General features: G+C 55.6%; 10 protein-coding genes and 2 long non-coding RNA genes across 51 annotated transcripts in view; 6 read left to right on the top strand and 6 right to left on the bottom strand.

Annotated features, from left to right (window-relative positions):
• The first annotated feature begins 17,989 nt into the window (after positions 1-17,989).
• Positions 17,990-21,145, top strand: PIM3 (Pim-3 proto-oncogene, serine/threonine kinase). Of its 2 annotated transcripts, none has more exons than XM_078076772.1 (6): positions 17,990-18,368; positions 18,480-18,589; positions 18,686-18,736; positions 18,819-19,188; positions 19,791-19,888; positions 20,048-21,145. In XM_078076772.1, exons 1-6 carry the CDS (start codon positions 18,284-18,286, stop codon positions 20,318-20,320), a joined length of 987 nt encoding a protein of 328 aa, XP_077932898.1. In that variant the 5' UTR covers positions 17,990-18,283; the 3' UTR covers positions 20,321-21,145. The 2 variants fall into 2 exon arrangements, with proteins under 2 accessions (XP_077932898.1, XP_035925189.1); XM_036069296.2 differs by having other exon boundaries at positions 18,011-18,368; positions 19,791-19,967.
• A 16,104-nt stretch (positions 21,146-37,249) lies between these two features.
• Positions 37,250-42,647, bottom strand: LOC144382430 (uncharacterized). The gene is made up of 2 exons (XR_013449407.1): positions 41,459-42,647; positions 37,250-39,456 (listed from the first exon to the last, which is right to left on the bottom strand). It is a non-coding gene; the product is annotated as an uncharacterized LOC144382430 (long non-coding RNA).
• A 305-nt stretch (positions 42,648-42,952) lies between these two features.
• IL17REL (interleukin 17 receptor E like) lies at positions 42,953-67,063 on the bottom strand. Of its 21 annotated transcripts, none has more exons than XM_078076785.1 (16): positions 66,897-67,063; positions 62,595-62,622; positions 48,945-49,094; positions 48,613-48,722; positions 48,236-48,350; positions 47,949-47,993; positions 47,568-47,707; positions 47,312-47,383; positions 47,177-47,231; positions 46,583-46,746; positions 46,472-46,516; positions 46,132-46,189; positions 45,852-45,934; positions 45,558-45,638; positions 45,308-45,365; positions 43,901-44,078 (listed from the first exon to the last, which is right to left on the bottom strand). In XM_078076785.1, exons 1-16 carry the CDS (start codon positions 67,011-67,013, stop codon positions 44,053-44,055), a joined length of 1,347 nt encoding a protein of 448 aa, XP_077932911.1. In that variant the 5' UTR covers positions 67,014-67,063; the 3' UTR covers positions 43,901-44,052. The 21 variants fall into 21 exon arrangements, 18 of the variants coding, with proteins under 18 accessions (XP_077932900.1, XP_077932902.1, XP_077932899.1 ...); XM_078076782.1 differs by having other exon boundaries at positions 45,771-45,934; XM_078076781.1 differs by having other exon boundaries at positions 45,558-45,591; positions 45,694-45,934.
• A 17,103-nt stretch (positions 67,064-84,166) lies between these two features.
• TTLL8 (tubulin tyrosine ligase like 8) lies at positions 84,167-123,341 on the bottom strand. Its single transcript, XM_078074133.1, has 12 exons — positions 123,235-123,341; positions 117,399-117,490; positions 113,476-113,614; positions 112,652-112,725; positions 110,352-110,480; positions 109,133-109,247; positions 106,968-107,090; positions 99,737-99,923; positions 91,401-91,549; positions 88,866-89,109; positions 85,905-86,340; positions 84,167-85,322 (listed from the first exon to the last, which is right to left on the bottom strand). The coding sequence occupies exons 1-12, from the start codon at positions 123,299-123,301 to the stop codon at positions 84,486-84,488; spliced, it is 2,592 nt and encodes an 863-aa protein (XP_077930259.1). The 5' UTR covers positions 123,302-123,341; the 3' UTR covers positions 84,167-84,485.
• A 1,683-nt stretch (positions 123,342-125,024) lies between these two features.
• Positions 125,025-146,317, bottom strand: MLC1 (modulator of VRAC current 1). 3 transcript variants are annotated; one of them, XM_036113763.2, is made up of 11 exons: positions 145,899-146,316; positions 144,494-144,583; positions 143,410-143,463; positions 142,015-142,116; positions 135,794-135,892; positions 135,330-135,401; positions 134,403-134,519; positions 132,198-132,254; positions 131,525-131,647; positions 128,015-128,164; positions 125,025-126,874 (listed from the first exon to the last, which is right to left on the bottom strand). In XM_036113763.2, the coding sequence occupies exons 1-11, from the start codon at positions 146,076-146,078 to the stop codon at positions 126,800-126,802; spliced, it is 1,119 nt and encodes a 372-aa protein (XP_035969656.1). In that variant the 5' UTR covers positions 146,079-146,316; the 3' UTR covers positions 125,025-126,799. The 3 variants fall into 3 exon arrangements, with proteins under 3 accessions (XP_035969656.1, XP_035969655.1, XP_035969658.1); XM_036113762.2 differs by having other exon boundaries at positions 128,015-128,167; XM_036113765.2 differs by lacking the exons at positions 125,025-126,874; positions 128,015-128,164 and adding an exon at positions 128,306-130,414 and having other exon boundaries at positions 145,899-146,317.
• Positions 146,318-151,120: 4,803 nt separating this feature from the next.
• MOV10L1 (Mov10 like RNA helicase 1) lies at positions 151,121-215,735 on the top strand. Of its 2 annotated transcripts, XM_036113733.2 has the most exons (26): positions 151,121-151,469; positions 151,849-152,033; positions 160,473-160,635; positions 167,539-167,651; positions 168,216-168,403; positions 171,671-171,814; positions 172,103-172,347; positions 172,752-172,884; positions 174,127-174,321; positions 176,948-177,062; positions 179,595-179,772; positions 180,087-180,157; positions 182,489-182,580; positions 190,406-190,464; positions 190,899-190,996; positions 199,860-199,968; positions 200,458-200,636; positions 201,827-201,973; positions 202,655-202,776; positions 203,888-203,987; positions 204,923-205,087; positions 209,279-209,452; positions 213,355-213,504; positions 214,194-214,301; positions 214,903-215,040; positions 215,130-215,735. In XM_036113733.2, exons 2-26 carry the CDS (start codon positions 151,908-151,910, stop codon positions 215,223-215,225), a joined length of 3,408 nt encoding a protein of 1,135 aa, XP_035969626.1. In that variant the 5' UTR covers positions 151,121-151,469; positions 151,849-151,907; the 3' UTR covers positions 215,226-215,735. The 2 variants fall into 2 exon arrangements, with proteins under 2 accessions (XP_035969626.1, XP_077932919.1); XM_078076793.1 differs by having other exon boundaries at positions 151,121-152,033.
• A 2,720-nt stretch (positions 215,736-218,455) lies between these two features.
• On the bottom strand, positions 218,456-224,037 carry LOC118549409 (uncharacterized). Its single transcript, XR_004924078.2, has 4 exons — positions 223,908-224,037; positions 222,616-222,703; positions 221,782-221,839; positions 218,456-221,144 (listed from the first exon to the last, which is right to left on the bottom strand). It is a non-coding gene; the product is annotated as an uncharacterized LOC118549409 (long non-coding RNA).
• Positions 223,875-232,222, top strand: PANX2 (pannexin 2). Of its 5 annotated transcripts, XM_078076795.1 has the most exons (5): positions 223,875-224,127; positions 225,847-225,942; positions 228,336-228,482; positions 229,011-230,456; positions 230,956-232,222. In XM_078076795.1, the coding sequence occupies exons 1-5, from the start codon at positions 223,902-223,904 to the stop codon at positions 231,297-231,299; spliced, it is 2,259 nt and encodes a 752-aa protein (XP_077932921.1). In that variant the 5' UTR covers positions 223,875-223,901; the 3' UTR covers positions 231,300-232,222. The 5 variants fall into 5 exon arrangements, with proteins under 5 accessions (XP_077932921.1, XP_077932922.1, XP_035969646.2 ...); XM_078076796.1 differs by lacking the exon at positions 225,847-225,942 and having other exon boundaries at positions 223,876-224,127; positions 228,333-228,482; XM_036113753.2 differs by lacking the exon at positions 225,847-225,942 and having other exon boundaries at positions 223,876-224,127.
• Positions 232,223-236,320: 4,098 nt separating this feature from the next.
• Positions 236,321-245,683, top strand: TRABD (TraB domain containing). Of its 5 annotated transcripts, none has more exons than XM_036113760.2 (11): positions 236,365-236,424; positions 240,970-241,130; positions 241,251-241,325; positions 241,696-241,774; positions 242,269-242,435; positions 242,647-242,787; positions 243,241-243,351; positions 243,444-243,583; positions 243,823-243,995; positions 244,079-244,190; positions 244,333-245,683. In XM_036113760.2, the coding sequence occupies exons 3-11, from the start codon at positions 241,287-241,289 to the stop codon at positions 244,508-244,510; spliced, it is 1,140 nt and encodes a 379-aa protein (XP_035969653.1). In that variant the 5' UTR covers positions 236,365-236,424; positions 240,970-241,130; positions 241,251-241,286; the 3' UTR covers positions 244,511-245,683. The 5 variants fall into 5 exon arrangements, with proteins under 5 accessions (XP_077932926.1, XP_035969653.1, XP_077932927.1 ...); XM_036113761.2 differs by lacking the exon at positions 236,365-236,424 and adding an exon at positions 240,162-240,845 and having other exon boundaries at positions 244,360-245,683; XM_078076799.1 differs by lacking the exon at positions 236,365-236,424 and adding an exon at positions 240,165-240,845.
• Positions 245,516-248,483, top strand: LOC118549407 (angiopoietin-related protein 5-like). 4 transcript variants are annotated; one of them, XM_078076806.1, is made up of 6 exons: positions 245,516-245,641; positions 246,007-246,098; positions 246,200-246,227; positions 246,794-246,885; positions 247,387-247,513; positions 247,661-248,264. In XM_078076806.1, exons 2-6 carry the CDS (start codon positions 246,012-246,014, stop codon positions 248,206-248,208), a joined length of 882 nt encoding a protein of 293 aa, XP_077932932.1. In that variant the 5' UTR covers positions 245,516-245,641; positions 246,007-246,011; the 3' UTR covers positions 248,209-248,264. The 4 variants fall into 4 exon arrangements, with proteins under 4 accessions (XP_077932932.1, XP_077932930.1, XP_077932931.1 ...); XM_078076804.1 differs by lacking the exon at positions 245,516-245,641 and having other exon boundaries at positions 245,826-246,098; positions 247,661-247,846; positions 248,133-248,483; XM_078076805.1 differs by lacking the exon at positions 245,516-245,641 and adding an exon at positions 245,826-245,926.
• Positions 248,484-250,340: 1,857 nt separating this feature from the next.
• SELENOO (selenoprotein O) lies at positions 250,341-263,726 on the top strand. The gene is made up of 9 exons (XM_036113757.2): positions 250,341-250,961; positions 255,784-255,987; positions 257,233-257,413; positions 258,040-258,170; positions 258,608-258,888; positions 261,800-261,950; positions 262,746-262,931; positions 263,080-263,236; positions 263,340-263,726. The coding sequence occupies exons 1-9, from the start codon at positions 250,381-250,383 to the stop codon at positions 263,511-263,513; spliced, it is 2,046 nt and encodes a 681-aa protein (XP_035969650.2). The 5' UTR covers positions 250,341-250,380; the 3' UTR covers positions 263,514-263,726.
• TUBGCP6 (tubulin gamma complex component 6) overlaps positions 262,296-276,699 on the bottom strand; it is a 24,593-nt gene continuing 10,189 nt past the window's right edge. Inside the window, exons 4-26 of one of the 5 annotated variants that reach the window (XM_036113731.2) lie at positions 274,316-274,489; positions 273,086-273,207; positions 272,230-272,308; positions 272,017-272,126; positions 271,384-271,475; positions 271,147-271,286; positions 270,165-270,314; positions 269,468-269,549; positions 269,292-269,380; positions 269,088-269,203; positions 267,825-267,963; positions 267,432-267,503; positions 266,009-267,278; positions 265,780-265,838; positions 265,530-265,671; positions 265,270-265,438; positions 265,040-265,181; positions 264,758-264,952; positions 264,553-264,607; positions 264,271-264,484; positions 263,988-264,187; positions 263,791-263,897; positions 262,296-263,086 (exon numbers count right to left, since the gene is read on the bottom strand). In XM_036113731.2, the coding sequence (XP_035969624.2) occupies positions 263,806-263,897; positions 263,988-264,187; positions 264,271-264,484; positions 264,553-264,607; positions 264,758-264,952; positions 265,040-265,181; positions 265,270-265,438; positions 265,530-265,671; positions 265,780-265,838; positions 266,009-267,278; positions 267,432-267,503; positions 267,825-267,963; positions 269,088-269,203; positions 269,292-269,380; positions 269,468-269,549; positions 270,165-270,314; positions 271,147-271,286; positions 271,384-271,475; positions 272,017-272,126; positions 272,230-272,308; positions 273,086-273,207; positions 274,316-274,489 (3,903 nt within the window). In that variant the 3' untranslated portion in view covers positions 262,296-263,086; positions 263,791-263,805. Of the gene's footprint in view, positions 263,087-263,790; positions 263,898-263,987; positions 264,188-264,270; positions 264,485-264,552; positions 264,686-264,757; positions 264,953-265,039; positions 265,182-265,269; positions 265,439-265,529; positions 265,672-265,779; positions 265,839-266,008; positions 267,279-267,431; positions 267,504-267,824; positions 267,964-269,087; positions 269,204-269,291; positions 269,381-269,467; positions 269,550-270,164; positions 270,315-271,146; positions 271,287-271,383; positions 271,476-272,016; positions 272,127-272,229; positions 272,309-273,085; positions 273,208-274,315; positions 274,490-276,699 lie in introns of those variants that run through there. The other 4 variants (XM_078076797.1, XM_036113729.2, XM_036113728.2 and 1 more) reach the window with 4 other exon arrangements.

A 276,699-nucleotide genomic window follows, 5' to 3' on the forward strand; every position in this document is an offset into this window, starting at 1 on the left:
GGGCAGCGGGCGGGGGGCGGCCTCGCTTCAGGTGACGATGGCAGGGATGCTTCCCCAGAACGCACAGCCGGGGACTCTGTGTGTCTGTTGTCCATCCGTCCATCTGTCCAGCCATCCGCAGTGCTGCAGACCCATAGCCTCTCCAGAAAGTTTTGTTTAATGGCGAATAAATGAATAAACCCACCTCTCTTTCCAACCACTGCCCGCCCTCCCTGAAACCTGATGTGGGCCTGGCTCAGAGTTGGCTCTCAGGAAAAAACTACTTATTGAATGAATGAATGAGTTAGTGAGTGAATGAATGAGTGAGTGAACCAGTGAGTGAATGAACGAGTGCCTGAACCAGGGGGTGAGTGCTGAGCGAGTGAGGGCCGGAGCGCACACGTGACGAGTCCGCGGTGGCGGAGCGGAGTGCTGGATGGCCGTCGGGCTGCCCAGCCCCCGCTTCTGCTCACTGCTGACCCCGTGCATTCCGAGCCCGTCTGGCGCTCCGGAGCAAACAGGAGAAATGGCCCAAAACGCTGTGCGTGGAGCTTCTTGAAGCCGCAGGCAGCGCTGAGGCGTCTGGGTGGCTGAGGCCGCCTCCTGCCCGCGGGGGACACAAAGCCACAGCTGTCCCCCTCCCCCGGGGCCAGCCCCATGCCCGGTGGCCGGATGGCCGCGCTGCTCAGGCCGGGCCCAGGCTGGGCTCTGAGGTGTGCGGGGTGGCCCCCGAGGCTCCCCAGCCCTGGCCCGCGGGGTGAGCCCCATCATCGCCAGCGAGGGCCCCCAGACGGGAGCTGGCTGTCACAGCAAGGGGTGAGGTGGGGAGGGGGCGCCCCTTCATGGGGGCTGCAGAAGCGGTGGCCCCGGGGGGCGAGGAGGTCGCTGCCTCTCGCCTGGAGCAACCGCGGGAGTTTTGGACATGTTGCTTGAAAATCACTTACCCCAAAAATCAGCCTCAGGTATTTGTGCCCAGATCAGAACCCACGGGGGCTGGTGAGGGGGTGGGGGCCGTGTGGCTGGAGGGGTGCATGGCCCACAGCCCCCGGGCTCTCAGGCCCCCAGTGCCCCAGGGTTTTCTCCACGCATGAGGGTCCCTGCCGCTGGGGTATCCCGCTGGCGACTCCTCCCTGAGACAAGCCTTCATCCCCGAGGGGTCTGGCCTTGGCGATCTGTCCATCGGGGCCATGCTGGGGCACGGCTGAGAGCAGCCTAGCTCCCACCGCAGGGCCAGCCGCCCCAGCGAGATGGCTACTGCACTCCCCTGCAGCTTGGGGCCGCCCAGCTCGGGCTCCTTGTGTTCCCTGGAGAGACTGGGGCTCGTGGGGCAGCAGGACCTCTGGCCGGTAGAGCCCAGAGCGCTGGGGACAGGAGCACAGAGTCCCCACGCAGTCATGGGAGTGACCACCCCAGCACCACACCACCCAGGTCCCTCTGCGGCTGGCTTGACCTTCCCACCGTAAGGACAGCACCACTGAGGGTTCTGGACCCCAGACCTTGTCGTATGAATGCAGGAGACCTCACACCCGTGGCTCCGTGGCCAAACTGGAAAGCCCATGTGGTCTGTTCGGTGGGGGTGCCGTTTCTGGTCCTCTTGGCTGGGGTAGGGAAGCGTGCGTTCACCAAATCCATGGTGGCGCCCTCGGCAGAGCTGCTCCCGCCACGCCACCACTCTTCTCGGGCAGCTGTGCGGTGGGCCTGTGGCTGCCAGGCTGTGGGGCCGGCCGGCGAGTTAACGGGGGCGGCTCGCTTGGGGCAGTGGGGGTGGGGTCGCTGTGCCACACCTGCCCCCCGGGAGGGGTGCTCTGCTGGTCTGAGATCTTGGCTGGGTGGGGGGGTTCCCGAAGCTTCCCTGCGACCGCAGTACAGCCCCGGTGTGTAGGCTGAGTTCTCAACCCCAGCTGCTCACCTGGGGACTGTGGTGTGTGGACTTAGGACGCGGCCCCACGTGCTCCGGCGCTTCTGGGGCCGCAGTGCTGCTCAGGGGCTGCAGATACCCAGGCGGACACAGGCCGCGCCCCTCTCCCCAGAGCGCCGCTGCGGGCCCCACGGGGAGAGCCAGCGAGTCCCCACGTGCGCGAGGGCGTCTCTTCAGTGGGCGGGCCAGGCTGTCCACCTCCGTCTTGCTCAGTTGCCGCCACAGAGCTGCCAGGGGCCTCAGCCGGAGGGAGGGCCAAGGACAGAGCGGTGGAGGGACAGGACTTAGGTGATCCCAGGCCCTCCCGGGGGAGAAGGGAGGTCAGTGAGGAGGGGCCCTGGGGTCATCCAGGTCAGAGACAAGGACCAGGGCGGGTGGTGAGCACCGGGAAGATTCTGGATCCCGCCTCCTGGTTTCACGTTTTGTGCCACGCCCTCCTGTCCCGTGTGGGCCCGGTGGGAGGCTGACCTGTAAGACTCCGCAGGTAGATGCCCCACGGAGGTGCACCCCATGTGGTGCAGAGCTGCGGGAAGCCCCGTCAGGGAGGCCAGAATCCGCCACCCACGGGGGAAGCAGCCTCACTGCACCTGGACTCCGGACCCACGGAGACCGTGAGGTCACAAACCGGTGCCGGCAAAGCTCGGGATGGTTTGCTGCGTGGCCAAAGCTCACGCACACAACGTTGAGGGTGGAGCCCAGGGTGCTCAGGAGGGCAGCAGGCGGCAACCGGGGCCACCGCTCCAGGAGCTGGCCGGTAAAGTCTCACGGCTGGGGGGGGGGGGGCGCCGAGAGGCTTGTAAGGATGAGAAATGATGCCCCAGATGTGACTGTTGGACATGGTGGTGGGGAAACTGATATTGGGGACGGGGAGGCTTGGAGGGGCTCCCTGAGCAGGTGCGGGCCAGGAGGAGAGGATGGAGCAGAAGGAGCGGGCAAGCAGCTGCCCGGGTCAGGAGGGAGTGGCCACAGGGGGCGCTGAGGGGGGAAGGGGGCCCATGGTGGCTGGGGATCTTAGCTGGGTGCAGGGGACCCTGAGGACAGGGAGAAGGTGTCGGGCAGGAAAACCCAGGGACACTGCAAATCAAAACCACCTGAGATCCCCCTCCCCGCACCAGGACAGCTACAACCCCAACACCGGAGAGCACCACGTGCTGGCCTAGACTGTGCACGGCTGCTGGGGATGGAGAAGGGTGCCGTCGCCGTGGACGACAGCGGGGGCGTCACCATGGGACATGGGGTTCCACTCGTGGGCATATGGCTCTGAGAACCAAGAGCAGGGACTCAGACATGTTCCTGGCAGCGTTATTCCAGTGGACCAAGTGTGGAAGCAACCCCAGTGTCCCCCGCCGGACGAAGGGACAGACAAAATGTGGCCATCGGCATCGTGGAGTAGTACTCAGCCTGCTGACACCTGCCACGACCCGGGGGAGCCCTGAGGACACTGTGCTGAGTGAAATAAGCCAGACCCAGAAGGACAAATCCTGTCTGGTTCCACTTCCAGGAGGCACCTGCAGTGGTCAGACCCAGGGGGACAGAGAGCAGATGACGGGGCCGGGGAGGGGGATGTGGGGAGAGTGGGTGATGGGGACAGAGTCTGGGGAGACAAAAGTTCGGTGACGGGTGCAGAGGGGCGAATGTGCTTAGCGCCCCCGAACTGCACGCCTTGTGGTTAGAGGGTGGATTTCGAGTCATGGATGTTTTACCCCTTTATGGGTTAGGGTGCTGTCTTGTTCCCTGCTCTGTTCCGAAAACAGTACACACACCTGTCAGGAGCCACGGAACAAAACCACGGGATTTCCATGTCTGTAGTGAGTTCTGTGCTGATATTTGCATTTAAAACTCGGGCCACACAAAGTAAAAATGGGAACATCGACGATAACGACTTCACAATTTAATGTTTTACTCAGAACAACATTAAATGACAAAAACCACCATGACTAGTTGAGAAAAAGACCATGGAAAAAAGGAAAAAGTTCTTATTTCAGTTCCTTCAGTGTCACTTCTTCCTGCTTTCTGAGCAGGGGTCCCTGGGCCAGTGCTGGCAGGGGGGTTGGGGGGGAGAGTATGGGGGGTGCTGGTGGGGAGAGCAGGGGGCCAGCAGGGAGGGCAGGGGGCCCACGGGGAGGGCAGGGGGCCAGTGGGGAGGGCAGGGGCCGTCTGGGAGGGCAGGGGGCCCACGGGGAGGGCAGGGGCCAGTGGGGAGGACAGGGGGCGGCAGGGAGGGCAGGGGTTCGCAAGGAGAACAGGGGGCCGGTGGGGAGGGCAGGGGTTGGTGGGGAGGGCAGGGGGCCTGCGGGGAAGGCAGGGGGCCCACGGGGAGGGCAGGGGGCCCACGGGGAAGGCAGGGGGCCGGTGGGGAGGGCAGGGGGCCGGCGGGGAGGGCAGGGGCCGGCGGGGAGGGCAGGGGTTCACAGGGAGAGCAGGGGGCCGGCAGGGAGGGCAGGGGGCTGGCCTCAGGCTCAGGTGGGGAGCTGCAGGGGAGGCTGTTCTGAGAAGGCATCCTGCAGGACCGTGTTGACACGGAGTGCCACGTAAGCACAGGTGGTAAGTATAAGGACAGCCAGGGGACGACGAACGTGGTCTTCTGCAGGAGGGGGCGCGAGGGCAGGCTGAGGTCCTGCAAGCCCCGCTGGGTGACCGGGGGTCACATACACTGTTTGCGTTGTTACTATTGTTCAAACTGCACAGAATTTGGTGCCCTTTTCTGCATGCATGTTGCATTTAGTAATTTGGATATTAAAATGTGCGTAGTTTTTAAAAAGACGTTCTGTGGGCACATCTCCCCACCTCCTCCCAAGGCCCCCCGCCCCGGGCTGGGGAGCTCGGAGGTGCCCTGGCATCTCCAGGGAGCGACCAGTCCGTCCTTGGTGGGCGATCTGTTGTCACGGGCTCCGGGCCCCCAGCCGGGGTCCAGAGCCGCACCACGGGAAAGGCGCCCCGTCGGGCCGCGGCCTGCACTGCCCAGGATGTGGGACGTGCAGGAGGTGAGGGCCTTCGTAGGGGGAGAGACGTGCACGGTGTCACTGACGCTGGTTTATGCGGACCGCGTGTTGAAGGGCTTCGGACAGCAGGTCTGGGATCAGTTGTTAATCTCACCTGTTTCAGGCTACGTTCAATGACCCACGTGGCCCACATTCACTTTTCACCTGGTGGCACTGGTCTGGGCGCCCCTCCACCACCAGTGAATCACGGTCAGACGCCTTTTTTCTTTGATGTCTCCAAGGGGGCCAAGGGGGAGAGCAGGTGGCCCCCTCAGGCCCCCAGCCCCATCTGACAGCACCCTGACACCGGCTCCCCCAGCCAGACAGGCGTCCTCCCTCCCTTCCCACCTCCCCTTACCTGAGCTGGCCAGGTCTCCCCTTCTTCCCTGACGCTGGGGACCAGGAATCTGGGAGGGAGCCCCGGCACCTACAGAGCTGTGGAGTGGGGTAGCGACCTTGGGAGGCCAGGGGAGGCAGAGGAGGCCTGGCTCAGATGGCAGACAGTTCTGTCCCCACTGGCCTAGAACCACCAGCAGGGCGTAGGGACCCCAGGGGCACCGAGCGGCTCTGGGCCTGGATGAGGTCTTCCTAACAGGTGAGGAAAAGTTCTGAGGCCGGCTGGGGCTAGGACCTGGCTGTGTGGCCCGGAGCCGGGCTTTCCCTGGGAGTAGCAGCCTACCACCAGCTGGGGACACAGGCCTGCCTAGGCCTGGGGGACAAAGGAGTGGGAGGGGCTGGCCTGTGAGGGTGGCCAGGCTCAGGTGGCTGGGGGCTCAGGATTGGGGCGCGGTGCCCAAGGGCACGACCGCATCAGGGTCTCCTGGGCGCAGCAGCTTTCCAGGGAACTCATCTGTCATGCAAATGCCCCCTCCTGGGGCCCTGCCAACCTCCCCGGCGGGCTGGAGAGCTGTCACCCTCCTGGGCTTAAGACAGGTCCCCCGCTGGGCCTGTCGGGTCCTGCGCCCCTTCCCCTGCAGCGGGTGGCAGCCGAGAGACGGCCCTCAGCGAGGGGCCTCAGCTGCAGACCCAGGCTGGCCTGCGACGGGACCCCGAGGCCTCAGTGCCCATGCCGGCCCTGTGCAGGCCCACCCTCAGGAGCCCCAGCACAGCCGCGGTCCCCCATGCATTCCTGGATGGCCAGGACTCTCTCCTTGGCTGCCTGCAGACTATGAGGGAAGAGGGAGGGGAGCTTCACCCTGTGCCCACCCCACCGCACAGAGCCAGGCCTCAGCCCTGCCCAGGGCCCCCTGCAGCCCCACCCCCCACAGGGCTGAGCCTGCCCCTGCGTCCAGGGCACAGACCAGGCGTCCAGGTGTGCCCGGGCTGGCGTCGGCCAGCCCCTGGGTCCTGCCGCCATGTGGGGTCAGGGTGGCAGGCCCTGGGAGACGGGCTGAGTGATGAGCCCACCGCCATCGGCCGAGAGAGGCTCCTGCCGGGGCCCGTGGGGCCTCGGGAACACCTGCGCCTGGCCGAGCGGCTGAGGCCGAGCCTCAGGGAGCCCCGGGGGCCCTGGCGGTCGACTCAGGACCCCGGGCAGGGGCGGCTCTGGCTGGCGGTGTGTGCCTGGGCCTGCTGCCGCCCTCTCTGCTGGCCCAGCGCCACGGCCGCCCGTCCCAGGACAGTGTGCAGCCGGAACAGGGCGTGTGTTTGCTCAAGGCGCCCCACGGGTCCCGGCACGGCACCCAGGAGCCTCAGCAGGCCAGACAAGGGCCCATTGTGTCCCCAGGCGCCCCTGCCCCGAGGCCATGGGCCACAAGGCTCCCGCCGGGTCCCCCACTCCCCACTGCTCTGCCCCCACCTCCAGACCCGCGCCCTGCCTCTTGTCTGCTGTCCCTGCCCTCCCCTCCTTCCACCTGCGCCCCCCCCACTGCCTCTGTACTGCTCTCCCTGGCCTGCGCCCCCTTGCCTGCCCCCCCTCATTCCCGCGGTGCCCACGACCCTGACAACACACACCCTGGCCGCCCGCCGGGCCCAGGCTTCCTGGATCCAGATCTCTGGTGTGGCTCCCAGCCTAGACACCGCCCTGGTGTGTGCGTGCTCACGCTGAATGGGCCAACCTGCTTCTCCTCCTCTCTGCCCCACCCAGACTGGTGTCCCCAGGGCAGGAGACCCTCCCAACCAACTGCCTCAGGCTGGGCCAGAGCCTGGGGAAAGCACAGCCCCCAGGCTGCAGGGACTTCCCATTGGAGGGGGCCTGAGAGGTGGCAATCGCTGGGGTGGGGCCAAAGGTCCTGGGGTGTGTGCTGGGGGGGCAGGGGCAGGCCCTGGTGCCCTCTGTCAGGCTCAGGGCTGGGCCTCCGGATCGGTGAGCCGCTCTGCTGCCCAGTGGCGGTGGCCCAGCTGCCCTGGCCCAGAGACGAAGCCTGTGGGTGAGGCCTGGTCACAGGCCGTGAAAGCTGCAGCCGCCCAGGCATCGGGGGGTCTGGACTTCTCAGGGGACATTCGGGCAACAGGGAGGGCCACCTGCACCCTCCTTGGGAGGCCGGCTCCCAGGCCTGCCGGTCAGGGTCCACACAGGCCCGGGCCGTGACCCAGCACCCGGGCAAGCCCACCCAGGTCCTGGCACATGGGTGTGCGCTCACTGCCCCTGCCCATGCAGATGCCCCCTCCCGCCAGTCCCAGCGGGCTCCGCAGCTTGCACAGAGCTTCCCCAGATGCCCCTCGGACACCCCCACACCTTGGGGCAGGGGCCAGAAGAGGGTGAGGGGGGCACCCACAAGCCAGGATGGCCCAAATGGTTGCGGTGACAGTAGGGTGTCACCGTGAGCCCAGGGGAGCGTGGGGGCCAGGGTGAGAGGTGGGGCTGGTGTGTCCTTGATGCGCCAGGCATCCGACCAGCTGCCTGAGTAACAGGAGCTGCTGGGACCTGAGGGTCTGCCCCACCAGGCCTGCCCTAAGGGGCTCTCGGGGCCCATCAGCAGTCCCTTCCAGGCCCCGAGGGCCAAGTGACAGGGACGAGCATGGATGACGTGGAGCTCGAGGGCGCTGCTGGTGAACCCACCCACCCAGCTGGAGGCGCCCGTGTGGGGGAGGGCTGGGTGCTCCATGACCTCACCCAGCCACTCAGCCGCACAGGAGTCTCCAGGGTCCCCACAACCAGGGTCTGTCCTCTCCCTGCTCCCCACCCCCTGCAGCCATGTGCCCCCTCCATGTGCCCAGCCTAGTGAAGCCTCGGCTGGGCAGTCCTGCCCACCTGGCAGGTGGGAGGCCAAGGCTAGAGGCAGGGAAGGGAGAGGACAGCCGCCGGCCAGGCTTGTCCTCCACAGGCCAAGAGCCGGCCGCCTAGAACCAGTCTGCCCGTGAGCGTGCGTGCGCGTGCGTGTGTGCACGCGTGACCGTGCTCGCGTGTGCGCGCGGGCTGGGATCTGGCCAGGAGGCAGGCGGACCAGAGGCCACAGCCTGCGTCACGGGCAGCACCCTGGGGCGCCCGGCCGGCGGCAGATGGCAGAGCCGGGACCGGCGGCGGAGCCTGGAAGGCTGGGCCCCGGGGCTTGGGGGACGGATGGGCCAAGAGGCATCAGCTTTGCTCCTCTTCCTAGGACTGGGGCGCAGAGATGGGTGCACGGACGCTAGACTTGGCCTGGGACCTGGCCACTGGGGGGTGCCCAGACCTGCTCTGTGGCCCTGCCCTAGCTCTGCCCACCCCACCTCAGCCCAAAGTCAGCCTGGCCAGCCCCTGAGCTCGCCGAGAGAAGACCAGTCCCAGCATGCTGGTCGGATGGGCCGCCCTGCTCCAGCAAGCCTGGGGCCCACAGTGGCTAGGCTGTCCGGACGCTGGCCCCCACCCCGCCTCACGGAGAGGCTTCACACCCAGGCGTGCAGTTGAGTCAGTTCTGCTGGGATTCCTGGGGTCCTGGCAGGTGAGACGTCAGGAGGGCAGACCCTCCACGGAGGCCCCCTTGTCCGGGCTCAGCCCAGCCCACTCCTCCTGCCCCCGCCTGGGCTCCTTTCCCCCACCACCCTGTCCCAGCAGCGATCACCTCCTCCAAAACAGCTCCTCTTGGCCTGGCTGGAGTCCCTCTGACCCAAGCTCCTCTCCCCTCCTCCTTGACCCTAGATCCTCTGGTGGGAGACACCCCCAACCTCCATCCTGATGGTGCCTGACACAGGGAGCTTCAGGGACACCCAGCCCCTCCTGCCCAGCCTCCAGGCCAGGCCTTGGGCTCTGGGCCGCCCACCCCTCCCCAACCTTCCCTCCCCTCCTCCTGCCCCGCCCCCACCGGCCCAGTGACCCCCAGCCTCGGCTGGCTGTCTAGCCTGTGAGCTGGGTAGCCCTGCCTGACCTGAGCTGGCAACCGGGGCCTGGCTGGCCATTTGCATTCCCAAGCCTGTTTCTCAATAGGCAAATGAGGACCAAGAGGAGGACCGCGTGCGTCACCTCTGCCCTGAGCCCCATGAGAAGAGAGGGGTGGTGGGCAGGTCCTGAGCCGAGATGGGGTGTGGTTATCCGCCTCCCCTCCCTGTCCTAGCCCTGCTCACCAACAGACAAGAGTGGGCATTGGGAGGGATGCCAGGAACTGGGATCCAGGACCAGGAAGGACGCCCCCCCGGCCTGAGCTCGTTCCTGAGGCCACCTCCAAGCCCACTTCTGTCTGGCACACACCCATCGCTTGCCCAGCCAGCCCTGACCCGGTCCACTCGGGGCCTTTGGAAGAGGCAAAGCCCAGGTGAAGCCTGGGAGGTGGCATGGGAATATGGTGTGTTTCTAGCGCCCCGAGGTCAGGAGTGGCTGGCACAGGGGTTGGGGTGCTAGGAAGGGGTGGGAGAGACAAGCAGGTCCCACTGGCTTCCGGGTGCTGCTGGGTGCCCCCACCTGCCCAGCACAGCAGGCCCTCCCCACTCACACCTTCCCCTGGCAGCCCTATGGGGGCAGGCGGTCCTCCCTGCAGACCCATTTTGCAGCTCGGAGAACTGAGGCCCAGTGACTCTGCCTTTCCTCCTCAGGCAAGAGGGATCCACTAAAGGGTTTTGAGCAAGAGAATGGTGTGTTTAGAAGCAGCCTCCAAAGGCTTCATCGGAAGGAGGGTGCAGAGGGCCCCTGAGGGCAGCGAGAAGTGGCAGAGCCCGGGGGCTGGAGCTGGGGGCGGTCCGGGTGGGGGCAGGATGGATACCAGGATTGTTGTAGCAGGTGGGTGGCCCAGTAAGCTTGGTTCTCCTGCTGCCCATGGGGCGGCCTCAGCCCCGGGTCCCAGAGCAGCTGACTCGCCTGCCTGGGAGGGGACTCCAGGGCTGGGTCGAAACCCCACACTGGCGCGTCCCAGAAACCACAAGTCAGCGGCCCCCCTCCCCCTGAAGCTGCCAGGGAAGCCACTCTGGGAACGCCCAGACAGGGCGTGGCAGAGAGAGATGGAGGCCGGGGGGCAGGGGGCGGTGTGGGGGTGTGGCCAGGCGGGCACAGGTGGAGGAGCTCGCCGGCTACGAGTCGTGGGCACCCGCAGCTCCCCACCATCGGGCCCCCACCAGCAGCGCTGGGGAGTCACTGAAGGACCCATTTCACAGATAGGAAGACAGGTTCAGCGTGGAGCCCCTGGGGGCCCAGACCCCAAAGGGGCTGGGGTTGCTGAGCTGTTGATCACAGAGAGGCAAGGCCCCTGTCCTGAGCCCAGCCAGGCCCTGGGAGGCTCCCAAAAGGAGGCAGAGGGGGCTGGCCCGCGTCCACTCTGGGCCAGGTTGGCTCTTGGGCCGCTGTCTGGGCAACTGTGCCCCCCAACCCAGGCCAGTGGGGGCCTCTCTGGGCCCGGAAGAAGCTGCCCACACACCCCCGCCCAGGAACCAGGGCTGAGCTGACACAGGGTGACCTGTGGGCTGGGTCCTCCAATGCCCAGGGCCAACACTCCTCCCAGGTCAGTGGGGGTTAGCTAGGCCCACAGGAAGCAGGAAGGGGGTCGGGCAGGGAGGTGCGGGAGGCTTGGGATGGGGAATTTCTTGGGCGTGGGGGAGCTTACCAGAGAGTAAAAACACAGAGGTCTTTCCATTTCTCTGTGGTGACTCAGTGGCTCCGCCTCCCCTCCCCCCCCCCCCAGGGCCTGCGTCAGCCCAGGAATGTGCCTGACCTGGAGGGTGGGGGTAGCAACCCCCCCCCCCCCCCCCCCCGCGCCCGCCGCCGTGTGCCCCAGCCCCACTTCTCTTCCCTGTCAGGTGTGGTCCTGCCCAGCTCAGCCCACACCTCCCCCGTCTCCCCTGTCCCGGCAGCGCCCCCTGAGGACCCGGCCATGCCCATCTCTACACCCGCCCGGCCTCCTGCCTCCAGGTCTTCACAGGGGGCTTGGCCCCTGCTGCCCTCAGAGGACCTGGCTCTGGATCCCGGCAGAGGGTCCACACAAGGGTCTGTGAGGCTCTGCCCCCAACCCCACGGTGACTCAGTTGCCCTGCCGTGGGGTATGGGTGGGGATGGCCTCTCCTGGGCCTCAGGCTCCGCATCTGGATGGTGGACATTTGGCCAGACCCCAATTCTCGAGCCCTTGGCCATAGCCAGGTACAGACCAGACCAGGGAGGAAGGCTTCACCCCTGCCTCTGGGGGAGGACAGGGCCAGGGTTGCAAGCCACAGTGCCTGACCAGCTGGGCCGGGGCCTGGGAGGAGGGGGAGGGAGGTGCAAGTGGTGGCCGGAGCCTGCCTGCCAGAGTGCCCACCATGCCCGTCCGGACATGGCCTGCCTCGTCCACACGGACCAGCGGGCTGCAAGCACGCACACCTGAGTGCTCGCCTGTCCACAGTGCTCACCCCTGCTGTCTGAGCCCGGATGCGGGCTGACCAGCCACCAGGGAGCTCTGGGATAGCCTCCCAGCCAGCTCGGGCCCCTCTAGGCTCCTGGGCCCTGGGGAATCCATGGCGCTGCCCCCAGCCCCAGGAAGCCCCTCAGTGGCACACGACCCCACCTGGGGGGTAGCTGGAGTGAGCAGGGGGATGTGGGGACAACTCCTGGCCAGGGCCCTCCCTTCCACGGTCACTTTCTGGGAACAGGGAAGCGGCCCTGAGGTGGAAGCTAGCCAGCCACTTCTTTCGAACCGGATGCTCCGTCCAGGCCACCTCTCGCCTGGGGCAGGGACGGGGACAGGGCAGGGCCGCTCCTGCGGTGGGCCCTCTGACCTTCCCCAGTCTGTGCTGGAGCCTAGACTCAGTCAGGGGGCGGGCAGCCCAGAGCTACAGCAGCCCCAAACCCTTCTTCCTTTAGCTGTTCTCAATTCCCCCAGCCCCCAGAACAACATGAGAAGGCAGGAAAGTCTTCGAGTCCAGGGACTGTCCCCCTCCTCCCTCACAGGCTTGGCCAGCAGCCCCTGAATACTGACATTCCCCAGTGGGCACCACTTCCTGAGCCTGGGTCCCTGGAGCCTCCACCCTCTGACCCTGCCACGTCTTGTGATCTCTCAGCGGCCACCCTCGTCTGGCGCTGGAGACACTTCGGGAGCCAGACCAGGGTCCTTCTGGCAAAAGCCACAGTGTGGGGAGTCTGGGAGGCAGCACAGAGGCCAGAGGGGTCTCCTGGGGCCCCCAGCAGACTTGCCTGCCCTGCCCGGCCCCCCTGCCAGCCCGTGGCCGCCATGCTCGGCCCCTCCCCACAGGCCCGGGGCCACCCCCAGCAGCATGGAAAGGAGCAGGCCGGCTGAAGCATGGGTCCAGGGAGCCTTGGGCGCCAACTTGTGTCCCTGGGGTGCTGAGGACCACACAGGCCTCGGCCAGCGCAAATCTCATCCTTCATGCTTGAGCAGAACTTTGGGCCACGCCAGGCTGTCCTTGGAACCACTGGCACTACCCCCAGGGCCCGGCATGGGGGACTCTCTCCAAGGGTCTTTTTCTGGTCCATTAAAGGGAGGACCCCCAGGCTTGGGGCACCCAGGCTTATCAGCTCTGCGCTGTGCGGGTGCCAGGCGCTGGCAGGGAGCGGCCGGATCGAGCATGACCTGAAGTCCTCACCGGTGCTGCCTGCGTCTCTCCCAGCCTGACCTGTTCTTGGGTAGAGTTCACGTCCGGGCAGTAGCTCTTGTGTCTGTTTGGCTGAGCCGGTTGCCACCACCCCTGGGCTTGCCCTGCCCCGTGGGCCGCCGCCGTCTCTGGGATGCAGTGTGAAAGCACCAGGGGCTGAAGTGGGGTGCGTGAGCGCGCTGAGCACAGGCAGGTATGCCCCAGGTACTCACTAAACGTGCATCTCCAAGGCCATACTGTGTCCTGAGCTCCCGTTTGCTGGGACCGGGCCCTCGGGGGTCTGTGCTCTGGAGACCCTGGGGATCCATCTGCAGGGGGCCGTTCCTCCATAGCCTGAGTGTGGTCTGAGTGGCCCGGGCCACAGCCCACGGACTGTCCCAAGACAATGTCATCACTGCTGTAGGCCCTGGGCCCCAGCAGGCAGTGGTGGCCTCCCTCCAGGACTCAAGACACCAGCCCCTTCCCCTCTAGAGAGACCTCCCGACCGGCTCCAAACAGCACAACTCTGGTCCAACCCTTGGCCCTGCTGTTGCCCCAGCCTGCACCCCGTTAGTCACAGGTGCTGAGAGCCCCCCTCACCCTCCCTCTGTTCTCAGTCAGCCTTGGAGACTCAGCTGAGCTGGGCCTCCTCCTCCAGGAGGCCCCCACGTGAGACCCGCTGCCTGCACACCTCCTGGACTGGGGCCAGTGAGAGCTGCATGCAAATCAGAGGCAAACACAGGTGCAGCCAGCTTCCGGCTCCTCGGGGATCCCCCTCGTGGGCCCTTCTGCATCTGCTCCTCACCTGCATGTTGGAGGTTGGAGCAGAGCGGGAGCGAGGAGCCTGGCCAGCCTGGCCACCATCCACAGAGGCTGTTGGACTCTCCGTGGCTAGATTCTGAGAGGCTGCAGGCAGGGTGTGGAGTCCCCGTAGAGGGCCGCACTACCACCCTGGCCCCTGTGGACGGGCCTCCAGGGCACGCAGGAGGGGCGTCGGGGGGCTGCCCTCCCCAGTCCCATCCACCTGGGCTCCTTGGCCTTGAGGGTCTCAGCTTGGTGGGGTGGAGCTGCCAGGGTGTGCCGGGCCTCCCCGTCCCAGGAAAATCCTGGACCCTCTTGATGGCACGCAGGTGTGAGAGGCCTACTGTGGGCCATGGAAAACCCCTCCCACACGTCTCACTGGACACTCCTCTCAGGCCCACGCAAGGGTGGTCAGAGTCCCCAGAGACGGGGAGACCCAGGCTAGGAGAGGTTGGGGATGTGCCCATGGTTCTGGCGTGAGTTAGTGGCAGAGTGGGGACGTGGCCTGACTGGTGGGGGGGGGCTGGGCTGAGGCTACTCGGCTTGGGTCAGAGGAGAAGGCCCTGCGGGGGAACGAATTGGGGCGGGGGGCAGGAAGGGAAGGCCAAGAGGTGTGAAGCCCCAGCTAAGTGTCCGGGGAGCTGGGACGGCGCACACTGCGCAGCCCGGGAGCAGCCCGACCCCGATCCCAGGCCAGAGGGGCTGTGTGAGGAGAGGACTCCTGCCGTGGAGGCTCACCGTGCCCATGGCCACCACCGCCAAGCCAGTCCGCCTGCACTTGGGTCAGCCCTCCGGGGGACCTGGTGTCTCTCCAGGTTAGGCCTGGACACTCCCTGGGCTTCTTTGGTTTTTCAGGATCTCCTTGGCCAAGAACGCAGTGAGCCGTCGCCAGGCCTCAGTGGCTTGGGGGATAAACACTCTTCAGTAGGTGGGGTGTCAAGCTCTCGAAGGCAGGCTGGCCTTGGCTGAGGGTCAGGCCAGGCTGGGGTCTCCTGGGCAGGGAGGCCAGAGTTCACGCAGGCCACCACTGCCCGCTGGCTCCCACTGGTTTTCACCCCAGCCCAGCCCAGGCCCTACCCTGGGCTGACTTTGGGAAATGTTGCAAAACCCTGGCCCGGTTCTGCTGGCTCCCCTCCCCAGTGGGGGAGAGGCCGCACGGAGGTGAGGCGAGTGGAGGCCAGAGGGGAGGCCCTCCCCGCCTCACCAGCCTGCAGCTGTGTGCGGGCGCTGGAGGAGGGGCAGCCTTGCCGTGCTGCTCGCAGGCTGGGCCAGTCTCGGAGCTCTCAGGGCCCAGCTGGGGGCCGGGGCGCGAGTGGGTGTCTGGGAGACAGCAAGCCAGGTGCACGGGCTGGGGACGGGACAGCCCCGGGAAGGCCAAGGGTTCCTGCAGTGGGCGTGGGGGCCGGAGGGACTGAGGGTGAGGGCTGTGACCGTGGCCAGGTCACTGGGCCTCACCTGACAGCCAGCTCTGTGGGCAGGGGCGGCAGCACAGTAATGACGGCTGGGAGCCGGGAAGACTGGCCTGGCTGAGGCTGGGAGCGGGGCGGGGGGGGGGGGCGCCAAGAGGAGCACAGGTGGGGGGGCGCGGGGGGACGGCACAGAACCACGGGCCTGGGCGATGGATGGGGGGAGATGAGGGATCCTGCAGGCTTGCCCTAGGTTCAGGGGGTATGAAGAGGCCGGGGCAGGACTGAGCCCCAGGAAGCCGGGAGGCCTGGGGGTCCGGGCGAGCATGGGGGAGCGCTCCCCCAGTATGTGCCCTCCCTCATTCCCCAGCTGTGATGATGCCCAGCTCCGTGGGTGTGCTCATATGCGTGTGAGAGTGTGTGTGTGTGCGCGTGTGTGAGACACAGACTGTGGGTGATCCAGGCCATCTTCTGTCTACCCCCCCTCCTCCTTCGTTGTCCCGGAGACCAGCCTGGCTCCAATCACCATGGCAACACTGCAGCCCCTCCCACCAGCAGGACAGGGTGACCTATGGGGCCAGTGGTTTCCAGGGCCAGGGGCCGGCAGGGATCCTCCGGTAGAATCTGCCCTGCCCTCCACCTCAGGAAACAGCTGCGTGGGGAGGAAGGGACTTGAAGAGGCACCTGGCTCTGGTGCAAGGCTGCCCCTCTTAGCAGGACGGCCCAACACATGGAGATGTCCACAGCAGAGTGGCCTGAGCCCCAGACACCTTGAAGGGTGACGGGAGGCCAAGGGACACGACCTGACTCTCTGTGGTCAGTGGGGCAACAGGATAAGAACCCAGCACCTCCACCCCAGTTGAGCCCACTGCTGCCGGCCTCTCCCTGCCATGTGTAGGGGTGTCCTCAGCCCTGCTGCTCATGGACTTGCTGGCCTGGGCCACACCTGCCTGTGGGCCCCAGAGCCCACCATCAGAGCTTGAGGGGCTGTTGACAGGACACACGCACCGCCTCTTTCTGAAGAAGTGTGAGTGCATGCTGCTCTGAGTTTGGGGAGACTCAAGGTCTTTAGATCAAGACTCTGGAGCTGGGGGGGCCCCTCCCCAAGGCTGACTCCCCAGGCCAGGGACCCACTGGGCACACAGACCAGAATGTATGAGGAGGACTGGCCTGGAGGCTCGCATGAGGGGCTGGGGGCCCACTAGGGAGACCACCAGAGACCTCAGTCTCTGTCCATGGAGTCAGGCCTGCCTCAGAACCACATCTTGCCTTGGTCATCACCTAGACCCAAAAGACCCTCCATCAGTCCACCCCTCCCCCCCCAGACCCAGCACAGGCCATAGGTCTGGAAACCCACTACAGCCTGACCTGAGGGCACTCGGTCTCTGGGGGGCAAGCTCTGGGACCCTCTGCTGGTCCTTGGAAGGACGCACAAGTGGACAATAGCCCCTCCTCCCTTGCAGGTGCTGTGTGGATTCAGCCAAAGGGGTGGGCTCCTGCCTCCTACCTTGGATCTGACCCTATGGGGGATCCTGCCCTCACAGGCCCATGCCGCAGGATGGGGATAGAGCTCCTGTAAGGCAAGAACCTAAGAGCCGGACCAGTGGAGGGTCCACTTTCTGATCTGAGTGGCGGTGAATGGCAGTGAAGGGGGGAGCTTGGGGGAGGCCGCGTGTGCAGAGGGAGCCAGCAGCCCAGCCCAGGCCCCTGAGGCAGGTGAGTGTGCATGCTTGGGGGGCACACCTGAAGGCTGTGGCTGCCAGGTTAGACGCCAGCCTGGCCCACAGGTGCCACGAAGGCCACACACAGCCCCTGCAGTGCCAGCACCGTGGCCTCCAGGCTACCCCAACCCTCACCCCTCTCTGAGATGCGGAAGGAGCCCGGGTGGCGGGCGGGGAAGGCTCTTCTACAGCCCCTGTGGCTGGCAGACAGCTGCTCACACCGAGTCCTGAGCAGCTCAGGCTGGTGACCTTGGGCCGAGGTCAGCAACCTCTAAGGGGTGACCACATCACACAGGTGATTCTGTGTAGTACTGGAGGTCCAAGTGGACCTGGGCCGTCTCTGGCCCTGACTGCGGTGGTCAAGGTGGAGCCCCTAGTAAAGGCGGTCAGCCGCTGGGCCTGGAGAACAGCCAGGTGGGTGGAGAACAGGAACGGGTGCTCCAGGTAATGGGGACAGCAGGGCAAAGGTTCCAAGGAGGGGAGGCGTGGCCAGGCAGGGACCTCGGGCTGCGGGCTTGAGGTCGAGCCCCGGTCAGAACGGCGGCCCCGGGGTGAGCAGGGGGCGCCCGGGGCTGGGTCAGCACTTAGCCCACACCAGGGGCTGCGAGTTCCCGAGCGCGGACGCTGAGCGGGGTCCCCGCGGGGGCGGCACCGCCTCCCCGCGCTGGGCCAGCTGCGCGCGAGGGTGAACGGACGGCTGGAGACCCACTCGCACGGCCCGAGGCACAAGGGGGTCGTCTCCAGGACTCCCGTCCCTATTCGGGACCCCGCACTCGCGACAGCCCTCGCGGTCTAGCCGCCCGCTCCGGGCACGGAGGAGGTGGGCGCGCGTTCCGCCGGTGACCTTCCCCGGCACAACCTGGGGCGGGACCTGCGAGTCCCCGCCCCGCCCACGCGCCGCCATTGGCTGGGGCTTCGGGGCCCTTTGGAAACCCCGGCTACCATTGGCTCCCACGGCCCCGCCCCACACGCCTCGGCCACCGCCCGCGCAGGAGCTGCGCGTGCGCGGTGTGTGTGTGTGCGCGCGCGGGGGAGGGCTGACGTGTACCGCCGCGCCACGCTGTGCGCCTCCGCGGCTCTACTACAGCGAGCTAGTTCCGGGCGGCTCGCCACGCACCCCGGGCCCACCGGCCCTCGTCGACCCGGGGTGACGGCGCCCGGCCCCGCCAGACCGTTGCCCCGGCCGCCCGCGCGCGTTCCCGGGGGCGACTCCGCTGCGTGGACCGCGGCGGAAGGGGGCGGGATTCCGTTCGCCCCGCCCCCGCGGAGGGATACGGACGCCGTGGCCCAAAAGCCCGGGGCGAGGCGGCTGGGGCGTGTGAGCGGCTCTGTGCTGCGCGTGCACGCGGTCCACGCGCGGCTCGGCCCGGGGCCACTGCGCCGCGCGGACTGCCTCGCCCGAGCGGGTCTCGGCGCTCCCGCCTCGCCGCCGCGGCCGCCTCCGTCCGACGCTCGGAGCCCCGCGCGGCACGGGGAGACCGCCCTCTCGCGTCTGCGGCCGCGCGGGGAGCCGGGCCAGGTGAGAGGCGGCGGAGAGCCCGGGGGCCGCGGGCCCGCGCCCCGCTGCCGCCCGCGATGCTGCTCTCCAAGTTCGGGTCCCTGGCGCACCTCTGCGGGCCGGGCGGCGTGGACCACCTCCCGGTGAAGATCCTGCAGCCAGGTACGCGCGGGGCCGGGGGGCAGGGGCCGGGGGGCCGCGGTCGGGGGCACCCGGGCCGGGGGCTGGGGCGCGCCGGGCCGCACCAACCCCTCCCGTGCGCGATCCCCACAGTCAAGGCGGACAAGGAGAGCTTCGAGAAGGTGTACCAGGTGGGCGCCGTGCTGGGCAGCGGCGGCTTCGGCACCGTCTACGCGGGCAGTCGCATCGCCGACGGGCTCCCGGTGAGTCGGGCCACCGGGCGGGCCCGGGTTTCTCGCCCACCGCGCGCGTCGTCGCTTCTCCGCCGGGCCTGACCATCCGTGTCCCCCCTTCCCCAGGTGGCCGTGAAGCACGTGGTGAAGGAGCGGGTGACCGAGTGGGGCAGCATCGTAAGTGCGGGCGCCGGGGGCGGGCGCCGGGGGCTGGCCGCCGCGGCTGGGGGCACGCTGACCGATCGCCGTGTCCCCCCAGGGCGGCGCGGCCGTGCCCCTCGAGGTGGTGCTGCTGCGCAAGGTGGGCGCGGCGGGCGGCGCGCGCGGCGTCATCCGCCTGCTGGACTGGTTCGAGCGGCCCGACGGCTTCCTGCTGGTGCTCGAGCGGCCCGAGCCGGCCCAGGACCTCTTCGACTTCATCACGGAGCGCGGCGCCCTGGACGAGCCGCTGGCGCGCCGCTTCTTCGCTCAGGTGCTGGCCGCCGTGCGCCACTGCCACAGCTGCGGGGTCGTGCACCGCGACATCAAGGACGAGAACCTGCTGGTGGACCTGCGCTCGGGCGAGCTGAAACTCATCGACTTCGGCTCGGGCGCGCTGCTCAAGGACACGGTGTACACCGACTTCGACGGTGAGCACGCCGCTGGCCGGCGGGGACGCCCGCGGGGAGGCCCGGAGGGGCTGCTGACTGTTGGAGGCCGCGCGCGAGGGGAGCGGGTTCGCGGTGGGTGGGGGCGCGGGGCCGGCTCGAGACTGCCCCCGCCGGCGGTGCTGGGGCGCGACCGCGGGCGGGGGCGGGGCGCTGGGGACGGCGGCGCGGGGGTGCGCCGGGAGTGCCCGGGCCTCCCCCTGCGTGGGGCGGACGCTGCGTGCGTGCCGAGCGGGGGCGGCGCCGCAGAAATCCCCGCATTGCGGAGCGCGGGGAAGCCGGGGCTGCCCGCCCCTGCGGCGTCTCCCCCCCCCCCCCCCCCCCCCCCCGCTCTATCCTCAGCTCACATCTGTTTGTTGTGAAACCCGAGCCCTCGCTCATGTGACCCGCCCCTCCCCCGGCCGGGCGGGCCAGCTGGGGAGGCCGCGCCCGCCGGGTTTTTCCAGGGTGATGACGAGCAGGTTGCTCGAGGCCCGGAGACCGGCTGCCGCCCCTGGCCCGGGCCTCCCAGGGGCCTAGTGAGAGCGCGGGGGCTCGGCGCTGGTCCCTAGGGCGGACGCCCTGACGCCCGCGTGTCCCCGCAGGCACCCGGGTGTACAGCCCCCCCGAGTGGATCCGTTACCACCGCTACCACGGGCGCTCGGCCACGGTGTGGTCTCTGGGCGTGCTGCTCTACGACATGGTGTGTGGGGACATCCCCTTCGAGCACGACGAGGAGATCCTCCGAGGCCGCCTTTTTTTCCGGAGGAGGGTCTCCCCAGGTGCGTGGTGGGTGCGGGGGCTGGAGCTGGGAGCCGAGGGGCCTGGGAGCCTAGCTGAGCCCGTCCCCTCCTCTCCGCAGAGTGTCAGCAGCTCATTCAGTGGTGTCTGTCCCTGCGGCCCTCGGAGCGGCCCTCGCTGGACCAGATCGCTGCGCACCCCTGGATGCTCGGGGCCGAGGGGGGCCCTGCGGAGAGCTGTGACCTGCGGCTCTGCGCTCTGGATGTGGACGACGGGGCCAGCACCACGTCCAGCAGTGAGAGCTTGTGAGGCGGAGCCCGGGCCTGGCTTGTGGGAGCCGGAGGGAGCGACCCGCCTGGGCTGTCTTGTTTCTTGCAAAAGCAGTGACCTCTGACTCCCGGTGACCTTTGCCTTTGGCGCCGGGCTGTTTTCTTTGCTTTGAGTGCCTTTTCGAACGCTGCTCTCACGGGACTTGGTCTTCTCAAGCTCTGTCTGTCCAAAGACGCTCCGGTCGACGTGAGGTCCGGCCTGGGCCGGGCAGGGGCGCGACCCTGAGACTGTCCCTGTCCTGCGCTGCTCTGGGTGGCAGCCGTCCCGGCCCTCCGCGCCTCCCCGGTCTGACCGTGTTGGACCAGGAGCACGTCCTGTGGCCTCATGTCACCGGGGGCTCGGGCTCCCGCCCGCCCCCGGTGTTCGTCCGGGCAGGTCTGTGCACAAGCAATGCAACGTCGGGGCTCGCTGCCTGCGCGTGCGCACGTCTATTTATGGTCTGACCCTGAGGAGGGCTATTTATTGTTTAATTTATTTGTGGCGGTTCCCTCCTGCCTGCGCCCCCGCCTTCTTCAGGCCCCGGAGTGGGGGGCGTGGCTGTGTGCGCGGACCCCAGGTCCTGATCCTACCTGCGTCTGTCGGAAGATGGACTTGTACAGTGGCTAATTTAAGGGGCGAGGGAGGCTCCGTGCCCTGTGGCTCTCTGCCTCTGGGGGAGCGGGGTGGGGGTGGGTTTAAATTATTGACCTTGTACAGTCTGCTTGTTGGCTCTGGAGGCCGGGGGGTGGGGGGACAGAGTCTCAAGCCTTTAATTTATGGTAGCAGCTGTGTTTCTGTGATCCCGGTGTGCGTAGGCATCGAGGATGGGGGTTTCTTTCAGTTCAAAAGTGAGATGTCTGGAGATCATATTTTTTATACAGGTATTTCAATTAAATTGTTTTGTATATAAGAGTTCCTCTGTGTTTATTGGATAGGGTGGTCTGGTGAAAGGAGATTTGGGGAAGGGGTCCCTGGGCAGCCCCCTCCCTGCCTCCTGTGGGCAAGCAGCAGCATGACCAGGACCCAGGCTCTTCCCTCCCAGCCAGAGGGCCTGGCCTGTGGTGCTTGGCCTCCTTGCGGCCCTGTTGTCTACTCCTACGGCCCCAAGGACATTGCCACCCCTAGTCTGGAGGCTGTGTCTGGTGGTGGCCCCAAGGGGACCTCCTTGGCTTCTGTTCCCAGAGATGCCCAGCCAGAGGTGGGAAGAGGAGGTGGCCTTCGCTCAGGCCCCTCAGGCAGAAGTGTACGGGGCGAGGGGTCCGCACTGTTCCGCAGATGGCTGGAAAGGGTTCTGAAGGACGAGTAGAAGTTTGCCGGGTGGAGGGGGCGTAAGGCATTCCTTGCACAGAGAACGGGTGGGTGGAGCCAGGTGGGGGGGCAAGTGCTGGGGGGTCAGGCCTTGGCCTGATAGTTGAAGGGCAAGGTTGTGGGCGGAAGCCACGGCCAGGTCCAGGTGTGGAAACGTGGCCCAACCACAGCATGAAGGGCAGGCTGAGTGGATGGCCTGGTGACATCCAGCCCTTCCATGGGGCCCTCAGCTTGGCAGCTCCTGGTGCTGGAGCGGGTGAGGCAGCCGCCGGGCCTGCAGAGTGGCCATCTTGGTGCAGCAGGGCCCGGGCCACACAGCCCAGAGCCCCCAGGGGCCTGTCACTGGTCCCACAGCCCGGGTGCCAGCTACGGGTCCCGTCCACGGAGCATGCACACCCTCGCCTGCCCCAGTGCCTGCTCGTGGGCCCCCGGGAACGAGAGCGGGTCGAAGGAACATCCCAAGACCGCAGACAAGAGCAGTCCGGAGGAAATGAGACCAGCCTTTCCGGGCGGGGTGGGGGCGGGGGGCTCCTGGCTTGGTCTTGGCCCTGCAGGGAGTCAGTGGATGTTTGTGGCCTGCCTGGGGCCTGGGGAGCCTTTCCCAAGGGATCCCCAGGGGCGGCCCCCCAGCACGGGCAGATGCATGAAGCAGGGGGTGTTTGGGGAGACAGCCCACCTGTTCCCGCCGCCCTGACCGGTCCAGCCTGCTCCGGCTCCTCCCACACCCCCGTCCTAGGACAGGGAGCCGGGGCAGCAGCCTTGGGCCACGTGGGCTGGAGTCCGGGGGGGCGGGGGGACACGCAGGGAGAGCTGAGGATAGTGCCTGCAGCATCTGGGCCTCCGTACCCTCCTGTGGTGAGTGACTCACACGGCACTGTGATTCCCGGCTCCCCCACTTGCCAGCTGAGGGTGCCAGGCTGGTCTTATCACCGCCCCCTCCCCCTGCATTCACCCATCCTCATCTGTGCATCCATCCAGCCGTCACTCATGGAGCTCATGTTTGGGGGGGGCCCCGAGTCAAGCCCCCGGCAGTGCCAGGACACCTCATCCTCAGGCGCCCAGTGCTTGCGGCTTGGGGACGAGGCACAGTCTCTTGGACGTCCTGAGGAGGGCCAGTCCCTGGCACAGATGCAGCGACGATGCTCGGGAGGGCGCAGGGTCATCGGGAGGGCGCAGGGTCGGAGGCCCGTGCGTGTGCAAAGTCGGGAGGTGAGTGGGAGAGGCTTGCCCCGCACGGGGAGTGCTGGAGCCCCTGGGGCGCCCACACCAGGGGACGCTCCGTCCTCCACCACATGGGCAGAGCCCCAGGTCCGAGACACAGACAGAGCCCAGGGACACGTGCAGAGGCTACCACCCACCCAAGCATGAGGCCTGAGTGTCCCTGAGCTCGCTCCTGGGATGGAGGGCACAGCACCGTGCTGAGCGTGGGAGATGCTGGCCTCCTCGGAGGCTCCTCAGCCCTGGGATCCCTGTCTGTCCGGTGACGCCGTGAAGGTGGGGCGGGCTCAGGCTGGCCGTGGGCGGGCAGCCCTGGGTGGTGGCCACCGATGGGTTCGCGGGATGCGGATGCTGTGGCCGCGGGCTTCTCCTGCCCCAGATCTGGCGGATGCTGCTGAAGGGAAGCCCAGGCCTGGGTGTGTCAGGGCAGTTGGGCAGGTGGGCATGGGCGGGGCCCAGGGGGTGGGCCCCACGTCAGGCAGGAGGTGGGGGGCCGGTACCTATGAGCCCAGGTGGAGGGCCCGCCCCACGGAGCCTGCCCCCCCAGGGCAAGAGGGAGAAGACGGGGGATGGCAGAGAGGGTGACAGCTTGGCCACCCCCCACTCCCTCGGCCTAGCCCTGCGCCCCTCTGTCTCCATGCTGACTGCACCAGCCTGGGTGCCCCCGAGCACCCAGGGCCATGGGACACTGCGGCCTGCCCAGTCCTGGGGCATCCCAAGCAAGGGCTCTCAGCCAGGTCGTGCTTGGGGAGACTGAGGCCTGAGTGTCCGGGACCTCGTGTAGGTGCTGGAGTATGACCTGGCCCCCACTGTGGTACCCTCACATGTCAGCAAGTGGCTGAGAGCCAGGCTGGAGACTCCCGTTGGCGTGGGGGCCTGCACCGGGGGCTGCATCCGGGACCCCAGCGGTGGGTGCGGGGCGCAGGCCACAGAAGAGGCAGAGGATGCAGCACCTGTGGGGGAGCTTTCCGGGCTGCAGGGGTACCCCTAGAGTAGATTCAGAGAATCCACCATGGGCAGAGCCCCAGGTCCGAGACACAGACAGAGCCCAGAGCTGCAGCTGGGAGGCCCCGCCCTGCCCCACCCCTGCCACCTGACCCCCAGGCTGTCCACTCTGCGTCTGGGCGCTCCCACCCCCGGCTCCGAGACACAAAGCTGGAGCCCGGTCAGGATCCGAGGGGCCGACCTGCACCCTGGGGCCTGCCCTCGCCCCAGCCCCCGCAGTCCACACAGGGCCTTCTCCTGGCTCCTGGTGGGATTTGGTTGGGGGCGCTCAAGCCTCCCCTAATCCTGAGCCCCTCCCACCCTGGAGGGCAGCCTCCAGGGCTAAGCACCCCCATCAGGGGCCGGGGCCAGTGAGCCCATGCAACCCCCGGGCAGGGTGCTCACTTGGGCCTGGGACTCGTGGAGCCCGGGGGGGGCCGGTCTCAGACTCCCCACCCCCCATCTGCCACAGTCCCACTCCTGGGTGCTGGGGGTCTACAGAGGGTGAGGGGCTAGGGAGCTGCCATGGGCCCCTCACCCCTGAGTGGACAGTACTTTGCAGTCCCTGGTATCCGCCGGACCCCCTCTGCTGGGGAAGGGTCTCATCCGCTCATCAGACCAGCGCTACGAGGAGCCTGGGGTTGGGGGGCCAGGAGAAGGGTGTCCTCTGACCCGGGGCCTCTTGGGGGTCTGTTGCCATGGGCAGGGCTCCACCCCCCTGAGGCTGGGATGGTGGCCGTGTGGACGGCTTGGGGCTGGAGCAGAGGGGACAGTGGCCCCTGAAATGCTGGCCTGTCCACTCAGACTGGGCTGCCAGTTCTGCCCGGCCCCGTGGCTCCCATTCTCCTTTGCTGGCCGGTGCCCAACCCACTCATCTTTCAATATCTTGGGTCCATTAACTATCAAGGCTCCTTTAGAGCCACTTGGTCGAGCTCTGCACAGCGTCCATCCTTCAGGGATGCCCCTTGGGGTTGCATGGAATCCAGAAATCATCGTGGAAAGAACCAAAGTCCTGAACCGAATCCAGGTCCTGTCTTGGCCCCTCTGGCTCCTTCCCTCCTGGAGGACTACGCTGCGCCCCGTCTGCAGTCCGAGCTTCGATTGGTTTGCTCCTGGCCAGGCCCTCGGGGCGCGGGCGGGTGCTGGCTGTGCCCACGAGGTGGGGGTGCGGCGTCCAGGCCCCTCGCCCACTGGCCTGAGACCCCTGGCTTCTGGGAAGAGCGAGGCCGGACTCAGATCCAGAACAACTCTGTGGCTGTTGGAGTCTCAAGTTTCTTTTCTCCAGTGCAGTCCCCTGAAACGAAAGCTTGGCATGGCTTCAGTGCCAAAGCTTCACGGAAAAGGGAAGTGGTCCCTGGCAGGACCCCAGGAGCCCCACCTGCCCCTCCCGGGCATGCAGAACCCAGCTGGCCAGGGAGCCCCCGTGCTCGTGAAGTCTGTGCAAGAAGGAAGTGTGATGCGGGCCATGGAGGCAGCTCCCGAGGCGGGCAGTGGAGGCCTGGATGAGGGGCTTGGGGACCTCCACACCGCACGGGGCCCCAAGAGGAGCAAGACAGGGCTGCACCCCCCCCCACTGGAGGCACCGTGGGGTCCTCTGGAGAAGGCCTCTGGAGGGGCACTGTATGGGTAGTGATGGGCACGGCCGGGCCGGAAGTTGCGAGCAAGTTGTAAGGAGGGTGTGAGCCAGGCCTGGCACTTGTCCATGGAGCTGAGGGATGGCCAGGAGCTCGCTGGGCCCCCAATCATCTGCCCCCTGGCTGTGGCCGAGGGGTGCGGGACCCAAGTGGAATTGCTAGCCCTGGGGTTTCCCAGTGGGCCCTTGCCCTCTCCAGAGGCCTCCGATTAGGGGGCGGGGGGTGCCTGAGCCTCCAGCACATGACTTCCAGGCCAGCGGCTGTCCAGGCAGGCTTGGCAAAACCCCGAGCTTTGATTACACAACTGACCCCCGGAGTTCCTGGCAGTCAGGCCGGCCGAGCAGGGTGGGGGCAGGGCCTGCCCCTCCAGCACCAGTCACCGCTCTCCTCTGGGCCTTGTCCCGGCAGGAAAACTCTTCCCTGGAGGCCGGGCCCCACATATTGGCCAGGTAGCGGGGTGGGATGGGAGGTCCACTCCTGGATCAATGAATAGGGGCCTCCTTAGGGGGTGGGTCTCCCGTACCCAACATTGAATGAGCCAGGCGGAGGAAGCTGGGGCAGGTGCCCACCAAAGGTCAGAGCCTCCAAGTGGGCCCACCTCACCCCGGGAGGAGGAGGAGGGTGACCTGGGGCGGGACAGCAAGGGGAGCTCCCTCTGATCTGGCCCCTGGCCCCTCGCACCTGTCCTTCCAGGAGGCTGCCTGTCCTGATCTGAGGCTCAGGCCCCAGGACAGGCAGGGAGCCCCCCCCCCGATTCTATGTCATTGGTACTGCCCACCTGCCGGGGAGGCCCCTCAGGCTGCCCTGTCCCGCCCCACCTGTGCTGCCCCTGAGCTGTGCTCCTTGGGCTCCTCACCCAAAAGCATTGTGCTCGGTGACCCCCACCCCACTGGCCACCTCGGCAGCAGGCAGGAGGGTGGGAGAGGAGAGGTGCTGGCGCCCAAGGCCGGGCCCAGCCCAGCGGCTATCTCCCCTCTCCCTTGTGGCCCGTGAGGCCTCCGCCAGGGCTGGCCCCTGAGGGTAAGAAGGTGCTGCCCCGGCAGGCGGTGGGACCTCCCCGTATTGCAGATGCCCTTGGTCCTGGGACCCAGAGACCAGCAAGGGCTGGGAGACTCCACCTACTGGGCCAGGCCAGGCAGGAGATGCTGAACACTGGGTGCTGCCCCAGGTGGTGTGGTCCTGGACGCATGAGGATGCTTTGGGACCGTCCACTTCACCATCTGGGGGCGCTGGGGGTGAGGCGCATGCAGGGGGCCAGGAGCCCGGCGATTCAGGCCATGGCGCGGCCTGCCCTGCAGCTCCCACATGCTAGGGAGCACACGTGGAGGGGGTCCACACCCTCACTCCATGGAACACTCCAGAGGCGACCCAACCTGGGACTCCTGCGCCTCCCCATCATCTGGTTTCTGCTCACCAAGTCTCTCCCGTGTGAGCTCAAAGGGCCCTTTTCACTCCAGAGAGAACCAGACCTTCCAGATTCTTGGGGGCTCACCCCTGCCAAAGGGACAGTGACCCAGACAAACTGGCATGATAGTTTTAGGGTGTGACCAGGACACAGGGCAGTGAGGTTTTGAGGGCTCACCGTCAGCTTTTCTGCAGAAGTCAGGGAGAGGGGGCTCGGCAGAGGGGACAGCAGGTGCAAAGGCCCCGAGGCAGAGAGAGTAGCCCAGGCCCATCTTACTCAACAGAGGAACAAGAGGGCAGGCGTGGGAGGGGCTGCAGGGTCTCCGGGGCTCTTCCCCAGGTTTGCTCCGTGGCCTGAATTCCCCGCCAACAGCCTGCTACACGCAGGGTAAGCTGAGGCCCTGACCAGAGCCCGGGCAGCCCCGGCCTCCCTCCTCCCACGAAGAGGCAGGGGTTGGGACAGAGGACGGGCGCCCATTGCTCCGGGTGCCACAGCCCACCGCACCCTCCTCAACAAGCCAGAACGGTGGACAGCCGGGGACCAGGCGAGGCCCCTCAGCTGGCCCAGGGCCTGGGCTCACTCTGGAGCAGGGCAGCGGTGCTGTGGGGTCCCGGGGTCCAGAAAGGGCCGGGAGGACCCATCGGGCCGCAGAAATGGTCTGTGTATGCCCATGAGTGTGCATCACGCCTACTTGTGTGTGCGGTGAGTGTGCTTGCCGGCATGGGTGGTGTGTGCGGGTGGGCGGAGGGGGTCTAGGTGTCCGTGCAAGCAGATCCACGCACATGTACATGTGTGTGCGTGCTTCTGTGCGGGACCTGGTCTGGGCAGAGCCCGGCCCACCTGCTCCCCGAGGCGCCCTCCCCGCTATGGCTCCCTGTGGCTCAGGGCCTGTGGGGGTGGGCAGCAGACAGAGGAGTGTTTGTACCGGGCTGCAGAGCAAGGTTCTGCCCACCAGGCCCTGCTGCCCGGGGCCGCTCAGCATGTGGTGGCCGTCACCTATGAACCAGGGCTCGGGCGCACAGGCTTGTCAGCCTGTGTGTAGGGACCGCCTGAAGCCCCAGAGGGTGTTCAAGAATGTCCTTGGGCCACTGGTACAACTGGGCCTAACGGAGCCCACAGTCAGGGAGCCACCGAGGGCATCTGGGTCATAGGAAGTGGGGGTTCCCAGAGGGCTAAGATCTGAGGCAGGAGGAGGTGGGGTCCAGGGGCCAAGGGGACCTGCGGAATGAGGAGGTGAGGATGGGGGCTCTGGGGGTGGGGCATACAGGCCACCAGACCAGATCTCAGGGGAGAGAGGGTGGACGCAGATAAGAGAGTGACATGGAGGGTCCAGACGCAGGCAACCTGCGGCCAGAGTCGGCCTGCAGGTCTTCAGCATTCAGGCAAGGAGGAGTCCTCCAAGTCCAAGGCGGGCTGGGTTCCAGGTGCTTTGGGAGGTAGAAGGTCAGTCGGACCCAAAGCCGCGAGGACCCCACCCACACACCCAGGAAGCCCCAGGGCAAGTACAATGACAATCCCCCCTCCACCCCACAAAAGCCTGCTCTGGCTCAGATTAGTGCACGAGAGCAGGCCTGGCCCGTGCTGACCTTCCCTGGCCCGACGGGGCCTCTTGCCCTGTGCTGAGTGGGGTGCTGGAGGCCTGGGGGCAACTGAGGACTCAGAGCTATGGTCCACTGACCTCCCCACCCCCATACCCTGGCCCCGTCTCTGGGACATTCTGTCCCTGTTCTCACCTCACGTGGTCACCAGGGCCTGGCCACTCTGTCTGCCCCGCTCCTGACCCCCATGCCTGGCGGCTGCCCGCGCTATCAAAAGCTGATGGGTGGATTAGCTGTGGGCACCCTGAGCTGGCCGGCTGGGGCTCTGGCACCAGCAGCTGGGGGACGAGGGACACCGGGGTCCAGCCACCGCCCTGGTGCCGGGCTGGGGTGGGGGAGCAGGCTAGGCCGCAAGGAAGGACCAGCTGGGGCCCCGTCTCCAGGACCACGGGCCCAGCTCCCGTGAGGGCCTCCCTGGCCGGGCGACCCACAGAAAGCCTGGTTCTGGGTGGGGGGGCTTCCCTCGCCTGACTCCCTCCTGGGCAGAGCGGAGCTGAAGATGGGTGATCCCCAGGGCCAGTGGGGTCCGCTGGGCTTCGGGGAGGTAGGGGCTGAGCCGGGGCTGACACACAGTAGGGGCACATTACCACGTGGGCCATGGTGGCTGTCACCTTTCTCCCCGGCCTGCCTCAGTGGCCTCATCTCTGGAGACCGTGGGGCAGGAGGAGCCCCGGCCTGGAGGCCGGCAGATCCCAGGACACATTGGGGGCACTGCAGCCCAGTGCTCGGGGCCAAGTCCACCTCCACCCGTGGTGCCCCCTGGCCTCCCGTCGTGGATGCTGTGCCTGGATGCCTGCCGGGGGTCACAGGTCCTGCTCCCCACTCTCCTCGGGCCCCCTGTTTCTGCTCCCCTCACGCCCGCCATCCAGGTGTGCAGCTGCGGCAGGACCCGGTCAGCCACCCCAGGCTCCTCTCCCACCTGAGCCCAAGTGACAACACACAGGCCCTGCCCACTGGCCACCACACGGGGGACCTGGCCCCCCGATCTCCTCAGACCACCCCAGCCCCCTCTGGTCCCACACGGGGGAAGCCGGCAGGGAGCAACTCTCCGGGTCTCCGTGCATCTGAGGAACAGCACCTCCTGGGCCTGGGGTCTCCTCCTGCTCGCTACCAAGAGGTCAAGCCCCTAACCCCATCCCCCACCCCTTCCCCCTGTGGCCCTCCCCAGCTGGCCAAGGTCTGCGAGGTCCCCACACATGGAGTCCCCCTCACAAGGGCCTCTCTCCAGTGCACAAGAAGGTAGACACACGGTGCGGTGTGCATGTGTGTGTGTGTGTGGTGTGTGGGTTTTGTGTGGTGTGTGGTGTGTGTGTGTGTGTGTGTGTGGTGTGTGTGTGTGTGTGTATCTGTGTGGTGTGTGTATGTGTGTGTGTGTGGTGTGGGGTGTGTGCGGGGTGTGCGGGGTGTGGTGGCTCCAGGAAGTGGGAAGGATGGTGGGGGGCACACCCCCAGCAGGGGACCCTGGGATTGGGTCCAGGTAGCCTCCTGCTGTCAGCTGACTATATTTTTAATGAGAAACAAAATTCTTATACAAATGCTCTGAGCCACTTTAAACATTTCTCAGAGAATTAAATGGAAATCTAAAAAAAAACCCCGAGAAGTATTTTTAAAACAGCTTTATGGAGGTGTAATTTACATGCCATAAAACCCACCCGCCTCTGACAATTTCAGGGATCCGCCCACCATTCAATGATTTCAGTCGACTCAGCCAGGTGTGCAGCCGCACAGCGCAGGTGGAGAGCCTGGCGGTCCCGGCGGCCCCACCCCCCCTCCCGCCCGGCACCTGCGCTCCCGCGCCGTCCAGCTGCGTGCGCGGGCCTCCCAGGTGCGTGCAATCCCGCAAGCGCAGTCCGCGGGCGGGCTGCTCTCGCTGAGCTCACGCATTTTGAAGTTCACGCATGTTGGTTCCCGCATAATACTCGCTGTATGGATGCACCGCATTTTGTTCATCTGTTCACCAGTTGATGGGGATTTGGGTTGTCACATTTTGACTGTTACAAATAAAGCCGCTAGGAACCTTTCATGTACAAGTTGTGTGTGCACATATGTTGTCATTTTTCGTGGGTAAATACCTATGAGTGGAATTCCTGGGCGTATGGCAAATGTATGTGTGACTTTTGAAGAAACTGGCTCTCCGTTTTACTTTCCCACCAGCACTGTGTGAGGGTTGCAGTGTTTCCACACCCTTGTCAACACTTGTTATAGTCTTTCCTTTTGATTAAAGCCAGGGTGTGAGGTGCTGTTGGATTTACTTTCAATTTGGATTTTCCTAATAACTAATGATGCTGTGCATCTTTCCAAATTGGATTAGACATTTTACCAAAGAAGATACCCAACTTGCCCCCTCCTTCCTTGGTTAAATGTCTAATAACTTTTTTTGACTATTTTTTACTTGGTTGTTTGTCTTACTATTGCTATTTTTAAATTTATGTTTGTTTTTAATTGTGGTAAAATACACATAACAATTTTAAGTCTATGTCTTTTTTTAAAAGATTTTATGTATCTATTTATTTTAGAGAGCACTCGCAAGTGGGGGCGGGGGCGCAGAGGGAAAGGCAGAGAATCCCAAGAAGACTCCTCACTGAGCAGGGAGCCCGACGTGGAACTCGATCCCAGGACCCTGAGATCATGACCTGAGCCGAAGGCAGACGCTTAACGACTGAGCCACCCAGGCGCCCCTATTTCCAAACTTTCAATTCTGTTCCATTGATCTATATGTCAGTCCTTATGCCAAAACACACCATCTTTATTGCTGTAGCTCTATGGTAAGTTTTCAAATTGGCAACTGTAAATTCTCCAAATTTGTTCCTTTTCAAAATTGTTTGGCTATCCTCTGTCCTCTGTATGTCCATACAAATTTTATGATCAGATTGCTAATTTCTGCCAAAAGAACCCCAAACACTCTCACTTTGATAGGGATTGCATTCAAACAAGTTTTGGGAGTATTGCCATATTAACAATATTGAGTTTTCCAGTCCATAAACATTAGATGTCTCTCCATTTATTAAGACATGCTGTGTAGTTTTAAGTGTAGGAGTCTTACATTCCTTTTGTTAAACTTACTCCGAGGTATTTCACTCTTTTCAATGCTGTTGTGAATGGAATTGTTTTCTCAGTTTTATTGTTGGATTGCTCATTGTTAACACAAAGAAATGCAGTGGATTTTTGTATATTGATCTTGGATCCTGGAACCTTGGTGAACTCGCTCATTAGCAGCCTTTTTTCCTGTATGTCCGCTTGCCATTTGGCCCCAAATGTGTCACAAATACAGAAGTGGACAGTTTCTGGTTGGAGGAAAAGGGAACCTTAGGTAACTGGAAAGTACCAGGAAAATAATGGAGATAAAGAAACTTAGGGAAATGAGCCCAGGAGATTAAGTTTCGGACTCCTGGGCTCACCTCTAATCCACATGTGCGTGGATGTCATCCTAACTGGCATATCAAATAGTTGGAGAATTGATCTAATAGGTAGACCACCACTCAAGTCTCAGAGTGGCCACTAAGTGGTGCACATGCAGGATGATCCTGATTAAAACCGCAAAGACTTTGAGTATTGAACTGACATTGGAACCACAGCCCGCAGGAGACTAGAGCGAGACTGTCAACATTCTCCACAGGGCAGGGGGAAGACCCAGAGTCTCATGACACAACACTCAAAATGTCCAGGATAGAAACTAAAATCACCAGGCAAATGAAAACCACGAAAATCTCAGCTCACACGGGAAATGCGAATAGATACCAACGATGTGATAACCCCAATGTTTGAATTACCTGACAGGGACTTTGAAGCAGCTATTATACAAATGCTTTAACCAGAAACTGCAAACAGTCTTGACACAAATATTAAAATAGAATGACTCAGCAAAGAGAAAGACATAAAGAAAAAGCAAATGGAAATTTTGGAATTCAAAAATAGAATAAGAGAGGGAAAAAACCTTCACTCACAGGATGGATTCAATACCAGAATGGAGATGACAGGAGAAAGTCAGTGAACTTGAAGACATAGCAACAGAAATTCATCTGAGCGACAGAGAGAAAAAAGATGTAAAAAAAAAATGAACAGAGTCTCAGGGACCCACAGGACAACAAGAACAGGGCTATGTTTGTGTCATTGGAGTCCCAGAAAGAGGAGAAAGACTATGGAGCTTAAAAATATTTAAAGACATTATGTCTGAAAACTTCACAAGTTTGGTGAAAGACATAATCTTACAATTCAAAAAGCATAGCAAATCCCATCCTGGAAAAACTGAAAGAAATCCACACTAAGACACTTCATAATCAAATTGCTGAAAACTAAAAACAAGGGAAAAGGCTTAAAGCAGCCAGGAAAAATTATGAGTTACCTACAGAACAATGATTTGAATGACTGGCCTTCTCATTAGTAATACATCTTTTCAATGCTGAAAGAAAAGAACCATCAGTTCAGATGTCTATATCCAGCAAACTTCCTTAACCCGATAAAGGGCATTGACAAAAATCCTACAGCTCACATCACACTTCATGTGACAGACTGAATGCTTCCCCCTGGGATTGGGATCAAGGCAAGAGTCGTCCTCTCTCACCACTCTTACTCAACACGGTGCTAGAATTCCATCCAGTGCAATAGGGCAAGAAAAGGAAATAAAAGGCATATTGATTGGAAAGGAAGAATTAAACTGTCCTTATTTGCAGACAAATGGGTACCTATGTAGAAAATTCCAGGGAATCTATTAAAAAAAAAAAAAAGGAACCAAACTCTTAGAACCAATAAGTGAATTTAGCAAGGTTGCAGGATACGAGCTCAACACATAAAAACCAATTGTATTCCCATATACAAGCAATGAATAATTGGAGGCCAAAATTTTAAGAATGTTACTATTTATAATAACTCCCTAAAATGTCTAGGTGTAAATCTAGCAAAATTTGTAAAGGTTCTCAGTGCTAAAAACTACAAAATGCTGTTGAAAGAAACCAGATAAGATCTAAATAAATAGAAAGACTTACCATGTTCATGAATTTGAAGGCTCAGCCTAATAAAGATGTCCATTCTCCCCAAAGTGATCTATAGATTTAACACATCACCAGGCAAAGTTCCAGCAAGATTTTTGTTTTATAGACATAGACAAGCAAATTCTAAAATTTATATGTAAGGGCACTGGAACCAGAATAACTAAAAGAATTTGACAGAGAAGAACCAAATTGCTGGAAACGACTTGATTTTAACACAGCTACAGTAATCAGGACTGTGGTATTGGTGGTAGCTGCATCCAGATGGATAGTCCAGGACAGACCCACAGAAATCTCTGGCGTCTGTGTCAACACAGTTCAGTGGAGAACAAATCGTCATTTCAGCAAATGGATCTGAACTAGTGGCCACCCACATGCAAAGAGGTGAACCTTTACATTTCACACCTTACACAAAGGTAAACTCAGTGAATCCTGGGTCTAAATGCCAAACATAGACTAAACAACTTATAAAGGAACAAATAGGAGGAAATCTTCATGACCTGGGCTTAGAGTTTGTAGAAATGGCATCACGATCCATAAAAGGAAAAAATAAATAAATTAGGCATCATCAAAATTAAAAACTTTTGTTTCCCCAAAGATACTGTCAAGAGAAAGACAAGAAACCAGGTACTGTGGACTCACATATCTGAAGGGGACTTGGATGCAGAGTATGAGTTCTCAAAACTCAACACGAAGAGAACACAATTTACAGACAGGAAAAGCTCCTGAACCAAAGAAGGTGTGGGGACGGCAAATAAGCCCAGGAAAAGACGCTCAGCATCATCAGACTCCAGGGAAATGCAAACTAGAGCCGGGATCCAGCCGGGCGCCCCCACAGCTCATCCGAAAGCCTGAGAGGAGAAGCCGGAGGGTCGCGGGTGCGAATCCTGGAGGGTCGCGGGTGCGAATCCCAGGGGTCGCCGATGAGAATCCCGGAGGGTCGCGGGTGCGAATCCCGGGGAGTCGCGGGTGAGAATCCGGGGGGTCGCGGGTGAGAACCCCGGGGGGTCGCGGGTGCGAATCCCGAGAGCGGCTGGACTGAACGAGCGGATGCTGGGAAAGCCCAGAGCCGGACAGCCGCCCTGGAAAGTGGTCTCTGTACACTTAGCAAGAATGCAGCAATCCCAGAGAAATGAAGATGCACGTTCACACAAAAACGTGCGCGTGGATGTGGTGGAGGCTTTATCCGTAACAGGTGGGAACAGCCCAAATGCTTTTCCGAGGGCGAGCGGAGAAGCAGACCGCGGCCCTCCGTCTACACCGCGGGACACCGCTCAGGCGGGCTCTGGATCCGCGCACCCACCCGATGAGTCCCCGAGGCGAGACGCTGCGAGGGAGGGGCCAGGGTCCCGCATGGCGTGGGTGCGGCATCCCCAAAGACGAACGGACCAGCATGGAGATCGGAGCTGCGCTGCCAGGCGCGATGCTGGGGCGCAGTGTGCCCAGAAAGCCAGAGCAGGAGGGAGTTTGGGGGGTGACGGAACTGCTCTGTATCTTGTCGAGGGATGACTCTCCGAATGTGTTAAAATTCATAACACTGCACACGAAAATTAAAAAGGCAATTTTACTACATGATAAATAAAAATTAGATGAACAAAAGATGTTTAAAAGATACGTTTCGGGCAGTTTTGCGTGCGCCGGGCTTTCTCTTCGGAGCGAGTTCTCCCACAGCGGGTGACGGGGCTCACCTCTCTCGGGGACCCCGCAGTGGGTCCGGGTGGGCGCGCCCACCCGGGAGTCCCTCCTGGGTGAAGGCGGGTCTGGGACGGGTCAGCAGAGAGCAAGCCATTTGCAAGGGAATCTGGGGGCCCGAGAAAAGCGAGGTGTCCTGAAAGTCATTTCCCCCAATAAAGGCCAAAGAGCAGAGGTCGGGGGTGAGGGAGAGACCTGGAGCGCCCTCCCTGGTCCCCTAAGTCCGCCCAGCAGGACTCGGGAGGTCTCACAGGGCAGCCCCCTCCTCACGACAGATGCGACCCCTTACTCTCGCCCTCCAGGGCTGTAAGCCGAGCCCCATCCTGCTCCCCCGGGACAGTTCCCCCTCCTAGCCGCGGGGGCGCTGCAGAGGTCACCGGCCCGCCCCCGCAGCTGCTCCCTCTCCCCACCCCGCCCGCGCCCGCTGCCTCTCCCGGGGACACTGCGCCCTCCCAGCCTGCCCGCGAGACCGGGCTGGAACCAGACCTCGAAATCACGTGGAGGGATAGGGGAGTCAGGGGAATGACCACGAGGTCACCTGGCTCTGCCCCGCCTCCGGGCTCCAAACAAGGCCCCGCCCCCGCCCTGCTCCAGGCTCCGGCCACGCCCCGCCCTTGCCCCGCCCCCAGGCTTCGAGCACACGCCCCGCCCCTTCCCTCGCCCCAGGCTCCGAGCACACGCTTCACTCCGCCCCCGCCCCACCCCTTCCCCACCCCCAGGTTCCGAGCAACGCCCCGCCCTTTCCCCGCCCCCAGCTCCGGACACACGCCCTGCCCCCCCGTCCCCCCGGCTCCAAAAAGGCCCCGCCCCTGCCCCGCCCCCAGGCTCCGCACACACGCCCCGCCTCCTGCCCCCGCCCTTTCCCCGCCCCCAGGCTCCGAGCGCACGCCCTGCCCCCTGCCCCCTCCGGGCTCCACGCAAAGCCCCGCCCCTGCCCCGCCCCAGGCTCCGAGCACACGCCCCACCCCCTTCCCGCCCCGGGCTCCGAGCACACGCCCCACCCCCTTCCCGCCCCCAGGCTCTGAGCACACGCCCCGCCCCCTGCCCCGCCCCGGGCTCTGAGCAAGGCCCACAGCTCCGGATACAGGCCCCGCCCCCCCGCGCAAAGTCCCTCCTCGAAACTGCTGGCACCTCCCCACCTCCATGGCGACCACCTGGCCTCTCGCTGGGGCTATTGCAGAGGCTCAGATCTGCTCATCTTTCCCTGCTTGTACGTCCACCGCACCCCTGCTCAATACTCAGCGCAGCACGGGTTCCTAGACCCCCCACTCCCTTCACTGGGGATGAAAGCCCACTCCTTCCCAATGGGAGGGCTGCTTTGCCCCACCCACCACCCCGTCCCTGCGCCCTCCACCTCCGTTCATGGGACGCCTTCCGTGCCCACCCCGGGGCCTTTGCATGGACTCTTCCCTCTCCCCTAACGCTCTTCCCCCACGCGTTGTAAGCATAAATACAAATCTAAGCTTGACTTTTCCTTGGTGTCAAAATGGAAAAAGACTCCCCACTCTCCCTTCTCTTAGGGCATTTCCTTTAGGAAACCAGTAAATTCTTTCTGTTCCTTTTGAGATGGATGCAAACTTTTTGAAAAGCTAAACAAGCCTCTGGCCAGTTTTACAATCCCACAGTGTTTTTCTTAATAGTCTCAGAGCTATCTCTGAAATGTACACAACAGGGAAGATAGACCCTCTTCCCTGTCTTGGGATTTTAACTTAACGCCTGGCTCCAAGTTATAACTAGCTGTTGCCGAAATATAATTTTTAGATTTTCCTTCGAATGAGAGGAAGTAATCACCACAATGACCACCCATCACCAGGTAAATGCACAATAAACTGAATCACACAGGCGCTGTCGAGTCCTTTTATTTTTCTTTACTGATTTTTAAAAGATTTTACTTATTTATTTGACAGGGGAGGAGAGATTGCACACACACAAGCAGGGGAAGAGGCAGGCGGAGGGAGAAGCAGACTCCCACTGAGCAGGGAGCCCAGTGCCGGACTGGATCCCAGGACCCTGGGATCATGACCTGAGCCGAAGGCAGACGCTTAACTGACTGAGCCACCCAGGCGCCCTGTCAAGTCCTTTTTAAAAATGTTTTATTGCTGGCTCAGTTGGTAGAGTGCACGACTGGATCTCCGGGTTGTAAGTTGGAGGCCCACATTGGGTGTAGAGATTACTTAAAAAAATAAAGTCTTCGAAGAAAAAATTTTATTGTGGTAAAATATATACATAAGAAAATGTCCCACTTTAACCCTCCTACACTGTTGGTGGGAATGCAAGCTGTGCAGCCACTCTGGAAAACAGTATGGAGGTTCCTCAAAAAGTTGAAAATAGAGCTACCATATGATCCAGCAATTGCACTCCTGGGTATTTACCCCAAAGATACAAAAGTAGGGACCCGAAAGGGTACGTGCACCCCGATGTTTATAGCAGCAATGTCCACAATAGCCAAACTGTGGAAAGAGCCAAGATGTCCATCGACAGATGAATGGATAAAGAAGAGGTGGTATATATATACAATGGAATATTATGCAGCCATCAAAAGGAATGAGATCTTGCCATTTGCAATGACGTGGATGGAACTGGAGGGTATTATGCTGAGCGAAATAAGTCAAACAGAGAAAGACATGTATCATATGACCTCACTGATATGAGGAATTCTTAATCTCAGGAAACAAACTGAGGGTTGCTGGAGTGGGGGGTGGGGTGGGAGGGATGGGGTGACTGGGTGATGGACACTGGGGAGGGTATGTGTTCTGGTAAGTGCTGTGAATTGTGCAAGACTGTTGAATCTCAGATCTGTACCTCTGAAACAAATAATGCAATATATGTTAAGAAAGAAAAAAAGAAGAAGAAGAATGTAGCAGGAGGGGAAGAATGAAGGGGGGGAAATCGGAGGGGGAGAAGAACCATGAGAGACGATGGACTCTGAGAAACAAACTGAGGGTTCTAGAGGGGAGGGGGGTGGGAGGATGGGTTAGCCTGGTGATGGGTATTGAGGAGGGCACGTTCTGCATGGAGCACTGGGTGTTATGCACAAACAATGAATCATGGAACACTATATCTAAAACTAATGATGTAATGTATGGGGATTAACATAACAATAAAAAAATTTAAAAAAGAAAATGTCCCACTTTAACAGTTTTTAAGTGTACAATTCAGTGGCATCAAGTACATCCACAGTGTTGTGCACCATTACCACTGCCCATTTCCAGAACTTTTTAATGATTCCAAACAAAAACTCTGTACCCATGAAACGATGACTCCCCCCTCCCCCCTCGGGCCATATGCGGTCCGGTCTGCTCCCGGTGCTATCAGCTTGCCCTTCCAAACAGCTCATACAGGTGGAATCATGCGGTCTGGCCTTTTGTGTCTGGCTTCACTGAGCATTGTATTTGCAAGGTTCATCCAGGTTGTAGTGGGTGTCAGGACTTCATTCCTTTTAATGCTGCACAATATCCCATTGTGTAGATATACAACATTTTGTTTATCCGCGCATCTGTGGACGGACGCGCACGTAGGGGCAAAACTTCATTCTTCTGTGTGTGGACGTCCAGTTTCCCCAGCACTGTTTGTTGAAAAGACTGTTCTTTCCACTGAAATGGTCTTTTCACCTTGTTGAAAATCAATTGACCGTATATACCGGAGTTTATTTCTGGACCCTCCGTTCTATCCCGTTGGTCAATGTGTCTGTTTCTCTTGCCAGGATCACACTCTCGATTACTGTAGCTTTGTAGTAAGTTTTGAAATCAGGAAGTGTGAGTCCTCTTTGTTCTTTTTCAGGATGATTTGTCTATTCAGGTCCCTTGTAATTCCATATGAATTTATTATTATTATTATTATTATTATTATTATTATTATTATTATTTTGAAGATTTATTTAAGTAATCTCTACACCCAGTGTGGGGCTTGAACTCACGACCCTGAGATCAAGAATTGCACGCTCTACTGACTGAGCCAGTTGGGCGCCCCTCCATGTGAATTTTAAAATAGGTTTTTCTATTTCTTCAAAAACATCATTGAAGAGATTGCTTCGAATCTATAGATCACTGTAGCTAGTACCGACATCTTATAAGCCTTCCAGTCCATGAACACAGATGCCACTTACTTATGTCTTCTTTAATTTCTCCCAGCAGTGTTTGCAGTTTTCAGCGTACAAGTCTTCTACCTCCTTGGCTGACGTTATTTCTAAGTATTCTTAGAATACTGATGCTGATGCTATTGTAAATGGAATTGCTGACTTCATTTCCCTTTTCGATTGTTCATTGCTAGTGCATACAGGTACAACTGACTTCTGTGTGTTGGTTTCGTGTCCTGCAACTTTGGCTGAATTCATCTGTTAGCTCTCTAAGTGTTTTCATGGGATTCGTTAGGGTTTTCTACATTGAAGATCATGTCATCTGCAAATAGAGGTAATTTAATTCTTCTCCAATTTCAATGGCTTTTATATTTATTTCCTGTTTAATTGCTCTGGCTAGTGCTTTCAGTACAATGGTGAATGCTGAAAGCGGGCATCATTGTCTTGCTCCTGAGCCTGGGGTAAAGTTTTCAATCCTTTACCGATGAGTGTGATGTTAGCTGTGAGCTTGTCATATATGACCTTTATCATGTCAAGGAAGTACCTGTCTATTCCCAGTTTATGGAGTGTTTTTATCATGAAAAGAGGGTTGGATTTTCGGGCGCCTGGGTGGCTCAGTTGGTTAAGCGACTGCCTTCGGCTCAGGTCATGCATGATCCTGGAGTCCCTGGATCGAGTCCCGCATCAGGCTCCCTGCTCGGCAGGGAGTCTGCTTTGCCCTCTGGCCTTATCCCCTCTCATGTGTTCTCTCTCATTCTCTCTCTCTCAAATAAATAAATAAAATCTTTAAAATAAAATAAAATAAAATAAAATAAAAAGAGGGTTGGATTTTGTCAAATGCTTTTTCTGCATCAATTGAGATGGTCATGTGTTTCTTTTTTCTTCATCCTATAAATGTGGTGTATTAACATTGATTTCTGCGTGTTGAATCACACTTGCATTCCCACTTGGTGGTGGTGTGTGATCCTTTCAATATGCTTCTCAATTCAGTTTGCTAGTATTTTGTTGAGGATTTCGGCATCTAGACTCATAATAAGGGTATTGAACTGTGGTTTTCTTATAGTGTCTTTCTGGCTTTAGAATCAGTAATGAATTAGGAGTGTTTCCCCTTCTATTTTTTGAAAAAGTTTGGGAAGTTAATTCTTCTTAAAATGTTTGATTGAATTCACCAACGAAGCCCTCTAATCCTGGGCTTTTCTTTGTTGTGAGGTTTTCAATTACTGATTCAATCTCTTTTGTCTATTCAGATTTCCTATTTCTTCTTGACTCAGTTTTGGTAGTTTGTGTGTTTCTGAGAATTTGTCCATTGAATTGAGGTTTTCCTATTTGTTGCTGTACAATTGCTTATAGTATGCTCTTATAATCCTTTTTATTTCTTTTTAATCCTTTTTATTTCTGTAAAATTAATAGTAATATCCTCACTTCATTTGTGATTCTATTAATTTGAGTCTACTCTCTTTTTTTAGTCAATCTAGCTACAGTGTATCAATTTTGTTGATTTTTTTTTTAAGATTTTATTTATTTGACAGAGAAAGATACAGAGAGAGAGAGGGAACAGAATCAGAGGGAGTGGGAAAGGGAGAAGCAGGCTTCCCGCCGAGCAGGAAGCCCGATGTGGGACTCGATCCCAGGACCCTGGGATCATGACCTGAGCCAAAGGCAAACACTTAATGACTGAGCCACCCAGGCGTCCCTGGAGACTGTTTTTAATTGTTGGCCCCAGGGGTGTCCACTAACCCCCTCATCTCCTTCTTGTCCTTGCATGAGACCCAGGACCAGCTCCTTTCCTTATCCTGCTCTGCCTTTTCTTCCTGAGTGCCCTTTTCACATCCTAGATAATCTACTCCTTGTTTTACATTTACGTGCTGATCCTCTGCTTCAGGCAGGGGTCGGTGTCTGTGTGCGCCCCTGAGGGGGTGGGCACACAGCAGCACTGCATAAGCTCTGGTGAATGAATCAATGCCCAATAGGCAGCTCACACTTACATGTCCAAACACCAACCCCAGCTGCCGTGTCCCCTCTTCAGCCCATGGAACTCTGCCCTCCAGTCACTGAGGCCAAAATATTGGTCTGTTTCCCTTGTACCCATGGAACCCACGTCAGGACATCCCATGGCCCCACCTGCCTGCCACACCACACCTCCCACCGGTCAGATCCTGCTAGAACCCGGCAGCTCATGACCCTTCACCTCTGCAGGCTCGGCTCACATGCCACCAGGACCATCCTAGTCCGCCTGGCACCCCTCTCATACTTTGTTTGCTTTCCCAGCCTTCTCCCCAGCCTCACACTGACACTGGGCACCCCATATAATTTATGTCGTTAACCTGTTTGTGGTCTGTCTCCCCCACGCAAACATCACTCCAGGTAGGGTGACCAACGGTCCCCATTTGCCAGGCTGTAGGGCTGAGAATCCTGACCCAATCAGCCCCTCAGTCCAGGGCAGACTGCTTGGTCCCCAGCTGCAAGGGCGATGATCTTAGTTCCTGGTGCTGGGACAGTGGGGCACCCAGTGGGTACTCAGCACCTGCTTGAGAATGGGTGAATGAATGAATGGGGCACACAGATGTCCCAAAGGCTCCCTGCAGTTCAACTGTGAGCCCTGGCATGGGTGACCTAGCCACCTACCTTTGGTCCTCCCCATCCTGGGGCCTGAGTTCATCAGCATTTTACTCCTGGGCAGGAGTGGCCTGAGGTGGGGATGGGATTTCTGGCTAGGGTAGGGGTCGGTGTTACTGGCCAAGGCAGGCCTGCTGGGCCACGGGCCGCTGGGTGTGGTCTAAGGTCTTGGTGTGGAGGGTGGATCACTGAGCACCACTGCCACTTGGTGGCAGCACACACGTGGACAGCTGGGAAGCTGGGACCCAAGCATGCCCCGCCTCACCCCATTCCCTGTAGCCCTGAACCTCTTTGAGAGGAACAGTCATGGCCTCTGTTTGGGCCTCAGTTTCCCCCATCTGTGGAAGGCCGGGACAGGAGCAAGTCTTGAGGGAGCCTACACCCGCTCAGCTCCTGCAGCCCCTCCCTGCGCCACCTCCAGGCAGGCCAGCGTTCCCCGGGGTAGCCCTGGGTCAGAGCCAGGGTTTCCCTGCCTGGCCACAGCGCTCCTGGATGGTCCAGGTGAGGGGGGCAGGAACTCCGGGCAGGGGCAGCCCGCCATAGCCGGACTCTGGTCCCTCACCCCGCCTGGGCCTTGATGGGGAGGGAGCACCACGGGTAGACAAGGGCCTCCAGAGGACCCCATGCCCCCAAATCCCGGGCAAGGAGGAAACGTGGTGAGCGCAGAGCCACAGGCTGCCAGCCCCTAAACCCTGACCCAGGGTAGGAGTGGGGGGCCTGGGACTCAAGGGTGAGGCCTCCCTGACCCCCACTCCCCCAGCATCCCATCCCTCTGTCAGTTCCTGGCTTGACCCGGCCACTTTATGGGGACACTAGAGGGGGCCTTCAGGAAAGGGCGCTCCCTGCTCCGCCCCCCTCCTTCGTGGGGCTGAGCACCAGCAGGGGTGGACAGGTTGAACACCCCTCTTCCTCCCACCCTCCCTCCCACACATGGCCTGGGGGCAGGCCATCGGGGTATTGGCATCTCCACCCTATGGGGTGCCCTCGGGGACAGCCTGGGGGCTTGCACGTGGTGGGGGGTGAGCAGCTTCCATCTGCAGTCTGGATCCACCCTCGCCTCTGGAGGCAATCCCACCTCCCACCTGGAGGCCCCATACGAACAGGTACACCTGGGCCCTGTAATCTTCCCCGCCAGCCCACTTGCGCCAAGGGGCTACCTTGCCCCTCAGACCCCATCTGTGTCCTCAAGGGAAGAGGTGAGCTAGGTGGACAAGTGTTTACTGAGTGTGGGGTGCACTGGCTTGCCCCCCCCCCCCCCCCGCTTGCCGGGGACAGCAGCTGCCATAAAGGGAAGGAGAAGGAGGGAGAGCGGAGCCAGGCCCTGGGGGTAGGAGGGCGTTTGCAGATGGCAGCACAGCGACCGTCTGGGGCCAGGCCTGGGGCGCCCTCCCTGGGCGCACGGTGGTCAGGCAGAGGATGTCCAGCCTCCGATGATGGCAGCTCAGGAGAGGCGGCCTGGTGGTCCTTGGGAGCCAGCATGACAGTCTGTGGGGCACATCTGACAGCCCAACTTCCGGGTGGCCCCCGACCTGGGGTGTGGAAATCCCACTGCAGGGCCAAGGGTCCCTCTGGGGTGGCCCTCGGAGAGTGTGATACTTGGGAGAATGGCACATCCCGGCAGGGGCGCCTGAGGCCCCAGGAAGTGGCCAGCCTTCCCTGGACGGGCCGGGCTGGGGGGCCAGAGAGTGGGTGACCTGAGCTCTGGAAAGGCTGGTGCAGGGGGTCAGGTGGATGCCCAGCCTGGGCAGTAGGGGCCACCCAGCATGGGGACCGCGGTCAGTATGGGAGTGCTCTGGGCGGGAGCTGGAGGTGGTCCTGAGCCAGCTGAGCTGCAGACCGTGTGGGGTCCCACTCTGCTCTCCAGAGCCCTGGGAAAGCTCTGGCAGCCATCAGGCAGCGGCCAGGCCCTTGTCCTCGGGCCAGGGATGGTGGCCACAACCACAGGCGGTCCAGAGGGAGGCCGCACCAAGCTGAGACAGGGCAGGTCAGAGGCCAGGCCATCTGGGAGAGAGGGCAGCCCAGCCAGCCATTCTGTAGGCCTTCACCAAAGGGGTTCAGGAAGGGGCTGAAAGTCCTTCATCTGACCCAAAGCCCCGGGCCCAGCCTGAGGGCCCCCAGGGAGCTGCGCCTCTGGGGAGCCGGAAGGAGGCTGGCCCCACAGCCTGGGTTCAGGTGAGCCACCTCCAAATTCGGAGGCCTGGCTTTTGCTGCCAGAGGCCTGGGGGCCCAGAAGTGAGCTGGTCTCCGCCGCACCCCAGCATTCAGCCAGGGCACTCGCTCGTCCTTGATGGGGCTCCTGGCCTCAGTCTGCTGTCCCCTGGGTGGCAGCTGGAAAGAGAGGAATGGGGGCGCTGGTTCAGCCTACCCAATGCCAACCTTGTCTGGGGGCTCACCCTCCTCCAGTCACCCCCCGACGGCAGCAGGAGGAAGGAGAGGGAGCTGCAGACCCCAATGCTCAGGGCTCACTGGGCAGGGCTGCCCAGCCCTGGAGAGCCAGTGCATGGCAGCAGGCCAATGTCCCGCCTTCAGGGGCAGTCCACCTGGACCCCAAAAGCAGGATGCACTCCCACTTGAGCCGGGCCCAGCGCCTCTGCTCTCCGGCCTGTCCCTGGGGTGCTGGGACCCACCCAGCGCGGCACTGGAGGCTCCGGCAGTGGCTGAAACCTGCTCCCAGGTCACCGGGCTGGTAGTGGGTGGAGCCCCAGTCCAGACACGGGCCCCCAGGGCGACGTCACCCTTTGGGCTGTGATCTGCTAGAGGGGACCTTTGCTGGGGAAGGGGACCCAGACTTGGCTGAAAAGCTCCTCTGGGGTTGGAGGAGGTAGAGGACACAGGTCTAAGAGACGCTCCCCAGGCTCTAGGGCGTTTCCAGTGGGGCAGGGGGCAGGACTGGGGCTGCCCTGGAGCCTGGAGACCTGGGCCCGCCGCTGGCCCCGCCCCCGCCCATCCCCCTGCGGGCCCCACGGCTCCTGCAGTCTACTCTCCGCTCAGCAGCCAGAGGGCTCGTGCCCACGCAGGTGCCGATCGATGCCTGCTCCCCACTTACATCCCGTCGCCCCTCTCAGGACCCCCAGGCAGAGGCCACCCTCCTGGGCCACACACGGAACCCCCATGCTTAGCTTTGTCTCCTGCTAAGCCCGAGGTCCCAGGAGTCTGGGCCTAAGTGACTTGGCTGGGTGAAGGGGGGCTGAGGGACATCCCGAGCTCCTGGACAGTTGGAACCAGAGCCCTGGTCAGGCGTGGTGGACGCTCAGGAAGTTCCTCCCCCACCAGTGGTGCAGTGACACGGGGGATGGGCGCTTGCAGTGGACCTCCAGGGCCCTTGACCTCCCAAGTCAGGGGTGGGGCCAGGCCGATCTGCCTTCGCCTTGGCTCAGAGCCTGGCCAGACTTCCAGGCAGGTGGCCCCTCTGTCCCCCACCAATGCCCAGTCTCCTGTGCAGGGCTCACACCCCCACCCTAAGCGTGGGAGACAGGGATCAGGCTCGGAGCTGAGGTTGGAGTCCAGCCCTCGGCCTCCCGCAGCCCTGGGGCCCGAGACCCAGCGGGGGCACTCACTGCACTGAAGGTCACAGAGCTGCTGGGGGGCGGAGAAGAGCACATCGGTCCTCCAGCCCTGTGGGCGCGGGGCAGCTCGGTCAGCCCAGCCTGCGGCCTCCCCCGCACCCTGACTGCATCCCCCAGAGCGACGGCCTGGGGAGGCTGCTGGGCTGACAGGCCCCCCGAGGAGCTTTGTTGGTTGATGACAGGGAAGCAGGTCTGGGACTGGAGTAGGGGGGTGGGGGCTGGGTGGGGCAGCACCACCCACCTGGATGCAGGTGCCGGGCACACATGCCTCGTCCCTGGGAATGTTCACAAAGGCGACCACAGGGTCAGCCGTGAGGTCCCCCTGGGTGGGAGAGGGGTCGGTCATAGGCAGCGGGGTGGGGGGGGGACTGGCTCACACAGCGGAGTGGCCTCCAGGGGCTGACTCAGGGCCTTGTGGACAGGAAAGGGGGCAGCCCCCTCCCACCGGGCTCACTGAGGCCAAGGGGCGGGCCGTGGCCAGGAGAGCCGGGCGGCAGGCGGGGGGCCGTGACTTCCTCTGGCGACACAGGTGCACCTGGAAATGGGCAGCGCTGGGCGAGAAGAAGGTGACCCGGAGGTGGCCCTGAGAAGCTGCTGGCTGGACGGTCATCTTCCAGGCTGTGGGGTAGAGGGCTGAGGCCCAGCACCGCCCCCCCCCCACTTGCCCTCCTCCCTGCCACTGACCCAGCACCCTGTCATCCCAGCTGCCTGACCCAGACGCATCCCGGGAGCAAAGCAAAGGGCGGTATTTCCTGCATCCGCAGGGCAAAGGCCCCAGGCCCGCCTCCCGCCCTGCCGCCCTGTGGACAGCTCACCTTGGAAGCCTCGCTGGTGGAAAGGGCACCTCACCCAGAAGCCCCGGCTGGTGGAGAACTGCAGAGAAGTCTTGAGGCCTAAGGCCGTGGCAGTGTGCGGGGCTGGCTGGGGGCTGGGACAGGCTGGCCTCCTTCCCCCGGGTTCCCTTAGCTCCACCCTCAGACCAGGATGGGGGTCGGAGGGGTTCCTGGGAGGCGGCACCCCAGGGCTGGGCAGGGTCTGGGAGTGTGTGTGGCTGCATGCCCCTGCCCCCGAGCCCCGGACCCCTCCACCTCCTCCTCGCCACCGCGCATTACGTGCTGGTCGCGCACAGGGCAGGCTGCGGCCTGGCCCACTCACCTTCAGGCAGAGCTGGGGCTGTGTGTCCACCAGCGGGTACTGCACCTGCGGGGGCTCAAGTCAGGCCCCCGCCATCCACGCCCGCCCCCGACCCCGCCTGGGGGTACTCACCCTGCCGTGTGCCGGCCGGCCGGAGCGCTCCAGGCTGCGGCAGAGGGCCCCTGGCCCCGGGCGCCAGCACAGGCTCACGTGACCACTCACGGGACAGGCAGGCTCCCAGCTCAGGGCCTGGTCCCCCGGGTGGTAGCGGATGGCGTCCCACAGGGCCTCTGTCTCTGCAGGGACCCTCGCCCAGGGGCTCAAGTCAGCGGAGCCCCCGCCCACGCGTGTGTGCGTCCCGGAGCAGAGCCGAGAGCGGGCAACCCTCCTCCGCCCCTCGGACAGCCGCTCTCCGAACACTTGCTTCTTGCACGCGAGCCAGGCCAGCGCGCGTGCATCCGCGTGCACCGGGCGCGTGCATCCGCCCCGGGCGCACACGCGCTTGCGCACCCACGTGTCTACGCACAGACTGCCACACGAAGGGGCTTGCCTGGGACTCACCTTTGGCTACATGCCGTCCACGGCAGGCTCACGGGGGCACGGGGCCTGTCCGCACGCTTCCTCCCCACTGCGTCCCCCTCCGGCTGAAGCCGGCCGGCCCCCACCCTGCCGGGCACGGCTGACCTCCTCTCCCCCCACCCCTACTCCACACCATAGGGCACTTGCCATCTTCGAAGGGACAGGCCTGCATCCGCACGGCGTCAGGGGTCGCAGACCAGCCCTGCGGGAGGGGCTGGGGTCAGCGCAGACCCTGCCCCCCCTCTGTCCCCTCCCGGCGGTGAAGGCCACACTCTCACTGACCTCAAGGCACAGGCAGGGCAGCTCTTGACTGTAGGGCAGAGACACGGTGCGGGACATCCTGTTCACTGTCACCTGCGTGGAGTTGAGGGCTTAGGGGCTGGGGGCCCAGTGGGTGGGACTGGGCCAGGCTGGGAAGGCCTGAGGTGGGGGGAGGGGGAGGAGCGTGGTCTGGGGGGCTGGGCCGTTGGGCGGGACGTGGGCAGGGGGGTGTGGTCTGGGCCAGGGGGCGGTGTCCAGGGCTTGGGCCTGGGCTCACCCGCACCGGGGCACCCACATCCTCGCAGGTGAACCACTTGAGGCAGAGCCGGACGTAGTAGTCGGGGGCCCCGGGGGCCTCGGGCACCTGGACCAGAATGACCTTGCGGCTGCGGTCCACCCAGTAGGAGAACTTCTCCGCTATAAAAGGGCGGCAATCCGGGGCCACGCTGGGACTAGTGGTCATCAGACAAAGGTCTCCACCCGTCCTGAGAGCCTCCAAATGGTGACCCCTTGCTAGACCCAGGCATTTGGGAGTTGCCCACCTGAGGACCCATCATGACTTCCCAAGTGGGGCGGGAAGAAGACCCCCATGGGAGGGTGTGTGGGGGTCTCCCCAGGGGCTGTGGGGCTGCAGTCCCACCTGAGGACGGGGCCTCACCAAAGCAAACAGGCACGTTCCTCCCCACGTCCTCGTCTCTGCAGTCTGCAAATGGCACAGCAATGGGGGACCCAGCCACTCTGTCCTCAGCAGCTGTACCCTAGTCAAGCCTCTGCCCTTGTGCTTTACAGAAGTCTCTCCTCTCCCAGGGAGGCTGTGCCCCCAAGTGAAGCGAAAGGCGCTTGCTGCGAGCTGCCCAGCATGGGGCTCTGCCTCCTACCTCAGGGGTCCCACCCCAAGTTGTCCCTAGTGGCAGCTGTACCCGGGCCCGGCCCATGAGCTCCCACCTTTCACATGGTACTGCTTGTCCAGCTGGACCCCACAGAAGTGGGGGACGGTCTTCAGGGTGACGTAGAGGCTCTGAGCCACACTCACTTCGAAGCAATCAAAATGCACCTGGAGCTGGGCATGCACAGGTGTGAGCCAGGTGGGCATGCACAGGTGTGAGCCACGTGGACCTGGGGTCTCTAGCTACCCATCCCTGGCCAGGCCAGCTGCACCTCGCATAGCTGGAACCCAGGAGAAGGGTCCCCTGTCCTCAGGCCTTGGGTGGATCGGGTGGATCCAGGAAGGGAGGGCAGCCAGGAGCAGCCAGGAGACAGCTGCTCCTGCCTGGCAAAGGCTTGGGGCAGGACCAGCAGGTCTGGGTCAGGCCTGGCCTCACCTGCCGCCCCACCTGCCGTCGACGGGAGGCCCTGGAGACCCTCACACTCTGACACTGAGTCTCCTGGGTGTCGAGATTCATGGAGCAGGCCTCCAAGCCCCGCAGGCTCTCTGGGTGAAGGGAGGGGCCAGACAGAGCTGGTCAGACCAGGGCAATGAGTCCTCTTTCTTCCCCTCCTCTCTGGGAAGTGCACTTAGCAGGGTCCCCCAGCCCCACCCTGCCCCTCCAAGTGTTGTGGGGTTAAAGGAGCCGGGAGCCCGCCACCCCGCTTCCTGGGTGTTCCCACCACCACAAGCAGCATGGCCCCCCCCCCCCCCAAGGCTGCCTCTCACTATGCAGTGTGAGGGAAGCCTGCACAAGCAGGAGCAGGGAGCAGCCCTCGTGGGGGGCACACTTCATGGCAGTGGAGAGTGTCAGGGCCTTCAGGACCGACGGGGACATGGACGTGGGGGGTTGCCGGCAGAAGCTGTTAAAAATGTTCCCTGGGGAGGAGAGAAGGAGGGTGAGTGCCACAGGGCTCCCCAGTGCCTGGGTAAGGCTTTGTGGGTGGCCCGGCCAGGGGAGGGAGCTCTGGTAGGGCATGTCTGGGGAGGGGTCCTAACTATCTTGCCGCAGTGCAATCAGCGAACAGTGGACCCACCCTGGAGCCCGCTGTCTTCGGGCGTCAGGAGCGGGGCCGGGCTGGGGAGCAGACCTGAGCGTTGGGGGCAGCCGGCATGGGCTCAGGGGGCCGGCCTCCTGACAAGCTGGCAAGCCCATTGTCACCCTTCAAAGGCCTGCGGGGGCACCTGGGTCATGACCCCCAGGTCATCGGAGCCCAGGGCTCTGTTCACAGGCCAGCAGCTGGACTGGCGCAGCTGAGACTGGCCCCGGGCCTCGGTGGAGCTGGGGTCTCACTTCCAGGCACGGGGCTGAGCGCGGGTGTGGCCTTCGCTTGGCCAGGCTTGCAGCTGAGGACTTGGAGGACAGCGGGGTTAGCTCCGTGAGCCGTGGAGCCCTGGGGAGGCCTGTGCCCCACAGCGTCAGCAGCCCAGGGGCCCCCCCGCACCCAAGGCTGTGGCCCATCTGCAGGCACGAGAGATGGCGTCCAGGCCTGGTGCTATGGGCGGTGGAGGACGTAACCCCGAGGTGGGACCGCGTGTCCAGGAAGGGGAAGGGGTGTGTGCTCAGTGGGTGCTTCGGGGGCCCAGAACTCCCAGGGGCCCCCAAGGCAGACCCTAGGGGATCTGTCAGGAAGATCTCGCTGGGGCCAGAACTCCAGGGGAAGTGCCGGCACTACGGAGGAGAGGGAGCCCCCTTCAGACCAGGCCAAACTGCTAACTCGCAAGTGAAGGGGGAACAGAGCAAGATGGCGCATCCAAGACGCCTCCGCGGAGAGACTGAGGCCGAAGTGGACGCTCCTCAGAGGCCCCAGCCCTGAACTGAGGCAGGACTTGAAGGTGCAGAGCAGCTGCCCCTCCTGGGGCCGGGGCCACAGGCTGTTTCTGCTCCAGGACCTTCTCCAGCGACATGCAAGCAGGTGGGCTACGGAGAAGGCAGGTTGCCCCAAAGCCAGGTCTTTGCAGGAGGCAGTGGGGCTGGACGAACATGCTGTTAGTACTCGCCGTGGAGCCTGTCACCCGACAGAGCTCACACGACTGGCTTCAGAAAGAGACTCAAAGGGACAGCAGGAATTACAAGACCCGAATATGTTCATGGGAAAGAAATCCAGTTCTGTGGATCCCACTGTGGCCTAGATGGAGTCACGGAGATCAGCTTTACCCTCCTGCCTGACACAGCCTGGAAAACCAGGTAGAATACGTGCAGAATGGTTTCAGGACACAACTTGATGAAAACTAAACTCACAGATCCAAGTTGGTGAGCGCTAAGTATAAGAAAGATGGAAAAAATTACGGGGCACACCATGATCAATTCGCTGGAAGCCAGGGGCAAAGAGAAAATTGTAGAAGCCACCAGAGGAAAAAGACATGTTATGTAGAAGGAACGAAGGACACGAGAACAGCAAGTTTCTTGTGGGAGAAGGCGGAAGAGCCCCCAAAGTGCTGAAGACAAGCCTGCCAACCGGGAGCTCTACCACAGGGAGATGTCTTAAAATAAAGGGTAAATAAAGACTTCTTTAGCATACAAAAGCTGATGGAATTCCTCATCAGAAGATCCACACTACCAAAAAAAAAAAAGTCGTGGGATGGACCCCCGAGTGTCAGACTCTGCACTCAGCACGGAGTCGGCTTGAGATCCTCTTTCCCTCTCCCTCTATCCCTCCCACTCGTTCTCTCTCTCTCTTTCTCTGAAATAAATAAATCTTTAAAAAATAAAATAAAATATGTCTGGAGAGCCTCCCAGTATTTGGAAACTAAACAATACACTTCTAAATAGCCTTTGGGCCAAAGAAGATATGAAAAGGGAAAAGAGAAATTACTTTGAACTGAATGAAAATGAAAAGACAACATATAAAAACATTTGGATGAAGCCAAAGCACTATTTTTAGGGGGTGATTTATAGCACTAAACTCCTATATTAGAAAAAAAAATCTCAGGGGTACCTGGGTGGCTCAGTCGGTTAAGCGTCTGTCTTCGGCTCAGGTCATGATCCCGGGGTCCTGGGATCGAGTCCCACATCGGGCTCCTTTCTCAGCGAGGAGCCTGCTTCTCCCTCTGCCCCTCCCCCCTGCTTGTGCTCTCTCTTTCTCACTCTCTCTCCCAAACAATTAAACAAATAACCTTTAAAAGAAAAAAATATCTCAAATTAGTGACCTCAGCTTCCACCTTAAGGAACTAGAGAAAGAAGAGTAAATGCACCTCCTTAAACTAATGCTAAATTACATGTCAATTATATTTCAAACTGGAGAAGAAAGAGTAACAAAACCCAAAGTAATCAGAAGAAAAAAAATAAAGATCAGAGTGGAAACCAATGAAATAGGAAACAGAAAAGCAACAGAGAAAAGTCAACGAAAGCATATGTTTAAGAAAAAAATACTACCAGTTCTACATGGATTTTTCCAGAAAACCAATGAAGAAGGAATAGTTTGGAACTCATTCGCTGATAACAAAACCTGGCAAAAACATTACAAAAAGAGAAAACTACAGATACCTCATGGCCATAGAGTAGAAACTCTAAACAAAATTTTAGTAAATGGAATCCAACAACATATAAAAGGATAACACATAATTACCAAGTGTGGTTTGTCCTAGAAATACAAGATTGGTTCAATGTTAGAAAATCAATCACTATAGGGCAATCCTCTCGGGTCCCCTCCCTCTTTGGGAGCTTTGTACTCTCACTCAATAAACCTTGCTTTGCTGCCTACCAAAAAAAAAAAAAAAAAAAAAAGAGAGAAGAAGAAGAAGAAAGAAAAAAGAAAATCAATCACTATAACTATGTTAACAAATTTTGAAAAACACATATGATCATCTCAATAGTCATAGCAAAATTATTTTACAAAATTCAATATCTATTCTTAAAAAAACTCTCAGCAAACAAGGAATGTAAGGAAATGTTCTCAATCTAATAAAGGTCTTCTATGGGAAACCTATAGTTAATATCATGTTTGCCAGTGAAAGAAAGATTGTTTTCCCCTAAGATCAGGAACAAGATCAGGATCACTGCCCTGATCACTTCTACTCAACATTGTATTAGAGATCTTAGTCAGTGCAATAAGGCTAGAAAACAAACTTCCTTTTCAGTTTGGAAAGAAGTAAAGCTGTCTTCATTCACAGATGACATAGTTGTCTCTGTAAAAATATAATGGAATCTACAGAATGAGTTTAGCAAATGCAAGAATCAAGATCAATATACAAAAATACGCTATATTTTTGTATACTAGTAAAGAACAATTGCAAATTGAAATTTAAAAAATACCATTTACAAGAACATAAAAATATGAAATACTTGGGAACAAATTTGACAAAAGAGGTATAAAATCTATGCCCTGAAAACTACAACATATTGCTGAGGGAAATTAGAGAAAACCTAAATAAATGGAGAGGTACACTGGACTCATGGGGCAGAAAATCAAAATTGCTAAGATGTCAATTCTCCCCAAATTGATCCATAGATTCAATGAAATTGTGATCAAAATCCTCTTTGTAGAAGGCCTTTCCCCCCCCATAAACTGACAAGCTGATTCTAGAATTCACTTGGAAATGCAAAGGATCTAGAATAGTCAAATCGTCTATGATAAAGAAGAACAAATGTGAAGGCAAACACTGCCTAATTTTAGGACTTACTATAAAGTAATCAAGTGCAGGGATGAGGACAGTGTGGTATTAGCAACAAGATAAACAAATGGATGGAACAGAATAGAGTCCCCGAAAAGACCCACCCATGTATGGATGGTTGACTTTCCACAAGCATGCTAGGCTGCCCACTGGGAAAGGGACAGTCTTTTCAAAGGATAGTGCTGGGTCAACTGGATGTCCATATGCAAACAAACAAAAAAGAACTTTAATCCATACCTTGCACTACATGCAAAGGTCACTCAAGATGCACTGCCGATTTAAATGTAAAATTTAAAACTATAACACTTTAAAAAACTGGTAAAAAAAAAATCTTTGTGACGTTGAGTTAGGCAAAGATTTCTTAGCTACAACACTGAATCATGACTGTCAAAGAAAAAATTGATAAATTGGACTTCATCAAAATTTATCTTTGAAAGAGAACGAAAAGACAAGTCACAGGCTGAGGGAAAATACTTGCAGATCGTCTATCTGGTAAGGAACTTGCATTCAGAATCTGTAAAGACTTCTCCAAATTTAATAATAAGGAAACCAACAACCCAGTAAAGAATAAGATCTGAACAGATTCTTCATATAGAAGATAAAAGTGGCCAGTGAGCACATGAAGAAATGCTCAACATCAGTTAACATTAAGGAAATGCACATTTAAACCACAATGAGTCAGTATTAAGTATTAGAATGGCAAAAATGGACAGGACTGACCATACCTAGTGCAGATAAGGATGTTGAGGAATGAGAATCCTTGCACACTGCTGGTGGGAGCATAGAATGTCACAAACACTTCTTTAGAAGTTAGATATGCACCTACTGTATGCTACAGCCATTCCGTGCCTTGATATTCACCCAAAATTAACAAGAAAGGCTTGTCTACGAATGTTGATAGTGGTTTAATTTTTAGCAGCCCAAAACCCAAGTGTCCATCAACAGGTGAGTGGGCAAACAGACGGTGGTATAGCCATGCAAAGGAACGGGGTTTTGACACGACACACGGAAGAATTGAAATACCATGATGCTGAGTGAAAGAAACCAGACACAAGAGTACCCCTGCCTGATTCCATGCATATAAAATTTTAGAAAATGTGAGCTAATCTCTATGGAAAGATACGTGGTCGTCCATTATCCTGACTGTGGTAACAGTTTCGCAGGTGTACACGTATGTAAAACCTTAGCACATCGAATACTTGGAATATATACAGTTTGCTTTCTGTCAATTTATGTCAATAATGCTACAGGGGCACCTGGTGGCTCAGTCAGTCAAGCGTCTGACTCTTGGCTTCGGCTCAGCTCATGACCTCAGGGTCATGAGATCGAGCCCCACATTGGGCTCCGTGTGGAGTCTGCTTGAAACTCTCCCTCTCCCTCTGCCCCTCCGCCTCCTTGGGCATGTGCTCTCTCTCTCAAATAGATAAAATAAATCTTTATTTATTTATTTGAGAGAGAAGGAGACTGAGAGAGCATGAGCAGGGGGAAGGGCAGAGGGAGAAGCAGGCTTCCCGCGGAGCAGGGAGCCCGATGCGGGGCTCGATCCCAGGACCCCAGGATCATGACCTGAGCCGAAGGCAGATGCTTAACTGACTGAGCCACCCAGGAGCCCCAATAAAATAAATCTTTAAAAAAATAATGCTATAATGTAATTTCCTTCTTCCTGCCCATCTACAACGTGTGTAAGAAGGCGGAGAGTTTCCAAACTCCTCCCCAGGATCGGTGAGATGTCATACTGAGCTTGGCCTCATAAGAGGGGGTTTCTCCCAACTCAGTTTAAGTTTATAGACGATCAAAAGTGGGAAAAATAAAACAATAAAACAATAATTTTTTTTTAAAAGCTTTAAGCACACAGAGCACAACTGTCTTCACCCCCCATGAGCTTCTCTTCACCATGTCCTCAATAGCCAGGGTGGCAGACCAGGGATGGGCGAGGGGGTTGCAGGCTCCTGACACCTTCTCCTCCCAAACTGATGGATATTAAACAAAAAATGAATAGCTGAGCTGCCTTTCATGATCACCATGTGCGGGCAGTTATAAACAGAGTCAGTGATCAAATCCTCGCCTACTGGTCCAAGTTCTACACAATTGCCCGCATCCGGCATGGCCCCTGCCCTGTGTCCTTGGCCCCCTGATGTCTTGGAGCCGACGCGAGTACTGTGGGATCTGATGGACTCTGAGCCTTCGGGAGGGAGCCTGCCCAAGGGTAGTGCTGGAGGCAGAGGAGGGGCCACCGAAGGAGGCGGCCAAACCTCCTGCTGTCCGCAGACTTCATGGTGAAGCCGAGTGCTCAGCCGGTACTGTGGGGCCTGGTGCGGGGAGTTCTGTCCCAGGCCTGATGTTCCCTCGCCACAGGGGCCACCGTGGAGCTTCGCGCTGCATCCCTAAGGGAAGCCACCTGCTTCAGAGTCCTCTTCCCACCCACAGGCACCTCATGTGTGTGAAAATGTCTTATTCTCTGCAAAGAATGAGAAATCCACATCTCTTGACCTTTTCTGGGAGAAAAAAGAGCAGATCTACTCCAGCCAACCAAGAAAAGGACTAGAACCAGAATCTAAAAAAAAAAGAAAAAAGGTAGAGCCGTAGCAGAGAAAGGCTGGTGGGGAACCTGGAGTATAGCGAGCTATAGAGAGGGACAGGTGCCTATTGCAGACTAAAATGTGTCAGAACAGGCTCTTGTCCCAAACTAGCTGACAGACTGGGGAGGATACAGAGTGAAGGAGAAGAGGTACGAGCATATGCTATGTCATCCGTGGTGCAAAACAGGGAAAACAACTGATGTCACTCCGTGGAAATCATCGTGAACCCAAAATTTATCATGAAGACTCGTGGGAATCTCCCCGTGGGAGAAGTAAATATATTCGGTCTTTTCAAAGATTTAAAAAACTGTCGCAGAGTCTTACTATAGGAAGGCTTAACAGATGTATTTTAAAAAGGAGAAATGGGAACTCAGAAGGAAGAAGTGGGTTACAAAAGGGAACAGTGAACCCAGGGATTGGTAAAACTTGGTGGTGAATTTAAATTCCTATCGACAAAGGAAGAGGAGGAGAAAGAAAGACTTTCGTGTGTTTAAAAACAAGTTGGGAGTTTCGTTTCCCATAATACGCTAGACCAGGCTATTTGGACCAACTCTACTGCTGAAAACAACCAACACTGGAGAAGAGACTAGGCTTATAAAAAGCTTCACGAAAACTTGTGAAAGCTGATGAAAGAATCAGGATCATCAGGCCAAAGCCTGAGAAACGGCAGAGGGATGCACAGGAAACCACCCCTGCCGAGGGCATCACGGAGCTCCCCCACTATCACCCTGGGTCAGGGGCAATTGGGAGGAACCCCCCAACCCCGGGCCCCGTGGGGTGGCTACTCTGAGCACGCAGGGAGGAACGGAGAGCTTCCCACAACCTCTGGTGGGCCTGGGTGCGGGTTCCCAGCCCTGGTTTGCATCTCTAGGAAGGTCCAAGAGACCTCAGTCTGTTTTTTAATGAGAAATGGTCCTGACAGTCACACATGACCTCTGAGTACCACTCAGAAACAAAGGGGAATCTGGTCCGAGGGGAACCTCCTTCGTCCTAGGCCCTGGGGACACCACGAGTCATTTCTGGAGGGCACTGAGCGGGCATATTGCAAGATACACTAATATGGCAGAAAGCAAAGCACGAGAGCAGAAATGACAGGCCACAGAAAGCCCCACAGAGCCTTCCAGTGACACACGAATCAGATGTGCACTGCAGACCAGCCACCCTAAGACAAGCTTGAAAGTATGCGCGGTGGGAAACAAAAACTACGAAGAGAGACCAAGCATGTTCACAATAAACAGAGTTTCTAGAAACGAAACCCACAGAAATAGAAATTAAAAATGCAACAAATGACTTCAAGAGTAGACTGGACCTCACCAAAGAGAGAATTAGTGAAGTGAAAGATCCCAATGAATGATCCAGAAGGCCGCAGAGAGACAAAAAGACGGAAAATATAGCAGAGACATTAAGAAATGAGGAGAAAGAAGTAAAATGGCCAAGATGTCCCCAAGGAAGGGAAAGAGGACAGACAGGGCTGATGGCTAGCTTTTCAAAGGCTCACAGAAAAAAGTAGAAGTATAGGACAGTCTCCTGTTGAATATTGCAAAATCCTACATAAAACTTTAGCAATTTGATTTAATAATATATTAAACATGACTGGATAGGATTTGTTTCAGGACTCCACGTGCAGTCAACATTAGAAAATCTATTAGTACATTTCACCTCATTGAAAGATTAAAGGAGGAAAACTGTATGATTATTTTCACAGATGCACAAAGTTTTCATAAAGTTCACTTCCTATTCATGATAAAGAATGTTTAAAAAACACTGGGTGTTATACACAAACAACGAATCATGGAACACTACATCAAAAACTAATGATGTAATGTATGGTGACTAACATAACATTAAAAAAAAAAAGAATGTTTAAAAAACTAGGAAAAGAAAGGCACTTCTTTGTCTAGATGGAAGCCATCTATTTCAAAGGCCCCATAAGCCTGGTAATGACTGGTAAGCCTTGGGAGTCAATCCCATAAATATCAGGACTAAGATGAGGGCTCCCTATTCAACACTGTCCTGGTGATTGGAGCCAGGTCCATAAGACCAGAAACAAACATGGGTTTATAAACTGTTAGTCATCATTTACAGAATACGTGATTATCTATATACAAAATCTTAAGAGACTCAATGGGAAATCTATTAGAAATAACAAAGAGTTTTTAACAAATGTGTTGGATACAAGATCAATATACCAAAATAGCATTGCTTTACACCAGCAAAACCAACCAGAAAATATGATAAAATAAAGAAACCATTCACAGTATCCTTCAACCTCTGAAGAACATAAATAAAAGCTTTGAGGAAGACCTAAACAGTTGGAAAGGCGTACGATCCGTGTTCATGGTTGGAAGACTCAACTCTGATGAGATGTCATTTCTGTCTCAAATTAATCAATGTATTCAATGCAAGTCTGATAAAAATGTGTGATATTGTGACTTATAATAAGAAATACGTATTGGTCTGTGCCCATTATCTGGTACAGGGATCCTAAAACCCTTGGAATTTCCCAAGACCTAAGAGCCAGCAGGGTGTCTTTTGTTGTTCATAACAAACCACTTTCAACCACACCTGAGTTTATGAGGTAAGTTTTGGAAAGCCCCTAAGGATGGGGACTGGTTGCCAGGGAAACCAACCACATGATGACCTCTGTGGAGGAGAGAGGAGCTGGAAGTCCAGTCAATCACCAATGGCCAATGCATTTATCGATCGTGCCTCTGTAAAACCCTCCATAAAAACTCTGAAGGACAAGGTTTGGAGCGCTTTTGGGTTGGTAAGCACGTGGAGATGGGAGAGTGGCAGCCCCAGGAGGCATGGGGGTCTCCGTGCCCTACCGCATCCCCTCTACCTGGTTTTTCTCAAATTACATCTTTTTATAATAAACTGGTTACCTAGCAAGTAAAATGATGCTCTGAGTTCTGTGAGCCAATCCAGTAAAGTAACTGAACCGAAGGAGGGGTCGTGGGAGCCTCTGATCCGTAGCCAGTTGGTTACTTGCTGCTGGTGTTTGAAGTTGGGGGGCAGTCTTGTGGGATGAAGCCCCTAACCTGTGGGCTCTGAGGCTAAACCGATGGTCTATGTAACTTGGAACTGAGTTAATTGCTTGGTGATATTAAAAAATACACACATTGGCTCTCTCCAAAATAAATAAATAAATCCTTTTCTAAAAAAATGAGGGGGCACCTGGGTGGCTCAGTCCGTTGAGCATCTGACTCTCAATTTTGGCTCAGGTCATGATCTCAGGGTCCTGGGATCGAGCCCCGCCATGGGCTCTGCACTCAGCTGGGAGTCTGCTTGGGATTCTCCCTCTCCCTCTGCCTGCTCCCCCTTGCTCACACACTCTCTCTCTCCAAAATAAATAAATACATCTTAAAACAAGACACACATTGGAAAATACGTCCCGAAACTCTCAGTAAACTTGACAATCAAAAATTCATATTGAAGAAGTGAAGGCGTACAAAATGCTAAGACCCTTTTAAAAAGCTTTTTATTGTAAAAATGAAATTTAGATACTGAAAAGCTCACCAAAAAATCATAGCTTTGTGAATTATTACAGAGCAGATGGGCCAGACAGCCGGTCCCCAGCTAGTCCAAAAGCCCCTTCGCTCACCCCAGAACCAGCATGCTGACTTCTACAGTAAAGACTTCTTTGCATTTCTTTATGGTTTCATCACCCAGATGTGCCTCTTCACACACTAGAGTTGAGGCTGTGCCTATTTTCCAAACTTGGCCTATCTGGTCTGCCGCTTTGCCTCCATGTCTCCTCCTCCTCGCAGAATCAGGCTCTGTGAACTGCCAGGCGTCTCGGGGTGCAGCTCAGCACCCATCCTCAGACCCCTGTATTTCTGGCCAACCGGGCAGCAGGACCCAGAGGCCTGGCTGAGCTCAGGGTCCAGTCCTTTGGCAGGACTAGCGCTGGTGTCAAATGCCTGCAGGAGGGCGGCATCCTATGTCTGGACCTGCGCCATGTGTGATGCTAGCTGTCACCAGCACTCGGAGACGCAAAACAGTGATATCATTTTACCGTTTTGTTTCCACTCATCAGCTGGAATACTTACTCCAAGCTGGCATTCCCAGAAGAAAGACAGGATCAAGGCTTCATTCCCAGTTTTCAAGGTGATGAGTTGGTTCCCTGTCATCCACAGAAGGTGAAGAGTTCTCTTTATTTTTAAAAAACAAGATCATCATGAATACCTGGGTTTACCCATGGGTTGCAATTTATTGCAATTCTTATTTTTTTTTTTTAAATCTCATATGATATCCTCTTGGCTAACGGGAGCTTCTTTAGGTTGTCTCCAAGTACTTTTTTATTTTTTAAGATTTTATTTTTAAGTGTTCTCTACACCCAGGGTGGGGCTAGAACCCACAACCCCGAGATCAAGAGTCACTTGCTCCTCTGAGCCAGCCGGGCCCCCCGAGGACTGCTGACACGTATCATTGACTTTGAGAGCTTCTGTGCTCTCTGGCACGACAGATGTCCCGGGTTCTTCTTGTACATTCTCTGCCCCAGGCTGGGAGTCAGCCACTTCTCTTGGAAGCCCTGCCTGGTTTCTTTTGCTGGGAAATGGTATTTGATGACCACAAACTGGACAGTAGGGAGGTTCCTAGCATTGTAAGTTGTCTGCTCTTTTTGCTACATGCCCAAAAAGATTTTTCGCTTTCTCTTTAAGATCCGGTCATTTTACTAGAATATGTTTTGGTGTTTCATATTCAAGATCCATATTCTTGGGTCCATGGTTTACCCTTATAATACCCAGTTTCAAGAAAAAATTTTAATCTCCTGAGAACTGTAGTTCTTAGTATTTTTTCTGTCGCCTTAGGTTTTTGTTTTTTTTTTTTTTTTTAAGATACTATTTATTTATCTGACAGAGAGAGAGACACAGCTAGAGAGGGAACACAAGCAGGGGGAGTGGGAGAGGGAGAAGCAGGCTTCCCGCGGAGCAGGGAGCCCGACGTGGGACTCGATCCCAGGACCCTGAGATCATGACCTGAGCCAAAGGCAGACGCTTAACGACTGAGCCACCCAGGCGCCCCTGTTGCCTTAGTTTTCTTCAGCATCTGTATTTTGGACATTCTTGGCCTATCTGCAACACTTACCATTTATTCAAACATCATTTTAATCTTTTTTTTTCATTTCTTTTTATTTTTAAAAATGTCCTCATTTTCTTCTTGTATTTCTGTTGGATGTTTAATATTTGGTCCATTCACTCTTGGGTTCTTCTAATGTAGTCTTCATCTCTGAAGTTATTTTTCCTTTATTTCTAATTCTGTGTGTTGTCACCTCACTTCCGAGAATTTCTAATTTTTCTCATATGCATCATTTTCGTGAGTATTGAAAATTATTTTGAAATGAAATGTTACAGTTTGGGGATTTTTTAGCATGTCTTTCTGGTGCACTTCCATTGTCTTTGGCATGTTATTTCTATTTTTCATTATCATGAACTGTCTGGAATTTGTCCTTGATACCATTCCGCTGATTCTGTCCCTTCGGAATTCAAAAGCGGGAGGCTCGGTTCCGGCCGCCTTTCCAGCCGCACAGCGCCCTCTCCCGTCGTGTCCGCGCAGCGTTTAGAAGCGGGCTGGACGGCTTCGCCGGTTTCTTAGCTCGTCCCCCACCCGTCCACCTCTCCGTCCACGTCCGTCTGTACCTCGTCTCTCGCCTCTGCTGTCCTCGCTGTGCTCAGTCTTGGTGGCACCCCCATCTCCCCCGTGTGGGGCCGTCTCACCAGGGGTCCCGGAGCTGAGGGGGCGCCGACTCCCCGCTCCCGCCGCGGGTCTGGGGGGGGGGGTCAGGTGCGCTCTCCCGCTCCCGCCGCGGGTCTGGGGTGGGGGGTCAGGTGCGCTCTCCCGCTCCCGCCGCGGGTGTGGGGTGGGGGGTCAGGTGCGCTCTCCCGCTCCCGCCGCGGGTGTGGGGTGGGGGGTCAGGTGCGCTCTCCCGCTCCCGCCGCGGGTGTGGGGTGGGGGGGTCAGGTGCGCTCTCCCGCTCCCGCCGCGGGTGTGGGGTGGGGGGTCAGGTGCGCTCTCCCGCTCCCGCCGCGGGTGTGGGGTGGGGGGGTCAGGTGCGCTCTCCCGCTCCCGCCGCGGGTGTGGGGTGGGGGGGTCAGGTGCGCTCTCCCGCTCCCGCCGCGGGTCGGGGGTGGGTGTCAGGTGCGCTCTCCCGCGGGCGCTCCCCGACGGCTGGGGCCCCCGCCGTCCCCCGGGCGCAGCCGCAGGTAAGGCCCTTCCCCTGGGGGCGCGGGAGCGAGCCGCACCTCAGTGCCACCCTCTCACCACTCAGTCTGCACCTGCGGGTTCAGGGACGCAGGCACACACGGTCGCCGCGCTCGCCGCACAGTTTAGGAAAAGAAGGAGCAAGGAGAGGTCGGAAAGGAGCTGAGATCAGAGGCGTCAGGGAGGCGCCGCGCGGCTGGAAAGTCAGACCCAGGCTGAGCAGTTCGCGGTGCGGCCGCAGATGGGTCTCCAGGCAGCAAAACATTACAGTTGCGTCCCTACCTCACACCACAAGTGGAAATAAACCCTATGAATTAAAGAGCTAAATGAAAACAAAATGTTAAAACCTTTAGAAGTACAGCGACGCTGGAAACATACCTACCACCTCAGGGCAGGGAAGAATTTCTTAAAAGATCCCCCCAAATCCATAAAGCCCCTTAAAGAGGAGACTGGTAAATATGATCACATCAAAGTGGAAAAGTTCTGAATGGCCTCAGGAGGCCAAAGGGAAAAAGAGGGAGGAGCTCTGTGAGGCCAGGAGCACTCCGGAGGGACATTCGCAGCAGAAGCCCCCAGCCCCAGCCCCACCCCGGGGTCACCCGGGTGCAGCAGCAGCCACGAAAGAAAGACAACAAAGCTATGGTTAAATGGGTGTCATTTTGCATTGGACAAAAATGCAGAAGTTGATAAGGGGAAACGGGGGTTTCCATATATTGCTGGTGTGTCCACTTTGGAAAAAAAGGTGGCGTCCTCCAATTAAATAGGAATGGGACTTCTATCCGGCAGGTGCACAGCTGGGCGTGAAGTGGGGGCCTTGCCCATGTGCACCAGGTGCTGGACAGGGACACTGGGGGACACTCTGTCCTGTGAGGCGGGCAGGGGGAGGCCAGTGGAGTGGCAAGGAGGACAGGGTGACCCTGCTGACCAGGGTGTAGGAGGGCAGGAAAGGCAGCTTGTTCCCATCTGCCCGAGATGTACTCACGGCTCGCTCGGCTCTTGCAGGTGAAGCCCTGGGGACAGAACAAAGAGAGGGTGAGAGGTCAGCCTGGCCACTTTCTGTCCTACCCCTGAATCCAGCCCCAGCGGCCAGGAGAGTCACATGGCCCTTCACTCTCTGCAAGGGCCTGGGGACGGGGGTGCCACGGTCCAGCCCAAGGCCCTGCAGATGGTGGTCATTCAGTAAATGGGTGACCTGGACCCCATGGACTGGGGAGCCCCATGTCCCCAACTACATTCCCAACTTCTGCTGCTGGCATGGGCCCACCCATCCATTCTTTAGGGGAACACTGGTTGAGTACCTCCTAGACACTGATTAGGTGCTGGGGTTCTGGAATAAAAGAAAGTGGGGAAAGAGCCTGCCTTTGAGGAGCCCACATTCTGAGATGCGGACACATTCCAGAACGTAAGCAACTTACACTTTATGTTAGATGTTGAGAAGGGGCGAGGGGGAGGGGTATCAGAGGAGCCGGGTGGGGGGCTTGGGGGGCCGGCAAATCTGCAGGCTTGCTCAGGGGAGACTTTGTTGAGGAGGTGACGTCACGCGAGCTGCCCGGGGCAAGGGCAGCGACCGCATGTGAAAAATCCCTGTCCAGGCTGTGTCCACCCCCGCCCCCCCACCTGATGGAGGGGGCCCGCGGGAGAGGGGCCTGGACTGGGGACCAGGTTCAGTTGGGGCTCATGGGTGGCTGGACGGCCAGCCTGCGGGCCTCACTTTGGTGGGTGGGCGGTGCTGCTCCACAGCTGAATCTGGGAGACTGAGGTCAGGGCGGCTGCCCTGGGGGCCCACAGGGGCAGGGTGGCCGGGGCCCTGGGGCGCCAGACTGCTCTGGGCCCGCGCTCCCCAGCGACACCACAGGGCAACAAGGAGCAACAGTGATGTTGACCCTCTGCTCCCTTCCCGGAGGAGAACTGACCCTTCCAGGACCCAGGAAGCAGCCACAGCTTTGGGGGGGGGCGTCTGGGCAGAGGGCCTGCACTTCGGGTAGCACCCAGGTGGGAAAAGTGGGACTCCAAGCCTGTCTGCTCCTGCCCTTGGATCTGTGGACATGCCGCGACAGGTGGTTCCATCCCTTTCTAAATACTTTTATTTCGGAATAGTGCTAGATTTACAGAAGAGGCATGAAGATAGTCCTGAGAGTTTGCCCGAAGCATCGGCATCTTACAGACTGATGGTGCGTCTGTGAAAACTAGGGAACCGGGGCCCGTGGGGGACGGCTAAACCCCCGCACCGTTTGGACTTCTCCCAGTTTTGCATGTTTTCTGTTTCTGTTCTCAAGGTCTGTTTTCCCTTTCACACCGCTTAGATGGAAGGGCTGAGCCCACCTGGACACCCTCTCCTCAATGCGACTGGGCAGTCCCGGGGAGCACAGCGGCCCAGGGGTGGGAGGGCAGGAGGGGGCAGCCCAGTCCCGCGAGCCCTAGAGACGCGACCGGCAGAGCAGGACAGGGCCCCATGTGCAGCCCTGAGCGCGTGCGGGAGGGGCAGTGCTGGGGTCCTCGGCCCCCTCACTGCCTCCCTCAGCCTTGGCATCCACTATCCTACCTGCGACCTGAACCTACTCCCCCCAGTCCCAGAGCTCAAAGACAGAGAGGCCCTGCTGGTTGCCCCAAGGTTGAGGGCATGCGTGTGCCCTGGACAGTGGGCACCGCCTGCCTGCCGGGGCCTGCCCTGTGCCCGTGCCCAGAGCCCCCATAGCCCTGGAGATGCGGCAGCGTGGTGTCTAGTGGAGGGCTGGTGGCTGTGGTCTGGCGGTTGGCCCTTCAGTGCCCAGACCTTCTCCTCTCAGGGACACAGGAAGAGTGACCAGCAGGGACAAAGATCAGGCCAAAAAGCACCTGTGGGTGGCCCAGGGTCCCGGTGTACCAGGAGCTCGAAGGGAGCCGGGAGTGGCCGGGGGGCGCAGGGGAGAGGGCTGGCTGCGTGCCCAGGGGCCCGGAGGGGGGTCCGGTCGGAGAAGTGGCCGCACCCCCAGCTCCCTGGGGCTTTCCGCTGGGCTTCTCGGGGCTTCCCGTGCCAGGCGTGGAGGCTGTCTGTGGGGAGGGACACCCCCACCCCCACCCCAGGCACACGTCTTGGGGCGGGACCTGAGTTCCCTCCCCCACCAGCACCCGAGCTGCCCCCGGGCCTCAGCTCCAGCTAGAGGAAAGGACCTGCCTGGGTTCCTGCTCCATGTGGCTCCCCGCCTGCCTGGGCCGGTCCCCTCCGCACAGCCCAGGATGCTGGGACCCCCCAAGCCGCCAGGCAGGGCCCCCTGATGTCCCCATTCAGCACCCAGGGCCCCTGCCCCTGACATAAGCATCGCCGGTGCTGTGATCTTCTGCCCCTGCCCCCCCAGCTCTCCCAGTCAGTTCAGCGAGAACGACTTTTCACCGAACACTTGCCAAGGCCCGGAACAGTCCTCCTGTGGGCGCCTGTGGGCTGGAGGGGTCTCTGTGCAGGCGTGGGGGAGGCCAGAGGCTGCCTGTCCCCTGGCTTCTCCAGCTCGAGTTGGATCCCTCAGCGGCAGCCCCCATCAGCTCCCTGCCTGCCTCCTCCCCACCCCCAAACCCCTCCGGGCAACGCCTCCAGCACCCCTCCCCCACCCCCTCGGGCCCGGCTCCCTCCCCCCCTCCCCCAGCCCCACCCGCAGCAGGGCCCCCAGGGCTGCAGCTCCCAGGCTCCGTCCAAAGTGGTGCCCAAGCCTGGCCCTAACTGTGGGGTCAGCAGCAGCAGGGCAGAGAGTCCCTTTCCCTCTGTGGCTTGCCCTGTCCCCCCTCCAGCCCTCCTCTCCCCTTACCTCTCCTTGCTTTCCCTTGAGGATTCTTTCTCCTCCTCACTGCCTCTGGGTCTGGGGGCTCAGTCCTCTCCCAGCCTGTCCCAACATGGGACCTCGCTGGTGCCTCTTCCCAGCCCCGCTCGCACCACCCAGCTGCCCCTTACCATCAGCTCTCATGTCTGACGGGCTTCTCAAACCCCACATTTCAAAACCAAGTTGCCTTCCCCAAAACCTGCCCCCCCAGGCCTCCCACCTCACGAAACATCTCCAGCAGCCCAGACCTAAAGTCATGTTCTAGAGTCCACTTTGATTTCTCCTTGTCCACCAGGATCCCCAGGGGATCCAACTCCACCCGCAAAGTGCACTCAAAGCAGCTCCCTCCCATTCTCCACCTTCACTGTGGGACCCAGGTCACCCCCCAGCCTGGACCCAGCTGTTTCCTCTGCACCCACGGTTCCCACCAGCAGCCAGAGGGAGCCTCTCCCGGCCCCCCACAGGTCCCTGCACCTCTGATCTGAGCCGGTCCCCCAACCTCTGAGGCCCTGCCTGACCCCCCAGCCACCCCAAGCCTGCTCTGTCCCTTGCTGAGCTCCCTGGACCCTCTGCTGAACACACTCCCAGGGTCTGTGGAGCTGCTGTTCCTCCCTGAGGAGGATCGGGTGTCCCCAAGTGTCCCCCAGGGTGGCCTGGGCACCGCCCCCGAAGGCACACATGAGACCTCACCCCAGGCCACCCCTGGTTTTCTCAACAGTCATCACCACCTACATTTTGTTTTGTTGTGCACTGTACCAGTTAGAACACTGGTTCCCGAAGTCACGGGGCACAGAGCAGGCGCCCCAGGTTTCCTCCAGCCCATGCTCTTCAGGTTCTTTCTGTGCCCCTGTCCCTGCTGTGTCTCCCAGTGACCCCGGGACACCTTCTGGGCTGTGTCCCCACTGTGCCGTGACCAGTCTTCTGGGACCCAGGAGCCCTTTTTATGGCAGGTGCTGCCGGAACGCCTCCCTCAGGCAAGGTTGAGTCAGCCTGCCCTGCAGTGAAAAGTCCAGGGAGGCCGCCGTTTCCAAGCTGTGCTCACCCTGCGGCTCCCTCCTGTCCCGGAGGAGCACATTCCTGCAGCCTTTCCTTAGCAGGGTGTCCACACAAGCCCCGACACCGTCCCACGCCCAGCACCTTGGATGATGAAACAGGGCTCGCTGAAGCCTTGAGGGGCTCTGGGGGGAGGACCGGTTGCGGGCACATCGGCTGGCCCTTCCCACTGCGGCGCTGGGCAAACAGGCCCTGGACCAGAGCTGCAGGGTCAGCCCCACACCTCCCAGGGGTCCCCAGGCCCCTGTGTCACCCACTGCCCCAGGGCCTCCTGCCCCCTTGCCTGTCACTGTCACTCATGTGCTGAGGAACCAGGCCAGTGCCCACCTGTGGAAGAACCAGGGCCCCTCAAGATGAGAGCCTAGGAGGTTCAGGCGCTCACGTGAGAGCAGGAAAGGCCGCCTAACCACAGGACGGGGGTCGCGGAGGGGGCAGGAGCTCACCTGAGAACAGGAGAGGCCACATTCTGCAGTCTGGGGGACAGCCAGGCTGTGGTAAGTGCTCCAGGTCAGGGAAAGGAACACCGCGGCCGGCCCAGCTAGCATCTGGCTGGCGTGCATGGGGGTGAGACTGCAGGATGCCCTGGGGAAGCTGCTCCTTGCCTTCCCAGCCCCAAAGACAAATGGGAGGGTCTTGAGTGAGTTTGCTCCCTGAGGCAGACACTCCCCATCCTGATGGAACAAAGCCCAAGTGGGCTGGCCATAACCACAACCCCATAACTTCCTGCCAGGTCCTGGCTTGTGCAATGGGGCCTCCAGACTCTGGCCAGATGCCCACGCAGTTTCTAGGATGCCAAAGGAAGCATCTGGAACCTTGAGTCTCTGGGGTTCCAGGTACCCAGGTTCCCCATGGGGCTAGCCGCTGGAGCAGGGCGCTGTCCCACATACCCCACGGCTCCTGGGTGTACCCCTATGTCTCAGGCACTCATCTTGATGGTGGGGGACAGAGGGTGGCCAGTAGCCCTGGTTGTTCAGTCCAGGTGGGCTGGCGAAGAGCGGGAGTCCTCCCAGGGGACCGCACCCTGCAAGTGCTGGCTCTAGCCCCAGCCCCCGCAGGGGAACCCTCTCCCGGAGCAGGACCTGGGGCTCCGCACCACTTCCTGAGGGTGTGCATCACCCTTCTGGACTCGAGATGCTCAGCCCTCACCCCAGAGGGCGCCACCCTGAGGCCCGACTTCCGCTGAGGAATCACTCTGCGCTTTTTTTGCATTTGATTCTTTCTACACGTGAACGTTTGCAGGCAGAAGCTCATGGTGCCTCATCTGCTCCAGCCTCAGCCTGCATGTGGGGCAGCAGAAAGGTAAGATGGAGCTCAGGCGCTCCTTTATCTCCTCCCTCCCAGGGCAGGCCCGAGTCCCTGCGTCCGGCCTTCTTCCTGCATCTGCTGGGCAGGTGTGAGCACCTCTGGCCCTGGGAGGGCACCATCCCATGAGTGGGGGACACATAAAGTGATACAGGGCTGAGGATCTGCCTGGAACCCCAACAGGGCACCTCAAGTTTGGAGGGGAGCTGACCCTGAGGGGCATCATCCCCAGCCTGGGCACCACAACACGTAGGCGGGTCCCGGGGGCAGCTCTCAGTGCAGGCACGGCCACTCGGGCCAGAGTGCTCCTTGAAGTGGACTCAAGCCCGAGACAGGAGCGAACTCAGGAAGCACCATGAAGGAGCCTCTGGCCCACGGGATAGGGCTTGCCAACAAACGTCACCCCAGACCATGGTTCCCACCCCCCTGCCACTGTGGCCCGGGCACCAGAGCCCATACCCCAGCCTCCCTCCATCCTGGGCCAGTGCCTCAACCCTGCACCCACTTGGGATACGGCATGTGTGGGTTGGGACTTCTGGGGTCACTGCTAGGCTCTGGGCACCCCATCCCACTGGTGAGGTGGAGCCAGTGGGGAGGGAGTTCTTGCCCCTGCCGCCCAGTGCTCACGAGGCCACGATGCCCAGGAGCGAGCGCGCCTGAAGCCTGCCCGATGTGCTGAGGACAGGCTTGCAGGTCCAGGCTCATCCAGGAAAGCCAGGGTTGATCTTCCCGCTGTCCCTGGTCTAGCCAGCACCCCTGGCCCCTGGGTCAGCCAGATGGGGTGAGTCAGAAGAACCCGTCCTGCCCCAAGGGGCTCCCACTGCACGGGCCCAGACCAGGCAGGGAGGATGCAGGCCTGCTCCGTCGGCTCTGAGGCCCAGGACGGGTGCTACAGCAGCTGCTTGCAGCTGCGAGACACGTGGGAACCGCTGTGCCACGTGACCTCACGGGCAGGGGCTCTCCCGGGAGCAAGGAGGCCATGTGGCCACCCAGGCCCTGAGGACCCCCTCCGTGGCCGCCCCGGGACGGGCCCACCTGCTGCGTGAGACCCTGCCACTGTGAAGGTGCTGTCCGTTCGGGCTGCAGGTGACCAGGAGTGGCCATGTCCAACCGCATGCCATCGTGGTGGAGAAAGGCCCACAGTGGGGGTGGGGATAGGTCCCTCCCACCTCCGGGGCCCCGACTTGTCCAGGAGGTGAGGGCTAGGGACCCCCCCTCCCAATGTCCACGAAGAACTGGCTGCAGCAACCCCTCACAAGCCTCTCTGTTCCGTGTAGGCTTGGGGGGCTGGGACACCCCAGCCTGAGCCCAAAGAGGCTGCAGAGGCTCACCCTCCCTGGGTCTCTGCAGCCCGAGTGGCCCACTGGTGGCCAGAGGGCCCAGAAGTCCAACTGTGGTTGAATCTGAGGGGTCTGACCCAGGGTGGGCACCCCCTCCGCACCCTTCACTCAGCACCAGGTTGGAAGGAGACACTTGGGTGCAGACAACCCGGACCGGCACAACGAGACTTTTGTTGAAGGAATGAGTGAATAAGTGAGTGCCCTGCCGAGACCTCTGGCTGGGAGACTGGGAGGGGCGCCTGCCAGCAAGGCGGGGCTCCAGAGGAGGTGGCCCCTAGGAGCCCAGGGTGCCGGGAGGCTTCTCATGCTCATCTGCCCACGAGGGGCATCCTCCTCTGGTGGGGGAGGGGCACGGGGTGTGAGTTTTGGGGTACATGGATATATGGATGTGGGGCGCGGGCACCGGGATGGGGCGGGGGCTCCATAAGAAATACCATGCTGTGGTTGCACGATTTCGCTAAAATAGCTCTGTATACAAGGTCTCTCATCTGTCTGAAGGTTTCCAAAGAAACTAGCCACGTTCTAGGGGCCGCGGGGCCTGGGCACGTCTGTCCCGTCCTGGTCCTCGGCATCCCGGTCCTCGGCATCACGGGGTCCACGCCCCGCCGCCCCGCCCGCCGCCCCGGGGCACGAAGGAGGCGCCCTGCAGGACCGCGGCGGGCGACAGAGAGCCGCACACTAGGCAGGGCGCTGGGAAGTCCCTGCGCAGCCCTTGGGGAGAGAGGGGGGGGGGCCCTGAGACCGTGTCCTCCTGCCCGGCCACGCCCACCTGCCCGACCACGCCCTCCCGCCGCAGGCCACGCCCTCCACCCCGGAGCAGGCCCACGGGCCCCAGAGACCTGTTGCCCCGAGACCACGCCCTGTCCACACTCACAAGTTCCTGACGCTGCTCCCTAGGGCACGCCTACCTCACGGCCACCCCGGGCAAGGCCAGCGTCCAGCTGGAAGCCCAGTCCCAGCTGGCTCGCAAGCCCACCCGCTCCCACACCGACCCCACTCTTCTCCCCCCAGCTCTCAGAAAAGCCCAGACCCACACTCAAGGCCAAGGGGTGGTGTCCAGGGACATCATGTCTCTGGGCAAGGGGGGGGAGGCTGGGGGGATGGGGGAGGTCACCTTTGTCCTGCTCATTTGCTCTCACAACCCTCTCCCTCCCTGAGGGCGTGGGTGGTCCTAGCCAGGGGGAATAGGTGAGCCCTCCACCCCTAGGAAGGAAGCAGAGGGCTTGCTATAGGAAATTATGAGCACCAATCCCCTTGGAGCCGGTCGCCCCATTACCCACCCACGAGCCTCCTCCCATAGCCAGTCTGGGTGTCCACCTGCAGGAGCAGGGCCCAACAGCACAAGCCCAGCACCCCCAGACTGCCCCTCAGAGCAGAGCCACGGAGGGAGGTGGCTCCAGAGCCACAAGGCCATGGAGGCCCCCCCCCATCCTGCCTCTTCCCCAGGGCCCTCCCACTGGCACCCGAATAGGGGCCCCTTCCTCCAGCTCTTCTTAATCCACCCGCCCTCCTCACCACAGGCTGTGCCCAGAAGGACCTAGCTCCTCCTGTCCTGGTATGCCTGAGCTCAGACCCCTGGAGCTGAGGCCCTGTCCCCTCCCGGCCTGGACCAAGACGGACTGTGGGCACAGAGCTGGATGTCAAGAGGGCCGGGTGGCAGCCAGGCATGGGCTGGATCAGGACCCCGAGCCCCAGGCAGGCCAGTGGCTGGAGGGGCTCCGTGCGACGGGAGATTGGACTGTCAGGGCTAGGGGTTTGCCAAGGGCTGATGGATGAGCCTTGGCCTCAGTGCAAGGCTGCTCTGCACACCGGCGGCCTGTGGTGAGGAGCCGTCCACCTCACAGGCAGGCTGGTCTCTGCGCTGGCCCCCCAGGACACCGGCCTGCTGGCCCAGGAGGTGGTGACATTGTTGGGTGAAGGTGCTGTGGCCAGCAGGGCTGCGGATGGGCGGCCCAGCCACGGCTGTGACAGGTGAGGGTGGGCAGGCCGGCCACCCGGAGAGGCCATCCCCCTCTGCTAAAGCTGCTGCTTTGGGAGGATGTGCACACAGTTCCTCTGACACCCCAGGATGAGGGAGGCCAGCAGGCGGGTGAGACTGTGCCCCTTTCATGGGGGGCGGGGGGAGGGGGAGTCAGGGTCTCCAAAAATCTGAAACCTTGGCCAGGCTCCCTCTGTCCTTGTCCTCCAGGCTTCTAGCCTTTGCTCTCACTCCAAGGTTCCACCCCCGCACCCCAGGAGTGGCAGGGGCCGTGCCAGGCTCCCTCCCCTCCCTGCTGTGCTGGGCCTGTGAGTCAGCCCTGAGGCTGCCCATGGCCCAGAAGCCCAGCTGGCATGCCTGTTACAGCCTGTACCAGGCAGGGGGGAGGAGGGCTCTCCAGGCTTTCCCGGCCTCCGGGCCAGGGCCCTCCCCAGCCAGCAAGCGCCCAGCCCAACAGCACCACCGCCTGGGACACCATGCCTATCAGAGCCACTCAGTGCCAACGGCCTGGGCTGAGTCACTCCTCAGGAGCTGGGTGGGGTGGATGGGAGCAGGGACACCCAGCACCTATGCAAAGCAGCCCACAGCTTCCTGGAGCCTGAAGCAGATACTGAACCAGAGCCCAGGAACAAGGCCTCCCTGAGGGCGCTGGGACAAGCCTGCCCACGGGACATGCCAGGGCCTGTATGGTACAAGCAGGCTCGCACTGGGCACGAGCTGGGGACAGGCAGCGGGAGGGAGGGAGGAGGAGGGAGGAGGGAGGGACGAGGGAAGGAGGAAGGAGAGAGGGAGGAAGGAGGAGGGGAGGAGGGACGAGGGAAGGAGGAAGGAGAGAGGGAGGAAGGAGGGAGGAAGGAAGAGGGAAGGAGGGAGGAGGGAAGGAGGAAGGAGGGAGGGAAGGAGGGACGGAGGAAGGAGGGAAGGAAGGAAAGAAAACCACTCTCAGCAAACAAGGGAGAGAGGGAACTGCCCCTAAGTGACAAGTGCACTTGTGGAAAATCTCCAGCTAATACTGCTGATGGATGCCTGCCCGCTCTCTCTCCTGGAGGTTCCAGCCAGTGCAATCAGGCAAGAATGAGAAACAAAGGCATAGAGATCAGAAAGGGGTGGTGTGATTATGTAGAAAATCCAAAGGCATCCCAGACTACTAGAACCAAGAAGTCAATTTACCAGCACTTTGGGCTAGAGGGTCAATGGAATATTCTATACATTAGCACAAATAATTGGAAAATAAAATTTAAAACACCACTTATAACACTTATAAGTGGAATCTGAAAAGAAAAAAAGTAAAACTCATAGAAACAGGTAGAAAGTGGCTGCCAGGGGCCGGGTGCAGGGGAGACAGGGGGAGGCTGGGCAAGGGTCCACACGCTGAGCTTGAAGACGAGTAAGGTCTGAGGATGTGATATAAAACACGGTGACTACAGCTGCTGACGCTGTATGGAATAGCTGAGATCTGCTGAGAGAGTAGATTTTATACGTTCTTACCGAAAAAAAGGATAAAAAAGCACCATTTATAAAAGTATCAAAATTTATTTAGAAAAATACATTTATAAACATATCAAAAATACATCACATACGTATGAATAAGTTTGATTTAAACAGTCCATGCTAAAATATTGCAGAGGAAAACTAAAGAACACCCAAAGGAATGTGGAGTACGTCACACCCGTATCCCAGGATGTCATTTCGCCCTAAAATGATCTGTAGATGTGATGCAGGCCCGGTCAGAATCCCACCAGGTCTTTCTTGTAGAAATGTACAGGCTGATGGCAAAATTTACATGAAGATTCAAAAGAGAATAGCCAAGGCAATGCTGAGCAGGAGACCGCTGGAGAACATACGCTATCGCATTCCCCAACTTTTTTCCAAACTGCAACCCCTAAGGCCCTGCATAAATGTGATATTGGAATAGGGACAGGTAAACAGAAAACTGGTTCAGAGTAGGGAATCCAGAGTTCATTCCAGAGAGTCTGTTTCTGATGAGGGCGCCAAAGCAATGCAATGGGGGTAAGCAAGCCTTCCCGTGATGGCGCTGGGTCCGCTGGCCATCACCGTGAAAACCACAGTCCTTGGCCCCTTCACAGCACACGCAAAAATGAATTCAGGATGGATCACAGACCAAAATGTGAAGATCAAAACCATAGAGCTTCTAGAAGGAGCCACTTGGAGAACATCTCTATGACTTAGGTGTAGACCCAGCTATTTCAGACAAAATGCCAAAAGCACTAGCCACAAAAGGGAAACCTGATCAATTAGGCTTCGTGAAATATTTCTACTTCTCAAAAGGCGTCACTAAGAAAGTGAAAAGGCAAGCCACTGACTAGGAGAAAATATTCCCAGTACACGTACCTGACCAATAAAAACACAGCATATATAAAAACCAAAACAAATAAATAACAAAAACATAAATGACCTAATTTAAAAATGGGCAAAGGACAGAAACAGGCACTTCATTAAGATATAACCAAGAAACACAAGGCAAAGTGCTCAGTGTGATTTGTCATCAGGGAAATACAAATTAAAGCCACATGAGATACCCCTCACCTACCAGAATGGCTAAAAAAAGAGTCTTACAAGACTGTGGGGTGAGGATGTGGGGCAACCGGAGCGTAAACCACCACACCTACTGTGGAGAATGCCAGTTTCTTCCAAAGCAGAACAGAAGCATCCGCAGTGACCTACGATGCCGTCTGGGTCCACGTCCACGTCTGGGTCCACGGCCACTCCGGAGAAATGAAGGCACACATCCACACATCACAGCAACTTTGTAGCCACTCCGAACGGGAAGCAGCCCAACCCCCGGTCACCCCGGTGCACTCGCTCGGCGACCTCCGTGCGGAAGATGAACGCACCACCTGCGCTCTGTACGGAAGAGCACAGACGTGGAGCGTGGAAACACACAGTCAAAGCCAATGTGTGGCGACTTAAGGGGGACAGTGCTTGTCTCCGAGGCCGAGCACAGAGAGGACCTCTGCCGTGAGCAAGGTCAGCTGTGTTGATCTGGGAGGTGGTTGGGCAGGCCTAACACGTCGAGCTGTGTGTACTCAAGATCTGTCCTTACTGTGCGTAAGTTGTGCCATAAGAATATAGTGTAAGAAGAGATACTCTCGGGGTGCCCGGGGGGTTCCGTCGGTTGAGCCTCTGCCTTTGGCTCTGGTCATGATCGGCAGGCTCCCTGCTCAGGGGGGAGTCTGCTTGTCCCTCCCCCTCTGCTCCTCCCCCTGCTCATGCTCGCTAAAACAGAGAGAGAGAGGTTATTTACCATGGCATTAAAAGCCACCAAGTGCCTAAAGGGAAGAAATCTAATGAAAGATGTGCCAGACCCTGACTCTGAAAAACCACAAAACACAGCAAAGAGGAGCCTTAATTAGATCATGATCATGGTTTGAAAGACACAATATAAAAAAGGTGTCAATTCTCCCCAAAGTGATCTGCCCGTTCAAGGTGATCCCCGTCAAAATCCCAGCCGGTTTTCCCTCCTTCCTTCCTCTCTGTGAAGTCGACAGGAGGATCCCGAAATGTGTGTGCAAGTGCAGGGGCCAAGAACAGCCTGCTGGTGACCTGTTGGCTCCAGGCGCGCGGGCAGGGTTGGCCGGCTGTCTTGGACAAACGCATGCTGGGCAGCCACTGGCCCAAGGATGAGGGTCATGTGGAGCTGGCCCAGACCCAACGGGCAGCCTGGAAGCAAGTACAGCTCATCTCTGCTGAACCTGCACGGCCACAGCGGACCCGCAGCCTCGTGACCGGGAAGTGTTTGGAGGCACCGAGGGTTGGAGTCCTTTGCCATGTGCGATGATCGCACGGAGTGTGGGCTCTGCACACAGAGCGGTACCGAAAACGGCAGGAAACCCCAAGCAGGTGGCGTGGGCCGGGCAACAGCCCACGGGTGGTGAGGAACTGGCGCGCGCTGGCCTGGAGACCCGTGTGAGGGAGTGACGGAGCCCGAGGCTGAGCTGTGCTGACTCAGGAGGCAGGAAGTGCACCTCATCGACTCGGGGGGCCGGCAGGGAGGCTATGGGACAGAATGCTGGCTTTCAGTGACCATCTGTGTAGGGACAGGGACAGAGGGAAGCCTGTCACGTATTCTCTGCTGGGTTTTTTTATAACCCTTTAAAAAAGTAAGGGCCGTTCTCAGCTCTCAGGCCACAGAGACGCAGGCTCAGGCTGTGGTTTGCCGACCCCTGGTCCAGTCTGCAGTGGCGTGCCTTTTGTCACCTTGGCAACCGGCAATGGGCCGATGGTTCGGGTGTTCGGTGGCATCCCGGGCTTCCTGCCATCCATGTGGCACTATCCAGTGCTGGGACCGCATTCTGCTCCCCTCAACTCCTTCGGGGGAATGTGGCCATCTCCTCTTGGCCGAGCACGGGACTTTTTTCCCCAGGCAGCCCCCGGCCGTGCACCCTTCTGCTGGCAGCTGGGCCTAATGGGCCCACGGGGTTCAAACTTCACTCCAGCTCTGCCACCTGGATTTTCCTGTGGGGATGGCATGGTCCTTGAGCACCAAAACAGGGCTACTGTCCATCTCCGGTGGCCGTGGCCCTTCAGATGAATGTTCCAGATGGGAGTAAGGGATGGTGGAAGAAAAGAACCAATTTTGTGGCTATGGATGGAGGACAAGAGCGTGCCCCTGGGGGGAGCTCTTAGAGCCTGGAGGTGCGGGACAGGGGCTGTTTGGTGGCCTCTGTCCTGCAGACTGGCATGCAGCCCAGAGGCATGATCAAGCAGCAGCTGTGACTGGGGCTGACCGCCCCTGGGTCTCCCACCTCCATCCATGGGCTGCAGACCCAGCACGACCACCAGGGTGCAGATCTCAGCCGTACTGTTCATGTGGCCCAACCAAAGCAAGTTTGTAGGGGAGGGGTAGGGGTTGAGTGGACACAGAAACTTCTCCAGCGGGGGGTGGGGGTGGGGGTTGCTTTTTGGCCCAACTATTATGCCCTATATTGGCAAAGACATCAAAGATCAGAGGTCAATCCAAACTCAGGTGTGTGGGTCTTCGTGAGATTCGCCGTGGACTGTATCCTGGCTGTCTGAAATCGGAGCTGTTGGTGCACTCTGGGACTTGCAGCACGCCAGGTCCTATGCACGGAGGATATGGCTGAGATCGGTGCTGCAGGCTGGCCTCTTCCTGCTGCTTGGAGCCTGAGGAAGGTAGCCTTAAACAAACATGTCTCAGACAAATTGAATGGATCTGGTGTCAACCTCTGCTGGTCAGATTAATCAGAATGGCCAGTAGAGCGGATACTCATGTCAAAACTCACCAGAGGCTGAGCAGGACTGACAGGTGGACTATTGGGAGAGACTGTCCTCCATGGGTCTTTTGAGCACCCTACACATTTTGTTGGGTGTGCCAAGAATAAAAGGCCCTGACTACCCTTTACCTGGCCCATTTCTCAGGGTCATGTATGCAGTGAGCAGTCCTGAGGGATGAGATAGTTTCTCCCTTCAGGCCAAGAGCAGGGTTGCTTACTGCTTGCTATTAGAGTGGCAGATTCCCCAAATCAGTGTTCCTCAGCTGTGACAAAAACTCACTGTGCGTAGCATACACCTGGGCCCTATCACATACTCTTCTTGGGACTATCACAGATATGCTGATGCTCATGCTGTGCCACGAGTAGGAACATCCTTTGTCTCTGATCTAGGAGTCTCATGTCTTCTCCCAGCATCCATGAACCGGCCACAGGCCAAGTTAATCCCAGACTGGACTTGTCTTTTTGACTCATGGTTATCCAGATGAAGAGGAGTGATGTAGAATCCAGAGCTGATGTAGAGTCATGAGATCTGGGACTTGAAGCCTGATGCCATAACTGGGAGACTTTTGGAGTAGGGGGCAGTGAGTATATTTTTATGATAGAAGGTAAGTGAATATTGGTGACCGAGAGATTGGACTGTTGTATATATGGTTATTGTTCAGGACATATTCACTCCTCTCCTCCTCCTCCTTGTTGCAAAGTATCCTTCCTCGCCCACTGACTTGAGTTTGGCCAGTGCAATGTGTGCAGATGTGATAGGAGTAGAAGCTTCCATATGCTTGCATGGTTTGGCTTGCTCTCTCATGTTTATACCATCTGCCATGTGAAGAAGACACCCTGGGAAGCCATGGGTCCCAGAAGGAGGAGACACATGGAGCAGATCTGAACCCAACCTGCAGCCTGGAGCCCAGTTACATTGCTGCAGCTGATCTGAAGATATGTGAAAAATAAATGCTTGCTGAATAAATACCACTGGGGTAGGGGAGAAAGGTGCCTTTGTTATGTAGCTTTATTCCTGCAGAAACCTGGCTAAAAAAGATAGGCAGATAGACAATTGGAACAGAGTAGAGTCCAAAACACAGAACAACATACACACAGTCACCTGTTTTATGAGGAAGGTGCAATACAGTGAGGAATAGTGTCTTTAATTTTCCATACTGCATTGGTTGAATATCCATACTGAAAAAATAAGGATTATTGACCCCTACACATCACAGCACACACTAAAACAATTCCAGATGGAATACAGATCTAAATGTGAAACGTGTAACAATACAATTTCCAGAAGAAAACAGAAGTGACTATTTTTTTTTAAGATTTTATTTATTTATTTGAGAGAGAGAGAGCACACACGAGTGGGGGGGGGTGGGGGGGGAATGGCAGAGGGAGAGGGAGAAGCAGGTTCCCCACTGAGCAGGGAGCCTGATGCAGGGCTCGATCCCAGGACCCTGGGATCATGACCTGAGCCGAAGGCAGACGCTTAACCATCTGAGCCACCCAGGCGCCCCCAGAAGTGACTATTTTTATGACTTTGGGGTAGGCAAGGATTTCTCAAACAGAAAACAAAAGGTGCTAATCATAAAGGAAAAATTAATACTGGAATATACTGAAATTAATAATTTATATACATCAAAAATGTTATGAAGAGAATGAAAAGCAAATCATAGAATGAGATAAGATATATTATATTGTGTATATATATTTAAGATTTTATTTTCTTTAAGTAATCTCTATCCCCCAACATGAGGCTTGAACTTCAACCCTGAGATCAAGAGTCACATGCTTCACAGCCTGAGCCAGCCAGGTGCCCCAAGAGAAGATATTTTTAATAGATGTACTCGCTAAGGGACTTGAATCCAGAATATCTAGAGAACCCCTATAAGCCAATAGGAATAGGCCAACAAAAAAATTTATCCAAATGCAAAAATTGGAACTGTATAAGGGTATGTTCAAATGGAATATAAATAAAGGAGCTGAACTTCATTAGTCATCAGGGAACTGTAAATTGAAGCTATAATGTGAGGCCACTCCTCATCTACCAGAATGGCCAAAATAAGAACAAAGGGGATAGCTAGTGTTGGCAAGAGTATGGAGCAATTGGAACACACTCACATCGTGGTGGGATGTAACCTGGCACATTCACTTGGGGAAATTCCTTAGGAGGGCCTGCCAAAGCTGAGTGCATGACTCAGCACAGAACAGTGTACGTAGGGTTCTGTTTTCTTTTTTGAAGACTTATTTTAGAGAGAGAGAGAGCAAAAGCGGGGGGTGGGGAGGAGTACAGGGAGAGGGAGACAAGCAGACTCCCCGCTGAGCGGGGAGCCCAATGCGGGGCTTGATCCCACAACCCCGAGATCATAACCTGAGCCGAAATCAAGAGCCAGACGCTCAACCAACTGAGCCACTCAGGCGCCCCCAGTCTATGTATTTCACCAAATTCAAGAGCATTCATAGCAGCACTATTTGTAATAATCCGACCTAGAAACAATGTAAATGTCTATAAATAGTAGTATGAATAAATTATGGTTGAGAATGAATTTCAACCACATGTAAGAAACAAAATCTAGCCATACGTCAAACCTAACATCAAACCAACTTAAAAAATCAATTGATATTATTCATCACTTTAATAGTACAAAGGAGAAAAAGCTTATGATAACCTCTAGATGCAAAAAAAAAAGTTTTTTGAGAAAATTCACTACATACAATACAAATTCTTGGTAATAATTAGAAAGAAACTTCTTTAACATGCTAGAGTGTCTATACATTTATATGTATATTTTTATCATATCTATAATGTTATAAAGACCTAGAAAAAATGTCATTATAAATGAGGAAATGTTAAAAACATTCCCTTTAAAATCAGGAACTCAACAATAATACCCAACACTTTGTAGGAGGTTCTAGCCAGTACAATATGACAAGACAAAGAAATTACAGACAACGAGATTGTAACGGAAGACATAAAGCTATTTGCACACGATATGGAATTACTCACATAGAAAATTCAGAAGAATATACATACAAATCTTTAGAAATAATGAGTTTAGAAGTGTGGCAGTATAGAATATTTAAACATAAACGTGAGCTGCATTCTGTGTACCCGCAGCAGCAATGATACGGAGAGATGACACCATGTACGCCACGATCAGGATATCAAGGAACGAAGAATAAGTCTAATAAAAGATGTATATAACCTCTATTGGGAAAGTATAAAATTTAAAGAAGACATAAGGTAAATGGAGAAGTATATCATGTTCATGGGTAGGAAGATATTATTATTTCATTAATTTGTCAATTTCCCCCAAATTGATCTAGGGATTCAATGCAAATCCAACCAAAATCTCAATAGGATTAGCTGTGGAACTTGATGAAAGCAATTACGACATCTACATAGAAGGGAATGAGTCCAAGAAGGACCAGAACCCTTATCTAGAGAGAGGCAACTTGCCCCCCAGATGTGAAGACGGTGTGGCACTGGAACAGGGGTGCAAAATCACCTGTGGAATGGAATAGAGACTCCAGAGATCGACCGATACAGGTACAGAATCAGATATCAGTTCACAAAGCAGGGAAGAAAGGGATTTTTCAACAAATAAATGAAAAAGGTTGTTATCCCTATGGACAAAGATAAAAGTTGATTCTTACCATACCATATTCAAAAATCAATTCCAGATAGGTTAGGACTTATACGTCAAAGACAAAATTTGAAACTCTTAGTAATAAATGTAGGTAAATAATATTTTAAACCTCAGGGTAAGGAAGAATTTCTTTTTTTTTTTTTTAAGATTTTATTTACTTATTTGACAGAGAGAGAGTGTGAACACAAGCACGGGGAGTGGCAGGCAGAGGGAGAAGCAGGCTCCCCGCTGAGCAGGGAGCCCGATGTGGGACTTGATCTCAGGACCTTGGGATCATGACCTGAGCCGAAGGCAGATGCTTAACCGACTGAGCCACCCAGGTGTCCCAGGAAAAATTTCTTAAGACAAAAATAGCACTGACTAAAAAAAATACTGATAACTTTGGCCACATTAAGACTCACAGTTTTCATCAAAAGATACTTTTTAAAAACTGAAAGTACAGTTTCAAACTGGGAGAAGCTGTTCACAATAGATATTATGAGCATAAACAACCCCATAGAAAAACAGGCAAAAGATATGAACAGATATTTCCCAGAAGAGGAATTTACATAATTAACACATACTGAGATATTTAACACAATTAATCACTGAAATGCAGTGATTAATCAAGATCAGAACAAGACTCTTCTTACGTCCATTTGATGGGTGAAAATGAGAAAATCTGATGACTCAAAATGTTGGTAATTCCACGGATTCACACGATCTCTCATACATTCCTGGTGAGAGCAGAGATCATTTCAAAGCACTTTGGAAAACAGTTTGTTGACACCTCCTAAAATTGAGCATTCATATATCCCATGAGCTAGCAATTCCATTCTGAAGCATCTACTCACAAGAAACCTCACTCATGGGCGCCTGGGTAGCTCAGTTGGTTAAGCGACTGCCTTCGGCTCAGGTCATGATCCTGGAGTCCCTGGATCGAGTCCCGCATCGGGCTCCCTGCTCAGCGGGGGGTCTGCTTCTCCCTCTGACCCTCTTCCCTCTCGTGCTCTCTGTCTCTCATTCTCTCTCTCAAATAAATAAATAAAATCTTTAAAAAAAAAAAGAAACCTCACTCATGTACAAGAGACATGTACAAGAATGTTCACAGCAAACCCTGGAAACAACCTAAATACACAATCACAGGAAAGTGGAAGAGTCATTGTAAAATAATCTCACAAAGAAATGAGCTGTGGGGTTCCAGGTGGCTCAGTCAGTGAAGAGTCTGCCTTCGGCTCAGGTCATGATCCCAGGGTCCTGGGATCGAGTCCCCGTGTCAGGCTCCCTGCTCAGTGGGGAATCTGCTTCTCCCTCTCCCTCTGCCCCTCCCCCTGCTTGTGCTCAATCTCTCTCCCTCTCTGATGAATAAATAAATAAATAAATAAATAAATAAATAAATAAATAAATAATCTTTAAAAGGTAAAAAAAAGAAATAAGCTGCAGTGACATACAGCAGCATAGATGAATTTTAGCAGTTTGATATTTGGTGAAAATATAAGCATGATGCCCTTAAAAAGCAAAAACAGCTTAAAATTAAAGATCATTTAAAGAATGCATATAGATGTAACAAAACTAAAAAGGAAAACAAGGATATGACAAATGTGGTTTTAAGGATAATGGTTACTTCAGGGGGAGATGCAGGGAGATAGTGGTGCTAGAGATGGGTGGATGTAGATCACTTTTGGTTCTAATTATGTTTTTTTTAAAGACTTTATTTGAGAGAGAGAGAGAGAGAAGGCATGTGCAAGGGGAGGGGCAGAGGGAGAAGCAGACTCCCCACTGAACAGGGTGCAGGATGTGGGGCTTGATCCAGGACCCTGGCAGACGCTCAACCAATTGAGCCACCCAGGTGCCCCCTAATTATGCTTTTAAAACTATCTAAATAATAGCGGGCCTTGTAAGGACAAACAATGAAACTATGCTACATGAACCAAGGATTATGAGTAACCAGAGTATGTGCACCTAAGATCCACTGAAATGAGAAAAATGAATGAATTAAGTAAGGCTCTATACAGCGCAATAAAGTAAGAAAAAGATACAAAACGTACAATGATAGCAAGGAAAAAGAAAACTCTTCAGATGATATAATTGTGTATGTGAAAAATCCAAAATAATCTTCAAATGTATTAATAGAATTGATAGAAACGTTAGCCAGATGGCTGGATTAAAAAGAAATCGATCCACAAAAATCAATTCCATTTCTATCAACCAGCCACAATTTGTAGAAGAAACACAAATTTTGATACTACTTACCATAGAATAAAAAATAAAACACATATAAGACTAAATCTAACTTTAAAAAAAGTGTAAGACCATTACAAAGAAAAGTCTAGGAGTTTACTGAAAGATATTAAAGGATAAGTAAATGGAGAGCTATACCATATTCATAGATTATAAGACTCAATAATGTAAAGAAGTCAGTTCTCCCCAAACTGATATGTGAATTTAATCTCAATAACAATTTTTTAATTTTAATTTGTTTGATGGGTCTTGACAACCTGGGTCTACAACTTGTATGGAAGCATAAGGGGTCAAGAGCAGCCGAGTCATTTCCAAGGAAGAAAAACAAGATTGTGGGACTTGCCTGATCAGCATAAAGATGTCCTACAAAGCTACAGTGATGAAGACATCGTGGCATTGGCCCAGGGCAGATGAACAGACCAACGAAGTGGACCAGAAAGTCCAGAGACACCGTATATGCCGTGGGTGGGGGAGGGGCTTCCCACAGTTGGGTACCCCTGTAACACTGTGATAGGACCTCTGTCACACCACATGCAAATTAATTCCAGGAGCATTAAAGACTGAAATGTAGGAGCAACGGCAGTGCTTATAGAAGAAGCCACTGGAGATTATTTTCATGACCTCAGGGTAAGGATAGAAGCCACAAAAATCTCCAATCGTAGAGGAAAAGGTTGACTAGTTTAAGTTTATTAAAATTAAGGGGGCTTGACATCAAAAGATACCATAAAGGACCAAAAAGACACATCACAAAGTGGAGGACAGTATTTGCAAAAGAGTCAACTGAAAAAGGAGAATCCAGAACAGACGTCGCTCCTACCAATCCAAGAGAAACAGACCCGTGAGTCTAAGGACAATTGGACAAAAAGCTTGAGTGGGTACTTTTTAGGAGAGGAAAAGTAAATGGCCAACACATGTCTGAAAACAGGCCATTTTATTGGAAAGTGGAAAAAGGCAAGTGAGCACCGTGGCATGGTCTCCAAAGGCAAACGTTAAGATGTCTCTCGATGCCCGGTGTTGGCAGCAGTGGGAGCCCCCAGCCTCGGTGTGGATGCAGTCCGAGGGCAGCCCCGTTAGCCGGGCTTCTACGGCTCAGTGTACCAGGTTCAAGAGCCCCACCCCACAAGGTCATGTCCACTTGGAATCTGTGAATGGGACATTATTTAGAAATAGTCATTGCAGATGTCATCGAGTTAAGCTGTCATACCGGAGGGAGGAGGGTGGGTGCCAATCTAACAATGGTGTCCTTCTAGGAGTGAAATTTGGCCACAGAGACCCAGACAAGAACACCATGTGAAGACAGGGCAGAGCCTGGGGTGACACATCTACAAGCCAAGGGACACCGGGGATGGCCATCGGCCACCAGAAGCTGGAAGAGACAAGGAAGGATTGCTCCCCCACAGCCTTGGGGAGCATGGCCCTGCCAACACCTTGATTCCAGACTTCGGGCTCCAGAACTTTGAAAGAACACATTTCTGTCTTTAAGCCACCCGGTCGGTGCTGCTTAGTGATGGTGGCTGATGCACCCCATTAACACTTCACTCCTAGAAAGATGCCTGTCGGAAGCCGCACAGTGTGGTAGGAAAAGTACACTGTGTTTTCATAACAGCAAAAAATTTGGAAATCGTCCTCACAGAGCAAGCTGCTGAGCGGTACGGCTGACCAGCCTCCGAGGCTGACTGGACACGAGGCGAGGAGAGAGGACGGGCTGGGGACGTCCTCCGAGGGCACTGCCAGCTCTGAAAGCACGTGATCCTGCAGCCCAAGCCCAGAGCCCACAACTCTGGAGGCAGTCCACGCCTCTTCATCCAACAAACATTTCCTGAGCCTGGCTATGTGCCAGGCACAGTCCCGGGTGCTGCGGCGAGCGTGAGAACAGCAGAAAGCGCTCTGCCATTAGGGACCCACGCTCTAGGAGAGATAGACAAGCAGCAGACCGGGGGGGGGGGGGGGGGGGGCGGCAAAGAGGATTTGGTGCCAGGGAGGGAGGCGGGGAGAAAGGGAGGGAAGGAGGGAGGAAGGGTGGGGGAGAGAGAAAGAGACCGAGCCCTCGGCAGGTGGAGGGGACGGCAGGTACTGAGATAGGGTGTGTTTGAGGAGGCAAATGTCCCTGGGGCAGACCCAGCTGGGGGTGTGGGAATGGCCTGGCTCGTGCCTTTTCATCACACATACTCTCGGGGCCACTGCTGGGTGCCAGACACCACCGGAGGCGCACTGAGGTACAGGCAGGGCAGGGCCACCCCCAGAGCCTCGGGGCTGCCCCACACCTGTCTACCTGTGCTCTGAGCCCAGGCCCAGGTCAGGCTCCCAGGCCACGCACGGTCAGCTCCACCAGGAAATTCAGAAAACTGAAGGCAAGAGCCCAGGGATCGCTGGCACCTGTCCACGGCACCCGGCACGTCCAAGCCCCCATGTGCACTATGCCACACAAGGAGTGAGACCCACCCGTCCTGCGAGGGGTCCCTGCTGCAGGAGCCCCACTGTCCCAACAACCTGGCCAGTCCCAGGATGCGGCCAGGGCGCCCCAAACCCGCTCTGAGCTCAGGCCAGTGCCCACCTCGGGACACGCTCCCTGCCCGGGCCACGGGCAGCCCCCAGCAGACCCAGGGCTCGGACGGGCGCAAGCAGCCACACTGTTACCTGGTGGTTTGGGTGGCTGAACCAGAGCGCCCTCCACTGTCTTCACGCTCGGAAGCACGGACGGCAGTGGGTGCTCATTCAGTATGTTTGGATCCGAGTGTTTGTTGGATTCGGCTTTGGTCAGACCAGTTTTCGGGGCCTTACTGTCTATGTGTTGAAAATTACAAGTGGGGAACTCTATCTTCCCGCCAGACTCGGCGTTGGCGGACTGCACTTTACAGCCTCTCTCAGCCGCCGTCCTGAGGGGCACAGGCAAGGTGCAAGGAAGTACCTTGGCATCTTTCAGTTTCGAGTCCTGCTGGAGAGCCGAGTGTGGAGGTCCTAGAGGCTGGTTTGGCATGGCCGAGGGGCACCTCACTTTTAGGGGCTGAGTGTCCAAGAGGGAAGATGAAAGATTCACGTTGGAAACGGGCGGCATCTGCTTCTTGGCTCTCCTCACGCTAACGCCTTCCACGCAGAGGTCGGACCCGTGGAAGGGTGGCAGCTCCACAGAAGGCTAGGCAGAGGAGGGCGGCGTTAGTGCCCAGGGACTGGTGCTCCCCTTCCTGTGTCTGCTGGCCGGCCTGCTGGCGGTCAGGCCTCAAGGGAAGCCCGGGCCACACTTCCCTGTGGCTGCTGGGCTGCCCACCAGGTCCCTCCTCCAGAGAGGCCCGGGCACAGGATCCCCCCATGGAACCAGAGTCCCTGGCAATGTGACCACCCAGCCCTGCCGCCTGGCCTGCAGGAAGGCTCCCAGGAGGGAGCAGGCACCAGGCGGGACCCCTGAAGGAGGACACAGTTTTCCCCAGGTGGGAGGAGGGTGGACACTGCAGGTCTGGAAAGGAACAGCCTAGATTCTGAGCCTGGAGGCCATGGGCCTCCTACCATTCCAGGCAGGGGGCCTCCTCGCCTAGTGACCACAGAGCTGGGGATGGCTAGGGAGGAGAGGGAATAAAGCAGAGTGGTGAAGGCCAGCCGGGGCCAGGGAGTCCCCGGGGCTACCCGAGTTACTGTCTGCTCCCTTTGCCTGAAGTGGCTACACCAGGGACGGTGGGCAGCAAGTGCCGCGTCCCCCCACCCCCAGCGCCGCGCCCCTCACCTGTCTCCACAGCAGCTCGAAGTTGCCGATGTCGCAGTTGCGGTCGATCTTGCGGTCCACGACCACCTTGATGGTGTCCTCCTGCACCTGGGCGCACAGCTGGGCCGTGACGGGCGTGGACGCGTGCATGGTGGGGCTGGAGTTGATCTCGATCAGCCAGGGCTGGAAGTCGCGCCCCAGGATGAAGTCGGCCCCGTACAGCTCGAAGCTGTTCTTGCGCGGTTCCACGTGGTCCTGGGCCACCCTCATGGTGTCGGCGATGGCCCGCTTCATGGCGGGGTAGATGACGCTGGCCCACATGGCCCCGCGGCCCCTCTTCTGCAGGTACTCCCGGAACCTGGTGCTGGTCCACATGTTGTGGTAGGGCAGCAGGGGGCTGCGGCCCTTGTCGTTCTTCAGGTGCTTCTGGATGGAGTTGTTGCATAAGTGGATGGCGCTGCGCGAGGCAAGCCGCGATCAGCCTGGGGTTCCTGGGACTCTGGACCCGCGACCCTGCCCTCGGACCGCCTCCCACCTCCCCCGCCCCAGGACCCCGGACCTCCGCCCCCCGCGACCCCGCCCCCAGACCGCCTCTCACCTCCCCGCCCCAGGACCCCGGACCTCCGCCCCCCGCGACCCCGCCCCCAGACCGCCTCTCACCTCCCCGCCCCCCCGCCCCAGGACCCCGGACCTCCTCTCCCCGGTCCCCGCGACCCCGCCCCCAGACCGCCTCCCACCTCCCCCGCCCCAGGACCCCGGACCTCCTCTCCCCGGTCCCCGCGACCCCGCCCCCGGACCGTCACCCCACCTTCCCCCCCCGCCTCAGGACCCCCGACCTCCACCCCCCGCGACCCCGTCTCCACGCTGGGGCCCGCGACCCCACTCCCGGACCGCGACCCTGGACCCCGTGACCCAGTCTCCAGAACCCTTATGGCTCCCACCTATCCCGATGTCCGTGCAGACACCTCCCCCGAGACCCCACACCCGCCGACCCTCTGCCCCCACGGAACCCCCAAGCCACCGCTAACCCCGCCCCCGACACTCTTCTCTCTCGACCCCGCCCCCGCCCACCCCGCCGTAGGGCGGGCGGCTGCCGTGGGGGCTCTGACAGCTCCGAGTCCTCCGGAAGTAACACCTCCCAGAGCCTCAGTTTCCCCATCTGCACCTGGCAATAGGGATGTGGCTCTTGAAGAGCTGGTCTGGTGAGACAGAGTGAGAAAGAGTCTCTGTGAAACTAATTAATTAATTTACACTCTTGCCTTGTTCCAAACAGGTTTTGAAACAGGTAACTGGACTAGATGCGCCATGTGGCTCTGGGTAGTAAGACCCGTCCCTGTGACCCTGGAGAGGTCGTACTTCCAGAGGACAGAGGGCCTTGCGACCTGAGATCCACGGAATTAGGGTAGTGGACCCACAGTGGACCCATTGTGGCCAGTATATCCGAGGCTGGGCCATGCCCAATCAGAAATGATTTCGGGGAATCTCCTGTTCATCTGGGGTGAGAGTTATGGTCCCAGATGGAGAAATGGGGCTCAGAGAGGGCAAGAGATCTGCCAGGCATCCCGTCATGGCTTGGTGGGTCCGGTGGCCTGGGGTGGGGGGGGCTGGAAGGGGCTCCTTGTGCACAGTGAACTGCAGGACCCCTCTTCCAGGACCCCCTGGCCTGGCAGAGACGAACTCACTCCAGGAGCTGCCGGCCAGAACAACTTCTCCCCAGCAGCCTGCTCCTGACAAGTGTGACTCCAAGCGTCACTTGCCAGGTGCGACTCTTGGTGTGGCCACGACCCCTAGCCTGGGGACACAGTTAACATGCCCGAGGTGTCAGCCGAACAGCTCCCAGCCCTCTCAATTCTGAGCCGAGATGGAGAGTCGGATGCTTAACCAACTGAGCCCCCCAGGCACCCCTCCCTTTCTTTAGTAGGCCCCATGCCCGCGTGCCCTTTCAATTCTGTGTGACTCCCCTGTAAAGCTCCTGGTCAAGATGCCTAGGCACCCAGCCCCACCCAGCGAGGGGGTCACAAGGCAGAACAGAGAAGCCCCTGGTTTGGACAGAGGCAAGGGGAATTCTCTGCCTCACTCCTGAGGCTTTGCGGAGGGGCCTCACCATCCCTGCCACACACACGTCCTGCCCACTCGGAGACCCTGGCGAGGTGTGGGTCCCCCACCCCGGCACCCCCTTCCGGGACATCTGAGCCTCTGCATGTGGCACCCTGCCCCCCAGGGGCCCTGGGATCTGGGGGGTGGCCCCACAGTCCTGGCCTTTTCTGGCTCAGGTGCTCCTGTCTTCTTGTCTTGCCCGGCACAGCTGGGATCCTCAGAGGACCCCTCAGGCCATTCTCACACCCCACAGGCTGCCTCGTCAGGGGCTGAACACCCCTACCTCCCCAGCCGTCTGCAGGACCCCCACCCCAGGACTTCTGGGGCTCATAAAGAGAAGGCCCTGCAGGGACTAGGGAGGGGGTTTGAGGGGCTGGCAAGGCAGATGTCCCCCGGGAGCCTCCAAAGGCGTCCGGGCCTGTGTGCTGGCTGGACCCCGAGAGAGCAGGACAGCGCAGCAGGCCAAGTATGCGCCCCAAGCTTGGCCAGCCGTGGGTTAGCGTGTGCGCAGGGCCGCCGCTCAGCCCTTCCAGCGGACGGGACAGCATGCACACGGGGGGGCTCTGGACCTGTCGCGGAGATGTGTCATCCCCGGGCTGTGCCTGCACCTTGTGGGCACGTGGCACATGAAGCTCTGAGGATCTTCTGGAGAAGATTCACACATTATGGGGCGCAGAGCATGGGCTTTGAAGAACAGCAGGCCTGGGCCTGCCCCTTGGGGATGGAGCTCATTTAACCTACCTGAGCCTCCCTCCTCATTTGTGCCCCTGGTGGTGATGGGGGACAGCAGACATGGCCTGGCACCCCACCCCTTTCCCACAGGTGTCGTGGGCACACCCTGTGCCCCCTCACACCCCGCGGCCCCAAGCCGGCGCTCCAACCGACCTGTCCAGATTCTCCAGGGAGAAGCGCTGTGTGGAAAACCTCAGGTAGCTCTCCTTGTAGAACCAGATGGTCAGGGGGCTCCAGTCCGTGACCAGGAACCACTGCCTGATGTCGAATTTGGTGTCATAGATGAGCAGTGGGGTCTCGATGTACTTCTGCACCACCCACTTGTTGTCCTTGGCAGAGAGGTCGTCTGCAGCGACCAGCTCCAGGATCTCCTCCACTCGGTTCATGCACACGATGTCTGCAAGTAGTCACCACTGAGCCCCGGGGCACGGCACGCAGGGTCGAGCTCAGCTCTGAGACCCAGCACGGCTCTGACCCGGGCCTGGGAGGCAGCACAGCTGGGTGGCCCAGCAGGGAAGGCTCTGCCCTCAGGATGGAGGCCACAACTGGTGCCAGGCCCCCAGGCTCTCCCACCAGGGGGCAAGCCCCAGGACTCAAGAGAGGACACAGAATGGAGAGGGGCAGGGATGGGGACAGACGTATGTTTAAAGGCAGCCAGCGAGGGGTGGCTGAGCACGAGCCCTGGGTGTGCGGTGGACAGGGGGCAGGGAAGCTCTGTGGGCCTCAGGGAACCAGCAGACAGGGGTGGCAGGTGTCCAGGGGCCTGGGGTCTGGTGAGGCCTCACTCCCAAGGGTGCCTGGACAAATGGTAGGACTGCACACCCATTCTGGTCCTCCTCCACTTTGCAAGAGGGTTTGCAACTTCTCATCCTCAACCCCCCAAAGTTAGGCCATGTGACTAACGGTGACCAGTGACCTCTGAGTAGAGGGGACATGCATCCCTCTCGTCTGTTGGGTCACCACCAGACCCTCCAGCCCTCTCTTTCTCTGACATGACAATCCTGAAGCCTGGAGGGACTGATGTCACAAGATGGTGGGAGGACTTCGGTGAGCAGAACTCCCCCCAGCTACCTTCTCATGCCAACCCATAATGGACGAGCATGAGTAGAGATGAACTGGTCTCACTGACAGACACTGAGGTTTGGGGACTGCTTGTTACCCAGCACAATCTGGCCTATCCGGACTGACACACCGCTGGAGGGGAGCACCATGTGCAGAGGCCCCGAGGCACAAGGTGTAGCAACACATGAGGTGAGCTTTCCCCACAAAAATGTAGGTGTAGTCTCTTCAACTGTAAGCTGAGACCTTGCCATCCGGAAATGAAAGACTAGGGCAAAGCAACAAACCTCTGAAGTTATCCTGGACTCAGAGCAGCAAGGGGCCCACGCAGTGCCCAGCCAGAAAGCCCTGCATTTGGATTTGAACAGCTGGGTCTGAGGTGTCTGTGGGGCATCCCTGGGGACGCAGGTGTCTGCAGTGGGAGGAAGGTCGGGCCTGATGGACAGGACGAGGGAGCTGCCTGCAGACGGATGCTACCATCAAGAGCAGCAGGCTCAGGATGGAGCCCATGGAGGAGCCCTGGCCCGACCCCGGAGGGCGGGCTCTCAGAGGACAGCTGGGGAAGGCCAGAGGCAGTAACATCTCAAATTAATAAACATTTTTTTAAAATCACGTAAAAATGAACCACTTACGAATTTAAAACACCAACAAGGCTCTTCAAATAACTCAAGGGGAAAATAAAATATCCAAAAAAAAAAAAAAATTAAGGTCTATTTAGATACTCAGGAAAGTGAGAACATCATGTAACACAAAGACGGATGTTGCAGTGAGGGCCGTCTCGGGAGGAGATCTCATAGACTTAAGGCTTTTGTTGTTGTACAAGAAAGACTGGAAATAAATAAGCTTAGCCTTAAAGTCAGAGCCAAGGGGGATAATATCCTTCACAGGAAATTGGAAAAATGCAACCTAAGGTTGGTTCTTTGGAAACACAAATAAGATTTTAAAAACCTTGAAATCCCTGTTTTAAAAAGAACACACAGGGGCGCCTGGGTGGCTCAGTCGTTAAGCGTCTGCCTTCGGCTCAGGTCATGATCCCAGGATCCTGGGATCGAGCCCCGCATCGGGCTCCCTGCTCCGCGGGAAGCCTGCTTCTCCCTCTCCCACTCCCCCTGCTTGTGTTCCCTCTCTCACTATCTCTCTCTCTCTCTGTTGAAAAATAAATAAAATCTTAAAAAAAAAAAAAAAAAAAAAGAACACACAGTTTTCACCATTAAGAATAAAGAGGCCGCAGTCCTAGCTACAACACAAGATGAGGTACAAGGCTGAGCCCACCAGACAAAAACCACAGACAAAAGGTGCAGGCCTTAAGGAGGGGCCTCCAGAGAGCCAGTGCTTACAGGTGAGTAAGGAGCGGGAATTCCGCTGTTGCCTGAGATGGAAGTCCTCGATCCATCTTAGCAGCTAGGGTTGCCAAGACTGGGTGAGGTAATATAAAAAGAAGAGTACAGCCCAGTTTAACTTGGGAACATCCCAGTTCATTAGCAAACCTCGGAAGCGGGCCATGAAGACCAATGTCTCGGAGCCACCTGCCCCGCGGAGAGCCCCGAGTCGTGCACCTGTGGCCGGGCGCGCGCGCTGCGCTCTGGGGGCCGCAGGTGGCTGTCTCTCAGCGCCCAGCCTCCAACTCACCTCGGCCGCGGGACTTGGCCGCCGGCTTTATGATCCAGATGTTCCGAAGCCCGTCGATCTCCGTCTGAGGGTTCACAGACGTGATTTTATTCAGCAGAGCCTGGCACTGCGAAAAGTGATTTCTCGAATCGGAGATGAACGCCTCACCCCTACAAAGCGAGATCCAGAGAGCCCGTGAGATGCCGTGAGACCTCTGTGGGATACGCGTTGTAAGTGTGTCCCTCCACTCTGTGGCTTGTCTTTGCATTCTCTGTGCAGTGTTTCTTCATAAACAGAGTTTTTCATGTCAATAAAGTACAATTTATCGACTTGCTCTATTATGGTCAGTGCTTAGTGAACTATTTAAAAAATCTTTGCCTTCCTTGTGGTCACGAAGATATACTCCAATGTTTGCCTTTTCTGTAACTTTCACATATCACATGATACACCTCAAATTAATCTTTATGTATTTAGGAGACAGGATTTAAGATAGACCTTTTTTGTTCACAAGGATGCTCACTGCTCAAGCACCATTTAGTGCAAGGACTAACCCTTCGTAAGGGTTGGTCCTAAGTGACCATGTGCATGAGGATCTGCATCTAGATGCTGTTCCATGGCACTGGTCTGGTAATGCCCAGTAACCCAATGCCACCCTGTCTGGATTAGGTACATTTGTAGTAAGTCTTGAAATATGGGTAGAAATTCTCTAATTTTGTTTTTCTTGATCAAGGTTGTCTTGGCTTTTCTGAAATCATTTGTATTTCCAAATAAATTTCAGAATCAGTTTGTCAATTCCTCCCACTCAAGCCCCCAAGAAAAATTCCTGCATAGATTTTGATTGGGATTACATTGAATCTATAGATTAGTTTGGGAAGAAAAAAAAATATACCACTGAGTTTTCTAATTTATGAACATGGTTTTATTATACGCACATATACTTATTAGGTCACTATTTCTATTTTATTTTATAATGTTCTGTTTAGGGTCTTCAGTTTATACTGTTATTTTTCTCTGGATATTTGTTGTTATTTGATATTATTATAGATTGCATTTTTAGAATGCCATTCTATGACTTTTGTTAGTGTATAGGGACACAGGGAGTTCTGCATACTGACCTGGGGCCTACTGACCTCACTAAACTCACGTAACTTTCTGTATGAGTTTTTAAATTTTCTATGTGCATAATCAGGTTCTCAGTAAATAGTTTTGCTTCTTTCTGATCTTATGCCTTTTATTTCTTTTTTTCTGTACTATTAAACTAAACAGACCATTCAGTCCATACTGAATAGCGGTCATGATAGCAGGCATTTTTGTCTCATTCTGATTTCAAGGAGAACAATTTCAATACATACCATTAAGAAGTATGTTAGCTTTAGAATTTTTGTACATAAGCTTCTCCAATTAAGGAAGTTTCTTTTTCTAGTTCATTAAAAAAAAAAAAAACGTAACACGCACAGTATGGAACTTCATCAATGTTTTACATCTATTGAAATGATCATATAGTTTTCTTCTTTATTCTGTAAATGGGGTAAAATCTACCAATTGACATTCTTTCAATTTTTTTATTGTGGCAAAGTACATATAACATAAAATTTGCCACCTTAACCATTTTAAGTGTACGGTTCAGTACTATTAAGAATATTTATATTGTGCAACTATCACCCCCGTCTGCCCCCAGGACTTTTTCATCTTCCCAAACTGAAATTCTGTCCCCATTAAACACTCACTCCCCACCCCCTCCCCCAGACCTGGCAACCATCATCTACCTTTTGTCTCTGTGATTTTGACCACTCTAAGTACCTCATGTAAGTGAAATCACACAATATTTGTATTTTTCATTTATAATGTCCTCAAGGTTCATCCATTGATGAACTTCCTTTTTAAGGATGACTAATATCCCACTGATCAACTTTTGAATGTTAAAGCAAATTTGAGTTCCTGTAACTTAAATTGGACATGAAGAAATAAAATTGTTTTTATTCATAGATGACATGTCCTATATGTAGAAAATCCTAAGGAACACACACACACACAGTACAAAGTACTAGAACTAATAAATGGGTTCAGCAAAGTCACAGTTACAAGATCAATATAAAAAAATGAATTACAGGGGCGCCTGGGTGGCACAGTCAGTTGAACATCTGACTCTTGGTTTCAGAGTTGTGAGATCAAGCCCCGTGTTGGTTCTGCACTCAGTGTGGAGTCTGCTTGGGTTTCTCTCTCTCTCTGCCCCTCCCTGCTGCTCTCTCTCTAACATAAATAAATAAAATCTTTTAAAAATCAATTATTTTTATATTCTGCCAACAAAAAATCCTAAAATAAAATTAAGAAAACAATTCCATTTATAATAGTATCAAAAAGAATAAAACACATAGGAATATATTTAACAAAAGAAATGCAAGATTTGAACACTGAAAATTACAAAACATCATTGACATACATGTTAAAAGATCTAATCAAGTGGAGAAACAAGTTTGTGGACATTAACACAATCTTTTTTTAAAATTTTTTTTAGTAGGCTCCCCAGGTAGAGCCCAAAGCTGGGCTTGAACTCTTGATCCTGAGATCAAGACTTGAGCTGAAATCAAGACTCTGATGCTCAACAGACTGAGACACCCAGGCACCCTCACAAAATTAACACATTCTTAAATAGTCAATGGATCAAAGAAGAAATCACAAGGGAAATTAGAAAATACTTAGAGACAAATGAAAATGAAAACACGACATACTAAAACATATGGGATTGCTAGTTTTGCTAAAGGGGAAACTTATAGCTATAAAGGCTTACATTAAAAAACAAGAAAAATCTCATGGGGCACCTGGGTGGCTCAGTCGTTAAGCGTCTGCCTTCGGCTCAGGTCATGATCCCAGGGTCCTGGGATCGAGCCCTGCATCAGGCTCCCTGCTCAGCGGGGAGCCTGCTTCTACCCTCTCCCTCTGCCTGCCTCTCTGCCTACTTGTTCTCTCTCTGTCTGTCAAATAAATAAATAAAATCTTTAAAAAAATAAAATTAAATTAAAAAATAAAAAACAAGAAAAATCTCAAATCAACAACCTAACTTTGCAACTTAAGAAACTAGAAAGAGAATAAACTAGACCCAAAGCTAGTAGAACAAAGTAATCAATAAAGATTAGAGCAGAATTACTCAAAATAGAGAAAATTAATTAAACTAAAAGTTGGTTCTTTGAAAAGATCAACAAAATTGACAAACCTTTAGCTCAATGGACTTAGAAAAGAGAGAATACTCAAGTTATCAAAATAAAAAATAATATTGGTGACATTATTACTAATTTTACAAAAATAAAAAAGATTATAAGAGAGAACTATGAACAGATGTACACCAATGAATTGGATAACCTAGATGAAATGGACAAATTCCCAAGAAACACAAAACCTACCAAGACTAAATTGTGAAGAAACAGAAAATATAAATGAATTTATAACTACTGAAGGGTTTGAATCAGTAATTAAAGTAATCAAAAATCTCCCAAAAAAGAAAAGTCCAGGACCTGACAGCTCCATGGTGAATTCTATCAAACAATTTGAGAAGAACCATATGAGTCCTTCTCAAACTTCCAAAAAATGGAAGATGAGGAAACACTTCCTAACTCATTCTATGAGGCCAGGATTACCCTGATACCAAAGCCAGACAAAGACACTGCAAGAAAAGAAACCTACACACCAATGTCCCTTATGAACATTGATGCAAAAATCCTCAACAAATGCTAGCAAACCAGACTCAGCAGCATGTTAAGGGATTGCACTCCATGACCAGGTGGGATTCATTCCAGGAATGCAGGGATGGTTTGACATCTGTAAACCAATTAATGTAATATATCACATTACCAGATGAAGGGGAAAAAACCCACATGACCATCTCAATTGATGCAGAAAAGACATTTGACAAAATTTAACACCCTTTCCTGATAGAAACACTCAACAAACTAGGAATAAAAGGAAACTACGTCAACATAATAAAGGCCATATATGAAAACCTACAGCAAATGCCATCCTCAATGGTAAAAGACTGGAAGTTTTTCCTTTAAGATTAAGAATAAGACAAGGGGTGCCAGGGTGGCTCAATCAGTAGAGCATCCAATTCTTGATCTCAGCTCAGGTCTTGATCTCAGGACTGTGAATTCAAGTCCTGTGCTGGGCTCCACATAGGATGTAGAGCCTACTTAAGGAAAAAAAAAAAGAATAAGACAAGAATGCGTACTTTCAACGTTCAACAGAGTAATGGAAATGCTAGCAAGAGCAATCAGACAAGGAAAGGAAATAAATGGCAAACTAGAAAAGGAGAAGTAAAATTATCTGTTTGCAGATGATATGATTGTATATGCAGAAAATCCTAAAGATTCCACCAAAAAACCGTGTTACATCTAATAAGTGAAATACAAAGTAGCAAGATACAAAGTCAATAAACAAAAATCAGTTGCATATCTATACACTAGCAAGGAACAATCTGAAAAGGAAATTATGAAAGAAATTCCACTTGCAATCACATCAAAAATAATAAAATACTTAGGAATTAACCAAGGAGGTGAAGGGTACAACAAAAACTACAAAAAAAATTGCTGAAAGAAATTAAAAAAGCCATAAATAAGTGGAAACACATCCATGTTTATGGATTAAAAGATTTAATATTGATTAAGATCTTAATAGTACTCAAAATACCTACAAATTCAATACAATCCCTATTCAAAATCCCAATGATGTTTTTCACAGAAATAGAAAAACCCATTCTTAAATTCAAATAGACTCTCAAGGGACCCCAAATAGCCAAAACAATCTTGAAAAAGAAGAACAAAGTTAGACGACACACACTTCTTGATTTCAAAACTTACTACAAAGCTACAGTAATCAAAACAGTGTTACTGACATGAAGACAGACACAAGAGCAATGAAATAGAATAGAGATCCCAGAAATAAACCCTCACATATATAGTCAAATGATTTCTGACAAGGGTGCCAATACTATTCAATGGGGGAAGGGACAGTCTCTTTAACAAATGGTAGTGGGCAAACTGGATATCCATAACCAAAAGAATGAATTTGGGTTCTCACCTAAAACCATGTGCAAAAATTAACTCAAAATGGATCAAAGACCTAAATGTAAGACCAAAAACTGTGAAAATCTTGAAGAAAACATAGGGCAAAATCTTCAAGACATTGAATTTCTCAATGATTTCTTGGATATGAGACCAAAGCACAGGCAACAAGAGAAACAAATGGACAAATTGGACTTCATGAAAAGTTTTTAAATATGTGCATCAAAAGATATAATCAACAGAGTAAAACGGCAACCAATAAAATGAGAGAAACTGTTTGGAATTTACGTATCTGATAGGGGGCTAACATCCAGAATATACAGGGAGCTCCCAAAACTCAACAATAACAAATGAACTTGATTCAAAAATGGGCAAAAGATGTGAACAGACACTTCTCCAAAGACGACATACAGATGTCCAATAAGCACATGAAAAGATGCTCAATACCACTAATCATTAGGAAAGTGAAAATCAAAACTATAGTGAAATACTACCTCACATCCATTAAAATAGATAGTATTTTTTAAAAGCACAGAAAATAACAAACGTTGGTGAGGATGTAGAGACACCGCACCCTTGTGCACTATTGGTGGGGACGTAAGTGGTGCAGGTGCGGCTGCTGTGGAAACTAGTACGGGAGTCCCTCAAAAAATTAAAAATAGCATTACCATATAACCCAGAAATCCCGTTCCTGGGTACACACCCGGAAGAATTGAGAGCAGAATCTCAAAGAGATATTAGCACACCCATGCTTACAGCAGCATTACTCACAACAGCTAAAATGTGGAAGCAACCCAAATGTCCACTGACAGATGAATGAATAAGCAAAATGTACTATATACATACAACAAAATATTATTTATCCTTTAAAAGGAAGGAAACTCTGATATCTGCTACAACATGGATAAAACTTGAGGACATTATAAATGAAATAAGCCAGTCACAAAAAGATAAATGTTGTATGATTCCACTTCTATGAGGCACCTGGAGGAGTCAAATTCATGGAGACAGAGAGTAGATGGTGGGGGCCAAGAGCTGGAGGGAATATGTGGAGTTGGTGTTTAATGCGGGCAGAGTTTCAGTTTTATAGGATGAAAAGAGCTATGAAGATTGATGGTGGTGATGGTTGCACAACATTACTGAGGTACTTAGGTGAATATTTTAAAATGGTTCAGACAAGAAATTTTGTTATGTTTATTTTACGACAATTAAAAATGGAAAACAAGGGGTGCCTGGTGGCTCAGTTGGCTAAGCGTCTGATTCTTGATTTTGGCTCAAGCTGTGATCTCAGGGTTGTGGGATCGAGCCCTGTGTTGGGCTCTGGGCTCAGTGCCAATTCTGCTTGGGATTCTTTCTCTCTCTTGCCCTCTGACCCTCCCTCTACTTGCACGTTTTCTAAATAAATAAATAAATAAAATCTTTTTAAAAATAGAAAATATATAGAGAGAGGTGAAATAAATGACAAGAGCATAAGGAATGAGAAGAGAGCGAATGGAATCCCACTGCTGTGATGCTGTTTGGGAACTAGTGGAGGTCTGACTGAAGATAAGCAATAATAAATCAAGAATGTATACTGTAATCTCTAAGGTAAACCCTGAAACATAAAAACAAAATTGTGTAACCAGAAACCAAATACAGGAGATAAAATAAAATTATTAATAATAATTAGGATGCTTCCTTACTTAGGTCATAACGAGTAGGTAGCGGCTAGCCATTATGCCTGTTATGACAAGTAGGAAAAAAAACCAGATAAATTGCAAAATGCATGTTTCTCAAAACATCAGAGGGTTGTGGATGTAAAGAGGAATAGGTGAACTACATCTAGGCACAGAAAAGCCTTTCTTGGGTGAACCGAGTTTGTTGGCCATTTTATTCCCCAAGAATATTTGCCAAATCTGGGTGAAGGTTGAGATTTAGGCTTGGCATAAGCTGAAGGATTTTCTTAAGGAATGAGAAGCCACATGGCCATGTCAACTGGCATGAAAGACCTAAGTCTAGTGATGCTCAAAACACATGGCCAGTTTTTCCCAGGGCACGAAGATGGTGTGTCTGGGCTGTAACGACAGTGAGACCTCCCATTCCTGTGGCACTTGGGGAGAAGACTCTCCTGGGGGACAGGGTCTTCAACAATATCTTTCAGGTTCACTCCTGAGACACTTGACACCAGAATGCACTGAACCTGCCCAGAGCTGCAGTCTGGCCCCGCCCCTGCTAACTGGCTGGGGACACCAGCCGCACACTATACCTACAACAGAGGGAGTGTGAGCCCCTCTCAGGAAACAGCATAAACTTCTGTCTGCGCTTCCTTTACGGACAAGGGGCAGCACACAAAAAGAGACCGAGAAGAGGCTGAAAAATCTGACGGAGAGTAAAGGGCAAAGACAAACGACACAAGAAGGACATCCCAATGCTGGAGTTAGAATTGGGCAGATTTACAATCAGCCTGGAGACAGCAGAAGACAAGGCTGGTAAACCTTAAGATGGGTTGATAGAAAATACACAAACTCAGACTCAGAGAGGAAAAAGGAACGAGGAAAACAGGACAGAGCAAAGAGACGTGTGAAACACAGTCACATGGTCAGCTATGCATATCACTGGAGTCCAAGAAGGAGAGGAGCAGAATGAAGCAGAAGCAATATTTGAAGATAATGGCTGAGAACTTTTCAAAATTGATGAAAGATTCCAACCCACGTATTAAAAAATCTCCAAAATCTCTAGGTAGAGGACATAACAAAGAAAACCACATCTAGGCACAATAAAGTCAGACTTCTGAAAAAGGAAAAAAGGGGGTGCTGGGTCTCTAGCCTGTGAAGGATCCAGCCCTCAGGAGAAAGGGGGAAAGCCAGGCTCAGCCTTTGGATTCCCAGGCAGCAAGGGGCACTGAAGGTCCTGGAGAGTCAGGAGGGCTGGGCCAGGCAAGGCCTCTGCTGGTCCTGACTATCCAGAGCCCACCTGTGGCGTTCAAATGGGGTAAAAGACATGAACAGTGTGGAAAGTGCTTAAGGCGATGGTACCCAAAGGTGCCCCCAAGGAGGTGTCATCCTTTTATAAGCCAACAGGGACTTGGTGAGATAGGCAACAGTGAGTGAATCTGGGTACCCCAACACCCAGACAAGTACCCCAACATCCAGACAGATGCCCCAATCCCCAGGCAGGTGCTTCAGATGTCCCAGAGGCAGGACTTCCTTAGACAACTCCTGATGCCCGCCCCCACATCCCCACTTTAGGTGAGCCATCGGGGTGCGTGCTGACTCTTGCCACCGAGCACCGGGCACGGCTGGAGGGCTCCGCACGGGCGCGTCTTACTGAATGAGGGAGTAGTACTGCTCTGTCAGGTCCTTCCACTCGTCCTCCGTGAGGTCCTTGGTGGCGTCCTCAGAGACGTCGATGTCCTCGTGCTCCAGCTGCCCCAGGTAGGCCTGGCACACCTTGCACGCAGTGTCCACGAGCTGTCCCGAGAGGCCCGTGAGCTTAGATTTGGCATTCTTGGAAGCTGAAACCCAAGCACAGGATGCGGAGTGGGGACCACCTGGGGCACTGCACAAAAACCACCCCAGCCCTCCGAGCATTCTCTGGGCAGCCAACCTGGGCCCCAAGCACGCCTCCCCCCGCCGCACACACCCTCCAACCAGACTCAGCCCCGTGGGCGACCAGGCAGCACCACTTCCAAACTTGGTACAAAACCTGTACTTTTCTGAGCACACACTGGGTACTCAGTAAGTACTTGGGGGGCAATCCTGCCTGATGCCCACAAGCCCGTGTGTGCTTGGCGGCTGCCTGCGTCCGACCTCTTACGCAGCATCTCATGCTCCTGGGACCCGTGGGTCTCAGGAAGCACTGAGCGCAGGGAGTCCTCCCATCCAGGTAAGAGCGAACCTCCAGGAACCCAGCTCCCACACAAGGCAGCCCAGCCCCCTGGTCCCCGAAGGAGAAGGAGCTGACAATCAGTAACTGGATGGGTGGTTACGGGGTAGGAGCCCGGAGGGACGAGGAGGCTTGGAAGGTGTACAAAACCAGCTCCACAAACTTGGGGTGGCGGGGGCTGAGGCATCGCAGACCCAGGACCCCAGCGGTTCTGGACCCAGGAGAAAGTGCTGCAGTTCACCTAGTTGCCGTAGAGATTATAATATGTGTTTTTAAACTGTATGGAGGTGAATTTTTTCACAGAACATAAAAATAGCCATTTTAAAGTGAAAATTTGCACTTCTGTTTTCTGGTCAGGCATAGAAGGATCCTGGAAGTTGCCAATCCATCCTAACAAGTAAAAAGTAAAACTGAAAAATCAACAACTCTTCTTTGCTCCATCAGAGAACTGAGGTCACAAGACAAACTGCTGCCCCCCAATCTCAGAGACAGTCAGGCTGATACAGAGAATCACAACTCACTGGATCAAAAACCCTAAGCAGAAACCTCCCCAGACACCAACACCAGGAGAGAAAAACCCGAGCTCTAACTGATGAACTGCTGAAGGCTCAGTGTGGACAAATCTGAGTCAAAAACCCCAGGAGGGTCAGTTTTTTGGGGGGAGGCATGCTTTTGTCATTCTTACCTCCAGGAACTTGACCTGGTTCTCACCATGAATATGGGAGAAAATGCCCCCCTGCTTCTGCCAAGAAAGGAAAGTGACCGTCCCGAAAGTTGCCAGACCATTCTGTTCTTAACAAGGCCTGTCCTCAGGAGCAAGTGTTACCCAGAGCCTGACCTGCTCCAGCCCCTCCAGCCATCCTGTCCCACCAAAGGGGGTAAAGACGGAGAAGTACTAGTGAAGTTCCCCGTCCAGGGACACACGCTCACAAAAGACTGAGCCCTCATCACAGGACTACAGAACACGGCATCAGATCAAAAAAAAAAGGAGGGGGGATTTTTTTGCCAGTAGACCTGCTAAGAAATGTTAAGTTTTCCAGAGAGAAGGAAAATAATATAGGCCAGAGCCACGTAAAGAAAGGAAGAGCATTAGAGAAGGAATGAATGAAGGCAAAATAAAAACTTTTCTTATTTATTTTTCTTATTCTTATTTTTCATAAAAATATTTTTGTTATTCTCAGTTGATCTGACAGAACAATAATAATTACTATAAAAATAATGACAGCAGCCATGTATTCAATGCTTATAGCTTATGGAGAAGTGAAATGAACGGCAGCAATGACACGAGGCCCAGGAGGGAGGAACTAGGAACATTTTGTTATAAAATTCTTGTGCTATGGTGAGGTGGTACAGTGTTACTTGAAAAACTGAGTTGGATTTGTTGTAAATGTCTATTGCAAACTCTAGGGTAACCATGAAAAATACATGAAAGGAAGTACAACGGCTATGCTAAGAAAGGAGAGAAAATGGGGGCGCCTGGGTGGCTCAGGTGGATACGCATCCAACTCGTGATTTTGGCTCAGGTCATGGTCTCAGAGCTCCGTGATGGGCTCCGCACTGTGGAGTCTACTTGGGATTCTCTCTCTCCCTCTCCCTCTGCTCCTCCCCCACACTCACACATGCTCTCTCTCTTTAAAAAAAAAAAAAGGAGGGGCACCTGGGTGGCTCAGTCATTAAGCATCTGCCTTCGGCTCAGGTCGTGATCCCAGGGTCCTGGGATGGAGCCCTGCATCGGGCTCCCTGCCTCACAGGAAGCCTGCTTCTCCCTCTCCCACTCCCCCTGCTTTTGTTCCCTCTCTTGCTGTTTCTCTCTCTGTCAAATAAATAAATAAAATCTTTTAAAAAATTAAAAAATTTTTAAAAAGGAGAGAAAATGAAATCATATGAAATGCTCAATTAAACCATAAAAGGCAGAAAAAGAGTGGAAGGAAAAACACGAAGAAAGAACAAGGACAACAAATAGAAAACAATAACAAATGTGTAGATGTTTATCCAACTATATCAATAATCACTTAAAACGTCAATGGCCTGAAAACACCAACCAAAAGAAATTGTACAGTGGATAAAAAATCAGACCCAATTGTATATTTTCAACAAGAAACCCACATTAAATATGAAGACATATATAGATTGTGAGTACAGGGATGGAGAAAGTATGCCACATGAGACTAATCAAAAGAAAGCAGGAGTACGTGCATTGATTTCAGACAGAGCAGACTTCAGATCAAGGAAACTACCAGGAATAAAGAGAACATTACATAATGATAAAAGGATCAATACTATAATAAGACATAACAATCTTTAATGTATAGGCACCTAACAATAGAGCATCAAAATATGTGAAGCAAAAACTGATAGAATTGCACGAACAAATTCACTATCACAGTTAGAGACTTTAATACCCTCCGTCAGTACTGGATGGATCCAGCAGGCAGAAAATCAGGACACAGTAGAACTCAACAATACCATCAATCAACTGGATGTAATTGACGTCTGCAGGCTACTTCATCCAACAATTGCAGAACACACATTCTTCTCAAGTTCACATGGAACATTCACCAAGTTAGACCACATTCTGTGTCGTAAAATACCCGTTAGCGAATTTAAAAGAATAGGAATCATACAACATGTGTTCTTAGACCAAAATGAAATTAAACTAGAAACCAATAAAAGAAAATCTCCCAAATACTTGGAGATTAAATAACATACATCTAAGTAACACATGGGTCAAATAAAAAAAAATCCCAAGAAAATATTTTTAATATTTTGAACCAAATGAAAATGAAAAGATTTTGACGGTGCAATGAAAGCATTGTAGAGGGAAATTTACAGCTTTCAGTGAATGCATACATTAGAAAAGAAGAAAGATCTAAGATCAATTATCTAAGCTTCCTCCTCAGGAAACCAAAAAAGGAAGAAAGAAATCCAAAATAAGCAGAGGAAAATAAACAATAATTAGAGCAGAAATCAATAAATTGAAAACAAGAAATAATAGAGAAAATAAGCTGGTTCTTTGAAAAGATCAATGAAATTAATAAACCTTTAGCCAGGCTAACTAAAAAAAAAAGTTTAGAGGATGTAAATTGCTAATATCATAAAAGAAAGAAGAGACATCATTATAGATCTCATGGACATAAAAAGATAATAAAGGAATACTATGAACTCTATGCACACAAATTTGATAATCTACGTGAAACAGACCAATTTATTGAAAGACACAACCTGCCAAAACTCATACAAAAAGAAATGGACAATCTGAATAGGCCTGTATCTATTAACAAAATTGAATCAATAATTAATAACCTTCTAAAACAGAAAGCATCAGATTCAAATGGGTTCACTGGTGAATTCTGCCAAACATTTAAGGAAGAAATTATACCAATTCTTTTTTTTTTTTTTTTTTAAAGATTTTGTTTATTTATTTGACAGAGATACACAGCGAGAGAGAGAACACAAGCAGGGGGAGTGGGAGAGGGAGAAGCAGGCTTCCTGCAGAGCAGGGAGCCCGATGTGGGGCTCGATCCCAGGACCCTGGGATCATGACCTGAGCCGAAGGCAGACGTTTAACCATCTGAGCCACCCAGGTGCCACCTGAAATTATACCAATTCTATACAATCTCAGTGGATAGAAACAAAGGGAATACTTTCTACCTCATTATTTGAGGCCAGCATTTCCCTAATACCAAAACCAGAGAAAGACATGAGAAAAGAAAACTAAGGCAAAAGAAAAGAAAACTAAAAGAAAATCATTCATGAACATAGATGCAAAAATCCTCACCAAAATATTAGCAAGACAAATCCAATAATGTATAAAAAGAATCATATACCATATCAAATGGGATATATGTCAGATATCAAAACTGGTTTGACATTTGAAAATCAATTAATCAAATCAATCTATTATACATCATAGGCTAAAGAAGAAAAATTACAGGATCATATCAATAGATGCAGAAAAAGCATTTGACAAAATTAAACTCTCATTCATGATAAAAGCTCTTGGCAAGCTAGGAATAGAGAGGAACTCCTTCAACTTGATAAAGAATATATACGGGTACCTGGGTGACTCAGTCAGTTGAGCATCTAACTCTTGGTTTTGGCTCAGGTCATGATCTCAAGAAAATTTTTTAATTTTTTAAAAATTAAAGCCCCCCAAAATTAAAGCCCTCAGGCTCCACACTCAGTGTGGATTCTGCTAGAGATTATCTCCCTTTCTCTCTCCCTTTGCTCTTCCCCCTTCTCTCTAAAATAAATAAGTAAAATCTTCTTTTTAAAAAAAGGAGAATATATACAAAAAACCCCTATACCTAACATTATATTTTATGATGAGAAACTAGAACCTTACACTCTAAAATCAAGAGCAGGGCAGGACCTCCTCGCTCTCACCAGTTTTTTTCAACATTGTACTGGAAATCCTAGCCAATGTAATAAGACAAGAAAATAAAATAAAAGGCATACAGATTGGGAAGGAAGAAATAAAACTGGCTTTATTCACAGATGACATGATTATCTATGTAGAAAATCTGAAAGAATTGACAAAAAATACTCGTGGAACTAATAAATGATTATAGTCGATCACTTTCTTACACACCAGAAATGAATCATTGGAATTTGAAATTTAAAACACAATACCATTTACATTAGCAGCCCCCAAATTAAATAAATATATAAATAAATAAATCTAACAAAACCTATTTGAAGAAAACTACAAAAATCTGATAACTGAGATCAAAGGAGAACTAAATTAATGGTGAGATAGTCTATGGTCATGAATAGGATTCATTGTCAAGATGTCAGTTCTTCCCTACTCAATCTATAAATTCAATGCAATCCCAATCAAAATCCCAGCAAGGCATTTTATGGATATTGACAAACTGATTCTAAAGTTTATATGGAGAGTCAAAAGATCCAGAATAGCCAACCCAATATTGAAGGAGAAGAACAAATTGGAGAATTGACACTATTCAACTTCAAGTCTTACCACAAATCTATGGTAATCAAGACAGTGTGGTATTCATAAAATAATAGACAAATAGGTCACTGGAACAGAATAAAGAGCCCAGAAATAAACCCACAAAAATATGATCAACTGATCCTTGACAAAGGAGCAAAGACAATATAATGGGATAAAGTGGTTCTTTTCAACAAATGGTGCTGGAACAGGTGCAAAAAAAAAAAAAAAAAAAAAGAATCTAGACACAGATTTTACACCCTTCCTAGAAATTAACTCAAAATGGATCATATACCCAAGTGTGAAACACAAAACTATAAAACTCCTAGAAGATAGCACAGGAGACCACCAAGATGAACCTGGGTATGGTGATAACTTTTTAGATACAACCCCAAAGTCACGGTCCATGAAAGAAATACTTGGTAAGCTGGACTTCATTAAAGTTAAAAACTTCTGCTCCATGAAAGACAGTCAAGAAGATGAGAAGACAAGCCACAGACTTAGAGAAAATATTTGCAACAGACACATCTGTTATCCAAAACACACACACACACACACACACACACACACACACACACACAAACCCTCTTAAACCTCAACAATAAAAAAATTTAAAACAGCAGGGAAGCTGAACAGATTTCTCACCAAAGAATATATTTACAGATGGCAAAGAAGTATATTAAGAGATGCTCAACATCATATGTCACCAGGGAACTGCCAATGAAAACAATAAGGTACCACTGCACATCTATCAGAACAGCCAAAATCCAGAGCACCACCACCACCAAACACAGGGAGGATGAGGAGCAGCGCTCGCCAACGGTGGGAAGGCAGAATGACCCAGCCACTGTGGAAGGCAGCTTGGCTGTTTCTTACCAAAACAAACATACTCTTACCACAGTATCCAGCAATCATGCTCTTTGGTGTTTACCCAAATGAGCTGAAAACTTACACCTGTACAAACACCTGTACACAGATTTTTGTAGCAGCTCTACTCATAATTGCCTAACCAAATTGTCCTTCAGTAGGTGAATGAATAAACAAGCCAGACCATGGACCATCCAGACAATGAGCTACCAAGCTGTGCAGTTTGGAGGAAACTTGAATGCATATCCCTGAGTGAAGGAAGCCAATCAGCAAAGGCTACGTTTGTACGATTCCAACCGGAGGACATTCTGGAAAAGGCAGAACTACGGAGACAGGAAAAGGACCAGGGGGGCCAGGAGCTGGGGAGGAGAGAGGGACAGGGGAGCACGAGGACGTTGAGGGCAGTGAAGTGACTCTGTGGACGCCATAATGGTGGATCCGTCCCTTACACGTTTCTCCAAACCCACACAACGCCCCGCACAAGAGTGAACCTCAAGGCCGACTGTGGTCTGCGTGACAGGGACGCGTCAACGTAGGTTCATGGATCGTAACAAACGCACCACCGGTGGGGGTGGTGATAGTAGAGGAGGCTGGGGGGGGCGGGGCATGTATGGGAAATCCCTGTACCTCCTGCTCCACTGGGCTGTGAACCTAAAAATGCTCTGAGAAAGTGAACAACAAAACACTTATTTGGGTTTTGTAGGCCTAACGCCACGTGGCCCTACACCACGCAGGAAAGCCATTCCCTGTCACCCTCTTCTGCAGGGCGGGGGACAACACCACCCTGGACACGTGGCCCCACTGCCCCTCCTGGCACAGCCCTCCGCGCACGGTGCAGCCTTGAGCCCCACACACCTTTCTTGCTGCCGGAGCCCGGCTCGCAGGCCTCCCCCTCGATGCTCGGCTTGCCTCCGCTGTAGCTCTGCTGGCTCACCACCCACTTGAGGATGCTGGAGGCCACTGTGCGCCGGAAGTCGTCTGAAAGGACAGCAAGGCCTCGCCCCTCTGCCGGCGCTGGGGACCAGGGACCTCGGCCAGCACCAGCTGTCCTCAGCCCCAGTGCCCCACAGCCTGCAGCGGCCTCCCTTCTTGCCCTCGCCGCCTCGAGGGGCCGTTCACTCTGCCCTCAGCCCGCGCCTCCAACCTGGTCCTTCTCCCTCCCGCTCCTCTGCAGATGGGAGTCTAATATACCTCCACAGCACACGCCTCCCAGCCTCCCTCCTGCTCTACCCACCCCCACCCAGGGCCAAGCCCATGGAAGCCACGTGCTTGTCCTTGTCCCGGCTCCCTGTGCCCTCAGCCCTGCACCAGAGGACAGAAGCCCCTTGCAGACACACGAGGACCCTCCCCATCCCAGGAGGCTCTCTGGACCTCCTTGGACATGCTGGCTTCCACGGCTCCCGGTGTGGATGGCCAGAGGGGCCCTGCCACACCCACCTGGCACGGAAGGCAGCTCTGGGTCCCACAGACCCAGGCTTGGGGCTGGCCTGGCTCTGAGTGCTCTTGGGCCAGGAAAGGCGGCCCATATCCCCATCAGCGAGCCCACGCTCTGAGGCCTGTCTTAGCCAATTCCACTCCCACGCGTGCCCTCTGGGAGGTCTGCAGGAAATTCTGGTACCTTCTCACCAAAACCAAACCAAAACCTGCTCCTTGCTCATCTCAGCAGAGGAGGCCCCACCTGCCAGCCAAGCAGTTGCTGCCTCCTTGGAAACATCTGGAACGTGCGCTCCCTTCCCCAGCTCCTCCAGGGCCCAGAGCTTCTCACCTGAGTCTCCTTCCACCAGAACAAATGCCCCTGAGCTTGCCCGCCAACTCCTAGACCCTGTGCCCTGCGGGCACGTGGGCACATGGCCTCCTCCAGCCTGGTCCCCTCAGACCTCCCTCCCTCCGGGTCGCACCAGCACCCCCTCTCTGAGATGCCCCTGCCCACCACCCTCCCCTCCACTGCACTTCTCACCTCCAGCCCCCGTGGACCCTGCCTTGTCCTGCCTGTGTCTGTTTGCTCCTAGGAGTGGGGTCAGGACATACGGGACAGGTGCTGGTAGATGCCACATCTCCACGGCCCCCAGATCAGGCGCTCAGAAAACACAGTCACCCCAAATGTACACTGCCCACCTGCTCTGACCTTCACTTTCTGTCTCTCTCTCTCGGCAGGTCAAACCAGGAATCCTCCCTCGGTCCTCAGGCCAGAGCCCGTGGCCCACAGGTGCTCAGACCTGGGTCCCAGGACCATCCCCATGCTGACCTCCCCCAGAAACCCAATCAGCACCAAGCTGCTGACACGCAGCTCCACAGCCTCCACGGCCTCCACCAGCCTCCACCAGCCTCACCAGCCTCCACGGCCTCCACCAGCCTCCACCAGCCTCCACAGCCTCCACCAGCTTCCACCAGCCTCCACAGCCTCCACCAGCCTCCACGGCCTCCACGGCCTCCACCAGCCTCCACCAGCCTCCACCAGCCTCACCAGCCTCCACCAGCCTCCACCAGCCTCCACGGCCTCCACCAGCCTCCACCAGCCTCCACGGCCTCCACCAGCCTCCACGGCCTCCACCAGCCTCACCAGCCTCCACCAGCCTCCACCAGCCTCCACGGCCTCCACCAGCCTCCACCAGCCTCCACAGCCTCCACCAGCCTCCACCAGCCTCCACCAACCTCCACCAGCCTCACCAGCTTCCACCAGCCTCCACAGCCTCCACCAGCCTCCACCAGCCTCTACCAGCCTCCACCAGCCTCCACAGCCTCCACCAGCCTCCACAGCCTCCACCAGCCTCCCATGCCTCCTGCTTTACCGATGCTGCCCATGGAAGTGTCTGGACCAGCCCTCACCCCTCGAAATGGAGCCGAAGCCCCTGGGCCTTGGGACAGGACCAGGCCGTCTGCCATCACCTCCCACCAGTCCCCGGCCCTGCAGTGTGGCCCAGCCCACCTCCCTTCCAAAGGCCCCTGTAGCCCCTCAGCAGGAGGTGGACCACAGAGGGGCCCTGACACCAGGTGCTCTCCGCCCCCCGCCACTGACTTACCCAGGAACTCCTGCTTCTCGCTCTCAGTGCAGAGGCAGTAACAGCGCGGGAAGAAGGAGTCAGGGTTGGCTTGGACATACCATGGCAGGCTCCTCATGTTCACACACAGCCCGATCTCCAGAGACAGCGGCATGTCAGGCCCCCACAGGCCACCTGCTGGTCCCTCAGACCAGCCTGAACGCCCACAGGTCTGGCTGGCGGCACCCGCTCCAAGGGGCTCTTGGAGCAGAACCCCCCGGCCTCCCTGCCCCTCCTGCCCCCAGCCAGCTGGTTCAAACAAGAGGGTGACCCCTGTGCAGGCCAGGGCCATCTGAGGGCACAGGGTGGTAGGTCCCACCTTTATCTCCCAGGGTCCCTAACTGGTGCTGGGCCCAGGCCCCAGGAAGGAGGGAGCAAGCTTCTGGGCACACTCACCACGGGCCCCGTTTGGGAAAAAGTGCCCAGTGCCCCCTGGGAGAGGCGGTGCCTGCTGGGCACACTGGTGGCCACGCTACATGGGGGCCTTTGTGGGGAGCCCAGCCCGACTGGGCCCCCTGCAGCTATCGCCCGCACCCTGAAGGAGGCCAGCAGCTGAGTCCGGGGGAGGATGCATGGGGCCAGACCCCCACAGGGAGCCCTGGGGGTGGTGCGAGCCTCACCCCGACCCCCGTGTCATCCTTGCCTGTTGGGGGGATGGTCTCCTTGTTGCCCAGGAGCCCCTCTCCCCAAGCTCTCCCACCTGGGTACAGGCAGGCCTGTCCACCCTGGGCTGACCCCACCCCTGAGCCTCAGCCCTCAGAGTCACGGGATGGGGCCGTGGGACCAAAAGGCCGTGAGGACAGGAGGTGCCCACGCCGCCTGCAGCCAGAAGGCCCTGTGCAGGGGGGAGGCGGCCTGGCTCTCCCTGGGACCCAGGGCCTCTCCAGAGTGCAGAGCTTCTGCGGGGCTGTGGTGGCAGCCCCCACCTGCCCTGCCTGAGGTTTGGCCTGCGTACCCAGAGGTGGGACTCAGGGCTAAGGGCACATGGGGCTCTGGGGATGCTAGTGGAGCAGGTGCTGAGGGCCGCTGGACACTGGTAACGGGCAGTGTGGCCTCTGCCCGGGCAGCATTCATCCTGGGGAGGAGCCCCGAGGCGACCAGTCCATTCGAGGCCCTCCCAAACTCAGCCACTGGACTTGCAGGAGGCAAGGCGCTGCCCTGCACCTGCTCGCGCCCGCCTCCCCCAAGCCCTCCCTCTCACCTTGGTGGTGAAGGAAGCTGTCTTCCCGTAGTGATTCAGCATCTGGTCACTGCTCAGGCTGTGATAGTCAATGACGTCCCTTTTGATAGTCCAGAGGAAGTACGGCATTTCGTTTTTTACCAACCTGGACTGGCAAGAAAAAGACCCTCATCAATACCCTATATCCAAGGTTCATATCTTTGGATGTTGGGATGTAAGTAAGAGTGAAGGAAATCAGACTTTTTCATTCTAGTTAGTTAGCATATATGGTAAAATCGGTTTCAGGTGTAGAATTCGTGATTCAGCACTTCCATGCGACAGCCGGTGCCCCTCATGAGAGCCCTCCTTAATGCCCATCCCCCATCTAGCCGCTCCCCCACCCCCTCCCTCCATCAACCCTGCTTGTTCTCTTTCATTAAGAGTCTTTTATGGTTTGTCTCCCTCTCTTTTTTTTTTTCTTTCCCCTATGATCATCTGTTTTGCTCCTTAAATTCCACATATCAGTGAGATCATATACTATTGGTCTTTCTCTGACTGACGTATTTCACTCAGCATAATCTCCTCCAGTTCCATCCGCATCGATGTAAATGGTGGGTATTCATACTTTCTGGTGGTAGAGTAATATTCCACTGTGTATATGGACCACATCTTCTTTGTCCATTCATCTGTCGATGGACATCGGGGCTCCTTCCACAGTTGGGTATTGGGCTCATTGCTGCTGTGAGCATTGGGGTGCAGGTGCCCCTTCGGATCCCTATGTTTGTATCCTTTGGGCAAATACCCAGGAGTGCAGCTGCCGGGTCATAGGGTAGCTCTATTTCTAACTTTTTGAGGACCCTCCATACCATGGAAATCAGGTATTAAATGACACTGGAAGTGTGTGGTCTGTGACTCTCTGGTCCGGGAGGCTGGCAGCGGTGTTCCTTGGGGAGCCACTGTGTGCTGCACTGGGGGAAACCGCCCGCATGCGGGGCTTCTGCTCTCAGGAAGCAAGGGCGGGCTCCGCGCCACCAGCAGCTCCCATGTGTGCGGCTGAGCGAGGCCAGGGCTGCCCGCCCGTGGGTGTCCTTGTGGGGCTCTGGGACATGCCACACGGGGGCATGGGGTGAGTGCACTGCCTCGTGGCCCGGAGACTGTGGGAGCCAGCCTCCTCCCTGCCCCCACTCCTTCAGAGCCAGCAGCCAGGGCCACCGGAGTGCGGGGACCCAGATGCCCTTGGCAGCTGATTTTACAAACAAGAGCACCTATGTGCTCAAAAATTCTTACCAAAGAGATACAAGGAAAGGAAAACATTATCCAAAATTCTGACACCTTGAAGACCCTGCGGGGTCATTCTCTGTAGACCAGCATTTGAGGACACACCTACTATTCTGTAACACGGGCTAGTCTACCTTGACCCCATGTTAGGGCAGGACTGGGATCCTCCCATCCCGATGCCAACAAGAGTGCCCGGAGGGAGCAGGGAGCTGGCCGCCAGCATCACTTCCTAAAACTTATCCCAAATGCTGGACTCAGCCTTCCTTCCTACTCCAGAGCGACATCCACAGCTTCTGTTGTCACTTTCTCCCATTTGTTCAAGTGAGGCATGAACTGTCAGACAAAAGTATGAAGGGCAGCACGCAAGTGCACACACCTACACGGGTGCACATGGATGCACACAAGCACACGCACGCAGATGCACACGAGTGCATGCACGCACACGGGCACACATGGACGCACACGAGCGCACACAGATGCACATGCAGACACACACGAGTGCACACGGACACGTGAGCACACACAGAGATGCACATGAGCACACACATGCATACATGTACACAGGTGCCCATGGACACACACGAGTGCACACACAGAGGTGCGCATGAGTACATGCATGCACACGGGTGCCCGTGGACACACACGAGTGCACACACAGAGGTGCGCATGGGTACATGCATGCACACGGGTGCCCGTGGACACACACGAGTGCACACACAGAGGTGCGCATGGGTACATGCATGCACACGGGTGCACGTGGGCACACACGAGTGCACACACAGAGGTGCACATGGGTACATGCATGCACACGGGTGCACGTGGACACACACGAGTGCACACACAGAGGTGCGCATGAGTACATGCATGCACACGGGTGCATGTGGGCACACACGAGCGTGCTCACACATACACATGAGTGCAAGCATGCACATGCGTCCAGCAGCTTGGTGTGACCGGCTTTGCCACCCGTCCCCAGGATACGGCCCAGGGAAGGTGACAGTGTGAGGAGGCGTGGGGAGATTGAGGCCTGCCTGGCCCACAGGAGCTCAGGTGTGGGGACCTACCATCACATCATGGATGTCATCTGTCTTCTCCAAAGCCTCTTCTTGGTTTTCTTTGCCTTCAGCACATTTATGTTCTGCAAACAACCCCCAGAGAGCCGTCAGCCTGTCTGGGCCTGAGCATCTCAGCACGGCCCCCACGCCACATAGCCAGCAGCCTCCACGGCCACGGCGCACTTGCTGACGCCTCAGCAACTCATCTCCAGGGGCCTTTCGTCTTCCCGCCCCAGTGTTCACTGCATGGCCCCTCCGCCAGGTGCAGTCCCAGGGTCCGGGACCCCAGGTGTGGGGCGGGACAGACAGCCTTGGGATAAGTGTGGTGGAGAGGGGCACGGGAGCAGGACAGTGACAGGAGCTGGCCCCGTGCAGACCCCAGGCCCAAGAAAGTGCAGATGCTCTCTGCAGAGTGGGAGGCGGGGCCTTGGGCAGAGTGACCGAGGAGTGACCAGTGGGGACTCCTAGAGGAGAGACAGACAGGGCAGGGCCACTGAAGGATGGTGGCAACTGCCCAGACATGGGAGGAGGAGGCCTGTTGTGGGCATGGACAGGGGGACACTGAGAAGTCGTGGGCATGGACAGGGGGACACTGAGAAGCAACCAGACCAGGCTTTGAAAGCACAGGCCTGGTGTGGGGCTACCTGGGGAAGGCAGGCCGGGAGGGCAACGGCCTCTGCCTACCCAGGGAGACCTCCACGCATGCAGGGGAGCAAGTCACAGGCTCTTCAGGCCAGAACAGCACTCCCCAGAGAGGTGTGACTCACTCTGGCCCTCTGAAAAACACGCACACAAGCCTTGCACTGAGAGACAAGACGCCTTCGATACTCTACCAAGCACGCCCGCACTGTCATCGTCTGCATTCGGGACGACCTTGGGCAGAAAGTGGAACTTCTTCTCCACCCAGCCCTTTCTTCGAAGGGTGGCCCGTATCACTGGGTAGTGCCCGTAGATGGAGAAAATCTTCTTTTCCTCAAATTGCAAGAGCATATTTTAAATTAAAGAATGAAAGACAAGGTGGTTAATTGTCTGTGAGGGGAGCCTTCAAGGCAGAGTGAGACAGATTGTGCCAGTGGGTGGGATGACACTCAGGTCCCGCTCCAAGGAAAACACGCAGAAACATCCAAGAACGCACATGGGCACGGAGCAGGGCCCTCCTCTGTGGCACGTGCTCATTCTTTGTGGGCCTTGCACATGTGGGTGTCACTCCCACGAAGGCTAGGAGGCCCCGCAACACCAGGACAATGGGCACGTGCCCAGCTCAGGGCAGGTCCTGGTCTGGAAGGTGGGGCTGAGGCCGGAGGCCATGCACTCTAAGGCTTTCTTTTCTCTACGAAGGTGACAGTCTCTCGGGCTGGGGGCGAGGGGACGGGTGCCTGCGGCTCGAGGAGGAGTGAGAGGGAAGAGCCGTTCAACCACCCAAGAAGGGCCAGAGGGACAGGAGTGCCAAGAGCATGAGGCCAGCACCAAGGAAGCTGGGGACTCTGCCCGTGACTGTGGACATGAACACAGACGCTGGGACCAGGCAGGGAGGTGGCAGCGGGTGGCGTGTACCGAGGCCTTCCCAGCTGAGGGATGGGAGACGGGACAGTGACGGTCATGCTGGGCCCTGGGCCCACGCTGCTGAGGTACGGCCTGCACACCTTCACCTGGCAGGGGACAGGGGGGACGGCCACACGGCAGGGTCAGCAGTTAGCTCAGTGCCTCACGAGTTTGTGGGAGCAGGCAGGGCAGGAGGGGAATGGCTCAAACTCATGGTGTCCCTAATTAGATGACTTTGAATGAATCAAAAGACAAGACTATACTGGGTGGGCCTGGCCTAATCAGGTGCACCTCTTAAAAAGAGGGTCCAGGGCGTCCCTGAAGTTGGAGAGCCAAAGCAGCAGAGACCTTCTCCCCAGTGCCGGCTCTGAAGAAACCAGCTCTACTGGCACAGGGGAATGAATCCTGCCAACCAGCCAACGGGGCCTGGAGGCGGATCTTTGCCCAGCTGAGCCTCCGGATGAGATCCCAGCCCAGATGATGCCTCATTTCAGCCTCGAGAGATCCTGAGCAGAGGCCCCTGCAGAAGCTGTGAGATAATAAATGTTTAAGCGTTTAAGTAGCTAAGCTCATGTTGGTTTGTTACACAACATCGGTAGCAGACATATCCTATAGTTCCCACAAGGAGGACCTGCGCCCCACACCCAGGAACACATACAAGAAAGCTTGTGTTGGGCCAGAAGCTGTGAGTTCCAGTTCTAGCACCCACAGGAAAGACCCAGCAGGTCAGAGGACCTCTCTGAGCCTCCTTCTACACAGAAAACCTGTCCAAAGCTGCCCTCGTCCCCCACGGGGCTGTGCACCAGGACAGAGGGATGGGATGAACTTGGCCACGGAGCGGCTGCCACGTGGAGAGACAGGCAGGAAACCTGACCCCCAGCAAGGACGCCCACCTTTTACAGTCAAACTGAACAACTTCAGAAAAGCTGATTATTTTAATCAACAGGATAAAATTCCTCAGGTAACTACAAAAGGAAGAAAAACGGAGTATAAGACTTGTAACATACAAGAGAGGGGAAATGGAATTTAAAATGTAATCAGTCCACACAGAGCCACAAAATGAGCAGACAGGGCAGACTGAATGAGGGAAGGAGGCAGGGACACACGGGGACGCCCGAGGACCCCAGGGGTGCAGTCATAGATAAACCCACCAAAGGCTCCGGGTAAAAGGTGAAGAGCGCCAGGCTGGATTTCTAAAATCTCAATCTATGATGTTTACAAGAGAAAATCAAAAGCACAAGCGTACAGATAGGTAGAACATAAGAGGATCTAAATATGAGACAAAACAGCCTTTGTGACAAAATAAACCCCTAAAGTAAAGAAAATCATGCCATAATTTACAAAAAGATTCAATTCGCCAGGAAGATGCTTTTGTATGCTCCTAGTAAGAGGGCTATAAATTATATAAAGCAAAATTTGACAACTACAAAGTGAAGGAATCCACACTGATAAAAGGGTATTTAACATGCTTCTCTCAGTCAGTGACAGAACCCACAGACCAGAGATTTCCGTCAGCCTCAAAGACTTGAACAATGCAAATAACCAGCTCTGCCCTGATGTCTATGAGTGGGGTACCCCACATCAACTTTCACATAAACGCACAAAATGCTGGGCGTAAAGCAAGTCTGAACACACTTCAATGGAATAACATTATGCAGATTACATTTTCAACCACATGCAACCAAGCTAGAAATCAGTAACAAAATAAACAGAAAAAAAAACCAATTATTTATCCAAAGGATACAAACATAGTGATCCGAAGGGGCACCTGCACCCCAGTGTTCATAGCAGCAATGTCCACAATAGCCAAACTGTGGAAAGAGCCAAGATGTCCATCGACAGATGAATGGATAAAGAAGATGTGGTATATATATGCAATAGACTATTATGCAGCCATCAAAAAAATGAAATCTTGCCATTTGCAAAGACATGGATGGAGCTAAAGGGTATTATGCTAAGTGAAATAAGTCAATCAGAGAAAGACAATTATCATCTGATTTCATTCTTATGTGGAATTTAAGAAACAAAACAGAGGAGCATAAAGGAAGGGAAGGAAAAATGAGACAGAATCAGAGAGGGAGAAAGACCGTAAGAGACTCAATCATGGGAAACAAACTGAGGGTTGCTGGAGGGGAGAGAGGGGACGGGGTAACTGGGTGATGGGCATTAAGGAGGGCACGCGATGTAATGAGCACTGGGTGTTATATGCAGCTGATGAATCACTAAATTCTACCCCTGAAACTAATGATACAGTATATGTTAATTAAATTGAATTTAAATAAAAGGAAAAAATTAATAATAAAATAAAATGAGAAAATCTTGTATACATGAAAAAAATAGAAAAAAAACCCCAGAAGTATAGACATGAACTCTACTTTTAAGTAACTCACAATCAATGAAAAGTAGTAATATGAATTATAAAATACTTTGAACTACATCTCAACTAAAGTACTACAAAAATAAAAGCTTGTGAAAGCAGCTAACGAATGCTTAGAGGGATGCTTATAGCCCTAAATGTTCACCTGTTTTTAGGCTTCAGTAGGAAACCTGAGAATTAACGAGCTGGTATGGCTCGTTGGTATGAAATCCCAGAGAGCGCACACAGCCACCAGGATCAGGCAGGTGACACGGTCCCGCTCCCCAGGGCAGGACTGCTGGAGACAGCGCACCTGGTGCACCCAGCCCGTCCCATGGCGACCGGGGTTCACGACCCGTGCTCTGCAGGTGCACAAAGAGCCTCAGGAGCATGTCCCCGTGGGTGATGCGCTGGACTTCCCGAGCCCTTCACATCCAGCCTTCTGAGCAAGGGCCGCCAACGCAGGGCAAAGCCAGAGAATACCACCTTTCCCCAGCGAAGGCTCCTGGTGCTCTCAGGACAGCAGATGGACCCTGCTGCCCCGTAAACAACAGGACGTACCCCCGCTCCCCTCCCCCTGGGGCCCAGTGCTGGGGTCCAGGGCCAACCCAGGCTGGCGGACTGAGGGGAGCTGGGAGCTCAGCACTCAAAGGCAACCCACTCGCTCTCCAAATTCCAAAATAAGTTTCCACGTTTAAAAAGTGCCCCCCCACCTTGAGGTGCCTGGCTGGCTCAGTCTGAATAGCACGGGACTCTTGATCTCCGAGTCATGAGTTCGAGCCCCACGTGGGGTGAAGAGATTACGGAAATAAATAAAACTTTAAAAAAGTACACCCCCCAGCCCCAAAAGACATTTACCTTGATGGCCTTTTCTGTTAATTGTCTTGCTATTTTGTATCTGTCTAATTTGGGGGAAGAAGTCAAGTCTTGGGAAATTCCTTGTTTTAATTCTGCAGAAGAGAAACAGACATCCAGGCTAAGGTAAAAGCCCAGCCCACCCGCACACCCATCACCTTCCGCCCAGCCCACCTCCGGCCCTCAGACCCTCCTCCTGCAAGCCCTAAGCCCCCTCCCCAGGCTGCGCCCCCCAACCCGCCATCCCCTGGCCATGTCCTCTCTCTGCCCCCCGCCCACCTCCCCTGCAGCTCTGGCTTGGGCACCCTCTCTCCTTGCTGTGCTCCCCACCCACTTTGTGGCCACACCACGCCATGACCACCCCCCTCAGGCTCTGTCAGGGCCAGCCCTCCCCACTCTTTCCCCTGACTATGGCCACCAGACTGCCAGCAGCACACACCTTAAAAATTAAAATGAAAACCCTCCTCTCTGTACCCCACACCTCTCCACACTCCTGCCTTCCACCTCTCTCCACACCCCTGTCTGCTGGACTCCACCGTGGACACCACTCATGCTGAAGTCATACATACACAAGCCGATCCCTTGTCACTCCCTTAGGCCCTGGCTCCTGGGAGCACCGGACACTTGGCTGGCCAGCCCTGCTCCCCTTGGCCCCCCCTTCTCCTCCTCACTGAAGCCCTTTTTCTCTCTCTATGCCCTAACCTTGGAAGTGCCCAGGCCTGGATCTCAGACTCTATGCTTCCTGTCCACACCCACTCACTGGAATTTTCAATTCCACCATGCCCAGACTCCTGGAATGTACACCTTCCACCCACACCGCCAGACCTCCTGACACCTCCAGGACTCCTGGTGCTTGGATGTCCAGGGAACATCGCAGGCGGGACAGGCCAGCAGCAGACACCCCTCCACCCGCCCGCTGTCTTCCTCCCCCTGTGGGCCCCAGAGACCCACAACTGCACAGCCAATCAATACAGACAGAAGCAGCAAAGCCCTTCAGTGGGGATGGTGTTCTGACAACTGCATGTTCACATGCAGAAAACAAATCGAACCCCAGCTGACAACACACAACAGTTCATCTGACGTGGACCCCTGGCCTCCATGTGAAAGCCAGACACACAAAGCTTCTGGCAGAAAGCACAGACCTGGATCAGGCAAAAAGCACCAGCAAAGTTGGCAAAATGACATGTTCTGCTCTGTTAAGAAAAGGAAAATGTAAAGCACCGACTGAGAAAAAAAATATTCTCAATGTAAATGTCCCATGAAGCCCAGCACAGAAGGAATCACAGTGAGTGGTTTCATCCATGTGGGGTCCATGGGGACAAAAACCAGAACAGAGGGAGGGTGGGAGGGGCTGGGGGGCACAAGGACACGGCCCCCGGCACCCCCGGTCCGAGAGCATGGCCTTAGAGCGAGCAAAGCCAGCGTTAGCAGAATGACGGGACAAGACACGGAAGCCACAGACATGTGCCGTGCATGTGGGTCTGCCAGGAACCGAGCAAGCCACGAGCTGAAGGAATTGAGATGGAAAGTACCGCATATTTCTTAGCTAAATGATAATTAAAATACCGAATATCTAATCTTTGGGCTGTAGTTAAGTTGTATTTATAAAGAGATTTTTAGCTGTAGATGCATATATTTGAAAATAGCAGAGGCTAAAAACAGTGAGTTAAGCATCCGTCTCAAGATGTTAGAAAAAACGGTAAATTTAAACCCAAAGAAATACAAGAAAATTAACAGAAAGGAGACATTGATGAAATATTTTTAAAAATCCAATAGAGGATTAGTCAAGCCAAAGGTTTATGACTAACAAAATTAATAAACAATTGGTGAGACCAACTAATAAAAAAGAGAAGAAGCATAAAAATGTCATTTAAAACCTTCCCATCAGTAAAACTCCAGGGCTAATGGCTTCTTGGGTGAATGGTACGGAACATCTAATCTTGTACAATTCATTTCTAGAGTAGAAAAGGCATGGCCCCACCTAACTCGTTGTATGAGGCCAGCACGTTCCAGGGAAGGAAGGTCACAGGCCGGTGTGACTCCCACACAGAGGACAGAATCGTACATGCCACGGCCGCCTTGTGTTATTCCAAGGCTGGATTAGAAAAGCAGACATTGTAAAAGAGTCAGGAAAAGTCGTAAATCCCATGTCAACAGATGCAGAAAGTCTTAATAAGCCCTAATTTCCATTCAGGCTGAAAACTCTTGGTGAACTGAGACACCCATAAACAGCCTGGCAACAACCCTCTGTGGCACCCGGCCTTTGGTTTCTAAGCACGGGCTGCCCTGGCTGGAGGGATCTGAGCTCTCCCTCTCCCCAGGTGATCTCAGGGCATCTTGAGGCACTTACAGACTGGGATGGGGGACAGCAAAAAGATGCAGAAGCAGCGTGCAGAGGTGGGAGGGCTGAGTGTAGACCGCTGGAGTGTCACAAAATATGATGGTCACTGGCCAGACCCAGTCCAGTCGTCCAGGAAGACTCTCGAGAGTGAGAGAGCAGTGCAAACACAATCCTCACCCAAGGCCATCAGAGACACCTGCGTGCCAACACCTTCCCTGGAAGCCCATAACTGCGGGGCAGAAATAAGCACCTGGGCACACCTTCTGGAAGGATTGGAACTTCACGGAGGCTGAGGAGGCCCGCCGGGGAGGACAACGCTCCTTAAAGAGCGCAGCTCCTCATCTGTTCTTTGTGGAGGACCGGCCATTCAAACAAGGGCCTCCCAGGGCAGCTGGTCCCCTGGGGAGAGTGAGGGGCGGGTGAGTGGGTGCAGGGGTGGTGGTGTGTCCAGAGCGGGGGCTGGAGTCGCTGCAGCCTACAGCGACATCCCCTTGCCCAGGCCTGTGTTCCTCACTGATCCAGAAGTACTTTCCCATCAACCTCCAGCACCACCTCCTGCCCAACCTCCTGTCCCATCTCAGAGGGATTCTCTGGGGAGCCCCCCACCCCCACTCAGGGGCCTTGGGTAGTCACCAAGTGCCACAGCTCCACTCCTCAGGTGGCCACGGGAACACGACCCTACCCTGGAGGGGTCTGGCCAGCACTGGTCCGGAGACGGGCTGCAGCACTGGCAACAGCACGGCCGGACTCTGCGGGCAAATTAGGGGCACAGCACCACCTCCGAGGAGTCTTGGCAAAACACTCAACCCAAATCTCATCAGGTCTCCAGAGTTCATCTCCAGATCACAAGGCTCAGAGAAGGGGCAGAGGAGGAAAGTAAACCACCCCAAGGCCAACAGCTAGACGAGTCCCAAAGGTAGGACTTTCTCCAGAACAAGAGGTTGTCCTCATCAAGTCTAGATCCTGAAAACACAAGGCAAGAGGGGTGGCCACTCCAGATCAAACGATAGCGAAGAGAAAGGACAGCCTGATGCAATGTGTGGTCCTTGACCAGATCATGATCTGAACAAACCAACTCTGGGACTTAATGGGGAAATATGAATATATTCTGGGTGTTGGATTTTAGTAAGGAATTATTGTCCATCTTATCAAAGGTGAAAAAAGAGTTTAGTTATTTAGAAAATGTCACTTTTAGAGATACTTAGTAAATATTTAATTACATACTAATATTTACTTATAAATATTAACAGAACTTTAATAAAATAATTATCAAAGACAAAAAAGAGATAGTCCATAATATTAAAAGGATCAATTTGTCAGGGAGATATAAAAATTCCAAATGTGTATGAACTTAATTATATATAAAAATACAAGTTGACAGGGTGCCTGGGTGGCTCAGTCGTTAAGCATCTGCCTTCGGCTCAGGTCATGATCCCAGGGTCCTGGGATCGAGTCCCACATCCAGCTCCCTGCTCAGCGGGAAGCCTGCTTCTCCCTCTCCCACTCCCGCTGCTTGTGTTCCTGCTCTCGCTATCTCTGTCTCTGTCAAATAAATAAATAAAATCTTAAAAAAAAAAAACAAGTTGACGAAGCTAAAAAACAAAAAAAGAAAATCCACAATCATATTGAGATATTTAACCTACTTCTCTCAGTAAATGAAAGATTAAACAAAGGGGGCACCTGGGTGGCTCAGTCCATTAAGCGTCTGCCTTCTCCTCAGGTCATGATCCCTGACCTTTCTTCGTTGGGAACAAAAAAAGATGTCCACTACATCACTTCTATTCAACATTATACTGACAGTAGTAGCCAATGCAATAATGCAGGAAAAGGAAATAAGAGGTATAAAAACTGAAAAGATGTGCAGATGATTGTGTACATAAGAAATCTAAATGAATCTACTAGCTATTAGAATTAGTTAGCAAAGTCACCAAATGCCAAGTCAGTACAATAAAATTAATTATACTTTTATATACTGGGAATAATTAGAAAATGAAACTCAACAATGTTATCTCTAAAAAACATCAAATATCTCGGAGTAAATCTAACAAAAGAGGTCTTCCGTACCTGTACTCTGAAAACTACAAAACACTGTTGATAAGAATCAAAGAACTAAATGTTCCTGGGTTGAAAGACTCAATATTGATAAAATGTTAGGTTTCACCCAAATTGCTATATAGATTCAATGTAACCAAAATTAAAATCCCAGCAGGACTTGTGTGTGTGGGTGTGTGTTAAATTAACAATTTGATTCTAAAATTTATATGGTAATGCAAAAGTCTAAGAAAACCTAAACAAATCTTGAAGGATAAAGTCAGAAGACTTACACTACAAAATATTAAGACTTATTATAAAGCTACTGGAATTAAAACAGGGTAGAATGGACTCGGGATAGGCAGAGAAATTAATAAAACAGAATGGAAAACAAAAAATAGGCCTAGGCCTGATTTTCCACAAAGGTGACATTGCAGGGCCCACCTGGGTCAATTAGATATTCACATGGGGGAAGAGTGAACATTTGCCCACTGACCCCTACCTCACTCCATACAAAATAGTCAATCCCTGTGAATTGTGGAGGTGAATGTGAAATGTTACATTATAAAGTTTCTAAAGGAAAACATAGGATACCGTTTTCTGGACAATGGGGTAGATATAGATTTCCTAGTAAGACTCAAAAAGCATTAACTATAGAAGAAAAAATTGACTATTAAACTTCCTTACAACTAAGAAGTTGATTTTCAAAAGGAATCATTAAGTGGCTGAAAACACCAGCCATGGACCAGAGGTATTTATAATACATCTAACTGACAAAGAACTGGTCTCCGTCCAGAAGAGACAAAGAATTCCTACCACTTAATAAGGAAGAACCCACAACCCAGTTTAATAACGGCCAAAAGACTGGAACAGATACTCCACAAAGAGCCCCAGAAGGGAAAGTAAAATGGAAACCACAGTGAGGCGGCCCCCACACCCACCCAATGCCCAGAATGAACAGGACGATGCCCACTGCTGGCCTGGATGTGGAGCAGCTGAGACTCTTACCCGCGCGGGAACATAAAGCTGAACAGGAGCCTACCCTGGACCCAGTGAGCTCGCTCTTAGGTATTTACCAACGAGAATGCGCGCCCTGGCAAAAAGGCAAGTGCACGGATTTACTCAGATCTAGGAGAGGGCTCGCCAGGACTTCCCCGGACAGCGCCTTAACCTGAGCATCTGACTTCGCACCACTTTCCCAAGTTGAGCTCTGAAGTCGACCAGCTTGGTGGGCAGAAAGGTGGAGGGCAGGGGGCTGGAGGATGCGGGGGGGGGGGGGGAGTCCGGAGAAGAGCGGGCCCAAGCACAAGCTCCGCGGCCAGGGTCCCCGACCGCCCCGGCGGGCCTTCATGCCCCTGGACGTCCTGAGTCAACCCCGGGCCCTGCGCCTCGCGTCTGAGCCGCTTGCCCCCACCCCGTTCGCGCCCCGAACCGCGAGCGGCCAGAAGGTGGGCGAAGAAGACTGACTGTTCTCTTCTCTCGGGTCTCCTTCCAGTGAAGCGGACGGGAGCCCCTTCCTTTCTCCCGGCTCCATCCCGGCCTCCGGCAGCTCACCCTTCCTCGCGCCTGCTTGCGCCCCTGCAAGGAGAGGGGGCGTCGGCGAGGGCTCGCGGCCGGAGGGCATCCCTGCGGGGCGGGGCAGGTCGGTGCCGGGGCTCTGAAGCCAGGTTGAGGGGAGGGCAGGTGTAGGGTCTCGGGGCAGGTCTGGGGGGAGAGGGGCAAGTCTAGGTTTGTAGGGGTAGGTCCGGGCTTCCGAGGACGGGGGTGGGCAAGGCTAGAGCGCCAACGGGAGTGGGAGGGCGGGCGGAGGGGGTGGGACTAAGGTCTGGGCTCCCGAGAGCAGCGTGGAGAGGTGAAGGGGTGAGCGTTCCAAGGAAGAGTGGTCCTGGGGTTCCGAGCAGGACGTCTAGAATCCTGGGGCGAGGGGAGGGGGGTCTGGAGTCCCGGGACGGGGGAGGGCGCGTCAGGGATTCCCGAGGGCTCAAGCAGGGCGGGGCACAGGTCCTGTCTGGCATCCGCAGGGGCACAGGTCCGGGGCTCCGAGGCGAGGGGGCCAGTGCTCACCCGGGATCGGCCCCGTGGCGCGCGCTGCGCCCCCGCGCCCCGCCGCGCCGCCGGGTGTCCAGCGGTCGCCCGGGGCAACGGGCCGGGGCTGCGCGGCGCATTGTGCAAGCCCCGCCCGCGGGGGGCGCGGGGCGCTGGGCCTAGGGGTCGCGGCGCGACGGCCAACGCGGGGCGTGGGGCTGCGCGGGCGCGCGGGCGGCGGGGAGCGTCGGGAGCGGCTGCGGCGGGGCCGACGGCGCGCGTGGGGCGCGGATCCCCGGGGGCCGCCGTCGGTGGTGTTAGCGCTGGGCCCGGGGCCGGGGCTGCTGTCCGAGGCGCGGGGGCCGGGGCGCTGGGCCATGGTGTCCTCGGGAAGCAGTGGGCGCGTCGCCTCCGCCCGGGTCACGCGGTCACCAGGCCCAGGGCTGTTGGGAGTCACACAGACCCACCCTGGCAGTCAGAGGCCCCCAAGTCATAAAGAGCCAAGAGTCACAATCGGCCCCCGACCCCACCCCAGGCCTCCCTCCGACCCTCACTCCTGGTGCCCCCCAGCGGCCGGGCTAGGGGAGCAGAGACGGAGAGCGCAGTCCCTGGGGTGGTGATGCCAGGCGGGAGCTGTGCACTGGGTGTCCCCTCGTGGGCCGTGGGCAATCAGGGCGAGCGGGGCAGCTTTACCGTCCCACGGAGGAACCCGAGGTGGCCTTGGTGTCTCTGGGGTCATTCATGGGGGCCTGTGCCACCACCCCGCGAGTTCCAGGTGCACCCAGGGTTCCACGCCAGCCAAAGTCCCTGAGCCCTTTGCGTCCTTCTTCCTCCCTGCCTCTTTGTGGAGGGAGGGGAGCGTAGGAAAGACCCACCCATCCTATTAATGCCTTTGCTCCCAGTAAATTTTGGAAACCTATTATCTTTATTTGGTTTTAAATCATCTTTATTTTGCACTTAACTTCCCAAGATAACCCAAAAGTGAGGTTCTGCTCTCACTCTGCATTAGCTGGGGGGGGGGGGGGGGCAGTTTCCCTGGGCAGGGAGGGGTCTTTGTGCCCCTTTCCAGTCTTCACTAGCAAGCGCTCACCAGTCCCCACCTCCACGTGGCCTCACATAAATCACAAAATAAAGGATGGCCCTCACCTCCACCAGCCCTCCTGTGCTTTACCTCTCTTTTTCAGAACCTGGGCAAAGAGATCCCTGAGAGACCCAAAATGAAAGAGGCCGCATTTACATGTTAGCGTTTATTGCTCAGGAGATACTAAACAACATCAGACGAAAATGAAAGTGGACAGACAGAATTATAAATGTCTAAAACCCCACTTGCCTGGGTTTCTCAAGCTCTCTGAAATAAAGTACAAGCCAGTGCTAAGCCCCCAGGCGTCTAATTCCGTCTCTAAGACTCAGACTTTCTGTCCCCAGGACATCAGCATGGCCTATGCTACTTCTCTGGCTCCCGTCCCAGGCTGCTGAGCAGATCCCCCTGGCCTCCCAGCGCGGAGGCCGCAGGAAGGGGAGGGGACCTGGACTGCGGCAGGGGGCGTGCACGTGTGGGTGAACAGGCTATCACTGCCATTCGGAGGACAGTCCCCCTCTCCCGTGTCTCACCTGCTTCCCTCCTGTTTCAAAATGACCCAGCTCGTCATGAGTGCTCGTGAATACGGGCAGCCAGTCACTTGGGCTCAGAAATGAGAAACCAGGGAGGACCCTGGAATCCACACCTAGGTCTACACCCAGCCAGCCCCAGGCAGCCCTCACTAATGGGCTACCTCAGCTCAGCAAAGAGCAAACGTAGGCACCTTTCAGCAGCGCAGAGCGCTGCCCGCTCCTTTTACAGGGAGAAGAGGTGGGTAGCCTTGTGAATGAAAGCACCAAGACAGTTCCTGGAACACTTTCAGAAGGTGCTCCCAGCTCACTGGGGATTTATCAGCGCCCGTATCAATTGGGAAAAGCTAACTGTGCTTCCAGAAATTCGGGTATACTCGGGGACGAGGAGATGGCACACAAACTAATTTTGGGCCATGACTTTAACTAAAGCAGATGTTATTCTCACACCCACCCTGTCTCTGCTGTTGGGCAGGGGGCAGTGACAGACGGAGGAGACCCCCGGCCTGGGCCTGACCTCAGGTGAGTAAGGTTAGGAAATGGACTGGGCTGGAGCCTGCATGGAGACGACCCTGTGAGGGTTCCAGGGGCATCCGTCTGGTATCTTGAGCATGGTAATGGGAGTGGAGGCAGAACCCATGACAGGAGGGAGGGACCCACCGCACCCGCATCACCAAGGCCAATGGGACCGGGAAATGGAGCCCAGCTTTTCCAAGCCTTGGACGTGGCCCCACCACAAAGAACACCGAGCTGTGGCAGTGGCTAGGGCCACGCTAGCGTAGAAAGCCCCTGGTGCAAGTGCAGACGGCCAGTGCTGATGCGGGTCTCTGCACACCGGGCAGGACAGGCACCAGCACCACGGAGCAGGCAGGGTCCTTCCGGAATGACCGGGTCAGGTACCGAGAGAGGGCCGGCATCTGGGCACGTGGGCTTCACAGAGGGACAGCTGTGGGTGTGGGGCTGCCGTGTGCCCAGAGCCCTGGGGACGAGGGGCCCCCTGGCTGCGGGGACACGACAGGAACATACAGCTGTGCTCTCTTGTCAGAAGCAGTGCTGGGCTCTCGTCCAGGCGCATCTCAGGAGAGAAACTCCGTAAGACCCGTGTGGGGCTGTCTGCTCAACGGGAACAGGCCAGGGAAGCCGGCCAGGGGCTGGAGGAGCAGAAGGGGGCTGTCCACACATCCGAGCCCACATATCAGCCCGAGAGGGTCTGGCTCCGCACGAGCCCGGCCTCACCTGCAGGCCCCACTGCTTGCGAGGTGGTGCCTCGGGAGCCAGGAACCGGCAGACTGGTAAGCAGAATTAAACTACTCTATGAAAACACCACTTGCAGCCTGGCCTGGTTAGATGGTGGTAGCCAGGCCGGGCCTGCTTCTGCCTCGGTCTCCCTGCCCCACGCTCACTGCGCCATCTGCACCACGACAGCCCTCCACGCTTTCTCCTTGTCGAACTCCTTCAGGGGGCTTCTGGACACCTGTGGCCAAACAGGCAGAGTGTCATTTCTCCTGCCCCCGCCCCCACCCCCACCCCGCGGCAGCAGGCAGGCAGGAACCTGTTAGCTTGAGAGCTTTTCTCAGCCTGTGACAGCATAGGAAACAGCCCTGGACTCCTGGGAGGGGGCACACGGACGTCCCTGCCCCTCTGCCACCCACGTCCCCCCAGGAATGCAGCCTGGACAGGGGTGGGCTCTGGGGTAGGTGGGGGGCTGCCATGAGCCTCTGCCTGACCGCTGAGGACACGGGGGCTGCATCCCAGCAGCAGACAGAGAAGCATCTGCATACAGTAGGTGCCCAATAAATACTCCCCGACAGGGCAAGGATAGACACCACGGGGCGGGGTGAGGGCCTCCAAGCTCTTCCTGGGGGCAGGGGACCGGCGCCCCCACACAGAAGGGGCCTGTCAGCCAGGGAAGGAGAAGGCTTGAGGCCAAGGTCCCCACACAGGAACGGGGAGGCCAGCTGCTGGGCCCTGAGCCTCTGGACCTGCTCTTCTGGAACCCGGTGGGAGGTCTCATTCACCAGACTCAGCGCATTGCTGTCCCCACCCAGAACCAGGTGGGTCTCCTACAGGGCCTGGGGGAAACGCCGACCCGCGGGAGACCAGCCGTCACCGGTAAAAACAAGGAGAGGACACCGTCTGCAGATCTCAGGGAAGGAAGGCAGGCATGGGACAGGACGGAGAGGCCGGGGCTGCTGAGCAAGGGCCGACGGCGGGAGCAGGGTCGCGCTCGCACAAAGGCCCTGGAGGACCCTGCAGCCCCGGGGCCTCCCTAGTCCACAGCTATAAACACCTCTGGGGGGCAGCTCATGGGGAGCACACTGACCCCCAGCCTTCCAGCTGTGGGGGGCAGAGTATGGTGCAGGTGGCCTTGGGCCCGACAGAGGGGCTGGCCAGGGGTCACTGATGCCACACCTGTAGAGGGCTGGGTCGCCCCCCCCCCCCGAGAGGGGCCAGGGAAGGAACTTCTGTGGCCTGTGTGGGTCCTGAGCAACTTCTCATCCACGTCTGTAGGAGTGAAACTGAAGGCGTTCAGTCCATGCTCCTTTCAGGAATGGATCTGTACGTGGGGCCACCCCACCAGCGCAGGGCGGTCATGGCGCCCAAGGCCACTCACCTCCCCCCCTGGGCGCTCCTGGCGGCCGGTGTGCGTGGCGTCCCAGGACGCGCCCAGCTTGAAGCGCACGCACTGGACGACGGTGCCCGTGTTGAGGCCGGCCTGCAGCAGCAGCTCCAGCATGAGCAGCAGTGGGAGCACATCGTAGGGCTGCTGGCGAGAAGCGGGCGCTGAGCCGGGCGGCCTGCGGGGCTTCAGCACCGGCCGCGTGGGACAGGCCGCCCTCCAGCCGAGGGGCGCGACGCAGGCAGCGCCCCGGGCCCTGCGGCCTCCCGAGAGCACTCGGCTGAGTTGTGGGAATCGGTGCCGGCTACGCGCACGTCCGCTCGTAGTCGAGGGAGTCGAGAAAATCGATTCTGCTCTAAGTTCTGTTGTCCTGGGTTTAACAGATAACATGAAAACGGCCCGAAACAGCCACCAACAGAGCCCCGTGTGGTGACAGAGGGTGTCCACGTGGGGTGAAGCGACCAGGCGCGTGTGAGCAGTCTGCCCCGCGGCCCCTGGGCAGAAGCACACGGACGGCAGCCGCAGATTCTCCCGGAGCGGAGGCGGGTGGCTGCTGGAGGGAAGGGGTCTGGGGAGCGCCTGGCGCCCGCGCGGGTGATGGGAAAGCAGGCGGAGCCCCCTCCCCTTCGGCTGAGACACAAAGCAACCAAATGTTAACACAAAACTCCAGCTCCGTACAGTGTCACTGTGGAAACAGCTCTCCTCAAGTTAAGGTACAAATTTAACTACAAGCCCAGTTTAAGGAAAAAAGTGCTTTCTGCCGCCAGGCAACCTGAAAACGTACACAGAAAAACAAACATGCAACAAAAGTGAGGTAACCCTGAGAAGCAGTGACAGGTAATTGGGCAAGCAGCGGCCAGCTGGTGAAGCCACCCGGCAAACGTCCACGACCAGAACAGGGCGGCACCAGACTACGTGTGAGACGTCGGGCGCAGAAATGCGCCCCGACAGGGACAGAAGCTCAGCTGTCATCAGGGCAGCATCTCAGACGGGGGCGGAGAAGGTGGGCGTTCCAGTCAACGGAAAGGCCGGCTGCCTCGTGCTCTGGGGCAAACTCCTGCCGGACGCAAGCACTAGCCTTTCCCATCACCACGGAAAATCCAGAAGCAATCAAGCAAGATACTGACAAACTTAACGACATAAACAAACAGAAACTTCCTCGGGGCGAAAATCACAGCTGCCCCGCGGAGGGCTCCCAAATCCTGGTCGAGCTCCAAGCCCCTGGAAAGTGGGCAGGGCACAGAAGCGAGTCCACCGGGAACGAGGGGTCAGCACCGCCAGGCGCAGTCCACGGCCACTCGTGTCCAGAGAGACGCCACGGCAGCCACACTGGGTGCGCGGCCTCGCCCGCATGACAAAACCGTGTGGCAAGCCTCCGTGCCAGGCTGTGGATGAGGCCAGCGCTGGGCGGGAACACAGGACCTCCTGTGAGGGGGACTCGTCACCATCTAACAGAACTACAGTCATGTCCACCCTCTGACCGGCAGTCCCTCTCCGAGCTCACATCCTAACGACGCACCGCACAGACCCAAAACCTCCTGTGAGCACTGAGTTGTTCCTCTCAGCAGATGGCTGGGAGCGGCCCATCCCCGCCCCGACGTCATCGTGCGCACGCGTCATGAAGACACGGGAGAGCTCCCAGCCTGGGTGGTACAGACAGAAAAGGTTACATTTGAGCACTTTTCCAACACACAGCCACGCCCACAAAAGGGGTTACTTCATCGAGCAAGCGAGGCCACCTCCTAAGTGGGGCCGAGGAGGCTGCAGGCTTTCTCGCAGGGGTGCTGCCGCTGGTGGCCCTGGTGATGGGCCTGCGAGCATTTTACGTGTGTTATAAGATAAAACAGTAAACACGTTCAATGTTATCAGGAAACAAGATTTTTGGAGAAAGAGAAAAGGGATACAAATATAAAATAACACAAGTTAACAAAACCCAAGTACATACATTTTGAATTCAGGATCTTTAAAATCTAGATTTCTCAGCTCTGTCCACTGAAGAGGCTTAGAAGCAATGATGCCCCAGCATGAATGAGCGCACAGAGCCCCCAGGTCCTGACTTGTGTGTATGGTCCCCTCTGACAGGGCCTGGGATCGCCAGGGGCAGGGGGCAGGACGAGGTGACTGCGAGCAGGGGCTCCCTCTGGCCATGGCTGGGCTAGCTCGGGCACCGGAGAAAAATGGCTGCAGCACCGTACAAATAATGAAAGCCCGTGTGTCCTCGGTGGCACTCAGAAGGAAAGGGCACCACCGGTCACACCGCGTGCCAGCTCATTGGGGACGCAGGACACGAGAGCCAGGCATCCGTCACCTTTCTTCACCCCTCAGTGTAAAACAACGGCTCGGGCAAGGCCAGCCGCCAGGGCCAAGCCCATGCGAGGTGCTGGGACGCAGCATCTGCAGGTCACACAGCGGTCACGGTTATTTCCTTCCTGCGAGAGCCCCACCCCCCCACCCAGCACACCGGCAGCTGCTGCCAAACCAGGCGGGAGGTGACCACATGTGGTCCTGACCCCACTCCCACTGGCACCATGGGAAACAGATCCACACGTGGGACCTTCTCCCAGACACGTGGCCTGGACCCCAAAACGTCAGTGTCACGGGGGAAGAGGTGGGGACTGTGCTGAATCGAGAGACTTGAGGGCAAGTTGTGGCCCTCGGCTGGGCCCTGCTCCGAAAGCTTCGGCCATGAGGCACGCTCTTGGGACGGTCCGTGCGCAGGCTGAAGGCGACACTGCGTGGGGCCGTGGGGAGTCGGAAGCAGCCCCCTGGGAAACGCTGAAGTGTTTACGGGGAAGGGTCCCGTGGTTGGACACCTGCCACTCCCTTTCAGAGGCTTCCCAGAAGCGACACGCATGTGTGCTCCCAGCCGTCAGTGTAAACATGCGTGTACAAACAACACGTAAACTGCTGGGGAATCTTGGTGTTTACTGCAGGATTCTTTCCGTTTTTCTGTATATTTGAAAGTTCTCATGATAAACATTTGGGAGCAAATACCACACGTACGGGTAACAAGGCAAGGTATCTAAGCGATAAGCCTAGTGCCGTGTGTCTGAGCCCGCGGAGAGACTCTAGAAAAGTCCTAGTTATAGGAGTGTTCATATGTGAAAAGGCTCTCAATTCTCCTCAAATTTATCTATAAACCTAACAGGATTCCAACAGAAATCCCAACAAGGTTGTCATACGCCGAGATGAAGAGTAGATTCTACAGCGAGCCTGGAGGCCCCACGAGCACCGAGAGGAAGGGGTGTCCAGGCGGGCTGTGAGACCGGGCAGAATAGCCCACGCTTAGAAAAAGAGGCAGCCTGCGCGGAGCAGGGCTGGGGCGTCACGGGCAAGAGAGCGGAGCACAGACCCCTGGCTGCCAGAGGGAAGAAGGCAGGTGCAGCTCAGGCCACAGGCGGGAGCGGCTCCGGCAGGTCGGACGCTCGGCCGGGCCACCCGTCCTGGGCGACTCCTCCCCCGGGCAGCGACACCACGTCCACACGGAGTTCCCAGGACACATACCTCGATGGCCGGCGGGTAATCTTTGAAGAGCTCCAGGATTCTCATGATGCTGAACGACAGGTACCCAGAGGCAGTGAACAGCAGCGGGGACGTGAGGCTGCAGATGGCGATCAGCACCTCCACCTGATGGAAGCAGACGCGAGCTCTGTTCCAGCCGGCCCGCCGGGCCTGGCAGCCGCGGCCTACACCGGCGCCGCTCCACATCTGCGTCTGGGTTCTGCCTGAGGCTCCCGTGAACCCCAAGCGCGGCTTGTGTCCCGCGAGTTCCCCCAACTTCTACACAAGTATCCCCTCTGTGGGGAGGGTGACGCGCGCAGATGGCCTCTCCCCGCCGCCCTCGCCAAACCCCGCGCCCGTCGGACAACGGTGCCGGCTGGTCCGGGGCGCACGGCACCCGGGTGCTGCAGAGTACGAATGCGGGGCGATCGGGCTGACTGAGCAGCTGTCCCTGTCAGCCAGTGGACCGCCTGACAGGACGCGGGGACGCAGGCTGAGGCTGGCGGGCCGCGTCCCCCTCCCTTTGCTGCGTCCCAGGACTCTCTCCTGACTCTCCACCTGTTTCCACAGGCAGTCCGCCCTCGTTTAACGGCTGTGGGGCTGTGGCTGGGGGCGCGAGCCCGTCACGTGGCAGCCGGGAAGGGGGCCGGGCACCTGAGGACAGGGCCTCACTCACCAGGCACTTGCTGGGATACTCGGCTGTGACGTGACTGGCAATGGCACTCGGAAAACACTAGGAGGAAAGAAAACACGCCTCAGAGGGGATGGCTGAGGAGGTCAGCTCCGGCACGGGCTCTCCTCTTTCGAGGGGCGGCATCCTCGGGGCCAGTGGGGCTGGGACGGGTCGGGCGGAAGCGAGGTGGCCTCCCCGAGGCTGCAGAGAAGCTGGAGGAGCCGCCCCAGGATCGCTCCACCGGCCGAGATGGGCCGCCTGCCCTCCGCAGCTGTGCGCGCGCCGGCTGAGACGGAGGCGTTCTCCGGGACCCCTCAACCAGCACCCACCGGGGAACTTTCACACGGATTCCACAGCGCTGCCCGTGTCCAGAGCCTCCCGATTGCCCCGATAATGTCCTGTCATAGGCGCTCTTTGTTCCTGGCTTGGGACGCAATCAGTGACCCTGGTTTGCGTTTAGAGTCTCCTTGACCAGAGACCCTCGTCCTCCGGCCGACGCGGGGGTTTCTGAAGAGCACAGCAGCGGGCTGCAGAGTGGCCTCGGCCGGGTCGACTCAGGGAGCCCCGGGACCAGCCACCACACTGACCCTGCCCCCCTGCACAGCACCCCTGCCCCTTTGCAGCTGACACAGGTCTGCTGCGTCCTACTGGACGGGACTGGTTTACTCTCACGCAATCCCGGTCACGCAATCCCAGCACAGAGAAGCACGGCAGGAGGACGCGTCCTTCCCGAGGAGCCCGGTGCTGGCCCGCTCAGCCCGCTGAACCCGCGGCCCCAAGTGTGTCCGAGCTCTACTTGCCCAGCCACACGCCCGCACAGGAAACGACCATGCCCTGCGTGGGAGCGGCTCGGACCCCTGGACACGGAGGGCTCGGGCTGAGGCTGGGCGGGACACGGTAGGCTCCGCAGAGGGAGGACTGAGAGGGGAGCAGCACTCTGAAGGTGCCGGCGTGGGCACGACAGGGGAGCCCTGTGGGGCCGGGGCGTGGGCATGGCTCAGGGGTGGGTGGGCCGGGCCACCAGCCTGCTCCTCTAAGGAGCGTAGGGGCGGAGGTGTTCCAACAAGCTCTCTGGCTGGAAGCAGGGGGCACTGTGGGTGCGGAGCAGACAGTTAGGAAGAGCCTCGGTGGCCCCAACAAGCCAAGAGTGGGGCTCAGGTTTGCTGGTGGCTCCTCCAGCCCCAGGCCCCGGACTGGCAGGAGACCAGCCGTGGCGGCGGGCTGTTCCCACACACACAGCCCGCCCAGGGACGCTGCAGGGACAGGCTCTCAGCCAGGCCCCAAGCCCTGGACCGCTGCCTGGTCTACGACTGGCCTCTCCCATTCCCGGACCACCCCTGGATCCTTTCCTCTCCATGCGCCCCCCCCCCCCGCCCCTGGCCAGTTCTTCCACAGCTGGGGAGAAGGCCCAGGGAGGCCACGTCCTCTGTGATGTGTGGTCACCGAGCATGTCAACGGGGCTGCTCAGGCGAGTCTCTTCTCCACCACCGTTAGGGGGGTGTTAGGTCTCTGTGCTCAATAGCCCGAGGCTGTAATCCCAGGTCCTCCCAGGTAACACACGCAGCTGTGCTCCAGGCCGGGGCAGACCCGAGGCACGCTCTCCTCTCCGCAAGCCCCACTGTGTACCAGCAACCAGTGGCCAGGTGCGTGGCTCCGGCCATGTCCTCTCTCTCCCCGGGCTCCAGTCCTCGGGGAGCATGGCGGCTGGTTCCCAGGGCTCAGCGAGGTTGGGCACAGGTGCCCACGGTGTTGCTCTGAGCCCTGGGACGCAGCAGGAGTCCAGCCCCGGCGTCTGGAGGAGACACCAGTCCCGGCCTTCCTGCGGCTGAATGCACAGGCTGTCTGGCAGCACCAGGAAGAAGAGCACGAGGACGAGGCTAGGGATGCTCACTGCGTCCTGTCCGCTCACACGGGATGGCCCTGGACAGCAGCGTGGGACAAACCAGCCCCTCCTGCAGGGACGCGCTGAGCAGCCCTGGGGTGACCACGCCTGGGAGCACGGGGCCTGTCACATGACGGTGGGACTGCGGGCGTGCAGGGTCGATCTCAACTGTTCCACGTGGCGGTGAGGAGCCCACACCTGCCAAGGCTGCCTGTGGCCACAAATGGGAGGTGCTGGGCATTTCAGTTCAACACTGAGCAACGTTAACTTCGGGAAGCGACGACAGAATTGCTCATCAGACGATGAGGCCCCCAGGGTGTACTCACGGCCACTAAGATCCAAAAGAACGTCACTGAGAGGTGCGGCCCTGAGACAGCGTCATCCACGTTCAGAGCGATGACCCCACCCAGGACGGCAGAGACACCGGCAATCACCTCGATGACCTGGGGGGCAGAGCAGCAGGCGGGGTCACGCAGGGAAGGCGTGTCATGTGCGGCAGGTGGACAGGGGGCGTGAAGAGACTGTTCCAAGAGCTCAGGGCAAAGGAGCCAACATGTTGAAATGCTGACAATAACCTCTACGAGAACATCGAAAAATGCCTAGTTTCCAATTCAAAATTAGTGGGAAAAGGGAAAAAGCAGAAGGAGGGACGACGCTCCCACCAATTCAAAGGCAGGCAGGAAAGGCGGCAGAAGGCAAAGAAGCTAGAAAACAGAGACGTGGCAAAACTCAGTATAAACGTGGCAGTGCGGTGACGCAGGCCCCATGTGAGGGTCTGCGTCCACGAAGCCACACAGAGGGTGGCAGTCCCGGGCTGCTGACAGAAGCGCCCCCAAACACAAGCAGAGCTGAGCGTCGGGGCAGGAAGACACAGCCCGCGGGCCCAACCGCTGACCCAGTCAACACAGACTTTACGGCCAGCACCTGCAGCAGATGCAGGGTCGCTAAGCGACGCGAGAACGAAACTTGTACGTGTCTGGGGACACGGCTCCAAATCCCAGCCAAAAGCTCCAGAGCCAAAGCAGAAACGAGGAACGCCATGCTCAGAGTGGGGGGTTATCAGAACAAGTCTGGGAATACAGGCAACCAGAGAGGGTGGCCACGTCACCTACCCTTCCAACCAGGACCCTCCTGGCAGGAAGAGGGTGAACTTAAGGACTCCCTGGGGACACAGGGTCACTCAGGATGCTGTGTCATCACGGACCTCCCCCATGTAAAGGAAAATAACAGGCAGAGAGGAAAGATTATCTTACTGAGTAGGACTTCAGGACCCGGGCAGGAAATGCCACTTCATACAGAATGTTGGTGCTATCCGGCATGGGACCCTGAAAGGAAACAACACGTTTGGTCTGGTGACTTCGCAGGTGCCGCGGGGGGGCGGGGGTGCACCCCAGGTGAGCTGCCGCCCCTGCTCTCGGCACCAGCTGGCTGTGCTCTGAGTTCAGATGTTCTCCCTGCCTGTGAAAACGGGATTAACCGCTGCAGTCCTGGTGCTCAAGGTGACACGCTCAGCGGACTTGGACTCTCCATGGGAAACGCTGGGCTCTGGACCAGAATCACACGATGGGGAGGTCGTGTTGCATCTTCCACTTTGCCTCCCTGAGGCCATGAGCCTGGTGACTCCCTGGAGATGTGGGGCTGCATGGGGTGCCCTGGGGCAGCCTACCCTCCTGCGGACCCGTGCTCTGTGCCCCACGCAGCGCAGGGCTGGACCCACCTTCTGCTTACAATGCACCTCGCTCGACCGTGCTGAGATGATCACCGTGGCCGCCATGAAAAGCTCCAACAGAAGGAGCAGAATCAGATTAAAATTTATCTGCCAAAAGAGAACACATATGTCTATGAAACAGGCTCTTTTCACTTTTATTCTGTAAATGTAGACAATCCCACGGACAGGTTTAGAAGTCTGTTCAAAGCTCTGGGCAGCTTTTCCTGTCAAAGGCCAGATGCTAGGCCCAGGGGCCTCACACCCCCTCTGACTCTGAGTCTCTCTCTAAACCATTCTTAGCCCAAAGGCTGGCTTTGGCCATTGAGCTGTAGTCTGCTGATCCCTGATCTAAACCTTCCTTAGTGGTTTGCCCCTCCTGGGTATTTAAAGATACAAAAACTTAAGTTCATATCAGTGAGCCTTTACACAGCTCTATGTATAATTGCCAAAAACTGAAGAGACCGGGGCCTTGGGGGTGGTAGAACTGTTCCATATCTTGATTGTGTTGGCAATTATAGGAATCTATACCTCTGTTAATAACCATAGAACAAAATGCTAAAAAAAAAGAAAAAAAAAGTTAATTTAACTGTAGGGTATGCAAACCAGCCGACCCAGAGCCCCGGCCCACCACCCCCTCTGTGGGGCTCCCACCCTCGGGGCCTCCCTCACCTGCTCCCACCACCCAGGGCAGGTGCCCGACAACCAGGGGAGCCCGGGAACCCGTGGTCGGTATTCACGCAGGCCATTCCTAAGCCTGTTCACCTGCCTTGTCCGTTCCTTCCTGCGGAAACCACAGGAATGGCTCCTGCCCTCGTCCCCCTCCCGCTCTGCCTGCTGGTGCTTCCCCCAGCGGCCCCCAGCCTGGGCACAGCGTGCCCCCTCCTCCTGGGGGCTGTGAGTGATAAGCTATCTTCCCGATGGCGGCTGTCTCCTGGTCGCAGGCCTCAGCACACCTGAGTGATAATAAAACCTACGTTTAAAATCAGATGAAATTAATATGTTTGATCTACAGAACCCTACATGCAAAATAAAACAGGGAACGTTTGTTCTTTTATAGTATTTGGTGGAACGCTAACAAAAAACTGACCATCTATTAAGCCACAAAATAAAGCTTGGTAAATTCCAAAGAAACTACACTACAGCTTGTGCGTTCTGACCATAACAATAACATCAGAAAACACCAACAAATGGAAGACTTTAAAAAATAATCCCATGGACTGTTTCATCAGGTTCCTGGCAAGAAGCCCAGGGACAGCCACAAGGAGGGACTGGAGGAAGTTCAACCAGAGGAGCCGGAACCACGGGAAACCTACCAGGGTGGCGCGACCAGTGAGGACCCGGGAGGGAGGGAGTGGCCGTGAGAGGGACCCAGCCCCCATCCCACCACACTGCGGAGGGCTCGGACACACTAACCACTCGCTAATGTCCTGTCTCCCTCTGTCACGGGCACACGTGCCACCTCCCTGGCACAGACAGGGAGGCAGCGCATGGGAAGTGGGTCTGGAGGGGCAAAGCAGGAAACGTGCAAACACCTAGAACCAAACAAGGATGAAATGCTACGTGTCAAATCTGGGATGCAGCTAAGCCGGAGATGCAGCTAATCTGGGCTGCCAGCTCACCACGGACACAGCACACCGAGCCCCCCGCCAGCTGACCCAGAAGCAGCCCTGGAGACACGGGAATGACGGCCACCAGTAAACAGAACAGCAGCCACAAACAAACCAAAGAAGAGCTCGTTCTTTGCGAAGATTAATAAGGTAGATATAATAAAGACATAAATGGAATTCTGGAACAAAAATGAGAAATTCTAGATAGCACACATAAAATAGTGAGCAATTTACAAGCTACTACATGCTCATAATTTTGAAAAACTGCATGATATGGAGAAATTTTTGATCAAAAGAGAAAAGCCAAACTTTGGCACAAGAAGAAACAGAACTTCGATGCTAATAATGACGTCCTCCCTCGGCAACGGCTCTGGGGGGAGACTCTACAGGTAAGTTCTACCCAACCTTCAAGAAGCCGTTTGCCCTATCACGTTGTTCCTCAACACGGAAGAGATCAGTGCTGCCTAGTTTACTTTATGGCCCAGTGGCAGAAGGAAACCTAGGCCCATCTCACCAGGTGATGCAGAAATCCTAAACACAGTACCAGCTATATATCTGAATATCTACAAAAACACCGTTGTCATCAGGGGAGGTTTATTCCAGGAAAGAAAGGCTCAACACCAGAAAAATCTATCCATCTAATAAATAAACTAAGCAAGGAAAGATCATCTTACATATGCAAAATTAAACTATTAAACTTCAACTCCTGTTTATATTTTTAAAATGGAAAAACTCATGGTAAACCAGCACTTAAAGAAAACATTATTAACTTGGCGAGAGTTACACATCAAAACTATAACAGAGACTCTTTGGATGCAACTCATGTGGGGTCAGGAATAAGACAGAGACGCCCCACTCTTTCCTGCCACAGCTCCACAGAAAGAAAGAGCCAGCCGGCGGGAGGACTGAGGGGATGCTCGCAGGTGACGTGCTCACCTGCACAGAAAAACCCATACAACCCACAAAAACTGTGAAGAATAAGAGAGTTCAGCAAAGTTTCCAGACACAAAATCAACTGATGAAAGACCCTTCTTATTTAAAAACTGGTACCATTTGGCTCAGTCGTTAAGCGTCTGCCTTCGGCTCGGGTCATGATCCCAGGGTCCTGGGATCGAGCCCCGCATCGGGCTCCCTGCTCCGCGGGAGGTCTGCTTCTCCCTCTCCCACTCCCCCTGCTTGTGTTCCCTCTCTCACTGTCTCTCTCTCTGTCAAATAAATAAATAAAATCTTTAAAAAAATAAAAAATAAAAATTGGTACTGTTTGAACATTCACCTAAGTGAATATTCAGCAGCAAAGGTCAATCTCTTGGCTGATTATGTGGGACGCTGTTGCTTGGGGAACCTGGGGAGGGGCACACGGGAACTCTCCTACTATTTGTGCAAATTATTTTGAGTCTTAAAATATTTCAAAATAAAGAAAAAAATTAACTCAATCCCCTGTTCCTATACTCCAATAATCCATCTGAAAATATCATTTAAGAAATAAGACACCCTACTAGCAACAAAATCTGTAAATGATGTAGGGATTACTTGACCAAGAATACACAAAACACTGAGGCCCTAAGACAGGACCCGGAAGATGACCTGAATACATGGAGGGACCACGGAGCCTCTTGCCCAGGATGATTAACATAACAAAGATGTTACTTGTCACAAAATTATTTTATAAACTTAAAATGATCATAATGCAATCCCAGGTGCAGCTGTGGAGGAACTCGATAAACCTGTTGTGAAGTATCCTTGAAGTCCGAGAGCTTGGCTTTGAAGGACGGGGAGGGGAGCGTGCCCCACGGACAGACAGGGCAGGGCGCAAGTCCTGGGCTCGAGGAGAGAAGGACAACCTCAATTTACCGATTTCCCAGTGGGCCGAGGGCGAGACCGGGCAGCTGTCGGGCAGGAAGCTCAGGAGGTCAGCAGAGAACCAGGTGCTCAGGAGCAGCGGGGATGAGACCAGGGAAGAGAAGTAACAAGCAGCTGCCACTGGGGAGCTCCCTGGGGCACAGCAGACCATTGGTGATGCCAGTCGCAGGGCAGCTCATGGGATCTGAGAAGCCTGAGCAGGCAGGGAGGGCAAGGGCCGGGCCGCTCCTGTGCACGCGCAGGCAGAGCATGCTCCTTGGAGTAGGAGACCCCACAGAAACGCGTGGACATGCCCCACTCACGGCAGCCGAGCCACCTGGATCCACCCCTGAAGAATGCTGGGGAGACGGTGCCCCACCGAGGACACGGCGCAGACTCACAGGGAGCTGGATGGGGGACGGCGGGGAACAGATGGGCTCTCCTGCATACACCGTGTGGGGACATCAAGATGTGCTCACCCAGGGCCCGGCGCAGCAGGGACGAGGCCTGTGGGAGCCCCAGTCATCATGTCCCTCCCGTGGCTTCCTATTTCTGCGTGTGTCTGTGTGTGCACACATGTGTGCCCCTGTGTCTGTGTGTGCCCGTGTGCGTGCGTACGTGTGTGCGCACGTGTATGCGCACGTGTATGTGTGCGTGCGCATGCATGTGTGTGCACACGTGTGCTTGTGTGTGCACGTGTATGTGTGCATATGTGTGTGCGCATGTGTCTGTGTGCCCGTGTGCGTGCATACGTGTGCACACGTGTATGTGTGCGTGCGCATGCATGTGTGTGCGCACGTGTGTTTGTGTGTGCACGTGTGTGTGCCTGTGTGCGCACGTGTGTGCGCACGTATCTGCGTGTGCCATGTGCGTGTGTACGTGTTTGCGTGTGCATGCACTTGTGTGTGCATGTGTGCACACGCACGTGTATATGTGTGTGCATGCACGAGTGCGTATTCATGCACGTGTGTGCGTGTGTGCGTGTGTACACACACACGCACACACGCATCCCCAGACACTGACGGTTCAGGCGTTAGAGCACGTGTCCTCAGTACCACGAACAGCACTTGCAGTGCGCTGTGGCTTGACCCTCACGTGCCAGGAGCCCCCCGAGGGCCTGGTTACCCGTGATTCCTGTGCGCTGGCCGGGCTGGGGCGGCGACTGGAGTTCCAGCTCCAGGACGGGCGGCATCGCAGCCACTGGCCACACTGGAGCAGAAGGCTGGGTGGCGTGGGGCTCTCCGCCTCCATCTACCCAGTCTGTGTATTTGGGGGCACTGTCCAGGGAACGGACACCAAGTTTCTGTTTAGGTTCGGGGTTTTGGGCACCAGACCCATGGCTGCCAGAGCCACGCTTCCTGGCCGAGTGCGCACACGTTTCCCTGGGGTCTGCACTGTCGGGGGGGTGTGCACAGAGTCCCCGTGTGTGTGCTCCTCAACATACCGGCAGACGCCAGACTGTTTCCAAAGGGCATGAGAGTCGTCCCAGATGGGAGGCAGGCTCCTTCTGCCTTCCATGGCTTCTGCCCTGCGATGCTGGAGACGGCATCTCCCTGTGGTTTCCTTGACCCCCTCTGACTGCAGCAAGGCTGAGTGCCTCCAGCCACCCGGGGCACTGTGCTTTCCTCCTTCGCCCATGGATCCACAGCGGGAGCGCCCCACATGCCCTGGGAGGGGTCCCCCTTGCAGCATGAGCTCCTGTGTCTGTCCTGGCCGGGCTCCAGCAGCACCAGCAAGTCCCACATCCAGGGCTGCAGTCTGCACGTGTGGGGCTGGTCCGGGCCGGCCCGGGCGGCGGGGGCTCCCCTGCCTTCTGGGGACGGCTGTTTAAGAAATCCTGGTTGTGGGGTGAGTCCCCAGGTGCTGTCCAGGGGGCTGCCGTCCCTGGCCCTTGGTCACGATACGTGCTGGGTCCTGCCACCATCGAGAGGCGCCCCCACACGCACCTAGTGGGACTGATTTAATGAAGACGCCCTGGTTCTCAGTAAGACTTTATGATTATGATTCTCGACAGATCAGCCTCGCAAACCTTCTGATTTATTCCCAGGAACTTCACATTTATCTCTGTAAAATGATTTCTGTATTTAAATTACTTTTCCAAAATGTTCTGTTGCTGGCCCAATTGTTGTACGCTGATTTTCACGCCCAGCGACCTTGCTACGTGCGCTGAATTTAAGGTAAAGTCAGCCGGAATGCCCTCGTCTGCAGATAATGGTGACAGGAGTGTCCCTCCCAGGTCCAGGGGAGCGTGTTCATGTTTCTGCCTCAGGGGCATGGCTGACACTTCCTCAGGCCCACCCCATCCTCTTCCTGACCTTGAGAGAAAGGAGTTCAACATTTCCCATAAAACAAGGCTTTTCTGTTTGTTTTTTTGAGGTATCTCTGATGAGTCCTCTTTCGTAGGAGACTCTTCTCTTCTGGTATCATCGCTTAAATGGGAAGGTTTTTCCACTTTTCTTAGCTGTACACAAAGTAACAGTGCACCCTCCAATCAACAGCATCACAGATTTGATGAAATACGTGGTAAAAAAGACATTCAAGATGTTATCGACAAATCCATCCACTAGAATCGATGCAACAATCAAGTAAAGACCACTCTCAAAAGCATAAATAAAATTCTCAAAACTTGCTGGACTCCAGAGCTAGGATGCTCGTGTACCTACCATGTGACTACTGCACATTTCCAACCCAGCGACAGCACCCTCTCAGGCCCAGACTCAGCGGGACCAGAGCCCCCAGCACCCGTGGCAGCAGGAAGACCCACGGCCCCACCCAGGGACTCACATCTATGGCTGAGGGGTTCACCACCAGTTTGCACCCAAACCAGATCAAGCAGGTAGTGGTGATGGCGAACGTGGACACAAACAGGATCTGAAAGTTAGGGATCTGGAAAACAAGACAGGGGTCACTCTTTTTTGCATAACTAAAAAATTAAAGGTATCGTTGAACCAAATTCCAGGTCATTAATTAAAAAATCCCAAGAATATGACACATAAGAATGCGCGATGGGCGGGGGGGGGCGTCTGGGTGGCTCAGTAGTAAAGCATCTGACTCTGGATTTCGGCTCAGGTCGTGATCTCAGGGTCATGGGATCGAGCCCCACACTCAGCGGGGAGTCTGCTTGAGATCCTCCCTTGCCCTCTGCCCCTCCACCCTCCATGCTTGCACTCTCTCTCTCTCTCCATAAAATAAATCAATAAAACTTTAAAAACAACAACACAACTAGCCAGGGAGGATTCCCTGCAGCCCCTCGGGGTCGGGGGAGGGTACAGGAAGCCCTGTTGTGGGGGGCACAGGGGCTGCCAGCCGCAGAGGTGCACCCTTCCATGTGCATGTGCGCAAACACACGCGTGCACACACATGTACATGCACATACACGCTCTCACACACATTCACACGCGCACACATGTACATGCACATACACACACGCGCACACGTGTACATGCACACACTCACACGCGCACACGCGTACATGCACATACACACTCACATGCACACACGCACACATGTACATGCACATACACACTCACACATGCACGAGCGCGCACGTGTACATGCACACACATGCACACGCGCACACATGTACATGCACATACACACTCACACATGCGCACGCGCACACATGTACATGCACACACTCACACATGCACGCGTGCGCACATGTACATGCGCACACTCACATGCACACACGCACACACGCACACGTGTACATGCACACACTCACACATGCGCACACGTGTACATGCACATACACACTCACACATGCACACGTGCACGCGTGTACATGCACTCACACATGCACACGTGTACACGCACACACGTGTACATGCACACACATATGCACATGCACACACATGTGCGCGCACACATGTACATGCACACACACAAGCACATGCGTGCGCGCGCATGTACATACACGCTTTCACACACATGTGCATGCGCGCACGTGTACATGCACATACACACTCTCACCCACATGCATGCACACGCGCACACATGTACGTGCACATACATGCGCTCACACATGCACACGCACACACGGGTGGGTGCCCGTCAGCCCCGCAGCGGCCTGGCCTGCTTCCCCAGCCCACGGCCTGGCTCGTCCCGCCCTCGGAGGCTCCCCCATAGCCGCGCTGCGGCCCCCACACCTGCAGAGACTGCACGGAGGCCGGGACTCACCGCACTGATGTTTCTCCGTGAAACAGCGAAGCTCACGATTGCTGAGGGAAGGCACTGAAAGGAAACCAGAGCTCCGTGAGCCAGCGGCGAGCCACCTGGCGTCCCTACCTGCAGTGCTTACGCTTCCGGAATGACCCAAGACCTGTTGGCCAAACGAGGGCCGCCCGCCGGCAGGCACAGGGCTGCTGCCAGCAATGGAAGGTCTCATGCCTTTCAAAATGATTTATTCTGGAAAAACTTTAATTTTTCTGAAGAGATGAAACGGGCTGAACGCACTTAGAGCCGGACTGTCGCCTCTACCGACTGCATAAGAGTGAGTTTGTCTTAGCTTGAGAATTACCCCAAGAGGGAAACGCATCTGTGTGTGAATAAGTGGAAATGTTCTGGAGTCCCAGAGCCCCGAGGAGGTTCTTGTTGGAGACCCTGCAGTTGATCCCCACAGAAGTGGAAGACGAGAAAAAAGGCAAGAGTGAGGGCAAGCGTGGGGTGTCAGGGCAGTGGGGAGGTGCAGGGAAGGGCACCAGCCTGGGCGTCGTGGGCCGTGCCAGGTGTCACCCCTGCGGGCACCAGGACCCCCACAGACCCCTCGAGCTATGGGGACAGAGCCTGCAAGGGTGGAGGGGAACCGGTGGGGCACGTGGCTTGTCTCCCCGGCCTGTCACTTGGAGGGTGAAGGGCACCACCAAGGATTTTGCTGTAATGTCCAGCCTAGGTCAGTGCTGCCCGGGAGCATCTGGGCCAGACATCACTGGGACCCCCAAGAACGGCCACTCCAGTGGTGACAAAGGGCCACCTAGAAGGCTCCAGAGAGAACAGCAGGGGATGGGTCAAATTCTTTCAAGGAGCTTTGTCCTAAGGGAGCAGAGACCAGGCGCCCTGCCAGCTCACGGGCAGCACGCAGCTGCTGGAAACTCAAGGGCCGTTTCCCACCCGGGGTCTGTGGCAAGAAACTCAGACGTGCATCAAATCTTACCTGAAACTAAAGTCAGCAAGTGATAGCAACACACAAATCTCAGAGCAAAGAACTCAAATGCACAACCTCAAATCCCGGTACTGAAAGGTGCGACCGAGGAGCGATGCTTACCGACCCCGCGGCACAGCGTAAGTAATCCATTTCCAAGGGAAACACGTTTCCCAAATAGAGCGAAAACCCTGAAGTCACAAGCAGACAGCTCTGCAAAACAGCAACACAGTTCAGGTGACCACTCGGGCATGCCGGGACATCAGGCGCTCGACGAGTCCTCTGACTACCACGTAACAGAACGATGCCAACGTGGACGCCGAGATCCCGCCACACCTGACTCCCCCCACTCTTTCCCCCGCAGGGTCAGACTAAGGGCCTCCACATGTATTTGGGGGAGGGAGGGAGAGGCCTCTGTGGAAAGTTCAAGCAAGAAATGGCGCTTCTCCCCAGAACACACCCTCACCCCAACACGTGCAATTTCAGGAGCCTTAGCATCCCCACCCTCAGGGCCAGGCTCGGAGGCTGGGAGACAACTCCGTCCTGTGCTTTCTGCAAAGCTAATCCAAGCGGATGGCCGGGAAATGACTGCAGGGCCGAGGGCCTCCCGTCTGTGAGGGGCACCCAGGCCTCATGTCAGGCCTGGGACGTGGGAACACTGTCGAGGGCGAGGCTCTGGGTCTGGGCCGGGGGTCGTGTGTGCCCCCCTGTGATGGGAGCACAGGGGCTGGGGGCCTGGGGAACAAGGGAGACCACGAGACACACCTACGTGAGGCGGGGATGAGCAGCATTATGCGCCTTGGCCACCGGCGGCTGTGGCCAGTGCACAGAGTCCAGGGCCCGGGGGGTCGGGAGGAGGGGCTTCCTCTGCACCCCGGGCCGCTGGGGGTTCCAGTCTCAGTGGGACGGGGTCACAGCTCAGGGGAAGCCCAGTGTGGAGGGAGGGCCCTGCCTGGATCCTAGCTCTCAGCCCTGGCCACACAGAGCCCTGGGGTCCGGCCTGGAGAGAGGTGTGTCCGGTGGCCCAGCCCCAGGTGAGCCTGCTCTCGGGCCGAAATGACTCCTTCAGTGGTCAGGTGCCCACCCAAGCACGTCTGAAGGGAAAGGTCCCCGACCCCAAGCCTGCGTCCTCGGCCCGGGGGCTTCCTCCTGCTGCGGGCCCGGCTTCCCGCCTCGGAGACCCTGACCCACTCTCCAGTCTGCCAGAGGCCTGCCCTCAGGGCACAGCCCCTCCTCCCATCTGTGCAGCGCAACTCCAGCCCCCCAGGGGCACAACCCATGACCCCGCAGAGGGGCAGCACGGCCCTGGGCTGTCCCGAGCCTGGTGGAACACGGAGCAGCCCCGAGGCTGCGGGACACACTCCTGAGCTGAATCCCGAGCACACGCGCCCAGTAAGCACAGGAGCAGCCCCGAGGCTCCCCAGAAGCAGAGGCAGCCCCGGAGCCGCGCTCTCCCAGGCCGCGTGGACTCCCAGGGGCCGGCTCGCCGCGGCCGTCGCCTCCCCGGTCCCGGCCAGGAGCTGCTCACCCCCATCAACACGGAGAGGACCCAGGTCCTGGGGCTGAGGCACGGGGGCAGCCTCGTGGTCAGCGGGAGGTCGCTGGGCTTGGCGTCGGGGGCGTAGCTGCCGGCCTCGGGCCTGCCCCGCTCCAGGGTGGGCATGCGGTCGTAGCCGAGCTCCTCCGCGCACTGCTCCTCCCGCGTCATGGCGCCCGGGCCCCAGACACTGGCATCGGAGGCCCCGGGACAGCACCGCCGGCGGCTCGGGGTCCCCTCGGCTGCGCTCACGCCCCAGCAACGAAAGAATCGTTCATCCGGGACCACGCCGAGCCGAGCCTGGTGAAAGGAGGTGGTTTCCAGAACAGGAAATACCCTCCACACCAAATGCCGCACACCTGAAGGAAGCAAGAAGCCCCCCAGTCCTCTCCCAGGAACACGAGCCGAGCCGCCGGCAGCGCCCCCACCCGCGGCCGCCACGGCGCCTCGCTCCCGGCCCCACGCCTGCCCGGATCCCACACGCTCAGCCGCCCCGGGTGCGCACGGACCCCGGGGCGCAAGCGGCGCACACGCCTGGTGCAGCCCGCGCTTACCTCGGCGCCGGCGTCTGGGCTCCGCGGACTCCGCGCTTTGGGCTTCCAGCCGCGGCTATTCTGAGAGGAACAAAAGCCCGGCAGAGCCGCCCCGGAGCCGGGCCGAGGAGCGCCGCTTCCCGAATTTCAATGAGGCCCAGAGTTTCTGGGGTGGTTGTGTAAGCGCGGCGCCCCCGCCCCGGCCCCGCTCGGCGGGTCTCGGTCTGGCGGGCGTCACGGCAGAGCAGCGTCCCTCCCCGAGCTCGGAACCGGGGGCGGGGGGCGCTTGGAACAGCTTCTTGTTCGCGACCTTGGAATACACGCTCTCAGGCGGCTGGCCCCCGCTCCGGGACCCCAGAGGAAGGCCCCCTTCGCGAGGGCGCACACACGGGCACACCCCACGCGGCCGGCGTGGCCCGTGACCTGCTCGGAACCGGGCCTCACTGTTCCCGTGGCAGCCCGCGCTCCTGCGGGGCCTCTTAGTTCTGCTCCCTGAGCAAAGACAAAGGACGGGAGCAACTTGGCCCGGAGACGCTGGCGCCCTGACGGTCACGGCGAGAGTCTTTGTGCACATGGAGGCCCCGAGATGGCTCGAATCCAGGCACTCTGAACAAGCAGCTCCTCAGACTGCAGAGCCACGTAAAGCTTCAGCAGGGCAGCCGTTTTGAATAACGAACTCTGTTGTCTTAGTTTCTCCACCAAGCAGAGACGAGAATTCTCACAAACCACAACCTGGGAAGTCAAGAAGGGGTTTTGAACAGATGGAAAAATCTCCCAAACTTCTTCACGGACTGTGTTTTGGTGAGAGATGGAGGGAGGGGCCGAGGGAGAAGGAGAGCGAATCTCCTCTTCTTATTGGAGCCCCACGCAGGGCTCGATCCCACGACCCTGAGATCATGACCTGAGCCGAAACCAAGAGTCGGACGCTTAAGCGACTGCGCCACCCAGGTGCCCCTTACTGACTGTCTTCTGAATAACTGAATTAGTAGGAATCGGTCTGACCAGATTGAACCCTTCGTGTTTTCGTTTGAAGAGAACGTCAAGCAGATTTCACCATTGCTGCGCCTTCCCAAGGCTGTTCTATAAGAAGAAATACAAACAGGCTGCCTCGAATCGGAGATGGTGGAGCAAACTCCCCGAGGCTCTGGAGTCACAGGCCCTGGAGAAGTGCTTCCTTGTTTCTGTTGGCAATACCAGTTTCCAAAACAAATCCTGTTTTCTCCCACCAACTATTGTTCCTAAAATGCCCTTCCTCCCTTTTCTGCCTGCTGAGATCCCACTCATGTTTTAACATTTTCACTGCTATTCAGCAAATGTTTACAGAGTGCAGACCAGTCCTTCCCACGCAGAGTTTACTTGCTAATGGGTGCACCGGAGTTTGTGTGCTCTGTGCCGGAAAGTAAGTCGGTGAGTCAGGGCAGCCTCAATGAGAAGCAGGCGTTTTGAGCAGACACGCACAACACCAGGAGAGGGGTCTCACAGAGAGCTGAACAGAGGTGCCACAGGTGCAAAGGTCCTGAGGTGGCCAGGCTGGAGGACAATGGGCGTAGCCATCCCGTGAGGGATGAGGCCCCTGTGGCCGTGAACACAGCCTTGGCTCCACCCGCTGTGGACACAACACAGACTCCGAGGCGGACCCTCCGGAAGGTTCTGGCACAGGAGCGTCCGGCCGCTGGGTACAGAGCAGGCTGTTGGCCAGGATGGCAGGGGAGCCCAGAGGTGGTGAGCCGTGAGCAGCTTCTGGATGGACTTGAAGTGCCCACGCAATGTGCAGTGAGGATGACGTGGGGCGAGAGGGTCAGGAGTCCGGTGTGAGCAGTGCAGGTGCAGCGTGTCTCAGCCGACGCAGAGGAGGCTGCGGTTTGCTTCTGAGGCCAAGGTGGACAGGTCTGTTGGGCATCCACATGGACCAGCTGAAGAGCCGAGTTGAAGTGTCCAGAATGCAGGGCTGATGGATACAGGGGACGGTCTCATGGAGTGGACACTCCTGCTGCAAACCACCCTTGTTGTCCAAGCCTCTCCTTGGCACCCTGGCAGGAAGCGCGACCGGGGCCAACAGCCTCTGCCTTGGGTACCTGTTTCCTCCCCAACCCGGGAAAACCCTGGGACCTTCCCGCTCTGGGATGCACTCCCAGTGCCGGTCTGAGATGTGGACTTCGTCGGGCTTCTGAGATGTTGGGGAAGGACGACCTTCGCAGCTCTCCAAGGGGAATCATAACAACAGGGCATGGATGGACGAGCAACGCTCAGGCTGCCCTCGGACCTACTAAAAGGACAGCACACAGGTCACACACACACACACACCCAGGGCCCCCGGGCTTATCTGAAGGACAGCACACAGGTCCCACCGACCCCGGGGAGCCCCGGGCTGATCTACTAAAGGTCAGTGTGAGTCACACTGACCCCGGGGCCCCCAGGCCGATCTACTGAAGGACAGCACGCAGGTCACACCGACCCCAGGGAGCCCCGGGCTAATCTACTAAAGGTCAGGGTGGGTCACACTGACCCCGGAGCCCCCAGGCTGATCTACTGAAGGTCAGGGTGGGTCACACCGACCCCAGGGACCCCCGGGCTGATCTACTGAAGGTCAGGGTGGGTCACACTGACCCTGGAGCCCCCAGGCTGATCTACTGAAGGTCAGGGTGGGTCACACCGGCCCCGGGGACCCCCAGGCTGATCTACTGAAGGTCAGGGTGGGTCACACCGACCCCGGGGACCCCCGGGCTGATCTACTGAAGGTCAGGGTGGGTCACACCGACCCCGGGGACCCCGGGCTGATCTACTGAAGGTCAGGGTGGGTCACACTGACCCCGGGGCCCCCAGGCTGATCTACTGAAGGTCAGGGTGGGTCACACCGACCCCGGGGACCCCGGGCTGACAGAACAGGGGGAGCCGCGGGGTCCATCTGGAGCAGCTCCAGACACAGAGGCGGATGGGAGGGCTCGTCTACACTGCATTCTCCAACCAGGACGAAATCCAATTAGGAATTAGCACAAAATCCCGGAAATCCCCCAATATGTACGAGTTTATTCCCCGTCCGTGTAAAATGGAGAAAATCCGTGCGCCAACCGAGTGACAACGGAAATCCCAGCCCGGGCGGTCGTGCAGGGTGCAGCCGGACGCGAGCTCGAGCGAACTCATCTCATTCTCAGCTTAAGGAGTTAGGAAAGCACGAGTTCAACAACAGGATTAAAGGCAGAAAAAAATAAAGAAGAGACAAAAATCAATGAAAAGAGGTAGTTTTCGAAAAGATGCATAGAATTCCAGCTACAGCACGCAGGAGGCGGCGGCGGCGGCGGGGGATCTGCGCCCGACGATCCGCACGGCGGGCCCCGCAGGCCGCAGGCGGGGACCAGGTACACGCCAGGGACAGCTGGGTGCCTCGGTCAGTGCACAAATGCCACCGCGGACACGACAGGAGCTCCCCGAGCAGAGCGCAACCTCCTCACCGCGCTCCTCCCAGCGCACGGCCGGGCGGCGCACCGACGGACACAGGACGCCCGCCCACACGAGGCTCCACCCACAGCGCGACACCAGGTGCCCAGCACGACCTCTCGCCCACCGGCACCTCGCCTCACTGGGCGGCATGCTAACGGTCGCCAACCGCCAGCCAGCAGCTGCTAACGGCCGCAGCGCGTGCGGCGAGCCCATTGGCCGAGGGTGTGAGGCGCAAGCGCAGGCGCGGACGCGCCGACCCCATTGGCCGAGGCTGCGAAGCGCGGGCGCAGGCGCGGACGCGCCGACCCCATTGGCCGAGGGCGGCGGGAACCGCGTGGCCGCGTGCGGGCACCCGCAGGCGGCGGGCGGTGCGGAGTGTGGGCGGCGGCCGGGCCATGCTGCGACTCGCGACCAAGCTGGTTGCGTTCTTCTGGAGGAGAGCGGACGGCCCCGACGAGGACGCAGGGCCGCCGGGGTCCGAGCTCGCGGAAGGTGCCTCGCGGGGCGGGGCCGCGCTGCAGCCCGTGTCCGCACGCCGGGCCCCGGGGCGGGCGGGGAGGGAAGGCGGCCGGCGCGCACTGCCGGCTGGGGGACGCCCCCGGGAGCGCGCCCCGCCCTGGATGGGCTCCCTTCCCGGCCTGACTTGAAGAGGCCTTCCGCGGGGGCGCCGTCGGCTAAGCACCGCCTCGCTGTCCACTCGGGTGCTGACCTCAGGGTCGTGGGGTCGGGCCCCGTGTTTGGCTCCGCACTCGGCGTGGAGCCTGCGGTTAGAAGAGGCCTTGTGTTAGCTCGTGAGAGCACCGTGCCTGACTAGCACGCTTGCGTCCCGGTCTGTGCACCTGGCTCGGAGCCTGCGTGTGCGGCCGGCGACGGCAAGGCGTGTCCGCACACCCTCACTGTGACTTGCGGTCCCGTGTCGAGGAGGCTCTGGGTCGGGCAGCCCGCCTGGCTCAGCTGAGCTCGCGGACTCCTAGCGAGCCGCGCTTCTCCCGGGTGAGGCGGTGTCTGAGCGCAGAGGAGCGCGGTTCCTCCTCCTCGTGAGAATTGAGTTCGGGGGGGGGGGGGGTTCTCTGGTGGTTTTCTCTAAGCTCTGAAGAAAAGATTCTCCGCAAGAGAGGCCAGAAGTGGCAGGAATGGAGTCGGCCTGTTGCAGGCCGCATGCTAAGAGCCGTCTGTAGCCAGACTTGCTGACGCCTCCGGAGCCGGCCTTGTAGCCTGGGCCGGCTAGCGTCTGTAGGTCTTGTCTGTTAAATGCGGGCTTGCAGCAGCAGCTTGAGCTCAGCGCCGGGCTGCATTTGCATTCCGGTAAAGGCAGTGGAAGGAGCAGCCAAGGTGCGCTGGGACCCAGAGCGCGCTGGCTGCTGCAGGGGCCGGTGGTGGGGACACTCCCTGCTCCGATGAGGGCTTGCCCGGCCTGCAGGCCAGACTTAACTGCCAAGCCTGGAATCTCCTCTAGCACCTTGCTTGGTGAGGTAGTACAGAATCTCCTGACACCATTGCTGATGTCCTTGGTGACAAAGGAAGATCCTAGGAGTGGTGACAGCTCGTAGTAACGGCACCCAGATGCCAGTATAAATTTGCACCCTAGCCTGTGCGTTGGACTCGTCTCCCCAGACAGCCCCCTTGGGTAGAGACTGTGACTGTCTCTGCTTTACAACAGAGAACAAGCGCAGAGCGGTTAGGGGTTCAGGACCTAGCCCAGAGATGCACAAGTGGCAGTAGAAGAGCTGGGATTCAAACCCAGGTAGTCTGGCTCCGGAGTCCACCACCGTACTCCTTAGAGGAACCTGGGCCACCTGCCTCACAAACCCTACTTTCTGAAGACTCCCCACCGCCCACCCCGCCCCGGGAGGGTTTTCCAGCTCAGAGGGCTCCAAACCACCTGGACCCTCCTGTACTCCACCTCTCTCTGTAATGTAGGCTTGCTTTGCTTTTAAGGTCTGTATGATCCCTTTGTTTATGCATCTCAGGTGACACCAAGTTGAAAACTGTCCAGGGTGTCGTGACAAGGTACTGCAGCGATTATGGCATGATTGATGATTTGATCTACTTCTCTAACGAAGCTGTGACCACCAAAGTGCTTCTCAGTGTTGGACAGGAAGTTATTGCCGTTGTGCAAGAAGATAAAGTGTCAAATGGACTGAAAGCAATTAGGGTAAGGCCTGAGTGGTTTGCGAAGTCTCTCTTCATGGTGGGGCTTCGTGTTTAGTTAACCTCCCAGAGACAACGTGGGCAAGGCAGGGTGGAATGTACCTGCCCGGGGCTGCTTTTTTTTTATAACGGTTTCTGTCTTAAAAAATCAATGGCGGTTATTGTATATTATTCAAACAACATAGAAATTTATAATTCAGAACGTAAAGCTTATCTGTAATTTTATGTCATGGCAAAGAATGCTTAACATTTTTATTCTAGTATTTCAAAAAATTGTTAAAAATTATAACCATTGGACCCTTTTTTTTTTTTAGAAGAGAACAAATCTACACCCTTATGTATTTTTCAGTAAGTTTAAATCCTTGAGGGGCACAGCATCACACGGATTCTGTGGCCAGTGGCTTTAGCAGGAAGGTTGCTTCAGAATTTGGCACAAACCATATCTCTGTTTCCAGGAGCACAAGTTACTTTTCCCCAGATTACTCTGGTTTTGTTCTGTTTGCCACCAGGAGTCACTGTGTTGTTCTTTGCTTTGCACAAAGAAGCGCATCTTCTGCCTAGATGGAATTCAGTTTCATCTGAGCATAACACCTCCAGTTTTAAGAAGAGCTGTGTCCTCCTCTGGTTCCAGAGACCCCGCTTATAGCCAACAAAAATGGCCTAGACCACAGCCTTCCAAACATACTTGTCGTTTTAGGAGTCCTGTTCCAGCAGACTCCACAGGCTCCAAGGTGGCAGAAAGAGTGGACCCTTGTAATGCAGTTAGCAAAGATAATTAGTAGATTCTATTCAGCAATTGTGTTCATTTAAAAATAGTATTTTTTGTGCTAGAAGTCTTAGAAGTGGAATTGTTAGTCAAAGCATATGCACATTTAACATTTCAATGGTTATCAGATTATCCTTTAATAATGTACAAATTAATTTATACTCCCAGGAGCAAGATGAGAGACTGCCTGTTACCCAAAGTTGGCAAAGATGTGGATGTTATCAATCTCTGAAATCTTTGCCAATCTAATAAGTGAAAAGTGACTTCATAATTTTAATTTTGCACTTAAGCCTTAAAGTAGATTAATTTTCACATATTTTCTAGGAGTTATTTTCATATTCTTTATACCTTTTTTTGTTAAAATTTTTTTAAATTAAAGTTTTTATATTAGGGAAATTAGAGCTTTTTTCCTTTTTGTTAAGAGTTTTATTGAGACAGGGGCACCTGGGTGGCTCAGTCAGTTAAGCATCTGCCTTCGGTTCAGGTCAAGATCCCAGGGTCCTGGGATCCAGTCCGCGTTGGGGCTCCCGGCTCAGCGGGGAGTCTGCTTCTCCCTCTCCCTATGCCCCTCCCTGCTGGCTGTCTGTATGTCTCTCTTTCTGTCTCTCAAATAAATAAAATCTTCAAAAAGTGTTTTATTGATATATAATCTACATACTATATAGTTCACCCATTTGAGGTATACAATTCAGTGTTTTAATATATTCAGAGTTATGCAGCCATCACCACAATCTGCCATAAGCTGTTAGAAATATAATAATTAAAAACTTTTTCTTTGGGGAAAATTCTCCTCTGCATAGCTTCTTTTTTAGGCATGATCTCACCATATCAGCCTGTCCAGGCTTCATCTCTCCCTCTCCCCATTCCTGACTTGCTGGTCTTTTAGGAGGGACACTATGAGGGTTTAAAATTTCTCTGTGAAATGTCGTTTTCATTTAAAAAAAAAAATGTTTTTTTAAACTTAATCACCATCACCTTTTTCACCCATCCCCCCACCCATCTCCCCTCTGGTGACCATCAGTTTGTTCTGTATAGTTACAAGTCTGTTTCTTGGTTTGTTTCTCCTTTTTTCGCCCTTTGCTCGTTTGTTTTGTTTCTTAAATTCCACATATGGGTGAAATCATATGGTATTTGTCTTTCTCTGACTATTTCGTTTAGCATAATATTCTCTAGTTCCATCCATGTCATTGCAAATGGCAAGATTTTGTTCTTTTTGATGGCTGAGTAATATTCCATTGTATGTATATATACCACCTCTTCTTTTTTTTTTTTTTTTTAAGATTTTATTTATTTATTTGACAGAGAGAGAGATAGCGAGAGCAGGAACACAAGCAGGGGGAGTGGGAGAGGGAGAAGCAGGCTTCCTGCCGAGCAGGGAGCCCGATGTGGGACTCGATCCCAGGACCCTGGGATCATGACCTGAGCTGAAGGCAGATGCTTAACGACTGAGCCACCCAGGTGCCCTGTACCACCTCTTCTTTATCCATTCATCTGTTGATGGACACGTGGGCTGCTTCCATAATTTGGCTATTATAAATGATGCTGCTGTAAAGATAGGTTGTATCCTATCTTTGTATCTTTTGAATTAGTCTTTTTGTGTTTTGTGTTTTGATTACTGGATCATAGCATAGTTCTATTTTTAACTTTTTAAGATAAAGGTCCAGTTTCTTTTTTTTTTTTTTTTTAAGATTTTGTTTATTTATTTGACAGAGAAAGAGAGTGCGTGCGCACGAGAGTGCGTGCGCACAAGTAGGGCAAGCAGCAGGGAGAAGCAGGCCTCCCGCCGAGCAGGGAGCCCGATGCGGGGCTCCATCCCAGGACCCTGGGATCATGACCGGACCCAAAGGCAGACGCCTAACCAACTGAGCCACGCAGGTGCCCCCAATTTTAACTTTTTGAGGAACCTCCATACTGTTTTCCAGAGCGGCTGCACCAGCTTGCATTCCCACCAACAGTGCGGGAGGGTTCCGCTTCCTCCACATACTCGCCAACACCTGTCGTTTCCTAACTTGTTGATTTTAGCCAATGTGACAGGTGTGAGGTGGTATCTCGTGGTTGTGATTTGTATTTCCCTGATGATGAGTGATGTTGAATTCTTTTCATGTGTCTGTTGATCATCTGGATGTCTTCTTGGGAGAAATGTCTATTCATGTCTTCTGCCCATTTTTAATCAGATTACTTATTTTTTGAGTGTTGAGTTTTATCAATTCTTTATGTATTTTGGATAGTAACCCTTTATCAGAGCTTTTATGTCATTTACAAATATCTTCTCCCATTCAGTATGTTGCTTTTTAGTTTCATTGTTTCCTTCGCTGTGCAGAAGCTTTTTATTTTGATGAAGTTCCAGTAGTTTATTTTTGCTTTTGTTTCCCTTGCCTCAGGAGACATATCTAGAAAGATGTTGTTATGGGTGATGTCACATTACTGCCTGTGTTCTCTTCTAAGATTTTTATGGTTTCAGGCCTCACATTTAGGTCTTTTCATCCATTTTGAGTTTACTTTGTGTGTGGTGTAAGAACGTGGTCCAGTTTCATTCCTTTACATGTTACTGTCCAGTTTTCCCAACACCATTTGTTGAAGAGACTGCCTGTTTCCCATTGGATATTCATTCCTTTGTCGAAGATTAACTGACCATATAATTGTGGGTTTGTTTCCGGGTTTTTTATCCTATTCCCTTGATCTTTGTGTCTGGACCATACTGTTTTAATTACTACCACTTTGTAATATAACTTGAAGTCTGGAATTGTGATGCCTCCAGTTTTGTTTTTCCTTTTCAGGATTGCTTTGGCTAGTCAAGGTCTTTTGTGGCTCCATACAAGTTTTAGGATTGTTCTAGTTCTGTGAAAAATGCTGTTGGTATTTTGAGAGGGGTTGCATTAAATCTGTAGGTTGCTTTGAATAGTATAGACGTTTTAACAATATGTTTCTTCCAGTCCACGAGCATGGAATGTCTTTCTATTTCTTTGCAGCATCTTTTCTTTCATCCGTGTTTTAGCGTTTTCAGAATGCAGGTCTTTCACCTTTTGGTTAAGTTTATTCCTAAGTATTTTATTGTTTTTGGTACAATTGTAAATGGGATTGTTTTCTTAATTTCACTATCTGCAGCTTCATTATTCGTGTATAGAATGCAACAGATTTCTGTACATTGGTAAGTATCCTGCGATTTTACTAAATTCATGTATCAGTTCTAGTAGGTTTCTGGTGGAGCCTTTAGGGTTTTCTGTATACAGTATCATGCCATCTGCATATGGTAAGTTTTACTTCTTCCTCACCAATTTGGATGTTTTTTATTTCTGTATGTTTAATTCCTGTGGCTAGGGCTTCCAGTACTATATCAAATAAAAGTGGGAAGAGTGGACATACTTGTCTTTTTGGGAAATTAGAGCTTTTTAAGGAAAATTATTATATGAAAGGGTTGTAGATATCTCCCCCAGGATTATGTTTTAACTTTTTTTTTAAAGTTTTGTTTTATGCAGTTAAATGTGTCTGTCTTTTCCATGTGGCTTTGGCCTCTAAGAATCCTTAAAGAGGCTCCTTCCACTCTTAGACATATGCACTCAGGTTTTCCTCTGAAAATTGTTTCTTGACATTTAAATATTTAGTCTGCCTGGAATTTATATGCTCTACAGACTGAAAGAGGGAACCAGACATTTCTTTTTCAGTAGCTGACCAGTCATCTCACTTTTTTTCCTTCTGATCAGGAATGTCCCTTTCTCACAAACCAGAACGCCATGTGCATGGGGCCCCCTTGGTCCTGATGCCTATGTGTGGGCCCTCGTGGCACTGCCTCATCCATGGGTGGTAGGCAGGTTTCCCTCCTCGATGTGGATGGCATTCTCCCACTCTCTGATTATTCTGGATGAACATTAGAGTCATTCTTTTGTTTCTCCTACTCAGCTTAGAATCGCTTTGGACAGCACTGAGTTTGTGGATCCATTTAGGCTAAGCAACATGTGGATCATATATAGACTTCTCCAACTACAATTTATCCAATTATTTAAGCTCTCCTTTATGTTCTTTTTACAACAGCTCAGTAGCTTTCTTTACTTAGGTTCTGCAAATTTCTTGTTTATTTCCGAGAATTTTAATGTTTATGTTCCATTATCAATATAACTTTGTTTGTGTTTTTATTTATTTTTTTAAGATTTATTTATTTTAGAGCGAGAGAATGAGAGCATGAGCAGGAGGGGCAGAGGGAGAGGGAGAGAGGGAATCTCAAGTAGGCTCCATGCCCAGCGTGGAACCCAATGCAGGGCTCAATCCCACAACCCAGAGATCAGACCTGAGCCGAAACCAAGAGTTGGACACTCAACTTACTGTGCCACCCAGGTGCTTCCTATATTTTTAAATTAATGGTTTTCTTATGTAGGAAAGCTGCTGGGTTTTGTTATGTAATTTGGTAGCTGGCAAACTTAGTGAGCTCAACTCCTTTTTAAAAATGGTTGAGATGAGGAGTACCTGGGTTAAGGCTAAGCATCTGACTCTTGATTTTGGCTCAGGTCATGATCTCAGGGTTTTGGGATTGGCACCATGTCGGGCTCCTTGCTCGACACTTTTTCTCTCTCAAATAAATAAATAAAATCTTCTAAAAGATGTTCGAGATGTACTTTATTACTATTTTAGTTAATGCTTAATATTATCTTTTTAAATCTTAAAAATAGTACATTTAAATACCAAATTTTAGAATTGCATCGTTCAATATGATAGCACCAATCATGTGTAGCTATTTAAATTTAAATGTATTAAAAGTAAATAAAATTTAAAATTACTCAGCTTCACTAACCACATTTCAAGTGCTAAATGCAGCTGGTGGCTACCAAATTGGGCAGCACAAACATAAGCCGTCTCTTTCATTGCAGAAAGTTCCAGTAGGTTGCTCTGGCCTATGGTGCTACCAAAAAAAAAAAAAAATTTTTGCATATACTCCAGCTGTGCTTTATTTCCTCAGACCCAGTGCTTTTCTTGGTTTCTGTTCTTAGCTTTTCAGTAGATTCCTGAATCACTTGAACAATATGCTTACACCTTTGCTTGATTTGCCAACATTAGGTAGTATTACTGATTTCATGAAAGATGTGGAATTCCTTGCTTATTTTTTACATAGCTTTACTGTGGTGAAATAGACATAAAATTTAACATTTTAACCATTTTTAGGTGTACAATCCAGTGACAAGTACATTCGCATTGTTGTGCACCCATTACCACTATTTTCACAACTTTTTCATCATCATTAAAACAATAATTCACTGTTCTACTTTCTGTCTCTATGAATTTGACTGTTCTAGGTATCTCATACATGTGGAATCATGCAATATTTGTCCTTTTGTGTTTGCATTATTGGACTTAGCATATTTTCACGGTTTATCCATGTAACCCATCAGAATATTATTCCTTTTTATGGCTGAAGAATATTCCATTGTATATAGGCTACACTTTGTACACTCTGTTGATGGACACTTGGGATGTTTCTACCTTTTGGTTATTGTGAATAATGCTGCTTTGAACAAGTGTCTTTGAGTCCCTGTTTTCTTTTGGGTATATACCTTGGAGTGGAATTACAGAGGTCATATGGTCATTCTATGTTTAGCTCTTTGAGGAACCAGCAAACTTTTCCATAGTAGCTGCACCATTTTATATTCCCTCCAGCAATGCACAGGGATTCCAGTTTTTCTACATCTTCGCCAACACGTTACTTTTCATTTTTTTGACAGTAACCATCCTAGTGGATACGAAGTGGTATCTTACTGAGGCTTTGATTTACCTTTCCCTAATAATCAGTGATGTTAAACATCTTTTCATGTGCTTATTGGTCATTTATATACCTTCTTTGGAGAAAGGTCTATTTAAGTTCTTTGCCCATATCTTAACTGCCTTGTTTATTTTTGTCTTGACTTATAGAAATTCTTTATATATTCTGGATATTAATCTTTTATCAGATACGTGGTTTACAAACATTTCTCCCATTCTGTGGGTTATCTTTTCAGTTTCTCTCGATAGTATTCTTTGATACACAGATGTTTTAAATTTTGATGAAGTGCAATTTATCCTTTTTTTAAGTTGCCTGTCCTTTTGATATCACAATGAAAAAGTCATTGATTGATCCAAGATCATGAAGATTTTCACCTTTGCTTGCTTCTAAAAGTTTTATAGTTCTAGCTCTTAAATTTAAGTCTTTGATCCATTTTATGTTAATTTTTGAATATGATGTTGGGTAAGGGTTTGCCCTCATTCATTTGCATGTTGATACCCAATTTTCCCAGCACCATTTTTTTTTTAAAGATTTTATTTATTTGACAGAGAGACAGCGAGAGAGGGAACACAAGCGGGGGAATGGGAGAGGGAGAAGCAGGCTTCCCACGGAGCAGGGAGCCCAATGTGGGGCTCGATCCCAGGACCCTGGGATCATGACCTGAGCTGAAGGCAGACGCTTAATGACTGAGCCACCCAGGTGCCCCTTCCCAGCACCATTTTTTGGGAGGACTGCACAATGGGTAAAACCTTTTCCCCCTTTAGTGGTCTCCCCACCCTTGTTGAAAATCACTTGACCATATTCTATTCCATCGGTCTTAAGTTTGTCTTTATGGCACTACCACACTCTTGGTTACTGTAGCTTTGTAGCATGTTTTGAAATCCTCTAACTTTGTTTTCCTTTTCAAGATTGTTTTGGCTCTTTGGGGTCCCTTGAGAGCCCAGGTGAATTTTAGGATGGGGTTTTTCTATTTCTATTGAAAATGTCATTGGGATTTTGAGAGGGATTACATTGAATCTGTAAATCACATTGGATAGTATTGATATATCCATATTAGGTCTTCTGGTCCATGAATACTTTGTCTTTCCATTTATTTGTGTCTTTTTTTTACTTCTTTTATCACATTTTGTAGTTTTTAGTGTATGTATTTCATCTTTTGGCTTAACTTTATTCCTAAGTGTTTTATTCTTTTTGATGGTGTTGTAAATGGAATTGTTTTCTAAATTTCTGTTTTTGGATAGTTTATTGTGAGTGCACAAGATGCGACTGATTTTTGTATGTTGATTTTGTATGCTACAAGTTGCTGAATTTATTAGCTGTAACAGATTTTTTATGGAATATTTATTCCTATAGAAAATATATTTCTACATATAAGATCATGCCATTGCAAACAAATATTTTTCTTTCTGGCTTGGATGCCTTTATTTCTTTTTCTTGCCCAATTGCTCTGGCTAGGGCCTCAATACTTTTTTTGAACAAAAGTAGCAAAATCCTTGCCTAGTTCCTTATTCTAAGGGAAAAACTTTCAATCTTTCCATCATTGAGTGTGATGTTAGCTGTGGGTTTTTCATACATGCGCTTTATCAAGTTGAAGAAGTCTCCTTCAGTTCCTGGTTGGAGTGTTCTCTCATGAAAGGGTGTCGTTTTATCAAATGTCTTCTCTACATCAGCTGAGAATTTCTTGTTTTTTTCCTTTGTTCTACCAATGTGTTGTGTATTATATTGATTAATTTTCATATGTTGAACCATCTTTGCATTCTGGGTAAACTGGCCTTGATTGCAGTGTGTAACCCTATTAATGCACTGTCATATTTGGTTTCCTAGTATTTTGTTGAGGATTTTTAATATCTGTATTCGTGAGAGATACTTGCCTGTAGTTTGCTTCTCTTGTAGTCCTTTTATTATAGTTTGAATAACGGTTTGTCTTGCAGGTGGAGGCTGTCTCTGATAAGTGGGAAGACGACAGCAAAAACCATGGCAGAGGGCTGTCCGACTCCAGCCCCCGAGTGCTGATTGGCTGTGTGACTTCGCTGATGGAGGGTGCTGGCTACATCAGTCAGACCACATACTTCTCTCTGGAGAGTGTTTGCGAAGGTATGTTAGATGGGTTTCTGCTCACATTTGAGGTGAGGTTTTGTGTATTTTTTTAAATTTTATGAATTAGCTTTGAGATGGTTACACACATTGAAAGGGCCAAATTTGAGCATGCTTTGTTTTTTGAGAAGGTTTCAGACTAGAATGCCTTCACCAGGTGTTGGCTCCAAGCAGTATGGACGGTGTAGACTGCTGTGGTTCGTTTTGTGTCATTCGTTGAATGGAGTCACTAATTTTTGGGTAATTGTTCTTTTTATGTAAGTATTGTTACTGATCTAAGTCAACAGTGTCACAGATGTGTAAGGCAACTGCTGTTTTTACAGTACTTCAAATGTTTTAAAATAGGACTTGGGGATAACTTTGTCCTTCCCACGAATGTATATCCGTTTTTTATTGCATTTGTTTTTAGCTATCTAAAATTTTGTTTTTATGCCTAAATATATAATTTGTTAATGCCATTCTTGAGTTTAACTCAACAACCATTTATTGTGTACCTGCTGTCTACAGTGATGGGTAGGGAGCTAGGTAGTAGGAGACCAAGATGAGTAAGACCCTAGATCTTCCTCCCAAGGAGAAACAGACCTGTACTTGCCTTGGAATCCGGCAGGATTGGAAAAGCTGCATGGGTGAGGTACTTCTTGAGCTGAATTCCAGCTGCTCACCCTGCCAGCCACACGTGGGCGGGGGAGCCGCAATTCTCTCCCACCTTGCCTGCCAGGGAGCCCAGTGCAGGAGGGCGATTAGCTCAGCCCACCCGGCCACTTGCTGTTCCACGTTTCTTAGATGTAAAAGCCAGGACTCTGACCTTGATTGCTAACCCTGGAAGTTTCCAGAATGAAATTGACAGGTGGCTGGGATTTTAAAAACTCTGTTCTGTCAGAAAACTCTCAGTTCTGGAAAAACTGATCGTGCAATTGCTCCGAAGGGAATCCCTCGGTCCCTGTAACTGCTGACAGGAAGCGACTCCCGGACAGGGACACGGTTCGTGCCGTAGACACTGCTGAGGTGCAGAAGTAGTTGACCGTGAGGACTGGTACCTGAACACAGGTGGAGGATTTCCAGCACAGTCTCAAGTCTTCTTGAGCTGAGAGAGTCCACATAGCTGACAGCCTGACATCCACAGCAAAAAGAACATTCTTGAAAGAGAAAACACGGTGTGGAAAAAGGTAATGGGAGTCCAAAACGAAGGCCACCGACCTTTTCTGAGACAGGCCAGATTGTAAAGCTTGTGGGGCCCATGGTCCCTCGCAGCTCTTTAACCTCTGGGCTGGTGGTAGTGTGAGCACAGCCATCAGCGGCACCGAAGCAGAGAGGTGCGGCTGTGTCCCTGTCAGACTGTATTTACAGAGACAGGCGGCAGGGTACCATTGCACATCTCTGACTGGAAGATGAGAAGAGGAAGAACTAGGCTAGATGTTTCATTTACTTCAGGGAGAGCCAGACCGTACCGTTTCTTTCTTGGCATCGATTCAGCAAATACTGGAAGGCCTTACCCGGGGCCTGTCGCTGTCTTGTAGAATGTGCTCTAACGGGAGGGAGAGCGGACAGGCCAGGGTCTTCTGCTGTGCCGGAATGGTGCAATGCAGCACGGCGGGAGGTGGGCCAGTCTGGGGTTCCTCTAGGGCTGGTAAGGCCCAGTCTCCCTGTGTGCAGGTGGACCAAGGGCTCTGTGAGGAGGTCCAGGTGAAGCACAGGTTGTGTTCTGACCCTTCCAGGGTGACCCGCGTGAGTCTGGCTCAGCTGTGCATGGGAGGTGAGCAAGCTCTGACTGTTTTAGGAAGGGGTGGAGAGGAGACAGCCACTGTCAGAACACGAGGTGGGGGTGTGACGCTGACCTCTCTCCCCTCTCTTCTGCCAATCGGTGGGTGCTCTCCTGAGGCTAATCCCAACCAGAAGCCAGAGGGCAAGGCTGGGTGGTCCATACTGGGCAGGCCTGGGGGCAGAGTGGGGCGGATGTAGAAAGGCATCAGAGACCGTCCAGTTCCAAAGGCTGAAGAACTCCGGCAACGGGACAGGGTGTCAGAGGGCTGGGCTTCGACCCGGGAAGGAGGGACCAGAAGGAGGGGTATCACCGGGGACTGCCTTGAGCCTGTGAATATTGAAGAGTGTGAAGGTGGGAGGTGAGGTCTCAGGATCACAGAGTCCCCTCAGTCTCGGACTGTAGAGGCAGTGGTGGCCATCAGCCCAGTTCTGTGGATGACACTTCAGATCTAGGCCCACAAATAACACTCATGGGAATTCTTTTTCTGTTTTTCAAGTTTTGTTTTGTTTGTTTTTGGGGGGGGGGTTTTGTTTGTTTTTTTTAAGTAAACTCTACCGCCAGTCCCCAGCATGGGGCTTGAACTCACAACCCCAAGATCAAGAGTCACATGTCTACCCACTGAGCCAGTCAGGCGCCCTCCTCCCTATTCATGAGAATTCTTAACATCAGTAGCAGAGCCCAAGCTGTTTTACACGTGAATATCCAGTGATTCCTTAACCATTTTGGCCAAGGCTGCTAAAATGGAATTGGGCATTCAGCCTAAAGCAGGCTTTCTCGTGCTCTGCCCTGTGACATTTGAGGCTGCCCATTCCATTGTGGTAGCTGCCCTGTGGATTGTGGGATGTGTTTAGCAGCATCCCTGACCTCTACCCACTAACTGCCATCCCATCCCCCAGTTGTGAGAACCCAGAACGTCTGCAAACATGGCTTGGGAGACAGAATGGCCCTGGGTAGGAATCACTGGCCTAAGAACGGGGTCTAGAGTCCGAGTGTACGACGAACTTGCTTCTTTCCTCTTTCTTTCCAGGGTAAGCAGTGGATAGCCCTGTAGCATGTACATATCCACGTAACCAGTGTGGCCCGAGCTCCCAGCCTGGGTCACAAGTCAGGTTATTTCCTTCTTACCAGATGAAACTGGTTTATGGACCCACTTGTGAGATAAAGAGCAGGTGTCGTGGATCTTTCCTGAGCCCTTTCACCAGGCCCAAGAACCTGTGCCACTCCCAGGACAGAGTGCTGTGCCCTGTGTCGGGGCGCGCCTTAGTGATCAGGGGGCCATTTCGGGCCCTGCTCTTCATCTGCCTGCATCCCTGAGGTCCACAGATTTTCTGTCTGAAAACCTCTACCCAGCAGCTGGTCCCTCCTTCCCGGGTCGAAGCCCAGCCCTCTGACACCCTGTCCCATTGCCGGAGTTCTTCAGCCTTTGAAACTGGACAGTCTCTGATGCCTTTCTACATCCGCCCCACTCTGCCCCCAGGCCTGCCCAGTATGGACCACCCAGCCTTGCCCTCTGGCTTCTGGTTGGGATTAGCCTCAGGAGAGCACCCACCGATTGGCAGAAGAGAGGGGAGAGAGGTCAGCGTCACACCCCCACCTCGTGTTCTGACAGTGGCTGTCTCCTCTCCCATGGCCAGAGCTATAGCCGGGTGACCATGTCAGTGTCCAGACTGGTACACACTGAGAAGTGGGAAGGGGTGTGAAAATGAATTAAGTCATTTTTTAAACACTTGCATATCAATGAACAAATTGATTTTACTGTATTGGTGGACCTTTAAAGTAGCATTATTCAGAAACTGTTTGCAGGGGCGCCTGGGTGGCTCAGTCGTTAAGCGTCTGCCTTCAGCTCGGGTCGTGATCCCAGGGTCCTGGGATCGAGCCCCACATCGGGCTCCCTGCTCTGCGGGAAGCCTGCTTCTCCCTCTCCCACTCCCCCTGCTTGTGTTCCCTCTCTCGCTGTGTCTCTCTCTGTCAAATACATAAAAAATCTTTAAAAAAAAAAAAAAGAAAGAAAAGAAACTGTTTGCAAAACAATTTTTTTTTTTAGAAAAAGAATACTTGGGCCCATTAAAACAACTTAATATTATTCAGTCATTATATTCTTGACACATAATAACATATTTTAATTTTTCAGCATTTCTAATAGCATGTCACTGGTATTCTAAAAAACATACATTGGGGTTCATGCGTGGCTCAGTTGGTTAAGCGTCCAACTTGATTTCGGCTCAGTTCATGATCTCAGAGTTGTAAGATCCAGCCCTGCTTAACTGGGCTCCACACTCAGCTCAGCGGAGAGTCTGGTTGAGATTTTCTCTCTCCCTTTCCCTCTGCCCCAACCCCCTGCCGTGTGCATGCCTTCTCTCTTTTGCTCTCTCTCAAACCAGTAAATAAATAAAATCTTAATATTTAAAAAAATGAAATTGATAAAATTAAAACAAATTTTTTAGTATCTTAATTTCATTTTTTTTTATACAGTGGTTTGGAATCTTCTTCAAAGCTGCATATTTTATGGTTGATGAATTTGAAACTGAAACCTTTGATTGGCTCTCCTTGTAGGCTATAACATTTTTAATTGAGGAAATATTAGTAAGCTCAGAGGAAATTCTACTAAATTCTTAAAGTCCAGTATTTTTCTTTTCTTTTTTTTTTTTTAAAGATTTTATTTGACAGAGACAGCGAGAGAGGGAACACAAGCAGGGAGAGTGGGAGAGGGAGACGCAGGCTTCCCGCAGAGCAGGGAGCCCGATGTGGGGCTCGATCCCAGGACCCTGGGACCATGACCTGAGCTGAAGGCAGATGCTTAATGGCTGAGCCACCCAGGCACCCCAAGTCTGGTATTTTTCTTTTTTTTTTTTTTTAATTTTTTTTAATTTTTTTATTGTTATGTTAATCCCCATACATTACATCATTAGTTTTAGATATAGTGTTCCATGATTCATTGTTTGTGCATAACACCCAGTGCTCCATGCAGAACGTGCCCTCCTCAATACCCATCACCAGGCTAACCCATCCTCCCACCCCCTCCCCTCTAGAACCCTCAGTTTGTTTTTCAGAGTCCATCGTCTCTCATGGTTCTTCTATGTCTGGTATTTTTCTATTGAGACATGTAACTATGTCAGCCCAAATGTTTTTACAGGTACTATTTGTTTGCCTCTATGAGCGTAAAGGTGATCAAATGCTATCATCAACTAAAACTTGTCAAATAAGTTGTCTGATTTTTTTTAATGTTACATCAAATGTGGATGCTGTAAATTTATGTCTGGTCCATTTCAATCATTCCATTACAGAATATCCATTTATCCAATTAAATATCGAGGGCTTTGTTGGAAGACTTGGTGCAAGCTGGGATAGTGTGGGGTCCAGTCATACCACTTCAGCTTTAAGCCATGTGCGCTGTACGGGCTCCTGGGGCCTCATGGCTTCGTTTCCTCTGTTGCTTTGGTGGAGAGCAGTGTCACTCTCTTCCTGTTTACAAGCTGTATTTTCAATGACTGCAATTTATTTTTTAAAGGTTTTATTTCTTTATTTGAGAGACAGAGAGAGCACGCACATGTGAGAGAGAGCAGGAGCAGGGGGGAGGGGCAGAGGGAGAAGCAGGCTCCCCGCGGAGCAGGGAGCCCGACGCGGGGCTCGATCCCAGGACCCCGGGATCCTGACCTGAGCCAAAGGCAGACGCTTAACGACTGAGCCACCCAGGCGCCCCTGAGTCCATGATACTGATGGGGAAAAAAATCAAACGATTATTTCAGTTTGCTTCACTGTTTTTCTCCTTGAAATAACTGTTTATACAACTAACATATTGCTTCATTTTTCACGTGTATCTGAAGAGATTTGGACTAAAAAATTAGCAGAATCATGTTAAATATTTGATAAAGTCATGGTTTATAAGTCAACATTCAAATGTGTCCTACAACCTGTTGAATTGTGCTTCCGGGCCTGTCCTCTTAAAATGCCACCTTACCCAGAAGTCGGTGCTCCAGCAGGTTTGTCTCTTCTGGATTCACACCACCGGTGCGGTGGTACCGCTGTGGCCCTCGTGCTGATCAGTAGCTGTCAGATGTTCGGGCTCTTAGGGGTTTATCACCAGCTTTCTTGAGAAACAAACTCAGTTTTAAATTATACGCTTTTGGGTTTTGTTTATGTATTTTTTTTTTATTTTATTAGAGTGCTTGTGTGCAGTGGGGAGGGGCAGAGGGAAAGTGAGCGAGAATCCCAAGTCTGACTCGGGGCCTCCATCCCACGACCCTGAGATCATGGCTTGAGCTGAAATCAAGAGTTGGACACTTAACTGACTGAGCCGCCCAGGCGTCCCTGCACTTCTATTTTTTGAACTGATTGCTGTCAAAAGTATTTGTTGCAAAATGACAAAAAGGTTATAACAGGTTTAGCGTCACGCCGCGCACCGTAGCAGACCCGCTCAGGCTGTGCTCCCTGTGTTACTGACGCATGGTCAAGCCACTGTGTGCCGCTGAACCTGTGGTTGCCCGACATTCCCGCCCACCCTGCTGTGGCGGCCCGGGGCACCTTGCGCCCTGCGGGGGCCGCAGCACAGCTGCCTCGCACACCCGGGGTCCAGCAGGGGCACTGAGTGCTCCCCCACCTGGGCTGGCATAGACACCCCAGCTCTCAGGTCGGAGTGCACTGCCCTTTGCCACCAAGTACCCTGTGTGTTCCTGATAGGGAGGAGCACTCACACTGTTCCTGCAAAGAGTTGACAGAGAGGAGTGCCCATGTATTAGAGAAACTGTCCGCCACACTTGAGCCACACGCCCTAGAGGCTGGAGACGAAGAGATTTGCTGTTCAGCTTATTTGGTTGCAGTTAATACTTATGAAAAACATGGGGAACATTTGAAACCAGATGGGATCCTGAAACTGTGCAAACCAGGTGTATGACCATGCAGGCTGCAGTCTTCTCGGCTCCCTGCCTTTGCCTGGTGGGCAGGAGAGGGTAAGGCTGCAGAAAGGTGGGTCTGTAACATCCTCTGCTCCATTCAACTGGGGAAACCCAGGAGAGAGCTAAGATTGAAAACGGGTTTCTTAGGTAGAACAGAAATGGTTTCAGTGTATCATAACTTCAGAATGAATTGTACACTTTGGTATAACCAACATTACCAAGTAAGCACCATGGTTTCCCTGCTTGGAGGTTTCAAGCCCTGCAAGGGAGACTGGGTGGAGGCGGAGTACTGGATCCGGCCGGGCACGTGGAACAGCGAGGCCATCTCAGTGAAGCCCCTGAGGTACAAGCGCGTGGACAGGGTAGGTGCTGGCCCTCGCTTGTCCTTGTCTTCCTGTCTTTTCACAGCCCAGGCTTCTCCTGGGTGCATTGGGAAGTCAAGCTGTTTCCTCGCTGAGAATGCTGGTTTTCTTAAGGAGATCATTGGAGATTGCCTGGCATGCTCGTACGATGCAATCCTAGGTGCTGTAGTTTAACAGAATGTGGAAACGTTCTCACTGCTGGGACGAGGGGGTGGGTGAAGGGCTGGAGCTCGCCTGTAAAGGCTGGTGCACTCTGGCGTTGGAGACTGGAGTTTTCACAGAGTGAGGGTGTGTGCTGGGCTGGGACGGAGACACGGGGAGTGAGCCCGGGCCACTGGACACGCTCTCACTCCACGACCTCAGCCTTGGCTCTGAGGGCCTTACACGTTCATGAAATCTTCGGGGCTTTGCTTCTCCAAGACCAGGGTCCCTGCTCCCCCCAGAGGTTGGACTTTGTCTGCAGTGGGGCCCAGGTGAGGTGGAGGCCAGCCCTCGTTGGGCTGGTTTGGAGAGGCCGGCCCCTGGTGCGGCACACATTTACACAGTCAATTACTGTGTTTGCAGGTCTGCATTTCTAGCCTCTGCGGGAGAAACGGGGTGATAGATGACAGCATCTTTTTCACCTTGGACTCTCTGAAACTTGCTGAAGGATACGTGCCTCGAAGACATGATGTGGTCAGTGCCGTGGTGGTGGAGAGCAGCCAGTCATGCTATGTCTGGAGAGCCCTATGCATAACCCCAGTGAAAAGACGGTAATGAGGAAACGGCTCTCTTCTTTGGGAAGGGAGAGGCCCAACTGAAGTGTGCTTTAAGAGTTGCTTTAATAAGCTCAAATAATAGCCTGTCAGAATCCTGAGCTGGGCAGTTAAAGGGAAAGTATCTTCTGGAAGGTTTTCAGCGGTCTTTGTGGTTGATGAAAGTTCTAGTTAACAGTTCCTTCTTAATCCTTAATCTTATACTGGCAATTTTCACATTTTGATGGGGTTTATAGCTTTTGTTCTTCTTTCACATGTTGGTATTTTTTAGAACATGTTGGACATAGTAGGTTCTTAATTTTTTTTAAGATTTATTTATTTTGGGGGTGGGTAGAGGGAGAGGGAAAGAAAGTCCCAAGCAGATTCCACACAGAGAGCGGAGCCTGATGCAAGGCTCAGTCTCATGACCCTGCGATCAGGACCTGAGCCAAAACCAAGAGTCAGACGTTTAACGGACTGAGCCACTCAGGCGCCCCTTAGAATCGTTGAATCTCTCATACCCACATTCTTCATTCTGTGCCCCAGCAAACTCACACCTTGTCCACACATGTTTATAAAGCACCACGGGGCCCTCCCTGAGCTTTCTGTGTAAATGGCAACCCTGCCCTGCCTCGGCTCCCTTCCTTGGCCTGCTTTTTCTCCTTAGCACGTCCCTCCAGTGAGCTTACCGTACGTTCTCCTCAGTTATTCTCTATATCCTCGGATCACCTGGAATGCAGGTTCCGTGCAGGGAGTTTGTGTCCTGTTTCCCTGTACGCACTGAGCACTTGCCTTGGTGTCTTTCTTTGTGCCCCTGGGGGCGTGCCTGTGGGGTCTGTCGGGAGCGGCACCGTGGGGAGCACCACTGGTTTATAGATAGACTCGAGGACGGAACGCCTGGCTCAAGGCTGTGGAGGTGTGTGGGGTGGGGAGCCGTGCCCCTGTCCCAGCCAGAAGACGCCCTCATCCTTGGCCACTCAGTGCCCAGTTGCCCTGCCCCACAGGACCCTGCTTTGCTGTTGGAGAATGACTCTGTCCCATCTGTGGGGCAGTGAAGCCAGATACATGGCCCTTACCCCCTCTCACCACCCACGAAGGTCTGGCAGGAACAGGAGGTCTGGCTTTAGCTCCATCTGATGGCCTCAGTGGTGTGAGCCTGAGACAAGGCAGGAGCTCATTGCCCAGTGTCTGTGCTGCGGGAGTAGCGTGGCTCCTCCCTGTGTCTGAACCAGGCTCTTGGGCGTCCCGCTCGTTCTGTCATCTTCCTGGTAGTAAGCAGCCAGAAGCCCTGGGACAGAAGCCGGGAGGCCCGCTTCCCACATTAGGCTTCATAGTCACGGGGAGCCACATGCCCAGTTTAAGGAAACCCCTATGCCAGGAAAACATGAGCTTCCTTGACTCTTCATACACCGCAGTTACCTGCGCTCCTGATTGCCATGGGCACCGGAGGATGGCGGCCAGTCCTGCCCCTCACTGACCATCAGAGAGAAACTAGTTGTCATTTCAGGCTTCAGGGCCAAGTGTATTCCTTGGAATGACTTATCGTTTGTCTCCAATTCTAGATTCTTACTGTCTATAGTCTGTTGTGTTTTATAAGCACTTTTTCACACACTCTGTGGCTTTTCAGTTTGTTAGGTCTTCGAGAGGAGTAGTGGCTCAGAGCAGGTGTGGACCAGCATCTGTTGAATGGGTGGGGGCATGACCAGTGGGCTCCCTCGCTGTGGGTGGTCAGTTTCTGGGGAGCCTCCTCAGGTGGCCCCTGGGCTGATGTAGGTCTGGGGTGGGGGGCTGGTTCTCCTTGGGGAGGGGTCACTCTGATCCCAGGCACGTTGCATGAAGCTTCTCCCTTGACTGCCTCCAGTAGTTACCTTCACAGGCAAGGGAAATTTTTCCACCTTCATCGCTGGATGCTGGCTGAGAGCCAGCCCCAAATCCTGTGACTTCAGAATCCCTCATAATGTCCTAATTAGAGTGGGGGATTAGAGGGTGAGTGGTGGATGAAGGGAATGTGCTGGGTCCCGGGGAACTCCCAGCCTGTGAGCGGTCAGTTCCCCTTTCCTGAATTTATAGTGGAAACGAATGTCGCGCCCTTCAGCAGAAGCCCAGCGGATGCCCTCTATGTGCCAATCCTGTTCTAGCCCCAGGAGTACTGCCTTGGACAAAGAAGAGCCGTCCGTGTTTCTGCCCTGGGAGAGCTTATGTGCTGTCACCCCACTCAGGCTTCCTGACCCCTGAGGGGAGGCTGCAGGCGGCGGCTTGGGGCAGTGGGGCTCTGTCTGTGTGGGTTCCCTCCACGAGCTGGTCCGCATTCCCCAGCATGAGCCCTGTGTGTATGCTCCACTCAGACCCACTGTCTGGGTGCCTGGTTGATGTCGGGAAAAGCACCAATTACTGCGTGCGAAGCAGAGCTTCCACTCTCCTCCAGATGCAGCGTCTCCTGCCATCTTTCCCATCCCCATTCCTTGGGTGGCTTGAGCCAGAAACCTTACAGTCATTCCTGACTCCCTTCCTTGCTCATATTTCTCAACCCTCCATTAGCAGATGTTGGCTGTCTACAAGAACTGGGACTCTGCTTCCATGGCCCCCTGGGTCTGGGGTGAGGGCAGAGGAGGGACTGAGCTGTGGGAGGCACGGGAGGAGGAGTTAGCCACTGTGGGAGGCACGTGTGGACGTGGCGGGGAGGAATGTGTGGACAGGAGGGGCTTGGGGGGCAGAAGCTGGCTGAGGAGGGGGCACTGGTGTGGTTGAGAATGTCACTGAGTTTGTGGCTGGGGCCCCATTTTCTGAATGGAGCTGCAGGCTGGGTGGGGAGGGGAGCAATGCCAGATTGCTGTCCAGACGAGCCCTGTGGGTCCGCAGTGAGGAGGACGGAGCTGCCTGCTTCCCGCCAGTGTCCACGGAATGAGGGGAATCGGAGGGTCTATAAAGGGAGGGTGCCTCCCCTCACGCCTCCTGGCAGCCCAAAGAGGAGAGGATTGAACGCTCCCTCCGCGGCATGTTCCCAGAATCAGGAACTCCTTCAAGAGGTTGCCACTGTGTTGCTTCCTTTTTTCTAGATCTTAGAGAATTTGTCATTTTCTTCTTCAAGATGTTTTGCTGTTCTTCTCCGAAATTCTAAGTATTGTAGGAACTCTGTATGTAGTTTTGTGGCCATACGTCCCTGGGGGACGTTGGCCCTGCAGTGGGTGCGGCGTGTCTGGAAGGAGCATGGCCGTGGCCGGGAGGCGGGTGGTGGAGCTTCGGGATGCCTGCCACCGGATGCTGTTCTTTGGGTGCTCTCTGCAGGGACCCCGCTGCCTTTGAAGAGGCTGCCGATGAGTCCTGTGGAGCCCTTTTACTGAAAAATAAAGGTGATATTGAAGTCACGAGGATGACAAATTTTGGAACGTTAAAAGAAGGAGGAAGTAAAAATATGGTGGTCTGGATAGAGTAAGTTTGTCACTTAAATTATGTTAATGAGTTTTAAATTGTGATTTAAGAATTTCTGGGGAAAAAAAGAATTCTGTAGAACCAACTTTATTTTGCCTGTTCTGTTCATTTTTTCCTTTATGGAGATCTTTTAGAAGTTTTTCACCCTAAGACATACTTTTTACTTTTATTCATAAAGGTATTTACAATCATTTTTCACTCGTAAGATTGAATTCTGTGTTTTATGGTAGCTGATTATTTTAGCTTCAGCAATCTTGTCTGTATTCATGGCTCATTTTCTTTTTCCAGGAATAAAGGAGATATTCCTCAAAACTTAGTCAGCTGTAAACTAGCTGGCTGGGATAAAGCTAAACAATTCAGATTTCAAACACCGGATAAAACCCAAACGTGCCCAGTAGGGTCTCTTGTTCCTGTTTCTGAGAAGGAGAGGACTCTTTCGGATGAAAATATTAACTCACTAGATAGCTACCAAAAACACACAACCCGTCAGGCATCAGAGAGCGGTGCGGTGAACAACACAGACGTCTCTCCAGGTAGACGTTTCTCCTGTTACCGCGTTAGGTCAGCCGGCCGTGAGCCCCGCGGGGTCTGCGCAACAGGGCGGCCGCTGCTCCCGGGGCCCTGGGCTGGGGCGGAGCGGCCAGCGCGCTCCAGCTGCTGCGGCCGTTTGTGCGCTGTTTTGGTTCTGGGCTCTTGTCTGATGTTTTGGGACTGAAGAGAAGACAAAAATAGCTTGACCGATACCCAGACGTGCTTTAGATGTGCTGCTTCCTGTGAGTGGCTCCAGACTCGGGAAAGGCTGCCTGCTGTCCACGGGTGTTTTTGTCACCTACTGTCTGGCACTTTGTGTGTACGTGTGTGTTTCCACCAGCCTGCCACCACTGTCAGGGACCACTTAGCTTCTGATCTAATTCTGGATTTCATTTCCGTCTCCCAGACGACTGTGCTTGTGAAGGAGAAGATGGGGACAAAGAAGAGAGGAAGCCGAGGAAGCAGGTGACAGAGCTGGAGCCCGGAGGGTTCATCCCTCCCGGTGGAAGAGCCCCGATTGTGATTGTATGTGATGCAAAGTACGTGGCTGGAGGGCTGGGAGTGAGTTTATTTTGGGGCCATTTGTATATTTGGATTTTTAGGCATCATGGGTGATTCTTCTAAGTTGGAGGTTCTAAACGTATTCCTAACTATTCTAATGAGACAAAACCGTAAGAAAAAGCACTGGTGGAGAAAATGGCTTGAGTGAGTTTACCGACCAGAGCGTTGCCTCCCCAAGCCTGACAAGCTGCCCCCCCCACCCGCTCACCCCAGCTTCTGACCCTCAGTCCTGTTGGAGTCCATCCCCTCTCAGCCCCTTGGCCACGTCTCCTCACCTTCCCTCCGGCTCCCTCAGCTGAGGCCTTCCTGCCTCTTGTCTCCAGCTGGGCTGCTGGCTGGGTACAGGGGGCAGGGGGCTGAGACCTCCCTTCCTGGGCGGACCGCAGATAATCCCAAGCCGCCACCACCCCACCCACCCCGGCATCTGGGTGGCAGGCCTCTTCCTTTCTCAGCAGCCCTCTACAGTTGCTAATTCTTAATCTTTTCTAAAAATGGGACTCTGGGGCGCCTGGGTGGCTCAGTCGGTGAAGCATCTGCCTTCGGCTCAAGTCGTGATCCCGAAGCCCTGAGATCAAGTCCCGCATCGGGCTCCCTGCTCAGCGGGGAGCCTGCTTCTCCCTCTCCCGCTCCCCCTGCTTATATTCTCTCTCTCTCTCTCTCTCTCAATCTCTCTCAAATAAATAAAATACTTTTTTTAAAATGTGACTCTGATTAAACCACCACCTGCTTCAAGCCCACAGCCGTCACAGCTGGGTCAACCATTTGCACAGACCGCTCTTTAGCCAGAGCTGTGTGGTGCCACCACCTTAAATGATCTTTTAAATGTGACAGCACAGAAATCAGTGAAAGGCAGTAGGTGAGCACAAAGTGTGGCGCCTCTGGGAGAGCCTGCCTTAGAGAAGCAGCAGGAAATTGGGCAGAAAGCAAAGTAAAAGCAGTTTATTTTTGGTAACATTACACAATTCTGATTGAAACTTGAGAACGCTGACGGTGTCTTTCCTATTGTTCTTAAGTTTGAGAATCACAGAATAGTTGAGGTGGCTGATTTTATTGTGGGAAGACATTCTTATTTTAGAAAGCTCATTTTCTCCTCTGACGAGAATTATTAAAAACTAAGGGTGACTGTGGTTTCGTGGCCGACTTTCCATACATGTACAAAGGGGAATTCTGTCGGATCCACTTGTCTTATTTAAAACTAAATTGCGTTTTGTTTTTTCAAGGAATTCCGGCCGCTGCAAGGAGCTCCTTCTACTCTGCTTCTCCAACTTTGTAATCGGGCGGTTCCTTGAAGTGAATGTCGTAAGTGGGGAGGAGTCGCTAATAGCTGTCCGAGAACCATTTTCTTGGAGAAGGTCTAAAAGTTCCACCACATTAACATCCACAAAAACTACAGTTGTTGTGACCACACAGAAAAGGTACCGTGAACAGAAAAGACAATGAATCCAAATGCGTGCTCGAGGTGTGTGAGAGACGCGTGGGCCATGTCGCTGTTGAAGAGAGGCCAGCATCCTGGGATAAAGCTGGGGGCAGCTGGGCGGGCGCCTCTTCCTGTCTCTGTACTTGGGGGGAGAGGTGTGTTTTCATGCAACTCCTACAGTTCTGTCTCTGAGGAGGGCCCGGCTGTGTGAGTGTGAGGATAGAACAGTAGGCCGCGGCCCTCTGGGCCACCACTCCACCCTGGCTGCTCCTGCCATGTCTCGTGTTCCCAGCAGCCCAGACACCCTGCATCTCACACGGGCACCCAGAGGCACCAGTTGGCAGGGGGTCCATAAGATGTGGCCAGTAAGCGACCACCCATACAGGGTGGTCCACGTGCTTTGTCTGCAGCTGCTAAACTGAAAAATCTCTGAAAAGCAGAATTTTTTTTAAGATTTTATTTATTTATTTGTCAGGGAGCAAGAACAGGCAGAGGGAGAAGCAGGCTCCCCACTGAGCAGGGAGCCCGATGCGGGGCTCGTTCCCAGGACCCTGAGATCATGACCTGAGCCGAAGGCAGACGCTTAATGACTGAGCCACCCTGGCTTCCCTGGAATTTTTTTTTAAGTTTGGTGCCAGAAAATCTGACCTAGGGATGGGAGGATATTTCCTGACTTTACTCTGTGATGGGAAAGCTCAGCCCTCAGCTGCAGGAACTGACAGGTTTAACTTAGGTACTGCCCAGAATCCACTGGGGTGGTAGGTATTTCTCTTCTAATACTGGAAAATCGCGAATTTCAAATCACATTTTTCCCCAGTAACAATTCAAGGTAAGGTGTTACGGATTTCTCCTAATTTGCAGGCTAGAGAAGAAATCTGTTAGCAGAGTGTTAAGTGGTTGGCTTTGGAGTTAGGTCATCGTTTGGAGCCAGCACTACCGCTCTGTGACCTTGGGCCAGTTTCAGAGCCTTTCTGAGCCCTAGTCTCATTTATAAGATGGTAGTGTCCCTCACATGGTTACGAGCATTAAAAACGTCCTTTCTGACAATGGAGCGATCAGTAGTGATCAGTAAGTCGTAAGAGCCACTGCTCATGGAAAGGGCATGCCCTGGAGATGGACCCGAGAATACGGGAGCCAGCAGTGACCATGGAAAGTCCTAAATGATTGGGTTTTAGTTATAGGAGCTTATGAGACCCCTCGGTTGTCACGTAGTGGTGTACCAAGCAACTTTCTAGTTAAAATTTGACTTAACTAGAAAGTGAACTAGACCAACAATCCCCTGATCAGCTGTTTCCCTATGTCACTGTGCAGGAGTATCTCTAAAACAGGAGATCTTGGTATTCTGTTGTCAAGTTAGTGACCCGGAGTGCCTGTCCCGGTCGGCTTGGGCCTCCTGGAGCTCCCGGCACCTACACCTGCTTCCTGCCCTGTCTTTGCCCCCTGCCCAGAACAGCGTTGTCTGTGTGTTTGCTTAGCGAGTCTCTTGAGGACCTCTTTGTGCCAGGACCTTCTCGGCTGAATTTCCAACTATTCTAAGCTAGAAACAGACATGTTTTGTTAACTCAGCATGGATTTTGATACCATGTGGTAAGACTGTTCAGGCCATTTACCCAAACGTGTGTAGTGATGATCCTGTCCCCTTTGTCGTGTTCATGTTAGTAATTAATACTGCACTGTCGTTTACTGAACGCCCTGCTTCCACACATACTTGACGTGTGTGCTTTGGTGGAGCCCGTGACTCAGGTGGGAGGTGTTGGGCCTTCCCGGTGCTGCTCGTGGTGGCTCTGGGGGCCTTTCTGCCACAGAACTTCTCTCTAAGCAGCCTTCCCATCCAGAGCTGAGCTACAGGGATATCCAGGTGAGGTGGCTGTGGAGTAAGGGGGTCGGGGCTACGTGTCTCCCACCCCCTGCACTCAGTATGAGCTGGAAGCAGCAGTTAGAATGAGGGAGGGGGGCCCGTCTTCAGTGTGTGCAGGTGCGTGTAATCAGAGGTTCACTGGACCTCCCTGGGACACGTCGCTTCTCTTCCACTGTCTCTTCTCCCGCTGTTTCCTTTCCAGTCACTTCTTGTGCTGTATTAGACCTGCCCACAGCAGCAGGATGTTCTTCATCCTGATGGTGGCTGACTTTGGTGACTCCTCCCTACAGCCCTTTCTGGGGAAAGACAGAAGCCTGAGGGTGAAACCGAATTTCCCCGGAGAAACGCCAGGCTGAAAAGCAAGAAGGCAGGACCCAGACAGCAGCCTTTACCGAATGTGTTCTGCATTCCTGCGGGAGTGGTTCTGATGTTCTAGGCTCATAGCGGCAGTAGGAGTTAGCGGGGTGGGAGTTCAGGAACAGTGCTTCTCAGACTCACTGGTTCTGCAGGATTCTTGGGCGCGGCAGCCCTGCCTGCCTGTTGGAGGGCACAAGAGGGCCCTGTGAGAGCCGGTGTGGGGGAGGGATCCCAAAGCAGCTGAAGTAAGTTTGCAAGGTCCAGACTGACACCAGCAGTTCACATTTATTTTTGGTTCTTGAAGGACCTTTAGTCTTTCCGAAGCGGGAAGGATGTCTGAGTAAAAATGGCTTGTATGAGACACGGGTGATTAAGAATTTTGACTTGTACAATTTTTTTTTTTTTTAAGGAACTCAAGACGACAACTTCCAAGTTTTCTTCCACAGTATCCAATACCAGATAGACTTAAGAAATGTGTGGAACAAAAAATTGACATTCTGACTTTTCAGCCATTACTCGCAGAGGTAGGAAATATATCTGATACGAAACATTCTTCGCCACAGTTGAGTGTTTTCTTATGAAATCAGGATGAACCCCGCTTGGGCTCAGAACTCGGACTGGTTTGTTTTTACCACAGGTAGCTGGGAATATCAGGTCAGTGAGAGAGAGGGACCACTGCTGTTGGCACTGCTTGTGGGGAACCCCACTGCCCCCCGCCCAGCCTGCCTGTGCTAGGCTGGCGGCCTGCCTCTGAACGGCTGTCTGTCCGGGATAAAACTCTGAGCCACGACGTGAGGTCTTCAGTCCTCTTTAATTACGTTTAGCTGGGGGGCCACATGTGGAGAGTGGGGTTTGGGCGGCACAGTCTGAGGGATGCTCTAACGTGCCCAAGGGACGAGACCCCCACCGTGGCACCTTCCAGTTCTCTTTCCTTGGACTTTTTGCTGATGTCATAAATTTGGCTTCTACATATGTTTTGAATTCCATGCTGCATTTTACCGTTTTTGCATTACATTTATGTAATCAGTTATCTCTTAAAGGCATTTTAAAAGCTAAGTCTTTTTTTTGTTTTTAAAGATTTTATTTATTTATTTGAGAGAGAGAATGAGATAGAGCACATGAGAGGGAGGAGGGTCAGAGGGAGAAGCAGACTCCCCACTGAGCAGGGAGCCCAATTCGGGACTCAATCCCGGGACTCCAGGATCATGACCTGAGCCAAAGGCAGTCGCTTAACTGACTGAGCCACCCAGGCACCCAAGCTGTCTTTTTTGACACCACGTAGTTAGCACCCTTGGTGCTGTGCCCGTCACTCCTTCGTGGGGACCCAGACTCCCGTGGGGCCCTTGTGCTGAGCAGCGGGGGCCTCTGTGGTGCTTGGGTGCCAGCGATCGGTTCTTTCAGCTCCTCTATGTCTGGGGAAGTATTCTGCCTCCATTTTTGAAGGACATTTTCACTGGGTCTTGAATTCTAGGCTGGAATTTTAAAGCTGCTGCCCCGCCATCTTCCGGCTTGCCGTGTTTTCAGTGAAACACCTGCTTTCCTTTAGCTTTTGTTCTTCTGCATATAACATGTATTTTTTCCTAGCAGCTTCTAAGTTTTTCTCTTTATTACTATTTCTTAAAAAATGTAATTTACAATTTGCCTTAGTATAGTTTTCTTCTAATTTCTTGGCTTGGGGTTCTCTGAGCTTCATGGATATGTGGGCTTACAGTTTTCCCCAAATTTGGGTGGTTTCTGGCCATTCTGTCTTCAGAGGCACTCTCTGCTGAGCCCCTTCCTCAGATTCCCGTTGCTCGTGCATCGGCTGCTTGGAGCCGCCGCACAGCTCGCCGCCGCTCTGCTCACTTTTTTGGGTTTTGGAAGGCTCCTGTGGCCAGTCCTCAAGTTCACTAGTCTTTTCCTCAGCAGTGTGCGGCCCCGTCCTGTGTGTTTTAATGGCACACGTGGTAGCTGTCATCCACCAGTTCAGCGTGGTCTCTGCTTCCCATGCTCAGTGTTTTCCTGCTCTTTGAATAACAGCTGTTACAATGTGCTCGTCTGCACATTCTGCCACGAGTCAGTTCTGGTTCCGTTGAGGGGTTTTCTCCCCGTTATGAGTTGTCGTTTCTGTTTCTAAGCCTCATAATCTTTGTCTGGGTGCCATACATTCTGGATTTTACCTTGTTGGCCGTTGGGGTATTTTTCTGTTCCTGAAAATACTCTGAGGTTTGTTCTGGGATGCAGTTAAGTTACTTTGAAACAGTTGGATACTTTCAAGCCTGGCTTTAAAGCTTTGTGAGGTGGGACCAGAACGGCGTTTGATTTAGGGCTAATACCCTTCTGAATACTCCGTCCAATGTCTCGTCTATTATAAGTCTCTCCGTTTGGGCTGGGGGGACTCACACTGTTCTCGGCCGTGTGGGAGCTCTGGGAATTATTCCCTTTAATTCAGTGCTTCCCAACAGGTGACAGTTGCCCTCCCAGGAGACATTTTTGGTTGTCATGGCTGGGGGTGCTAGTACCAACAAATGGGTAGGGGCCAGGAATGCCGGTAAATACTCTACGATGCACAGGACGGCCCCTACCCCAGAAAAGAGTGCAGCCCAAGTATTGGTTGTGCCAGGGCTGAGGAACCTGCTCTTATACCGTCAGGTGGGCGTCCCAGCAAGAAACATGGCTTCTTATACTCGTGCACTGACCAGTGCTCAGCTGACAGTTCAGGGGGGACCCTCTGAAGCTCTGCAGACCTCTCTCTGTGTTGCTCTCGCTTCCTGGCACTCTGCCCCCTTGGCCTCCTCGGACCCCAGCTCCATCTCCTCAAGAGACCACACAGCTGCTGGGCTCTCTGCCTAGGTGGTAGCCGGGGCAGTTGCGGGCTCACTGACGTAGCCTCCCCAACCTCAGGGCCACTGTCCTGTGCTGCTTGCGGGTCAGTATTCAAAAGCCAGTCTCTCCCTGTTGGCTGAGTTTCAGCAGACCAGACTTAGCCCCTCCAGCTAAGCTGCAGCTGCTTTCCTGGACCACGGGGGTGTTGGACGGGTGACTCTGCTCTCACTTGCTGGGGTTTTTTTTTTCAGCTTTTGAACATGTCGAACTACAAGGAAAAGTTTTCGACTTTGCTCTGGCTTGAGGAGATTCATGCAGAAATAGAACTGAAAGAGTATAACATGAGTGGGGTCACCTTGAAAAGAAATGGTGACCTGCTGGTTCTGGAGGTCCCAGGATTGACTGAAAGTAGGCCTTCTCTGTACGCAGGTGGGTTCGTTACGTGTCACATTTTACTAGAGGGACCAGCAGACGTTGAATCCCCGTCCGGGGAAGAATGTTTCCGTTGGCAACACTGCAGTCACATCATCTCATTTCCTTTGCTTTGGGTTAGAATTTTCTGTAAAACTTGGTCAGCATGTTGAGGGCATCCAGCACCTCACTCTGGGCATACTGGTGCTGGTTTTAAGCAGCTCGTTCCAGGGATGTTTATTTCACTTTTTCAAAGTGTTTGATTTTAGAGTTACAGTGGCAGAATTGGGGGATTTTGTAGTTTTACATGTGGTTCTGTATTTTTTAACTAGGTGATAAGCTGATTTTAAAAACTCAGGAGTACAGTGGACATGTCATCGAGTACATCGGCTATGTGATTGAGGTGAGAGGTGCTCCGGATCCGCTAGTGCGGGACCAGCCCTTCCAGCCGGCCAGCTTCCTGCCGGGGCTGGGGCGGGGTTGCTCCTTCAGCCTTTGACAGGATTTCAGAAAATTCAGGATAAAGTGAATATTTAAATAAATTTGATGTATAAAGAGAACTTAACAAAAAAAATCCCTATAATTTTCAATCACGAGAGCCATATTCACCTTTCATCACGTGTAAGTCATGGTGTTTGCGTTTAGTCCATTCTGGGCATTCTGAACATACTGCGGAAGAGAGAGCCTCTGAAGGAAAAGTACACTTAAAAGTTTGCAGTTCTAAATGTTTTTGTGGAGAAGTTTGGCTGACTTCTCTCCCTCCCTCCCTCCCTCCCGGTGCACCGCATGCTTCTGATCCTTCGGCCGGGCTCTCCTGCAGAGCACCGCCTGCCACGTCTGGGTGAAGGGCCTGATGCCGAAAGCTACCTGAGGAAATGCCGAAGCCCTGCCCTGGGTTGGGGGGCGGTTGTAGGGACTCGAAGAGTCTGGGAAGGGTTCAAAGGAGGGGCAGGATCTGGCCTCTGCGGCCGTGTTTGCTGCGTTCTGCGCCGAAATACTGGGCGCCAGCCCTTGCCAGTGCAGCTGGTCGTGAAACCAGTGCTAGGATGACCAGGGAGGGGCTGACCCTTGGGGCCCCAGCAGCTGTCCCCCCACACTCTGCCCAGGCATGTGGCAACCGCTTAGCCTGAGCTGGAGGGCCCACCAGCTCTGCCAGCTTTGACACACTTGAGCTGTTGACGAAGACGCCGGGTGACTCTCTTACCTTCCAAAGGGTAGATCCAGTTGTGCCCTTGGGGAAGATGCCCTGGGGATGAACACCCCAGAAGCAGCGGTGCCAGAGATGCCAGGTGTGGGGTCTCCTTGGTTCCTGCACACTGGTTGGGGGTGGCCGGCGTCATACGCCCACAAATCCAATTTTAGGGTATGTGCTGCCGAAGCGAACACCATAGCCTGACAAATCCAGACCGAAGCTACGAGCACCCCAGCCTGGGGGGTGTTGAGCACCCTCCTGATCTTTGGTGGGATATTCCATAAGGTCAGCCGCTTCTGAGTGATGAAATTCATGGTCGACTTAGTAACTTCTACAGGTCTCCGCCCATTGCTTTTCTCGAGTCTCTGTAGTTTAGTTGTTGGCCAGGGCCGCGGTGTGGGAGACCGTGATGGTACAGAAGGCCCTCAGGAGAGCCTCACAGATGGTGCGGTGGGCAGAAGACACACATCCAGGTGACACTTAAGATGTCAAATTGGTGTTTCCACGACAGGTGGGCAGGCGGCCCAGTGCCGTCAACCTGGCACGTGGTGCAGGGGGCGTCCCAGCAGGGCCGCTGTTGCACTCACGCCCATCTGGGGGCTGTGGGACAGAAGGCTCCCCACCTCCGCAGAGGGGCCTCTTGTCGCCAGGAGCACGTGTCTGGGAACAGACGTCGTCACTTCCTGTCATCCTGCTCTGTTATCTCAGCATAGTTTTCGTCTCCATGTGCTCTGCCTGATTCATTAAAGCTGCCCTGTTGTTTTTTGTATTGTCCTGCTTATCTTTTTCTTTCTGGGTTTTTTAAAAATTTCACACATAGTTTTTCAAGTTTCTGGAAATGACAGTGGCAGTATGTGATGTCCTTGGGGCCCAACTCTGTTGATGGCTGTGCTGACCCTCACTCTTGGTGATTTGCTTCTTTGTGTGCTTTAACCGGTGGTCTTTAACTGCAGGTTCATTTTTGCCCGTCTTGGCCCCTGGGACACCTGGGGACCTGGGCTGGGCTTGCTCTCCTTTTGAGGGAATTGTGGCGGCTTCTGCTGCAGGGAGGGCCCCGCTCCCAGGGCAGCCCCCGTGTCTGTGTTCCCACCAGCCGGCTCTGGTCGCCTGGCCCTTGGGAAGCCCATGCCACCTGGCACCGCCCTAGCTATGGCTGGAGGGTCCCCGCTCTGCTGGAAGGGGAGTCCTTGGAATGACCTCTTTGTGGAGGCGCTGTGGTGGCTGGCACCCCTCGCTCTGTCCTTGTTTGTGGGCTGGTCTCCTTCCGGGGCTGTGGCCTGTTTCCTCGAGCCTGGATCTCTGGAGCGTGGCCAGGGAGCAGCTCGGGGTGAGCTGGTGTGGGCGCCTCCAGGGGCCAGGTCCTCCTGGGTGGGTGATGTGACAACACCATGATTTAATCCTCCTGATCAGTTTGGCAAGGATTTAAAATAGCAGATTTTAGCTCCAGTCTGTAAAGTGTTTCATGATGTGTTGCTAGATGAAGATTGTCCCAACAAATCAAATGTGAAGTATGGGAATTAAATTGTTACGTTTCCTTTTCAGATTCATGAAGAAGATGTAACTCTTAAACTTAACCCAGAATTTGAGCAAGCATATAACTTTGAACCTATGGATGTGGAATTCACATATAACAGGTAATGCTCTCGGTGGTTGTTCCTACAATGTGTCTTCGTTCCTGGTGGGTAGCAGGCTTCCCTTCTGTCCATCCCTGCGCATCTCAGCACTGGTGTAAGAAATGCAGCGTGGGAGCGTCCCTGTTCCTGCTTCACTCCCAGACAGGTTTTAAGATAACAAAGTCACGAACATTTGCTGTTCATTCTTTAATGGACCTTAAGTACACAGAGATGTTGTCATTTATCACGTTATGAACGTGGGGTGGTGACCCTGCCAACCTACCATTCCCTCCCTGTCATCCACTACGCCCCCGACCGTTAACTGGGATTTTGCATTTGTCTCTCTCTTGCTTTAAAAAAAAAAAACAAAAAACAGTTGTGTGTCTTTGTACACACACAGAAAAATGTATTTTTTGGTTTTGTTTTGAGCTGTCAGTCTCTGGTTTCCAGGAAGTTTTCACTGATCTGTTCCTAAGATTCTCCATGTTGTGTGTCACTGTTCAGTGTCTTCACCACTGCCCACGCCCCACCATGAGTCCGCCACACTCCCTGTTCTGTGGATGGACATTCACCCCATCTTTACCCTGAAGGCACTGCTGTGAGCACCTTCTCCTTCCTTGTGCACAAATGCTCGTGTTCTCTTGGCTGCACACTCAAGGGTGGGTCTGTGGCTTCAGCCATGGTGGCATCAGAGACCCCCAATACCAGCGTATGTAACAACCTGTTAATCCACACCATCCCAGAACCTGGTTTTGTTAAACATCTAAATTCGTGCCAACTTGGTAGATATGTGATCTACCTCCTTAGGGTCTGGACGTGCATTTCTCTGACTGCATATAAGGTTGAGAATTTCCATGTTTATTGGCCGTAAAATGTCTTCATCTATGAAATGCTGGCTCATGTCTTTTCCTGAATAATTTGGGTTTTGTTATCTGTAGGAGTCTTCTCTGTGTTCTTTGTGCTGGACTGTCCTGGATAGGCAGGCTACAGATAACTTCTGTCACTTCTCCAGGTCTGTTGCTTGTTTCGCTCACTTTGTAGAGTGTCTTTTAGGAATCAGAAGGTGCTAACTTTAAGATTGATCATGGATGTTTAATTTTGTTTAAGAAATGTTTGGGTGTTGGGGCTGCCACCAGATCAAAGTGTGTTGAGTGTGAATGGGCTGTGGGTCAGTGGGGAGAGGCCGTTGTTTGGCCATGGAAGCTGAGCAGGCGGGATGGAGAGCGAGGTGAGGTCCAGGAAGGGGCCGTTTTTGCTGTTTGAAATGAGAGAAACTAGCTCAGCGGAGCCCCTGCGATAGCAGGTGACTGGGTCGAGAAAGTGTGTGCCAGAGGAGGTGGGTCTGGCCAGGTGGGGCCGGGGTCATCGGCAGAGGGTAAATATCCTCCTCAAGGTGGTAGGACGAAAGAGGTGAGAGCTGATTTGCATCTGGACATTCCTGACCGTGTGTTACTCTGGAACATGTGACAAGCCCAGTCAAAGAGGAGGAGGACTTTGGAGGAGGGGAGGAGAGAGGAAGCATGGGATGAGGGTGGTGTAGGAGTGGACCTACCGAAGGAAGCAGGACACAGATGATAGGCGTGACAGGCCATGGGGTTGAGCCAGAGAGAAAGTGCCCAGGAAAAGCCAAAGGGTACCAGCAGTGGGGGGCTATTGGAAAGACAGGATGATGAGGTGGAGAGAGGACAGGACGTTGGGCTCAGTGATCTCAGACACGAGGCCCAGGTCTTGAGCAAGCATGTGTGCGGCCAGGTGGAGTGTCAAAGAGATGAGAGGCCAGGGTGTGGGAGCGGCGGGCTGCCACATTTGACACTCAGAGGCTTTGCTTGCCCCACGTTAAGTGTTTAGGTTGTTTACATTAAGTTACGAAAAACCAGGAGATTTCCCATTTAAAAAAAAAAAAAATCTGTATTCCCCACTTGTTTTGAACCATTGGAAGATGGGGCAGGCCCGCAGTGCAGCAGGCCAGATGGCACTGAGGGCAGAGAGGCTGCACTTCCTCGTGTTACCTGCTGGCTCCCTGTAGGTGTTTCCCCTTTTTTTAACAAACGGGTCTAGTGAGACAGAATGTAGGCTAACTATGCCTTATTAAAGTACACAGTCTGAGGACTTTGAAACCAACTCCACAGTCAAGAGAAGGAGAGTATCTGCCACCAGAGATGCTTCCTTCCTTCCCCACCCTCACCCCCACCCCCAGGCCCCAGCAGTGCTTTCTGTCGCTATAGGTTAGTTTGCATTTTGTAAAATCTTACATAAGTGGAAATATACAAGACTTAACTGGTTTTTGCCTGGCATCTCTCTCTGACTTAGCATAATTATTTTGAGATTCAACCTCACTGTTGCATGATTTCATTGCCTTTTTTATTGAATTATAGTTGACACACAATATTATGTTAATTTCAGTTGTGTAACAGTGATTCCCATTTTCTTCCCTTTTATGGCTGAGTAGTATTTCGTTATCAGTATCTACTACAGTCTATCTATCCAGTCACCTTGGATAGACACTGGGTTTTTTTCCATATTTTGGCCATGACAGAGAGAACTGCTATGAAATCTGTGTACAAGTCTTTGTATGGACACGTGTTCCTTTCTCTTGGGTAAACGCCGAACAGTGTGATGGCTCGGTCCTATGGTGAGGGTGCGCATAACTTTAAGAAAGTGCCAAGCTCTGGGGCGCCTGGGTGGCTCAGTCGTTAAGCGTCTGCCTTCGGCTCAGGTCATGATCCCAGGGTCCTGGGATCGAGTCCCACATCAGGCTCCTTGCTCAGCGGGGAGCCTGCTTCTCCCTCTGCCGCTCCCTGCCACTCTGCCTACTTGTGATTCCTCTCTCTCTCTCTTTGTGTCAAATAAATAAATAAAATCTTTAAAAAAAAAAAAAAAGAAAGTGCCAAGCTCTTTCCCAAAGCAGTTGTCCTCCGCATTTCCAGCAGCTTGGGTGAGGGTCCCGTTGCCCCACAGGCTCACAGCCCTGCTCTGGTCAGTCTTTCTAATTCTAATCTTTGGAATAGCCGTGAGGTGGTGTCTCACCGAGGTTTTGGTCTGCATCCCCTAACGGGCAGTCGTGCTGAACACCTCAGGTGCTTTCCCATGCATGTGTGTTCTTTGTTGATGGTGAGTCTTGGAATCAGGTAGTGTCAGGCCTCCACTTTGTCCATTGTTCGCAGAGTTGGTGTGGCTCTTCTGGGTCTCTGGTGTTCCTGTATAGATTTTAGCATTCAGCTTGTTGGTTTCTACAAAAAACCCATAGAGATTTTGATGGGGACTACACTGAATTTTTAGATCCATTTAATAAGAATTGAGACCTTAATATTGAGTCTCCCAACCCTTGAAAATGGTATCTCTCTCCATCTAGTTAGGTCTGTTTTTCATTTCTTTTAGCAGTGTCTGTAGAGTGCTCTGCGTATCTTCTGCCAGATTGGTGTGACTCTTAAAAAAATGTAATGCTGGGGCGCCTGGGTGGCTCAGTTGGTTAAGCGACTGCCTTCGGCTCAGGTCATGGTCCCGGAGTCCTGGGATCGAGTCCCACATCGGGCTCCCGGCTCAGCGGGGAGCCTGCTTCTCCCTCTGACCCTCTCCCCTGTCATGCTGTTTCTCTCTCTCTCTCTCTCTCTCAAAAAAAAAAAAAATGTAATGCTGTTGTGGACAGTAATCTTAACTTAAATTTCTAGTTGCTTCTAGCTAATGTTTATGAATGCCATTTATTTTTATATATTAATCTAGTATCCTGAGAGCTCGTTAAACACACTTCACGGTTCTAGTAGCTTTTTACAGGTTATGCAGGATTTTCTGCCTGTATGATCTTTTTTTTTTTTTTTAAAGATTTTATTATTTATTTATTTGAGAGAGCAAGAATGAGAGAGAGAGAGAGAGCACATGAGAGGAGGAAGGTCAGAGGGAGAAGCAGACTCCCCGCTGAGTGGGGAGCCCAACGTGGGACTCCATCCAGGGACTCCAGGATCATGACCTGAGCTGAAGGCAGTCGCTTAACCGACTGAGCCACCCAGGCGCCCTGCCTATACGATCTTTATGTTCAAATAAAGAGCTGTACTGCTTCCTTTCTTATCTGGATGCATTTTGTTTGTTTTTCCTTGCCTCACTGCTCTTGCCAGAGTAGCATTTCACAGAAATGGCCTTGTTTCCAACCTGAGGGTTAGCGTTCATTCAGTCTTGAACCGTTAAGCCCAGTTGGAGCTGTACATAGGTGGTTTGTATTCGGCCCCCTCCTGGTTGAGGAGATGGACTCCACATGTGCTCCAGTGTCCAGTCATGGCTGGGTGTGGGATTTGTCCAGATGGCTTTTTCTGTATCAAGGTGACCACGTGGTTTTCCTTTTTTAGTCTATTAAGATAGTCAGTTATACTGATTGGTTTTCTAATGTAAAATTGATGTGGTTTGAAGTGGTGGGGTTCAAAGCCAATGACGACCAAGAAAGAATTCTTGAGACGTCTTCGGTGCAAAAAGGGGGTTTTTGTTAAAAGCACGAGAACAGGACCCCCAGGCAGAAAGGGCTGCTGCCCTGGGATTATGAGGAGCAACTGATCATATACTATGGAGTTGGGGGAGGTAAAGACATAGGAAGTTCCCAAAAGGACTTTCATCTGCTAAAGAAGACTCCCAGGATCCTGGAGGCCAGGCTCTTGTCAAGCTCAGGTGGTTTTTCCCTCTCAAGGCATCAACATGAAGACAGTTGGGATTCCTGGAGGCACATTACACTCTGCCCTCCTCAAGTATTTGTCAGTGGGCTGCAGGTTCTAAGGACATTTCATTTTATCTACATTTCCTTCTGCCTTTGTTCCCCACATCAAAATCAACTTTGCATCCTTGGAATAAGCCCCACTTGGCCATAATGTAATTTCTTTTTATATATTGTTAGATCTGATTTGCTACAATTTTATTAATTTTTGCATCTGTGTTCATGAGGTGTATTGATCTGTAGTTTCTTGAAATTATCTTTTGTCTGCTTTTGGTATCGGGGTGATGCTGACCTCACAATGAGTTAAAAAGCATCACCTCCTCCTCTATTTTCTGGGATAATTTACTGCAAATTTGATTTCTTTAGTAAATCAGTAAGCATTTAGGTTATCCATTTTGTGTGCAGTGAGCTTCAGTAGTGTGTATCTTTTAAGGAATTTGTGCATTTCATCCAAGTTATCTAATCTGTTTGCATGGAATTATATTATTATTTCCTTAGTAGTAGCGTTCGTTGGATCTGTGTACTGATGTCACCCTCTCGACTCCCGACAGTGGGAATGTGTACCTTCTCTTCCTCTCATCAGTCTGGCGAGAGGTTTATCATCTCAGCCTTATGAGGGAATCAACTTTTGACTTCATTCATCTTTTCTAGTGTCTCTCTTTTTTATTTCACTTATTTCTGCTCTGGTGTCTGTGATTTCCTCTCTTATGCTTACTTTGGGTTCCATTTGCTCCTCTTTATCTAGTTTCTAGTGGTGGAAGTCGAGGTCATTGATTTGAGACCTTCCTTCCTTTGTGATTTTGGTGTTTGGTGCTGGGTGCGTGCTGTCGGGTTCCCAGGCGTTTGCTGTTAGAAATAGTGAAGCGGTAAATATTCTTACTTCTCTCTATGGTGGTAGGAAAGTGGAGGGAGAATTGGCATCTTTGCTGCTTGGAATCTCCTTTTCAACAATAGTTTGTACTTAGGAGAGTTTTCTTCATTCTTTTCCTTCAAGTCTTTGTCCTCCTTTGGAATTCTTGCCTAGTGTTTGCTCCCCTCCATGTGTTTTATTTTTTCCCTCATAGTTTTCCATCTCTGTGATTTGTTTCGTATGTTAGTGCAAATACCTCTGGGATTTTACCATTTAGTATCTTGCTGTTCTTTAGGTTAATCAAATTAGAAAATTATTCATCAACTTTTGTTTTAAGCTATTAGACTCATTGCCTTTTTGGCATTTCTTGAGATTATCATCATCTTCAGCCTGTTTGTAAGATGAAGTGTTTCAATTGGATAACTTCAGATCAAACCTTTCTTGTATGTCTAGAATGAAAAACATAATGTTATTTTTATTTTGGTGAATTCCTCCTTTAATGTGCTTCTAGGATTTGTTAAGTACTATTCTATTCCTGTTTTTCATGCTACTGGGAAGTAAGGCAGTGATCTTCAGGCTGACACAGCTATCTTGTTAGCTTGGTCCAGGTCCCAGTCTTTGTTGTGCCTTTTAAGAGATTTCTTTTTAAGATTTATTTCTTTTAGAGGAGAGAGCAGTGGGGAGGGGCATAGGGAGAAGGAGATTCTCAAGCAGACTCCACGCCCAGTGTGGAGCCTGACGCGGGGCTGGATCTCACGACACTGAGATCATGACCTGAGCCAAAATTAAGAGTTGAATGCTTAACCAACTATGCCACCCAGGCATCCCTGTGCCTTTTAAAAGATTTTGAAATCTTTCTTCCTTCCTCTCTGGAAGAGGTGAGATGGCCCCGGATCACCCAGGCACAGATGTTGGGAAGCCTCCCAGTGGAAGGGGAACGAGGTGTTTAGTCGTTCCTCAGCTTCTTCCTCTTTAAGTGATCTGCTTTAAGTGCTGTTGTGGTTGCTACTCATCTTGGATGGATTTATTGTTTCCCAGGCAACTATTTGCCAAAGGTTACGTTGAAGGAACAGAGTGGGGCTGCCAGGAGCCTTCGTGCCTGGGACCCTAAAGGGAGGGTCTCTGAAGGTTGGGCTTGTGCACTCAGTTTTTCCAGCTTCACACGCCCCCCCTCCCAATTCCATACTGTGCAAATGGGTCCTGGGGGTGACCTCTCAGCGTGTGCTCTGCACCTCGCGATTCAGGTGAGAAACCATCGTTTGGTCTTTGGGCTCCCGAGTCTGAACTGTCCAGACACCTGTATGTGGCCCACATTCTGAGTCGGTGTGCAGTGCCCGTGTACCTCTGCTTGTTTGAGGCCCGATGCTCTTCATTGAACAGATACCCATCTGCACTTGTGCTTTGGAGCTTTGTCATCTTGCTTCATTGAAGATGAGGTTTTATTTTATGGTTTTTATTCTTTTTGTTGTGTTAAGAAGCAAAACAGCAGGCCCACAACAGAGTTGCTTGTGCTAAGCCCCATGTCACCAAACCCAGAGGGAATTGCAATTTTGGGTCCCTTGGAAACGGAATCGTAGGCCGGTCACCTGGCAACTGCCTGGTCAGGACTGGTGAGGTACTCGGCCTGGCAGACCCCTGCCCACCCCTGAAGGAAGGGAGCTTGCGATAACCAAGCCCGTTTTGCCTGGGATAATTTCCCTGTGCCCGCTCCCTTCTGGCTGTAAAAGTCCTTCATGTTGGACAGCTCCTCAGGGCCTCTTTCCATCTGCTGACTGGGTGCAGCCTGGTTGGAATCAATTTTTGCCCAAACTCTTAAAATTATTAATAGGCCTCAGTTTATCTTCTAACAGTTGTGAATTTCAAAAGTTTAAATCTTTACAGTCAAAATTACTTTGCTGTTGATGTAGTAATGTTAATATTTCCCTAATATCTCATAGGCTATGTTTATTTTTTTTTTTTTCCTAGTTGTGCTCTTTATGTATTTAAAAGAGAAATATTCCCAGAAAGGGAAGAGTCCCTGCTATCCTGATACATGGGATGTTTCTGTTTAAAGTTTTTCTGTAAAACTCCTCATGTTGTATATAGACACCCACTGTAAAGTGAGCCCTCGGAGCTCCAGGCTCCCCAGCAGGGCCTGTGAGAACGTCGGGAGCTCTGACTCTAATGTGGCCCCTTTGTAAGTATTGTGTAAAGGTTACATTAGCAGGTTGGCTCGGGTTATGTAATTAGATTTCTGTGACCAGGGCTAGACTTAATGTTTCTACACGGGGGGTGAATTACTTACATTGTTCTCTCTCTGGCAGGACCACAAGCAGACGGTGTCACTTTGCACTTGAACACGTCATCCACTTAGGCGTTAAAGGTATTCTTTTTGTGGAATAATAGTGTTACTTCTTCCCAGAGTATTTTTATAAGCTTCATGTAAAATATGGTGTAAAGCACAGTCTTTTCAATCATATATTACAAGTAAAACTATGCAGTCCAAAGTTTTCTTCCCATTGGCAAGTTTCAGTATTTTCTTACTATTTCAACTGTATAAAAATAGCTTGCTTAAATTATTGAAAATGAAGTCATTGCAGTGTGCTTTTCCCCTCGTAATATAATTCACTTCTGTAGCTCCAGATAGGCCGATGGCTTCATTACGAACCGTGCACAGTGCTGGTGTTCTGCTGTAACCTAGAAACCATGTACAGAAGCCAAAAAGGAAAGGGGGGCATGGGTGTGAATTACTTAGGTGGCCTCTCTTCGTCTTTTTAAGTTTTTCAGTAATACCTACCTTCTTACTTGTTTTAAAAGTGTTGTTCCCAGAAGAAATCATTTTACAGTCTCCCCAAGTGACGGGGAATTGGAACCATGCTCAAGACACCAAAAACGATGGACAGTCCACCATCAAGGTATTGATTTGATTCCTTTGAAATATTTATTTATTTTTTTTAAAGATTTTATTTATTTATTTGCGAGAGAGAGAATGAGAGACAGAGAGCATGAGAGGGAGGAGGGTCAGAGGGAGAAGCAGACTCCCTGCCGAGCAGGGAGCCCGATGCGGGACTCGATCCCGGGACTCCAGGATCATGACCTGAGCCGAAGGCAGTCGCTTAACCAACTGAGCCACCCAGGCGCCCTCCTTTGAAATATTTAAATAGATAATATATTAGCTCTCAATTGCCTGGAGTGTTAGAGGACTGTAGTTCACAAGTAACCCAAGATCACAGCTCAAATCAAACTAAGATATTCATACTGTGGATTTAGTGTAAAGTTTACGTACAACATATACGTAGGACTAAGTTGGCTGCCATAGATAAGTGGGGAAAACCAAGGTATGAATCAGTTTGTATGAGCTTATCATTTTACTTTAAAATTATATGCTTTCTGTGTACATTCAGGCACACGTCTATGATTATATACTGCATAGAAAATGTCTGGGACGGATATACGTGCACCAAGTTGTTACCGTTTGTGATCTTTATGACCCTTACAAAGATGGTTGTTCTGTGGATAGTAACGTAGCGTGTGTGATGTGCCAGCTGTTGTCGTGGGCTGGTCCATGTATTTTTGTGAGTGAAACAGAAGTGGCTTTATTTATCATTGTGTTTCCAGTGATGAGCAGAATTCTCCATGTCTGTGGGAGGTTTTAACCTTAGTTCTGTGCTGTTGGAATTTGCTTTTTTGAGCATGTTTTAAATTTATAATAATACAAATTTCTAATTATGTCTAATATTTAGGAACTCTTTTACCACTTTATAGCTTCTCTCAAAAAGTACAATAATGAGAGTTTTGGAATGCCTACGTATTCACAAAAAAATTCTATGAAGGAAAGAGAAAAATGTTTGCGTTAAAATCTTTATTTCTTACCTGATCTAAAAGTAGAAAGAGGTCCTCATTGAACAGACACAGTGTCTTCTGCAAACTCTCTCCATCACTTCACTCCCTGGTCCACTCCATGGCCTGATTCTCAAGGAGGGTTTGGGATCCTGATGGGAGATGTGAGGTGGGGGAAGTGTTGCTGTTTGTGTGGATTACATTCCTGATTAGCTGAATCTTAATATTTTTAAATGCAGAACATTACCTTCTTATGGATTGGCTAGGTTGCACATAAACTCAAGGGCATTCCATACATCAACCAAGACAGAATCACAGAAACTGAATTTACCTTCCTACCTTAAATAATTAAAAATCAGACAAAACACATGGCACAACAGTTTCAGACATTTGCACATCAGATATCATAGGGCAGTGATTCCTGAGAGAGGAAGCACATGAGGTGACCCCTGTGATTGCCCCAGCTCACCATCTTCAGAGTTCCCAGGCCAGGGAGCAAAAAGGGGGAGGCCTGTGGTCTACAGAATTGAGGAGAGGCACCTGGCAGTGCAAGGAGGAGGCAGATGGAGTGCATGGGGCAGACGGCTGGAGGAGAGCACAGGAAAGAGAGAGCTCTTGGGGTCTGCACAGGACCCCTTGAGTTTTCAGCCCAGGACTCAGGAATGCATGCCGGTGAGGAAAAGACCTGAGCCCGGGAAAGAAGCCCTGAGAACAGAGAGGAATCCTGAGTCCCCACAGTGCTGGGCGTGGTTTGTTCCTATAGCCAGAGAATTCACAGGGTAACAAGCAGAGTCCTCAGAGGATGTTGCGTGAGAAGTGGGGAGAGTCTGGCCCCACACTGCCTGCCGCCCCATCCGTCTGACAGGCTCTCCAAGTAATGCAGCCACATCCCACAACAAAATTCACGGATAGTTGCAGGAATACAAAAATATACACCCATCAAGGTGTTAAATTCACAATGTCTGATATCTAATCCAGAAATAAACTGAAAAACACAACTCATTATAAGAAATTTCAATCAGGGGCACCTGGGTGGCTCAGTTGTTAAGCGTCTGCCTTCAGCTCAGGTCATGATCTCAGGGTCCTGGGATCGAGCCCCACATCGGGCTCCCTGCTCGGCGGGAGGCCTGCTTCTCCCTCTCCCACTCTCCCTGCTTGTGTTCCTGCTCTCACTATGCCTCTCTCTGTCATATAAATAAATAAAATCTTAAAAAAAAAAAAAATTTCAATCAGTTGAAATCAACTCAAAAAAAAAAAAATGTAGCAATTAGACAAGGACATTAAAACAGTTACTATAACTATACTCCATATGCTCTTAAGGGAGAGGAACACACAAGCATGTTCAGTGGAGATACAAACAATAAAAGACAAATTTCTCTTCTAGAGACAAAAAATTCGATGTCTAAGATGAAAAATAGTTAACAGCAGACTAGACACTACAGTCAGAAAGACTATAGAAACTCGACAAACGAAACAGAATAAAAAGATTTAAGAAAAAAAAAAGCTTTAAAACATAAAGTGTATTAAAAAAAGAAAAGCATCAGTGAGCTGTGGGACACCTTCGAGCAGCCTCGCATTCATGCAATTGGAGTCCCAGAGAGGGAAGTGTAAGAAATACTAGAAAAAATAGTGGAAACTTCCCTGATTTGATGAAAACCATAAGCCCTACATATTCAGGAGACTTATTAACAGACCCGAAGTATAAGAAATCTGAAGAAGAATGCAGTGAGGCACATGACAATCAAATTCCTGAAAGTCATTTATAAAGAGCAAATCCTAGAAACAAGGAAAGTCTCATTGCTGCCGAGGAGCAGAAACAAGGCCGGCAGCAGACTTCGTGTTGACAGCAGTGTGCGCCAGAAGACAGCGGGGTGGCTCTTAACGGTGCCGGCAGGAGAAACTGTCAGCCCAGAACTCTGCCCGACAAACGCTGTAGAAATGAAGAAGTAAAAACGTACTCAGACAGGTTCAGGCTGAGAGCTGGGGGTCCGTTACCTGCTGACCTGTACCACGGGACACAGGAATCTTTCAGCACACAGAAATGATGCCAGGTGGGCAATGAGGGTCTACCCAGAGGAATGAGAAGGGCCAGAAATTATAAATAGGTACACACATTTAAATAACTTTTTCTTTAAAAAAAATTCTTTAAAAGATAATTGACTTTTTAAAAAGAAGGAAATCCTGTAAAATGTGACAATGTGGGTGGACCTGGAGGACACTATACTCAGAGAAATAAGCCAGTCACGGAAGGACACATACTGCTTGATTCCTTTCATATGAGATCTCTAAAAAATTCAGACTCCTGGAATCAAAAGAGTAGAATGCTAAGAGGGTAGATCTGAAGTGAAATCTTCTTTTTTTTTTAAGATTTTATTTATTTGACAGAGACAGCGAGAGAGGGAACACAAGCAGGGGCAGTGGGAGAGGGAGAAGCAGGCTTCCCGAGGAGCAGGGAGCCTGACGCGGGGCTCGATCCCAGGACACTGGGACCATGACCTGAGCCGAAGGCAGACGCTTAACAACTGAGCCACCCAGGCGCCGCTGAAGTGAAATCTTTTTACCATGATAAAATTTCATAATTTTAAAAGATAATTGACTTTTAAAGCTGAAACAGTAACAATATATTACAGAGTTTGTAACATGTAGATCTAAAATATGCATAATAGCACCAGGGATAGGAGAAGAGAGTTTTATTTCTTACACCAGATTATTATAATTCACTTGAAGGAAACTGTGATCAATTAAAGATACACACTCTAAACCCTAGAGCAACTACTAAAATAACAATATAAAGAGCTAGACCAACAAAGGAGGTAAAAGGGAATCACAAAAATAATTTGTTCAAAAGTCAGCAGAAAAAGAGGGACACACGGACAGCTGTGCCCTGACCTGACTGACTTCCTGCCCCCTTGTCCAGTGATTTATGTCGACGGGGTATTGGCGTCTCTGGCTCTGCTTGTGTAACTGGAATAAGACAAGTAGCAAGGTGAGTGCGTTCAGTCTAAGTGTATCAGTGGTCACATTGCGTGTGTGGGTCTAAACACAGAGAGATGGTCACACTGGATAAAAAGGAAAGACCCAACTATATGCTGCCTCTAAGAAACACGTTTTAAATATAAAGACACAAATATGTCAAAAGTAAAAGATGGGAAAAGATACAATCACAAGGAAGATGGAGTGGCTGTGTCGGTGTCAGTAGGTTTCAGAGCACAGGTAGTCAGGATAAAGGTGGTGTCGTAGTAACAGAGAAGATCATCAGGAATGCATAACAGTCCTAGACACACACGCACCTAGTAACAGCCTCAAAACACATGAAACGGAAACTGATGAAGCTGCAGAGAGAACCAGACAAATTTCCCGTGCCTGTCAGCGATGTTGGCACTCTTCCCTCCGTTAACGACGGAAAAGAAAGGCAGAAAATGGGCACAGCAGAGTGACCTGTCAGCCACTGTGATCTAAGGGGTGTTCGTAGAGCACACCGTGCAGAAAGAGCTGGATGCATGCACTTGGTGTAGAAGTGCACACAGAACATTCACCACTGTAGACCTTATTTGGGGCCATAAAACAAGTCTCAAATTTAAAAGGATTAAAGTCGTACAAAATACATTCTCTAACCACGTAGAATCAAGTTAGAAATCAATTGCAGGAAGATCTCTGGAAAATCCCCAAATATTGAGAAACCGAAGACACACTTATATGTAACCCACAGATCACAGAAGAAATCAGTAGAGAAATTAGAGTGTTTCTACCAAAATGAACGTGACACTGCAGCATACCAGAAGCTGTAAGCTGCTGCTAGAGGCTCTTCAGGGGGAGTTCATAGTCCTGAATGCCTGAACTAAAGAAGGATAAAGGTTTCGACTCTGTGACCTCAGCCTCTTCCTTAGAAAACTAGAAAAATAAGAACAAATGAAATACGAGCTAAGCAAAGGAAAGAAAATAATGAAACATTGGCAGAGAAATCAGTAATATAGAAAACAGAAGAACAATAGAGGGATCCATGAACCCAAAAGCTGGTTCTCAGAGATCAATGAAATTGTTAAACTTCAAACAAGACTGATGAGGGGAAAGTGTGAAGACACAAACTCCCAGAATCCAGGAGGAGAGAGAGACGTGACCTCACTATAGATTCTGCAAATGGGAAAGAAGCCGGGGGGGGGGGGGTGGTCAGTGGGATGTGCCGGCTGGCCTGGGCCCTGGGCTTCTGTGGGACGCCTGGTTAAATCTTGCTTCTGGGTGAGATTGGCATGTAGGTGGGTGCCCTGGTTGGGGCAGGGGGCATCCCTCCCATGAGACCTGAACAGAGAGACAGGTTCACAGGGATTCCTCCTGCCCGACTCTCCTGAGTGGAACCGTCAGTCTCTTCCTGCCCTCTGTGTCCAGCTTGCCGGTGGCAGACCTCACACTTCTCAGCCTCTATAGTCACATAAGCCAATATCTTACAATAAATCTCTTTTTACCTATATATACATCCATCCTATTGATCGTTTTTCTAGAGAACTCCTATATGTATGTATGTATAGGTATATATATGAGAGAGACCAGGAAGGGTTCATCCCAGGAATGAGAGGCTGGTTTAACATTCCAAAATCGCAGTCAGTGATACTCATCATGTTAACAAACCGCATCTCCATAGACACAGAAAAAGCATCTGACAAAATCCAATATCCATTCCTGATCAAAAAGTTTAGCAAACTAGAAACGGAAGGGAACTGCCTTCACCTACAAAAAAAACCTACACGGTGAGTGAAAAAATGCACTTTTCCCATGAAAGTCAGGGCACTTGCAGTCCTGCCACTTACTTCCACCACTGTACAGAAGGTTGTAGATGAGCAACTCAGCAAGAACAATAAGAGGCACCTGTGTTGTTCATGTATAAAATCTGACAGACTCTAAAAAGAAGCCATTGGAACTAATAGATTAGCAAGTTTACAGGATACAGAAGTAAATTCTATATATGCTAGCGCAAACACCCAGAATTGCATTTAGAATACCATATAAAGTAGCATCCAAATGTTACAAACATTAGAGACAAATTTGACAAAAGATGTACAAGACTACACTAGAGACCTCACGACACTGATGAGAGAAACTGCTGATGTGTCAGAAGACCCAACCCAATCTATAAACTCAGTGCTGGTCCAGTCGAATCTTAGCAGACGTTCTTGTAGAAATTGACAAGCCAATTTCAAAATTTATATGGAAATGCAAAAGGCCTAGAATTTTCAGAACAACTTTGAAAAAGAACAAGAAAGTCAGAGAACTCACACTACCTGACTTGCAACTTTTCACAACGTTACAATAATCAAGACGGTGTGGCACTGTCATCGAGATAAACATGTACAAGTGGAATGAAATAGCCTAAAAATAGACCTACGGGAGTTTGGACAACTGACTTTCTACAAAGGTGCAAAGGCAGTCAGAGTGGGGAAAGGAGAGTCTTCTTAGCGAAAGGCACAAGGACAATGGGGCGTCTGTATCCAGGGGTGTGCACCTGGGTCTGTGCCTCACTGCCTTCACAGAGATTAATTCAAAATGCATCATAGCCCTAAATATAAAGCCTGAAACTAAAATTTCTAGGAAACAACATTAAAAAAACCTTTCATTTTTGAGAGAGTGCAAGCGGGGTGGGGGGCGATAGAACCTTAAGCAGCCTCCACGCCCCTGCACAGAGCCCAGTGTGGGGCTCAATCCCACAACCCTGAGATCATGACTTGGGCTGAACCAAGAGTTGGACAGTTAACCGACTGAGCCACTCAGGCACCCCAAGAGAAAATCTTAGTATCTTTAGGTAAGGCAGAGTTTTTAGATGTGATGCCAAAAATGTGACCTATAAAGAAAAAATTGATAAATTTGGACTCCAATGAAATTAAATATTTTGCTGTTCAAAAGACATGGTTAAGACAATGAAAAGCCAGCTCATCGCTGGAGCATGAGACTCAACACTGAACCAAAGACATAAACAGAAGTAAATTATATATACTTTACCAAAGAATATACAGATCTCCCTTGGCTTACGGTGAACCCCGCATAAGTTGAAAATACCATCAGTTGAAAATGGATCTAATACACCTAACCTCCCAGTCACCACGACTTAGCCCCGCTAACCTCAAACATGCTCAGAACAGTGGGGCAAAATCAGCTAGTGCAAAGCCTGTTTATGATCAAGTGCCGAATACCTCGTGTAACGTACGGCCTACCGTCCTCAAAGTGAGAAACAGCATGGCTGTCAGGGTATGGGTTGTTGGTGTCGTGATCACGGGCTGACTGGGGACTGTGGCCGCTGCCCAGCATCACAAGAGGATGGTACCACATACTGCTAGCCCAGGGAGAAGATCCAAACTCAAAATTCCAAGTACGGTTTCTGCAGAACGCGTACCGCTTTCGCACCACCGTAAGACAAACCATCATCAGGGACTGTGTATACAGATGGTAAGTAAGTCCCTGAAAAGACGTTCGGCATTAGTCATTAGGGAAACAGTACCACAGTGAGCTGCCGCTACACACGTGTCAGAGTGACCGAAATTAAATGAAGAGGACTGACCAGACTAGGGGTCATGAGCATGTGCGACAACTGGAGCCTCGTACAGGCTGCTTTTGAGAAGAATTCTTTAGGAAAGCTCGACCCACACCGGCCATACAGTCCAGCCACTTCCCTCCTGGCGTTGGCCCCAGAGACGAGAAAGCCCACGTCCGTCCACACGAGGGCTGGTGCGGAGACGTTCACAGCTGCGCTCTCAGCAATGGCCAGCGCTGGACACAGCCCAGTGGCCATCCACCTGGGGGTGCAGGAAGGGAGGGCAGTGTGCTGCTCTGGTGGAACCGTACCGTACTCAGCGGTGACAACGGTGAGCTGTCGATGGCACGGGGCAGCGAAGGTGGGCCTCACAGCAGTTGCTTACACGGTGGAAAGATGTCAGACAAAAAGTGCATAACCTAGACTCCCACATATGAAGCATTCTAGAAAATGTAACCATACTGTTGGCAGCGGGGGGACATTACAGGGAGGCATCCTGTGGGCTCCGCAGGTGTTCAGCTTGTCCCATGTGTCCACGTGTCACAGCTTGTCGAGTTGTGCACACGTTATTGTGTGTCAGTGATACTCTTGAACACTCAGGATCGCGGGGAGGGAAATTGCTGTGACCTTCTGGACTAAGTTTTGGTAATACGTATACCATTTTTAGTGTGAAATTTTTAGTAACAATTTTATTTCTAGAATTTGTCCTGTGGAAGTAATCGTGTTAGATTGATGAATTGTTGAATAAAGCCAAGTAGATCTTAAAAAAAAAAAAAAGTAATCCTGTGATTTGCACAGAGATAAATGTGCAAAGCTGTTTATTACAACATTGTTTGTAATAGGGGAAACTTGAAAACCAGTTTCCTCGGTCCAGGACAGATTCAGTTTGTTTAAACACCCACAGAACCGGTTCTTGGGCAGGATGCGGAGCGCAGTTGACCAGGAAGCTCTGCCAGCCCGTGGCAGCACCTGAGGCACGTGACGGTCCCCCCAGAGCTGGCTGGGCTCGCTCCCGCTGCGGAGGAAGGGGTTTGCCTGAGGGGCTCCAAGGGAGCAAGGGACCAGGATTTGCCTTCAGCCACTGTGGGTTTCCCTTTGTAGGTGAGCAGGAGAAGGATGCAGGAAGAGAAAAGACGCCTCGTCAGATAAATGTCACCCTTTGATCTGACATCGCTACACAGAATTTAGTTCATTCGTGTTTATTTTTGTAAGGGAATTCAAAAAAGAAACAAACCTTTTTAGCAACTTTTTTGTCAGATATTCTGTATTTTTACTGTGTTTTGAAACATATGACCTGCAGTGCGTTCAAAGAGCTATTAAATAAAACACGTAGAACATTGGCAGGTGTTTATGTTCACTGTTTAAACCTGTGTAAACTCAAAGCTTTTTTTAAGGCCATTTTTCTGCATGATTATTTCTAGAATAGGAAAGCCATGAAGGACCACACTAAGCACGCAGCCAAGGAGAGGCGGGCTGGTGCCCAGGACACGCCGGGGCTGGCGACTTTTGCTGAAAAGTCAACTAATCTGGGTGCGTATGGTGAGGGGCTGCCAGGGCAACCTCAGGAACCCTTGCCTGGAAAATAGGCCCCTTGAGAAGCTCACTTCTACCCAAGGGAGACAGGTCGGGACATGTGTGTGGTGTGGTTGCAGCCAGAGAGATGGATACTCTTGCCCCGACTGGAGACGGAGTGGAGACGTGAGGTTTCATGCCCGATGCTTTAATGTGACCACAGGCTATTTCTGTTGGCCTTTTCCAGACCCCGTCTCTGACGTCTAGGTTAGGTGATGCTCCACCTATGAGGGGGAACAGTGAACTCAATGACCTGCATTTTTGCTCTCAGAGAGTGAAGTTAACTTCCCCGACCCTGCCCAATGAAGTGGAGGTTATTGGGAAGCGTAGCTCAGCAGCGGGCTCCTGACCGGCTGGGTCGTGGCCTTCATGGTGGCCCATGCTGACCTGTGTTCCTGCCGTGCCAAGGTGACCTCTGCCTGACGCCGGTTCTCACTTTGAATACAGTAAACGAAGTTCAGATCCCCAAGGTGAGAGAGAAGGAATTTTTCAATCCCTTGCTCAACGAAAACCAGAAGTTAGCGGTTAGAAGAATCCTGAGTGGCGACTGCCGCCCGCTCCCGTATATTCTCTTCGGACCTCCTGGAACCGGGAAGACAGTGACCATTATAGAGGCTGTCTTACAGGTAACCACAGGAAGCGAGTGGCTCGGCTACCCAGTGGCGTCGGCCGTGTGCCGCGCTCATGTCGGCAGGAAGTGGGAATGAGCTTTAAAAAAAATCCCAGTTATTTCATGTTTAGCCAAGTTTGTTTTACACTGTTTATGGGAATATGTAGGATTTTCAAAGCTTATTTCATAGGTTTAGAAATGACTGTTTGTTCTTAGTCTGGTCGACCGTTGTGGAGCACCTGACTGCTCAGTTGGTGGAACACACAGTTCTTGATCTCAGGGTTGGGGGTTCGAGCCCTACATTGGTTGTAGAGATAACTTAAAAATAAAGTCTTTAAAAAGAACGGTTGACCATTCGGTCACATGAAATTTTGTTGCAGAAAAGAAGTTCCCTTTACAGTAGCTAAGCCACCATTCTGCAGAAGTTTCTGGTGTCTCCATCTTTAGAATGGCACTAATAGAGCTAGTGTGTAGCATTTGTGTTGTTCAGGATTCAGATTAGCAACCATGTGCTGAGTGCCCAGCTGGCATGATCCTGCAAGCCACGCACATAAGAACCAATATGATGCTGCCTCTGCCTTGGGGGGTGGGGGGTAGGTCAGGGTCCTGGAGGTCTGGGGAGGTAGGTCAGGGTCCTGAAGGTCTGGAGGGGTAGGTCAGGGTCCTGGAGGTCTGGGGGGGTAGGTCAGGGTCCTGGAGGTCTGGGGGGGGGGTAGGTTAGGGTCCTGAAGGTCTGGGGGGGGGGTAGGTTAGGGTCCTGAAGGTCTTGGGGGGTAGGTCAGGGTCCTGGAGGTCTGGGGGGGTAGGTCAGGGTCCTGGAGGTCTGGGGAGGTAGGTCAGGGTCTTGGAGGTCTGGGGGGGTAGGTCAGGGTCCTGGAGGTCTGGGGGGGTAGGTGGAGGTAGGTCAGCGTCCTGAAGGTCTGGGTGAGGTAGGTTAGGGTCCCGGAGATCTGGGGGGGTAAGTTTTAGGGTCCTGGAGGTCTGGGGGGGGTAGGTTAGGGTCCTGGAGAACAGAGAACTCTCACCCCTCTCGTGTCTTGTTGGCACGTGCACGTGAGGGGCAGAACCATCCCTGCATGTGTCAGTGGCCAGGCCTCAGGCACAGAAGAGGCGGGCGTGAGCCCACGTGTCCATGCCCGCATGGTGAGCGCGAGCACTTGACAGGTTGACATTTATCCCCCTGTGTGTCCTGTGTGCTGGTTGAAGGTGTACTACGCTTTGCCGGACAGTCGGATATTGGTCTGTGCGCCCTCCAACAGTGCGGCCGACCTCGTGTGTCTGCGACTGCATGAGAGCCAGGTGCTGCGGCCCGGCGCCATGGTCCGCGTAAACGCCACCTGCAGATTCGAGGAGGTGAGCCGTCAACAACCAGCTGGGATAGAAACGTTCTGCCCACCCCCCCCCCAGCTTTAACTACATTCTCCTTTCTCTGTGAGAGGGGCATTCTCAGCGGTTTTTTGTCAGAGCAGGGGAGGGGCAGAGGGAGGGAGAGAATTGGAAGCAGACTCCATGCCCAGTGCTGAGCTCGATGCGGGGCTCGATCTCAGAAGCCTGAGATCATGACCCGAGCCGAAATCAGGAGTCGGAGGCTTAGCTGACTGAGCCACCCAGGCTCCCCTGGCATTCTCCGCTTTATTAAATCCTGGTGCTCCTCCCCTATTTACACCGAAATGTGTTGTTCCTTCTGGGTTCTGTTTTATTGATTTATCTATAAATACCTCTTTAGGAGAATTAGAAGTTCTTGGTTTGGTTAACAAAAGAAACTGAATCTAGGAAATGTACACAGTTGTCTGGGGGAAGGATCTGCAGGATTTTGTGTTCTGGTCACGGCCGCAGAGTCTGCAGAACATGGACGAAGTTGACAGGAAGATGTAAAATATTCTAGTTTAAGAAAACAGCCTTAAGTCATTACTTAGTCATAACTAAGAAGTGGGAATAGGACGTTATCTTTTAGAATGCTTTTCAGCTTTGTGACTGTGTCCAATTTAAAGAAACAATGTTTTGAGAAGTAAGCTGGCCCCATCCTCCCTCCAGACCGTCACTGACGCCATCAAGCCGTACTGCAAAGATGGGGAAGATATATGGAAGGCCTCGCGCTTCAGGATCATCATCACGACGTGCAGCAGTGCGGGGCTGTTTTACCAGATAGGAGTGAGGTAGGCACTGGGCACAGCTCGGGGTGCTGGGACCCACAGAAATAGTGTCTCTGTCCTCATGGAGCTTCCGTGTGGGGTAGGATACGAGAACATGGGCTGGGAGGAGGGAAGACCCCAGAGGATGAGGAAGGAGCCCACAGCAGCAGCTGGGAGGCCGACGGGCAGCTGGGGCTGCACAAAGCTGAGAAGGTGTAAACACGGAACAATGTGGACTCATAAAAATAACTAAATAACTGACTTATTAAAAATTGAGAAGTGCTTATATTCTAAGAAAGATACATAGTGTGGAGTTTCTTCAGCAGGAATTGGGACATGAGGTAGGAAAGGAAGATGGAAGCATGCGATTTCCTCATCTTCCGTAGGGAGGGACCTGGGGGTGTCATGGTAGGGTTGTAACCTGACTCCCGGTGGAAAGACAAAAGGTGGGGACCCAGAGCTGCTTCACTGCACACCAGTGGGCTCTGATGGGGTCCCTGTCGGGCTCAGCCCAGAGTTTGTCCTGTCACCAGCAGTTCTGGGGCTTCCGGCACGGTGTCCCTGCAGCAGATCTTTTCTCTGGGCTTCCAGTGGGGCAGGGGCTGCCCGGGGCCCAGAGCACATGCTCAGCACTCTCCCCTGGACCCCCGGGGGTCTGGAGCACTGGGGTATCGTCCTAGCTCAGAGCATGCTGGAGAGCACAAGTCAGGGAGGGTAGCAACCACCATGTGGGGGCGTCGCTCAGCTTGACCAGCTCACCCTGTTCTCACATCTGCCATGTTGGGGAAACTGAGGCACAGAGGCAGTGCTGCCTGCCCGGGATCACATGGTTTGTGGGCAGTGGAGCTGTGTTCCAGCCGGGCCTCAAACAGGTGTGAGGATCACCTGCTCTGATGTGAGTCTCATTAGTTTGCTCATTCCCACCCCTCATCCTGTTTGCCTCTGGATCCACTTAAACACAGACGTGTACAGAGCCCCAGGTGCTGGTGGCCTGGAGTTGGTCCAGACCAGGTGAGCCCCACCTTCCTGGGCCGCCCGCCAGGCGCGGGTGCAGAAGCGGCCATGCAGTGTGTGTTGGCTGTTGCTTGCTAAGACACTTGGATGGAAATGACCATGGAGAACCTCTTTGGTCTAGAGTCGGACATTTTACACACGTGTTTGTGGACGAAGCAGGACAGGCGAGTGAGCCGGAATGCCTTATTCCACTGGGGCTGGTTTCAGATGCCAACGGCCAGGTAAGGCCTGTTTGCTATGTGGTCTCCTCCCATTTTTCCTGCACTGGTGGGTGCTCTGGACGCCCGACCTCAGTCTCTGCACAGGACAAGCCCAGGGTGACAGGCTCAGGTGTGGTGCCAAGGACCCTGAGGCTCTGTGAGGCAGGGGCCTTGTGTTTGGCCACATACTTCATTGCTTGTAAACAAGGGAAGAAAGGGTTGCTCTGTCTTTGGATTCGCTTCTAAAACAGCACTAAGAGCTGTGCAGCCGGGTGGGGACATCCAGGCATCGCCCTGGCTCGCTGCCCAGGACCTGACCACTCTGCCCCCTCCACTGCCCCTCGGTGCTCAGCCCAGTTAGCCGAGGCTGATGCTTTGGCTCTTTTCCTGCTCACACCCGCTGCCTCCTCCAGTACTCACCCTGGGACCGACCTGTTAGCCTGCTCTCTGCACATGTATATACTCACCCGAGGAGGGACCTTTCCAGGTTCTCCTGGTCCCCCAGACACCTCCCGCCTCCCATCTCGATCGTCAGGTGCAGGGGCTGCACAGAGACGGAGCAGGGAGCAGACGTAGTTTAGCTGCTGCATGGGCCGGGGGGTGACAGGGTGGGCGGGAAAAGGGCAGTGTCCAGGAGGAAGGGCAGAGTACTTCCAGAAGACCGGGGCAGAGGCTGCCCAGCCAGTTTGTTCCTTCACATCCCCCACTGCTCTTGTCTGAGTCTCTGCCCCCTCATTCGGGCAGCCATGCCACCTCCCCGTCTTCTGCAGCCCAGGTGATTGTGGGGGCCCGCTACCTCCCAGCCTATACTCACGGAGCCTCGGTTGGCCATCAGAGGGTGGGAGGCCAGGCCGTTGCATGCATGGTGCCCCCACACCTGTTTCCTGAGCCTCCCCGGGCTGTGGTGGTGAGTGTGGGTGACTGTTCTAGTGGGGCTGCCTGTCTGTGTGCCACAGATTGTCCTTGCCGGAGACCCCATGCAGCTCGGACCTGTCATTAAGTCCAGACTCGCCATGGCCTATGGGCTGAACGTGTCTATGTTGGAAAGACTGATGTCCCGGCCAGTGTATCTGAGGGACGAAGACGCGTTTGGTGCTTGTGGCGCCTACAACCCCTTGTTGGTAAGCACAGACTCCTCGTGGCCCGTGGCTCCTTGCGGGGTCCCACCGCGGTCCCTGTAGCAGCGGGCTCCGCTCCATGTGTGCACTGAGCTGCACCCCGGGGAGCGGAGGAGGCCGACAGCTCACAGTCCCCCTCCCATCTCAGAGGGGACTTTGGCCAGCACGCCTGTCCCATCCACCCAGACGGGTGCTTCACGGCCCCAGAAGGATCCGCAGTTCCAGGCAGTCCCATCCAAAGCTGATGGTGGAGGTTCTGTGGGGCCAAACACAGGATGAGTGAAATCTGGATTAACATGGGAAAATGGGAAAGAGCCATGTAACTTCTCATCTGAAAGACAAGGCCACGTGTCCCCCTGTGGAGCTAGTCTGCTGGTTAACCTGCAGATTCCCTCCTCAGCCCAACTGGGACCACTTTGAGGGATGGGCCTTGCAGTCTGCAGTTGAGCCCACTGCCCCGCCCCCCAGCACACTGGAGCTCGGGAACCTTGGGTTGCTGGGGTCGCTCATTAAGATGAGCCAAGTAGCGTAATCTCTGAATGCCTACGGCACGAAAACAAGGACAGTTCCTTCTAAACAGTGAACAGAAACGAGATGCAGTGATCCTGGGCAGATTTTCCTGGAAGTGGCTTGAGACCCGTGCCAGGCTGTTGGTCGTCAGGGCCTTTACCCCCCTGGAGAACAGAGAAGGCAGGAGAGCATGTGGGGGGTGGGGGGTGCTGGGGAGCACTGGACCTTTGGGAGGTACTGAGGACCGTGGCCCAGACTGGGCAGCAGAGAGCCCCCTGCCTGTGGGAGACACCTCCGTGCCCCCAGCATTCATGTCCCCAAGGCTGACGGGCAGCTGGAGGAAGGGGAGGCCTCCAGCCAGGGTCGGATGGCAGAGCTGCCTCGGCCTGAGTACACTGCACCTTCTTTCTCCCCAGAGGCCCTTGAAGCTACAGCAAGTATCTGGGGGCAGGGGGCCTCTCTCCTCTGGCACCCTATAGGCTGACGGAAGGCCTGGCTCGAGGGAGCGAGAAGCTGAGATGCCAAATTGAGTTTGGGGTTTTGGTTAGCATCTTGGAGATGGGACACGCTGTAACAACTGAGTTGACGTTGGCTGCCATCAGTTAGCAGAAAAGTCCTGGGGCCTACCGTGTCCTCTCCCCAGGAACAAGGGAGGGCGCCTTGTACTGAATGACACCCCGGGCCAGCTGGAGGCAGAACATAGGTTGTTCTTGCTCCCTGCACTGGTGACGTCACCGCGGCCCTCCACAAGGTCGCGCAGCTGGCTGTGGGTTCGGGGGATGTGCCCGTAGCCCCCGTGGCCTCACAGCCCAGGCGCCAGTGGCCGCCTGCAGCCGAACTGAGACAGGGCTTCGTGGGTTCATGTGAAGGCCAGGGCTGTGAGCCAGTGAGTGCAGAGTGAAGCGTGCAGCCCGGCACACAGCCAGCCCCCTGCCCCCAAGGAAGACCATCCGAGCAGCCCCCTCTCCGTCTCTTTGCCTGACGTTCACGTCTTCTGTTGAAACACAGAGCTTTGAGCCTGCCCACGGGGTCGGAGGAGCTGGCTCCGGAGCACTTTCCTCCTCAGCAAACCCGTTGTTCTCAGGAGCTGGGCAGTCCGAAGGCATCTTCCGGGGGAAGAGTTCTGTCAGGGACAGTGCAGTCCAGTCAGGTGGTGGGCATTAAAATCCCTGGGGTAGAGGAAACGTGTTTCATCCCTAGCATCAGTGAGGAGCCCAGTGGCGGTTAGGGCACCCTGGTGGCCGGCGGGGAGACACCGAGCGTGCGTCGGCCTCGCTGTCGGGCCCCAGCTGCAGCCCTCACCGCCGCAGGGAGCGCCAGGCATTGTGCAAAGCACACGGATGCCCACAGGCCGCCTCCCCTCCCAGCAGCTGCCCCACCACCTGAGTTGCCCAGGAGCCTCCCCTCCATCTGCGCTGGACCAGGGCAAGTAGGGCAGGACGGCCTGGGGTGCAGCGACAGTGGGCTTGCAGCACAGGCCACCAGGACGGATGCACGGACGGTGCCTTTCTGGAGGCCGTGGTTGTGCCCAGAGACAGGGAAGTCACAAAAAAAGGGGGGGGGGTGGGTCAAGAAGTCTTGAGCCAGACAAGACAAGGGGGTGGGGGCGGCAGCGGCGGGGAGCGGGGCAGGAAAGGCGAGTCAGACTGTAGAGCCTCAGCGTTTCCAGCCTGCAGAGCAGGGAGCACCTGTCTACGGGGAAGGGTACCTGCCGCTCCCTGGAGAATGCAGCGGGCCCCCAGGGCCTACAGATGGGGGTGTGGGACAGAGTTCTCTCCCTGGGCACCAAGACCCCAATTCCAGCCTATGGGATTCTGCCCGTGCCAGCTCTTCTGAGGTGACCCATCCAGGTGGCCCTGAGACAGCCAAGGCTGGATTCAGGGCCATGGTCAGGAGGATTTATCAAACTGACAGGGACACAGGATGGACAAAGGGCAGGTTCAGGCTGGAACAGGGACACGTGTGGCTCTCATCCCGCTGTGGAGTGAGAGGATTCGCTCTCCGACGTCCAGCAGACAGTGTGTCTGCAGCAGTGACTCCGGGGCTAGGAGCAGCCCTTCCTGGGCCTGGACTGATCCTGCTGGGGCCCTGTGGTACCACCGGGGAGGCCCAGGGCAGTCTGGACACAGAGCAGTGTCCTTTGCTCAACCTGCCGAGAACCTGGCTGCTAAGTCCCCCCAAGCACAAGCAGCTGCCGCCTCCCGGGCAGCACCCGGCCTGCCCTCGGCCCAGTCCATGGCCACAGACTCGCCCTCCTCCACTGCCATCCCTTTTTCCTGACCATGGGATGGCATGGCCAGAGACCCTTTCCCGGGGGCTGGGGACACGGGTGAGGAAGGTAGGAGGATGCTTTTCAGGGTGCTTTCAAGACTGTAGGGCAGAGTGGGGCCTGGAGGTGGAAGCAGCCTGCAGAAGCTGTGGGGGGAGAGCCCAGAGAGGCGCACAGTGGCCTGCCGTCCCTGCAGCCGCCTCCTCGCCTGGCTGTAAGCCCTTCCTGTTCATCACCTCCTCCGTCAGGACCACCACCAGGCAGCTCAGCTCAGGCAGTCAGTCACTCCTCATCTTAGTCCCCCAGCCAAAGCCCCATGATCAAGAGGAGGCTGCATGTCCACCCAGAGCCAGCCCTGTCATCTGCTCCGGGTCACAGGTCACCTACAAATCAGGGCCTCTCTCTAAGACCTGCACCCTCTCTGGCTCTGAAAAGCCAAGACCTGCTGATGGCATGTACTTTCTTGTAGGGGACGCTTTTAAGTCATGCTCACCTGTTTACCCTCTTAGTGAAATTTGTATTTTCTTACAAGGTCTTAAAGGGAACAGTTTAGGGGCGCCTGGGTGGCTCAGTCGTTAAGCGTCTGCCTTCCGCTCAGGTCATGATCCCAGGGTCCTGGGATCGAGCCCCGCATCGGGCTCCTGCTCCGCGGGAAGCCTGCTTCTCCCTCTCCCACTGTGCGTGCACTTGCTCTCGCTCCCCCCCATTCTCTCTCTCTCTCTCTCTCTCCCCCCCTCCCTCCCTCTCTCTCTCTCTCTCTCTCTCTCTCTCGTAAAGTAGAATCCTAAAGCGGGGTGCGGCTGGGGGGAGAGGGGGACAGGCCCTGTCCTAAATCCTCTCAAGAAAGGGCTGCTCTGACCTGAGTGTCCATTGATAATGGATAAAGAAGGTGTGGTATATACACAACGGAGTATTACGCAGCCATCAAAAAGAATGAAATCTTGCCATTTGCAATGACATGGATGGATCTAGAGGGTATAATGCTAAGTGAAATAGTTAAAGACGAATACCGTATGATTTCACCCATATGTGGAATTTAAGAAACACAATGAAGAGACAAACAGGCTCTTAAAGACAGAGAACACACTGATGGTCACCAGAGGGGAGGAGGGTTGGGGATGGGGGAAACAATGACGGGGATGGAGAGTTCACGTATCCTGAGCAACGTGCAGAATTGCTGAATTGTTATATTGCACACCTGAAACCCATGTAACACTGTAGGTTATATTTCGATTAAGAAACCAAATCCCTTGTTCAGAAAGTCGTTGGAGGTGCAGGAGTTCTTCCTAGAAGGGGCAGAGGGAGAGCCCTGGGGCTGTGAGCTGAGGTGGGGCTCAGCATCTTTCTCCTGGACAGCAGCGCGGCATGCGTGTGCTGGCTCGGCCCTGGACCTGCTACCAGCCCTCTCCCTGCAGGTTACGAAGCTCGTGAAGAACTACAGGTCCCACCCAGCTCTGCTGGCGCTGCCGTCCAGGCTGTTCTACCACAGAGAGCTGGAAGTCTGCGCAGACCCCAAGGGGGTGACCTCCCTGCTGGGCTGGGAGAAGTTACCAAAGAAAGGCTTCCCCCTCATCTTCCACGGCGTGAGGGTGAGTTGTGCACCGAGGGCGGTCCGGGAGGATGTGGCTCAGCTCCAGCGGCTGTTTGTGGGTTTATGCGTGTTCGTTGTGTATGTTTCACTCAGTTCAGTTGTCCGCGAAGCATTAACGGGTCGCTGGTGGGCTGATGGCCATGCTGGTGCTGAAGGGTAAGAGCACTCGTGCCCTGCCAGACCTGCCCGTCAGCCACCCAGCTGTTCTGTATACAGAACAGACTCCAGAGGGTGCCAGCCACGTGGGCATCGGAGGGTGACACCCTAAAGGAGTTTACGGGGAGGGTATTAAAGATGTCGTGTAACAGTGGGAGGCTGGGTGACGAGCAGAGCTGGGGGAGCCTGGGTACCAGGAGCTCCCATGCCCACCAAGAGGCGCCACACACCTCAAGTGTCGAGTGAGCGGATACGGAGTGGGGAGAGCCTCCGCCTCACTCACCATGGCCTCACCGGGTAGGGGTTCCCCAGTAGGAAAGAGCTAGATGCTCAGTACCCCAAAAAATGACAAGTGTGCCCTAAAATCAGAGTTTGTATTGGAATTTGGTGGTTAGAACCAGAGTCATCTTTTGCATTAACCACCCCGGTTCTCATCCAGAATTGGGGCTGCACCCAGGCCCTGGGACAGGAGGAGCTAGTGCTGGGTGCCCCTGGGGTGGCATCTGCCCTTTCCGCCACGCAGCCTGTGTTGGGGTGCATGAGCCCAGGCGACAGCAGCGCTGGCTCGTACCTCTGGATTTGCCTGCCCCCTCAGAGGTGGATGGGGAGGTAGAGGCCCATGTTCAGGTGTGGCTGTGGAGGGCCTGCCTTTTGGACAAAGGAGAATTCAAGGCAGGGGGTTCTGTGGTGAGACCAGCACCTCCCGACGTGGAGCACTCAGCACAGGCCCCTGTCGGCTGTGCCTTCTCCCGGCCTGTGTCTGTCCTCCCTCCCTCTCTCTCTCTCCCTGCTCTGTCCCTCCTCAGAAGCTTCCCTATATATCAGAAAAACAACTGAGCAGCTGTAGCAGGGGATCAGCGATCTCTCTGCCATTACCTAGAAGTCAGCCTCAGGCGAGGTGAGCAGCGTTGCTGCAGAGTCAGAAGGCTTGACCTGAGTGCATGAAGCGAGACAGGCACATGATGTCCGTGAACAGAGACCAGTGTTGTTCTGCCCATATTGATTCATATATTTAATGCAATCTACATAGAAGTCACAGTGGGGTTTTTCATGAGAAAGTGATTATAAATGTGCAAATGTGTTTTAAGTGTACAGAAAGTGTTTGTAGAAGAATGAGATATAAAGCCAGCTAGATAACATACTACAAACTATAGCAAATAAAAGCATACTTTTATAGATTCAAAAAAAAAAAAAAACCCATAGGTCAATGGAACAAATTCCAGAAACATTTATTTATTTAGTAAGGATTTTTTAAGGGCCAGTTGTGTCCCAGACTGCACTCTATGCCCTGAGTATAAAGTGGGGACAAGGCCTCTGGGGCTGGGTTGCAGAGAACGTGGTCTACTCCCTTCATTTGAGCAAGAAGGGTTTTATTACCAGTTTAATGGCCTCAGGATTGCTGGCAAGGCCTGGCCCTTGTCTCCCCTTGCACACTCACTCCCACGTCCCCGGCGTGCAACGTCAGACACACTCCCTGGCAAGTGCCCCCTCGTGGGAGTGTTGCCTTGACGTACACCTTCCCCTGGGGATGCTCTAGAAGGACCCCTGTCTGACTCGCTGCTCCGTCCCCATGTCCAGCAGAGGAAGCGCAGTAGAACACGCTGCATGAACATTGTAGGGCAGGGCTGAGCCCCAGGGTGGCCCAAGGAGGGGCCACCAAGGTCGCTGTGGTCTCGTCCTGGTAAAGAAGGAGAGTTGGAAGCCTGCGCCTCAGTGAACAGGTGGCTGATCTCTGACGTCTTTCTGCTGTGGTAGAGTTGAATAGGACAGCACAGCCCTGTCAAAAGCCTGAGCCACTGTCTGGCCCTTCACGGGAAAGATGGCGCAACCCCTGGTATAACTGAGAAAAGCCAGCTTTGGACTTATGTTTTCTCTTCTTTGTTTTGTTCATTAATTTCAGCTTTGTCTTTAAGCATCCCCCTTACTAACTTCATTATTTGTTTTCTTTGTTGTAATTCCCACAAGATGGACACTTTATTCCCATACTCCTCATCCTCTTAATTAGGAAGGCACTGGGGATGCCATCCTGTAGCTTTCTCTCTCCACGTATGTCTGCTGAGAGATCCTCCTTTCATAACTTTCTGGACATTTATAACTTTATTTTCTTTTTTGATCCAAGGGTTATAGAGAAGTATTTTTCTTAATTTCCAAGTGGCCAAGAATGCTGTTTACCTCTTTTTTTTTATTTCTAATTTTATTAGTTTCTGATCAAGAACTAAGGTGTGTAAATTCTTTGCTTTTAAAAATGTATGGCCAAGGGCGCCTGGGTGGCTCAGTCGTTTGGCGTCTGCCTTCAGCTCAGGTCATGATCCCAGGGTCCTGGGATGGAGCCCTGCATCGGGCTCCCTGCTCCGCGGGAAGCCCGCTTCTCCCTCTCCCCCTCCCCCTGCTTATATTCTCTCTCTCTCTCTCAATCTCTATCTCTCAAATAAATAAAATCTTTTTTAAAACTCCTCAAAATTAATGCATTCTAATTGCTGTATCTGGTATTCTTTTGTGTGTGCGTGTGGTAAAATACGTATGACATAAGTTTACTCCATTAGCCATTTTTAAGTGTACAATTCAGTACTGTTAAATATATTCACATTGTTTTACAACCGATTATTAGAACTTTTCCATCTCCCCAAACTGAAACTGTCCCCATCACCTACTTTCCCCACAGCCCCCTCCCCGGCCCCGCCGTCTGCTCTCTGTCCCCCTGGGTCTGACCACTGCAGGTGCCTCCTAGAAGTGGAACCAGACAGGATTTGTCCTTCTGGGTCTGGCTTCACTCAGCACGGTGTCCTCAGGGCTCCCCTGGGTCGTGGCAGGTGTCAGCAGGCTGATACTACTCCACGATGCCGATGGCCACGTTTTGTCTGTCCCTTCGGCCGGCGGGGGGCACCGGGGCTGCTTCCACATGTTAGCTGTTGTGAGTAGGTGCTGCTCTAAGTGCAGGTGGACAGTACCTCTCTGAGACCTGCTTTCATTTCTTTGGGGTGTATACCCAGAAGTGGGATTGCTGGGTCAGAACGTATTTCTGTGATTAATTTTTTGAGGAGCGTCCACCCTGTTTTCCACGGTGATTGTACCAACTTACGTTCCCATCAGCAGTGTATGGGGGTTCAGTTTCTCCGCATCCTCATCAATACCTGTTTTGTTTTTCATAGTAGCCATGTGTGAGGTGGGATCTTGGGAGTGTTGATCTGTGTCTCCCTGATGATGAGTGATGCTGAGCACCTTCGTGTGCTTGTTGGTCTGCTGCATGTCTTTGTGCTGGTTGGCTGAGCAGGCCCACACCTAGATGTGGGGAGGGAGTGGGGCTCTGAGTGCGTGGTCCCCTGCCTGGCCTGTGACAGGGCTGTCCTTGCCACCTGCTGAACCGCCCACAGCTGGCCAGATGCCTCTCACCCTGGCCCTCTAGGCTTTGGCTGCCCTGGTCACCTTTCCCTGTTTCTGGCGTGCCCTCCTGCACGTGCAGCTGTCGGCGCAGGCCTCGCTGACCGTCCACTCCTGTTGCAGCAATCACACACCGCCCCCAAGCAGCCCTTCTCCTCTGGGCTCTTGTTGCGGTTGTGGTGGGTCTCACCGTAGCTGAAGCTGGTCTGCCTGCTGGAGAGCGGGGTGTTTTCAGTCTTACTCACGCCGTACTCCCAGCACCGGCTTCTGCTCCTTCCTTGTTCATAGTCCCCTTTACGAGGGGGCTGTTGAGGAAATGAAGTGTTGTGATGGATGTCCCATTCTCTTGTCTCCTGATTAACTCAGGGCAGTGAAGCTCGTGAAGGGAGGAGCCCGTCGTGGTTCAATGCGGCCGAAGCTGTCCAGGTCATGCGTTACTGCTGCCTCCTGGCCAGGGGCATCTCCAGCCAGGTGTCTGCGAGTGACATTGGTGTGATCACGCCCTACCGGAAGCAGGTGTGGACCGTTGAGCGTGCTTGGTCACAGAGTCTGGAAGAAGATTGGAGACAAGCTCCTTTACGTGGCACCGAGTCCCTCCACAGCCACTGCAGGCCCCCGCTCATCGGGGGGCTCCCACAGGCCGGCCCCACACCCAGACTCCCCGTGCTCAGACCTGGGGGGTGGGGGGAGCTGCTGGAGCTCTCGGTCTGGTTCACCTGGCGGCAGGTGAGGGGCCACCCTCCATGCCGCCGGGGGGAACAGAAGCTTCCCCCTGCGCTGAGCTTTTCTCCAAGATTTCAAAATGGTTTTTCTTTCACCAGCACCCCTCGGAGAGCCATGTCTCTAGACAAGCAGCGCAGGGTCCTGTTTCCGTGACTCACTGTTCCCACTCGCTCTTCACAGAGACGTCTCCCTGCCTTCCTGCCGTGGTTGTGCAAAGCCTGCTTCCCGGCCTCTGCCCGGCCAAGGGTCCCCGCACTGTCCCCATGGAGGTGGCCATGTCCACCGAGCAGCAGGCCCGTGCCCCCACCCTCGCTGCTGTGTGCCCATCAGGATGGGGAAGCCTTGCTCCCGACACACGCTGCCCCCTTTCCCAAGCGTTCTAATCAACTCCGATGAAATAGGATTGGTTAATATTTGGCTTATGCTTAAATATATAAAGAAATGGTCAAATTTGTAAAGTTTTACCTTTATCTGCTTCAAAGGTGGAAAAAATCAAAATTCTCTTGCGAAATGTTGATCTGACGGACATAAAGGTCGGATCAGTAGAGGAGTTTCAAGGGCAAGAATATTTGGCCATCATCATCTCCACTGTAGGTATTCCTGTTTTTAGTGGGGGTGACAGTGTGTCTGAGGCCACTGATGTTCGTCGGGTTTGTGGTACATTCCAGTAGAAAGTGGCAGAGGCCCGTCGGCGCAGAAAAGCAGTTGCGGGATGGAGGGCTCATCTCAAGCCCTAACTGTGGGAGCTCCTTAAAATACTCAGCCTCAGACACAAAAATAAAGAGATCCAGGAAGAAGTGGTAAATATGCGAGAGAAGAGGGACAGGGTGTTGAAAGAGAAGGGGACCAAAGGGCCGAGCGGGCGACGGGCGCCCCCTGCACGCGGGCCGCAGCGGCTCAGCCGCCCCCTGAGGGGTTCCGGCTGTAACTCTCAAAACCCCGTGTTTCACTCGTGAATCCTCTTCACCGAGCAGCACATTTAACTGCAGATAAGTTAGAAGTGCAGGTAGGATAAAGGGACCGCCAGGCTCCCGTTGAGGCTCCCCCCACAACGCTGGGTTTTTCCTTTTTTAACCAAAAATGGAGTTATACTGATGTCTAATGTTTCTAAATGCTTTTAAAATACCAAGTTTCTTTCTATATCAAAAAAACTTAAAATACCTTTTTTATTCATCTTTGTGTTTTTTTTAGGTACGGTCAAATGAAGATAGATTTGAAGATGATAGATATTTTTTGGGTTTCTTATCCAACTCAAAAAGATTCAATGTTGCAGTCACCAGACCCAAAGCCTTGCTGATTGTGCTGGGAAATCCTCACGTTCTGGTCAGAGTGAGTCACCTGAGGAGGGAAGGGCTTGGGGACAGGGTGCCGCTCGGATGGCTCGGGGTTTGAGGCCTGGCTCCTTGGTGTCTCAGCAGGACCCCTGTTTTGGTGCTTTACTGGAATACAGCATCACCAACGGCGTCTACACGGGGTGCGATCTACCCCCTGAGCTGCGGGCCCTGCAGAAGTGAGCTCTGCTGGTCTTCCCGCTCCAGCCCCGCCCCTCTCGCAGCCTGCCGCACTCGCCTCCTTCCTGTGCAGTCCTGGGACGACTCTTGGGGTCCCTGAAAGGGACGACAGTCCCCAGCCTTGCTGTGGTGGTCCCCAGCACTCGAGCCTGAGCTGCTGTGGGGCGCCCAGCTCACTGGCCCCCTCCCCTTTGCCCAGCTGCAGCTGTGACTAGACATGCAGCCTGTCCCTCCCCACCCCACAGAGCCAGGATCAGAGGAACTCACAGGGCCAGGTCCCCAGCCCCAGTTGGTAAGGCACAGCCAGGAGGCCTGGGGCCACATCCCAGGGAGCTGCTGTCCTCACCTCTGGGCTGGGGCCCCTGCGGCCTGCCTTGTGTCCCGGCCTTGGCCACGAGTGTGGGGACCACGGGGTCAGATGGAGCCTGCTCTCTGTTCTCCACACCAGCCCATTCCTGCTGCTGGGCAGTTACTGCAACCATCACCGAAATAAATGTTCACATGGGACACCCAGTGTGGCTTTCCACCTCGAGAAGCACTGGATACTGGGAGGAGGTGATGCTTTTGTGTGGCCTCTGACCCCTGCAGGCTCACCATGCATCTCCAGGCCCTTGAGCCAGCGTTCCCTTCCCATGCCAGCCGTGGAAAGCCCAGGGCCTCTACAGGGGCTCCGCCTGGGGTTGGGCGGCCATACAGAAGTGGGGTCAGCGTCCTGCTCCCCCTGGGACCCTGGTGCAGCTTGGGGGGGCTGCTGTCCCTCTGGCCAAGAGGCTGGCCCATCTGTGCAGGTCCTCAGGGACCGGTTTCCAGGAAGGGTTGGCAGTGCTTACATGCTGGGGGCTGTTCTGTGAACACCACCTGGCCTGGGGACTCGAATACCCAGGCGCCCAGGAAAGGTGCCGCTCTGGCTGTGCCTCTCAGGGAGGCGGGGGTCCAGCAGTGTGTGCGGGAGGCAGGTCGAGCGGTTGGGAGACGCCCGGGCACGCCTTCACCAGCCACGAGCTGCAGACCCTGGGACATGGAGGCTCTTTTTTTTTTTTTTTTTTTTTTTTAAGGTTTTGTGTATTTATTTGACAGAGAGCGAGAGAGGGAACATGAGCAGGGGGAATGGGAGAGGGAGAAGCAGGCTTCCCGCTGAGCAGGGAGCCCGATGCGGGGCTCGATCCCAGGACCCTGGGATCATGACCTGAGCCGAAGGCAGACGCCCAGTGACTGAGCCACCCAGGCTCCCCCACATGGAGGCTCTTGGCCCGCGAGGAAGACACAGACCGCTGTCCAGACACAGGCCCCACAGTGGACGCAGTGCTCCTTACTGAGGCACATGACTGCTTCCTCCAGGAAGGCAGCTAGGGTGGCGGGAGGCCCAGGCAGAGCCCTCCCCGCACCCCAGACGTGAGGCCGGCTGCTCTCAGGAGGAAGCACCAGGCACCAAACGTGACGAGAGAGCCAGCAGCTGTCTAGGCCGGCAGGTCCTCGAATCTTTGCAACCAGAGCCCAGCAGTGCAGGCTCTGGGCTGGGCTTCTCGTGGGTGCTCACCTCCACTCTGGGGGACCCCTTTTCACAGTTGGGGAGCCTGCATCATTTTGGCGTCGGCCCTTTGCGGGCAGGTGGGGAACCTCCTCTGGCCCTGCGGGTCTGGGCCTCGGGCCGGTCCCCCAACGTATGCAGACACAAAGGGGGTCCCGTGGGGGTGGTTTGCATGCCTGCAGGGTGCAGAAGACCCCTGTTCACTCCCAGGGTCTGGCCGTGCAGAGCGCTCTGGAGGGGTCTGTGTCTTTTCCCTGCTTTGGCTGCAGGAGCTGGGGAAGGTGCCCTGGGAGCTGCTCCCTGGTGGTGGTTCTGGAACCCTGGGTGCTCCTGAATGTGCCAGGAGCAAACACGAAGGTTTAGGATAGGCTAGCTTGACCAGAAACTGCCTTGCCCACGCGCCTCTTGGTGACTGTGGGAGGGCTGGGAGGGGGTGGCCATGCGCGTAGAGGACACGGAGCTGGTGTGAGTGACGGACCGGCTAGGTGTGTGCCCCAGAGCCACGTTGTCTTTGTCTGGTCGAGGAGCCCATCTTCAGAGGGAGGGAGCAGAGACCGGGCCTTGGACACCGGGGACTTGTCCCTGACACTCCAGCTGGGGCAGTCCCCGCCCTGCCCCACATGCTGACCTGCAGCCTCCTGTGGAATTGACCTGTGGCCCACCTGGCCCCACAGTGCTGCCCAGAGCTGTCACAGCAAGGGGCTGTGGGCGCAGAGGCTCCTGTCCCACACTGCTCGTGCTAGCAAGTGGCAAAAGGGGAAGTGGCGGGCGCGTGGGACCCAGTCCCCTTCTCTGGGCGTCAGGGACATCCACCCTGCAGAAGCAGCCAGTGCCTGGCAGAAGGAAGGGTTGGGAACCCTTCGTGGGTCTGTGGGTATTCTGTGCTCGTGGGCCTCACGGGGCAGCAGACCTCAGGTACAAAAGGCCATCAGGGGTGAAACTATCGAGAACGAACTTCAGACGACCACCGCATTGGGAGAAGCTGGTGCCTCTGGGCTCTGGGCCCCGCCAGCCGGGGGCGGGGATCCTCTCTGTGGAGGACGCCCTCGGCCCCTCGGCCCCTGGACGCCCTCGGCCCCTGGGCCCGTGCCCTCCCCACCACCAGCAGGTGTCATGGACCAGGCAGGGGAACGGGAGGTCTCGTGGAGCGTGAGCGGCGAGCAGCATCCTGCCACAAACCTATCAGCCTCGCCAGAGCCCCAGCTGGGTACAGTCCTAGAGGACTTCCTGTGGGTCCTGCAGAGGATGGGGCATGGTGGGGAGGGACAAGGCAGACAGGGCCCACACCCTAGGACCCCAGTGCGCCCTGGGACGGGCTGTCCCCACCCCCGCTCCCCAGGGCGCCGGGCTTTGTCCCTCAGCCCACCGCTGCAAACACGAGATGCCATCCTCCCGGGTACAGGTGGGGACACTGAGGCCCCGGTGGCCCGGCCCAGAACCCATGCTGTTGGCCCTCATGCTTGAGGACGGGGCTCTCCTGACTGTGGACACCTCACACCTGGGCGTTGGGGGTCAGCTGGACCCAGAACAAAGCTGTCGGGTTGTGAGAAAATTCTGGTCGTGCTGCTTCAAGAAATGTCTGCCCTTGGCCTCGTACACCGGCCGCCCCAGGCCCCGAATCCTGAGCAGCCTCACGCAGCAGCTGCTGGGGTGTCGGTGGGGTCATGCCCCCGCCCCCCCTTGGCTGAAACCCCACTGCCCTCTCCTCACATGACCTTTGTCCTCAGCTCTGTCCCCACCCCTTCTCCAGAACGGGGTAGAGTTGGAGGGCAGGCCTGCTCTGGCAGCAAGCAGTGACCAGGAGGGCCCCAGAAAGGCCTGGGGGTGGGGGCTGTTGGCAGAGCACACATGCCGGGTCCCATCCCACCCTTGCTCCCCCTCGCTGAATGGCTAGGCTTGCCTCCCCGTCGTCGTCCCAGCACTGTCCCCTCGTTCCCGCCCGCGCTGTGTCACAGGGACCTGTCGCCACCCCAGAAAGGTGTGCGCACCTGCTCAGCCCCGCACAGCGCAGCCGGCCTGGCCCTGAGTGGCTGGGTGTCCTGGCAGCAGGTGCAGGGGTCACATCGTGGAGAGACCGTCCGCACTAAACGCCAGGGAGAGAGCAGTCGGGTCCTGCAGGCAGTGAAGACTGGGATGGGTGTCCCAGGCCAAGGTACTCCTCAGCAATGGTCCAGAGGTGTGTCGGGTGGTGGGAGACCAGGTTGGTCATTCTCTAGAGGACTCAGGGCACCGGGGTGCCAAGGGCCGGAGGCACCCTGTGCAGCCGCACTGGGCCTGGAGCAGGCAGGAGAGTGGGTGGGAGGCCAGCTCCAGCAGCCGAGCAGGAGGCTCTGCTAAGCACAGGATGAAAGTGCATGGGGGTCTGCCCTCAAAAGGATCGCTATCCATAGGAGGCCAAGCTGCCCAGACCAGCGTGGACTCCTGGGGAAGCGGAGCTAAGAGTTGCTGCAAGCAGGTGTGGCCTGCACTGGGTTTAACTTTTGTGCTTGGAGACCCCCTGAAGGAGACTTGGAAGCTGTGTACTGTCACTTGTTCTACCTTACCTACCATTTTTCTTTTTGTCTTTTCAAACTGTCCGTTCCCAGCACGTTTTAAGTATTGACCATTTTGAGGCACAACACTTACAGCAGACTTTTCAGTGTGTCCACTGGAATCAAAATGCATTTGCAAGGTGACACTCATCCTGGTCCACTTAGAAAGGACCGAGCAAGCTGCCCCTTCATGGCTGGACGCTCTCATTCCTCCTTCCCCTAGAGCTTCGCCCACAGAAGTCGATGCAATGCAAAACGTATTGGGTGGAAAGTCGAGGACATCACAGACAGCCTGTTCTCCGGGGCACGTGATGGGGTCTGCGCTGCCTTCCCCACCCCATAGCTGTGTCACCAGGCATGAGCTTCGGTCCCTGAAGAATGAGCAGAAATGACCTACAGACACAAAGCTGTTCCATTGGGATGGTGGCCTCTCATCCCCAGAGTGAGGGGACAGATTGGGACAGCGCTCCCAGCCAACCCGAGATCAGTGTGGGCTGGAAAATAACCCTGTGCTCTTTTAAGCCACTAAAGAGTGGGGTTGTTGATTCCTGCAACTGACCCTTCTCCCTCCCCCTCTGCTCTTCTCCAGACAGATATGTGTATACACTGAGGTGGTCCTTTGTTTTTACGATTATTATTTTTTTTTTAGTAATCTCTACACCCAACGTGGGGCTCAAACTCAACCCTGAGATCAAGAGCTGCACGCTCCTCCAGCTGAGCCAGCCAGGCGCCCTGAGGCAGCCATTTGTTTTGATTTGTGAAATCCTGAGACTGAACTTAGTGACAAATGCACCTGGATTGCTGTTCTTGTAGTTACTGTAAGTACTTAATCAGGATGACACACGTGTGTTGTAGATCTTCATGAGTAAACATGGAAGTCAACCTGAACTGGAATGGCATCGCCTAACGAGCTATCCATCCGTCTTCATGGGAGAGCACGGCTTACAGCTGGAACGCGGGTCCATCATTCCATTTCTTTCTGGCTTTGTCTTCACAGACCTGGAGCAGATTAAAAGCTTTGCTCCAGGGGCGCCCGGATGGCTCAGTCGGTGGAGCAGGCGACTCTTGATCTCGGGGTTGTGGGTTCAACCCCCACGTTGAGTGTAGAGATTACTTGGGAGGCGCCTGGGTGGCTCGGGTGGGTAAGCGTCCAACTCTTGACCTTAGCTCGGGTTTTGATCTCGGGGTCATGAGTTCAAGCCCACGTTGGGCTCCACACTGGGCATGGAGCCTACTTAAAAAAAAAAAAAAAGTTTGCTACAGCACTCAGTCTTTCAAAGTCTCTTCATGTGTAAAAGCCACACGCTAATGCGTGACCACAGGAAAGGACAAGCTGCTCCCCAGTGTGGTCCTCCCTGGACACGGGATTTGGAAAGAGTAGCCCTCCAGTTCAGCCTGGGCACGCCAGCCAGCTGTGAGGAGTGTGGTAGCCCCCATTCTCCAGCCCTTCTGCATGTTCTCCTGGGGAGAGAACGAAGGAGAGAGGGCCAGGCTCCAGGTCTCTGCAGGGTTTGAGCCCTGTGGGGTGTCATCAGAGACCACTGCTCACCACTCTGCTCTGGCCCCACCCAGCCCCACCCAGGCCCCTCTCTGGGAGTAACGACGGCATTTAAGACAGCAGCTGCAATGGGGATGGCGAGGATGCAGGGTCCACAGTGCAGCCCCAGCTCTGCCAGGGTGTCGCCTCTGTTGGATGGGAAGACAGTGGCCTGGCCTTTCTTACGGAGCATGGGCCGTCGGGGTCCCGAGCACCACTACTCGAGAGGCAACTGCACAGCCTGCCAGTGCCCACGGGCCAACTCCATGATCACACGGAGACCAACAGTGTTCCTCTGCACCACACTAACCAGCTGAAATGCGGAGCTGTGTACAGAGGAACGAAAATTAGGATGTGTCTAGGACATAACAAGCCCATGCAACAACACTTGAGGGTTTATTACAGGATAAAGAAGATCTCAATAAATGAAATATACTATATTCATGGAAGAGAGAACTTCACATACAATTGTACAGATTTCCGTTGTCCCCAAGCTAATATACATTCCAGGCAATCTCAATATTCCAGCTAGATTTCCTTTTAGGAAACCCGACCAGTCTTTCTAAAATGTATGCGGGAAAGTAAAGGTCATGAATACCTAAATCACTATTGAAAAAGAGGAAATGGGTACCTGCCCATCCACGTATTTGGTGTACTGCAAAGCCATTACAAGGACAAACCCATTCCAGATGTGGTGATGACACCTGGTGGTCTAAGAAAGGATATGTTACTTAGTCAAAGTGTTGGGAAAAGACACCTCATCTTACGGAGAAAAACTAAGCTGCATTTCTACCTCCATGCATGGTCTTCTAGCTAAAAGGGTATCTGCTAGATGAGTAATACCACCTATGGAATTTGCTTGGGTGCGATCTTCTCGGAGAGTCATCTCCTGAAACCTCCGCATTACAGATCACCAATTCACCCCAACACAGAAACAAAGCATATTTCAACGTGTCTGCTTACAGGCCACAGAAGAATGTGGAGGATACACCGTCCTTCTCCTAGAGCGACACCGGGATGCCTTTGTGACGTTGCAAACAAAACCACAAACCATGCGGAAAAAAAAAAAAAGATGGTCTTGACTACATAAATTAAGGATTTCTATCCAGACCCCATGGACAAACCCAACAGACAGAAGGACTTGAAGGAGCCCGTAAGCAGATTAACAAAGGCTGATGTAAGTCCAAGACTTCCTGCAAATGAACCACAGACAGGAGCTCTCAATGTGTGGAAGCTTGAACAGGCAGTAAACCCACCGGTAATCAGGAGAGGGCAAACTGAAAACAGTGAAATCACATTGCAGCCCTTAGGATGGCAGATACCAGAAAGCAGATGATGCCAAGAGCTGGGAACACTATGGGGACAGAACCTCTTTTTCATGGTGGGACTGTGGTCCAGCCTTTCTGGAAAGCAACCCAGAAGGTGCCCCCGGTGGTACCACTCTGGGGGTTCCCCAAGGGCCTTAGGGATGTCCATGCCATTATGGGGGGGGCATCTGGGACAGCTGGGGAGTGTCTGGATTGTCTGGGGGGGTGTCTGGGTTTATGGGGGTGTGGCTGAGTTCTCTGGGGGCAGCTGGGTTTGGGGGAGTTAGGTTGTATATGGGTGTCTGGGTTATGTGGGGTATGTGCAGGTCTTCTGGGGGTCAGCTGGGTTGTGCAGAGGGTGTCTGGGTTACGTGGGGAGCCGCTGCATTATCTGAGGGGTGGGAAATTGCAGGCCTCCCGACTGCCTCAGTACGTAGTAGACAAGTAATACCCGCTGGAAGCCAGGGGTGGGCATCATTCAGAAACATACCTGAATCTTTAAAAGCATAGTGACCCTTAAGAAAGGTGAAGAAAGGCAAGGTGCGGAGCGTGACTGGCTCACCCTGGTGGCTCAGGACCTGTAAATATGGTGCCCAAGACATAGGAATTGTTGACTGAAGTTAAAACTGCAACCACGCTAAATATTTCACAAAGATAGCACATGTATATCCCATAATAGTGGGAAGGGGACTAGCCATGAAAGAAAACGAAAAAATGATGAACCACAGAGGGTCTTGCAGGCGGCGGGGCTGGAAGGTGGTGACCGCGCTCTGCGCCTGAGACCAAAGCCACAGAAGTGTGTGCGCAGCTGTTCCGGAGGACAACGGCGGGAATGGTGGGGCGCGGGGCGTGGGCATGGAGGGGATGAAGGTCAGGAAGGTGGCAGGGAGCCCGGGCCAGACGCACCCCAGAGCCTACCCCGGAGGCTGGCACAGTCCGGCCCCCAGCGTGTCTGTCGGATGAGGCAAAGGGAGGAGTGAGTGAGGTGGGCAGGCGGCGCAGGGCACAGTAGGAAGCGGGGCGCGGGAAGTGATGTGGGGGGCCCCTGGCGCTGGGGGATGGGAAAGACGCCCCACAGTGTCCGCGGGCCGTTGCCCCAAACTCGGGGGGGTGCCCAGTCCCCAGCGTGCGTCCGAGAGCCCACTGCAGCGTCCAGGCTCCGGGCAGGGAAGTGGTGGAGGCGGCAGGAGGCGGGACGAGGAGACCCCTCCTCGCCGGGGCGGCTCCCGCGACCACGAGCCGGGCGAGGGGGCCCGCGCTCGGCCTCTCCCACCCTCTCTCCATCCTGAGGAAGAGGAGGAGGGACCAGTCGTTGTTAATTCATTTTATTTAATTTAAATATTTTTTGCAAAGTCATCGCCGGCGCCGCATCTGCGTGGCGGGGGGGGGGGGGGGGGGCGGAGCCACGCCGCAAGTCGCCGCAGGTAAACAGCCCCCTCCCCGCGGTGGGAGCGGGGCCCCGGCCCCAGCCAGGGACAGCAGCCGCCGCCCCCGCCGGAGGGACGCGCCAGGCCCGGCCGGGGCTGCAGCCGAGGCGGGGGCGGCGGGGCGCGGGCGGTCCGACCCCTGCCCGCGGGGGCGGCGGCGGAGCGTCCCCCACCCCCGCGCCGGCCCGGCGCCCCCCGCAGCCCCGCTACCCTCCCCTGCCGCCCGGCGCCCCCCATCCGTCCCGGCGTCCCCGCCTGCCCTCTCCGGCGCCCCCCGCCCCGCGGCCCCGCCCCGGCGCCCCCCGCCCCGCGGCCCCGCCCGCGCCCCCGGGCCGCGCCCCCGCCCCCCATGCACCATCTCCTGGAGCAGTCCGCGGACATGGCGACGGCGTTGCTGGCCGGAGAGAAGCTGCGCGAGCTGATCCTGCCCGGCGCGCAGGACGACAAGGCGGGCGCGCTAGCGGCGCTGCTCCTGCAGCTGAAGCTCGAGCTGCCCTTCGACCGCGTGGTCACCATCGGCACCGTGCTCGTCCCCATCCTGCTGGTCACCCTGGTCTTCACCAAGAACTTCGCAGGTGAGGCCGGGGGCGCGTCCGCAGGTGTCGGGCGCCGGGCGCTCCCCGAGTCCCCACGCCGGCATCCCGCCGCGGGCCACCCACTGTGGCCTGGCGGTATTGGCGGCGCCCCGGGGGTCTCCCAGCAGATCCCCAGCCACCACCCCCTCCCCCCGCATCGCTGCCTGTGTCGCCAGTCGCCTGGGGCTGCCTCCGAGACCCCTCTCCTCCGATGTATTGTTTTTACTTTCCATGCGCTCACCGTGAGCCCCGGGTGGATGCGTCCTGGACCTGGTGGGTCTCAGGCATAAATGAGACCTGGGGTCTGGCAGGAGAGACCAGGAGGGGGAGTGGGCCGGCTCTGAGGGGGGAGGAGTGGCCAGGTGGGGACCGGAGAAGGGTGTCACAGGTGATGAGAACGGTCACTGAAGCCAAAGGCTGTCAGAGCACCTGGCGCAGCGCTGCGGCCGGACTTGCAGTGAGGGTCCTTGAGACCCAGCAGGTTCTGGTCGGCTACAGGGGGAGGCCTTGCTCTGGGCACCAGGAGCCCAGAAGGTTTGCGGGCAGGACGGGTGAGGCCAGGCTGAGCATCCACAGCGGTGCTGGGCAGTGGACCCACCTGGCCAAGCAGGAGGCCCATGCAGGTGGAATAGGGCAGTGACAGGAACCAGCGCTGTGACATGCTGAGGCCTTAAGTTGACAGACATGGGGGCACCAGGAGGACCTCCTAACTAGTGACCCTGGGTGAGCCAGCCTGGGAGGCACTGGGGGCAAGCGGACGGAAGAGTGGCCTCCAGTACCACCCTTCCTGAGGAGTGGGGACGGGGTCGGGCAGGGAGAGGTGGGCGGCTGGAGGCAGAGAATGGCACCCCCCACCCAGATCTGGTTGGCAAGGGGTCCAGGGAGGCCCCTCCGCAGTCCATTGGCCAGACTTGAGGGCCAGAGGTGCCCGTCCATGGCAGAGGGGGTGGGTGTTCCTGTGCACCCGTCGAGGAGGGACAGGCGACTCTGTCCCCTGAGTGACATTGGCAGACATTCTTGCACTGTGCATTGGTTCTTTCACAAAGGGCTCGATTTTTAGGGGTCCCCATGACCTGGGAACCCACCAGACCTGAGTGTGGACATGTCCAGGCCCACGTGATCCCGCTCTGAGACTGGGGGCCTCTGCGGTTTCTCTCTTCGGACACCGGTGCCCAGACGCTCTCCCAGGGGCGGGGGTAGCGCACGTGCAGACGCAAGTGTGACCCACCAGTGTCGCTCAGGGCATCTAGGTGTATTGGGTTTCTAAGACGACTGTAACAAGCACAAGCTTGGTGACTCAACTGTCATAGTCTGGAGACCAAAAGTCCAAAATCAGGGTGTGGGCAGGGCCTCTCGCCCAGAGGCTCCAGGGAGGGTCTCTTCTGCCTCTCCAGCTGCCAGGGCCTCCTCACCCCGTCCCTGCATGCCTCTCCCTGGGCGTCTGCTCCAAATCCCCTCTTCTTACAAGGATGCCAGTCATTGGGTTGGGGCCACCCTACTCCAGTGTGACCTTATCTGTTTTGTTTTGTTTTTTTAAGATTTGTTTATTTGAGAGAGAGGAAGTGAGTGCGTGTGCAGCGAGGGGGGGTGGGAGAGGGAGAGCATCCCAAGCAGCCTCCCCGCTGAGTGCGGAGCCCAGACACTTCACCAGCTGAGCCACCTGGGTGCCCCCAGTGTGACCTTCTCAGGACCACAGCCCAAACAAGGTCATATTCACAGGTACCAGGGGTTGGGACTTGAACATCTTTGGGGAGGACACGATTCTGCCCACTACGGACGTGCACAGTGCGGCAGGCTCAGGACTGCCATCCTCAGGTGACCCCCGCCCCCCCGGGGATAGGGCCTCCATTCTTATGCTGTCCGGTGAGTCCAGCTCACCCCAAGTGGAGCCTCAACACCGCTCCACGCCCAGCCAGGCTGGGGTCTCCCAAGTTCGTTCTTCGTCCCTGGTCCTGGTGGTGCCCTGGGACTTCCTGTGCAGGCCTGCCCCCCCCCCCCCCACGCTGACCTGCATTTGCACGTGGACATGTCTGTGCCCACTTGGGCCCCTGAGCATGGACAAGGCAGGCCTTCTGAGCGGTGGCAGACAGGCGCTGGACCCTGCTGCCCTGCATCCCGGGCCATGCAGCACGTCCTGTGGAACATGCCTGTGGAACGTGCCCGCCTTCGGCACCTGGGTGTGCCCGAGGAAATCTTGTCCCAGGTCCCTGAACGCAGGGGGGCTGGTAAGAGCTGGTCAAGTGGGCTCTGGCCCCGTTGCTGAGAGGGGCTGCACCTGCCCTGGTCCCCTCACGGTCTGGGGGGGCTTCAGCAGCCGCTCTCGCTCACCTGAATTGGGGGTCAAGGCAGGACAGTGGCTGTGTCGGCCTGTGAAGTGGGATGTCTCCTGGTGCTTCACACAGAACGTGGACGAGCCCCGGGCCCCTCCCCAGACCCGAGGACAGTAGGGGTGCAGGGGGAACCACGTGTCCACAGGCTGAACTGCCAGGAGAGGCCCTGCTGACACATGGGGACGGCTCAGGTGGGGCAGGGGTGCAAGAAGGAAGTGAGGTCACAAGCTCTGACCCTCAGAGGGCACTGGAGGCCCCTCCACTCAGACCCCCCCCCGCCCCCAGTGCCATGTCTGCATCCATCCATAGGCCCCAGCCCCAGGGCATAGGGCCGGCATGTGTGCCAGAAGGATCCATGCCCCATCCACAAGGAGCTGGCCTGGAGCCGGGGGCTCGACACTCACCCCCCCCCGACCCTGCCTGGGGTGGATGCCCAATGCCTGGGTCCTCGCTGCTTGGGGATCCCCTGGAGCAGGGGGAGACCCGACTCTCTGTGCCCTGGTTTGCTTGTCAAGGACACGATGCTGGCCACACGTGCTGGCCATGTCCAGGGTTGGGGTGAGGAGCTGACGAGGCAGCACTGGCTTCCTAGTCTAGAATCCCCCCAGTCTGGAGGGCCGCAGACAGCAGGAAGACCCCCGTGGCTCCTGGCCAGGCTTGCTGTGAGCAGACCCCCCACTGCGCCATGGACAGAGGGGGCCGGCCTTGCGGGGTCGCCGGGTTCCACAGATGTCCTTGGGCCACCACACAGGGGAACTTCCAGCTGCATTTTCTTAAATAGCTGGGCCCCACATCACGTGGGGGCCTCTCTATCCTGGAGGGGTGCAGGTAACCCCAGAGTGTGTGCCCTTTTCGCAAAGGAGAGAGGGCAAGTGCTTGGCCCCAGGAGGACTGCTGAGCGTGGGCTTCAGGGCCTGTGCTGAGTCCGAGGAGGGCCAGGGGAGCCGGCGAGGCTGACTGCTCTCTGGGGAGGGGAGGCTGCATGTCTCAGCGGCCAAGTCTCCCCGACCCTCGTCTGTGGCCTCTGAGGGCCTCGCCCTCCCTCGTGTATGGGGTCCCACCTCCTCGGCCCCCAGCACCGTGGGAGAACGTGTGTTCACACCACTGGGGGAAGCACAGGGGGGCAGGAAAGGGTCTCAGCAGAGGAGGCAGCCAGCCGGCAAGTGGCCGGCCACCACCTGCGTTAGCTTCCGGCTGAGGCTCTAACGAGTGACCACAAACTTAGTGGCTTAAATAACACAAGTTTACGATCTTAGAGCTCTGCAGCTCAGAAATCTGAAATGAGTTTTATGGGGCTAACGTCTAGGGGTCAGCAGGGCCTCACTCCTTCTGGAGGCTCTGGGAGACTGTTGTTTGCCTTTTCCAGTTTCTAAAGACCCCACACTCCTTGGCTTGTGGTCTGTCCTCCACCTTCAAGCCTGGCACAGTGGCATCTTCTCTGCTTTCATCCTCACATCCTTGACTCCGACCCTCCCACCTCCCTCTTATAAGGACTCCTACCTGATAATCCAGGGTCATCCTTCCCACCCCCACCCCCGCCCCGAGTCCTAACCTAATCCCCCTAGCAGAGTCTGTGTAAAGTTCTGGGTATTAGTACATGACACCTTTGGAAAGGGTCTGCGCCTCCCTGGGGAGGAGGTGGGGGCCATGAGCCAGGTCTGGGGGTAGGATCCCACCAGCCAGAGGAGCAATCTGGGCAGCGCTGTAGGGGGGCCGCTAACCCCCGACCTCTGTGGTGAGAGGTCTCAAGCTGGCCTGGCAGCAGGGTGGCCAGTCCCTCAGGGCCGTGAACGTGGGGGCCTGGTGCCGCACAAGGACAGCCCCACGCCTGCCAGGTGTTGCCCTTTGGAGAAGTGTTCAAATGTAACACCCCAGCAGGTGGACCCCAGCGTGGCTCCAGACACGTCCTTTTGCTGTTGGTTTGTGCCTGTCGTCATCTGGGAGGGAAAATAAAGTTCAGTGACAGCCTTTTTTCTGCAATTCAGGAGGTCTCCACCGTTCCTAGCGGCAGACACTGCCGTCCTGGTGAGTGCTCCTGCCAGAGTCCAGGGCACTGCCCGTGCCCACCCAGCGCCCAGGACTCCCAGCCTGCCCTGCTCCCGGACAGTGGGTCTGGGAGAGACACCCCATACCCCTCAAGGGCAGGCAGGGCCCACTTTTGTGCCACCATAACTGCCTCTGGCCAGGTAGGACGGTCCGGGCCGTCCACCCTCCTAAAGATGGAGCCCCCGGCCGTGCAGCCCAGGGCCAGTAGCTGTGCTGACTGGCCTGTCCTGCTTCCCTGTGGGATTGGGTTTCCCCCACGTGCACACAGACCCTGCGCATACAGAGAGGGACCCCGGGTTTGAAGTGCAGGGCGGTCCCTGGGGGGCTGTACCCCCCACCTGTGCCACAGGCAGCCGCTGTATGTGGGGGTCTCCAGGGTGAGCCCCCCCAGCCACCACGGTGGGTCGTGGGTGACCGGGGCATTTCTGCTGGGGAACAGCAGTCCCTGGTGTGTCTGGCGCGCCCCCCACCCCCGCGCCCCAGCCCGAGTCTCCTCTCTGCCCTCAGAGGAGCCCATTTACTGCTACACGCCGCACAACTTCACTCGCGACCAGGCGCTGTACGCTCGCGGCTACTGCTGGACGGAGCTGCGGGACGCGCTGCCCGGCGTGGACGCCAGCCTGTGGCCGTCGCTGTTTGAGCACAAGCTGCTGCCCTACTCGCTGCTGGCCTTTGCCGCCATCATGTACGTGCCGGCGCTGGGCTGGGAGTTCCTGGCCTCCACCCGCCTCACCTCCGAGCTCAACTTCCTGCTGCAGGAGATCGACAACTGCTACCACCGAGCGGCCGAGGGCCGCGCCCCCAAGATCGAAAAGCAGATCCAGTCCAAGGGGCCCGGCATCACGGAGCGCGAGCGGCGCGAGATCATCGAGAACGCCGAGAAGGAGAAGAGCCCCGAGCAGAACCTGTTCGAGAAGTACCTGGAGCGCCGCGGCCGCAGCAACTTCCTGGCCAAGCTGTACCTGGCGCGGCACCTGCTCATCCTGCTGCTCAGCGTGGCGCCCATCTCCTACCTGTGCACCTACTACGCCACCCAGAAGCAGAACGAGTTCACGTGCGCGCTGGGCGCGTCCCCGGACGGGCCGGCTGGCGGGGGCCCGGCCGTGCGCGTCAGCTGCAAGCTCCCGTCCGTGCAGCTGCAGCGCATCGTGGCGGGCGTGGACATCGTGCTGCTGTGCGCCATGAACCTCATCATCCTCGTCAACCTCATCCACCTGTTCATCTTCCGCAAGAGCAACTTCATCTTCGACAAGCTGCACAAGGTGGGCATCAAGACGCGCCGGCAGTGGCGCCGCTCGCAGTTCTGCGACATCAACATCCTGGCCATGTTCTGCAACGAGAACCGCGACCACATCAAGTCGCTCAACCGGCTGGACTTCATCACCAACGAGAGCGACCTCATGTACGACAACGTGGTGCGGCAGCTGCTGGCCGCGCTGGCCCAGTCCAACCACGACGCCACGCCCACCGTGCGCGACACGGGCGTGCAGACCGTGGACCCCAGCGCCAACCCGGCCGAGCCCGACGGCGCCGCCGAGCCGCCCGTCGTCAAGCGGCCGCGCAAGAAGATGAAGTGGATCCCCACCAGCAACCCGCTGCCGCAGCCCTTCAAGGAGCCGCTGGCCATCATGCGCGTGGAGAACAGCAAGGCCGAGAAGCCCAAGCCCGTACGCCGCAAGACGGCCACCGACACGCTCATCGCGCCGCTGCTGGACGCGGGCGCCCGCGCCGCGCACCACTACAAGGGCGGCGGGGGCGACGCGGGGCCCGCTCCCGACAAGAAGCACGCGCGCCACTTTTCCCTGGACGTGCACCCCTACATCCTGGGCACCAAGAAGGCCAAGCCCGAGGCCGTGCCCGCCACCGCCCTGCCCGCCTCCCGGAGCCAGGAAGGGGGTTTCCTGTCCCAGGCGGAGGAGTGTGCGCTGGGCTTGGCCTCAGCACCCACCAAAGGTAGGCGGCCGGGGACGCCCCCCCACCCCCACCCCCACCCCGCGCACGGTCCTCTGCAGACCAGGCATCTGGGAACCACGTGCGCGGGTGAAGCAGCTAGGTGGAAGAAGGGGGTGGGCAGCCAGGGGCCGACCTGAGGGCAGAACGCAGGCAGGCCGTGAGGGGCCCTCCCCGGCGCGCAGGAGGAATGCTAGCAGGAGAGCCCAGGGGGATATTGACAGTAGGTTCAGGCTCTAGAGAAGGTTCTGGAAATGGGCCCTGCTGCTCCTGAGGCAGCGCGAGATTCCGCCCAAGCATGCTGGAGTGTGCAGAGAGGGTCTCGGGCGGCCCCACACGGCTAAGGAGGCAGGAGGAGGGAGAATCAAGCCCTCTCGGGGGCCTCCACCGGAGCAGGGCCTCGTGACCAGTCTCTGCCCGGCGGGGTCTGAGGGGGGCAGCAGCGGTGGAGGGGCGGGCGGTCCGCAGGCTGTGACCTGCCCGTGCTCTCGGCTGTTTGCAGATGCTCCGCTCCCTGACAAGGAGATCCTGTACCCCGCAGAGCCAGCCCGGGCCTCGCTTCCTTCCGGCGGCCCGTTTCACGTCTGCTCGCCCCCAGCAGCCCCCGCCACAGCCCCTCTGTCGCCAGCCGCTCTGGGCAAAGCCGACCCGCTCGCCATCCTGAGCCGCAACGCCACGCACCCATTGCTGCACATTAGCACGCTGTATGAGGCCCGGGAGGAGGAGGACGGGGGTCCCCGGGCCCCCCCAGACGTGGGCAGCCTCATCGCCATCCCGCCCCCCCAGCAGATCCTCATCGCCACCTTCGACGAGCCGAGGACAGTAGTGAGTACCGTGGAGTTCTGAGGAACAGGGCTGCCCGGGCCGTTACAGAGCCCTCCGCACGACCGAGGAGTGCGCGGACTCCAGCCCCCCGGGGATGTGGTCTCTGCTTCGCCGGCACTGCCCGCACCTGCTGGCCTCCTGTCCGCATGCCACGGGGCTGAGCACCTGGCCCGCCCGCCCCCCAAGACAGCGTCGTTGGGGTGCTGGCTGGGCCAGGAGCTGGCCTTGACCCCAGCGGAGCCCCCAGCCAGGAAGGCCTGCAGCCGCCCCCAGCCCCACCCCCATCCCTGCATCAGGCACTCGGCCGTGAGGTGAAGAGTCTATTTTTTTAGTCGATTTTGCCTTGGGTCCAGGCTAAGGCAGGACAACTTTGGTCCTGGGCCTGGAAGGAAGCCGGGGGTGATCATACCGCCAGGCCCGGCTATGCCCAAGGGGCCGTGCTCAGGGCTCCCTCCTGCAGTGGGAGGTGCCGGGGTCCACCCTCCATCAGATCAACATGCACTTTCTCCTTGTATCCCGACATACCTGTACTTTATTTTACTAGGATTACTGTAACTACTGAGTGTGCGTTATCAGGAGACAGGACGGCGTGTGCGTGGGCGCGTGAGGGAGAGGACGAGGGCACGGCGTGCAAGTGGATGTGTGCGTGAGCGGGCGCGAGCAGGCGAGCAGTGAGCAGAGCGGTGTGGGCACCGGCGTGGACGCACGGGCTGTGAGTGGGCACGGAGCTGAGTCGGTGTGGACGCCGGCGTGCAAGGGAAGGAGTCCAACGCAATAACCACGTCCCCCCACCCAGGCCACCAGCCCCCACCCGAGGACCCACGCTGCTTCCCGTGGGCACCCAGGGCCGGCGCTCGGAGGCTCTGTCCCTATTACCTCAGCCACGGCGACAACGTGACAGTATTAAGGTAGCACCGAGCAGATCAATAAATACTATTCTGATACCGCCTGAGTCCCGTGTGGTCCGCCCTGCAGGAGGCCTGTGCTCTGACTGGGCTTGCCGCCCTCCACCCACCGTCATCACGCGGGGACGCTGCCCTCCAGGCCACCCTGGGGGCCCGGCTGCACCCACTGTGAGGCAGGAGCACGTGGTGGTCCCTTGCCGTTGACCTTCCGTGACCTCTGACTGACAGGCACGCTCCCCAGGCCTGGGGGGTAGTTCAGGTGAGCCCTCCCTGGGCTCACAGGCTCAACAGAGGCAGAGGCAGGAGCCCCCAGGAGGCTGTCCCCTCCATCAGATGCTTGGGGACAGGGGCCTGTTGGGTACACTTAGGGGAACAGGGAGAGCCACGAAATCTTCCCGGAAGAGGTCCCCTTGATACGGCCTGGGGGTGCCCCTCATGTTCCAGGGACCCAGGGCAGGGGGCCTTCCTCACTGGGCCCACGACTCAGGTGGGATGAGCCTAGTCTTACGGGTACACCATGGAGCCACATGCCCTTCGGTTCATGGCTGGGGACCCCGAGAATCTGAACAAAGGCTCCTCGGAGCCAGGTAGCTGAGGCAGCCAGGCCAGAAACCTGTGGGCCCTAGAGTGGGGGGGGGCCATGGCTGAGACCGGCGTGAGCCCGCTTGCTGTGCTGCCCAGAGACCTGCCCCGCCCGGCACCTGGATCCCCGGGGCAGCCGTGGGCTGGGCGGGCCGACCTTCCCTGCAGCTGGCGCATCATACAGGGACACAGACAAGGGACTGCATCCCTCCGTGGATTTTTTTTTTTTTTAAAGATTTTATTTATTTATTTGACAGAGAGAGACAGAGCGAGAGCAGGAACACAAGCAGGGGGAGTGGCAGAGGGAGAAGCAGGCTTCCCGCGGAGCAGGGAGCCCGATGTGGGGCTCGATCCCAGGACCCTGGGATTGTGACCTGAGCCGAAGGCAGACGTTTAACGACTGAGCCACCCAGGCGCCCCTTCCATGGATTTTAAAATGTGGTTTTATTATCACTCAGGTGTGCTGAGGCCTGCGACCAGGAGACAGCCGCCATCGGGAAGATAGCTTATCACTCACAGCCCCCAGGAGGAGGGGGCACGCTGTGCCCAGGCTGGGGGCCGCTGGGGGAAGCACCAGCAGGCAGAGCGGGAGGGGGACGAGGGCAGGAGCCATTCCTGTGGTTTCCGCAGGAAGGAACGGACAAGGCAGGTGAACAGGCTTAGGAATGGCCTGCGTGAATACCGACCACGGGTTCCCGGGCTCCCCTGGTTGTCGGGCACCTGCCCTGGGTGGTGGGAGCAGGTGAGGGAGGCCCCGAGGGTGGGAGCCCCACAGAGGGGGTGGTGGGCCGGGGCTCTGGGTCGGCTGGTTTGTACATGGGAGTTTGTTGTTTCTAGGAATTAGTCCTGGGAGGGGCCGACCTTCCAGGGTCAACTTGGCCCAATGTCAAAATATCAGAAAACGAAAAGGCATCATTAATACACCCTGTCTCCAGAGAGCACTCGGCCTCACCTGAGCCAGGACACTTCCCGCCCAGCATCCCAGGCTGTGAAGCCCACTGCCCCTTGGGTTGGCACTCACTTTCCACGTGTCCAGGGAAGGGACCCCACATGCCCACAGGACCAGTTCTGCAGGGTGGGGACAAGCCCCTGGTCCCTCAGCAGCTCCCCCCTACCTTGGTCCCACACCATCAACCGGCTCCATGACCCTGTGAGCAGGGTAGCTGTGCCCACCTGGGCGACTCAAGTCAGCAGCTCTTGCCACGCCCCCCCCCGGCCTTCCCCTGAGTGGGGCTGGAGTCCAGTCCAGCCTCCCCAGCCATCCAAGGCCACACTCACCTGCCCACCCTGCCCATCCACGTGCACAGCTCAGCTGGGCCCTGCACGGGTCATCCCTGCCCCTGCCCCGGGGACTGCTCTCAAAGTGGAGATGGCCCCAGAGCCCTGCAGAGGCGTTCGCTACCCGGGCTGTGCAGCGGGCAGGTCTCGTGCACCCTCCCTCTGCCAGTGAACACCAGTACTGCGGGCTGAGCGATGTTCACACACACACACGTCTAAGTACGGTTAGCTCACACCCGCCGAGGAGGCCCCCAGCGCAGCCACCTCTGTGTCTTTGGGGAGACTGCTCTGCCAGGCTATCAGCCACCTGTCCCCGGGGCCAACGCCCGGCAGGACGCTGCAGAGCAAGTCGCATCCCGCAGAGGTCCGTCCTTCGGAGCACACGCAGTGCCCTCAGCGTGAGCTGAACCCTTGCCCTGGTTTGCTGGGGAAGAGAAGAGCCCAAGTCATCGTCCCATAGAAGCCAAGCTCTCCCTGCAGGTGCCGAGGGCCGCCACCTTACCCCACTAGTGCAGGAGGGCGCCCATCAGCTCTAGTGTTGGTCTGAAGCCCCCCACCCACCTCTCATCTCCTCACCCCTTCCTTGTAGCCAGGGCACTGCAGCGGCCGGGGGCAACTGTCCCCGCCTCAGAAAAGAAGAGGCTCCCACACAGGCAAGACTGGAACCCAGGCCTCTTCCTGCCACGCCGGCACAGCATGGGCCTGGCAGCCAGACTCGCTCCAGGCCCCACCGCACACTGCCCCGCAGTGTGTGCTCTGAGAAGGCGGCCAAGGTGGTTGGGACGCAGAAACGACCTGAGCCGGCACAGAGGGACGGAACAGTAACTGGACAGGAGGAGCACGTACCAAGGAGGACAGAGGCCTCCCTGAGGCCAGCCGGGCCCTTCGGGGACCAAGAAGCCATAGGAGGGAGGTGGCCGGCAAGCCTGGCCCAGAAGCGTCAGCCTGGAGTCTCCCGTATACAGAGCTCAGCGGGCAAACAGCCCAGCCTGGTACCAAGAGTGGCCGGGGGATTATCTCCCACATCAGCTGGACCCCAAAGAACACGGGAACCTGTGACCCCTACAGGTCACCAATGCCAGGGCCCCTCTTCCTGGAACCTGAGGGGCGGCCCAGTGCCCAGCTCCGAGTGCTGGTGTATTGGCCCAGCAGGTCCAGGCCCAGCGGGGGCTGGACTGGACTGTGCCCTCACTCCCAAGTAGCTCCAGACTGAGGGCCAGGCAGCCTGCTCCAGCTACTGAGGCCCCCAGCCAGCCAGTCGTCCCACGGCCCTGAGCTGGACACAAGCTTCGGTGGAGCTGACTGGGGGTCCGCGTGTGGCCAGCAGGCAAGCCGTCCCCACATCCACCAGCTGCAGGGTGCCCAGCCCCAGAACCACCCTGTGAGGATGGAGGAGGACCCAGGCGAGGGCAGCAGCCCCCAGGCCCCCTCCCGGGCCCAGGCAGTGGGGGTGGGCGGCCGGGGGCGCTCCACGTGGGGAGAAGAGGGGGGTGGCCTCGGGACACCCTACTGGGAGTCCGCCTCCCACGCCCCACCGCCCACTTGACCAAATGGGGACGACGAGGGGCCAGAGACATGGTGGTTGGGGCCCCTCCGCGGCAGCGGGTCGGTGGCTCCAGGCTCACCGGGGTCCGCCCGTCCTGAGACCGCCCATCAAACACCCCTCCGGGGCTTGGGGTCCAGGTCTCAGCCTGGTAGGCAGCAGGACCCCTGGGGCCTGCCCTCCCAGGGGACTCCACCCACCAAGTCGAGGGATGGCCCGGTCGCCGGCGCGCGGGAGTCTAGGCACCCCCAACCCAGGTCGAGCCACGTGGGCTTGCTCCACAACCGAGTGTTTTGCTCCTCCCATCCCACTACGGGCTGCCCCGTGGGCGATTGACACAAAGTCTCTCCGTGGACATCGTGGGGAACATCATCCCTTTTACAGACTGGGAGCTGCGGTCAGAAAATTTAAGAGTGCTCTGCAAGGCCGCCGGGCTCCCCCACAGGCCCGGGGACGCGAACTCACGCGTCCAGAATCTCCTCCTCCCTCCCAGAACCAGAGGCGCCGGTGTCGGAGCGGGGCGGGGTGGGGCGGGGCTTTTCCTGCGCGGCCCCCTGGGAAGTGTAGTCCTCGGGCTCTCGCGCACGGCCCCTGGGAAGTGTAGTCCGCGGGCGCTCGCGCGTGGATCCCTGGGAAGTGTAGTCCGGCGGCGCGGACGGAGCGCGCCGACGGAGCGGACGGGCGGCGCGTGGAACTGCGCTTCCCGGCATGCCGCGCGCCGCCCGCCCCCGGCCCCGGCCCGTCCGGCCGCTCCGCCCCCGGTCCCGGCCCCGGTCCGCCCCGTCCGGTGGGGCGACTAGCCGCATGGAGGCCGGTTGAGGAGCGCCGCCCCGCCTCGGTACGCTGCGCGGCGCGGGCCCCGGCTGACAGGCAGGGGTCGGGGTCGGGTCGGGGTCGGGGGCCACCTCGCTCTGGACCGGGCCCAGTCAGCCCCTAGCGTGGGGTCTGAGGCTGGAAGGGTCAGCCCAGGCCTGTAAGGAGGGCGCGCGGGGCCGGGTCGGCGGCCAGGGCTCGAGGGGAAGGGGCGGGGGAGAGGGCTTGAGGGCTCGGGTGGGGCGGGCGGGGGGCCGCGGGCCTCTCCCGGCGGAGACCCCGGCCCTTCCCGAGTGCTGGCGGCCTCTGCCCCTCAAGCCGAGCGAGTAGGGCTGCCATATGGCAGAGTGGAGCTAGGTCTCCGCCGGTGTGCGCGCGGCCGAACTTCAGAGGCCTGCAACAGTCTCCACTTTGTTTCCACGAAGCAGCGTATGGAGGTGTAACTTCTGTGCCACAAAGTACCGCGTATGAGAGTCTGTAGAAGCTCTCCCCGGAGACGCAGGCCGCCTTGGCATCGGCCTCTCAAAAACGACTAGGAACTCCGCTCACAAGTCCTTGCCACCTTTGGGGATCAGGACAGCTTCGTTAGGAGAATGGGTGGTTTCCAGGTGGAATCCCACTGGCTTCTGGGGTGCGCTGGAGAGGGAGATGTGCGGCCACCAGGCCCACTGCACTGCTGGGCAGGCTCAGCTCTCTCTGGGTCTCTTGCCGCCCCTTTTGCTCCTGCTCACCCCCTTGCAGCATGACTGGAAGGGACCCTTGCCCCTGGGACCACTGGTCAGTCTTGCAGAATGGCCATGATGCTATGGTGTCTGAGCCTGCCAGGAGAGAGCCTGGTAGGGTGAGTAGCCAGACCCCTACACAGCGCCCTGCCGTGCTGGTCAGTGTGGGGGCCCGGCAATGGGCCCCGTGTCCAGGCTCCAGGAGGGTCAGTCAGGTGAGCTGGAAAAGGAGCCATTCAGGCCTCCAGCTCAGATACAAGTGGGCGTATGTCCTCTATCCCAATCCCAAACCCAAACTTTGCCACACCTCCATAAAGCAGGTGCTGCCAGACTCAGGGGGGTCTCAAGTGGCCAAGGGTGCCCAGGCTTAAGAAGTGGGGGCATTGGGGAGGTCAGGGCTTTGGCAACATCCTGCCATCTCCTGGCTGGACATTTATTTCTACAGCCCACCGGTCTGCCCAGATTGGGACCTCTGACTCTCTGAGCAAGCCTGGTGGGTTGGTTGGGAGATGCAGGCTTTTCTGGGAACTCCATTTGGTGCTGGTCGGGTCTTGGCCGCACTGAGAAGCCAGTCTGGGATCCGGGAGGCAGTTTGTGGCTTTCCAGTTTTTAGAGGGGCGAGGGGGGCAGCGGTGGGTGTCTCAGTCTGCTCTGTAGCCATAGCAAACAGCAGAGATGGGGCTTAAATAGCAGACTGTTTTTTCACAACTCTGGAGGCTGGAAGTCCGAGATCAAGGGTGGTTGCTGATGAGGGCTTTTTCTTCCTGGCTTGCCGATGGCTGTCTTCCCACTGTGTTCTCACACAGCCAGATCTCTGGTGTCTCTTCTCATAAGGGCCCTAATACCATCATGGGGCCCCACCCTCATGACTTCACGTAACCTTAGTCACCTCCCGAAGGCCCCACCTCCAAACACCATCATCCTGGGGATTAGGGCTTCAGTATATGAATTTTGGGGGATGCAGTTCAGCGCATAGCAATGGGACCCTCCCCTGCCTGGGCTGGGCAAGCAGGAACCTGGGTCTGCCACTCCCACTGAACTGTCTGATGTCCTCTGCTTCTGTCCTGAAACGGACACCCAGCAAAACATTTTCAGATGCTAATAACGTCATCCAATGCAGAACAGTTTAATGTGTTACTCTGATTTGTATCTCAGGGCTGTACACCCCAGGTGGGTCCCTAGTGTAAGTGGGGCTTTTCCTGTCCTTTGAACAGGCGCTTTTCCTGGAGTACTGGGCAGGGTGGGTCCTCCTGGGGCTGTTGGGAATTCCCACCACTTTGGAGTTTGTTTTCCTGAAAGCTTGCGGTGATTCTCCTGCTGTCCTCTGCGTGCAGCATTGTGATTCCCAGAGCCAGATCATGGTGTGTCCCTCTACAGATAAGGAGACGGCCAAGGAAGACTCGTGTTCCATTGTCCCCTGAAACCAGACTGCTGGTTCTTTTGTGCCCCATGGGGTTTGCTCCTGCCCACACAGGAGGAAGCCCACAGAGGTCTATAGGTTATGAGCTGAAGTGAAATCTGCGTGTGGCACACGTCTTTAGCTGGGAGAGGGCCTACTGTGTGCAGACGGATGGGACGTCTGGGTGACGGCCCTAACCACCCCGATCCTAGAGGAGGAGCTAAGAGTCCTAGCAGGTTGGAGGGTCCTGCCCGGGGCCATGCAGCACCAGGTGGCTGGTCTGAGATCTGGCCAAACCCAGACCATCCCCTGCAGCACAGTTGAGCCATCTGCCCACGGGTCATCTCGGTGGACAGCCCTGCTTGGAGTGACAGCTGGTCGGAGGGAGTGGGTAGCCTCTGCATCTGGCAGAAGGCTCTTCCCGCTTTGTGCCAGGTTCCAGAGGCCCCCAGCACTGGTGGCTGGACCGCGGCCCAGTAGCAGGGCTACACACTGGGGTATGGATTTAGGAAGGGGCACATTTGTCTCCCCTCGAGGGTGTCAGCCAGAGCTCTGCTTGTCACTGCAGCATGCAGTGGTGTGAGGAACTGCTGGGACCTGTAGATCCAGAGAGTGTGTGGCAGGAAACCAGGAGGGATGTGGACGACCCTGGCAGCCACTGGTGGGTGCAGAGAGGTGGGGCCTGGGCTCGGAGGTCTGTGGGGGCCTTTGCTTCCCACCTGGCAGCTGGGAAAGGCTCAGGCCCCAGCCATAAATATTTGAAATTTACAACCCACTGAAATGACATTCTGCAAGGGTATTGCCAGGGTACCCCACCTCTGAGTTTGAGAGAAACCAGGGTATTGGAAAGTGTGTGGATGCGGCAGCATCAGAGAAAGAGGCTTCTCAGAATCACGGACTCAGGCTGAAGGGGTCTCAGTGGCCCTCCTGCTTGACTAGACCAGGCACGCATCCCTGGGGAGCAGCTGCAGGGAGTGGGACAGAGAGCTCCAGGGGACCCGGGTCCTGGCACTTAACAGGCTCAAGGCTGGGCTTTAGGCCTGACAGGCTCGTCTGCCACCCGCATACCCCCAGCCCACAGGAGGCAGGACCCAGAAGGGCACCCCCAGAAAGGTGCCGCCCGCCCCCCCCCCCCGGCCTGTCCCCTGTGGGCACAGACTTCCTCCTGGGCTTCAGAGGGTGGGTCTGGCCACACTGCCCCAGGGTGGGTGAGGGCCACCACGCCCCAGGCCTGCCACCACCACACCCGTGGGAGGGAAGGCTGTGGCGACAACGTGGTGACCTCCCATTTGCTGGTTGTTAATAGGAGCTTCCCTGCCAGAGCACAGGATGTTTTCTTAAGAAGTTTTTCTGGTACTTTGGCAGCCTTGTGCTGCTTGGAAGTAAGAACTGTTTGCTTTTTTGTGTAAAGCTGGGCTAAGGACCGGCATCTCCAGCTGCCCCCCTGGGCCAGCTCAGGAGCCTGAGGAGGGGCAGGCCAGCTCCCCTGACTGTTCAGCCCCGCCCTCTGGCTTCAGGCACCGCTTCCTGTTTGTACTTAGTTGGCATCTTGCATTGGTGGAGTGCTTTAATCTGTAAAGCGGGAAGACGGGGCTTTGGGGATCCTGGACAGGAGGTATTCTGGGAGGAGCGCTTAGAAGTCCGGGCCCTCTTTCCCCTCCCCAGCCACCCTTCTCTGCTGGCCAACCTCCCACCAGGGCCTAGCTGCTTCCTTTGGCCCTAAGCCAGTTCCTCTTTCTGACCCTTACTGTGACTGTATTTCTTTCAGAAACCTGGCCATCCTCAGGATGGGCTGCCCACCCCACCCCGGTCAGCTCCAAGGCCTGTCCGGGTGTCCCTGGACACCAGATCAGGCATTTGGTTAAACTGGGAGGGAGCCCCGCCCCATCTCTGAGCTGCCTGCGCAGGTGGTGGGTCCCTCCTGCTGCTGAGGAGGAAACGGGCTTGGGGGGAGCTGGGATCGCGGCGCTCAGAGGGGAAAGGAACCTGACGCAGTGTCTTACTTCACCGCGTGCCCTTCCTTCCTTACTGTGGAACGTTGAGAAGGGCGGTGCGAGAGTGAGACTGAAGTGAGGCCCGCGAGCATTGCTCCCCACCGCGCCGCTCCCCGTCCTTCCATCCCCTGGTGCCCATGGGACAGAGGCAGACTCCAGAACCAAACACGATAGCACCCCACAGCTTCAGACCAGTTGGAGTGACAGCCTGCAGTCATGCGTCAGACTTCTCCAGGGGCTCCTCATTTCAAGCTGCTCTCCCGCACTGTGCCGGCCAGCCTGCTCTCAGACTCGGGGCTGAGTTTCCCCGTGGCGTCTTGGGGAAGCGTGGGTGAGGTCTGCATTGTCAGTGCTGCCGGCCCTTCCGGTGTCCAGAATCCCACGGCCTGACACAGGTCTCGGGCCCCTGATTCCCCTTGGCCCTGGAGGTCTGAACGGTCCGTTGTCTTTGGCAGTTGTCTGTCCCTGGCGACACAGAGGACCCCCAGTTCACCAGCTGGAGCAAAGCCAGGCGTCCCCAGCCCTGTTCTTAGCCCTGTGGTGCAGGGTTTACAGGTCCCACGCCTACTGTGCCCGGTCACAGGGACCCTGGACCTCCAGAGCTGGCGATGGACAGGTGACGATCTGTCTGGAAGTGCAGAGCCTGTGATCCCACCCACGGATCTTTCAAAACAGACTGAGCCCTGGGCACGGCCCTGGGGTTCCAGGTGCGAACATGGTTCCTCTGTCTCCTCAGGCTTCACTCATCGGTGCCAGGAGCCGCTACCCAGCCATGGAGGGGGAGGAGGAGCAGGGCCAGCCACCTCAGGAGGTCAGAGGCCTGGGCCAGATACTGGGGTGTGGGGGGCCTGCTTCCTGTACGACCTCGGGCTCAGGGTCCAGCTAGCTGGTCAGCGGAGTGTGGGTCCCCCCTCCGTGTGGCCGCCTGGGATCACTCTGCTGCTTCTGTAGGAGAGCTTTGTGTGGTTTTCCTGCCCAGAGGGTCAGCCAAGGGGGACCTTGGGGCAGGGAGCCCTGGGGGTGGGCTGCACACAAGGCGATGATCACAGACAGGCTGTGATTGCTGGGGAGCAGTGGCCCGAGTCCTGAGTGGGCCCCACCGGGGGCCAGTGGGTGCCCTGAGCCCAGGCGGGTCCCAGGGAGGTGGGCACCCCGACTCAGACGCCCCCTTCCCTCTGCAGGCCGGCATCGAACCTGTTGTGGCGGTGGGGGCTGCAGAGGTGGTGCCCAGAGTGCTTTCTGGAGGATCCCAGAACCTGTGTGCGTGCTCTCTGAGACCGGTCAGGGCTGGGGGGCAGGGGCAGTTCCCTGGCCGCAGGGGCTCGGACTGGGCGATCTGAGTGTGGCGACCAGCGGCCCGGGCCAGCCCTGGTTGTTGGGGAGGAGGCCCTGGAGCACAAGAGGGTTGGTGGAGCTCCATCAGGAGCCCCTTCCCTGGGGTGGGGGTCTGAGTGCTTCAGGGATGCCATGGGGGCCGTGGCGGCTGGGGGCTCCCTCTCGTGGAGGATGCAGAGCTTCCCGAGGCCCAGGACCCTTTCCATAGGGAGGGTCTCGTCAGACGGTGCCGTGCCCAGCTGCACACCGTAGTGAGCAGGGACGGGCACGTCGCAGCTGGGAGGGCCCCCCGTGGGCGGTGCTGCTCGGGTGCGCATGCCCCTGTGCGCATCTGGGCCCCGGGTGTGGCTCAGCCCTGAGAACCGGGAGCCCAGGCCGCCGGTGTGCACGGCACCCCAGCTGAGCTGCTGTCCCTGCAGCCGACGCGGACGCGCTGACTCTGCTCCTGGAGATGAAGCTGAGGAGGAGGCGAGAGCGGCCCAGCCTGCCGCGCACGGTGACCGAGCTGGTGGCTGAGGACGGGAGCAGGGTGTACGTGGTGGGCACCGCCCACTTCAGCGACGACAGCAAGAAGGACGTGGTGAAGGTGAGGCCCCGTCGCCCGAGCTGCCGCCTCCTGCGTGACCCCAGTGCCCCTCAGGAAAGGGGTTTCTGAGGCCTCGTGCGCTTTTCTGTTGTGTCGCTGTCAGTCACTTAAGTGAGCTGTCGCCGCGGCGGCTGAGGCGGCCCCTGGGGACGGCCGCTGGTCGGGGTCGGCGCTGGGGCGGGCGCCGGGCTGAGGCGGCTGTCCGTTGCAGACCATCCGGGAGCTGCAGCCCGACGTGGTGGTGGTGGAGCTGTGCCCGTACCGCGTGTCCATGCTGAAGATGGACGAGGGCGCGCTGCTGCAGGAGGCCAAGGAGCTCAGCCTGGGGAAGCTGCAGCAGGCCGTGAGGCAGGTGCGGTGTCGGGCGGGCGCGGGCCGGGCCCCTCCCCAGGCAGCCACGCTCCCCGCTCTGCCCGCCTGTGAGCACGCGGCCTTCAGGCGGCGCGGAGGCCCCGGGCGGGAGAGGGGCATGCCTTTATTGGGTTTCAGACGAGAGAGGTAAGGTGGGTGAGCTTCAGCCCCCAGGGAGGACCTGGACAGGGACCCAAGGAGCTCGGCAAAGGGCGGAGGGGTGGTCTCAGAGTCCCCGCCAGCCCAGCACAACATGTGCCCCTCAGGGGGACGTGGGCAGAGGAGTTGGGGTCTGGGCTGGAGGGGCAGGAGGGAAGGGGCATCCACTGTAGACGTGGCGGCCTGTCCACGGCCCTCGCTCAGTCCCGGAACGCAGGCGGGGCCTCCCCTCGCGTTTGAGGAAGTCTGTGCTCAGCGTCCACATGGCCGCTGACCGTCGGCCCCTCCCCTGCAGAACGGGGTCATGTCCGGACTCATGCAGATGTTGTTGCTGAAAGTGTCGGCCCACATCACCGAGCAGCTGGGCATGGCTCCTGGCGGCGAGTTCAGGGAGGCCTTCAAGGAGGTGGGTCTGGGTTCAGCCGGGAAGGGGGCTCAGCGCCTGGGCAGCTGCCCGCGGCTCGGGCTTCCCCAGCCAACACCCAGCCTCTGCCCCAGGCCAGCAAGGTGCCTTTCTGCAAGTTCCACCTGGGCGACCGGCCCATCCCCGTCACCTTCAAGAGGGCCATCGCGGCGCTGTCCTTCTGGCAGAAGGTGAAGCTGGCCTGGGGCCTGTGCTTCCTGTCAGACCCCATCAGGTAGGGCCCCTCAGCCTCCCGCGGGCAGCCCCACCCAGGAAGAATGGCCCAGGGCCCGCCGTGCGGCACGGCCCCCTTGTTCTTGGGCTAAGCCTCCTCAAACAAGGCCTTCCCACCCCTTCCTTCCGCCGTGAGCCCAAACACAAAGGGTGCGGAGGTCCCTGCCCTGGGTCAACAGCACCAGCCTCCTGCTGGCCGCCCCGTCCCCACGAGGCTGGCAGCGTGCCCTCTGCCCCCAGCAAGGACGACGTGGAGCGCTGCAAGCAGAAGGACCTGCTGGAGCAGATGATGGCGGAGATGATCGGCGAGTTTCCCGACCTGCACCGCACCATTGTCTCGGAGCGTGACGTCTACCTGACCTACATGCTGAGGCAGGCCGCCCGGCGCCTCGAGCTGCCGCGCTCCTCCGACGGTGACCGCGACGGCCGGCCCGGGCGGGGGCTCTCCGGGCACCGGCACCACCAGGCCGCTGCTGACGCGTCGCTTCCCCCACAGCTGAGCCCAGGAAGTGCGTCCCCTCCGTCGTGGTGGGTGTCGTGGGCATGGGCCACGTCCCGGGCATCGAGAAGAACTGGACCACGGACCTCAACATCCAGGAGATCATGACGTGAGTACCGCCCGCCCGCCCATGCCACGCCGTCCCCCAGCACAGAGCGGGGCCTGGGGAGGGGGCGGCAGCCATGCTGGGGCTGGGGGGCGCACATGCCCCCCACCCCCGAGCCAGGCCCAGCCCGCCCTCCCTTCCCCAGCGTCCCCCCGCCGTCCATCTCCGGCAGAGTGTCCCGGCTGGCCGTGAAGGCCGCCTTCTTGGGCCTGCTGGGCTACGGCCTCTACTGGATGGGACGCCGCGCCACCAGCCTGGTCCTGTCGCTGCCTGTCACTCAGTACTGTCTGCAGAGGGCGTCCACGGCCCGGCCGCACAAATAGGAAGGACGAACTCGGAGGTGGCGGCGGCGGCGGCGGCTCCTGAGTCGCCCTGGGGCGGGCCCCCCCACCCCCACCCCCACCCCCACCCCCACGCCGGGGAGCTCTGGGCGCCACCCCCCGTGGGGGTCCAGGCCCAGCCACGCCTGCCCTCCCCCAACCCGCCCAAATAAAGAATTATTTAACTGCTCTGAGCTCAGGCTTCCCAGCAGCCCCGCCCCCACCCCATCCCCAACCCTGCAGGGACCACTCCTGGGGTTCACGGGGTTCACGGGCATCAGGACGAGCTGGTGGGGGAGGGGCCGAGGTGGGCACGGCCAGCCCTCCCCTACCTCACTGTGCCTTGTCGTGCGCTGGCGGCGGGCCCCGGCCGGGAGCGACTCCCGGTGGGTTCTGGGCCGTGGGGTTCCCGCCGGCACGTTGGGGAGCGGCCAGAGCGGCCCTCGTGCGGCTCCGGGGAGCCCGCCTCCCGACAGGGCAGCTGGGCCGAGCTTGGTAGCCGCTCTGCTTGCAGAAGTGGTGTGGTTTTGGCTTTTAAAAATGTCTGAATTTTTTTTACTCAGGTAATTTTAACTTAAAACAAACTGAAGCCAGTGTCGGGAAATACTAGCCTTAAATCTGATTGGGACAAAGAGGATGTGTTGGTGGTGGGGGGTGGGGGGCACTCAGCCCTGAGCCGGCGAGCCTGGGGGAAGGGTTGGCTTTAGCAGCGGGCCCGGCCGGCCTCCGGACGCTGCCCCCCCAGCTGCCCCCTCGGGCAGCCCCTGGCTGCGGGGCGTCCGGGGCTGCGGCCCCCCCAGGCCTGAGCCTTCCCCCGGCCAAGGAGGATCGCACCTGCTCCCCGTGCCGCGCCCTCAGCGGACAGAGGGCGCGTGTCCGCCAGGGCCCCCCAGTTGGCACACGTGCCGGCGGGTGCCGGCCACCATCCCGCGGCCCCACTCGGGGCGTCCACCCCGGCGTCGCCCGTGTGTGTCGTCGCCGCTCCTGGCCGTGTGTCTGTGACGCGGAGTCTATACGGCCCCCTGGGCCTGGGGTCCTGCCCCATTGTGCTTGTGCTGAGTGTCTGACGAAGCCAGGTGAAACCCACGGCCGTGAACTGGACTGGGCCGTGATCTTCCTGTCACGGAGGCGCGTGTACGCATTCCTTAGGAACTGAAATAAAGTCTAATTTTGGAAGCTCCTGTTTTGTGAAATGTGTGGAAGCGGGACTCAAGGGCTGGGGCAGGAGGTGCCCGCCGGGCCCGGCGAGGACACCCGCCAAGGGGAAGTGTGCTCAGAGGAGCGCCCCGGCCCTCACCTCCCTGTCCACGCCCTCAGGCTCCCCGCCCGGCCCCTGGGCAGGGAGGAGGCGGGGTGAGCCCAGCGCCTGCACAAAAGGTGCTGGGGACCAGGGGCTCAGCTCTGCCCAGAAAGACAACAGTGAGCACCCGGGGGGGGCATGAAGGGAGGCTGGCAGGGCCTTGGGCTGGGCTCTCCACCCACCATGTCTGCACCCCCAGGAAGCATGGCTGCCTGCCCTGTGCTGGGTCTTGCCACTCTCCTCTTCCTCTCTGCGCCCCAGGCCAGCTCCATGGTGCAGTATCGACAGCTGGTAAGAGCGGCCGTCCGGCCAACGGGTCTCACTAGCCTGAGATGAGCTGGGGACTCCCAGAGCTACCGAGCCTGCCTCTCACCAGGGTCCTCTCTCCACAGGTGCCGGTGGTGCTTCTGGAACCCCAAGGTCTGGCTGGGTGGGGGGGCAGAGGGAGGGGCCTACCAGGTGGGCCCAAGCTGGACAGCCTCCCACCTGTCACCCACAGGTCCCCACCCAGCAGGTCTCACCCCCCATGAGGACCTGGCCGGGTCCCTGCCCAGAACAGCCTGGGGGGAGGGCAGGCAAGGACCAGGCCCCACTGTATTCTCTCCTAACGCCAGCTGCACTTGGGGTAGCCCTCAGACCACTGCCAGGCCAGGAGGAGGAAGGTAGGGAAGCCAAGACTGACCTTCCAAGGGCAGCAGGTGAGGGCGTGAGGTGGTGTCCAGGGGCCTCGGGAAGAATCGAGGGTCTGGCCGAGGGCTGGGGACCAGCAAATTGGCAGAGCCCAAGGCACGGCCATTTCCGAAGAGGCCTGAGACAGGTATGGCCCAAGGTGAGGGGACTGTGGCCGCCCACCCACCAGGACCAAGGTCGTAAATCGTCCGCCAGATTGTCACAGGGCGTCCGCAGGAGGAGGGTTCTGGTTCCAGTCACCGAGAGGGCATAGCCCCTCTCCAGGCCCTGAGCCTTCCTGGCCGTATCCCCCACAGGAAGGGACTGCTCTCACATCTGGGTGGAGAGCCCCAGGGCCCGCAGTGGTGTGTACGCCATCCAACCAGAGGGAGCCAGCGCCCCCTTCAAGGTGAGCAGCCCGCAGCGAGGGCCCGGGGGTAATGTGTGTGTCACTTGGACAAAAAACAAGGGATGGCACTGTCCACCTAGCAGGAGAAGGGCCAGCCAGACCAGGCGCTGCTGGTGGAGTCCGTCCTCAGACACACCCGGGCACAGAGGTGTTCACGGACGTTGTGTTACAGCCCGGAAAGGCTGGGAGAAACCTAGGCTCCCACCTCGAAGGGTATGAACAAAGAAAGAGCCCAGGAGACAACATTAAGTGAAAAAACAAAGCAGGGTGCAGAATGACATCAAACTGAGCCCTCCTGGGGGCCTGTGACCTCACTGCCAAGTTTGACCCCTTTTGTGAGAAAGTGAATTTAATGTGATGCAGTTTACATGACATTGATAAGTAGAAAAACAAAGTTTCAGTTTTCAAATGCAAAGTGTTTAAGGGAGGATGGGCAGGAGAGGGGCAGGCCTGCTTGCATCCAGCCTGGCGCTGCCCGCCACGGGCTGGCCCGTTCCCCAGGTTCTCTGTGACATGCGCACGGACGGTGGCTGGACGGTGATTCAGAGCCGAGACCGGGGCCGGCAGAGGCCCCTGGACTTTGAGAGGTGCTGGCAGGAGTACAAACGAGGCTTTGGAGACCTGAGAGGTAGGACTGTGCTGCCCGTGGGGCACAGGGGTGTAGCCAGCACCCCAAGGCCCTGACCCCCACCGGGGACATGGGAGAGAGATGGCGGGAGGAGGCTGGGGGGGCCCATCACACAGTAGCCTCTGCCCGGGTGCCCCACTCCTGCAGGTGACCACTGGCTGGGGCTGGAGCACATCTCTGGCCTGACCTCCCAGCCGGGCCTGCGCTCAGAGCTGGTGGTGGATCTCCTGGACACGGACAACCACACACTTCAGGCCCACTATGATAACTTCCACGTGGACAAGGAGGACCAGTTTTACCAGCTGACCCTCGGCCTGTACTCGGGGAACGCAGGTGAGTGCTGGGGAGGTAAGGAACCCCTGTGCCTGCCCCCAGGTGTCCTGCTTTGCCCCTGGGCTCTCCAGGCTGCAGGAGGGGGACTCTTGCAGCAGGCCAGGGTGGGTGGGGGAGGTTGGGTCCCTGGAGCCCCCAACTTTCCGGCCCACATCTGCCAGCCTCTGTGCTCTGGGGAAGACTGTCCCTCCCCAAGTGCCTGCCCTTCTGGGGTCCCAGATGGCAAGGCCGCGAGCGGGGGCCTGAGGGGCAGCTGGCCCGCTGCCCACGCCACCACACCGCGCAGGGGACGCGTTCCGGGGCTTGGGCCAGACGGACAACCAGGAGGGCTGTGGCTTCAGCACGCTGGACCGCGACCATGACCGCTGCACGCCCTGCACGGATGGCGCCCAGACCTTCGCCAGCTGCAGCCACGATCGCTCGGGAGCCGGATGGTGGTACAGCGCCTGCGGCCACGCGGACCTCAACGGGCCATGGCCGGAGCACGCGGGGGCCGCCTCCAGCATGCGCTGGGCCGCGGGCGACCACCAGCCCGCCCTGCGCGCCAGCGTGCTGCGCGTGCGCACCACTGCTTCCCGCAAGGCCTAGGCCCCCGCCCATCCGTGGCCGAGCCTCATTAAATGTTCAAGCCCGGCTGTCCGCTGTGTCTTCCTTGGGGCCAGGACAGGGGAGGGGTCGAGCTCAGCTCTGACCCAGCCTGGCTGCTCAGACCCGGCGCACCCGGGAGGCCTGTCCGTCCAAGAGGCTGTGCAGCCCGTTTAGGCCAGAAGCAAGGTCACCAGGTCTGGGAAAGCACTGCCCCTTGGTGCGGACCTCCTGGAACCCTTGGCACCCACCAGAGCCCCCACTGGCTGTGACCTCTGTGAGGGCAGCCAGCAGGACACAGGGCCTGGTACTCTTGAGCCTTCAAGAACCCAATCCCACCAGATTCCAAGGTGTGGGTAAGACAGTGGGGTGAGGGAGCAAGGAGAGGGGTCAGAAGGGCCTGGGACCTGGGGGAGGGGGGAGCGGTGACAGTAGGCTCAGGCCGGGCCCCCTAGGCAGTTAGGAAGGAGGCTGGCGATAGGGGATTCTGATAGCAGGCCAAGCGGACAGGGCCCCAAGTGAGGCTCCGGTGGAAGGGGAAGGCAGGCTGCAGGAGGAGACGCTGGGGCTCCGAGCACCTGCAGGGACCTAACCACATTGTCCCCCACACAGAAGGTAGTGTCCTTGTCCCTCTCAGGGATGACGACCCTGAGCTGGAGAGGTTGAGGGGCTTCCCAGTGTCACAGCTGGCAGGGGCACAGATGGTTCTCATGAAGTCTGGGAAGCCCACATTGTGGCCCCAGGAGAAGGTTCCAGAAGAGGCTGCTGGAACTTAAGTGTAGAATCCATCCAGGAGGGAGCTTGTGTGTTTGTCTGGGGTCTCCCGCACAGCTCCTGGTCTTGGGCTTTAGTATGGGGCCAGGTGGGGGAGGGGGTTAGGAAGCCCTTCCAAGGACCTACTCCATGCAGGCATCACGGGGGTCTTTTCCAGGCTCCTCTGAGCTGAACATCGGAGTTATTTATCTGCAACAGTCACCCCGACTTCTCTGGGGCAGACGCTTCAAGGCCAGGCTTGGCTCTCCCTAGCCTCCTGGACAATCTATGGGGAGTTTCTCTTGGCCAGGTGCTATTCTGGGAGAACTGGCACACACATCATCAAGACTCCGTGCCCTCCTAGAGCACGGGTGAGGAGAGAGACACGGAAGAAACAGGAAAATGAGGGAATGGGTTCGTTTCAGGGAAGTGCTATGCAAGGAAAACACAGGGTTCCAGGAGGCACTTTAGGAGAGGCCTGGGCAGGGTGGGCACGGAAGCCAGGACACGTGAGGACTCCTGCCCCAAGCAGAGGCAGAGCGGGAGCAAAGGCGCTTCTGCACCGGGGAGGCGCCTGGCCGGGGCGCTGCCCAATCTCAGCCTTGGCTTCGTCCTGGGGCTCTTCCTGGCCTGTCCCCACGGACACTGACCCTCGACCCGAGCTGAACAAACCTCCTCTTTCCCTTCTGCTCCGCTGCCCGGCGCAGCCGAGGACAATCCAGAGACAGGCCCTGGCACAGCACGGGGCCCGGGCTGACCCTGGCTTCACCCCGGAGTTGAGAGGCACCCCTGGTGGTCTACCAGGGACGTCACTGAGCACGGTCACCACACTCGGAGCTCTCAGCCCCGACTGTCCGGTCTTTCCCGGGTCGGACCTCCAGGGACCTGCTGGCTCGTTACGCAGGCCAGTCATTCTAGACGGCCCGGTTCCCCCGCTCCCCGGTCCACTCGGCCAGCCGCAGGCCCGCGGAAGCGGACGGGTCGCAGGTGGCCAAGTCCTCCTTCCCCGCCCGGGCTGGGCGGGCCGAACCGCAGGAGCGGACAGACGCACGGCGCAGCCAATCAGAGTCAGGCTTTCGCGGGCGTGGCCCGCGCAGGCGCACGAGCAGACACCACCGCAGGCGATTGGGTGACTGGGCCCGCGTGCCGGGACTTCCGGTCGGGGCAAAGGGGCTTCCGCCACAGTGGCGCCGCGGATGGCCGCGCTCGGGGCCGCGGTGAGGGCCTTGCTCGCGGCCGCTCGTGTCCGGTCGCCGTCGCTGGGCCACCGTCCGCCGCACGCGCCCTGCTCTGCCTCGGCCGCTGCCCGCGGCGCTGCCATGGAGCCGGCGCCCCGCTGGCTGGCGGGGCTGCGCTTCGACAACCGCGCCCTGCGCGCGCTGCCCGTGGAGACGCCGCCGGCCGGCCCCGAGGGCGCCCCGTCCTCGCCGCGGCCGGTGCCGGGGGCCTGCTTCAGCCGCGTGCGGCCTGCGCCGCTGCGCCAGCCGCGCCTCGTGGCGCTGTCGGAGCCCGCGCTGGCGCTGCTGGGCCTGGGCGCGCCGCCCGCCGACGCCGCCGCCCGCGAGGCGCGCGAGGCCGAGGCCGCGCTCTTCTTCAGCGGCAACGCGCTGCTGCCGGGCGCCGAGCCCGCCGCGCACTGCTACTGCGGCCACCAGTTTGGCCAGTTCGCGGGGCAGCTGGGCGACGGCGCCGCCATGTACCTGGGCGAGGTGTGCACGGCCGCCGGCGAGCGCTGGGAGCTGCAACTCAAGGGCGCCGGCCCCACGCCCTTCTCCAGGTGGGCCCGGGTGGGTGGCTGGGGGCGGAGGGGGCTGACCCCCGGAGGGGCCCCACACGCCCTCTCCAGTGTGTGTGGGGGGGGGGCGTGCTCAGTCCCGCAGTTTTCCTCCCTAGTTGGGGGTGAGAAGTAACTGGAAGTTTGATCTAGGGACATAGACCGTGGGAGGGGGTCCCAGTATCCTGGCGAAGGGAACAGCTTGTGCAAAGGCCCTGAGGTCAGAGGGAGAGAACCGAAGGAGGGGCTGTGGCTGCAGAGCCTCTGCCCCTGCTGCAGTGCTGCTGCCAAGTGCCCTTGTCCCCTCTGACCGGCTCGGGGAGGGATCCCGCTGCATCCCCCCCCCCCCCCCCCCCCCCCCCCCCCGGTCCCGCTGTCATAAACAACACAAGGACTTTGGAATCAGTTTCTGCGTGTGACACTGGTCTTTACCGCTTGCCCAGCCTAGCCACCAGTAATCGCGGGAGGCAGGGTGATGTGTCCTCTCCAGCATAGCATCTGTGTGTCCACCCACAGAGGCACAGTGTGTGGCCAGTGCCCTGGACAGGGACAAGAACCCCTCAGATCCGATGGTCATTCTCCCAGGCACAGGCTTCTGAGCCCTCGTGGGCCAGGACCTGGGTCCGGATCCGGACAGCCTGACCCGGCAGGGGGCTCCCAGAGCTGTCCTGCTTCTTATATACAGACAGTGCTGATCATCTGTTCTGCTCTTTTCCACTAAACAGTGGGTGCATTTAGTCCGTATTTGTTAAATGCTTGTTGAATGGCTAAAAAAGTTACACCCGAGTTGTCATTTTCTGTTCAAAGAAATCCTGAGGGCATGTGTCTCCTCTGGCTACTTCCCTGTGCCCTCCCCACCTCTCCCTCCAGGACCTGAACGCATCCTGCACCCCCTGCCTGCCTCCCAGCAGCTCCATCTCTGACCCCCAGAATAACTCGTTCTTCCTCATCACCCAGTCTCCCAATCTTTCTGTCTCTGGAAGTCTCCTGAATTCAGCCTAGCACCACCGCCACCCCCCGCAAACAACCTGCTAAGAGTTGTCTGCACCAGTGACTAATGGGAGAGTTCCTGCCCCTTGAAATGATATGTAAATGCTTCTCACCTTGGGGCCTGCTCATTCTTTGAGCATTTTTAAATTTTATATATTCAGTTAGGTAATTTATTCTTGCCAGTTATAAAGACAAACCTTTTTGTGAGAGTAATCTACTATGGGATATCTTTTATATTTGAAGACGTGAGTGTTAAGTTCCATGTTTCTAGACTTGAGGTCTGCTAGAAAATTTTTCTTTAAAATAAAGGGATCATTTAACCTTTACTCAGGTTAGCACCCACCCCCCAACATGTCCTGGGGTCCCCAGCCTCAGCATGACTTGAGGCTTAACGTCCAAAGTGGCTGTGTGTGGCTTAAGGCCAACTCCTGCTGGGTACCCAGATGTGGGCTTTGGGTGGCGGGCAGGTGACTCCTTACCCGTGCCTCCTGCCTGCTGAGGGGGTTGAGATTTCAGGACATGCCTCTCCTGGCAGGTACAGAAGAGCTTGTCCTCAGCTGCGTCCATCCCAGCAGCTCGGCTGGGAACAGACTTGGGTGCGCTGGAGACAGGACTGCTGTCGTGTGTCCCGTTGGCTCTGTGGATGCAGAGAGGCCCTTTATCCTTGCTGTGTAATTGTCCAATTCTGGCTTTTGCTTTGGGAACCTTGCCTTGGGCAAGAAGACAGGCTACTTATTTTCAGGACCATTTTTTACCAGATTCAAGATTAAATTGAGCTGTGCGGGCTTCCTGCTGAACATGAAATCAGCTGGGTGAGAGGTGATTCCCAGGACCAGGGAGGGGTGGACTGACATTTGAGGACAGGTTTCCTTGTTACAGTTCTTACGTGGAGTAGGAGGAGGTGAGTGGAGTGCAGCTGTCACACTGGCCAGAGGCTGACACAGTGGCCCTGGGGTGACTGCCAGGTCTGGTTTCCAAAGGTGTCACATTGGGATGGGACATACTCAGGCAAGGCAAGGCAGGAGACCTAGATGTGTCTCCACACGGTGGGGGCTTGCGGAACCCTGAGCACCATGATCACCGCAGTGTATGCAGCATATTACAGTGGTAGCATTTGATGAAACTGAGCTCCCATTCGTGGTAAAAACTCAGGAAACTAGGAAGAGGGGAACTTCCTCAAATTGATAAAGAATATCTCTAGAAAACCTACAGCTAACATCTGCTTCGTGATGAGAGCCCGGAAGCCCTCCCACTGAGATCGGAAACAAGGTAAAGATGTTTCCCCCACCCTTGCCTTTCAGCATCATACTGGAAGTCCTAGCTAATGCAATAAGACAAGAAAAGGAAATTAAAGGTACACAGATTGAGATGAAAGAAATAAAACTGTCTTTGTTTGCAGATGAACATCTATGTAGAAAATCTCAAAAGATCTGACCAAAAGCGTGAACCAATAAGCAAGGTTGAAGGATACAAAATTACCATACGAGTCAGTCACTTTACTATGTACGAGCAATGAGCAATTGGAATTTAAAATTAAAAACAGTACTGTTTACATTATTACCCCTCAAAATGAAATACTTAGGTATAAATCTAACAAAATATGTATTTGTACCTAAGACCTTTATGAAGAAAACTACAAAACTGCTAAAAGATATCAAAGAAGGACTAAATAAATGGAAAGATATATCACATGTCCATGAATGAGAAGACTCAGTCCTGTCAGGATGTCAGTTCTTCCCAGTTCGACTTGTAGATTCAGTATGATCCCAATCAAGACGCCTAGGTGGCTCAGTCAGTTAAGTGTTTGCCTTTGGCTCAGGTCATGATCTCAGGGTCCTGAGATCGAGTCCCGAGTTGGGCTCCCTGCTCAGCAGGGAGCCTGCTTCTCCCTCTGCCCCTTCCCCCTGCTTGTGTTCTTTTTCTTTTCTCAAATGAATAAATAAAATCTTTTTAAAAAATACAATCCCAATCAAATTTCAGCAGGTTATTTTGTAGGTACTGATAATGTGATTCTAAAGTTTATATGGAGATTCAGAAAACCTACAATAACCAACATAATACTGAAGAAGAGCAAAGTTGGAGGACTGACACTACCTGACTTCAAGCCTTACTATAAAACTATAGTAGTCAAGAAAGTGCAGTGTTGGTGAAAGAACAGATCAATGGATAGACCTCCATAAATGTAGTCATTTATGACAAAGAAGCAGACAATATAATGGAGCAAAAATAGTTGTTTGAACAGATGGTGCTGGAACAACTGGACATCTACACACCAAAAAATGTATCTAGACAAAGATCTTAGACCCTTCACAAGAATTAACTCAAAAGGGATCATAGACCTAAATGTAAAATGCAAAACTATAAAACTCCTAGAAGATAAAATAGAAAACCCAGAGGCCCGTGGGTTTGGACGTGATTTTTTAGACACAACACCAAAGGCAAGATCCACGAAAGAGATCACTGATAAGCTAGACTCCACTGAAGTTAAAACTTCTGCTCTGCAAAAGACAGTATCCAGAGAATGAAAAGAAAAGCCACAGATTGGGAGAAAATATTTGTAAAACACACGTCTGATAAAGGACTATTATTCAAAGTATACAAAGAACTCTTAAAACTCAGACTATAAGAAAACAAAAACAAAAAGACTTTAAAATGGGTTAAAGATCAGGTCACGATCCTGGGGTCCTGGGATCGAGCCCCGTGTCAGGCTTCCTGCTTGGCCAGCCCGCTGCTTCTCCCCTGCTTGTGCTCTCTAGCTCGCTGTCTCTCAAAGAAATAAAATCTTAAAATGGGCTAAAGACCTGAACAGACATGTCACCAAAGAAGAGCTAGAGATGGAAAATAAGCACATGAAAAGGTGCTCAACATCATATGTCCTCAGGGAAATGCAAATTCAGACAACGGTGAGACCCGGCTGCACACCTATCAGAATGGCCCAGATCCGGAGCACTGACACCAAATGCCGGTGGGGGTGTGCGGCAGCAGGAACGTGCGCTCACCGACGGCGGGCATGCAGAGTGGTGCAGAGGACGATTTGGCAGTTTCTTAACAAAAGTCAGCATACTCTTACCAGATGATCCAGCAGTTGTGCTCCTTGCTATTTACCCAAAAGACTTGAAGATCTCTCTCCACACAAAAACCCTGCACACACGTTTGTAGCAGTTTTATTCATAACTGCCAGAACTTGGAAGCAACCAACATTAAGTGTGGTACATCCAGACAATGGAACATTGTTCAGCACTAAAAGAGAAACGAGCTGTCGGGGCGCCTGGGTGGCTCAGTCGTTAAGCGTCTGCTTCCGGCTCAGGCCATGATCTCGGGGTCCTGGGATCGAGCCCCGCATTGGGCTCCCTGCTTGGCGGGAAGCCTGCTTCTCCCTCTCCCTCTGCCTGACGCTCCCCCTACCTGCACTCTCTCTGTCAAATAAGTAAATAATCTTTAAAAAGAGAAATGAGCTATCAAGTTCTGAAAAGACGGGGGGCGCCTGAGATCCTTCATCCTTACTGTAAGAGTGTTCTTGTAAATTCATTAACAACAGAACTTCAGGCTTACAAGGGAGTGAGTGACACTCCCTGCCGGCCGGGTCCTGTTCCAGAGGCCTGATGCAGCCTCGCTGTCCCAGCTGCAGGCCAGGCACCTGGTGCCGTGGCTGCCACATCTGGGGCCCATCTGTATGAGGTATCCTCTAAAACAGAGGCCTTTTACAATGACGTTACAGCTGTCAGGGAATGGTTTTTAAAAAGCCCTTAGAATGCTATCTTTCAGTCCCTCCCATTTGCTGCCTGTTGAACGGACACCTGCCTGATGGCACAACCACCTGTGTGTTTGATTTCAGACAGGCCGACGGCCGCAAAGTCCTGCGGTCGAGCATCCGCGAGTTCCTGTGCAGCGAAGCCATGTTCCACCTGGGCATCCCCACCACGCGGGCCGGGGCCTGCGTCACGTCCCAGTCCACAGTCATTCGAGACGTGTTCTATGACGGTAATCCAAAATATGAGAAGTGCACAGTTGTGCTGCGTATAGCTTCCACTTTTCTAAGGTAATGCTGGGGTCCCTTCGGGCTGTGATGTGCGGAGACGGATGACAGGGCTGGTGGAGGGAACGCCCCGCCGGGACACATGTGGGGAACCCCTCCCACGGCCAGTCTCGAGCAGCACCAGACGGCCCACGAAATAGATGCTGGGCACCTGCAGGGAGGGAGGGGGTTCCGTGGGCAAAAGGCACCTGGCATTTCCTGGGCCGGGAGCCCTGTCCTGCGTGTGGATGGCTGTTCAGGCCCCTGTTGCCCCCAGAAGGGAGGCGGTGGCAGAGAGGTGGCCCGTGTCGCGGGCGCACGGCTGGCCTGAGTGAAGGGGGACAGGGCCTCGGGCCAGCAGAAGAGGGGCTGCCCAGAGGCGGGGCTCTGGGAAGGGGCATGTGCAGAGCTGTTCACTTGGGAGTTTAGGACCAGGAAGGACATGAAAGTCACCGAGAAAGTGGCCTTGTTCCGTGACTGTGAAGAAGGGGTGACTCCATGCATGCTGTGCCCCCATCCACCGTGGCCGCCCTTGCTCCAGCCCGGTCATCCACTGCCACCCTTTCTGGTCCCTCCCTGATGTCACCGTGCTATCTGGCATCACACGGTTCTGATGGCCCGGACCCACGGTTGTCAGGAAGCAGCTGTGACCCCCTCTGGTCCCCCCTCCTGTGGAGCCAGGTGGACCCTGTGTGTCGGGGCCATTCACGCAGTGCCTAAGGCTCAGCGCCTGGCTTTTTCTTTTGTCCTCTGGGAGCTGGAGGAGCCAGGGCGGTCGCGTCCGCCTCCCCCAGGAGACCCAGGGCTGCTTCCCTGAGCGGCACTCCTGGCAGTTCGACCAGCATATCCTGGGGGGTTGGGGGGCCACCCTGGGCCTGCTAGCGGTAATGCTAGTCGTTGCGACACCGCCTCATGTCCTCTGGGTGACACGACCACTCAGTCGTAGAGCTGACCCTGCTTGTCAGCCGACCGCAGGACGCCGGTCACCGCCGTGCTCCTTGACCCAGGGGTGAGCACAGAGCCCTGCTGGTCCCCAGAGGCAGCCATGCCTTCCTGGGCCCCCCACACGCAGCCGGCGTGCGTGGTAGCTAACCAAGGGCAGAACGGGTCTGTCCGTATCACCGAAAGACCAGTTACGTTTTTGTTGGTTTTGTTTCAATCAGGGTGTTCTTAGCGCCAGAGGCTACAAGGCCTAGCAGCCAGGCTTCTGTTTTTCACAAGGGGCTAGAGCCATGTTTAACCTGTGAAAAACATGGGTATTTCCTCCAGGTTCGGATCCTTTGAGATTTTTAAGTCCGCAGATGAGCACACAGGGCGCGAGGGGCCCAGTGTGGGGAGAAATGACATCCGAGTCCAGATGCTTGACTATGTGATCAGCACGTTTTATCCTGAGATCCAGGCCGCGCACGCCGACGACCGTGTGCAGAGGAATGCCGCCTTCTTCCGGGAGGTAGGCGGGGCCGCGCACCAGCCCTCCCTGCATCCCGCCTGCTGATGAGACACGGTCTGCCAGGCGGGGGGCCAAGGTTCTCTGAGTCGCTCCCCGGTCCCAAAGCCTGTCCCCCCTCGTTGGCTCTGAGCAGGACCGACTTCTGGGAATGCTGCGTTGAGGGTCGGGGGCCCTGGGACAAACCCTGTGCGCCCCCGCCAGGCGCGGCGGGAGAACTGTGGGGGGAAGGACTCCGCTTCGGGGGGAGATGCGGACGGTCACGGCGGGGCCCCGGGCACAGCAGCCTGGACCCAGGGCAGGTTTTGCCGGCTCATGTGGTGACTTCCCTGTTTGCACACGGTTATCCTCCTGGGCCGGAGTCGTGGGGATGGTCAAGGCTCCCTGATATTTTTGGTTTCATGGGTAGAAGCCAAAATTAGTATATCAAAGAGACAGATGGCCTAAGTGGAAATTAGAGCCTACACGTGTGTACTCATCCAAAGTGCTTTCCCTTCTTACACGTCCTTCCGCGTTCGCCCCCGCTGCCGAGTGTGCGCCGAGAGGGCAAACCCAAGGGAGTCCCTGGGAGCAGAGCTGTCCTCAGGGAGGGAGGGGGCAGGGGACAGCCTGCACGCGTCATGCCGCAGGTCACCCGTCGCACGGCCCGGATGGTGGCGGAGTGGCAGTGTGTGGGCTTCTGCCACGGCGTGCTCAACACAGACAACATGAGCATCGTGGGGCTCACCATCGACTACGGGCCCTTCGGCTTCCTGGACAGGTGAGCAGCCCGGGGCCAGCATGTGGGTGCCCACGGCGCAGGGACCGCTGGGGAGGGACCTGCTGTCCTCGATGTTTGGTTGGAAATGCCTGGTCAGCCCTTTGCAGCAGCAGAAATCCCCTGGAAGGGTTGGAGCAGAGCGGCCTTTTCAGAGGGTCCCTCCACTCTCGGATTGGGAATGGACTCAAGGGGCCAGGGCAGGAACAGGCGGCGAGCAGGAAGGAGGGACGCGGCCAGCCAGGGGCAGTGGGCTGAGGCAGCGCCGCCCCCCTGCCGACTGAGCGGGTGGGAGTCGGCGGCTGCGGCCTGGACCTGCGCCCGTCAGAGCGGGGCCCCTGCGAGGCAGGGCGGGAGGGCAGCGGCCACACGGACGCGGCCTCTGGGCACCCCGGGACCTGCCTCATCCCCTTGCTGGCTCCCCTTGCCCCGTGTGGCAGGTACGACCCTGACCACGTGTGCAATGCTTCCGACAACACTGGGCGCTACGCATACAGCAAGCAGCCCGACGTTTGCAAGTGGAACCTGCAGAAGCTGGCGGAGGCCCTGGAGCCCGAGCTGCCCCGCGAGCGGGGCGAGGCCATCGTGGCCGAGGAGTTCGACCCGGAGTTCCGCCGGCACTACCTGCGGAAGATGCGCGGGAAGCTGGGCCTGGTGCGCGCCGAGCTGGACGAGGACGGAGCGCTGGTGGCCGGGCTCCTGGAGACCATGCGCCTGACTGGTGAGTGTGGCAGGGGGTCTGTGCCGCGGCGGCGCCCGGCGTTTTCGTTTCGGTGAAATGGACACAACGTAAAATTGACCACTTTACCATGAGGTGTGCAGTTTGGGGGCGCTAAGCACATTCACCCCGCTGTGCACCGCTCAGCCCCATCTGTCTCCCCACACGGAGACCCTGTCATTTCCTCCTCCTTCCGCGCCCCTGGCGCCCCCAGTCTACCGTCTGTCTGGACCGGACTCCTGCAGGGACCTCCTGTGAATTGGGCCCGTGCAGGATTCATCCTGTGATGGCTGACAGCGCCGAGGACAGTGTCCTCAGGGTCCACGATGGTGACGCAGGTGTCCGCATTCTAGGCCCTTGTGTGGACGGACCACACTTTGCTCTTCCGTCAACGATGGGTGCACACTGGTGGTTTTTCCCTTCGGGCTGTTGTGGACAACAGCGCCGGAAGACAGATGTGCAGACATCTGTTGGAGCCCCTGTTTTCAGTTCTTTCGGGGCTGCGCGGCAGAGCGGACCTGTGGATCTGACACGGAGCTGCCGACTGCTCTGGCGGGAGCTTCCAGTGCTGTGGTGCACGAAGCGGCTACGTGCGCGGCCGTCTGTCGCTCCTGCTCAGGGGCGCTACCTCTTTCACCAGGCTGTGGCTTTTCCAGATACGGCTTTCACGAAATCGAGGAAGTTTCCTTCTATTCCTAGCTTGAGTGTTGTGGCCATTTGGCATCAGCTGAGATGAGCACGTGGTCGTACTCCTCCTCCTCACTTCGTGTCCTTAGTCAAGTTAAACCGCCATAAAAAACCACAGAGTGGCAGCTTGCCCAGCAGACACTGATTTCTCACAGTTCTGGAGGCTGGGGGTCGGAGGTCAGGGTGCGGTGTGGTTGGGTTGCTGGTGAGGGCCTCCTTCCCTGGCCGAGAGCCGAGAGGGACCCCACCGGAGGCCCCCACTGTCCTTACCAGGACGCTGGTCTGCGGGGTCTTTGGCTTGGATATCCAGGCAACGCTGAGTTAGGAAATGTTCCCTCCTGTTTTTTGGAAGAGTTTGAGAAGGACTGGTGATGATTCTTTGATATTTGGTAGAACTTACCAGTGAAGCTACCTGGTCCTACCATTGTCTTTGTTGGGAGGGTTCTGATGGCCCATTCAGTCTCCTCGCTTGTCACAAGGCTACTCAGATTTTCTATTTCTTCTGAGTCCACTGTGGTAGATGGTGTTTCTAGGAATTTGCCCGTTTCATCTACGTATCTGACGTATCGGTGTGGAACTGTCCAGTCTCCTCTGACAGTCCTGTTTCTGTGTGACCAGTAGGCACCGCCCCACTTTCATTTCTGATTTTAGTTACGGGGCAGCAGCTAAAGGTTTGTCAATCTTGTTGATCTTTTCAAAGAACCAGATAACTCTTGGTTTCAGTGGTTTTCGCTTCTTTTTTGTTCTCTATTTCATTTATCTCTGCTATACCCTCTATTTGCTGTCTTTCGGCTAGCCTTAGTCTTATTTTGTTTTCTTTCTAGTTCCTTAGGTGTAAGATTAAGTTACTGGTTTGAGGCTTTTTTCCCTTTGAGATTTAACGGGTATGTAATGGTCTCAGGGGTACGTGATTCGCTGTTTGTAGAGATCGCAAAACTGTCGACTTCCATCACCACACAGTTGCAAATTTCTTTTTTGGGGGGGATAAAAGAGGTTTGCTCTCCTAATGTAGGTAATTAGCACCATAAAATTCTCTGTGACCACTGCTTTTGTGGCATCCTATAAATTTCAGTATTTGTGTTTCCACATTTTCCTGCCTCTAAGTATTTTTTGCTTTCCCTTCTTTTTGGGCCCATTGGTTAATTTTCACAGTATCTGGGGATTTCCCAGTTTTCCTTCTGTTTGTGATTGCTATCTTCATTCCATTGTGGTTGGAGAAGATACCAGTCTTTTTAAGCATATTGACTTGCTTTATGGCTGAACAAGTGGTTTGTCCTGTGTGCACCTGAGGAGACAGATGTCTGTCTGATGGAGCAGCCGGACAGCGTTCGAGTTCCCCGTGTCCTCACTTGTCTGTCGTGCGGACGTTCCGTCCATTATCCAAAGTGGGGCGCTGAAGCCTCCGGCTCCTACGGGGAACTGTGCTGTTTCTCCTTCCATTTTACGAATGTTTGGTTTGTATGTTTATAACCATTACATTTTCTTGATGAACAGGCTGTTCGACACGTAAAGGCCTTGTCGTTTGCAGGTCTCTTGCTGACAGTGGTAGGGCTGGCCCCGCTCTGCAGGTTACCATCTGCTTGGGATATTTTTTCTGTCCTTTCTCTTTAGGCTGGACAAGTTGAAAGTACTTTTTTTAGTTCAAGCTGCCAATTTCATTTGGAGATGAATCCTTTTAAGTCATTACTGATGAGGACTTCTGTCGTTTCGCTATTTGTTGTCTGTGTCCTCTGCCGTTTTTCATCCCTCATCTCCTCCATTACTGCTTTTGTGTCTCTGTTCTGGTCCCTTCTCATTTCCCTTTTGTGTCTCTTTCTGGGATGTTCTCCCGGGGGTTACAGTGACTGTGTTTTAACAAGTCAGGCCAAGGACCTCCCCGCATCTGTTCTATGTTGAGCCCTGTTTGTTTGGAAGTGTTTCGGGGGCTTGTCCTTGACGCTCTGCAGCTCAAGTAGGCAGTGAGGACTGTGACCACAGTGGGGGTGGCCAGGGGCTGACCTCGGTGCCTGTGCCGTATTTACCCGATTCACGGATGAAGGAACGGGGGCTTAGAGTGGTGGCCAAGCTGGGTGGCAGGTGGGTGGGGGCTGTTGAGGAGGCTGGAGGGGAGGGGTCAGGAGCCCCTGGGCCTGGTGAGGCATCTGCACTCGGCGTGGACGGTGGTGTGGGAGGCAGGTGCAGGGCCCCGCCTCTGCCTGCCGGTACCCTGAGCAGCGGCATGTTCCAGGGGCCGACTTCACAAACACCTTCTACTTGCTGAGCTCCTTCCCAGTTGGGCCAGAGTCCCTGGGCCTGCCTGAGTTCCTGGCCGCGCTGACCGCACAGTGTGCCTCCCTGGAGGAGCTAAAGCTCGCCTTCCGACCCCAGATGGATCCCCGGTGGGTACCCAGATCTCACTTCTTGGAATTTGCAGGACCATTTAGAACAGAGCATGCCAGGGAACAGAAGAGGGAGCTGGCTGAGGCTCCTGGGGAAGGGGGTGGTCGGGCCCCCGTGTCTGCAGCACTGAGGCCCACCGGTCAAAGGGAAGGACAGCATGTTGTCACCACTGGGGGAGGCCAGTGGCACAGCTGGGGAGCAGCTTCCCAGAATGGCTCTCTCGTCTGCCCAGGAAGAGCCCCGGGGCCCTCAGGTCTCAGCCAGACCAGGCTTTCCTGCGCCGCCTCCCACTGGGAAGAGTACACAGTGTCTGAGCCCACACTCAGAGTAAGACACGGAAGCGCTGGGGTTTGAGAGAATTTAGTGCCGCAGGGTGGTGAGTGCTGACGGAGGACAGGCTAGTAGGACCGGGGAAGGGGGTGTCGCTGTTGTCCCTGCCCCACCCCCAGGCCCTTCTGCAAGTGGGGAAGGACCCGGCCTTGTGGCCACCGTGGAGAAGTGGCCAGCAGTGCCCTCCCCCCGGGGGAAGCAGGTGCCCCATGCACCCCGGGCGCCCGCAGGGCACTGCCCCTCGGCTGTCCTGCGACCGGGAGGGGCTGCCGCGGAGTAGGGGTGAACGGCTGCCCCACTGGTCGGGCCGGGTCACCCCCTCGTAGGGCAGTCAGCACAGCAGAGCAGCTAAAGCCAGTGCCACCTCCCCCGCGCCCGATGGCCGTCTTCCAAGTGCCCAGTGGCCTCAGGACACAGCCCATGGCCGGGGGTGGGGACGCGCCTCACGCTGCCCCTCCGCACAGGCAGCTCTCGATGATGCTCATGCTGGCCCAGTCCAACCCCCAGCTCTTCGCGCTCATCGGCACCCGGGCGAACGTGACGAAGGAGCTGGAACGCGTGGAGCAGCAATCGCGGCTGGAGCAGCTGAGCGCGGCTGAGCTGCTGAGCAAGAACAGGGGCCGCTGGGCTGACTGGCTCCAGGAGTACGGGTGAGGCTCCAGGCGGCCGGGCGCGGACTGCTCGCGTCACCCTCTCCCTGGGAGGTGGCTGCAGACGACGCCCCCCAAGCAGGGAACCAAATGCAGGAGGGGTGGGGGGGGCGGCATCTGCTGGAAAGATGAACTTGGATGATTCCAGAGCCCGGCTGGAGAAGGACAGGGAGGGCGTCAGCGACAAGGACGCCTGGCAGGCTGAGCGCACGCGCGTCATGCATGCCAACAACCCCAAGTACGTCCTGCGGAACTACATCGCCCAGAATGCCATCGAGGCCGCCGAGAACGGAGACTTCTCAGAGGCAAGCACACACCCGTCCCTCCTCCGTCCCTGGGTCCAGCAGCAGGGGATGGCCCGGGGAGCGAGCGGCAGCCCCTAAAACTCCTCTCCTGGCCCTCCTCCAGGTGCGGCGGGTGCTGAAGCTACTGGAAACCCCTTACCACAGGGACGGGGAGGCCACTGAGGACCTGGAGGCCACTGAGCCTGAGGGGGCTGGCGGGGCAGACAGTGGGGGGCACTCCTACAGCAGCAAGCCCCCACTGTGGGCGGCCGAACTGTGCGTGACGTGATCCTCGTAATGGCCTTGGAGGCCTCCACACGTGGAGCCCCCAAGGCCCCAAGTCCCACCGAGTCCTTGAGACGGTGCCACCCTGTGGACAAACCCACCCCCGTCTCTCCATGACGGCCGAGACGTCCAGTCAGGACCTGACCTGTCTCTGTCTGACGCAGACTCAGCAGCCCAGCCCCACGCTCAGAGACGCGGCCCCCCAAATAAACCAGCAGCTTCCCTGGCCGGTCTCCGTGTGGTGGCTCTGCCCCTGGCCCGCCAGCCTGGGGACCCGGGGGGGGGGGTACCTGTGTGACGCGGCCTCAGGCATCCTGATAGTAGTTGTTGAAGTTGATGCGCAGCAGGAAGTCCTCCAGGTGGGGCTGGTAGCCACGGTTCACCAGCTTGGTCACCACTGGGGGGTGGGGGGTGTGGCTCAGCCAGGCCCACCCGGCGGCCTCTGCCCTGCTGTCCCCAAGCCCTCCCGGCCCTGGGGGACAGGCACCTTTAAACAGGAAGTGGGAGTAGTACTTGAAGGTGCTGTAGGACTGCTGCATGAGAGCGAAGTTAGGGTGCTCCGCACCCCGGGGGCCGCCGGCCGGGACCCAGGGCTGGGAGATAAGCTGGCTGCGGAACTTGAGGACGAGGCTGAAGATGCTGTGGATGACGTTCATGACGGGCGCAGCCTTCTCTGTCAGCAGGCCCCTGGGGGGGCAGGCAGCTGCCGGTGAGGGGTGCCCGACCCCCTCTGCACGTGCCCAAGGAGTAGCCCAGGCACAGCGGCTCACCTGAAGACAGCCTTGTGCAGGTACTCGGCGTGCGCACGCTGGATCTCCTCCAGGTCGCCCACCTGCGCCAGCCGGGCCCGGAACTCACACCAGGTGACGTGCAGGATCTGGTTGGCGATGTAGCCCTGGGTGACCTTGACGAAGTGCTGCATCTCGTGCTTGAACAGCTGCAGCTGGCGGAACTGCACCGAGCCGGCCGCGTGGCTCACCAGAGCTGGGGGGGCGCAGGGGCGTCAGCGGGGCCCAGCCGAGGGCAAGCCCGGGCTCTGGGCCGAGCCTCACCTGTGCGCTTGAGGTGGAAGCAGATGTCCTTGAGCGTCCACATCATCAGCTTCAGCTGCAGCAGGAAGGAGAAGATGCCGCTGTAGCGGCTCAGGCAGCCCTCGGTGACCACGATGTTGAGGGGCCAGTCGACCTGCGGGGAAGCCGGCTCAGCACAGCCGTGCGGGGGAGCGCCTGGCCCGCCCGCTCGGCGAGGCCTGCTGACCTTGTACCTGAGCTCCAGGCAGCTCAGCACGTCCGGCGCGTTGGGGGCGAACGCCTCGGGCAGGAACTTGAGCGCGAAGGAGAGGTTGTCCGCGTACGGGGTGTCCCCGCGCAGGCTGTACTGCAGGGCCTTGCTCAGCACGGAGTTGAGCACCAGCGGGCTGAGCAGCTCCCCGGGCGTCTGCCCGGCCCCCAGCTGCCGGCAGAGGGCACGGCTGTCCCGAGGAGGCCCGGCACGCCGCCCCCGCCCCGCAGCCACGCCCGCCCCGCGCCCAGCGGTCACCTTCTCAAACAGCAGATCGCTGAGCGACTGTGCGAACTCCCCGTCCTCCATGAGCAGGAAGTGCCGCAGCGCCTCGAAGTGCGCCTCCAGGCCCAGCTCCACGAAGAAGTAGTCCACGGCGGCCTTGTTCACCAAGGAGACGCTGGCGGGAAGGGCGGGGTCAGGGGCGGGGCCTGGCCGCCCGGGGCGGGGCCTGGCGGGGCGGGGCCTCTCCGGGGGCGGGCACTCACTGCGCGGCCAGCGGGGCAGTGATGGAGTGCTTCATGAGCACAGGCAGGGGCAGCAGCTCGCTCAGCTGCACCGCGGTCTCATCTGCATCTGACCGGACCCGGGGGTCCTCCGGGAGGGCGAAGGCGCGGGGAAGCCCGTGGTGTAGCAGGTGGGCGGCGGGAGGCTCCGCTGTACGATGGCAGATGGCCGTTAAGAGGCGGGGACACACCGGCCGGGCGCCCGCCCGCCCGCCCGCCCGCCGCGGCGGCTGGCCGCTCACACATGGCCTCGTAGCTGTCCGGGTACTGCTCCAGCCGGTACTGCTCTATCAGACCCGCCAGGTAGGCCTGCTCCTGGCCCCAGCGCTGGGCCGCAGCCGCCTCCGCACCAAGGCCGGGGCTGCTCTGGGCCGCCGCGCCTTCCTAGGAAGGAAAGGGTGGGGTGGGATCCCCTCCGTGCTGCCCCATCCTGGAGCGCCCAAGCCCTCACTGCCCATGCGAGGCCAGAGCCCTAGCCACATCTGCCCTCACCTGTGAGCTTGGAGGGTGACCTGGAGAGAGGTCCTCAGTGTCCCCACTGGTCCCCGGTCCTGAGCAACACAAGTGGGGCAGGAGGGGGTATCAGGGCCAAGTGCCTCCTACAGGGTGATACCTCCCAAGTCCCCAGGGCTGCAGACTTCTTGCCCTTCCTCCTTGCCCACACCCCTCCCGGGCCCACAGATGCCACCAGTGATAGGAGAGCTGTAGGGACCCCACTGACCTGGCTCCTCGGGGATACCATCTCCCAGATCCCCGGATGCAGCCACTGCAGACGGCGAAGGCTGGAGGCCACTCGCCTGCCCACTACTGGCGCCAGCCTCCTGAGCACAGCAGCTGTCAGAGGCCGTCTCCGCAGGCAGCCGTGGCGCGTGCTCCCAGACAGGGCTCTGTGCTCCCAGGCTGAGGCCTGACTGGGACACGTGGTCAGGGGGGCTCTGGCAGGGCCCGGGTACATCAGGCTGGCCTTCCCCAGAGAGCGCACCCAGTACCACATGGGACTGAGACACGTGTCCGTGGACGTTCCACCGTGGCCGGGAGGGGGCCACGTCCCACACGTTCTCCCCCAGCTTGATGCTGGCGTCAGACACGTGTCCGTGGACGTTCCACCGTGGCCGGGAGGGGGCCACGTCCCACACGTTCTCCCCCAGCTTGATGCTGGCGTCAGACACGTGTCCGTGGACGTTCCACCGTGGCCGCGAGGGGGCCACGTCCCACACGTTCTCCCCCACCTTGATGCTGGCGTCAGACACGTGTCCGTGGACGTTCCACCGTGGCCGCGAGGGGGCCACGTCCCACACGTTCTCCCCCACCTTGATGCTGGCGTCAGACACGTGTCCGTGGACGTTCCACCGTGGCCGTGAGGGGGCCGTCCCAGGAGCACAGCCCCCTGTGGGAACGCTGCCCTCTGACACACGCCCAAGGAGCTGCCCCACGGCCTGGCTACTCCCGCCCTGGGGGAGGGTGCACCCAGAGGGGTGGGGGGGAGGCAGGGCCACCTGCCTGTCTGAGACCCCCATACCCTGTGGCCGCCTGACACTGCCCCCCCACAGCTGCTGCCCCTCATTACTCGAGCCGCCTCCTACGGTCTTCGGGGACCCTGGGCAAGCCCAGGGGGCTACAGCTGGCCTCAGGATGGTTCTGAAATCATACTCCTGTGGCCCGGAAGGCCCTGTGCCCACCACTTTGGATGGAGCCGAGGGCGGCAGGTCTGAGCCGATGGTGCGCAGCGCCTCCTCCAGGACAGGGGCCGCGCCAGTGTGCGCAGGTGGCTCGGCCTCCCGAGCCGCGGGCAGGAAGTCTCGGATGCTGAGGCCCTCAGAGAACGGCCCCGGCCTGTCCACCGGCCCCGAGCCACAGGCCCCTGCTGCTGGAGGCGTGAGCCGCTGCGGCGTCCGTGCATTCGGGCAATCCCAGGCAACCACGTGCTGTTCTGCATACCCGGAGTCAGAGCTGCTGCGTCCCGCCGAGTGCCCGGGGCCCGGAGACAAAGCCTGAGACACAAGGGGGTGTTGGTTCCCCAAGCTCAGTTCTGCAACCACCAAGTCAGGCTCAGCAGCCACTGCGCTCCCAGGGCACCGCACACCTGGGGCATCCAGCTCACAGCCCCATGCTCTGCGCCCTGAATCCTGCCCCCAGCCCCTCACCTGGGAGCCGGCAGCAGGGAGGACGGAGAGTGGCTCCAGGGCCTTCCCCTCAGACACGTCCTTCAGCATCCCCTGAAATTCAGGCAGCAGCAGTGAGCACCTAACCCCACACAATCCAACCCAGAGCCTCTGCACCCTCACCCAACACACACAAGCCACAGCTCCTGTCTGCCCACGCGGGCCACGGCACCGAGGCGAGAAGGGCCTGGGCCTAGAGCGAGCACTCAGCACTGCCCGCGTCATCCCAGGGCGGCACGGCCTCCTCCCAGTCCCGACGTCCCTGAGCACTGAGTTACCAACCCTCTCCCAGAACCCAGGTCTGCGTGTACTCTCAGGGGCTCCGAGACCCCCGAAGCCCAGGGGAAGAGCTCCCATCAGAAACCATGGGGATACCCGAATGAGCTTCTGATCTTCTACGAGGAAACGAAGCCGTGCACTTGCCAATCGGTGCCTCTGGATTTTCCACAGTGCCTTCTGCTCTCGACGAGCTGCTTCCGCAGACAACTTGCTGTAATGGTCAACCAGTGCCTGCCTGAAGACACAGCCAGAGAGACCCAGCTGCCACAGTCGCCCAGCGCTGTCCAGCTGGCGCCCCGTGGGCTGGGATGGCTCTCCACAGCAGAGGCCCTCGGCACCTTCCCAGGCTAGCAGCTGGTCCCCGCGAGGCCCCACAGCCCCTGCAGGGGCCTTGCCGGGCAGGTCTTTCTGCCCACCAGACCGGGACCCCGGCGGGCAGGCACCTAGCTGGGGCTCAGCAGATGTCTGCTGAGCAAATACCACAACGAGCCCCTACACGACCCGAAGCAAGAGGACAGGCAGGAGGCCTGGGGCTGCCAGGTTCCCTGCACGAGAGGTGCCTTCCTGTTCGGCTGGGGCGAACTCCAGAGAACGAAGGATAAATGTGAAAGGGGACACAGCACAACCCAAGCGCTGCATCTGCTTCCCTGGCAGCTGTGCCCGCACGTCACTCCCAGCGGTTTTGCTCCTCTCGCCAGCAGGGAACTGGGTCAGACCTGGACTGGCTAATTCCCAGTTGGCTGCCCCGGACCAGGGACACAGCCCTACAGCTCGCTGTCTCCTACAGAGGACAGAAGAACATCTTCCCCCACACGCACACATGCCCGCACACGAGACACACCCTCTGAGAACAGTATCTAAGGTCAGCACAATGGGGCTCCTGAGAGACAATGGGCAGGAAGACACAGCCCCCCCAAGGTGCTCCCGGGAGACTCCGCTGCAGCTTATGGGAGACGCAGGGGAGGGCAGACAAGCTGACGGCACCACGACAAGGTGGCCCCTCGGATGCTGGGCTGGACAAATGCCCGTCTGTTCGGCGGTCGGGCTGATCACGGGTTTAAAAATTAGGGACAGGAGCTGCTGAACTTAGAAAAAACAAAGAGACGGAGAGGCGGGAGAGGCAAACCCGGTGTGCGCACCTTGTCTGGATTCTAGTCCACACTAACCAACCAGGAGAAGACGTTCTGAGGACGGGGAAGCACACCTGAGCGTGGGAAAATGGCCACACGCACTCCGCCCAGGTGCACGTTGGAGTTTGGACCCCTACTCTTCCTACCTTAACACACGCTTGAAAAATCTCCAAAATAAAAAGACGACCATCACCAGACCCTGCCAGGAGGGTCGCCCGCGGCCGCCTACCTCGTCTTCTTCTCCAGCTGCTCCTCCAGGGCCCTCAGCCTCCTCTCCCTGTCGCGGAGCTCCCGCGCGTAGCCCAAGTCGTCATCCAGAGCCTCCTGCCTGGCCGCCCGGCGCCGCTGCACAACACACCACACGCGGTCTTGCAGGTTAGAGCTGGACTCCACGAGCCTGCCCCCCCCGCCCCCCCACGGCCGCACCGCCTACCTCCTGGTCCTTCATAAACTGCTCCTTCAGCCTCTGAAACTGCTCTCGCTTCCGGGCGTCCAAGGCCATGCGTTCTGACGTCTGCCGATCTATGTTGAGATGGGAGGGGGCGGCGTGATGAGAAGCCCGCAGCAGGTGACCCCAGAGCCCCAGAGGGCGACCCGAGCCACACGTACCACTGAGCGCTCGCAGGACCCTGGACGCTGCTTCCCGGGCCTGGACAATCAATTCTTGTTTTGCAATTTCCATTCGTAATTCCTGAAAAAGATCATCTGTAAACACATCCCAATTCTCTGTCCCCTCCTCTAGGGCGGCCTGAAAGCGGGGGCTGCTCGGACCCCATGCAGGCCCCCCCAGGGGCAGCACCCTGGCTCAACAAGCCTAGGTAGTCAACACACTCTCCAAGCAATCCAGGGCTGAGACCCCAGGCCTGCGTGCGCCCACCCTGGAGGGGACCGGGAGCTCGGGGCGGGCTTCCCCACAGGGATGGAGGGCCAGCCCCCTCCCCACATCCACCCCTACGTGTTCTCTCAAGTCTCCCCCGGGGGGCCAGGCCGGAAATGGCTTTCCATCAAACCCCTCCCTGGGTACACAAAACACTCAAAGCTCAGGTCCTGGTACGCCAGCCCCTTCTGAGCAGGAGAGGAGCTCACAGGGGTCACCGAGTGCAGGAACCTCCGGTCCTGCTGCCCAGGACTGGGCGTGTCTCCCACCCAGCCAGTCCCAGAGAAGAGAGGACAGAGCCCTGCCCAGGCGTCCCCCACCCAGATACCCTACCGGACAGAGAACATCAGGGCAGCCTCCCCACTGGCCCAAGACCCTTAGAGGGGAGGGAGGTGCACGGAAAGCCCCCAGGCCCACAGCGCCCAGCACCTTCTCCTCCTTGCTGATGGAGCTGTGGTGCGCTACCCTCTCCATCCGCCCCACGTAGATGGCACAGTCCCTCTCGACCTCCTTCAACTCCTCGGGGGAGAAAATCACTGAGATCCGAGGGACGGGGACGTCAGACCAGTAAAGGTAATGCTACCAAGAGGGAAAAGCTGAAGTGAGCCAGGGACACGCAGACCCATGCCCAGCTCTGCCTCTGTTCCTGGGGACCCACGGGGACAGCTCCCTTTCTCAGAAACGTTCATTCACTGGAGGGGCCTGGCTCCAAGGACATCCCAGATGGGTTGTGCGGGGTCTCTGCCCAGGCCAAGGCTGCCTCCCACCAACGACCCTCCAGAAGCTGTGAAGACCTCTCCTCAGCCTCCCTCGCTGGAGGCGCGTGGGCCACAGGCCCAGGGTCAGCCCACACAGAACAGACCCCACTGCTGGCCACCCCTCCCCCAGGGAGCCCAGCCTTCGAGCTCCCCAGCATCCGGCCCCTCCCCATGTCCTGACAGCTCCAGTCTGTTCTCAGCCCAGCACAGGAGGGACCCCGTCAGGCACAGGCTGAGCCTCCTGGCCCCTCCCCAGCCCCGTCCTGGGCAGCCCACCTGCCTCCCTGCTCTACAGGGCTTCACACCATGGATGGCACGTGGGCCGCTGCCAGGCCTCCCCCGCAACCCTCCAAACCACGAGACACGACTCCCTAAACCAGCCTGGGTCCATCTTCCTGCAGATGTGGCCCACAACTGTCCCACTGGGGCAGTTTCCCGCGTGGAGGGAGGGAAGGAGCCCACCGCCCCTTGGCCTTTGAAATGCCTTTGCTTTCCGTCCTGTCTTTGGACAAGCTCCCAGAAACTCGATGGAGCTGCTTGTGACACTGAGGGGGATATGAGAGGTCACCACACACTACAGACAGATGGCCAGGTCTCAGGGGACAGGGAACAGCAGCAGGACAAGAAGGCACGGGAGGGCAGGCTCTCCTCACCTGGGGGCAGCAGAGTTTCAGCAAATTGATGGTCTTCCCGCAGACGTACACATCGTGGGCGATGTGCTTCAAGAACACGGGGACGCAGTCCTCCACCTCTTTGGAAATGAGCACATAGCCGTGGGTCCAGTAGAACTTATCTGAATGGGGGACAGGACACATGGCTGGCTGGGGTGCAGCACTGGCCCCGACCCGTCTGATGGCAGAGGCCCGGCCTAGCAGCCAGCAGCCACCTACCTCTGAAGCCCAGGTACTCGTGGTTCACCTGGATCATGAATTCCCCATAGACGTCTCTGAAGACCCCACTGTACACCCAGTCGTGGATGAACCTGCCAGGGTGGACAGGCCAGCCATGAGGGGGCATGGCGGCCATGGGGGTGGTCCACCAAGGTGCCCACAGTCCAAGCCCAGCAGCACTACTCCCCCCTCCTCCCACACAACCCCCACCCTTAGGAGGTGTGTGACAAAAGGCTGCTGCCCTGTGTCAGCGCGGGGTGCATGCTCTGCGCAAGGTGCGCCGGGGTACATGGAGTATGTGGGGTGAGCGGTCTGCGCGGGGTGCACGGGGTATGCGGGGTGCGCGGTCTGCGCGGGGTGCACGGGGTATGCGGGGTGCGCGGTCTGCGCGGGGTATGCGGGGTGCGCGGGGTGCACGGGGTGTGCGGGGTGCACGGGGTGTGCGCGGTGCGCGGTCTGTGCGGGGTATGCGGGGTGCGCGGGGTGCACGGGGTGTGCGCGGTGCGCGGTCTGCGCGGGGTGCACGGGGTGTGCGCGGTGCGCGGTCTGCGCGGGGTGTGCGGGGTGCGCGGTCTGCGCGGTCTGCGCGGGGTGCACGGGGTGCGCGGTCTGCGCGGGGTGCGCGGGCCCCACCTCGTGTAGGGCTCGCAGCTGGTCTTCAGCAGGGACAGCAGCACTGGGTAGTGCTCGTTGCTGCAATTATCGAGAGCCTCCTGGTACAGGTAGGAGAGCAGCTTCACCCCCTGGAGACAGCAAGGGGAGGGGCTGCAGCGCAGCACCACACGCGGCCGACGCCCAGCAGCAGCCCCACCAACGGGCGACACTCAGGAAGAACCCAGAACTCACGGTGGGGAATGCAGCCTTGGGTTCTCCGCCCCCACTACCTGGGAGTGCAGTGCCAACACCACAGAGCTCAGCCAAGTACCTAGACACAGAGGCTGCGTGAGACCAGGGAGCAGACACTCCGAGGCCCCAGGTCCAGGGACACCAGAGCAAAATGTCTCCCAGGCCCATCTCTGCCTGCCTTCACGCTCCAGGTTTAAAAGCCCCCGGACTTCAAGGACTCCAGATTTGAGCTTCCTGCCCGGTCCCTCCCCGCACACCCTGTGCATCTCCACCCCCTTCTCAGGCTCCGACAAGATCAGAACCACCTGGGTGCATGACCCTCCCCCCGCCCCGCAGCACCCCGCCACCTCACGCCGGGTGACACCTCCTCTGGCCTGGATGACCGCCCAGACCCCGCCCTCTCTGCCCTGCTGCAGTCTACATCCACATGGCAGCACAGTGCCCCTGCCCCAGCACCCTCCAGGCGCCCCCAGACTCTCGCCACCCCCACTGCACCCCACCTCCAGCCTTTCTGCCCACAAGGTTTCCTCTCCCACTGAACCCTTCTCCCCAGCATCCCCAGGCCCTCATGCTCCCTTCTCCAGAGGGCACCTGCCACACCACTCCGCCTGGGGTTTACGAACTGACCAGGAGCTCCAGGAGCCAGGTCTGTGGGGACCCTGTATGCCCTTCAGGCAGGTGCCCCCAACCCTAGACGGGGCCTGCCACGGTAGGCCACCAACAGATACACAGCACACAGCACCCGGAGAGCCCACCGGGGACAAGGGCCCCTGTTCTCACAAGCCCTTTGCAGCCCAGCAAGTCCCACACCTGCCTCCACACGGCCCCCATACTCGGCCCCCACGCCAAGGCTCACCTGAGCTGCCGGCCCAGTTTCTTGAAAAGAAAGCCAATGGTGAGGAGGCTCAGGGTGGGCGGAGTGGAGAGGACGCAGGCACGGTAATACTGCAGGAACTTCCTCAGGCCGCTGGTGAAGGCCTATTGGGCAACGGGGCTGGGAGCGGGGCGGCCGGGCACAGGGGCACGGCCGCTAAGCTCAGAACTTATAGGATGCACTGGAGCTGGGGGAAAAGGCTTGGCTCCCATCCCCAACCCTGGGGCTCCATCTTCCAAGGAATGGGCATGGATGGGTCATGCCCAGGCACCCCAGCCCAGCTGGAAGAAAGGACCCTTCACGGAATCCCAGGGCCCAGACCAGCTACACCAGGACACTGGGAACTGCGGGTCCCAGGGGGAGTTCTGGAAGGGGTAGCCAGGCTCTGCATGCGGGTGCCAACTCTGAGAGGGTCTCTGGCCGCTCAAACCACCGGGCTCTCGGCAACACACGTGTCCTGGGCTGCACCGCAGCAGCGGGTCTGCACGGAACGCTCCGGAACAGAAGTCAGTCCACCCACCAGCCATGTCCTCGACCCGCATGGCAGTCCCTCCCATCTTCGTCAGCTTCCTCCTTGCCTCCATGGGCCCGGCCTGCACCGTCTCAAACCTGAACCTCATCAGCCAACAGCACTGCCACTGGGCCACAAAGTGAAGGAGCCCGTGCCGCCCAGCCCCCCGTGGGCCCCAGCATCCTGCCTCCTCTGCTCAGCCTCCCTGCGGCTCTTCGCTCAGCTCTCCCCAAACGCCCTGCTCCATCTGGACGCCTGCCCCTCCCAGCAGGCCGCACCTGCTGTCCCAGGGGGACTCTGCCCGGCATATGGGCCGACTGTGAGGTCCTCCAGAAGAGCTGGCCTAGCCCCAGGGCCTAGAACTTCAACACCCCAAAGCAGGGAGGACGCTGTGTCGGTCGCTGTGCAACTCCCTGAGGACCCAGCAGGGAGCGGGCAGCACAAGCCTGCCCCCTACCGCCCAGCCCCCCCTCCCGGAATGCTGGCCACACCTCTATCCCATGGCCTAAACACGGCTGCCCAGGTCTGCAGGTAAGTGACAGTGGAGCTAAAACATCATCCCTAGGGACCCCGTTCCTGAAGAGTGACTGTCAGCTTTTAGACGTTGCTAAGGAAACAAAAGGCTTGCACTCAGTGGTCCTGGAGTAGAATCCTGAGGCTCCCAGGAAGGTCTGGGAGAGCGACGAGGCGGAGGGCCGTACCTGGAACACGAGGCCCTTGCTGCACGAGGAGTCCTGCACAGGCTGCAGAGAGAACTGGCTCAGGCGTGTGTAGTATGTCCCCCACTCGCCCACCTCTGAGAGGAGACTGCTGACGCTCTCAGGGGAGGCTCCTGATACGTGGACACCCCGCTTCACCATGAAGGTCTGAGCTGGCTGGACAGGGCAGAGGAGAGGCTACTGAGTCAGGCACCCAGAGCCCAACATGGTACTGTTGCCCCTTCCACCCTCTCAGCACGGCGCAGTGTCCCAAGACTGGGTGCCCCAAACCAAGACACACACACAGGAAGCGCCAAGAGCAGAGAGCAGACGGCCACAAAGCATAGCCCGACCGTCCCACCCTCAGCAATAAAAACATGCACATGCAGAAACAACAAAGTATGAGTTTTTATGGACCACACTGAAAAATAATACGTATCTGAAACGTCAAGCCAATTGTGGATGCGGGTGCAGGAAGACACGCGGCCTCCCACACTACCTGAGAAGTGCACACACAACACCTAAAGTGCTGTCATTAGATCTGACTACTGGACTCGCAGGGACGCGTCCGGAGGAGACAACACATGGCTGCTGCCGAGCTGTGTCCTGGAATCACAGGGAGAGCCGCGAAGGCCGGCCCACCGCAGCTCTGGCACGGCGGGCAGGGAAGGCCAACAGACAAGCCCCAGGCGTCCCAGCCAACAGCCTCTCTATCAACAGGCTCCCACAGACACAATACCTCCCAACAGATTAAGATGGTAAATGTTTTGTGTATTTTATTGCAATTTAAAGAAACCTTTAAAAAAACAAAAAACCCTCTCAACAAAGAAAAGCTCAGGACCAGATGGCATTACCAGTGAATTCTACCAAACAATTAAAGAACTAACACCAATTGTTCTCAAACTCTTCCAAAACCCGAAAAGGAGGGAATACTTCTTAATTTTAAGAGGCCACTATTGCCCTGATTCCAAAGCAAGATAAAGACACTATAAGGAGGGAAAACTATAGGCCAACTTCCCTTATGAACATAAATGTAAAAATCTCTGATAAAGTACTAACAAATCAGGGGCGCCTGGGTGGCTCAGTCGGTTAAGTATCCGACTCTTGGTTTCGGCTCAGGTCATGATCTCGGGGTCATGGGATGGAGCCCCCCATGGGGCTCCATGCTGGGCGTGGAGTCTGCTTGAGGATTCTCTACTTCTCCACTGCCACCCCCCAAATAAATAAATAAATCTGAAAAAGAAAACACTAACAAATCAAATCCAGCAGCATGTTAAAAAGGGTGGCTCGGCATACAAAAATCAATCAATTCGGTCTTTGCCGAGGGTCACACCAACCCCCGAGCTGCGTCGGGGGCATCTTTAGGAGTCAGTACCGCGCATCAAGACCGAAGTCCAGAACTGCCAGACTGCCCGGCGGCCAGCTGCTTCCCCAGCCAGAGGCAGAGCGGGAGCCGCCGGAAGAACTGCGCGGACTTCATGAGACCAGCACCGGTACGCGTCCCACAGCCCCATACCCTGGGTGTCAGCCCGGGACCACCGCCGGGCAGAAGGAACGTTTCCTGGGAAGATCTCAACTGGCTCCACCCGCCTCTCCTCTGCCCTCCATCCTTCTCCCACCTGTGTGCCGGCTGATCCCCACCCTGGGATCCTGAATCATGGCTTAGCTAATAACAAATACTCATTGGAGAAGTGAAAAAAAAAAAATCAATCAATGCGATAGGCCACATTAATAGAACGAAGAAAAAATAGGGTTATTTTACTTTATTTTTTTTTTTTTAAAGATTTTATTTATTTATTTGACAGAGAGAGAGAGACAGCGAGAGCAGGAACACAAGCAGGGGTAGTGGCAGAGGGAGAAGCAGGCTTCCTGCCGAGCAGGAAGCCCGATGTGGGACTCGATCCCAGGACCCTGGGATCATGACCTGAGCCGAAGGCAGACGCTTAACGACTGAGCCACCCAGGCGCCCAAAAATAGGGTTATTTTAATTAGTGCAAAGAAAGCATTTGACAAATTCCAACACACTTCCATGATAAAAACACTCAATAGGTTAGAGAATATAGGGAACCTCCTCAACATGATAAAACCCATGTATGACAAACCCACAGCTAACATCACACTCCACGGTAAAAGACTGAAAGATTTTCCCCTAGGACAAAGAAGGAGGCAGGAATGTCTGCTTTCACCACTTCTGTTTAAAATAGCACTGGAGGGGCACCTGGACGTGGAGGGAGGATCAGTCGGTTAAGTGTCCAACTCTTGATTTCAGCTCAGGTCACGATCTCAGGGTCTTGGGATGGAGCCTGGTGGTCAGGCTCTGCGCTCAGCAGGGAGTCTGCCTGGGATTCTCTGCCTCTTCCTCTGCCCCTCCCCCTGCTCACATGCTC

Source organism: Halichoerus grypus, chromosome 6 (genome assembly GCF_964656455.1).
Source record: "Halichoerus grypus chromosome 6, mHalGry1.hap1.1, whole genome shotgun sequence".
Classification (NCBI taxonomy): Eukaryota; Metazoa; Chordata; class Mammalia; order Carnivora; family Phocidae; genus Halichoerus; species Halichoerus grypus.

Bases quoted from the DNA above. Each gene is read 5' to 3' on its own strand.
- PIM3 (XM_078076772.1), top strand. From the start codon at position 18,284: ATGCTGCTCTCCAAGTTCGGGTCCCTGGCGCACCTCTGCGGGCCGGGC. The intron at 19,189-19,790 runs GTGAGCACGCCG...GTGTCCCCGCAG, and splicing joins GGTGTACACCGACTTCGACG to GCACCCGGGTGTACAGCCCC. The intron at 19,889-20,047 runs GTGTGTGGGGAC...TCCTCTCCGCAG, and splicing joins GCGTGCTGCTCTACGACATG to AGTGTCAGCAGCTCATTCAG.
- IL17REL (XM_078076773.1), bottom strand. From the start codon at position 67,013: ATGCACGCCAGCCAGATGCTAGCTGGGCCGGCCGCGGTGTTCCTTTCC. The intron at 48,723-48,944 runs GTGAGAGGCAGC...CCCTTCACCCAG, and splicing joins GGCTTCCCTCACACTGCATA to AGAGCCTGCGGGGCTTGGAG. The intron at 47,994-48,235 runs GTGGGAGCTCAT...TGCCATTTGCAG, and splicing joins CAAGCAGTACCATGTGAAAG to ACTGCAGAGACGAGGACGTG.
- TTLL8 (XM_078074133.1), bottom strand. From the start codon at position 123,301: ATGGAGCCGGGAGAAAGGAAGGGGCTCCCGTCCGCTTCACTGGAAGGA. The intron at 113,615-117,398 runs GTAAATGTCTTT...TTGCAATTTGAG, and splicing joins TAACAGAAAAGGCCATCAAG to GAAAAGAAGATTTTCTCCAT. The intron at 109,248-110,351 runs GTGAGAGGGAGG...CTGTCTCTGGAG, and splicing joins CAGCTTCCTTCACCACCAAG to ATCGGGCTGTGTGTGAACAT.
- MLC1 (XM_036113762.2), bottom strand. From the start codon at position 146,078: ATGACGCGGGAGGAGCAGTGCGCGGAGGAGCTCGGCTACGACCGCATG. The intron at 132,255-134,402 runs GTGAGTACACCC...CTTTCCTCCTAG, and splicing joins TCTTTTGGATCTTAGTGGCC to TGTTTTCCGAGTGCCATTGC. The intron at 131,648-132,197 runs GTGAGTGAGGCC...TGCTTCCATCAG, and splicing joins AGTATCCCAGCAAGTGCCTG to GTGGAGGTGCTGATCGCCAT.
- MOV10L1 (XM_078076793.1), top strand. From the start codon at position 151,908: ATGATTGATGATTTGATCTACTTCTCTAACGAAGCTGTGACCACCAAA. The intron at 179,773-180,086 runs GTGGGTTCGTTA...TTTTTTAACTAG, and splicing joins TAGGCCTTCTCTGTACGCAG to GTGATAAGCTGATTTTAAAA. The intron at 190,997-199,859 runs GTATTGATTTGA...GATTATTTCTAG, and splicing joins ATGGACAGTCCACCATCAAG to AATAGGAAAGCCATGAAGGA.
- PANX2 (XM_078076795.1), top strand. From the start codon at position 223,902: ATGCACCATCTCCTGGAGCAGTCCGCGGACATGGCGACGGCGTTGCTG. The intron at 228,483-229,010 runs GTGAGTGCTCCT...CTCTGCCCTCAG, and splicing joins CGGCAGACACTGCCGTCCTG to AGGAGCCCATTTACTGCTAC. The intron at 230,457-230,955 runs GTAGGCGGCCGG...GGCTGTTTGCAG, and splicing joins GGCCTCAGCACCCACCAAAG to ATGCTCCGCTCCCTGACAAG.
- TRABD (XM_078076799.1), top strand. From the start codon at position 240,731: ATGCGTCAGACTTCTCCAGGGGCTCCTCATTTCAAGCTGCTCTCCCGC. The intron at 240,846-240,969 runs GTGAGGTCTGCA...TGTCTTTGGCAG, and splicing joins GGCGTCTTGGGGAAGCGTGG to TTGTCTGTCCCTGGCGACAC. The intron at 242,788-243,240 runs GTGCGGTGTCGG...CCTCCCCTGCAG, and splicing joins TGCAGCAGGCCGTGAGGCAG to AACGGGGTCATGTCCGGACT.
- LOC118549407 (XM_078076802.1), top strand. From the start codon at position 245,946: ATGAAGGGAGGCTGGCAGGGCCTTGGGCTGGGCTCTCCACCCACCATG. The intron at 246,099-246,199 runs GTAAGAGCGGCC...CTCTCTCCACAG, and splicing joins TGGTGCAGTATCGACAGCTG to GTGCCGGTGGTGCTTCTGGA. The intron at 247,514-247,660 runs GTAGGACTGTGC...CCACTCCTGCAG, and splicing joins AGGCTTTGGAGACCTGAGAG to GTGACCACTGGCTGGGGCTG.